The 226,834-nt window shown below is 51.0% G+C and overlaps 11 protein-coding genes, 1 long non-coding RNA gene and 1 other non-coding gene across 34 annotated transcripts in view; 4 read left to right on the top strand and 9 right to left on the bottom strand.

Moving 5' to 3' along the window:
• Positions 1–8,445: 8,445 nt before the first annotated feature.
• Positions 8,446–43,506, bottom strand: CFAP65 (cilia and flagella associated protein 65). The gene is made up of 34 exons (XM_032857231.1): positions 43,481–43,506; positions 41,472–41,524; positions 40,965–41,136; positions 38,875–39,059; positions 35,804–35,906; positions 35,106–35,272; positions 34,730–34,929; positions 34,295–34,440; positions 33,575–33,797; positions 32,947–33,212; positions 32,366–32,566; positions 31,770–32,129; positions 30,144–30,281; positions 28,474–28,719; positions 27,661–27,885; positions 26,505–26,663; positions 26,155–26,305; positions 25,583–25,711; positions 24,546–24,759; positions 24,099–24,227; positions 19,100–19,276; positions 18,725–18,791; positions 18,469–18,579; positions 16,076–16,267; positions 15,817–15,975; positions 14,319–14,462; positions 13,587–13,700; positions 13,284–13,391; positions 11,362–11,406; positions 10,935–11,134; positions 10,516–10,647; positions 9,524–10,000; positions 8,710–8,847; positions 8,446–8,605 (listed from the first exon to the last, which is right to left on the bottom strand). The coding sequence occupies exons 3-34, from the start codon at positions 41,067–41,069 to the stop codon at positions 8,470–8,472; spliced, it is 5,547 nt and encodes a 1,848-aa protein (XP_032713122.1). The 5' UTR covers positions 41,070–41,136; positions 41,472–41,524; positions 43,481–43,506; the 3' UTR covers positions 8,446–8,469.
• Positions 43,507–55,981: 12,475 nt separating this feature from the next.
• On the bottom strand, positions 55,982–62,242 carry IHH (Indian hedgehog signaling molecule). Its single transcript, XM_032857232.1, has 3 exons — positions 61,647–62,242; positions 58,977–59,238; positions 55,982–57,260 (listed from the first exon to the last, which is right to left on the bottom strand). Exons 1-3 carry the CDS (start codon positions 61,956–61,958, stop codon positions 56,602–56,604), a joined length of 1,233 nt encoding a protein of 410 aa, XP_032713123.1. The 5' UTR covers positions 61,959–62,242; the 3' UTR covers positions 55,982–56,601.
• Positions 62,243–65,898: 3,656 nt separating this feature from the next.
• Positions 65,899–67,081, top strand: LOC116867651. Its single transcript, XR_004382641.1, has 2 exons — positions 65,899–66,012; positions 66,659–67,081. It is a non-coding gene; the product is annotated as an uncharacterized LOC116867651 (long non-coding RNA).
• Positions 67,082–76,257: 9,176 nt separating this feature from the next.
• On the bottom strand, positions 76,258–152,633 carry NHEJ1 (non-homologous end joining factor 1). 3 transcript variants are annotated; one of them, XM_032857233.1, is made up of 9 exons: positions 152,266–152,633; positions 150,306–150,482; positions 149,421–149,633; positions 143,551–143,689; positions 142,887–142,945; positions 91,872–91,898; positions 77,422–77,539; positions 76,874–76,992; positions 76,258–76,444 (listed from the first exon to the last, which is right to left on the bottom strand). In XM_032857233.1, the coding sequence occupies exons 2-9, from the start codon at positions 150,480–150,482 to the stop codon at positions 76,370–76,372; spliced, it is 927 nt and encodes a 308-aa protein (XP_032713124.1). In that variant the 5' UTR covers positions 152,266–152,633; the 3' UTR covers positions 76,258–76,369. The 3 variants fall into 3 exon arrangements, with proteins under 3 accessions (XP_032713124.1, XP_032713125.1, XP_032713127.1); XM_032857234.1 differs by lacking the exon at positions 152,266–152,633 and adding an exon at positions 151,920–151,938; XM_032857236.1 differs by lacking the exon at positions 91,872–91,898 and having other exon boundaries at positions 152,266–152,631.
• Positions 152,634–153,887: 1,254 nt separating this feature from the next.
• Positions 153,888–162,278, bottom strand: SLC23A3 (solute carrier family 23 member 3). 3 transcript variants are annotated; one of them, XM_032857237.1, is made up of 13 exons: positions 162,047–162,276; positions 161,242–161,461; positions 160,948–161,105; positions 160,692–160,789; positions 160,408–160,481; positions 159,588–159,769; positions 159,145–159,268; positions 158,875–158,989; positions 157,685–157,938; positions 156,797–156,902; positions 156,323–156,490; positions 154,788–154,883; positions 153,888–154,693 (listed from the first exon to the last, which is right to left on the bottom strand). In XM_032857237.1, the coding sequence occupies exons 1-13, from the start codon at positions 162,145–162,147 to the stop codon at positions 154,404–154,406; spliced, it is 1,986 nt and encodes a 661-aa protein (XP_032713128.1). In that variant the 5' UTR covers positions 162,148–162,276; the 3' UTR covers positions 153,888–154,403. The 3 variants fall into 3 exon arrangements, with proteins under 3 accessions (XP_032713128.1, XP_032713130.1, XP_032713129.1); XM_032857239.1 differs by having other exon boundaries at positions 162,040–162,101; XM_032857238.1 differs by lacking the exon at positions 154,788–154,883 and having other exon boundaries at positions 162,047–162,278.
• Positions 162,279–163,524: 1,246 nt separating this feature from the next.
• On the bottom strand, positions 163,525–168,797 carry CNPPD1 (cyclin Pas1/PHO80 domain containing 1). 3 transcript variants are annotated; one of them, XM_032857240.1, is made up of 9 exons: positions 168,727–168,797; positions 167,770–167,857; positions 167,210–167,318; positions 166,588–166,669; positions 166,305–166,425; positions 166,091–166,219; positions 165,458–165,519; positions 164,972–165,089; positions 163,525–164,759 (listed from the first exon to the last, which is right to left on the bottom strand). In XM_032857240.1, exons 2-9 carry the CDS (start codon positions 167,836–167,838, stop codon positions 164,214–164,216), a joined length of 1,236 nt encoding a protein of 411 aa, XP_032713131.1. In that variant the 5' UTR covers positions 167,839–167,857; positions 168,727–168,797; the 3' UTR covers positions 163,525–164,213. The 3 variants fall into 3 exon arrangements, with proteins under 3 accessions (XP_032713131.1, XP_032713132.1, XP_032713133.1); XM_032857241.1 differs by lacking the exon at positions 168,727–168,797 and adding an exon at positions 168,088–168,128; XM_032857242.1 differs by lacking the exon at positions 168,727–168,797 and adding an exon at positions 168,093–168,111.
• Positions 168,798–169,313: 516 nt separating this feature from the next.
• RETREG2 (reticulophagy regulator family member 2) lies at positions 169,314–174,916 on the top strand. Its single transcript, XM_032857245.1, has 9 exons — positions 169,314–169,691; positions 169,975–170,081; positions 171,113–171,143; positions 171,493–171,628; positions 172,037–172,121; positions 172,440–172,583; positions 172,741–172,835; positions 172,998–173,133; positions 173,398–174,916. The coding sequence occupies exons 1-9, from the start codon at positions 169,411–169,413 to the stop codon at positions 174,024–174,026; spliced, it is 1,644 nt and encodes a 547-aa protein (XP_032713136.1). The 5' UTR covers positions 169,314–169,410; the 3' UTR covers positions 174,027–174,916.
• A 9,036-nt stretch (positions 174,917–183,952) lies between these two features.
• On the bottom strand, positions 183,953–184,054 carry LOC116867993. The gene has a single exon (XR_004382715.1). It is a non-coding gene; the product is annotated as a U6 spliceosomal RNA (small nuclear RNA).
• An 8,180-nt stretch (positions 184,055–192,234) lies between these two features.
• ZFAND2B (zinc finger AN1-type containing 2B) lies at positions 192,235–195,163 on the top strand. 3 transcript variants are annotated; one of them, XM_032857257.1, is made up of 9 exons: positions 192,235–192,477; positions 192,758–192,852; positions 193,093–193,224; positions 193,356–193,507; positions 193,765–193,860; positions 193,940–194,000; positions 194,091–194,158; positions 194,483–194,555; positions 194,871–195,163. In XM_032857257.1, exons 1-9 carry the CDS (start codon positions 192,423–192,425, stop codon positions 194,907–194,909), a joined length of 771 nt encoding a protein of 256 aa, XP_032713148.1. In that variant the 5' UTR covers positions 192,235–192,422; the 3' UTR covers positions 194,910–195,163. The 3 variants fall into 3 exon arrangements, with proteins under 3 accessions (XP_032713148.1, XP_032713150.1, XP_032713147.1); XM_032857256.1 differs by having other exon boundaries at positions 192,237–192,477; positions 194,767–195,163; XM_032857259.1 differs by lacking the exon at positions 194,483–194,555 and having other exon boundaries at positions 192,236–192,477; positions 194,767–195,163.
• Positions 195,164–195,285: 122 nt separating this feature from the next.
• ABCB6 (ATP binding cassette subfamily B member 6 (Langereis blood group)) lies at positions 195,286–202,433 on the bottom strand. Of its 2 annotated transcripts, XM_032857255.1 has the most exons (19): positions 201,698–202,433; positions 201,247–201,384; positions 200,814–201,000; positions 200,515–200,616; positions 200,163–200,346; positions 199,453–199,574; positions 198,852–198,961; positions 198,472–198,537; positions 198,162–198,287; positions 197,950–198,026; positions 197,798–197,861; positions 197,599–197,684; positions 197,346–197,403; positions 197,026–197,130; positions 196,486–196,660; positions 196,227–196,339; positions 195,891–195,985; positions 195,748–195,816; positions 195,286–195,566 (listed from the first exon to the last, which is right to left on the bottom strand). In XM_032857255.1, the coding sequence occupies exons 1-19, from the start codon at positions 202,244–202,246 to the stop codon at positions 195,464–195,466; spliced, it is 2,529 nt and encodes an 842-aa protein (XP_032713146.1). In that variant the 5' UTR covers positions 202,247–202,433; the 3' UTR covers positions 195,286–195,463. The 2 variants fall into 2 exon arrangements, 1 of the variants encoding a protein (XP_032713146.1); XR_004382642.1 differs by lacking the exon at positions 195,286–195,566 and having other exon boundaries at positions 195,795–195,816; positions 196,227–196,388; positions 201,698–202,296.
• Positions 202,434–202,957: 524 nt separating this feature from the next.
• On the bottom strand, positions 202,958–212,310 carry ATG9A (autophagy related 9A). 9 transcript variants are annotated; one of them, XM_032857246.1, is made up of 17 exons: positions 212,159–212,216; positions 211,821–211,881; positions 211,134–211,191; positions 210,603–210,734; positions 210,438–210,481; positions 209,845–209,909; positions 208,676–208,837; positions 208,354–208,495; positions 207,366–208,114; positions 207,112–207,265; positions 206,826–207,005; positions 206,247–206,495; positions 205,855–206,033; positions 205,629–205,746; positions 204,667–204,889; positions 204,327–204,472; positions 202,958–204,033 (listed from the first exon to the last, which is right to left on the bottom strand). In XM_032857246.1, exons 4-17 carry the CDS (start codon positions 210,703–210,705, stop codon positions 204,028–204,030), a joined length of 2,520 nt encoding a protein of 839 aa, XP_032713137.1. In that variant the 5' UTR covers positions 210,706–210,734; positions 211,134–211,191; positions 211,821–211,881; positions 212,159–212,216; the 3' UTR covers positions 202,958–204,027. The 9 variants fall into 9 exon arrangements, with proteins under 9 accessions (XP_032713137.1, XP_032713138.1, XP_032713141.1 ...); XM_032857247.1 differs by having other exon boundaries at positions 211,134–211,188; positions 212,159–212,214; XM_032857250.1 differs by lacking the exons at positions 211,821–211,881; positions 212,159–212,216 and adding an exon at positions 212,243–212,310 and having other exon boundaries at positions 211,134–211,188.
• A 241-nt stretch (positions 212,311–212,551) lies between these two features.
• ANKZF1 (ankyrin repeat and zinc finger peptidyl tRNA hydrolase 1) lies at positions 212,552–218,632 on the top strand. Of its 4 annotated transcripts, XM_032857260.1 has the most exons (13): positions 212,552–213,120; positions 213,867–213,973; positions 214,200–214,302; positions 214,421–214,614; positions 215,005–215,117; positions 215,213–215,360; positions 215,648–215,876; positions 216,042–216,188; positions 216,815–217,298; positions 217,463–217,574; positions 217,710–217,877; positions 218,015–218,100; positions 218,307–218,632. In XM_032857260.1, exons 1-13 carry the CDS (start codon positions 212,973–212,975, stop codon positions 218,428–218,430), a joined length of 2,163 nt encoding a protein of 720 aa, XP_032713151.1. In that variant the 5' UTR covers positions 212,552–212,972; the 3' UTR covers positions 218,431–218,632. The 4 variants fall into 4 exon arrangements, with proteins under 4 accessions (XP_032713151.1, XP_032713154.1, XP_032713152.1 ...); XM_032857261.1 differs by lacking the exons at positions 212,552–213,120; positions 213,867–213,973 and having other exon boundaries at positions 214,203–214,312; XM_032857263.1 differs by lacking the exons at positions 213,867–213,973; positions 214,200–214,302; positions 214,421–214,614 and having other exon boundaries at positions 213,058–213,120.
• The window catches only part of GLB1L (galactosidase beta 1 like), a 10,029-nt gene continuing 1,780 nt past the window's right edge, over positions 218,586–226,834 (bottom strand). For both annotated transcript variants that reach the window (XM_032857264.1, XM_032857265.1), the window contains exons 3-17: positions 226,588–226,754; positions 226,192–226,342; positions 225,965–226,025; positions 222,315–222,409; positions 222,051–222,225; positions 221,909–221,967; positions 221,684–221,805; positions 221,537–221,577; positions 221,220–221,338; positions 220,837–220,911; positions 220,630–220,719; positions 220,373–220,486; positions 219,941–220,072; positions 219,389–219,604; positions 218,586–219,014 (exon numbers count right to left, since the gene is read on the bottom strand). In XM_032857264.1, the coding sequence (XP_032713155.1) occupies positions 218,745–219,014; positions 219,389–219,604; positions 219,941–220,072; positions 220,373–220,486; positions 220,630–220,719; positions 220,837–220,911; positions 221,220–221,338; positions 221,537–221,577; positions 221,684–221,805; positions 221,909–221,967; positions 222,051–222,225; positions 222,315–222,409; positions 225,965–226,025; positions 226,192–226,342; positions 226,588–226,754 (1,887 nt within the window). In that variant the 3' untranslated portion in view covers positions 218,586–218,744. The remainder of the gene's footprint in view (positions 219,015–219,388; positions 219,605–219,940; positions 220,073–220,372; positions 220,487–220,629; positions 220,720–220,836; positions 220,912–221,219; positions 221,339–221,536; positions 221,578–221,683; positions 221,806–221,908; positions 221,968–222,050; positions 222,226–222,314; positions 222,410–225,964; positions 226,026–226,191; positions 226,343–226,587; positions 226,755–226,834) is intronic.

Below are 226,834 nucleotides of genomic sequence, written 5' to 3' on the forward strand. Positions count from 1 at the left end.
GGGGGAGGGGGCAAGGAGGAGGAAAGGCTTGGGGCCTCCAACGGAAGCTGCAGGGAGGACATTTCCTCCCAATTTACAGCCGAATTTCCTAACCGTCATAGCCCATACCCATCAATAAGGCACAAAGACTTCTGGCAAAATCGTGAGTTTCCCTTAATGGAGCGGGTATTTCAGCAGAAGTGGAGGGGAGAGTGAGAAGGGAACTACTATTTTGTTGTTCCCATGAGCCAAGTGCCTTCTTTATAGACTCAACAACAGTCCGGTGAGGTAGGCTTGGACATACAGACGTGGAAACTGAGGCACCAGGGGGCACAGGGCCTCCTCCACATTCCCGCAGCCAGTGTCAGAGGACGATTAGAACCTAAACCCCTTGACTCCAATCCCAATGCTCTTACTGCTCAACATCCTGTGACTAAAAGGACTCATTGGCCAGAAGCAGCCGCCCCAGCTCCTGGCAATCTACAATGCTGGCCAGCCCTCCTTTCTCTCAATGGCCAAGCTCATTCCCACCTCAGAGCCTCCCACTACCTGGAGTGTCTTAGTCACAGATCTTGGCAAGCAGGTTCATTTGTTACCTCCTGGGTGATGCTGTTCCTGGCACTTACTGTTCATCATATCAGCCTCTTTTCCTTGCAGTGTTTATCATTCTGTAAAGTCGATCATCTTTTGTTTATGAGTGTTCGTGGGTGCACTGAGCATCTCCCTTACTAGAGTGTAAGCTCCATTAAAGGAGGCAGGGGTTACATCTATCTTGTTGTTATCCTCAAACCCAGCACAGTCCTGGACACAGAGCAGGTGCTCAATAAAACCTGAGTGAGGGAACAAGGTGGTCAGGCTGGGCCAAATGTTCATGGGGTAAGGAGCATAGAGGAAATTCCCCAGTGAGAGAGCAACGGAAACGGTTTGCCCACTCTACCAGCCCCCCTTCCCGGCCCCAGACTTCTAGGGTGCTGAGAACAAGCGCTGGGAGCCACTGGAGCCCCCGTTGGGTCTCTCTTCAGTGGTGAGAAATTGCTCTTGAGGATCATAAGGTATATGAAGGAGGGAGGGAAGCCAGAGCCCGTTCTGGATTCTTCGTGTCCTGGCCCTTGCCCTTGGGCTCACAAGTCGGGACTACAGACGCGGCGGGAGGGGAGAACCCAATTTCTCTCCTTCCTCCCTTTCCCTCCCTCTTCCGTCTCTATCGGGCAATTCTGGATTCGGCCGCCAGGAGGCGCAGGCGGACCGCGCTGGGTGCGAAGCCGGCAAGGTAGAGTGGGATGGAAGCGGGAGTCGGTGGGAGGCTGAGGTCCGAGGGGCGGCGCGCGCGAGTAGCGAGAGCGTCTGGCTGTGCGTCTGCGCTGGTCCGCGACGCGGGCGTCGGGTGTTAGCCTCGAGGGTGAGCGGGTGTCTGTCAGAGGATGGACGCTGCGTCTGCGGGAGCTGGGGCTGGGGGCCTGGGCGCGGCCCCGGGATTAGGGTTCCACCTGGGTGGGCAGTTTCCAATCCAGCTGTTGGCCAGAGGACTATACGCTACAGCTACAGGAGGCGCGCGCGCGCGCGTGTGTGGCCAGGAAAGTAGTGGGGAGGTAGTAACAGCTGAGATCCCGATTAGAATGAGCTGTCCAGCTGGGACTTGGGATGGAGACCCTTCGTGTGAGACACGGCACCTTTCTAGCCCTAAATCCTGATCTTGGTTCTGCTCTAAGAAGCTGTGAGGCACTAGCCAGCCTCTTCCCTCCTGTGTACCTCAGTTTCCTCATCAGAAAAATGGTGTGTGGGGACCCCCAGCCCATGACCTTTAGTTCTAGCTGTCTGTGACCGGCTCTCTCATAAATGGGCACACCCACCGAGGCCACCAGTAGCCAGTTGCCTAGCCCTCTCTCAGGGTCCCCACATCTCCCAGACCTTCCCCCTGGCTCTGGGTTTCCAAGCTGTGGAAAAAGGGAAGAAGGAGCCACTGAAGAAGAAGGGGCTGTCAGGCGGCCCTGCCTCATGTGCTAGAATGGGACTCTGGGACACTTGTCCCTTTTTTGTGCTATGGACCCCCTCCAAGCCTCCTTTCTCCATGAGGCTGATCCAGCTCCAGCCCCCCAGCTTCCCCCCACCCACTCCCCTCTTAGCCACCCCCCACCCCCAGCAGCTGGTCCTGTTTGTTTTCCTAGATCAGTTGCACTGAGAGCTTCCTGAAGGATGGGTGCACAGGTGGCTTTGTTTGCCAGCTCAGCGCTCACTCCCACCTCCTCCCCATCCACAGCCTCAGCCTTTGGGTGTGGAGGGGGGAGCTAAGAAAAGAAAAAAATAGTGTCCCCAGATCTAAACTTCCAAGAGACCTCAAGATCTTATAGGGATCTCATCACCCTCAAAGAACTCCCCATCCCCCCCCTCCAGTCCTTCATCTCATATGGGGACTTTTGCTCCCATAGAGAAATCTTCACAATTCTACCAAAACACATATCCCACATGGCACCTTAAGATCCCACAGAGAAACCCTCAGACTCAGTCGTGTGTCCTCAGGACCTGAGACCCTCAGATCTCACTCAGAGCCCCATCCCATACGTAGACATACAGATCCAATAAAGAACCCCTCAACCTGATCCTGGGCGCCCACCTAGGTCTCTATCCCATTTAAAGGCTTCCTGAGAACCCCCAGAGACATCTCTCTCACATAAAGCCCCATCCCTGAACAGCCCTACTTCTCTGTACTGCTGGGCAGCTTAGAAGCACCCGGCGGCCAATGTCTTCTCCTCAAGCCTGCCTGCTCCCATCCCTTACTCCTCATTTCCCTGGGAAATCAGCCAGGGCTTTGGTGACTGAAGATGCAAATTCTGTGAAGGGCTCCCTCCTCCTCCCCAGGTCCCCTCACCAGCCTCTCCTCTGCAGCCCTGATCCTCCTCCCTCCCCTCACCCCCACCCAGGTCTGGAGCCCGGAACAGGCAGATGAGCACCTTCCCTGGGGCTGTGAGGTCTGGTCTCCTGGGAGACAGAGATAACTGAGTGGGAGATCCGCTCAGTTCAGGCAGGGTCCGACAGCTGGCCCAAAAGAGGGGGGGTCCTGAGGGGCTGGGAGCCCCACCCACACACCCATTGTCCTTCCCTGCTAGAAACAGAGCCCTTCTTCTCTGTCCCTCAGTGGGGACATGGGGCTGGCTACCATCCAGGGACATGGGAGGCAGCTTCCTCCCTCACCCCCTCCCCAGACACAAAGCCATGGGGGGGGCTGTACGGATGCACTCGCGCAGTTCCAGGCACCCAGACTCTCCCACTAGGAGAGTGTGAGCATTCTCCTAGGATTCAGCAGACCCCCAAAGTCACACTCATGTACAGGCAGACGCTTGTTCACTCACTTGTTCCTCACACATTTAATAAAATGTGCCACATGCCCCTCTGTGCTGGGTGTCGGAGTCACGCAGGAGTATGCCCTTGTCACTTACACTCACACCTATCCCGTTCCATGGTCACCAGTGTCTGAGAGAAGGAGAGAAGGCTGTTCCGTCACCTGCCCAGGATCAGACACACATTGGAGGCTTAAAAGTGCTCGGGAGTCTTGCACTGCTGCCTGGGTTCGAATCCAAGCTCCACTGCTTATCATTGGCACTCTCCTCCTCAGTTTTTCCTTCTGTAAAATGGGAACCGTAGTCTTAAAAGCTGTTGTGAAGACTTAAGAGCACGTAGAAACAGAACGGGCCTGTGCTACTTACCCAATAAATGTTATCTATTATTGCCCTTGTAGTTGTGATTATGACTGGCTTTGCTGCTTGGTTTCCCCCTGCTCCCCACACCCCCAGGCCTAGCAGGGAGGGAGGCTGGAGTCAGGGCAGCAAGCACAGCTCTGGGATCTGCAGGCCCCTTCCCACATTGGCCTTGTGGAAGCACTCAGGATGGGGAGCCTTCCTGCCTCCCAGCATTCAAGTAACTCTTCTCCTGATCTCAGTTTGGGAGGGTTGGGAAGGTCACAGGGGGGTATCTCAATTTCTTTTCCTCTGCCCTTCTAGAGAAAGCACTTGGGAGTGGAACTGGAGACCTGCCTTCTGGTCCTGGGGTTTTTCTGGCTCCGTATGTGCCCTTGAGCCGGTCACTCCATCTCTTGAGGCCCCAATTTTGTACTAACTGCTTATCTTGGTGGGGGGGCTCTTAACCCTGACAGCTCTGATCCTGTGATGCCTCAGGAAGGCTCGCTCCCTCCCCTCACCAACCAGCCTCTGCACACACACCCCCCCCCACCACCTAGCCAGAGTGAAGGGGCGAGTTGCCAAGGTCGCCATGGGGACTAATCTCTAAGAAGGTCAGTGAGGCTCCGGACCTGCCTTGGCCGGATGGGGATTAGCACCTGGTTATGAGCAAACCGTCCCCCCACAATGGTGCCTCCACTCCCAGGTCCCCTGACTCTCACCTAGACCCTGGGCAGAGGTTCCAAGGCTGGACCACAACCAGTAGGTGGGTAGGGGGTTAGGGCAGCTGCAGAAGCTGTCTCTACAGCTGTAGCCAAGAAAGCAAAGGGCAGAGATGGGGTCCGACCCATGCCCCTCACTGCTCAGTGTCCAGCAGGGTCTGATCCTGGCCCCTCTTCATCTTTTGCCCTTTAATGGGGAGCAATGGGTCTCCCAAGGGAGGGGAATATCAGCCCTACCCCCAGCTCTGGCTGTAGAAGCCACCTCTCTCTCTCTCCTCTCTTGGGGGTAATTTCACCCAATGTGGGGATGGAGGCTGCTTTCACTTGGTGAACCGCTACCTCTGCACACATCAAGCCTTCCACCTCCGATTACCCTGACCTTTGACCTGGCATCTTCACATCTGTCAGAATTGTACATCCCTGGTTATGTCCGGTTGCCTCTGTTCTTCTTCTATGGTTTCTCTCTGCCCTCTTCCTACCTCTGGCTTTCAAGGGGCACGGGGAGGGCTGCAGCTGCTCCCAATCCTGAACTCTCTCCTGGGTCTCCCATCCTTCTGGGCTGCATCCTCTGTCTGTCCTGCCGCCCTGCTTGTGTTTTCCACTCTCCTCCCCTCCCCATTTCTCCTCTGCTCTCTCAGTCCCCAGGCTGTCCACGCTCCAACTGCTCAGTCCCTTTTTCCGCTTCCTCCACTACCTGTCCCCTCCCCCGCCTGGGGTGCTGACAGGGATGACAGGAAGCAGGCTCAGGCTGGGAGCAGGAAGGGGGAGGGGTAAGGGGGGTGCTCGAACACCAGCTGCTGAGCAACCCCCCTCCCCAAGCCCCGCACCTGCAGGCCAGCCTGGCGCCTGGAGTCTCCGCCCCTGGCCTAGCTGGGAGGAGGGACTTGGATGGGAGGCCTGGTCGCTGGCCTCGGTCAGGAAATGCGGGTCTTGGGGATAGGGGTTGGAGGTCTGGGGAAATTAAGTCCTGGGGGGAGGGGAAAGGCAGTGGCTCTCAGTCACAAGGGCAGACTCAACCCTTGGTGGCCTCATTCTTCCCAAACCTGTTCCCGCCCCCCAAATGACTGTGTGGAAGAGGATCATTTCATGGGGGAGATCTCTTCATTGTGCACCCCAGGATCTGAAATCCCAGCCAGAGGTGGAGAGCTCCAGCCCCCTTCCACGATTAGGGAGAAGAGAGGAAGCCCTCACAGACACAGGGAAGATGTGCTGGGGGCCAGGCTCGGCCCCTGACAGGCAAATCATTCAGTGCCAGAGGAAAGGAGCAGAGGTCTAGGCCCAGGACAGAAGCCTGGTCAGGGAGGGCAGGAAGGGGGCTGCACACACCCCAGCCTGGGGAACATCGATGCCTCCCTCCCCAGGGCTGCTGAGGTCTGCCCCTTCCCAGACCCGCCTGGAATCTGTCAGAGCCATCTCATCCCCTCCCCCTCCCTTTCTCTGCAGAGAGGACTCAGCAGATCCCTTGCGGCCTGCCTGCGGGTAGTAGGCTGGGGATGATGGGGTAGAAGGTACAGGTAGAAGGGACAAGCCAGTACCTCCAGGAACATCCAAGATGGAGCTGGAAGGGACCAGTGACTCCCAACCCGACCCTCGATCCTCGTTCTCTCTCTCTCTCTGGGGGAGGGGGTTGACCCCTGCCTGGGTGTGTAGTGGTAGAGTCCCTACCCCATGATGCTTCCTCACCTTAAGGGGAAACTGTAGCTTCTCACTGCTGAGGCTTTCCTCCACTTGCCAACTACAACTAGCTCCTCTCTCTGGGGCTAGACCAGCATCACCATCCTTTAGGGGAGGAGGAATGGAGGACACCAGAGTCAAAGGACAGAGACTCAGCTAAGGGGTCAGACTGGCCTCAGGCTGCATGGGGAACCCTCAGTGCTAGACTCTGGAGGCAGGAGGCCAGGGTCTAGGGCAGTCTCCACCCCCTCCCCCACGTCAGATCTTAGCCTTTGGAATCCTTGCACAAGGGGGCCGATCTGTCTCATGTTTGGGTTCTCCTGCCTGAGAAGAGGGCCCTTCATACCCACTCTCACCCCACCTGTAGCTGTGTGAAACAGGCAGCCTTGGGATTATGGAGTTTGGGAGGGGGTGTGCTGCGCTCCCTGGGGACTCCATCTGGCAAGTGCTACCGGACCCTGAGTGTGTCCTTTTCAATCAGTCTGTCTGTCTGTCTCCCATACGGGAAGACTGAGGGGCCAGGGAGATGGCAGGGAGTGAACCCTTGGGATGTCAGCCTCAAACAGATCTGGAGAAGCACACTTGATCTTCACCTGGCCATAGCTCCCCCAACCCAGATTTTCCACAACTCACAGCTACCGCTCCAACCCCTTGAGGGCCTCCAGCTTCCCAGGTCGGGTGGCTCAGAATTATTGCTAGAAGCCAGAAATCAGGATTTGGGGGCTGGCAAGGCCCTCGCAGTGGGCCAGACCAATGGCTCTCGAGCAAAGAGGAAAACCACGGGAGAGGCTGGGAAATGACTTGCCCAAGGCCATAGAAGTCGCTGGGACACAGCGGGACTAGAAGCTGGGTTTCCACCTCCGGAAGGGCTCCTGTTCCTGCCACAGCCCCTTATGCCACCCGGTGGAGCCTGCTCGGCTGGCCCAAATGACCCGAATCAAGCCGGGCAGCCCATGAGTTTCGGGCAGGACAAGGCAGGGCGGGCGGGGCCGGATGGGAGCCGGATCTCCTCTGGGAGCGGCGCACGGCCTCTCCGACCCGTATGGCGGCGGTGGTGGCGGCAGGTGCCTGCGTGGCGGTCGGGCCCGGCCCCCGGGCGGGTGCTGAGAGGCCACCCCTGCCTCACGCGAGCCGAACGAACAAAACGCTCAGGTCCGGTTTGTGCGAGGGGCTCGTCGCGGGGCGGGAGCGGAAGGCCGGGGGCCTGGCTGAGGCCCTGGGCGATCTCCAGGTCCTGGTCTTCTGCGAACGCAGTGCCACACAGCGCGCCGCTGGCCGCCGCCCTCACCTGCGCGCGTCTGCGGCTGACACGTAGCCGGTCGAGGCGGCCACCGCAGGTGCGCACCTGGTCAGCCCCTCCCTTCCTCCCTTCCTGGCCACCCTTCACCTGGCCGGGCCCTGCTTGGTTTGGTCCCCAGCCTACTCCCCGGAGCTTGTGCGGGAGCCAGGGCTCCGCGCGCTCTTATACGGCCTGTTCAGTCCCCGCCCCTACACACACACACACACACACACACACACACACACACGCACGCACACACACGCTCACACCTGTCCGGGCGCCCGTTTGCTTGGAGCAAATATTGACTCAGAGGAGGCGGAGCGCCCCCTCCCCCTCCCCGCCCCCGCCTGGGCTCTGGGGCCGGAGCTCTTCCGAGGCCTTGGCCGCGGGGGTGGAAGGGGGGGTGTCGGGGACCTGGGCGCCTCTGGAACAACACCAGATGTCACTTTTCCACCCACCTGCCTGAAAGAGGGGGGGAGGAGCTGAGGACAGAGGCCGCCGGGGGGAGGTTAGGGGGAGCGTGAGGTGGGTATCCTAGGGAGGGCGGGACATCACCTGGGCTGGGGATTCAGATTCCCGATGGGAGTCGCTTAGTAGGGCCTGTGGGCCACTGTCTAGCTGTGACCTCAACCCGCGTCCCAGAGTGTAGCTCTTAGCCCTCCGCGATGTGCCTCGGTTTCCCTTCCTTCTCAGCCTCTTAGCTCAGTCCCCGGAGCCAGATGCTGAGAAAAGGCCGGCGGTGGAGGGGCCGAGCCCGGGAGCAGAAGCAACGGGGAAAGGGGAGGGGTGGTCACCTCGTCCCGCAGCCACCTGCTGCGCGGATACCGCCTGGCGCTCAGTTTCTGTCGGCCAGGCAATGCCGCAGTAAAGGCTAGTTAGGCCCGCCCGAAGCGCCCTCCACTGGCCAAACCCGGTCCAGCGCCCGGCAGCGAGCGGCTGGAACTCTGGCCCAGCTACGCGGCGGAGTGGAGAGAAGCAACCTCCAACCCCCAAGTCTGCAACGGGTCGCCGCAGTCCGCCTCAGCCGCTCCAACCATCTGTCCCTCCCAGAGCGCGCTCGAGAATTCCTTCTGCGTCGGGGAAATAAAGTGAAGGCAGATACAGAAGGCTAGATGCTTTAGTGGCGGGGCAGTGGAGAGGGGGCCTAGGAGGGCCGCAAGTCGGCGGGGCTGGGGTGTGGCATCCTCAAAGAGTCGGTAGGGGGCGGCACCACCAGGCGGGACACCTCGGCCTGCTGCAGCCCAAGGGGCGCCGCCGAAAGCAAGTCGGGAGTCTCAATCCTGGAAGACAGAAAGCCCCAGAGGGAGGTTGGAGAGCGCCTTCGGGCCGAGCCTACCCGCCCCTGCCACCCCTCGCGCCCCTCCGGCGCAGTCGGCGCTCACACCTGGAAAGGCTGAGCGGGGGCAGGGCGATGACGCGCGGCCGCGAGGTGAGCACCACCTCCCCGCGGCTCGCCTCCACCAGGATGTTCTGGATCATGTTCTCCAGCAGCGCCTCCTGCAGGTTGGCGAACGCTGGGAGCCTGCGGGGCGGGGATGGGGGCAGGACGCGGGTGTCAGCACCGCCACCGACGGCGCTCGTGTTCTCCGCGGGCCTCTTCCGTGCGGTGCCGTGTGTGCCCTGGGCTCAGTCTCCGTGGATTCTCATCCCACTCCCCGCCCGGCCAGCACTATAAGGCATCCTTGTTCCAACTTTACAGACGCTCTAACTGTGGCTTAAAGGGACCAAGTGGCCAAAGATCCTGCCGCTGGAACAAGTTGTGGGCTGGGAACCCAGGCAATTGTCGGTGCCATCTCAGAGCCAGGTCTGGGGAGAGGCATCAAGCTGTGAGAGGGTGCCCAAGGGACTGGGTAGGGCCTAAGGGATCCCAAAGCAGACAGGAAGGGCTACAGAGCAGCCCCAGGCAAAGGCCCTCCAGGAAAAGCTGGCACTTCTCTCCTGGCTCTAGAAAACCATTCAACTATGCCCTGAAGTGGTGTGCTAGAAAATAGTTTAATAGCCAGGTCTGGGAGGGAAAAACTAAAGCCCAGATTGGCATTCTGTAAATACCTTGCTGAAGGCCTTAAGGTACCAGCGGGATGTCACTGAATGCTGAGCTGGGAAGAGCCTTGCACCCAGACAGAGGCTGGCTCCCAGCGCACCTCGGCCTCTTGGGATCCTTCTGCACACACCTGCCTCAGCCAGGTCTGGCTGCTCACCGGCTGATGGTCTCCTTCTCATCCTGCTCTTGTTCCTCCTTCACCATGACCTTCAGCTGCTGCTGCCACCGCCATTTCAGGGACTCCTGGGATGTGGGCTGCAGTGTGGGCTCAGCCTCCGTCCAGGACAACTTCTCTTCCTTCGCCCCCTCCTCCAGCTCTCCTTTGCCTATCTCCTCCTCCTCTATCTCCTCTTCTTCCTCCTCTTCCTCTTCCAGTTCCTCCTCTTCCTCTGCACTCTTCTCCTCCTCTTCTCCCACTTTCTTGTCCCACCTCAGTTTGTCCTCCTCGGACTCCTTGTCTCTGCTGGCCTCCCAGCTGCTGGAGGATGGAGACAGGACAGGTACTAACTGCAGGGTGTTGCTCTGGGCCATGATCTTGGCTGACTGCTCATTCCAGAACTGGCAGAAGTAAGGCATCTTCTCCACCAGGCTTTGGTCCACAGCTTCATGGAATATCTTGTCTTCTAGCAGACCCCTGTGTGGAAGGGAGGAGGAGGAGGTCCTCGCTGAGATGGCTTGCGAGGGGGACTTTACACCCCCTGTGGGGCTCTGGCTTCAGAGCCAAGCCTCAAGGGGCAGCTCCTGACTTCTGTGTCTACAAATGGGTGATTGATGGGGAAGGCCAGCCCCGCCCACCCCTCCTTTGGAGGAAGGCATCTCTGGGCTCCGTGGGTTCTTAGAGGCATAGCCAGGAGGTCAGAGTTATGCAGATAAGGGACAGGAACCCCAGGGAGACAGTGAACTGGCTCAGACCTTATCTACTAGCCCTGGACAGGACAGAACTCAAGATCCATCCCTGAGGATCCTTCTAGCAAGCTCCATTAGAGCTGCCCCATCCTGCAGGGCCTGGGGCCACCAGTAGAAGGATCTTGTGAGGAAGTTCTATTTTTCAGGAAAGGAAGGGCTGGGACTTCAGGGGCCATGGGTAGACACAGAGCTGGCTGGCCGAGCTGGTGAGATGGCGGGGATGGTGAGGGTCTGGGGGGTCACCTGATGATGGTGGTGAGACAGTCAGTCAGGAGCTGCTTCTCCTGCTTGGAGATGGGGGCCCACTTGTCTGGGGCTTCTTCCTCAGAAGACTCCAACTTTTCCTCCTCGTGGTATTTCCTCTTTGGCAACTCCCTGGAGCAGGCCAAGACATTCTGAGTGGCCTGGGAAAGCCACCATGCTGGGGGGGGTTCATGAGCAGTGGCGGTGGTCATGAAGTCAGGAGAACATAGATGAGCTTGGGACAGCCCATCGCCTTGGCCCAAATGTCATGCTACGGCATATGGGGACCAAAGCCCAAATCCCAGGGTCAGCGCGGGACCTGGAGAGGCTCCAAGTGGGAAAGGGAAGGAAGGAGGAAGGGCAGGAAGCCTAGGTGGGTTCCAAGGCAGCAGAAACCCCCTCCCTGCCTGAGAATTCACCGGTGCAGGAAGTGCTGGGGAAAGTCAGAGAAGTTGGCCAGGAAGAAGTCGGTGGCATGAGCACGGGCCGTGAGGCCCAAGCACAGCATGCCTGGCGATGGCGGCTGGGGACGGGGCCAGAATATCTTCTTCTTTGGGATCTTAAGTTTCCAGCTGACAGGCCGGTGGAGAGGCTGCTGATTCTTGATGGGGGGCAGCGTCTTTGGAAAGGGAGAGACGTGGATGACAGGGATTTGGGGATGTCACTCCCTCACCGATGGGTCTGTATCCCCCCACCCAGGCCTTTGGAGCCAAATCAAAGTGTGACCCCACCCACTGGCCCTTCCATCCCTCCCTTCCAGGAGGCTGGGCCAGCAGTTGGGAGTATCTCTGGGAGCAAGAAAGGACTGCTCAATTTATCCCAAGGAGACAGGGCATATGAGCTCACCTTGTACTTCCTCTTAGGGACACAGGCTCTACAATATTCTCCTCCCTATGGAAGCAAAGAGACCCATATTTAGGATATAAGAAGACTGGAGGGACTCCCCTCTTCTTACCCTTTCTGCCAGCCCACGGGGTGGGGGGCGGGGAGGTGCCAGCAGCCAATGCCAGGACCGGCTGCCCTCCTGATCTCCCCCACCTCCCAGCCACACCCCCTTCTAGGATCTTCCTTAGGGAAGTGCTGCCCGCAGACAAGGAACATCAGATCACCCAACTGAAGGGAAAAAAGGAGACGCCAGCAAATATGCGCGGACGGTACCAAGGTGCTCGTCCTCGTGCCTTGGGACTTTGCAGTTCAGTGCGATAAGGAAATTCTCTCCTTTATTAAGATTTAATTCATAAATCCCTTCTCCCACACCCACCAGACAGGGGATTGTGCCCTCATAGTTGGGCCAGACCTTCAGAGGGGAGCAGAGCCTCAGCAGGGCTGAGTGTGGTGAGGACAGAGGTGAGCAAGGTGCAGAATAGCAGCCCAGGGGCGCCTGGGTGGCTCAGTAGGTTAAAGCCTCTGCCTTCGGCTCAGGTCATGATCCCAGGGTCCTGGGATCGAGCCCCGCATCGGGCTCTCTGCTCAGCGGGGAGCCTGCTTCCCCCTCTCTCTCTGCCTGCCTCTCTGCCTATTTATGATCTCTGTCAAATGGATAAATAAAATCTTAAAAAAAAAAAAAAAGAATAGCAGCCCAGGGAGGCTGGGAAGCTGGGGGAGGAACCAAGAGGGATGTGTGGTCTCACATTTACTCTCCGGCTCCCCTACAGATAGGAATAGCCTGCTTAGTGCGTGCTTCCTGGGTGCCAGGCACTGTTGTAGGCACTTCACAGGCTTTAACTCATTCGATCCTCACAACAGTGCTGTGAAGCGGACACTATTTTACTTGCATTCAAAATATTTTTTAAACTTTTATTTTTAACCTTCTTAATATGGAAAATTTCAAATGCATTGGAAAGTAGAGAGAATGTACCAAGAGTCCACCCAGCTTCAACAATCAGCAGGTCACGGCCAGTCTTGTCTCATCTGTGCCCCACTTCTGGATTTTTGTTTAAGATTTGTTTATTTAGGGGCACCTGGGTAGCTCAGTGGGTTAAAGCCTCTGCCTTCGGCTTGGCTCAGGTCATGATCCCAGGGTCTTGGGATCGATCCCCGTGTCGGGCTCTCTGCTCAGTGGGGGGCCTGCCTCCAGCCCACCCCCCGTCTGCCTCTCTGCCTACTTGTGATCTCTGTCAAATAAATAAATTAAAAAAAAGATTTGTTTATTTATTTGAGAGAGCACCTGTGCATACACGAGTGAGTTGGGGGAGGGGCAGAGGCAGAGGGAGAGAATCTCAACCCCACTCCCTGCTGAGGGCAGAGCCTGAGATCATGACCCGAGCTGAAATCAAGAATCGGACGCTTCCCTGACTGCACCATCAGGCACTCCTGGATTATTTTGAACTCAATCCCAGATGTCACATTACCCCTGTTTTATAGTTAAGGGAACTGAGACAATAAGTGACTTGACCAAGATCTCAGAACTAGAAATCTTCAAAGCCAAGAATCGAAACTGGGCAACTTGTCTCCAGAGCCTGCCTCTGAAACCCCTGTCCCACACCGTCTTCCATCAGAAGGTGAGCTGTCTTGCCTCCTTTGGCTCCCCGGTGCCCAGGACTTAGCAGGCACCCATTAAACACTGGCTACATGAGGCTGGGAATGATCAGCCAGTCTTCTGTGTACAGAAGAGAGTCTCTTGGGGAGATGCTATACTTGGTCTAATGGAAGCAAGCTGATCTAGGATAGGCTGGCCAGTTTTGCATGTAGGACCACCTCACACCCCCACCTCTCTCCCCTCTGGTAAGGCCAATCAGAAAGATCTGTGATGTTCAAGGCCCACTCACCTTCCCCTTCCTATCTGTGATGGTGAACTCCACTTCCTGCCGTATTTCCTCGTCCTTCCACTCCTGTAGTTCCTTATGGTATTGATTTAGGAGTTTCTGTCGGTATACCTATAGCCCAGGACAAGGAGGGAGAAGGCCAAGGTCTGGAGGACCTGTGTGCTGTGGACCCCTCACTCTTCCAGGGGCTGGCCCCTGCCTTTCAGTAAAGGTCTGGAGATCTCATAGACCACCACCACCCCCAATGCCACATCCCAGTACTGGGAGCTATGCTCCATCCCGGCTTCTTTCTGATGCTTGTCCTACCTTGCATACCAGGTCCATGCTGTAGAAGCTGGCATGCACTGAGGCCTTCAGGGTCACCACAAAGGAAATAGTCTCTTCAGGAGCCACCTTTCCTGTCATGGGACTCACAGACACCTGTTTGTTTGGGGGAAGGGGTCTCTGGAGCTTCACAGGGATGGGATAGAGTGGGATGAAATGGAATGGGTAGGATGGTGTGGGATGGGATGGGATGGGATGGGGACGGGTGGGGCTAGATGGGGTGAAATAGGACAAGATGGGATAGGATGGGGTGAGATTCAGTGGAATGGGATGGGTTGGGATGGGGTGGTGTAGGGTAGAGTGGTGGGCGATGGGGTGGGGTTGGACAGAGTTGAGATGGGTGGGACAGGAAAAGATGGGGTTGGGATGGGGTGGAGTAGGATGGGGTTAGATGGGGTAAGATAGGACAGGATGGGATGAGATGGGATGAGGTTGGATGGAGTGAGATGGGTGGGATGGGATAAGATGGGATGGGATGGGATGGGATGGGATGGGATGGGATGGAGTGGGGTGGGATGGAATTGGGCAGGGTGGGATAAAGTGGGATAAGATGGGGCGGGATTTAGTGGGATGAGGTGGGATGGAATGGGAGGGATGTGATGGCCTGGGGTGAGATGGAGTAAGAAGAGACAAGATGGGATAGGATGGGGTGGAATAAGGTGGGCCTGGAGTCCTGCTAGAGGTTCTGATTCTCTGGAAATATGGGACTCTCACCTCCCCAAACTCTAGAGGCTTCAGCTGCCACTCAAAGACAATTGTCTCGCTCTTGGAGATGTTGTTGAGGAACAGCAGGCGGCTGCACTTGCTCTGCACAGGTATGTTTCCCAGGGAGATATGGGACTGGGACAGGAAGACGTTCTGTTTGTGGAGACAACACAACAGCCACTTTGGGAGGTGAAGTTACCGAGTGCCTTCGGCAGGCGTCAGGGTAGGCAGTTCACAGGCCTTTGATCCTCACCATGCCCCCGTGATACACGTATTATTGTCGTCCCCACTTTACAGCCAGTTAAGTGCTGCTTTAGCAGCAGCCAGTGCTGCTAAGCTTTAGAGAGCATAAGGAATTTGTCCAAAGGTCTCTTATAGGCACAATGGGGATAAACCCAGACAGTCTCACCCTAAAGCTTATGCTTTTGACCATTAAAATAGGCTTGGGAGGGCTGAAAAATCAGAATTTGCTTAGAGAAGACAGAACTAAAGCCAACATAATTTGAATCCCTGAAGAATGCTTGTAGATTAATGGTGGGGGGGGGGGGGGATCAGCAGTTGGCATTGTCAATGGGAACAGAACAGTAGGGGGTCTGGAAAGACTGAGGTCACATGGGAGGGGCACTTTCTCTCTGTCCAGACCCTGAATGTCTCCAGAGCTGGGACTTTGTCTGGCTCTTCTTTGTGTCCTCAGGGCCTCCAAAGTGCTTGTCATGCAGTTAGAGTCCAGAGAGGGTAGGAGTGGAAGGCTGGACAGGCCATTGTATAGGTGTATAGCAACTGGGTGGCTGTACAGAAGGATGGATGGAGAAGTGGGTGAGCAGATGGTTGGATGGATGAGTAAATGAGCATGTGGGGGGCTCCTGGGTGGCTCAGTGGGTTAAGACTCTGCCTTCGGCTCAGGTCATGATCTCAGGGTCCTGGGATCGAGTCCTGCATTGGGTTCTCTGCTCGGCAGGGAGCCTGCTTCCCTTTCACTCTCTTCCTCTCTGCCTACTTGTGATCTCTCTCTCTCTCTCTGTCAAATAAATAAATAAAATCTTAAAAAAAAAAACATGAGCATGTGGGCCAGTGGGAGGAGATGGACGGATGGGTAGATGAATGAATGGGTCAGATGTCCCAACAGTGGGATGTGTTTGAACTAAAGATGGGGTTATTTACCCTAGATATTTTATGGCAAAATCCATCTAGGTCCAGGGAGGGACTGTTCTGTATGAAGATAATACTTTACAGCCCCAAAATGGAAGAGCTTCCTTCTATCCCTTCCAAAATCCCCATCCCAATGCCCAGAGTGACTTGAGCAGGAACACCTGTGGGCACTAGGGGGCAGGGTAAGCCTCTCATGGAGCCAGTCCTGCCTGCTCGATGAGGGCAGGTTCCAGGCTTTACTTCTGTATCCCCTCCTTACCACCTCTATCGCATTTCCTTCCCAACTTCCCTCTGCCCTGGTCACCTGGGGCTCTCAGGCTCCTCCTAGGCCTCAGGACTTCCACCTCCCTACCCCTACCTGTCCAGGAACCATCAGCCTAGAATGTATGGAGTGGTCGTCCCAAGAGGAGATGTTGTGGAATGGGGCTGTGTCCCCCATGACCTGGGGGTCATAGCCCACTCCCTGGAAGCGGATGATGGCTGAGTTCCATCCCAGGATATGTATGGGTACATCTACCTAGGAAGTTAGGAGGGTGGGGAAGGGACTGGTCAGAGCAAGGCTTGCTGAGGAGGCCAACACCAACCCCCACCCTTACTCAGCCCAGGCTGCGGCTCACCATGTAAGTCTTGGCCTCAATAGGGGAGAAGATCCACAAGACCTGAGCAGTTGTGCCCGGCTGGATCTCCCCTTGGGGGTTGAGGCAGCAGAAGATGGGGTGATCGAAATTTTTTTCCTGAACCTGCGACAGGATGTTGGTCTGGACCTCGTATGTTACAGGCACCGAGCCACCGTTATACAGCTCATAAATCTGCAAGGGTGGCAGGAATAATGAAGTCTCCACACCAGATCAGGGTTTGGAGCATAGAGAGCCTGGAATTCTGTGTCCACGGTGGGAGGACAGGCTGATCTCCATGATGTGACTTTACCGCTCCAGAGCCCCCCCAACCACCTCTGATTTCCATTATGGCCTGATCATCCAAGAAGTATGTAACTGTATTTTCAGTCTGGGACATTTTAGGATAATCTGTAATCCTTATTTGCTATTCATTTACTTTTGTCAAGGTAAAAGAGGACACTAACACTCGTGTCTCTAGCGTGGAGATTTACAGAACTGTCCATGCACGCACCCTTCTAGCCCTTCAGGCTCTCGTTCTAACCCTCCGGGACACTGCCACTTTCCACGTCTGCCCTTAGAGGCAGTCCTGCTTAAAGGCAGATGAGGGAGGGGAAGGAAGCTATGATGTCCCCCAAGACTAACTCCAAAGTGTGGGAATCACAGAATGTCCTGGAAGAAACCCAAGATCTTCTGGTCCAAGCCTTCATTTTAGGATAGGAAAATGGAAGCCAGAGAGAGCAAACAGTTCATCTGGACCTAGGTCTTGTCCCCTCATCTTTCCCAGCACGCACTCCTGAATATGCTGATTTTATTTCTCTAGCCTGGGCCATGTCCGAGCTTCAGACCTGGTATCCGACTTCCACTTCTCAAGCCCTTCCTGCCCCCTCGCCAGCCACGGATTGTCTCACAGACATCTCAAATTTGGTAAAAACCCAACTCTTCACTCGAAAGCCTATTTCTACCTCCCTACTGCCTCAGAGTGCACCTCCTTTCAGTAAATGCTCAAACTAGGAATTCAATACAGCTCAATCCCTCTCTTTCTCCTACATTCTCAAGCTAGCCCCAGCAAGTCCCTATGATTCTTCCTCCACAATGTAAGTTAAATCTGTTCACTTCTACTTCTGCTGTCCTCTCATGGGTCCAGGCCACCGTCTGTCACCCTCTTATGAATGAAAGAGGAAGCTTGGCCAGTTCTGGAGATTGCTTGGAGGCACAGTTGGGTCTCCTGGCTCTAAATCTGGGGGCATTTTCCATGGTCTATGTTCAGGACCACAGGGAAGTGGTCTAGTCTCTCAGGAAAGCTCTCCAGGGGGCACCAATCAGTGCTTTCCTTTTCAAGGACCTGAGCCTCTGCAGCCTTTGCCTGGGGAGGGGCAGGGGGGCTTCCAGGGAGCCAGTAGGGTAAAGGGTGGTCTCCCAGGTCTGGAAAGCCCATTCCTCTGACTCTAGGCTGGACAACCAGAGACTTCTGCTCAGAAATACAAGGACTTCTAAATGGTTAGAAATTTCACAACTGGGGCACCAGGGTGGCTCAGTGGGTTAAAGCCTCTGCCTTCAACTCAGGTCATGATCCCAGGGTCCTGGGATCGAGCCCCTCATCCAGCTCTCTTCTCAGCAGGGAGCCTGCTTCCCTTCCTCTCTCTCTGCCTGCCTCTCTACCTGCTTGTGATCTCTGTCAAATAAATAAATAAAGTCTTTTAAAAAATGTTTAAAAAAAAAGAGAGAAATTTCACAGCCATGACATGTTTGGGAAAATACTACATCCCCCTCTGGGAGATTTCCAGTGTACATGTTCAGAGAAAAGGAACCCAATTCCCTCCACTTGATAAAGAAAATTCTATAGCTTTGCAAGGATTCATAGTCTAGTTTTTCACACTCCAGAAAAACGTCCTTCCTGGAGCAGCAATTTTCATCCTGGGGCTGAGACCTATTAGTGAGCAGGTCATGAAAGCAATTTAGCAGGTGGAACAGAATAAAGTAAAAATGGAAAACATCCAAACACTTTGCATGTAGTAGTGTGCGTACTGATTTGTGATATTTTGTTTTAAGTATATGTTGCTATGGGATTATTATGGGATTATTATCCAAAATATATTAGTGTGATTCCTGGTCAAAGAAGTTCGAAGAATCCTGTATTAGGGGAGAGATCCCCCTGCTTTTGCATGGAAACATGGGAACGAGGCAAAGGGCTTCACACCAGGCACCAGGAAGCAGAAGCCTCTCATCTTGGATCACTCTCAGTTGCCCAAACTCAGTGTTTGACCTGTAGCCCCACCTCTCAGCGTGAGGACTTCTGGAGGGTAAGGTCTTTGTTACCCTGTAGAGGGCTAATGCAGATACACAGAGATCAATGCTTAGGCTTCTTGGTAACTGGGACAATGTAGACCACTCACCTGCCTTGGGGGCAGTGTGTTGCCAATGGGGACAGGGACAAACTCGTGGCTAGTGGAGGTGAAGTGCACGTACTTTTGCTCCAGCTTCACTGTCACACCTATGAAATTTAGCTGGAAATAGAAAGCCCATGAGTAGCATCCTTCCCCAGGAAGAACAGAAGCACCCAGCCCAAAGTTCTGGACCCTAGGTCCCCAGGGGCACAGTTCCCTGCTCCTCTCTCGGGTGTCCAGGACAGAATGAGGTCGAGGGTCTCACCAGGATCTCCCGGCCGTGGGACACCTTGAAGAGCACTGGGAGGCGATCAGTGCCAACGAACACGTGGCTGGAAGGAAGGAGACGAGTCTGGGCTGAAGTTACAGAGCCCCAGTACCCGCAGGAGAGCAAAGTGCCTATAGCTTTGAGGGGGCCAGCCCCTGGGAGATTGTGGAAGGAACCCCCCGAGTTGGGATGGGGCAAGAGGGACATGAAACCTCCCTGCCAAGTGGGTGGACAGGGTCCTCCCCTGGCGGTGGGCACCCTGGTGGTGGAGTCACCAGAGTCTAAGGAGGAGCTACTCTGGGAGCACAGGGAAAGCAGGGGGTGGGGTGGGTCTCCAGGACCGGAAGTGTGGACAGGCAGTGGGAGGAGCACCTGTATTTGAGTTCCACCACCTGCTCCTGCCCGGGACTCAGGCTCCCAGCCTTGGGGCTGATGGAGAATACGCAGTTGTCCTGCACACGCATTTGGTGGAGCTCAGTGGTGTCAAACTCTGCTTGCTGCGCCCACAACTCCAGGTCAATCTGCTGGTCACTTGGAAAGAGGAAGGCCCTGGAAGAGGGTGTGCAAGCCTTTTAGAACAGAGAGGTGGGAGCTCTGCACAGCAGACGGAGTGGATGGAGGCATCCCAGGAGGCCTCCCCTACTCCCTCCCCCCTGATTTGGCAAGCTGCCCCACCTGTGCCTGAGCAAACATGGCTCTCACTTCATAACGACACCAAAGCCAAACCCAGAAATGGCAGCAGGTCCTTGGTGATGGAGTGGAAAGTGGAGACTGGGGCTTCCATTGTCAGGGACGGGAGTCAAGGGGGACAACCCGTGTATATGGGTAACTTTGAGCTAGCTAGCCACTAACCCCAGGGGGATGATTGTGTGACAAAGCCCTTAGGAAGGGCCATTTGAAGCACCTACAAATGCCAGCAGCACACACCAGGCCCCCCTCCCTCCAGGGGGAGGGTGTCTAGGCCAGCGTGAACCTGGGGTGGAGAACAGATGCCCCAGCAGGGCTGGTGTTCTCGAATCTAGAGCAAGTCTGGGCATAGAATTCATGCCCCCCAAATGCCTCATGTTGTGGGAAAGTGCATACTGCCCTCTAGCTGGTTAACACAGCAAGAGGTGAAGGGGTCCCCGAGTTATGATCTGAAAAGGAGGACCCTTCCGATCTCCGAGACACAGCAGAGAACTGGCCTCAAACTGGGCAGATGGCAGGAACAGGGAGCAGCCAAAGGGGAAATGTTCAAAGAATGGAGGAAATCGCAAACCTAGACTCCCTTGAATCAGTCTTTTTTTTTTTTTAATGGAATTTTCTTTTTAAAAAAAATTTACTTATTTATTTATTTGACAGACAGAGATCATAAGTAGGCAGAGAGGCAGGCAGAGAGAGAGGAGGAAGCAGGCTCCCCACTGAGCAGAGAGCCCGATGCGGGGCTCGGTCCCAGGACCTGAGATCATGACCTGAGCCGAAGGCAGAGGCTTAACCCAGGCACCCCTCCCTTGAATCAGTCTTAAAATAGTTTCACATCAGAAATGTGATAAACATGGGGTGCCTGGGTGGTTCAGTCATTAGGCTTCTGCCTTCGGTTCAGGTCATGTTCCCGGGATTCTGGGATCGAGCCCCACACTGGGCTCCCTGCTCAGCAGGAAGCCTGCTTCTCCCTCTCCCACTCCCCCTGCTTGTATTCCCTCTCTCGCTGTGTCTCCCTCTGTCAAACAAATAAAATAAAATAAAATAAAATAAAATAAAATAAAATAAAGGAATGTGATAAACAGTTCCACTCAACACTGGGAAGTTTTGAAAGAACAGACACCTTCAAACAGGAAAGGAGAGAGGGCATGGCTACCACCTTCTGCTGTGGGAATTTTGACAGCATCTACTAGAATAAAAACTGCATGAGCCCTTTGACTCAGGAATTTTCTCCTGGGGAACTAACCTGCAGGAATAAAGGTATGCGTGCACATGCTCACGCTCACACACGTGCGCACAGCAACTCACACACACATGCACATGGATGTTTATTACAACTTTCTTTGTGGTGGGGGAAAGAAAAACCCACTGGGAACAACTAATGTCATCCAATACAGGAGGAATTTAATAACTTCAGGGCCATTCATATTACAGAATATTGTGCCAAATATTACAGAGAAAGAGTAAAGGGGCGCCTGTGGCTGAGTGGGTTAAGCGTCTACCTTGGACTCAGGTCATGATCTCAGGGTCCTGGGATCCAGCCCTGCATCGGGCTCCCTGCTCAGCAGGGAGTCTGCTTCTCCCACTTCCCCTCCCCCTCCCCCTGCTCATGTTCTCTCTTTTGCACACACACTCTCTCTCAAATGAATCAATTAAAAAAATATTAAAAAAAAGAGTTAAAGAATTTTATGCACTGGTCAGTACTGATCTGAAGGGAATGTTACGGGTGTAATGCTGAGTGAAAATGTTAATGATCTAACAGAAAGCGGTATGCACAGCATTGTGCCAATACTGTAAAAAAAAATTCAAGGGAAACAGAATAACCCTGGGCTGTGTTCACATGTGGATGGCACATGGGCTGGGGATGGAAGCCCCCCACAAACCCTCCATCACCCCCAGAGGAGCGGACATGCAGTGGGAGCCGGGGAGTTGCTTGCTTTGTGTCTTTTGACAGGTGAATAAACTGCTTTTTCACTTCATCCAGGGGATACTGATCAGCGGCACAAGTGGAGATCTTGCTACTTTGGGGGGGTTATCTGGGTAGTTTTGACACCTCTGTTTTCCTCGCTGCCCTTGCTCAGTCCCCCTCCAAATAATCCTGACCCCTTTTTCCCTGCCAGTCCCTTACTGTGGGCGCCCTTGCTGGCTCCCCTGCCTCAGGCTGCTAGTCAATTTCTCTCCCTGCACCCCACACCCTAGACCAGAGTGACAGGTCTCAAAGGTACATCATGTCTTTGTCCCCTGTCCCCGTTTACATCGCCACTATGCCCTCAGGAAGAAGTCCAAACTCTTAGGAGAAAGGTCCCGATGCCGTGGCCCTTGTCTGCCTTCCCAGTCACATCAGGGACCCCATCCTCCTTCTCTGTCAACACTCTAGGTGGGCTGAGCCCTTTTCTCTTATTCATGTAGATACCAGGCCCTCTGTCTGGAAGGTCCCCCCACCCTTTTTAAAAAGATTTTATTTATTTGTCAGAGGGAGAGAGAGAAAGCAAGCACAAGCAGGGGGAGCAGCAGGCAGAGGGAGAAGCAGGCTTCCAGCCGAGCAGGGAACCCGACAGGGACTTGATCCCAGGACCCTGGAATCATGACTGGAGCCAGGGACAGATGCTTAACCGACTGAGCCATCCAGGCATCCCTGTCTGGAAGGTTCTTTGCAGCCTCTCTGCGTCTTCTCCCTACGCTGCTGGTCTAGCTCAGTTGTAGCTTTCTTCAGCCCGCATCACCCTGCCTCAGACCCCTGCAGCTCTTGGGGGGCCAGGCTTGGACCTGTCGGCACCTCGATTCTGAGGGCCATGTCGGGAGCCCAGGCCTAGAAGCCCCCAGTAAATGTTTAGCCAAGACTTAATGAGTGCATGAGGGACCAGGAGGTGCTAGCCTGAGTATCTGATGTTGGTAAGGCCTTCCACCTCCCTGGGAAGGAGCAGAGGCATAGGGGGAGAAGACCCGGAGGGAGCGGGGAAGGCCACTCTAGGCTCCTCTTCCCTCCGATGCTCCCCCTCCCTCTTGGGGTTCTCACTCTGTCCTGCCTGCGGCTGCCTCCAGGCCAAGTCCACACTCCCAATTTCTTACTGATCTTGGCAGGAATAAAACCTTCAGTCTGTTCTTTATGAGCTCAGCAAAGACCAGCTAGAAGTTTCAAAAATAGCCTTCTAAGAAATTGAAAGGAAACACAACAACACAAAAAACCTAGGAGAGTCAAGCCTTCCAAGGAAGGTTCGCTGTGCTTGGACTCCTGGAAGAAGCACGGACTGCCTTCCTGAACCTCAGATGATCTCCTGATGGATGGGCTCAGCTCAGTGGGCACCTTGCCTGGGTTTCCTCCCACCTCGGTTTCCAGCCACCTGGACTCTCTCCACAGAGAGTGTGAGCTGGCTTGCTCCTACACAAACACACTTGCATGCATAATCCACCAAAATACCCTGTTCTGAGCCAGGATGGACTAATGCCGCTTTTCCTGTAGTGCCTGGCTCCTGGCCACACCAGTAGCCTCAGGGAATGATGGATCTGGAGCTCTGGTGGGCCCCGGGCCTTCCCCACCTGGCTAGCAGCCCTGTCTGCCAAGCTTCAAGTCATCAGGGCCAGGAGCCCTCAGCTACTCATAGTCTTGGCCCCTCTCAGACAGGAGCCAGCCTCCCTGCTTGCTTCCCCTCCAGCTTTGCCCCCACCCCAAGACTCTGCTCAGGTAGGAAGGTTCCTGAGATCGCAGAAGCACCCCACCCCACCCCACTCCAGCCCCCGACATGCCCCTGGCTATCTCTCTCAAGCCTGACCCCAGTGGGTGCACTTCTTTATCACTTCCGTTTAGGCAAGAAAAGTTAGAAGTCATCAAGAGGAAATTTACTAGGAAGTCGAGACGCGTGGCAGAGGTGAAGAGGAACAACAAGAAAAAGCTCTGGCATGGAAACAGGATGTTTACCGGGCACAAGTTCGGGCCCCGACGGGAGGAAAGTCAAGCACAGGAAGGACCACGCTTGGCAGGCTCAGAGCTCCAGGCCTGGGCAGCTGTGACCAGAGAGGCGCAGCCTGCCCTGCGGCCAGCCTCCAGCTTTCCCGCAGCCCACGTGACTTCTCTCAGCCACGTCTTCCTCCCTGACACCAGCTTGGTGGCAGCCTGTCCCTGTCCTTCCCCACCAGAGATCTTCACTCAGCCCCATACAGGCTTGGCCTCCCTGGACTGGAACTCTACTGGGGGTGCCCCACTGCCTAGCACAGTGCCTGCAACACGGAGGCACTCTGAAGACATCTTGCTGTCTAACCGGTACCACTCTGGCTTTGAACCGGGCTCTGCCTGCTAATGGATGAGCGGCCTTAGTTAGCCTCCATCTGCAAGAGTCAGCAGAGGAGGATTTTTTCCCCTGGGGTTGGTGTGAGGCTTGGAGGAGAAAAGTCTCATAAATTAGTACCTGGCACGCAGCAGGAGCCCATAGGACACCTCTCACTCATTAAGTAATTAGGATGACCATGCCAGTCTCCATCAGTCTCTCCCACTCTTGAGCCTATGGCCATGTCTCGGGCAGTGACAGGTTTGGAGCACTGAAGGATGATCCCCAATCCCACATTGGCCTACCCCCGATGAAGGAGGGGATCCACTGCTCACAGGCACCAGACAGCCAGGTCCACCCGGAGCCAGAGATGGCCTCCAGCACCTGCCTCCCGGGCCCCCCGGCAGCCCCCTCCCAGCCCCCCATACCAGTCCAGGGACACCACTCCGTGGTTCTTCAGGGCAAGGAGCACCACCGAGGGTGGGGCCTCCACTGGCGCCGCCCCGAAGTTGAAGTCGAGCTTCAGATGGGTGAAGACAGTGGGGATCTGGCTTGTGCTGTGTGAAGCAGAGACTCAGACTCAGAGACAGAGGCAGACAGTATGGAACCCCCCACCAGGGGCGGATGGCTGGCCAAGCAATCATCTTCCTGTAGGTGAGAATTGGAGAATCTGGGACTTGGGGGCTGGGGTGGGCTAGCACTTGTGACCTTGAGCCCATCCCTGACTTCTTCAGGCCGCTCCAGGGATGGGCAAGAATTTGGGAGGAGATGGGGAGACACTCCATGGATAGGTCCTGGTGCTGGGGGGATGGTGTGGGCAGAGAGCTCCAAGAACATCCCAGATAGACCCTGCCCCCGCCCTGGGCCCACCTCACCTGTGCCGGGTGGGCACCTTGTAGGTGAGCTCTTGGGGGGTGGGGTCACGCTCCAAGTAACTGTTGAGCGTGTCTAGGGAGAAGAGGCGCCACAGGTGTTTCCGGGTGATGCCCTTGGCGCTGCCCACGGGGCAGACATCCAGGATGGAGAGCAAGGGGTACACAGCCATCAGGAAGATGCAACACAGCTCCTGCCTCTTCCCAGCCTTGTTATCTAGGGGAGAGAGGTGTGGACGTGAGGAGTGGCCTCACCTCTCCTTTGCCCCGGGCCCCAGCATGCAGGCTGAGCATGTAGGACCCCTGGCCACCTTCCCAGGACCCTTGTCAGGAGCAGCAGGTATCTCCCAGGCTCTGGGACCTTTCCAGAACAGCCAAGCCTCGTCTGGTACTTTCTATGTGTCAGGCATTGTCTGAAACGCTCTGTGTGCATCGCGGTGTTCACTGGGTGCCATTGCTTGTTTGCAAACTGACTCTCACTAACGGCTTTATTGAGGTAGAATTTATATACCATGAAATTAACACTTTTAACCCATACAGTCCAGATTTGTCCTATATTCAGAGCTGTGCCACCATCACCACTATCTAATTTAGAACCTTTCTGTCACCCCCAAAAGAAGCCTGGTACCAAAAAGCTGTCACTCCCTGTTCCCCTCCCCCCACACCATCCCCCAGCCACCACTGATCTACTTTCTGTCTCTACAGAGTTGCCTGTTCTGGCTGGACATCTCACATAAACGAAATCATACAATATGTGGGGTTTTGGTGATTGGCTTTTTTCACCTGGTGTAACATTTTCAAGATTCATTCATGGGGTAACACATATCAGCCTTTTTTTTTTTTTTTTGCACATGTGCACACACATACATGGACATCTGTGTGGACGGATGTGGTCACTATGAGGCACACACACCAGTCACCCCAGCACATCCCAGCATGCTAACGCACACCTTGCTGGCACTGTCTGGATCCCTGGCACCCGCCCACCCCAGGTCCTGCTCACACAGTCCGTCCCCTTTCCTCTCAGGTGGCCCACATACCTCTGTGGGAGAGGAGAGCATAGCTGATCTTCCAGCAGTACTGGGAGCGCTGGTGGGGACAAGCGGTCAAGCAGACGGAGTCCTGGGACCGGGGTGGCAGGCTCCCCTCTGTGCGGTCCAGCTGCAGGGCTGCTCAGGGATGACCCGGGTGGAGTCAAGGGCAGAAGAAGCCCTTAGTGCAGGCCAGAGAGTCCCAGCCTCTCCTCCTGCTCCTTTCCACAAACCCTCCCCTGGGCGCAGAGTACTGGCTAGAGAGCAGGCCCAGAGACAGGAAAACAGGGAGCAGAGTCCCTCTTCCCAGAGCAGACAGAGGAAACCACATTTTGTGTCACTGGCATCTGCTAAGCACTTCACTCTGCCTCGCAGCCCTGGGAGGCAGGTGCCGGCAATCGTCCCATTTTACAGATGAGGCAGCTGAGGCTTAGAGAGTCACCCATCCCATGCCACACATCTAAAAGGTGGAAGCACCAAGTTTTAAGCCCTGCTCTGCCTTCCCCCAAAGCATGATCTGGTTAAGCATCGTCCCTCACTGCTTGCCTCCCTGGCCCCAGCCCTCCCCCGGGCCCGAGTACCAAGAGGCCCGTTGTCCATGACCTGAGGGCTGCACTGCTCCAGGAACAGGCGGTAATAAAGGGTGCAGTTGCCATCATTCAGAAGCATCAGCGACCTGGACTGCTTGCTGTTCACCAGCACATTCCCGAATTCCAGCTCCTTTTCCTTCACCTGAGGGCCAGAGTCAGTTGGCCACAGCCCTGGCTTCCCCACCCCTGGCCTCAGAGAATTAACGAGGGAGTACAGGGCCAGAGGGCTAGACGGTTCCCATCCCTTGCCCTCTTGGAGTCGGGCACCCTGGGGCCTTTCCTCCCAACTGTGCCCTGGCCCGCAGCTCCCCAGCCCCACCTGCCAGGGTTCTCCTACTCACGGAGAGGCTGCTGGTGATGCCCAAGCCCACCAGCCTGAGCATGTAGTGGGTGGTGGCGGGGGGCTTGGTGTTTGGGGGCAGACCGGCTTCCCAGATCCACATCCCCACTCGGAACAGGTACTTGGTCTCCTCCAGAGGGCTGAAGGTCCATGTCAGCGTCTGGGGTCACAGAGATCATCCCTGCGTGGGGTCTCCAAAGCCCCTTGCCCAGACTCCTCGCCACAGGAGCTCCCACAGTGGGGGACCAAGCTACGGTACCTCTGAGTGTTAACCCTGTGCTGGGCACTTCCCACACATCGGATTTTATGTTCACTCCTTCAGCCTCTCCATCCTTTACCCCACGAGGTAAGTGGTATTATTTAGTACCTCATTTTCTGATGACACACTGGAGACAGAGAAGTGGGGTAACTTGTCCCAGGTCACACGGCTGACGAGGGGCTTGGTGGGAGCTGGAGTGTGAGTTCCTGAAGCCAACTCCAGAGCCTATGCCGTCTCTCGCCTCCCTGACTACCACTTGGGTTCTTCCAGACACCATGTGTTGGTGGTTCTGGTGTCTGGCCTCCCCAACTCGTCTATATGGCCCTAGACCAGGAAATGAGGCTCTGCTAATTTGGGTCCCAGCCAGTGCCCCACTCCGGACTGCTGCTGAGACCTCGAGGACTCCCTTTCCTCACGCCTTTGTGATACGCACCTACCTGGCCCCAAACCCAGCTGCTCCAAACCACCTCACAGCGATCTTGCAGCTTTGGGGACCACGGATGGAGAGAGGACTTGCCCCTCGAAAGTGGTTCAAGTGCCAGCTCTCCACCTCCTCATTTGTAATATTCATAAATGGCTTTCTCTTCTCTAAGTTTCAATTCTTCTTTGTAAAATGGGAGCTAAGACCATGGTAGCTGTCCCACCTGCTTGTAAGGCAGGGGAGGTGGTTATCGATTAAATGGGAGGGTGCACACTGTAAGTCCGGCCCCCGGAGAGGCGTGAGTAAGAGATGATGGTCAAAGTGAAGGTGACCTTGGATCTCCTTAGAGAGAGCAGCCCCAGCTCAACGTAGACTCTCCCCAGTGTGAGCCTTGGCTGTGGGCAGGGTGCGGGGAGCATGCAGATGGGAGCACAGGGGTGGGGTTGGTGGGGGGCAGCAGCAGGGCAGGGCACTCACAAGGCTCTCACTGGGCTGGATAAGCCCCCGCACAGGCTGGACGGCCAGGATCTTTCCGTATGGCTGGGAAATCCTCCATTCAAACTCCAGGGGCAGACGCGAGGGGTTACGGAAGGTGAAGAGGCTGGTGGAGGAGCAGCCCACCCAGGTGGGCTTGAAGAACACGCTCTTAGAGGTGTCCAGCTTCAGCTGTAGGGGCTCCTCCCGGCTCTGCATGCATACCTCCTAGGGCCGGGGGAGGGAGGGCAGGGCCCCGATGTCACCCCGCTGCCCTGGCTCCCCCAAATGTCCGAGAGGCCACGGGTGGGCAGCTTTTCCCCTGGGAGGGAAGGCAAAAGGCCCTCCTCCAGCCTGGGCACAGACAGCTTCTGTCAAGGCAGAGTAGGTGGAGACCGACCCAAGAGATGTTCTTGAGAAGAACCCAGGGACCGAGACAGGAGGTACCGATCATTTCATGGGCCAGATATGGGCCCACCAGCCTGGCTCCTTTTCCGGCCCAACCCCACACCTCCCTCTGCAACCTGCAATGAGTCTTATTTTGCCCCACTCATTTCTTTGGGACCTCTGCATCCCTTTTCCTGTCCCAGACACCTTGAGGTCGACATGCTGGGCCTGAGGGTGGGAGAGCTGTTCACAAATGGGGTCAAGGGGTCTTTGCTCTCCTGTGGCACTTCCTGGGGGGAGGGAGGAGAAGCAGCCCCTTGGCTACTTTAGGGGAGATTTGAAGGCCGACCCCAGAATCTGGCTTTGAGAAGGAAAGCCCCAGACTATGGCCCACTCCTCAGGACCCGGTCCCCTAGCCCTGCCTTTTACCTTGAGATACTGGGGACAAAAATTAAACTGCAAGTAGAAAAGGTGTTGCTTCCAGCAGTTGCCCTTGGGGTAGGTACAGATGAGGAAGATCTGGTGGGCCCTGGGGGCCACGAGGCCTGAACTGGGCCGCAGGGAGATGTCTGAGCTGCTTTGGGGTGCCAAGTTGAAGGTCAACATCATGGAGCCTTTGTTGATCAAGAGCAGGCTACGGTAGGAGGGTTCGCCGGCGGACACTGCAGGAAAGAGCTGGGGTGCACAACAAGAGGGATCCATGCTCAGATCTATATGCTTCCTCCTCCCCCACCCCACTGATCCGCACTCGAGCACCACATCCCTCGGTAGTCCAGATGCCCGGGGGCTCAGGGAAGTCTGTGTGGGCTTGGCTGGGCCTGTCTTCAAGGAGAGCCAAGATACCTCCACACATCCCAGTCACTCCCCTGCGAGCAGGGAACAGAGGGTCACAGCTTGGCAGCAAAAAATGATTCTGTCCTCCAGAGACCTCCAGACAGGGAGAGGGAGTAGTCGTAGGGAAGTGAGCCCAGGAAACACAGACATCTGAGACTTCCTCCTCAGAGTTAAGGAGGTCTTTCATTTTAGGGTGCCCACAAATCATCCTTGGGAGAATTCACTTTCAGAGATCCTGGTCCAGAAGCTCTGGATCAGCAGTCCCTTCTAGATAACTCTCTTACAGACAGCTGAAAGGAACCCCGTGGCCCCTCTTCGAGAAGGGGAAAGCCCCAGAATTCCCAGCTTCCAAACATTCCTGAAGCGCGTAGGGTATGTTCAGCTGCAGGGTAAGAGCTAGGCCAGCCATATCGTACAAGGCCTGAGATCTCGGACAGGGCACCCACCCAGCTGGGACAGCTGAGCGGGGGGTTGGGCAACACAGGCCCAGAATCAGATGGACAGCGGTAAAGGCCACAAACTGCTGGGACGAACCAGCCACGAGAAAGGGACGGGGATCAGGGAGGGGAACCCCATGCAGTCAGGGAGGGACTTGAGCTGAATCTCGGGTGGGGATTGGAGAGCAGAAGTGCAGCTGGTGGGGAGGGGTGCAGCACAGAGCCCTAGAGGGGTGCCTTTCCAGCAATATGAGGCATGAGGGCAGTGGAGATGGATGGAAAGGATGACAAAGGTCAGGGAGGCTGGAAAGAGTTGTCGAAGGAGAAACCAGGACTGGAACTCAGCCGTCTGGGTCCAGGCTTGATGCTTTTAAGCCTTCTGTCATCTGGCTGCTTGGGTCAGACATGGCCTCCAACGATTCTTCGGAGAGGCCTGGGAATTATGACTCAGGAAACCGAGGGTCCAGCTCTGTGACCCACAGGAGCCTGGGCAGTCTCGAAGGCCAGGGGCTCATGGTGGGGGGTCAGATCCCTGAGCAGGTACTTAGCAAACAAGGCACAGACAAATGAAGGAGCCAGAGAATCTTCAATCTCAGTGCGAGATAGCCGGGGAGTATTCCAGATGGAGCAAGGAGCGGCCAGGGGTCCGAAACCAGACTGGCCCACAAGAGAGCCCTCCATGCCCGGAGCCCTAGGGCCTAGCGGTGGGGAGGGTGGGATGGCCTGGGAGGGTGTTGGGATGTATGCAAGGCCGGCAGAGTGTGGATGGACTGGACCAAGGCCAAACTCCCCCGTCCTACCTCCCACTGCCGCTGGGGCCATGCTCACCTTGGGGGCATGCAGGGAATACTGAGGGACAGGGTGTTCCAAGGCAGCATGATAGCTGTGGCCTCGTGCGCGGACGGTCAGGCACCAGGAGGGACACACGGTGCAGTCCTCCTCGATGTTATTATAGCTCTGCAGAACCTGCATAGGGGGCCAGACCAGTGGATGAGCTGAGAGTCCCATGTCTGACCCTGCGGGGTCCCCCAGCCTGCCCCCTGCGCTACAGGAGTCCCACACCAGGCACAGAGAGAGGACAGGGTCTCCCTGAGGAGACAGCGCAGAGAACAGCCATCTTAGCGGCTCTGACCGTAGGCACAGGCACCGTGTTTGGTGCTCCCGCAAATAGGCTCTGTGATAACCACAGCAGCAGCAGGCTGGGGCCGAGGCTGGGGTGCGAGGACAGCATTTCTCCTGCAGGAATGTGCCTAGAGATGCGCCCGCCAAAAGAAATAGGACGCGAGCCACGAAGGCAAGCCACAAAGGTAGTTTTACGTGTTCTAGCAGCCACAGTAACAAAGTGAAACGACGAGAAGTTAATTTCAGCGATATGACTTATTTATCCCAACAGATCCCAAATCTTACCACTTCAACCTAAAATCAACATATAAGTGATGCGTGAGATACCTTACATTCTTTTGGCGCTAAGTTTTTGAAAGCCGGTGGGTCTCTTATGATATGTCTCATTTGAACTGGCCACCTTGTGGGTGTTTGGTGACCATGTGTGGCTGGTGGCTGCTGTAGCAGACAGGGCCGGGCCAGAGCCAGTAGCCTAACAATCTGGATGGGTCAGCCTTGGCAAAGCCAGGTGTCCACAGCCTTATTCCTATAATCCTCCACATCCCCCCTGCCCCCCACCGCCCGCTGTCAAGATATTAGAACGGAAGCAATTAAAGTCTCAGCTTTGGAGTTCAGATATGGCCCCACACTTTTAGATGAAAAGACTGGGGCATCAGGGACATTAAGGGACTTGCCCAGAGTCACAGAGCTGATAAGGGATGCTAATCTCTCATTCCTGGCACCCTGGCCCCTGGCAGAGAATAGCAGCATAGGTAGAGCTGATAAGGAAGGGAAAAAGCAGGACCAGAGATGAGGGAGTGACCAGCGTCTGCGACCAAGAGGCTGGGCTGAGCCCAGCCTGTGGTCCAAGTTCCCTGGCCAAGGGAGGTAGTGCTAGAAGCCCCCCCCCCCCCGCCGCGGCCCCCGCCTAATTATCCGGCTCCCCTGACTTGGTCTCCCAGGCTCTGGTTCCTGCCCATAGTTCTTCTGGATGGACCACTCCCTACTTCAAGGACTAGAGAGAAGCCAGGAGCTCCAGGGAATGACTCCTTGTATGGTGAATTTTCCCAAAGGGTTGGACCCCAATTGAGTTCTCCCTCGGCTGGGTGTGGGGTACAGGGGTGACACAAACCCTAGAGGCAGTCAGATGGGCCAAGAACCCCTTGGCCAAGGCAGCCTATAAGCCTGGGAGAAGACAAACCAGTAAGGACTGTGGAGTGTGGCCAAAGAGGAGCTTGGCACAGAGAGGATGGATCCTATAGGGTCTCCTGCCACTTCCTCCAACCCCGCCTTGCCATTCAAGCTCCAGGGCAGACAGGCAGCCCTCCCCTGATCTCTTCTGCCCGCACACACCTTATAGATAGCGAAGGCCTCGAGCTCCGCGGCGTACAGGCAGTTGGGGTGAGGTGGATGGAAGTGCAGGCGCATGGCCATGGACTTCAGTGGAGGCACACTGCAGGTATCTGGGGTCACCCAGAAGGGGCAATCAGACCTATGCGTCCAGACCACCGTGATCTTGCCCTTGGTGTGGTTCATCAAGCACAGGGGGACAGGGTTGGGGTTCTCAGGCCCGGGGCAGGCACCAAAGTCCACCTCCATGGGCTCTATGCTGACAGGTGGGGGGAAGATGGCTATGTCATTGGTGCCATCGAAGAAGTACTCAGTCATGGGGGAAATGAGAGGATACTTCGGGGATGACGTGTCCGCCAGGTCCTGTGTGGGGAGAGACATGTGAGCGGGGGCCCAGCTGCCATTCCTCCTGCCACTGCCCCTCATTTGCGTGCCCCTTTCTGGAAAAGACGACAGGGGCTCCACACAGGCCATCCCCAACTACTAATGGCACCCGCAGGGCTCTGGGGGAACACGACTTGCTAAGAATTTCTGGAGAAGGGGGCATGGACCTGGGGAAGGGAGCCTATCTGTGGGAGGCCCCAAGTGGTCCATCAAACCTCAGTGGGAATCCTGAGGGCCCCATTTTTATCCTGCTCCAGCTTCTTCTCCCTCAGCAAGGTGCTCAAGATGTCAGGAGGGTAGAACGTCAGGCCCCGTGCCAGGTGTGTGCGGTACCAAGCCAGATGCTGTGGCCTTAGGATGGCTGGCTTGGTGCTGTCTGAGTGGCAGGTCCCAATCAGGTCCAGGAACAGGGGGTCCTATGACATGCGTCTGTATGAGCCTAGACTCTAGCCCCTGCTTGCCACCTGGGCCAGATGCCAGCTGGTCAAGGTGCAATCTGGATGACCTTGCCCATGGCCCTGAGTTGGGTCCTGACTTTAAGGCTCTCTACTCTGAGTCCAGTCCCCCCTCTCCCCAGCCCATTGGTGGCAGCAGCAGCAGCAGAAGCAGAAAAGCCCTTGACTTGGTCTGGAATGAGCCTTCCTATGCCCTTGGCCTGGCCCTGGCAGAGATAATCCAAGCAGAGTTTCCAGAATACAAAAGAGTGATCGCCAAGCACTGTCTTCGTCACTGGGCCTCAGATTGGCTCCTCCAAGTCCCAGGAGAGCCCCTCCTCGCCTCTGCCCCCACTGCTCACCTGGTGGTGGATGAGACAGGCCACTCGCCGGGAGTAGATGATGGGGTGAGTGGGCCGGAAGGCACAGTGCAGGGTCATGCGGGCCTTGCCCACCAGAGTCCCAAAGGACGGACTGATGCCGAAGACACTCTCTTGGCAGTCAATGGCAAACTGGAAGTAGGCTGTGCAGTCCGACTTGTTCTCAATCCACAGGGGCTGCTCCGAGAACTGTCCAAGGTTGACCCAGCTGAAGTTGACACAGTTGTGTTGCAGGGACACATCAGGACCTGAGTGGAGATGGGACTTCTGTGAGCCCTGCCACCTGGGTGGGGCTGGGCTATCAGCCTCCCTGAGGATGGCTCAGAAGGAGTCCCCCTAATGGAAGGTGGCACTTCCTGGCGACAGAAGGCTGAGCCCCAGCAACCCGAGCTGACCTCCAAGTTCACCGGGGGTGGGGGTGGCGGGGCAGGAATATTATCTCTGGGCATCCAAAACTGATTCCATGCTGAGCCCACCAGGGGGCAGCAGACACCCAGGCTGAAGGGCACGGAGGCACTGGGCCTTTAAGCAGGCCAAGATCCTTTCCCAGTCCTAAATGGGGGCTGCTCCTGTCCCCAGAGGCAGTGCGGTGTCCTAGGGTGGCCAGTACCTCTACAGAAACCAACGACTTTGAGCAGGGTTTGGGAGGCACAGCCAGAGGGCATGATGGACAAGTAGTCAATAGTTCTGACGTCCAAGGTCTCGGGGTGGAAGGACACTGAAACTAACTTCTTCCCGCCTGGAGGCACAATGCCATTGGTAGTGGGGCATGAGAAGGCATGATCTTTGGCCAGCATGTCTGGGGCTACTTCGATCCGGAAGGGGGCGCTCACCTGTGGGGACAGGGAGGGGCAGAAGGGTCAGGTCACAGGGTGAGGCATCTGTCCTTACCAAAGTGCCCGGCTGAGCAGGTGAGGACAGCCGAAGTCCATCCTGTGCCCCACTTGTCAGTTTGAGTACAGAGGCCACCTCCACCAAGAGGAAAGAAGAGGCCAAGCTACGTGCTAGGCACTGGGACTGCCTGGCGGGCACTCTTTTCTTTCCCCGAAGGTATCAGAAAGGCAAGCTGTGGTCCTGGGGGTAGGACCCCCTAGGGCTGCTCTTGGAGTTGCTCTGGGGGTGGTCAAGGGATACCCCAGCCCAGCCCCCAGCTGAGAAGAGAGGACACCTGTTGACACATGTGTGTATCAACAGACGTGGGTTATGTGAGGCTTGGGGCCAAAGGCATGGAGAGAAAGAGGGCACTTTGTAAAGGGGAGGGGTCTTAGAAGCATCCGGTCCTGTGGTCCTGCCTGCCCACCCCCTGACCCCCGCCCAACAGGAGGCATACCACCGAAGGGTTGTAAAGCTTGATCTGCCTCTCCGCAGTGCAGCCCACGGCGACCGTGCCGAAGTGCAGCACTTTCTGGGCGCCTTCAGCATCCCGGTCCTCTGGGCGCTTCTGCTTTATGCTCACCAGCAGTTGTGCACACTTGGCTGGGGCAGAGACGGGGAGTCTTGGGAAGAAACCCACCAGGGTCTCTGTTGCCCCAGCTGAACAGTCCCTTGAAGAAGGCAGGGATCCCCAGGGAAGCACTGGTCTGCCATACCAAGGAAGGCAAAGAAAAGGCAAAGCCTGCAGGGCTGGGGGGTGGGTGGGTGGGGAAGCTGGTGGAGGTCCTGTGGAGGACAGGCCAGCAGGGGAGGTGCAGGGGTGCACCCTGAGGTTCTGAGACCCAGAAGGGGCAGTAGGGGGACTCAGGACAGGTGAGAGGTCGGGCCTCACCCACAGCCTGCAGCTGGATGCTGCTTTTTTGCTTGCTGCCCTCTCCGTACCAGCATGTGGCCTGAACTTCATAGAGGATAGCCAAAAGGGGATGAAAGGTCACCTTGATGTAGGAGGCCTGGCCTGGCTCCAGCAGGCCCGTGGTGGGCAGTATATGGAATGGGCTGGGGAACTCCCAGGTGAAGAAGGTGGGCAGGTCCCTGGTGGGGGCAGGGGGTTGCAGATCAGAGCCACTGGGCTCATTTGGACCCCTGTCCCTACTTTAGAAAGGCAGAGATGCTGGGCCCTTCTCTTCTTCCCCTCCCCCAACAGCATCCTGGGACCCTCCTCACTGAGCTCACTCTCCCCACCTCTGAGCCTCAGCTGCTCCCCTCACCCCACATTTTCCAGGCAGAACCAGGCCTCGGCTGTGTCCCCCACGGCACACATGGGCAACTGTAGGGACGGTGGGCAGATCAGACTGTGGCGAGGCAGGGTGGCCCTCAGGTCCACACAGAACATTCCCTCTTCTTTCTCAAACCAGAGCTGGTCCACATACTCCTTCTGCAACGTGGGAGGTGGGAGGCCGGAGGCAGTCAGATATCCGTGGTAAGTGTATGGTGTTCAGGGACCACAATCCCTCCTCCCCCGCCCCTCCAGCTCTTGGTTCTGCCCCCAACATAGTCGCTGAGGGCAGGGCTGGATCATGGCCCTCCCCCATCAGTGTCCGAGGAGAGCTGGGTACTTAACCTTACACACTGTCTTAGTCTCAGAGATCAGGGGCCTCTTTTGCGAAGAACAGAGTATTTGGGGGAATGTTCTGAGAGTAGGAAGAGGCTAAGGCTTGTGGCCAATACAGTAGCACAGATAGTCTCCAACATCCGACTGGGAACCCCCTGCTGTCCAATGAGTTCAGGCTCGGAGCCTCTCCAGGGTTTCACAAGCTGGAGCTTCTGCTACAGGTGGCAGGATGGGTGTGTGTGTGTGTCTTGGTGGGGGAAGGGGGTTCTTTTTGCTGCTCTGCTCTGCTTCCTATTCCAAGGTCACGGTGCCCATGTCCCTCCCTGACCACCCCCTCTCAGTGGCAGACCTTACCTCCTCCAGAGGCCGGAAGATAATGGGGAGTGTGAAGGTTATGCCCGGGCTCAGCAAGATGGGCAGGGGGATGATAGTGAAGAAGAACTTGGTCTTGGGGGGCCTGCAGGAGAGAGCCGGGGCTTAAGAATTTCACGATCAGGGCTCAGATAACAAGAAAAATCCTGGAGCGTTGAGCTGGAGGAAACCAAGGCTGAGACCATAGGGGCCAGGGTGCCAATCCAAGCCGAGATCTAGGCAAGGCTGTGGAGTCCCAACATGGCTCAAAACCGTAGATAGTGCAGACTTCTGAAATAGTCACAGGAAGATGATACTACCAATAACTCTGTACCAATAAATGTTTAGGGGCACTGGGTGGCTCAGTGGGTTAAGCCTCTGCCTTCGGCTCGGGTCATGATCTCAGGGTCCTGGGATCGAGCCCCGCATTGGGCTCTGCTCAGCAGGGGGCCTGCTTCCCTTCCTCTCTCTCTGCCTGCCTCTCTGCCTGCTGGTGATCTCTGTCTGTCAAATAAATAAATTTAAAAAATGTTCAAGTTTAGATGACATAAACCCATTTCTAGGAAAGAATTACTTACCAAAGTGGACTCAATAATTAGATAATTCACTTTATGGCCATCCTACCTAAAATCATCAAAGCCATTGAATAAGTAGTTAAGAATCTTCCCATAGAGGGGTGCTTGGGTGGCTCACTCTGTTAAGCATCTGCCTTTGGCTCTGGTCATGATTGCAGGGTCTTAGGATGGAGCCCCGCATGGGGTTCCCTGCTCAGTGGGGAGCCTGCTTCTCCCCTCCCTCTGTTGCTCCCCCTGCTTGTGCTATCTCATTCTCCCTCTCTCACAAATAAATCTTCCTACAGAGAAAACACTAAGTTGAATGGCTTCACAGCAAGTCCTACCAGACATTTGATAAAAAATAACCCCAGCCTTACCTTCCCAGTAATAGAAAATGAGGGGAAAAAATCCCCCAAATATTATACGGATCCATTGTAACATTGTTACCAAAATCTAACAGAGGCAGGAGAGGAATGAAAAATTATAGGCTTATCTCTCTCATAAACAAAAGGAGAGAGCCAAAGGAATTTAGCAATGTATAGAAAGAATACTGAATTATGACAAAGTTGAGCTCGCTCCAGGAAATACATGGTTGGTTTAGCAGAGGAAATCAATTAGTGTACTCCACCAGGTTAACAAATTAAGGTGGAAAAAAAATCAAATGATCATCTCAATAAAGAAAAATATTAGGTAACCTTCAACTTGTTTATGAGAAAAACTCTTAGCATAGTAGGAATAGAAGGGAATGTCCTTAACCTGATAAAATCTTTAAAAAACCCAAGTCAAAACCAAAAGCCATAGGAAACATCCAAACCAATGGTGATATGTTGGAATTTTTCACATTAAGATCACAAACAAACAAGGATAAACATCAGTGGAGGAGGAGATCATCAGGAAAAGTATGAACTTTTCAACAAATGGCTTGGGGATATTTGGACATTTGTTTGAAAAAAAGCATCATCAGATCCTTACTTGAAACCATTCAATAAATAAATAAATAAATAAATAAAGGAACATCATTCACAAAAATCAATTCTGCATAGATAAAAGACAAACATGAAAAGCAAAACCATCATCTTTAGAAGATACTATAGGAGGGGCGCCTGGGTGGCTCAGTCGTTAAGCATCTGCCCTCAGCCTGTGTCATGATCCCAGGGTCCTGGGATCGAGGGTCCTGGGATCGACCTCTGCATCGGGCTCCCTGCTCAGCAGGAAGCCTGCTTCTCCTTCTCCCACTCCCCCTGCTTGTGCTCCCTCTCTTGCTGTCTCTCTCTCTCTGTGTCAAGTAAATAAATAAAATCTTTTTTTTGAAGATTTTTTTTAAAGTTTTTAAAAAAATCTTTGTTTTTTAAAAAGATTTTATTTATTTACTTGACAGAGAGAGAGAGATCACAAGTAGGCAGAGAGGCAGGCGGGGAGCAGGCTGCTGAGCACACAGCCCGATTCGGGGCTTGATCCCAGGACCCTGGGATCATGACCTGAGTGGAAGGCAGAGGCTTAACCCACTGAGCCATCCAGGCGCCCCTAAATAAATAAAATCTTAAAAAAAAAAAAAAGAAGATACTATAGGACAGTGTCTTCATGACCTAGGCAGTGGGAGAGAAGGACTTCTTAAAAGCAGCACCAATCATAACCTAAAAAGATTGATACATTTGATTCCTTTGAAACGAAGAACTTCAATTCTTCAAAAGACATGGTAAATAAATGAAAAGACAAGTCACAGGTGGGAGGAGATATTTACAACACATAACTGACAAAAGATTAGTAGCGATAAGAACTTCTATTTGATAAAAAGACAGGGGCACCTGGCATGGGACTCTTGATCTAGGGGTTGTGAGTTTGAGCCTTGCATGAGGGTGAAGTTCATTTAAAAAAAAAAAAAGACAATCTAAGAGAAAAGTGAGTCCAGACTTAAATAGGAATTCCACCAATGAAATGGTCAATAGCACACAAAAGACACTTAGCTCTGTCGGCAAGCAGGGAAATGTAAATCAGAGCCACAAAAAATCACCACTGTTGGAAATATTTTAAATTCTGACAATAGCTTTGGTTGGTAAAATTGCGGAGGTGTGGGAATTCATGCATGGCTGGTGGGAACAGAAATATGAATGAGTACTTTAGAGAAGAGTTTGACTTTACCTATAAAAGGCAAGAATGGACATGCTCTAGGTCACAGCAATTCTCCTCCTATGTATCTACCATAGGAAAAAACCTGCAGGTGAAGATCTATACATGAATGCTGATCACAGTCCCAGACCAGAAATAACCCAAACAACCCTCAGCAGAAGAATGGATAATATATTACAATATAAGCATCTGTTGGGATATTATACTGTGATGACCAAGAATGAACTATTGTCACATGCAGATGAGTCTGCCAAAACCAAGAGTTGACGCTTAACTGACTGAGCCACCCAAAGGCCCCTAATTTTATATGAAAATTTTAAAGTTTGTTTTCTAAAGAGTGACTGGGGGGCTTGAGGGCTCAGGGGCTGGATCTTTGATTCCTGATACTCATACCTGTACACCATCTTCTGGGTCTTCAAGGACACGTTTTTCAGAGCCAGGTTCTTGGTGATCTCCTTCCCTAACGTCCAACCTCTCCACTGCAGTACCTCGGCTACCTCAATGCCCCAGATGACTCTCTTCTTCACTTTGTCTCGCTTCTTTGAGAAGCACACGTGAGTGTCCATCAAGCTGGCTGGCTGTCCAGTTGTCAGGGAAAAGGAGGAGAAGAAAGGACGTGTTAACAGGGTAAGATTCAAATACCCAGAGAACAGGCAAAGATGTCCCTTCTCCAGGAAGTAAGGAATTACCCCATCTCGGGCCCCTGGGGCATGGTCTTGGAGAGAGACAGTGAGGGGCAGGTAAGCCCTGGAGTCAGATATTACCATTTCTGAGGTCATGGCAATGGTTTTCCAGCTAGATTTTCCATGACCCCACTCCTGCAGCCTTCCCTGGACCACTCCATCAGACACTGAGCAGTCTTAGTCTGCTCTGTTCCTCAGTGCACCTAAAGATACCAGTCCCCTCTGGTTTGGCCTTGTCCTTTCCCTCCTTCCCATCCTATGCTTTTGCTGCAGAAGTCTCTCATAGCTGGAGTGGTCTATCCTGCACAATTTTGGAGATGATAAGAATACTCTACCATTCCCTCTCCCATCCCTCAACTGCCTGGTAGAGCAGGGGAAGGAGTCAATTTGCCTGTAAGAAACCTCAACCCCCCACCGTGATGTGGGGCCACTCCAAGGGCTGCTCCTGACGATGTTAGAGGAGCTGTGTCCCAACACTTCCCATCAATAACGGAAAATCCTTCCCGAGCTGATCCCTAGCCCCATCTACCTGAGAAAGGAGGGGGATGGAGGGGCAAAGCCAAGGTGAAGAGAAGATGAGCAAGATACCTCTTCCTACCACAGTCTTTGCGATGAACACTCCACTTACCGCCATGTTACGTTATCTTTGGGCAAGTATTGCTTCCATGTTGTTACTTAACATAAAGATATATTCATCTGCTGGACAAATATTTGGTGACTACATACCACACGCCAGACATTGTGCTAGGCACCAGGACCACAACCGTGAACAAGATAGATGCATCTCTTCTCTCTTGGAGCTTACACTCTTAGTTTAAATATTTACAGAGTGTCAGGTGGCCAATGTGGTATTTTCTTTCCTGGTCAGCCCATGGAGGAAAGGTGACATGGGTGGGAAAGGGTAATTTACGGTAATATCAGTTGGGACATCAGTCAGGTTCAGTTGGGAAAACAGAAGCTACCGTGGGTGTTTAAAATGAGGAATTTAATGCACAACCAAGGCATAGTGAAGTGCCCAGAAGCTAGCAACATCAAGAAAGGGCTGCTGTGCTTGGTTAGGGGAGGTGCTGGGCTTCTCAGAGCCCTGACACCTGTTGGGTGGGGACTGGAGTCATGGGGAGATGCAGCTGCTGATGGGACTACGGTCTCAAAAGCCAGGGGGGGGAATGGGGGAGAGAAATACCCTGGCCCCTCCCTTCCACTCCACTTCCAATCTCCTGCCAGCTCAGGGCAGAGTAGGGAAGGGCGGCAAAGAAACATGGGGCAGACAGGCCCAGAATGGCACAGAGGGAGGGAGTGAGATGACCCCCAGTCCTCAGGGAAGCAAAGGCAAGCACCACTGCATCTAGAGAGACACAAGAACGCACACACAACACAGACACATGTGGCACCCCACACAGTCACACCCCACACACTCCTAGACAACCGCCTTCCACCCCTGCCACTGCGATGTCACAGAGAGACACCCCGAGAGCTGCAAAGTCAGCAACATCCACATCTGGGTCATGCACACGGGGTCAAGCCCAGGAGAACTTTCTGAGGGAAGAGAGAGCCCTTGACTACTCTCTCAGCTCTGACTGGCACCTCTCCAGCGTTCTTCCCATGCACCCCCCCGGTGCCCACGGGCACTCTCGCCATGGCCACCGCACCAGGCGGCGTGGTGCTCCATGTATGCAGGGTATAGGGTTGGGGTTTGGACAGAGGAGTCAGGTCCTTCCAGACTCCTACCCCCCCCCCCCCCCCCCCTTCCCCCCCCCCCCCCCTGCCCCCCTGCCCCCCCCATCCTGGTCATGTGCTCACCCGGGCGCTGGTGTTGCTGCTGCTGCAGAGGCTTAGCGCCACACTGCTGCCCGTGACGGTGGCCATGGCCGCTGTGCTGGCGCTCAGACAGGACCCAGAGTTCATGGTACAGTCCCCGCTGTCCCTAGTCTGCGTCAGGGAGCTTGGGGCTGCCTGGAGGAGCACCAGCCACCTGGAACACAAGTCCAAGAGGAGCACTCTGGCTGAGCCAGAAGTTCCTGCCAATGGGGAGCTAGGAAGAGACCAGAGGGGAGACAGGGACGTCAAAGAGAGAGGCTCGTGGAGTAGACTCACTGAGGCTCTCATTATCAAAGAAGGGCCCACTTTCCAGCTGTGGCAAGGAGGTAGGAGGTGGCGCCACAAGCAGTGAGCATGAATCTAAGATCCAGTGCTTGACCCAGGAGCCTAGAAACTCCCCATTCAGGAGAGGGACCCAGGAATGAGGCCTGCCACAGCCATGCATGGCATTTCTCAGGAAGCCCCCAGGGAGTGAGGCACATGCATTACCTTTAGCTGGCTTTTGCCCTCTACTTGTTTCTTCTGAATGTGTCTGGCCTCCTCTACGAAGAAGGGGCAAAGAAGAGGTGAATGAGATTGGATAGTTCTTGGTCTTTCAGGTTTTTTCTATCAGTATACAACCTGCAGTCCAGGTTTAAAGTAAGCATTCACTGAAATAACCACTCAATCCAGAGATAAGCAAGTCAACTTCTAGAGCAGAGGGATCCAGGGAGAGACTGCAGCTGGAAATTATAGGCAAATATATGCAAATTTAATATGCAAACCACGTGCAAAATGTCATATATATGGAGAAGTGCTTTTTTCCCAGGGAAACTGTCCGCAGCTTTCACCAAATATTCAAAAGGATGTTTGGTCTTGCTCTAGGGAACACACATGGGACCTAAACTCCAAAACCCCTCTTCCTTTAGGGGACTTCCTTTAGCACACACACCAGGTGTGGCTACTATATTGGACAGCATCAATCTAATACCTTTTTGAACATATGTATATTTTTCAGACTACTCAGTGTCTTTTCCCACCTCTTCAAATAGCAATCTCCAAAATAGCAACGACTTCTACTGACATTTAGTGAGAACTTATATACCAAGCAGTGTTGGAAGGCCCTCTCATGTATTTTATTTTATTATTTTTTAAGATTTTATTTTTAAGTAATCTCTACACTCAACGTGGGGCTCAAACTCACAAACCTGGGGTCAAAAGTCACATGTTCCACCAACTGAGACAGCCAGGCGTCCCTTATATATTTTAATCTTTACAACAATTTATGGTGAGATTCAAGCTGTCTTTTATTTGTTCTAAAATTCTCTCTCTTCGAGGCATCTGGGTGGCTCAGTTGGTTAAGTGTCTCTCGACCTCAGCTCAGGGTCTTGATCTCAGGGTTGTGAGTTCAAGTCCTATGTTGGACTCCACTGGGGCATGCAGCCTACTTAAAAAAAAATCACCTCTTTTCAAGTTTGGGGTTCAACTTTTAACTCCTTATTATAACATATTACACTTTAGTCAACAATTTTATGGTTATCCTTTAGAAATTTACACAGTTTCATCAGACACTCTCCCATCCCCTCCGCATCACCATCCAAAGCAAAAGATTCTGTTGATTCAGTTTTTCCTAATTGGCAACACCTCCAAAACCTCTGGAGAATATCTTAGATCCACTCACTGACTCATTCATTCATTCACTCACAAAGCATTTACTGAGTAGCTATTATATATTTGCAGTGCTAAGCAATGAACAAGATAGGGAAGGCCTCTCCCTTCCACTGTAAAAAGGATGTTCAGATGGAATAAAAAAAAATGTCAGCTGGGGAGGCAGGGAGGAGAGTCCCATTACTTTTTGGCTATTGGATGGCTTTGTAGTCCAGCCTGGCTCCGTAAAGTCTGTGACCTCAGGGGATTCTATAGATAGCCACTGCCTCAGAGCTCTGAAAAAAATCTCCAGTCAACAGCCGTAGAAGAAATTAGAGATGATGGGGGTAGAAATCTGGTCTAGATCAGGTCTTAGGGCTTAGGGAAGAGAGTGCTGCTCCTGGAGCAAGGAGGGCTGCATCGGCTCAGGCTGGGTGAGATGGACAAGTTTCTCCACCTTCTTGAGCCCCAGTCACCACACTAAATGAAGGTTATCTTACTTCACAAAGTTGATGTGAAGCTGGAATGAAATAAGGGATTTGAAAAAGCCGTAGATGAACCAGTGTTACTGTAATTAACAATTATAACTTCCATACTCGGTTGAGCTACTCTTCCAAAAGACACCCATCTACAGTGACTGTGAAGATGCTGGGCCAGTTAGGGGTTGTTTTCAAATCCAATTTTCTAATCATGAGGACTTTAGAAAAATATATATCATCAGCTTCATTTGCCTCATTTCCAACGTAAACATTCCTAAGATGACCACTGGAAAAGTCGCGTAGTGTGGAATGGAAAAGAAATTGATAAAATGAAGTGATAAAAATACTTAAGTTAGTTCCTCCCTTCTCTAGGAGATCCCAGGCTGATCTCACCCAAGTCTCAGTCCTACGGGGCTCTCTAAGGGACATGAAGGGGACCCCCGGCCACAACTTCCCAAAGGAGGTGATCTTCCAGGACAGATACCTTCGGTCGCCACTATACTTCGCTCGCGCCGTTCCCCAGGTCCTGGGACCAACTCTCCGAACTCACTCCGCCGCCATATTGTCGTCTCCATAGAGACAGGACGCTCAGGGCACGGCGTCTCTCGGTATCCCAGGACAACGACGGCATCCCGAATGAGTCAAGGCTCAAGGAAGGCGAAAGCGCCGGCCAATTTTAATGCTTACCCTTTTTGTATTTTCTGGTTTTCCCTTCTAGTAGTTACTGAGCTTCTATCAGTCGCGACATGGAATGTATGGTCTCCTACTTGTCGTGACGTCCTCGCAATCCTTATTTTAGTAGACAACCAAATTCACAGGAGGTTACTCCGTGGGCTCGCCCGGGGAGGGGGAGCCGTTCCAGTTCTTTCCGGCCGCGCGAAGGTGACGCAGGGTCAGAATCTCAACCGGAACTTCAGTCCGTGACTGCGATTGTGAACTTAAAAGCACCCAGTAGTTATTTCTCATTTGCATATTGCTTTACGACTGGATTCCTTTTGCAGGTGGGAGAGAAAGTGTCCTATCCGTGTCCTGCCGGCATTTCCTCCTCCCTGGCAGCAAACTAACTCTTTTCTGGGGATCTGGAGGTTAATGGTTGAAGAAGGCGCTGGTACGCTAATGTGGATTCTTGGAAGCCCATTTGTTGATTTGTCCACATTTGCTTTGTGGAAAAGTTCTGTAGAACAACAAAAATTCAAGGGAGTAAACTTCAAGTAATAAATAATTATTACTTATAATCCAGTTGGTTTTTTAAAATGGATTTATGAATTGGGCCGCATCCCATCTACAAGTAGAGGGGAGCTCCAGGGAGTTGTGCAAAATGGAACGTTTATACAGGCAGGAGGGTGCGTCAAGATGCTATTAGCAAAAGGAAAGGAAGGATTTTTTTTCCAGGTGAGGTGGCCTTCCCTTATGGGGAAGGACAGGGCCCCTTATTACAGATTGCCTTATCTTCTTTTGGGGGTTGGAGAGGGTACCTGTGATAGATGACCTCATTGGTGCTGACCAGAAAATTCCTGTCTGATCCTTTAAGACTACATTTCTGGGGGAGGTTGAAACTTGGCCCAAGGGACACCATTTTGGGCCTGTGGTTTTCTTTGTAACAGCTCTAATTTAGTGAAGACTCCTTAGGTGGGTGAAGCCGAAAGCCTCAAAGTTCACTCGTGGGCAGTTAAAGATGTTTCACCACCCAGGACAGTGATGGGGGTGGTGTTACAGGGAGAGATCTTAGTGAGTCTCAGGGTAAACCCAGAAAATAAACTCTCATTTTGGGAAAGTTGGCATTTACTTGTGAAAGTAAACAGTAGATGGACTAAGATGACAAAGTGGCCTGAGTTGGCCTGGAAAATCACATGGCCAGAGGCTGAGTGAACTGGAGGGAAGGGGCAGGCCAGGGGGCTCATGAAGTTATGCCAGCACCATTAAGTCTGGAATTTTCTTGGGATCAAGGAATGTGTAACTCAGTGAGCTTTTCACCAGTTTTAATGTTATTCTCAGAATCTAAAATCTGCACTTTGGACGTGACAACGTCTATGCTGTTTGTTGTTTCTATAATGATTTCCTTTTTGTTTTCCTCTGAACTCTTTTTGAAATGGTCAGTCTGACTCAGCAGGACAGGGAAAGAGACCTGTTTTTCCCTTCTTAGACTGAAAAGAAATAGGAGCAGTGACTCTGCAGAGAGGGCTTGGTGGTGGCCTCCGTAATCCCAGCAGCAAAACCTGAAGAAGGTAGAAAAGATCGTGCAAGGAGCGATGTGCCCTTGTGCCTTTTCACTAAGGGAGTGTCCCTCCACAGCTCTGGTGTGCCCAAACTTTGGTGGATTCCTTGTCCCCCCCCCCCCGTGGGCTCCACTTCTATGGGTCTCTGGCTGCCTGCTGAGAATTCTGCTGGAGAGCTCTGACCTTGACTGATACAGTGGACTCCCAGGGAGAGGTCCAAGCTGGACTTTGCTCCAAGAGGCAAGCAACATGGAAAGGGGTGTGGCAAAAGGTTGAGTCTCAGGAGGAGAGAGGAGGTTGGATTTGCTTTGGAAGTCCCCCTTTCCAGGAGCCCAGAACCCATGGGAAAAAATGGATGCTAGGTCCTGGTGACTGTATCTTCTATGGACCCAAGAAAGACAACAAGGTGGATGCTGTTGGGTTCAAGGCTGTGAACAAGGGTGGGTGATGATTCAGGAAATCGATGAGGACCAGGATGTGGGAGAAAAAGAGGAAGAAGGACTTGAATCCTTTTGCATAGAAACCTTATTGGAGATAATAAAGATAAAGCACACACTCAGTAATTTGGGCTTCAGTACACTCAAATATATCTTATCTAAGTCCTCCCTCCCTTCCCCCACCAAATAGAACAGAGGAGATTCTGGGCTGGGAAATCAGACCTGAGATTAATCCTGACTCTCACTTACTGACTGTGTGACCTTGAACAAGTTACATGACCTCTCAGAGGCTCAGTTTCCTCAACTGTTACCTGGGAATAATTATCAAAAGGTTCATATAGCGGGTGTCTGGGTGGTTCAGTGTCAGTGTCCTGGGATGGAGTCCCAGGTTGGCCTCCCTGCTCATCATGGAGTCTGCTTCTCCCTCTCTGCCTCTCCCCCCTCCCCTACTCATGCTCGCTCTCTCTCTCTCTCAAATAAATTCTTTTGGAAAATGGGATGCCTGGGTGACTCGGTTGATTAAGCATCTGCCTTCCACTCAGGTCATGATCCGAGGGTCCTGGAAGTGAGTCCTGCATTGGGCTCCTTGATCAGCAGGGAGTCCGCTTCTCCCTCTGCCTGTCTCTCCCCCGGCTTGTGCACTCTCTTTCTTTCTCTGACAAATAAATAAATATATAAAATCTTTTAAAAACCTTTTTAAAAAGGCTGGTGTAGCAACAAAGTGATCAGACATGTGAAAAGTATTTGACACATGCTAGACAATAAAGTTAGCCACATGTGCATGCACAGATGATGGTCACTCAACAAGTGGGATGTCCCTATAATCAAGCCATTCAGTTTTCTGTGCACCCTCCCCTCCTACCATCTCCCAGCCTCTGCTCCACACTGGAGAGGCAGGAAGTTTTTCTTCTCTCCACATCCCCCTCTTTTGTTTATATAAGAAGGAGCCTGCCTTGGTGCTCTGGGATGGAGAGAGATGAAAGGAGATACCAGGGTGACTTTCTGTCCAGTTGGCAAGTCAACCCACCTCCAGAACTTGCACAGTCCCCTCCCATCTTCCTTCCCTGCACTCTGACTCCATTTCCAGTGTTGGTTCTGAAATCAGTTCTACATTCAAGATGTACTTAACTTGGGGGCTGGGAGAGATGAGGAGGTGAGTCCTCCCGTGGAAATCTCTGACTTCTGAAATTAAGTAAGTCTTCCAAGTCCAGCCTGAAGGGTGAAGAGTGAGAAAAAGCTGCAGCTAAGAGGGCCACTTAGGTGGTTTGGGGGCTGGATCTAAGAGCAGTCATGGGGCACTCTCTGCATTAGCGTGCCATGGTCCTCTGAAGCTGCTGGGGGTAGGGAGCCTGAATCAAGAGGTTGATGGCTCCTCCAGCCTGAAAGGGCTGCCAATGCACAAAACTGGCAGGGGCTAGGGGCCAGACAGTCATATCACAAGAGAATTCAAATGAAAGAGCTCCATTCTGCTTAGGATGCCCCCTCTCCCCGCCCCACATAGGGTTTTCTACAATTTTATGCCAACCCAAACTCCTTAGATAATTTGCTCCTTCCATTCATTGTCCCCACCAAAGGGTAGATAGACATGCAAGCCAACATTAGTGGGATCAAGGGAAAAAGACATGAGGCTTAATCCCAGGAGACTTGAGTTCAAGTTCAGGTTTTACCATCTGAGAGCTGGGTGATTTCAGGCAAATTATTAAACATTCCAGAGGCTGACTTTCTTCATCTATAAAATGGGGGCAAACAAGGATAGTATTAAAAATTCTTAATAATTGGTAAAGTATGGATGCCAAGCTATGAGTATGGATACCAGCTGCCCTCAGAGCCAGAGCCAGGGTCCTAGTTGCTCCCATTTTGCCAGGCTTTAACCCTTTTGTCATTGGGTCATAGGGAGAGCTGGGAGTATGGTGAGGGAGGGAGAGCAGCCAGAGCAGTAGAGAACTCAGCAAGTGACTGGTACCAAAGTATCTCTAGATTTCTAACAATAGCTATAGTGAATAGTAATAGTTGCAAGAGAAACCTAAGGAAAAGTCCCACCTCACCATCTGCTGTTTACACATTTCTCTATTTTTTTAAAGAGTTTATTTATTTAATTAATATAGAGAGACAGCTAGAGAGGAAACACAAGCAGGGGGAGTGAGAGAGGGAGAAGAATGCCTTCTGCTGAGCAGAGAGCCTGGGGAAGGATGACCTGAGCTGAAGGGAGACGTTTAACAACTGAGCCACCCAGGGGCTCCCAGTTTATTATTTCTAGCCAAAACTTGAAGTATCTCCCCTTTGAATGTCTCCTCGTTGGTGAAGAATCAGTCACCAGGTCTAACTGCTCTCTTTTTCTAGGCTGAGCAGTGCTCCTCCTGTGTGTTAGCTTTCCCAGCTGTCTTCCTTTAGACCATCTCCTCCTCTCACCAGCTGCACACCTCTCTGGCCAGCACCATGGACAGCTCTAGCTGACCAACCGATCTGAACCCATCCCCTTCCCTTGCCTTCTATCCCCACCACTCTGATCCACCCAAGTGTGGAACCCCTGAGGTATGAACTGAATGAGGGTCATCCTTGAAAAGATAGTACAGTGGAGTGATTAAGAACAAACTCTGGAGTAAAAAAGTTTGGATTTGAATCCCAACCCCACCAACTCTTCAGCTCTACGATCCTGTTCTTTTGCTTCTATATGACCCAGTCTGCTCATCTGTAAATAGGGAACACTAACACCTACCTCAAAAGGTTGTGAGGCTTAAGTGTGATTAAAAAAAAATTAAAGAACTTAGCAAAGCCTGCCTTATTGCATGTTTTAAATAGAGGAATAACATCATTAGTCTGTGACTTTCCATCCTATTTAATTCCTCAAACCCTTTTCCAATCCATTTCTGATCAGGGCTCTTTCTCAAGTAAAAATACCATAATATGACCACTGGCACAGTACAGCTGCCCTCCTTTGGGTGTGAAAATTGACTTTGACTTCAAAGATGGTAAGGGAGCCCACCCTTGCTTGGTCCACGAGCTCTTGACTTTTTTTTTTTTTATCTTAAGAACTTTGAGTTAGTTATAGACATATGGAAGCATCACAAAAGTAGTACAGAGAGTTCTCATTGACACTTCATGCAACATCCCCTTAGGTTAGCATCTTATATGACTATAGAACATTTATCAAAACTAAGAAAATTAACTCTGGTACAACACACACTATTAATGAAAGTAAAGAATTTGGGGCACCTGGGTGGCTCAGCGGGTTAAGCCTCTGCCTTCGGCTCGGGTCCTGGGATAGAGCCCTGCAAGTCGGGCTCTCTGCTCAGCTGGGAGCCTTCTTCCCCCTCCCCCACTCTCTCTTTGCCTGCCTCTCTGCCTACTTATGATCTCTGTCTGTCAAATAAATAAATAAAATCCTTAAAAAATGTTTAGAAAGTAGAGAATTATTTAGATTTCACAGCTTGTCCACTAATATCCTTTTCCTATTTCAGTATCCAATTCAGGACCTTCCCTGGGGCATTTCCTGAGTCTTTCCTTGTCTTTTATGACCATGACTCTCTTAAAGAGTACTGTTAGTTATTTTGTAGAATGCTGCTCAATCTTGAGTTTGTTTCATGTGATTAGAGTAAGGTACGTATTAATGGGAAGCATAATACAGAGGTGATAATGCTCTTCTCAGGGCATTATATCAGAGGGCACATGATTGATATCCATATGCAACATTGGTGATGTTAACTTTGGTTACTTGGCCAAAGCAGTGTCAGGATTGTCCACTGTCAACAGGCTACTTTCCTCTCTTTATTAGATTTTGATCATGTCCATCTTTTGCTTCTCTAGGATTAAGAACTCCCCCAGCCCCACAGTGTGTAATGAACCACCTCTCACAACTCTGCGGGTGCAGCAGCTCTTTCTTCTCACAAGACCTGTCTCCAAGCTTTAATAAAACCACCATTTTGCACAAAAAAAAACCAACAAAAAAAAGCGTTCAAAAATGAAGAAATCTGTCCTTGAAGTTAACCTTTCTTACCCCTACACTCCCAACCACTCCCCTGAGACACACCCATTCCCTAGATCCTGCCTGGTCACTTTCCCCTGAGTCTTCTTAAGTCGGCACTTGGAAACATGTGCAGAAGCCAAATGCAAATACACCTGGAGTTTATAAGGACAACAGGGTGTTTCTTGCCCATTTTTAGGGACCTTCTCATTGAGCCCCTGCTAGTTTCTGTGTGCAGGGGCACTCTGAGAAAGTCTGGCCAGCAACTCTCCACAGAAGGGTCCAGCCTCTCTCTCTGGTCTGGCCCCAACCCTTGAGCACTTTTTTCAACATCTAACAATTGGGCTTTTTAAAAGTCTCTAACAGAATTCCTTTCATTTGTCTACGATGACTCCTTACCACCCACTAGCCCAGACTCATGAGCTTCCTTCCTTCTAGAAGGCTCTTCACTCCTCCAGGAGTTTGCTATCATCAGAGATCCTCCCCCTAAAATGGATACATAACACTTCTAATCAGTTGAGTGTGGAGAGATCTGCTTATCCAACCTTCCCCTTTGTCTGCATCTCTATCTGGCCTTAGTTCAGTCCAAATCAGTGTGTCCTCCCATGCTGCTGCTTTAGAAGACTAAGAGTTGGGGCACCTAACTGGCTTAGCTGGAAGGGCATGCAACTCTTGATCTCAGGGCTGTGAGTTCAAGACCGACACTGGGTGTAGAGATTACTTAAATAAACACTTAGAAAAAAAAAGATTAAGAGGCATCACACCTCCTCCAGCCCAATAGTGACTCCATTAAAAAAAAATTTATATATTTACGTTAGAGAGAGGCAGAGAGCGTGTGCATGAGTGGGGGGAGGGGCAAAGGGAGTGGAAGAGAGAGAATCTCAAGGAGACTCTACACTGAGTCCAGAGTCCAACACAAGGCTTGATCTCAGGACCCAAGAGATCATGACCTGAGCCAAATCAAGAGTAGGACATTTAATCAACCGAGCCACCCAGGCACCCCATGACTCCATTTTTTCCCCATGACTCAATTTTTAAAAGCTTTTGTGTAAAAGCATTAAAGACCTTAGAAGATATGTTCATCTGTTCCCATCCCCTCTTTGCCCTTAGTTCTGGTTACCATCACTGTGTAAGAAATCATTCCAAAAATTCGAAGTTCCAAACACACAAACCCTTATTTTATTTTGCTTATGGTTTTGTGTGTCGAGAGTTCAGGAAGGGCTTGGCCAGGCAGTTCTTACTTAGAGCCTTTCAGATGCGGGCCAGGGCTGCCCTCTGTAAGTTCCACTGGGCTGTGACTTTCAAGATGGTGCTGTGGTCTGGAAGCTGGGATAGCCTAGGGACAGGAACACCTATCTGTAGCCTCTCTAGCCTGGCAATCTCATGGTAGAACCAGGCAGAACCAGGCCTTTTCCAAGGGGAGAGAAGTGTCAAGTAATTTGTGGACATACTTTAACCATTGCCACTCCCACCAGCACAGGATCCTCTCACAGCTTCTAGAACATTAGTCCTCTAGGATCACCTTCCCTAATGGGTTCTTGGCCACCCCCGGCCCCACCAGATCTTTTAGGTTGAAGCTGAAATGCATTCCTCCCATTCCTCTGGGATGGTGACTCATCAGTTCCTACCTTCTTCAGTTTGCCGCTGAAGGGCACCTGATCTGGTTCTAATCTGGACTCTGCTACTGTGTGTCCTTGGGCAGGTGACTTCACCTCTCTGGCCCCAGTTTCTTCTCTGCAAAGTAGGAATTAGGAACAACCTCACTTCATAGGCTGTTAGGACTTTAAAAGATGATGTGAATAACAGACAGCACAGTCGATGCTCCTGATGATGAAAGAAACGAGGGGCAAGTCATTTTCCCTCTTGGAGACTTGATTTCTGAAATGGGGATAATTCTCTTAACCCAATTCCCCCGTGCAGATGAGAGGGGTCTTAAACAGACTTCAGGGAGGGCCAGCCTACAAGTTGAGGCTTCCTGACCCTAACCTGGCCAGGAAGCCCCCTGCATCTCTGCACTGCTGGGGCCCCATGCCCTGTGCGTGCGAGGTGGCCAGGGTGTGGCTTGGGGTGGTGCAGCATGCAGGGCGGGCCACTATCTGCCCCACTGGCCTTATCAGATCGGGGCTGGCCACAACTCAGTCCCATGGAACAAAGAGGCTTTGAGAACCAGGCTGGGGTGTGGGACACGGGGCTGAGCCCCATCAGGCGCATTCCACCCAGTGGGCAGAGGGCATGGGGTGAGGGAGCCGTTGCCTCCAACCCCTACCAGAGAAGTTCTTCTGCAGAGGGAACACCCTCCCCTGTGGGGAGCAGGACCTGTGCCTTCCCCAGGACCCACCGTTCTGACTTCTTTGGAGCATTTCCTGCTCTAGCCTTCCTACCAGGCAAGCAGCTAGACCTCTTCCATGGGGCACAGTGTCCCCCAATCCCCAGCCCAGCTCCCATTTCCCCTCCTGGCACCTTTAGCGCCCCCCACCCCGGCCCGCCCACCAAACACACACACCAGTTCCCAGTTCTTGAGTGTGCCCTGCATCTTCTCAGCACATCGGCTCCCAATAATCCCTCCACCTACCCTTGACCCCGTCACTCAACCTGGAAGGCAGCAGCCCAAAACCACTTCCAGGAAGTCCCTGGTCACCGGGGTCATTGAGCTCATCCAGTCCTCACTCCTGTCTAATTGCTCTCTGCCTTCTCCCATGTGACACTTGGGGAACTTCTCTCCAAACTTGAATTGCAGGCGGAGAATCCGCTGAGCCTGGCAGAGACCCCTGCTGGCCTCCTGGGCTAGAGTTAAAGTTGTACAAGTTGTACATTACAAACGGGTTCTAGGCTCGGCAGGACAGCTGGGGCTGAAATCTGGGTGTGCTGATACCCTGGCGTGCCCCCTGCACCAGGCTCTCACCTAAACAGGCTTGCTGGCACCAGGCCAGAGGAGTTGCCTTTTCTAGTTGGATCTCTTTGCAGGGTGGGGAGGGAGGGATATGTTAAACTTTTTCAGGGAGCGGCTCCTATTTCCAGTCCCCACATGGGCTGCTGGCCCCCGCCACAGGCCTGGTTGCCTAAAGGATCGGTGCGTTCTGCTCGGCCCGTCCCAGCACAGCGCTGCAGACTGTCAGAAACCATCCCCAGGGCAGCATCTTCAGGTGAGGGCAGGCCCACGAAGCTTCAGAAAAGCCATCCCCAGGGTCACTGGGTCTTTCCAAACGGGAGAGAGGAGGCTGCAAGGACAGCTTGGGGAGTGGGTACCTGAGGGGGCGCCTCTGCCCAGACAAGTAGGAGAGCCAGGTGTAGAGGCCCCTGTGTTGAGGGCAGTCTGTCCAGGCAGCTCCATAGGCCTCCCAGCCAGATTCCCCACTTTGTCTCCTGTACCCCAACACTCCAGGTCTCCCTAGCTCCATTTCTCCCTGAGGACTTGTGGACTCAGGCAAGGGTGTTGCATTTTGCCTGGACTGGGCTGTGCGGGATGACTCTGAATCTCTTCCCCATGCACTCCCAATGGGGGGTGGGCAGGCAGAGAAAATAGGAGCCCCAGGCTCCCTTGAACCCAGTTAGACTAGCCTTGGGAAACCAGGAGAAGGCCCTGTGTCATTTGACCCTTGCCTACCTCTCTACTTCCGTTTGGCCACGCACACATAGGTTTGTGACGCTGGCCTGGCAGTTCCTTCAAGCCCCCAGGTTCCCTCAAGCCCGCACACTTTTGCATGTTCTTTGTCCTCAGCCTGGATCCCTTCCTTTACAGACCCACAATGCAAAGGCCTCCTTGCCCTACCTGTAGCATCCTCGCCTCCAGGAAGCCTTCCAAGCTCCCCACCTCTCCATGGCACTCCCATAGCCCCTGTGAGATGCTGGCCACAGGACCCAGCACACAGCACGGGCGTGTCTCCCCATGCTGCTTCCCACCACCCAAGGGTTCCCCATGGCGGGGACCACCACTTTCCATCACTCTGGCATGGGACCCAACACAAGAGTATCCAGTGAATGAGGACCAAACACGTGAATGCGGGTCATAATTGTGGACGCAGGAGCTTTGGGGGCTGCACTTGACCTTGAGAAGAGAAGCAGGCATAGGATCAGTAGCTGCCTGGGTGGCATGGTTGACCCTCCTCTGGGCCTTGGCATTATAGATGCTGGGACGAGGTGGGTTTGGTGGGGAGAGATTGGGGCCCCAATCATCCTGTAACGGTGGAAGATGTCTTCCCAGGCTGTCTCCCCATGTCTCCCTGCTCACACATTGTGCCTAGGTCTGGTCCCAGAATTCTTGGAAAAGCCACAGGGTCCCACATCCACCCCAAGGTTGGGTTTTGAGGGTTTGGATTCAGATAAATTTCTTTCTGAATCTTTGCAGCCTTCTTTGTCTGGAGAATGAATGTATTTCCTGAGGAAACCCATCTAGAACAGAAAGGTCTGGGGACACCAAATGGCTCTGTGTCTGCAGGACAGAGTGTACTCAGGCCCAGTAGGAGAAGCAGCTGGACCCCATGGGGGAAAGCCTCTCTTTCTTCCTCCCCCTCCCTCTTCCCTCTCTCCCTCCCTTTCTTTCTCTCTCTCTCTCTGCCTCTCCCCCACCCCCACAAAGAATGTCTGTAAGTGAGAGAATGTACAAACAAACGGACAAGAGTATCTTGACCTTGATCTTCTGTTTTTCACTGTAGATGAGTTCATGGCCATTCGGTCCTGTGAACCTGGCTCATAAGCGTCTGCCCATGAATCCATTGTAGATGTGCTGACAAAGCTGACTTCCAGGCCTGAAATGCTGAGAATGCCTTCCAGAGAGAACCCAGGTTCACTAAGGGAAAAACCTTGTGGTCAAAACTGGGCCCAAAGGCCAAAATGCATGGGTTCAAATCTTGCTTCTGTCCCTTGCTCTGTCACCTCGGGCAAGTTACTTAACCTCCCTGTGCTTCTGTGCTCATCTGAAACATGGTAATATGAAAACATACATCGCAAAGGTTGTTGCCAGAATTAAGTAGCTTCCTATAAAGTACTCAGAACAATGCACGGTGACGGTTAGTCTGCACCAGACAACAGCAGTTGTCATTATTGCCTGGGGGACCCTATTTCCTCCCAGATGACACAGCTTCCAGGGTAATGACGTTTTCTCCGGTGTTTTCCTCCATGGAGATGGGGGAAGGGTGAGGTAAGAGTCTGAGCAGTCATCCCTGATGCGGAGGGGAGAAACTGGACGATGGTGTGTTTTAGCAACTGGCTCTCCATGGTCGGGGGAACTCTACTTCGGAGCGTACACCCGTTTCCATGGTGTGAATTCTCCTGCTGTGGCCTATTTCAACTGGCTTATGAAACGTCTGACAATTTCACAAATATACCACTGGACCTGGGCATCTCGGCTATCTGTAGTGAGATCAGCTCAGAAAAAAACGGCCTTCGGCTCGAGAGACCAAGAGAAAATGAAGAAGGCGGTCATCTTGTCTGGGCAACCAACTGGGCCTTCTCTAGACTAAGCCATGTTTCTCCAAGGGCCATCCATGGGCCATTTGCCATGTTGGGTGTGTTTGTAAAAAGTTCCTGCGCCTCGTCTGGATCTGTTACAGCAGAATTGTTTGAGTGGAGCCAGGAATCATTTTTAAACACGCTGCACAGGGAGTTCTGAGGTTTGAGACCTGCTAGATTAGGGACCCCTGAGTTATCCCAGAAGTCAGAATGGGCCATGAGGCAGATGCGAATTCTACAGAATCTTCTTGTACCATGGTCCATTATTCGCACTGAAGGAAGAGAACCCCAGGCCCCGAGAAAGTCTAGAGCAAGCAGGAAACGGGCCTTGACTAGGCACAGTGAGGTGGTTTGAGAGGAGTAACGGGGTCCTGGGCTAGTTACCTCAGTTTTCTCTCTGGTCCAGTAGTGTTTAAGGCAAAGTTGGAGGTCAGCACATGAAAGGCCTTGCCCGGCGCCAAGCCCAGCTCTCTGGGGGCGGGGGTGGGTGTAGGGGGAGGTTTTGCTGGGCTTCTGGATGAGGAGGGCCTGCAGAGATGGTGGGAGCATGGGAGGTTCTGTCCATGGAGGAAGGTGAGCACACCTGGGACAGACCCACCCATGGGTCCAGGCTGTGTATTGGCCCCACTCAGCGTCCTAGACTCTACAGCTCTAACAACTTAAATAATTTTTATTACAAAAGGAAGAAAAGACCAAAACATCCCCCAAATTCTCCCATGAGCTTCCCCCTCCGTGCCAATAAATAAGGTGGGGGAGACTGACCGGAGGGGGAGTAGGGGTTGTGGTTCAGCAGAAGAAGGAGCTTAGCCCGGGCGGGGGTGGGGGTAAGGACATCCAGCCCCCTCCCCAGGTTCCTGGGCGCTGTGATCACATTGGCTGAAACCTAGAACTCCTCCTGCTGATAGCAACAGTCTCTGGAGGCGTCCCGAGGAGTGTGTCCGGAAAGGAAGGTCCTGCCTCATGATGGCCGGGCTGGCTGCCCTACCCTACGGCCTTCTCGGTTCTGGGCAGCTGACGTCGAGTCCAGCCAGCTCCCTGCTGGCTCCCAGGGAATCTAGCAGCATCAACTGAGGGGCAAGCCCACCTACAAGGGACCTAAGACAGATGGAATGGGCCTTCCCCCGCGGGGGAGGCAGGTATGAAAAGTCGAAGGGATAGCTGGCTGGGTTGGCCCCGCTCTGCCAGCCTCAAGGTCTCTAGGGTAGAAGGCTAGACCAGCCCTTCCCACCCCCACCAACCAGCTGGGCTTTCAACTCTGTCACTGCATCAAGGTGGGATGGGTGGTCGACACTGGCATTGCGCAATGAAGTTGCAATGGTGTGTGTCCGTGAAAGAGGAGATCGTGGGAACCAGTGCCCCCCGACTCAAGTCCCGTCCAGCGCTAGTGCCCTGCTGGCAAGGAGGCCTTTGGACTGAGTAAGGAAGCTGCGGGAGGGCAGCCAAGGGGACTTTTCAGCTCCCTGGCCCGGCCATGCCCAGTGAGTGGAAACTGCCCTCTTCCAGCAGGAGCCGTCCCAGACGGTAGAGCAGCCGAGGGTACCAGTGCACGCCCTCTCCCGGGGTCCAGCTGCCCCACACCGAGCTGTGAAACAGTCGCAGGGGCCAAAAGGCCAACTGAGCCAGACGGTGGTCAGCCACGGCCGCAAAGCAGGAAGCCACCACGTCCTCCACCACCAGCGTCCCGTGTCTGGTTAGTGGGGCGTAGGCCCCCACTGCCACGTGTGTGGAGACAGCCGCCACTCGGGCGGCCTGCAGGCCTGGCACCCCAGCCACCAGCACGTACTGGCCAGGCTGCACTTGGCTGGCAAAGGTGGCCCGGAAGTGGGCCGCTGGTTCCGTGTGATTGTTGGAGGTGAAGAGCAGGTGGGCAGGCGTGAGTGCCAGGCGGCGCGGGGGGTCCAGGGTCTCGATGACCCGGAAGGCCCTCAACCTGTCTGGCTCACGGTCCAGGAAAATGAGCACGTCGCTGAAGGTGGGGTTCCCATCCTCCCCCATGGCCAGCACCCGGTCTCCAGGCCTCACGGCCGACAAGGCCACACGTGCCCCACTCTCCAGGCGCACCTGGGCTCCGGCAGGAAAGCAGCCTCCTGTCTTGGCTGCAGCTGAGTGCTCTGTGGGAAGAAGGGACACAAAGGTATTACTACTATGTCAGAGCACCCCTCCCCAGAGCGCCTCTCACTCCCAGGGTGCCCCCTGCCACCGCTCACCGTACACCAGCTCTGCTCCACACACCCCCCAGTCCCATGCAGCCTTGAATCCACCCCAGCCCACGATGTCATCTTCCTCCCTTCCCCCACCGCCACCCTATCGAATCCTTTACCAGCGAGAGGAGTGGACTCAGTGTGTTGAGACCCACGGGTGAGGAGGAAAGGGCCCTCCTGAAGCCCAGGGAAAACCCCTGCCACCCCCGCCTGCCCTCCATCCTGACAGTGCCATGAAGCTGTCAGAGAGGACCAGGATTGTCTGAGCCGGGCAGCAGTCAGCCATGACCTGACCCTCGGCAAGCAGCAGTCTCCGTAGAGAAGGCACTTAGCTCCTCTGGGGTCTGGATGTCCCATTATTTCTCACTCTTTGCTCGGACACTCCCCCAAAATTGCCCTCTCAGATGGACTCCCCAAGTTCTGGGCCAGAGCTGAACCTCAGAGTCCATAAGGAAGTGAGAGGAGGACCGGCCATGCACAAACACAGATTTCTGGGGAGCCTCGGAGCAGACAGTCAGGCCAGGGCTCGGCTCACTGGCAAGGGTAAAATCACCGTCTTCATTTCATGTGCTGGGTCCTTGTGTGGGGACAGGACATGGTGGCACTGGGGAGTGGGATGGAGGGCAGTGTTGGGCGTCAGGAATGAGGATGGAGGTGGCCACTTGGGGAGTTGGCTCTGGGCCAGTGTTTCACAGGTTCAGGGTGGATGTGACTTGAAGCAGATACCACTGGTGGAGAAGTGCCCGAGGGGAGGGTGGGGGTGGGGGGCCCCCACGGTGTGCCCCAGTGGGTCTGGGAATAGGAAGCAGTGGGCCTGGTCTCAGTGTGCCAGGTCTTCAAGTGTGACTATGGGCTGGTGCACAGCCTGGTGGGGTTAGGCTGGCCGTCATGCAGGAACCTTTTGAAGCATCTGTGACTGGGTTCAGTGTAGGTGACAGGGATGTTGACAAGGTCGAAGGAGGGGCAAGGCCCCCATGCCTGCCCATTTGGATCAACAAGGCGGCCAATCTGGGAAAATCCACTTTATTGAGTCCACTCTGTTTATTCTGGCCCTCGTGGCTGGCTTTGCCCCAAAATGTCCAGCTTCAGGGCTCTGGGGGGAGAGGTTGGGGACACCTGCACCCACCACCCCGGGGGAGCATATGAAGTGCCCTAAAGGGCCTGACCTGCCGCAGGGTTGTAGATTCTGAATCTCTGGGCTCCTGGCTCCTGGTCAGGCAGGCTGGTGTCTGGGCACGCCCTGGCCCCGGCCCCTGGTCCCACCACCCGCTTCCATTCTGAGTCAGCTGAGTGGGGAGGCCATCTCTGTCACAGCCTGGCTTCCATCTGTCCAGCTCGCTCTGGCTTGCACTTCCTGTGGCAGGCTCTGGACTGCGGACTGCAAGGCCGGCCCCCAGCAGCACTGGGACAGGCCCTGTCTCCCTAGGCTCCTGCCATGACACTACCAGGGACGGGACGAGCAGGTGGTCACAAGCAGCAGCGGGGAGCGCCGCAGACGTCTTCTTCCCTGGGGTCCCCTCCTCCATCCCCTGGCCGGCCTCTTCACCTTCCGGGCAGCAGTGAGCCCTGTGCCTGCCCATGCCCTGCGGCCCCGGCCCCGGGCCCAGCCCCCAGGCAGCGGCTCACCGGACTTGACGGAGCAATGCACGTGGGCCTTGGACTCGTAATACACCCAGTCGAAGCCGGCCTCCACGGCCAGGCGAGCCAGCAGTCCGTACTTATTGCGGTCGCGGTCTGAAGTAGTAATGTCCACCGCGCGGCCCTCATAGTGCAGCGACTCCTCCGAGTGGTGACCGTCCTCGTCCCAGCCTTCAGTCACTCGCAGCTTCACGCCAGGCCACTGGTTCATCACCGAGATGGCCAGAGAGTTCAGGCGGTCCTTGCAGCGCTGCACGAGGAAAACACGTGGAGTTAGGGGGAGATGCTGGCCTGCATGCCAGGCCTCTCCCAGATCATCCGCCTGAGTTGGGAAACTGGGGAGGTGCTCTATCCCTGTCTCTTAAGAACAAAGAGCCCTAACTTGTTTCCTTGCATTCTAGCATCTGGCTGCTCCAGGGACCTGGACCGCATGGTGGCGCCACAAATCCGGAGGGCCCGGCAGGAGGTGCACCCTTGGGCCACCTTCTCTGATAAGGGGCCCCTCCCTCCTGCACTCCCTCCCCTCAGATCGGGCCACCCATCCCTCCACAGATGGGACTACTCTTCCAGCACCCAGTCCCCCTGTCCCACCAAGGCCCTGGAGACCAGAAAACCGCACTTTGCTGGCGGGGTGGGGGGTGGGGGGAAGTGGTAGCAAAGCCGACTGCCTCCGGCAGGACTGCTAGGCATGCAAGGCAGGAGGTGCCCAGTAGGTGTCACCGTAGCCTCAGGGCTGAAGCCCCCCAACCCCAGCCCTGAGGCACAGCAGGTGCAGAGCGCCCCAGCAGCGTGGGGTTGTGTTGGAGGGGAATCCCGGGCTGCCTGGATCTCTCCAGCACCACAGAGTTCTTCCTTTAAATTCCTGCTGCTACTGAAGATCCAAAAGCCTCCAGCAATGGATGTGGAAGCAGGGGAACCAGAAGCTGATGGAAATGCTAGCTCACAGCCCGGCCAGATGGAGGGTGACAGGCAGCGTCTCCTGCTGCATGGGAAGCCCGTGGGGTTGATAATCCCAGGATACGTTCTCCCTGAGTCCAGAGCCATGAGCACCTCTGTGTGGCCCCTATCAGAGAAGGGACCCGAGGAAATGAGCCTCTGATCTCAGCAAGCCGGCTCCATGCTCTGTCTCACCTGGGGGCGGGAGTCGAGCTGCGCCCTGGCCTACTGGGAAGGACCAGAGAGCTCATCTGTCTGTGGTGACCCCCACCATGCCTGCAGCCCAAAGGACCCTGAAGTTGACTGGGGGGAGGGGCCTGTGAGAGAGGGGTCCCTTTCACAGTCCTTGACTGGGTGTGGGGCCCTGCCAAGCCTGGGCAGCCAGTGCCCCACCTGAGAGAGCCCAAACCCCACAGACCCTTGGACTCGGGTCTCCCAGGAGCCATCAGCGGCTACAGCCCAAGGTTTGGCCAACCTCTGGGGGGAGCAGCCTACCTGGGGGGGGGGGGCGCTCACTGCCCAGGGAGGGAGCTCTGCGTGCTCCTTGCCTCCAGGCTTCTAGCCGCCCACCTCCGGCGGCCCCGCAGGCCCCTGCTCCCCGCCCTTCTCCCCCTCCCCCCGGTCCAGAGCCCCGCGCGCGCGCTGTCAATGATTGCCCAGCCCGTGGCCCGGATCCTTATCTGCATTCCTCGGCGCCCGGCCCGGCCCGGCCACCAGCCAACCTTCGGCCCCGACACTGGCCGGCCAGCCCCGGCGCCAGGGCGCAAGCTGAGGGTTGTGGTGGAGCTGCTCTTCCCAAAGCACCTAACAAGCAGGCTCCCTGCCTGCGGAGGCAGCCCCGGGACACCACTGAGGAAGGAGAGGAAGGTTTCTGATTCCTTGGGACCCAGGCTGCAGGAAAGAAAGTTTGCCGCCCAAGAGCGTGGGCTGAGCGGGTCCTCTTCCGCGCTTGCAGAGACTAGCTAGCGTTAGCTCTGCTCCCGGCCTCCCCAGGCAGGCATCGTGGCTCTTCGCTTTCAGCCCTCCCCGTCCCGGCCACCAAGCCCAGGGGATCCCCCAAGTTCGTTCCCAGAGCCCGAAGTTCCCGGCACCCCACCCTTAACCGCAACTGGGCCATTCAGCTCTCGGGACAGACACGTGGGCTCGCCGGGCAAGTTCCCTTTCCCACCTCCGCCTCCCAGCCCAACTCTTCCCGCTGTCCCTAAGACCAGATCCTGGGGGACGCTACTCCAGGAGGGGGCAGCGCGGCGAACCATGAGCGCGCGGGAAGGAAAGGCCCTCTGCGCCCACAGCTTCTTCGCCTTTGGGGTGCCCGATGGCTTCAAAAGGAGAGGGGCGCAGCCGTGCGGAAGGTTAGGCCCGGAGGGACTGAGTGGGTCCCGGAGGCGCGGGAGGCGGTGGAGTCCAGGTACCTCCGGGTGCCGCGTCTGACCTCAGCTGCCTGCACTCCGGGCCAGAGAGGCTGCCGCCACCCGGCTGGGCCGTGGCGCTTGGCGGCGGGGAGCTCTTCTCACAGCCTCCAGCGGGTTCGCGGATGTCCGCGCTGCCCTCCGGGGACCCCTGGCCGGCCCATCTTGGGCAGCAGGCGGCCGGGCTTGGCGAGAGGGGCAGGTGCCAGGGGGCGTGCCAGCCAGTCGGGAAAAGGTGCCAGGGGGGGCGGGAAGGGCCGGGCAGGTGGCGGTGCTTCGACGGCGGCGCCCTGCGAGGGCGGGTCGCGCTCACCTGGGTCATGAGGCGGTCGGCGCCCGTGTTCTCCTCATCCTTGAAGATGATGTCGGGATTGTAGTTGGGGGTGAGCTCCTTGAAGCGCTCCGAGCTGCGCGCGATCTTGCCTTCATAGCGCCCGCTGGCGCCCAGGGTCTTCTCGGGCACGTTGGGGCTGAACTGCTTGTAGGCGAGCGGCACAAGCTTGCGCGGCGGTCGCCGCCGGCTGCCCACCACCCGGCCCGGCCCGCAGCCCCGCGCCGCCGGCACCAGCAGCAGCAGCAGGAGCAGGCAGAACTGCAGTCGGGGCCGGAGCCGGGCGGGAGACATGGCCGGGGAGCCCGAGCGAGCGGCGGGCGAGGGCGCCTGGTGGGCTGGCGGGCGGGCGAGTCGACGGGAGCGCGGCGGGGACTCAGGCGTCCGGGTGGCTCCGGGGGGCTCCAGGCGGGGGCGCCATGGGCTGCCGCGGCGCGGCGCAGGGCCGGCAGGACTCAGGTGCGGGGCGGGGGCCCGGGGCCCTGGCTGGTGGCGGCGCGCTGTCCCCCTCGGCGCCTCGACTCTGAGCTGCCCGGCTCGCCGGCCGCCAATAAATAGGCCGGCCCGTTTGTTTTGGCAACGCGGCGGCGGCGGGGGGCGGCGGGCGGCGGGGCTGCGGGCCGCCGGGCTGGGCTGGGCTGGCCGGGCCGGCGGGGCTGGCGGGCCCCGCGGTTAGCACCCCGGCCCGGCGGTCAGGCGGCTCGGGCGGAGCGGGAGCTGCTGCCGTCTGCAGCGCAGCTCGGGGCCGAGTGAGAGGGGAAATGGAAGAGATCCGGGCTCGGGCCCCGCGCAGACCGCACCCTACCCATGTCCCTGCCTCCTGTGCGCTCGACAGCGAACCTGCAGCAAGGGCGGCACAGCCTCCTCCCCCTCGGGCGGGCGGCCCCGGCACCAGCCAGCCCTCGTCCCGCTCGCTCCTCCGCCGCGTCCGCCCGCCCGCTGCCCTCGGCGCCCCCTGCGCTGCCTGAGTTCGCCCTCCCCGCCCGGACGCGCCCCACCCCGCCTGGGCCTCGCCTCTGGGTTCCCCGCGGCTCCGGGGTGCCCCGCCAGACGCAAACCTCCAGGACAGGAGCTGCCACCCCCACAGAGACCGCAACCCACGGCGCGGCCGGACGCGAGGGGCGGGGGGCAGTGGCGGGACCGCACAGCCGCCTACGGTGTCCCCTGCGGGGAAGTAAAGCCAAAAGGCAGGAGGCCGCTCCTAACCTGGGGCCCCGCCCTGGCCCAGGAGACGCGCCTTCTCTGCTCGGTGGACTGAATTCCCTATCAACCCGGCGCACATCCTATGACCCCCAGGTGTGCAGCGGGGGAGTGTGGCATGCAGCCTCACGAAGAGTCCGATAGGGGGTTTTGAGTTGGAAACACTATTGAAGGGAGCAAACTGAAGTTGCAAAGGGAGGGGCCAAGGTGCCGAGAAGAGTAGCTAATGGTGAAACCGCCAGAATCCTGGAGAAACTGACCACCGCGGAGAGGGGCAGCACAGGTCTCGGGAACAGGGACTTGCTAAGGACCATCTCAGCGATTTAGAGCTGCTGGCGCGCTGGACAATTACTGTGTTATTTCTACTTGACAAATTAAAAAGCACAGAGAATACGCAGAGGCAGCCAGAGAAGCATGGATTGTGTACCTATTTTAATATGCCTTTCGGGAAAGCTGAATGAATTCGAATTTATTCTGCTAAAACAAGAGAAGGCAAATATGTTAAAGACAAATGCCACCATCGCAACAAATTATATGATTCGGTTGCAATATATCCTAACATTCGGTAGAGATAGAAATAGAAAGGTTTAAAAATGCTCATTCCAAGAATACTAACACAATAAGTACCGTTTTGCTGATAGGTGCCCAAGGCACAGAAGCTAGTAGATATTATTATACTAAGTATTCTAGTTGCATTATCTAATTTAAACTCACACCCCTCAATGAGGCTATTATTATTCCCGGTTTACAAATGAAGATTTTGTAGTTCAAAGAAGATGAACAACTAGTTTCTGGCTGAGGAGCAGAGAGGAATTCAAATCCTCTACCCTCTACCTGAGTCTGACCCCAGAGCCCCAGCCCTCTCCTGCACTGGTGTGCTGGCCCTCTGTCTTCTGCCACCAGTACAGCCAGGGTTTTGGATGGTGGTGGCTTTTCACAGATGTGCTCATGTGTTCTCTGGATCGATTTTGTGAACAGAAGTTCAGAATTGCTGAGGACTCAAGGTAGTGCTTAATCCAATCACTTCATTTATAGAAAAGGAGACTGAGGCCCACAGAAGGGAAGTTATAATGACGCCACCAGAAGTAGACTTGGATACAGGATGGGCTGTTTCTTTTCCTCCCCTTTGCCCCATGTTCCCTACACTGGGTTTCTTCCTTCCATGGTATTTGGATTCTGTCTCCCAGTCTCAGACCACTCTGACGTTGTTTCTTTTCCTTGAAAGCTCTCAAAGAGATTTAAGGCATATTTTCTGGGTCTCAGAAGATATCCCTGCGATATTCCCCACCCGCCTGCCTCTCTTCTGCTGATTTCCAGTACAGACTACTCAGCCAGGCCAGTGCCTCTCCCCATCCAGACAAACTGGGGTCCTCTTTTTATGGAGCTCTAAAGAAGACCACCCCATAGGCTTCCAGGGTCACCTGTCCCAATGTGTTATGTAATAATCATCTAGAGCAGTTTTGCCTTAAGTTCAGTCTGTCTTTCTTCCTTCCTCTCTAATGCAAATTCAACTCCTTTCCTTTTTTTTTTTCTGGTCTTAGAGATCAAGGCCATTAACCAGCTTCAGTCTCGAAGAGTTTGTTAAATTCACTTTCAACCTTCTTTTCTCCAAGTAAAAGACAATTTAAGATTCTCTTAAATAGCCAACCTTATAACTTATAACTTGGCATCAGGGGTGCGCCTGGCATTGGGGGTGCCCTTACCGCAATGTAACCTCGTTGGTTGAGATCGGGGATCCACCAAATCCAGCCCCTCCTCCGCCTGGCTAACTTAGGAACAGCGCTCAGGGTGTGGACTGGGAGAAGCAGGGGACAGTGCGGGGGTGGGGGCTGATATTTATCAAGTCTATTCTCTATGACACCTTAAGCACTTAGTCAAATCTTCCCAACAACTCCCTGCGCATGGCAGTTATTATTCTCACATTATGGATCTACAACCCTAAGCTCTAAGGATAAAGTTACTTGTCTGGGGTCCCACCGTAGGGATTTGAACCTTGGAGCTTCTTCACTCTGAACTTACACTTTTTTCTCAGGACACAGTGGTGATTCAGGATCTCAATCTCAAATTCAGATCTGCATCCATCCGTGGAATGGATGCATCAGTGGAAGGAGGGTGGGGAAGAGGCCCATAAGTAAAGCATCGTCACTTCCACAGCAGTGATCCTGGAGCGCTTTAGATCCCAACTGGGGCCCAAGATGGCTTGGCTGCCCATGTTCTTAGCTGTTCGGTAGATGTGGGGTAGCTTTGCACTTGCGCTCATCCATCCAGAAGCAAATGCAGCATGCTCCTTTCTCTGGTCACTGGTAGGATCCTGTTGCCAATAAACTGGAGAAACAAGGCGTGCCACTCCCGGGGCCACCAATGGCCTGGAGTTTAAGCAGCAGCAACAGAGCCTGATGAGGGCATCTCACATCTGAGTCCTAGGCCTATTGATAAAATCACTTTCCTTCTCCCACCTCTAGACCCCTTTGCCCCCTCAATCATCTGGATTTTGCAAAGAACAAAGTAAAATCTATTTCTTTGGATACGCTGATTCCTTTTTTGCTTACTAGAGTGCACTTTGGAAAACTAGGTTGGAAAGAAAGAGGAGAGGGAGGAAAAGACACCACAGAACCTGATAATTTAAAAATATCTGTTGGGGGCACCTGGCTGGGTCAGTCAGTAGAGTGTGGGACTCTTGATCTCGGGGCCATGAGTTCCAGCCCCATGTTGGGTGTAGAGATTACTTAAATGAAAATTTAAAAGTTTTACTATCTGTTTATTAGACTACTATGTTAGTATATTTACTCCATCTTGAAATTAACACTGTAGTACAAATACCACGTGCTTGTTGTCATCTATTTGTACAGGCGTGTGTAGGTATGTGCGTGTGTACAGACGTGTGTGTATATCCACAGATACACACACACATACTGCTCTGGTCCGTATTTCTATGATCAACTAGTCCTGCCACTTGCCCAGATCAATCTTGCTCTAAATCCATGGGAGCCAAGCCACAACCAGACAAGTTTCAGGAATGCATTTAGTTGAATACCTGCTGGTGACTCAGGGCACAGCAGCCCCAGCTCATGGAAAGAGCACCAGGCCTGGAATTGGCCGATCTGCACCTGAACGTGGTCTCTGATACCTTCTACCCACGTGGCCTTGGGTAAGTCCCTTGACTTCTCTAAAGTTTAGTTTTCTCATGCATCAAGTGAAAAGCTCATCAGTTACCTCGGAGGACTGTTAAGAGGGTTAAAAGTATAAGCTGTGAACTACAAGTATAAGCTGTAAACTACAAAGCTTTTGTGTCATTATCCTCTGCTGGGTTGGCTAGCAACAGGGGCTGTCTGATTCCTATCATCTGTCCAGGGGGAGTAGCATCCATCCAGCTGCTCATACTCTGCTGCTCATACTCGTGTGTCCTGAGACAGCAGTGGGATTAAGAGGATTCTTTCTCTGAAGGATCATCTACCTTGTGCACAACAGCGTGATGGGCACATAAAGACAGAGAATGCAAACAGAAAGTCAAAGACACAGTTGTTGTCCTCAAGAAATTTACTATTTAACCTCAAAAATAAATTGTGAAAATAAAAGAGAGTTACAAAGCAGTGAATACCACTCCTGAATGAGTACAGAATAATGCATTATAAACTAGAGAAGTTAGTAGATCAGGGCCTAGAAGGGTATGGAACTGGAAAGCTGTTAGCCTGGGATCTTTTCTTCCCATTGACCTCTCCCACTAGTTGTCCCAGTGACTGAACTGTTGAAATGTTTTTCATCATCTTCAGGTGATTTTGACATCTATTTCATAGGTGCTCTAATTCCAACTGATGATGGGGTTAGACCTCTTGAAAGATATCAGTTTTGAAGGAGGGGAAGGAATGCCTGAAAAGAATGAAGAGGAAACTCAGAGATGGGCTGTCGCTCAAACACAGATGATGGCACAGTGATAATGAAAACCCAAGCTGGACGATCTAGGAAAGGGGGAAGCCCCACTGCGATCTGATGTAATCTTCACAAAAGCCTTATGAAATTGACACCATTATCTTCATTTTACGAATGAGGAACTAAGGTTCAGAGCTTGTAAGTGAGGGAGTTGGAGTTGGAATCCAGACCGGTTTGACTCCATAATAATCCCATTTCTTCGTGATTCCTGGGGCAAGCACACTGGGTTGTTGACCTCTGTTCAAGACACTCATTTTCTCTCTAAATCTAGGGGACTCTTTTGTTACCTTTATCTTGGATTTTTAACACCTCATATCTTTGACCATTTCCCCAGCTGGTTGGGATCATTCTGATTTCTGTTGATTTTTTTAAAGATTTTATTTATTTATTTGAGAGAGATCACAAGTAGGCAGAGAGGCAGGCAGAGAGAGAGGAGGAAGCAGGCTCCCCGCTGAGCAGAGACCTCCCCCCAATGCGGGGCTCGATCCCAGGACCCTGAGACCATGACCCGAGCCAAAGGCAGAGGCTTTAACCCACTGAGCCACTCAGGTGCCCCTTCTGTTGATTTTTTAAGTAGGCTCTACACCCAACGTGGGGGTCAAACTCACAGTCCGGAGATCAAGAGTTTCCCCTCTACCAACTGAGCCAGGCAGGCACCCCTGTACTGTTGATTTTTTAAAAAAGATTTTTATTTATTTATTTGAGAGAGAGGATGAGAGAGAGAGCATGAGAAGGGGGAGGGTCAAAGGGAGAAGCAGATTCCCTGCTGAGCAGGGAGCCTGATGTGGGACTCGATCCTGGGACTCCATGACCTGAGCTGAAGGAAGTCGCTTAACCAACTGAGCCACCCAGGTGCCCCGTACTGTTGATCTTTTTAAAGAGGTTAGCAACTCCACCAAATTTGGCCCACATGCAGAAATGGTAGCAGGCCTGTCTTTCAAGCCTCAGATCAGTCCAGAGCACATTTTGGAGATCCAATTAGAGCCATTCAGATGCATTGAAAGCCAGCTGTTGATCAGAAATGGGAAAGTCAAGTTACCTTGCTTTCTGGCAATAAGCTCATTACAAGGCACTTCAGAGAGATTCCAGCATTAAAGACCTTGCTTTGATGATTTCGAAAATGTAGGGAAAAAGTAGCAATATTAGAACAGGTCCCCTGCCCCCTGCAAATCAGAAACTAAGGACTGTGGTAAACTCTTATAGACCGAAAGACATACATGCAAATCTATTTCTGTATATGGATAATAACATGTTTGTTGACTAATAAGCTTTATTTCAACCCCAGGGTCTCTATTTGGGAAGAAATTAGTTGCTTCAAGGGAGTCTTGGAAAATACTAGTTCAGTGAATGTTTGGTGCGGGAGAGGGTACTACTCTTTTAATACTCAAACGATGCTCTTGGAATGCTTTCTGTAACTGGGTTTGGATTGGCCCTCTCCCACTCTCTCACCAGTCTCTCTTGGTACAGATAGCATCCTAAGGATACTGGGGATGTACAGCCAAAGAAAGCAAGAAGGTATCCTGTCACTTGTTTCTTTTAACTTGTATTCTTAGTTTCTGCAAAATGACAGCTTGTGATTCTAGCTCACATGATGGCATTCGGCCCCACTCTTGCCTTCTGACAGGTTGCTCCCAACCAAAAAGATGAAATTCGTTTGTGTCCACAAGTTTCTAAAACTCCTTCAAGATACCGCCGGGGTGGAGGGTGGTGTGTGTGTGTGTGTGATCATCTCTCTTCAAATATTCACACCACGAGTCGTGTTGAGCCCCTATAGAGTGCCAAACATGACCCGAATTGCTTGGGATGTGAGAGAACCAGAGAAACGAGAAGAGAGTCCTGCCATCGTGGAGCTGTATAGTCTATTGGGGGAAACATTAGGGATACTGACAATTAAAAATAACGAAGTTGCATAATGTGTTACTGGGGAAACTGAAGGACCATCAGCACAAACCGTGGAAGGGAGGAGAAGGAGTGGGAGGGCAGCCTGGTTGTGGGGAGGGTGTGAGGTTGGGAGGTAGTTCACTCTGGTAAGTAAGGTGGTCAGTGGAGGTCTCCCTGAGTGTGGCTTGAGCCAAGACCTGAAAGAAGTGAGGTCTTCAACCAAGCAGGTGTGTAGGGAAGCGCGTTCTGGAGCAGAGAGAGCAAAGAAAGGCCTTATGTGCTTGCATATTAAAGAAATAGCAAGGAGACCAGTGCGATCAAGAACGAAGCTGGGGGAAGAAATGGAGTAAGCCTGGTTTTCTGCTTGCTAAGCATGAGTACAATTTTCAAGCTTTGTATAATGCTCGTACTGAAGATAATTTACCCTTAAAGAGATTTACGTTTGATATGTAAATATGGACACAATATAGTCCGGTAAAAATAAAAGCAGATAATAAAAATAAAAATGAAAATGAAAAAAATATATATAAATAAATAATACATAATAAAATAATAGGATTCTTTTAAACATTTTTTAAAAAGAGACACAGGCATGGCTCTCACTTTCTACTTTATACAGTTGAAAACAACTATCCCTTCACTATCGTCTTGGGATGGGAGGCTTCTTGAAAACAGGAGCGACATCTCTGTGGCCAGAAGGCAAGTGGCAGAACATCCCTGGTTGGTGGGGACGCTGCGGGGTCGGCACTCAACATATACAGGGCTTGAATTAATGCATCTTTAATTGTGCCTGTTTCTTGTGGAATATGGGTTTTTTTATTTCATTCCTGATATAGTTTCTACAAACCTTTGCCTTTCTTTGAATTCCTTTGTGATGTTTTGGAACGCCCCGGTGGACTTTCCCATTGACAGTCCCAGTCTATATACAACACAAGGTTTAACCAACCGGCCTGGCTTCCAACGTCCCCCTTCCAGGTCCGAACCACGACCCAGCCTCTGGAGCTTCCACCGGGTAATCTTTCTTCCCACCGACTTCTCTCCACTAGTTGTCCGACTTACTTCGCTGTTGAAGTGTTTTCCATCATCTTTAGATCATCTTGACATCAGTTTTGTACCAGCTTCAATCCCATCTGACGACGGCCCTTAGGGTGGTTTCAAGATTCCTCTCTGGGAGCGTACACACGTCTTAGCGTCTCACTCCCAAGAACTATCTTCCAGGTGTCCTTCTGCCAGTTTTAAACCAGTTCCTGCTTTAAAATGGCTTTGGGAGAGGACCCACAGGAGCCATGCCGGTCCCCAAATTGCCACACAGCACCCTCAGTGAGAAACATCAAATGCTCCTTCCTGGTTTTCCGTCCTCGCCCTATATGACATGATCAAGTACAGTTTTGTTTGGCACAGTTCTGCTACTTTCATTCTTCCAATCCTAAAAATGCACCTACACTTTGACCGTTCAGTAGTCCAAGTTGCTGGCGCTGGGCCTCACTGTACCTCAGCTCACTGGCTGTGACACCTCTAAAGCCAGGGTGACAGCGGGGGACAAACTCAGAGTTGGCCGTTTCTCAAACCAGGTGCCCTAGTGTCCGCAGGAGGAACATCGTCTGCCTTTGGCCAAACATACCGCTGCGTTAATTCTCCCTTTAGCATAATCCAGACCCCGCATCTCCTTTTGATTCCATGTGGCCATTGCCCAGGCCCTCTAGTCCCTCTGTCCTCCTCTTCCAATCGTGTAAATTACCCTGCCACACTGAATTGGTACTTATTAAAGAGAGCAACATAATGGACATTAGCACCAGCAGAAAACCACTCACGGTGGGGTATCTGGGTCACATCCATACATCATCAGAGTATGACTCTTTACATTACTGTCCTATCAGGTTACTAATGAAACAGAAATCCTTTCTGGCAATTCCTCTTCCCCCAGCCAGGGCCTTCCTGTTCCTCCCATATGTGACATGGGACCCATCGGTACTGCTGCATGCCCTGGGCAGCGCCAGGTAGCACTTGTAAATGAAACTGGCAGGCTTTCCTCCTCCCGTGGTAGCAGGTCTTTTTGTCTTGTATAAAGGATCTCTTTACATGCTCCTTCCTCCCAGGACCCCCGGCAGTACTGTGCTTGACCCCTGACCATAGACCCAGACCCTGCAGGGCTTCCCCCACCCCCGGCCCCCAGCGCCGACTCAGCGCACCATCCTGCTTACTCTTCAAGGCCTGGGGTGGGAGGGGGAAGCTGGATGGAAGGCTAGTCAAGAGGGTTACCCTTACCCTACTCCATTCTCCCTTCTCCTGTCGATCCTATCAGGGGTCCATAAAGCGAGGAGGACTCTGGCCCGGGAGAGGGGGGTAGGGGTTAGGCAAACAGGCCAGGGAGGCAGTTGGTTGAAGTTTAACCACAATATTCTTGGTCTCTATTGTTTTGAGTGAGGCCCAATATTTCCACAGCAGGATTATAGAATCTGATTAACCATGTTAGACAACAATGCCGAGCTGGGATGGGCTTCCCCTTCCAGCTGCCAATATGAAAAAGTAAATATAACACCCAGATTTCAGAAGGGACTCCCAGCAGCCCCCAAGCCCTCTTCCCCAGTTCTAGCCCCACTTCTGTTTGGGGCCCCAAAGTGAGGGAGGACAAGCGTGGCATCGCATATGCTCCTTTAACTCCTGGCCCTCGGCCCAGCAGGACAGGTAATCCTGGTACAATCTTCCCAGGTGAGTCAATGGTTATGTGCTCCCCACACCCTGGAGTCCTTCCAGTGCCTCTTCCGGGTTCCCCTGAGCTGGCCCAGACTCTCAGGAACCCATGATAGTTAGGTGCTGAGAGGCTAGCCGCATTCAAAGGGTCCAGGAGTGTAGAGGGCCCAGCAGAATGTGCTGGGCTCCCAGAGAGAGAGAGACCAAGCACGGGTAGGACTTAACAGCTTGGAAGAGCAAAGGAGCCTTTGCTGGAAGGCTTTGGTGCCATATCATGACTTCCTGGAAGCCAGGGTAAAGAAATGAGACCCCAGAGTTGAGGAACCACCATAAGGCAGCACCTCGGGAGATGGAAAAGTATTCCTCCAAGGGTCTGGAACAAAAGACAGAGGACAGCTGGGCTTGCAGCTCAAGGAACGAGGGATCCCTTAAGTCCCTCTGCGTCACCCATGCGCATGCACACAAGCTAATTCAGACTCTCCCTGTCTGGATGTTTCCCCTCAGGATGGGGTCTTCTGATGCCCTGTCTGACGCGGTGGAGGTGCGGGGAGGAATAGAGCAGTAAGGAGCAACAAGATTAACTCGCAGCTTCCAGAAGGTTGTGGCGGTTTGGGAAATCTCTCCCTCCAAAGTGGGACTCCCTTCCCTTCTGTTGTTCCTCTCCGTAACTGAGTGCCCAGCATAATCCAGTGCAAGTCGGTGAGCCCACATATTTACTGATGTCAGGAACAGGGTCTAGGAACCCAGAGCCAAGGCTCTGGCTCTGAGGCGGGGGTCTTCCTGTAGTAGGTCACTACTCCTTTTGAACAGTTTCTTCTTTGGGAAAACTAGAATATAGAAAATACTTCAGGGCAGAGCTTAGGAAAGCACACATCCTGGGGTGCCTGCCTGGCTCAGTGGGTAGAGCGTGTAACTCCTGATCCTGAGGTTGCAAGTTCGAGCCCCATGTTGGGGGTAGAGATTACTTCAAAAAGAAAAGAAAAGCATACATCAGGATCTTATCAAAACCCAGTTAACATGAAGTTGCACCGTTTGCTAGTATAATCCCACCATGGTGATATTTTCTGAGTTAGGGTCAAAAGCGGACTCTGTTCTCAAAGAGTATTTTTACTCCTTGAGAGTATGAAAGGATGAAAACAGAAGGCACACAGGAAATGTGTATAACACAGATGACATTAATAGCTCAAATAGCAAGGGGGTAGGCAGAACAGAGAAAGAGCTTATTACATCGTGAGGATGGGTTATTAAGAGGATTTTAGGGTTCCCCTGTACTCTTGGGAACAGATCTTCCTAGTTTTGTAAATAGGAGAACACAAGGGACAGCATAATGGTGGATAGAAGGAGAACAAGACCAAGCTGTGGCCTTTTCCATCCCCCCTGCCCCACCCCACTGTCGCTATCCAGAGGCGGACCTGCTCATCTCCCAACCGCCCAGTCGAGGAGCGGAGGTAAGAGCTGGGGGAGATGGGAGGTTTCAGCGAACAGGAAGGCAAGATGTGGAAATTCAAATGTACCACCAGATAAAATTAAGAAGCAGTAGGGCTGAGTATTTGGGAGTCTTGATCTTCTCTCCTTCCCCCCAAGTGCCCCGTGGAGGTGAAGTTCATCAGACCCCGGGGAAGGGACAGATTCTTTCCTCGTCTGGAACTTAGGAGCACTGATCTCTTTGCTTTCTTACACTCCAGAAATTCCAGGGTCAGCTCCTCCAGGTTCAGTGGGAAGATGGAGACTAGAAGCTCCTTTTTCCCTTCTCAATAACTTTTCTAGCCTTTGGAAACACTCCTTTATCTAGGAGACGTGACAGAGCAGAGAATGACCCTGGTGGGATTTTTTCCAGGTGGTGGCCAGGGCGCTGCCCTCAAGGCTGCTGGGAAGCCCTCAGTCAGGCCGGGCCGAAGGAGGTGCTGCCCAGCTGGCCGGCTAAGGGATGAAGATTTCTCTTCCAGCAAAGAGCTTGACTGTCCCAGCTGACTGTGGGGGCAGGGACGCCTGTCCGCGAGGCCAAATAGGCCTGGCAGCCTAGGTGGCGCTATTTCCCTATTTTTAGGTCAAGTTGCAAGAACTTCCTCGAGGTCCCTAGTCCTGCTCCTGGTTTGCTGGCTTGCTCCTGTAAACCACCTTATATTATTTTTTTTTCTAAAAATACTCCAAAGCAATTGAAAGAGTCCCTTCTCCCAACAGCCAGCCCTGGCCCCAACCCCGGCCCCGGGGAGCGGGCGGGTAGGCGGGGAGGTGGGCCACTGCTTTATTAAACACAGGGAAAACTAATATTTACGGAATAAAATTTATGGAGCAGCCACGAGAATTCGACCCTTTTATGTACATGTGGGGTGGGGGTTGGGCCAGGCTGGGGGCCTGGGGAGGGGCCCAAGCCAGGGGGCAGGGCTGGAGTACAGCCTGGCTAGGCCAATTTGTAGAGGCTGGGATTTCCCTGGAGTTGCCCCCAGGATTCTCAATCACCACCCCTAGCTCTGAGGGGCAAGGATACCCACCCAGGGCAGAGCCTCTGGGAGCACTGCTTCTTGAAGGATGTGTTTAGGCAAATCCCTACGGAGGCAGCAAACTTTGGGGTGAAGGGGACAGTGCGGTGGCAGGGAGATCGCTTAGGTGTGCTCTTACTTAACCTTTTAAAAAAGTCACACATTCTTTCGAGAATGCGAAAAAGTTATGCTCTTAGCATTTTATTCACAATTTCAGGGGATTCACAACCCCCTGGGCCCTCTCTGATTAAAAATGCATGCTCTTGGGGCACCTGGGTGGCTCAGTGGGTTAAAGCCTCTGCCTTCGGCTCAGGTCATGATCTCAGGGTCCTGGGATCGAGCCCCGCATCAGGCTCTCCGCTCAGCGGGGAGCCTGCTTCCTCCTCTCTCTCTGCCTGCCTCTCTGCCTACTTGTGATCTCTCTCTCTCTCTCTGTCAAATAAATAAAAAATATCTTTAAAAAAAAATGCATGCTCTTGACACCGTGGTCTTAACACAGAGGGATTATCCAAGGTGAAGAACCCTATTTCCCCCCGACTCAGCTTGCTGGGGAAGTCTTCCCACTTTCCTTGCAGTCTCATACCCCATCGATACCGAAATCTGGCTTGTCTAAATTATGCCAGAAAGAAACCAGGGAACAGAGTGTGCTGCCTGAGGGCTTGTTTGTACATGGTCCCCAGTTCACTTCGGTGACAGTCCGGCTGGTGGGGCGCAAGTCTTAGGGTGCTGTGGTCCAGAAGCCGTTATTGGTGGTGCCTGGGAACGAGCCCTGGGGGAGCCCACAACTCTCCTGGTCGGGTGAAAGCATGGGGCCCCTGGAGTACTGAGAGCCCCCCGCTGTGAGGAGCCAGTGGCAACCAGGAGATCCTCCTGAAAGGAGGCAGGGCCTTGGGAGAAGGAGGGTCACAGATGAAGAAAGAAAGAAGGCCTAACACCCTTCCCGGAGAACAGAGAACGTTGGTCAGTGCATATACACGGCTAAGAGCTCAGCAGTCTCCGTTTAAATGCTGGCTGTTACTTATTAGCTGTGCGACCTTTGATAAGTCACTTAATCGCTTCCAGACTCTATTTCCAAGTGGGTGAACAGTATCTTCCCTCTCTGATGCTGTGAGGATTCAACGTGAGGCGCTTATCAGGGAATCTGGTGTGCATTAACTGCTTAGTACCTGTTAGCTGCTTGTATCTGTGCTGTTCTCCTTATAATCATTATTATTTTATTATTGCTTGGGTTGTCCTCGTCCCCATGACCTGACGTAAGGACAGAAACACCCGTCCCAGACAGGGAAGGTGTGGGGATGGGAAGGCATTTGACCGTGATAAGTAAACAAACCAGGCGAGGCGTCCGTGGGTCCTGCCCCGATGCCTCCCTCCACCCGACAGCTCCCCATGAACATCTGAGCTCGACTTTCCTTCCTGTCTCTCTGAAGTCGTGTTTCAGAGGGTCTTACCTAGTAAGGAGAACCTAGCCAGAAAGCCCAAGGGACTTGACCAATCCTGGGATGCTAAATCTTGCCCGATCTGTCCAAAGAGTTGACTTTCTCCCTAGGATGCTGCCTACCTCATAGAAACTTTGCCCTTCTTCCTGCTAAGGCGCTGTTCATTCTCTAGGCCAGTTCCGTTGTCCCAGAGAACTCTGTCCCCATTCCTGCTCCCTGCCGTCCTACCTTTTCAAGTCTTCCTAGTTGCCATGTTATTTGAAGTGGCATGAAGTCTCCCCCACTCCAGTGGGAAACTACCTCAGCCCTTGTGCTCGGAGCTCTTTATAATTTTTATCCCAGACTGTGGTTTAGTCTGTTGTCTATGCCTTGGAAACAGACAAAAAAAACCCAAAAAAACAAAAAACACCCTACATGATGTTGGGCAAAGGAGAGCGGCAGCGATCTGTGCTGTGTTGTGCCCACCACGGAGAGAGTTCTCAAGATCAAAGGTCCCAAATGGAGGCTTAGCACAGGCCACAACGAGAGAAGCATGAGAAGGACCTGAAGGAGCAGATTGAGGGCCTGAACTTCATCTAGAGATGACAGTGGGTGGGGCCCAGTAGAGCGAAAGAAGTTGGTTCTATGTTCCCCAGAATAAGCAATCTTGAAAGCAGGGGAGTGTGAGTGCTTTTTATTCCATGCTTAAGAGAGAAGTGGGTCTCTGAGCAGCACCTGGGGTTGGCTAGGGGCTCTTGAGAGCATTGTGCCTTTTTGCTGACTTGGCCTCTGTGCTTAGAGTCCACGGTAGGATCCTGGGTCTGGAGAACCTCCAACAAAAGAGAGGAAGGTCTGGGACTCTCGGAAGCTGGCTTCCACTTGGCTAGGGAAGGCCAGTGCCCAATGGGTGGAGCCAAGATTCCCGGGGGGTTAAGAGTACCCAGGCCTGTCCGTGTGAACTTCTGTTATCTCAGCCTTGCGGTGGGGAGGGCAGTGGTGGTGCTCTGACTATATAACTCCGTGTCACAGATGTTGCTGCCAAGGGAGCTCCTCTCAAGGTGACACAAGGAAGCTCTTCTAGTCCGTCCCCAGCAGTCGAGACAGTGATGGGCTAACTGAAGAGCCCCCTTAGCTTTTTCCTCTTGACCTTTGACAGCTGAGGTCTCTGCACAGGGCCTGAAGGACCCTAGAAAGAAAAGGAACCTGAGTTAACAGAGGTTTTGAACAGATCCACCTAAGTCAGGAGAGAAACGTCCTTGCTCCCGTGGCTCTGGTGGGGGTGAGGGGCTGACACAGGTGTTCTGAAGGCTGTGTCAGGCAACGAATGTGATCTAAGACCCCGTGCCCTGCGTACATCCCTTCTCCCCCCAGGGAACAACCTCCCAGACCATCACTGGAAGTGGGATAAGGAAGAAAAGGAGTCAAGGTCCTTCACTCCATACAGGAATGGCAGAGAGGAAGTATCAAGGGAAGATGTGAAAGACCATGACTCCCTTCCAGAAATCCGTCATCTGGCAGCCTGGTCACACATATCCTCCAGTATGGTTAAGGCAGCGTCTCAATGAGGTGACAAGTCAAGGACGTCTGGCTCAGGGGCTGCAGGTGCGTGACTCACTGTGGGCTCTTTCTCGGGCACTGGGAGGGATGGCGCCAAGGAGACCGGCTCTTCTGGCTCGTTCAGAAGTTGGTTTTCAGTCCCTTGTGGGGAGGTGCTGCTTGAGAGCTGAGGATCTCCTGAAATCAGAACGATAAGGGAAGACTGTGGTAAATACCTTCTTCTTAGCAGGGAGGCATTAGCATTTAGCAAGCATTCGGATCGAGGTCAGAGTTCAGGATTAATAATATAAACAGACAGAAGTAGCTACAAGTCCAACCTCCAGCTGACTCCTGGGAAGCCCTGCTTCTACGTTTAAAGATTCAGACCAGTGTCAGTGGAGGTTTCTGCAATGATAGAAATGTTCTCCATCTGCCCTGTCCGACCTGGTAGCTGCCGGCCACGTGGGGCTACTGAGCATTTCAAGTGTGGCTACAGCAAAGGAGGAGAGGAATTTTTCATTTCGTTTCATTTGTATTTAACTGAAATATTCACAAGGGGCGAGAGCTACCACATCGGAGGGCGGAACTCTAACCCCAGGGAGACCAAGTACTTCCGGAGCTACTCACCGCTGCCCGGATGTTTCTGTCTCACTTGGATCTCTTGTCTGGTGACCGCCGTATACAGACTCTGTAAGTTCATGACAAAGGGTCTTCCGTCACCTACACTGCATGCCTCTGGTAGTTTCTAGAGGGGAGAGGAGATGCTGTCATTGGTTACACTATATTGACAGAGAAAAGCAGTTTGATATCCCATTGGCAGAAGTGGCATCAACCATAAAAGAATTTATACAGGGAAGTTTGATCCAACATATCCATACCTTGTTGGGAACAGTATAAAGACCAATTGTGAGGTCTTCTTTGAAAGGCAACTCCAAAAGCACATCTTTAATTCCCCCAATACCTATTGTGTTTTCCCATGAATGCCCCTGGGGTATCTGCCCAAGAGTCTCTAGGGTCTTTCTTCCAAAGGGCTGACCTCTGAGAGGACTGTTTTAGGAAATCATCTTACTTAAATTGCCCCTGACAATTTAAACAGATCCCCGTTTTACTCACATTCCATCCTAAAGTTCCACACTAGAGAGAGAATAAGGATGAAATGCAGGAAAGGGGAGAAAGAGCAAAATAAGAAAGGCTGAGAGACAAAACTAAATTATGGAGCTGTGGTGTTTGCTCAGAGGGGATTGGGGCGGGGGGACTAAAGTGTGCAAAGATTTGGAGGCTTCCCGGCCCTTTTACGTAGCTTTATAGCAATCCACAAACCCACAAATGGGGGCAATCATTCTCCCAAGAGGGGAGAAAACTGGCTCTTGAGGGGTGAAAAAAATCTTACTCTTTTAAGGTATGAAATGTCTACATACAGTACACAAACAGAATTTTGCTCTCCCTGTGGTATTAAAATTTCCTGAGGGGTAGAGATTAGGAAAAAGTGCCTTAGGTTCCTGAGCAAGATGAGGAGGGGGAGAAAGTTGAGAAATCCTGCTCTCATCACACCCTATGTACCTGTTTCCTTAGCTGTGAATGAGCTGTGGATTTATATCCACAGGAAAATGCTTTGCCTAGTTCAAGTTTCACGCACTCGGCTTAACAGACTTGAAGTGACGGCTGGAGACGGAAGCAAGGGCAGTAAAAACGAGATGAAGGCGTCCGGTATCCAGGGGTCCCAAACCTGGCTCCGCTTCGCAATCTTGGAAAGGACCCAGAATGCCTTCACCTGTGCAGGCAGACTGTCCTGGTTCCCAGCCAAGCTAGCCGGCCTCGGAGGGAAGCCGTGCCAGTAGCTCACAGTGCGCCCACCTGAGAACCCTGGGTGGACCCACAGCTCGAGTCAAGGGCACGTGCTCTGTGCTATAAAGGCAGTCGTTTCTGAGAAGCCGCTGAGGGAGAAGGATGAAAGAGAGAAAGCAGGAGAAGCAGGCAAGCAGCTGCTGAACCACAGTCAGGATTATCTCTCCCCAAGGATGGTGGGAGCGGAAACCCTTGTCGATCCCCAGGAAACGCAGCATGCACTTGTGCTCCGAGCCTGGTCCGCCAGGACTCCGTCAGGCTTGGACTTTCACTGGAAACCACAAATAAAGTCAGAACTTTGCTTCTGACCAGTGATCACCGCAGGAGTGAAAGGGCCCCGAGGAGCAAACTGGAAGCGGGTGGGGGGGGTGGGGGGGGTGGGGGTGTGGGGAGGTTGGGGGGACAGGTAAACTATCAGGCCATACACCTCCATCTCCCCTCACTCTCCTTAATTTCAGCCTCCCCAAGCCACGTCCTCTGAAAACATGTCCTCTTCTCCGAAGCCAGAGAGCCCCGACCGTGGACAGGCCAACAGCTGTTCTCCTTCCTTATCTCTTCGATCTCCAGGACCTCCTTCAGATGGCTCCAGGAACGTGGCCTCTCTCAGGCTCCTGCATGCAGGGCTCGGGAGGCCGGGTGCTGCCGGTACAAATGGACGAAGCAGAGTCTCCGCTAACCCATTCCCCACCCTCCTGCCCTCCTGCCCCTTCTATGGAACCAGACAGACGCCTACGTTTTTTAGGGCACTCTTCAGCCATATCCCGAACTGAGTCTCCAAACAAAGTGGCAGAAATGAAAGGCCACTGAAGCCGGTGCGCCCCGAGCCGAAGCCCAAATACAGAACTGATATCCTGGACCGTCCTCCATCTTTCCCCATCTCCGAGAGATCTGGTCCTGCAGGTGTTGCTGGAAGTTATCCCACCTGAGTACTCTCAGAAAAGTACTAGAAACAATACTGGGGGACGCCTGGGTGGCTCAGTCTGTCAAGAGTCTGCCTTTGGCTCAAGTCAGGATCTCAGGGTCCTGGGATCAAGTCCCACATCCTGATTCTCTGCTCAGCAGGGAGTCTGCTTCTCCCCCTCTCTCTGCCTGTCCCCCAGCTCATGCTCTCTCTCTCTCTAATAAATAAGTAAAATCTTTTAAAAACAAAAGAGAACAGTGGTACATTTGCTGCATATCTCCTATGTGCTAGATACTGTTCTAAGAATTTAAGTGTATTGACCCATTTTATTTTTTTCCTGCTGTTTCCCTGGCACCTGGACTGGGGTCGGGGCACATGAACATGGTAGGCACTGGTGTAACCCCATCTTACTGACATGGTCCAACTAGTAAACAGCTCTGCAGGATTCGAACCCAAACAGGCTGACCTCAGGGCCGAGGTGTATGACTACCCTATTTCCTTCTCTATACAGCAGAATTTTAGTCACAGGAGCCACACAGCCTTTCTTTCCCAGGGCCACAGCCACCTGTGGCTCCCATCACAGATCACTTGCCTGAATTCCCAGCCAGCTCAGGAACAAGCTCCCTCAGGCGACAAAAGAGAAGCAAGCAGAGAATCCAGACGTTCTACCAGAAAAGCTGACCCCACCCGGAACCCTTGGTGGGGCTGAGGCCATCTCTCAGTCCAGCCATCCCCAGCATCACTGCTTCCGTGATGGCATTATCCTCAGAGTGTACAAGGAAGAGGAGGTGGAGAGGCCCGGCTCGCAAAGGAGAAACATTAGCTCCGCAGGCAGGACAATGGCAGGGGCGAGCTGGGGCAGGCAGCCGAGATCAAAGGGAGAACAGCGGGGTCAGGACTAAGAAAAGCAAACAGCAGTGCCCCCTGCCATAAAAGTACGAAGGAGCCAGGAGCAAGGTGTACCAGCCACAGAGCGGGTCACTGCGCGGAGCGGGGAGGGAGGAAGGGACAGGCTGGTCTACTGCGGACTGCGTTCATCTGATCAACCCAGAACCACTTCGACGCGACAGAAAGGCCCTGAGATCCTACCGTGTGTTAGGTACTGCAGGACTGGGGCGAGGGAAAAGAGATGCACCCTTCCCCCCTCAGAACAGGGCCGAGTTAGTCAAAGATGAAGAAGTCACCGTCCTTGCCTCAAAGGGTTTATATTCAGGTGCAGGAATAGGCAGATTTCAGGGTTTGGTTTTTTTTTTTTCCCAAGCATTATGCTATCGGAGTTAGAAATAAAGGGTAATGAGAACCAGAGAAAAAGAAAAGGAGGAGTTCTGACTGTCCAGCAAAAAGCATGGGGTGGGGTTTGGGGGGGTGGGGGGTGACATACAGCCAGCCTCCTCCCTTAGGCTGCGAATGTGGGGAAGTATCTGAAGCACAAAGGTGTGAAAAGACAGGATATGTTGATGTATCTCATGGGAAATAAGACCAGAAGGCTAGATTGCTTAGGGCTGGCTGGGTGTTCTGACAAAGGATATGCCCTGGAAGTTTCCTTTTGTTTCACAAAGCAGCTTTCTCTGCTATACCCATGCTTGCCAAGGCTTGCTTGGCTCTGAATGAATACTGAATCAAGAGTGAGGGGTCAGACGCATCCTCTGAGTTTGCCTTTGTAGGTTTCTGCTCCATGTCGAAGCCCTTCACTAACTGAACTGCTAGACTGTGACCTTTCATTAGGCAAAACAGAGAAGCATTTCTCTCCTATCTCCAGTTCCCTGGGACTTTGGCCCCTGCCATCTGGCTGTATCAGAAGCTTTAGGAAAACCAAAGCTACAGAAATCCTATAGGGCACTTTATTTCCCCTTCTTTTCCTACTGCAGCCCATTTCTGGTCGCAGCACCCAAATTCCCTTCTTCAGTGGAGATGTGTCTACAACTCCCATGGCCACTGGTGAGATCTCAAACTCACTCCCAGTGATTCCAAGGCTCCCTCCTGCTCTCTGACCCCAGCAGGATCTGCTGGAGAGATCCCCGTTGTGACTTTCCATTAGAAATTAGAGGTCAGGAGGCCCCTGGGTGGCTCAGTCAGTTAAGTGTCTGCCTTTGGCTCAGGCCAGGATCTCAGGGTCCTGGGAATGTGTCCTGCACTGGGCTCTCTGCTCAGCAGGGAAACTACTACTCCCTCTGCCTGCCACTCCCCCTGCTTGTGCTCTCTCTCTTTCTCTCAAGCTCTCTCTCTTTTTCTCTCGGATAAATAAATAAAGAAAAAATCTTCAAAAAAAAAAAAAAAAGAAAGAAAGAAGAAGCCAGATTTCCCACTCTACTCTCTCCCCCACCCCAATTCCATCCCTCCTTTCCCCGAGGCTGTTTCAGAAAAGAAACCTTTAGAATCCGAGTAAGGAAAGGCTGGACCCTGACACAGTGCTCATCCTACTCTATATGGGCCCACAGCCCAGGGGACAGGTGTAGGGGACAAAAAAGCCAGCGGAACCACGCAAACTGGAACGCCCCAGCATCAGCCTTGAGCAGGTCTTCAGGGCTGGCATCAGCCCCAGGAGCCGGTGAAGCCCCCAGTTATCACAGGAGCACACCCAGGGGGCAGTGCCCCAAACACACAGCTTCTCTCTCACAACCTGGTGAACTCTGCAGGTAGCACTCACCAACTCCCCGTCCTGGGGAGTGCACAAGCCTTCCTTTAGGAAAGCATGGACATTTTCATCAGTAGCTCTGCGTAGGGTTAAGGGCACACTGGAAAATTCTTCTAAGGTTTCACATTACCAAAGGGTTACCAAAATAAATAGAGAAGAACAAGAAAAATGGTTTAGGATGAGGATTCTAAAGGGAAAGACTCTAACCGACAGGACTCCTGCCGGGCGCTCCTCTCCACCCTCAGTCCGTTCACGCAACAGATATTTACTGACCCTCTATGGTGTTCAGGATGACTGAGATGCTGGGGACAGGACAGACTGAATAAGAGATTAAAAAAAAATCCCCTGCCCTCTTGAAGTCTACAGTCTAGGGAGCGGAATCAACAACACACACAGAGCTGATTAAAACACTGACTTTAGCAGATGGTGACAGCGTCACGGAGAAGAAACAAATGGGCACAGGCATCATGGGAGAGGGGCGGGGATGTGTTCCTATTCTGAACAGAGGCCGAAGAAGGCCTTGCTAAGAGAGTAACGTTTTTAAAAGACCCAAACAGAAGCAGGAGAATGATCCACGTGGCTCTCTGGGTCAGGAGACCAAGATTCCCAGTTTGCCTGGGTCCAGCCCTGGCTCACGCTTGGTGCTGTTTATTAATAGGCGTCCCTTTCTCTCTTATTAGGACCAAGTTTGCACGATCAATTAGATGGTCGCCTCGTATCAGAGGATGAGCCTGGCAGGTTGGAGCATATGTGTCTGGGTGTTTATTTGAAATCATGAGTTCATGTAGTATATTAGCTTCTGTTCTGTAAGACGGGGAGCCATGAGAGCTCACAGAGGAGGGAAATGATCTGATTTACGTTTAAAAAACATCACTTTGAGTGCTGAAGGGCAGGCAAGAAGAAGTGGGCAGACCTGTTAGAAGGCTGCTAGGGTGATCAGGTGGAAGGCCGTGGGAGGCTGGGGCTGGGGGCAGTGGAATGACCAGATTTGGGGGGGTATCTGAAGGCATGGCCAGCCAGGATTTGCTGATGGAGTAGACGTAGCATTTGAGATACTCAAGGATCACTCCACTCCAGGGCAGAAAGTAGATGTCACAGGGGGATGACCCAGAAACCCAAAATAAATCCCTAGACCAAAGAAAACCTGAAATGACCCCTGCGTCCACAACACAGACCCAGCTTTAGTAGCAAAAGGGTGAGAGGAGAAGGAAAGATGAAGCCGATACCCAGGGGAAGTATCACGGTTTAAAAAGAGAAAGTCAAAAGTGGCTTCGCACTCGAAGAGGAAGCAACAAGATCATCTGCGGATTAGGGGGAAAAGTTCTTAGAAGAAAAAAGAGAAGTAGAAACAAACTTTAAGATCTGGCGTGAGAGCCCAAAGACTTGGATTTGTACCTTAGGTCTATCTGCTGGTGGGAACACTCTGGGCAAGTTATTATACTCAATCAAGGTCTGATTCTTGAGAGAGAGAGATGGAGCGATGGATAGATGGACAGGGAGGGGTGCAGAGACTAACAATCTCTATGTCAGGGTTCCTGAAAGGATAAATGAGAGGGTAGAGTAAGTACCCAAGAAATGTCTGTCCCTTTCCCCTGCAAGGCACACTGGGACTCTTCTCGCCTGGGCCAAGGAGGTTCAAGAGAAGCCTTAATACTATAGGTCTGACCCAGTTATGAACACCTCCCCACTGTACCCCAAAGCATACACTCTTCCAACAACTCAGTGACTAATCAAAGTCCAGAGCAGAGACCCACGGTTGTGGAAACCCTGGCTGGTAACCTGCCGGTCATTCCCTGTCCACCATTGCCACATGAGCCCCCTGCTCAGACTCTGGGAAGGACCACAAGCAGTGTGGCTTCTGCTTTAAGTCCCCGCTGTGCCAGTCAGTGGCTATGTTCCTCATCAGAGAAGTGAGGACGGCTACCGACATGTACTTTCAAGAGATTGTGGGAAGGGTCACACACAGTAACATAAAGGTTGCCCGCTCGAGAAATATGATGTCTCCTTATCTCCCCGCACACTGCTCTGTTGCTTCTGGAAGATCTCGTTTGCTCCCCCAGAGTTCAGGACCTCCCCAAGAGGTCCAGGTCTCACTTCCATCCCCCTCCCCTCTTTCTGTAGGGGTGGTGGAGGAACGCCAACCTCTCCAGAGGCACACAGAGCACAGGCAGCTTGCTCCCCAGAACACTCCAGCAGAAGCATCCCACCTAGCCCCCCCTTTCTGAGGACACTTTGGCTTGGGGGTGGGACCCTTTCTCACTGCCCCTTCCTGATCCCAAATGAACCTCGTGCAAGAGGCTCCGCCCTGCCACTTGCAAACCAACAGACACTCAACAAAGGCTCCTGAACTAGAAGAAAACGAGCTGCAGTGACGTCACCCGCATGGCGGACAGACCAATGTGTCTGGATGGGATTAATCTCTGCATTTCTTCAGAGTCCGGGAGAAAAAAATAAATCGTTACTAGGACACAGAAAAGAGACAGGGTGGTGATGTCTGGGTTTTCCAGAGACAACCAGCTCCCTCTTCCTCCTCCCTCCCCGTGATTATTCCACAGTGGCTGGCTGGCTCATCTAGGAGTTTCGGCCAAGATCCAGGCTCCCTCTGCTCCCTCACAGAATACCCTGTGGGGTCTCTCAGCCCACTGATTGCAAATCTTGCTGATGTGGGAGAGCACACGGCACCCTATGCGCACAAGGCATGCTGCCCTTGAACATGGCACGTGAGGACCAGATAGCTGGGGCTGCTCCTGTGTTTGGTCTGGTTTAGCTTTGTTTGGGTCTGGGCCACGTCAGGCCTCCGCTGACCATTCTGGTTGCCTCCGCTGACCTGGCGCTGCTCTCCCTGTGGCCCCTAGCCTCCCAGCTCCCGAGCCCCACCCCCGCCCGCTCAGTGCCGAGCTCTGCAAAGGAGAAGCCACAGACAGGCCTGAACTTAATCTTGTGTTTAGGAGCCTCGGGATTCACTGCAGTCCTCCTTGCCCCTCCCCAGGCGGGGAGGAGGGAGGTGTTGGCTGCACTGCACGTGTATGCAGGTACCAATCCGGTCAAATGAAATCACTCCCTTTGCAGCCTGCCCTTCTAATGGGATCATTTTGCCGCCTCTCTCTCTCTCTCTCTCTCATGGTGCCGGAAATGCAATGGAGATAAGATACGTGCAGAGTTCAAAACAGTCTGAGATAAAGTCCAGTCCTACTTATATTATTCAGATTTTTCTGGCTCCTCTGGAGGCCCAGCTAGCTCCCTAAGCTATATGGTCAGAAGAGACAGATGGGAAGAGAGCTATGAAAGAGACATCCAAACAGACGGCCTGGGGGCCTCTGGGTGGCTCAGTTGGTTAAGTGTCTGCCTTTGGCTCAGGTTATGATCCCAGGGTCCTGGGATGGAGCCCCACATTGGGCTCTCTGCTCAGTAGGGAGCCTGCTTCTCCCTCTCTCTACGGCTCATGCTCTCTCTCTCTCTCTCTTAAAAAAAAAAAAATCTTCAAACAGATAGCTTGAATAATATCAGTAAAATTAACATTTTGGGATGCTTTCATGTATTAGGTACTAGAGTAATAAGCATTTTAATGCATTATCTCAATCTCCAAAGTAGCCCTAACAGCTAGGCACTAAGATCATTCTCACTGTATATATGAGAAAACAAAGGCTCAGAATGGTTAAGTGACTGGACTAGGGCCACAGCTAGAAATTGGCAGAACGCTAAGTTGAAGACCTAGGAGGCCCAACTCCAGAATGCACCCTTGACCTCCTAGGCCCCATTAAGTCCTAGAGTCACCCAGGGAGATAGGTATCCTTCCCTTCTGCCCCCGCCTCCCACATCCCCAGAAGCAGGCTGCTGTCCCCACTTTGAGGCCTAGTACTAGAAGCCAGCCCTCACCTGCTTCTTAAATCCCCAAACAGCCCAAGAGGCTGCGAGAGGGAAAAGACTGTGAGGCCCTCCAGACTCCAGGCCTGAAGGGACCTCCGATGGTGCTAGAAAATCCGCAAAAGGAGTCTCTGGTACACGGAGGCTCAAGACTCTACGTCTCCTTTTAAAAGGAGTTCAGCCCCTCAAAGTCATAGCAGGAAGGCCCCTCAGCTCTGCCCCAAAAGAAAAATAATGGGAAAGGGAGTGGAAGTGGAGGTGGGGGCAGGGGCCGCTGAGCTCATAAGAGCCTTTTGTGGTGGCTGCCTCTGAAAGGGGGTTTTGCCAGACAAGGTGGAACTTCTCAAGGTGACAAGCGAACAGTACAGCCTGAGCTGTGACCCTCGCTCGCTCCACAGCCACCCCTCCCCTCTGCAGGCCCAAGCCGAAACTGTCCCCGAAGCCCCACCCAGCCCCAGCACAAACCGGGGCTTTCTAGTCTGGGGAGCGCCTAACAAGCAGCACAGGGGCTGGGGGACCAAAGTGGTTTCCTGGGGGGGGAGGAATCCTCGAGCCCCTCAGGAACTGCAGCAGCGGCCCCCGCTCCTGCTCCAAGAACAAGCAGCTCCTGTCCGCGTGGGCTCAGGGAGGGGCTCTGGCCACCGGGCTGGGAGATGGTCAAGCGCCTCTCCCGCGTTCAGCCACCTCACCATCCTCTTCCCAGATGCAGATGCAGCCCTGCGGTGCGGATCAGAGAGAAAAGGCCTAAGGTTTAATAACAACCAAAATCACAACTATGAGGCAGGCACCTGGCTCTAAAAGTTCTGGATCCCTGCCCTGGGCCACCAGCACTGTTCGGGAGTGTAAATTTCTTTCTTTCTTCCTTTTTTTTTTTTTCATCCCCCTGCCCCCCCACCCCGCCCCCGCATTTGAGGGGAGAACAGAGGAGAGTCAGCTGGGTCCCCGGGGCACAGAAGTGATTTAGAGGATCTGCTAGTACTCTCTGTAGGACCCGTACCACTAAAGGGATTCTCTTTCACTCCAGATTACACGCTTGACAGCTGGGAACACAAGCCCGTGGTGGCTGTCATCTCACGGGCTTCCCCCGACGCCCCCACCCTGCCTGCTACCTACTCCCTGTAGGGAGACACCATGTCCCGTCCACCCCAGAAATCTTACTCTGTAGGGGGATACACTGCCTCCCCATATGCACCCATGTACACACACGCATACATACACTCGTGATAAGGGCCGGATCTTCATGACCTTAGGTAGGTAAAGACTGAATGGGACACAAATCACAAGGGAAAAGACTGATACACTGGACCCCACTAGGATTAGGAACCTCTCTGCTCATCAGCAGACACCGCTAGGAGCAAAACAGCAAGCTACAGAACGGGAGGGTTTGCCAGCAATGGACACAACCAACGAAGGACTCGTTTCCAGAATCAACGGCAAATACATGAAAAACTCTTAAAAATCAATATGAAACTAGGGCACGGCCGCATATTTACTAGGATGGCCGAAAGGGAAGGGGCAGATGATACAAGTGTTGCCAAGGATGTGGTACAACCAGAACTCTCAGAGAGTTCTTGTGTGAGTCCAAGTTCACAGTCACTTTGGAAAACTGTTCGGCAGTCTCTACTAAGTCTGAAAACGTGTATAACCGTGAAACAACCCTTCCAAGTCTATGTACACACCCGAATGCAAACACATAAATGAATTGTGGTGTGGTCTGACAATGATCTATTATCCGGAAATGAAAAGGAACACAGCGCTGGTCCCCGCAACGTGGAGAAACTTTGTGAACGTTTCGTTGAGGGAGAGAAGTCACACCCAAAGGAGTATGTACCATAGAATTCCATTCCTATGAAGCTCAAAATGGGCCACAATAATTGATCACATCAGAAGCCAGGACAGTACTTATCCTTCAGAGGTGGTACGTACTGAGTACTGGAAACTTCCTAGTTCCTGGCGGGGTACTGATTATGTGGCCATGTGTGCTTTGTAATAATTCTTCAAGCCCCACGCTGATGATATGGGCACTTTTCTGTATATATCTTATACTTCAAGTTAAGACATTTATTAATAAAAGATAAACTACCCTGAAAAGCAATTTGGCAGTCCCTCAAACAGTTAAGGGTAAAGTTACTATATGACCTAGCAATTACACTGCGAGGTCTCCACCAGAGAGAACTGAAAACATATGTTCATACAAAAACTTGTGCACGCATGTTCACAGCAGCATTATTCAAAATAACCCCAGAGTTGAAACAGCACAAGCGTCCATCAGCTGATGAATGGATAAACAAAAGGCATGAGACCCATATAATGGCATATTATTCTGCCATAAAAAGGAATGAAGGGGCACCTGGGTGGCTCAGTGGGTTAAAGCCTCTGCCTTCGGCTCAGGTCATGATCCCAGGGTCCTGGGTTCGGCCCCGAATTGGGCTCTTTGCTCAGCAGGGAGCCTGTCTCTCCCTCTCTCTCTGCCTACTTGTGATCTCTGTCTGTCAAATAAATAAATAAAATCTTAAAAAGAAAAAAAAAAGGAATGAAGGACGATACTTCATCCTTCAGAGGATGAATCTGGAAAACACAATGCTAAGTGAAAGAAGCCAGACACAAAAGACCACATCTTGTATCATTCCATTTGTGTAAAATATTCAGAATAGGCAAATCTATGTAGAGACCAAGTAGATTAGCGCGTCCAAGAGCTGGGGCTGGGGGGCGTAGGAGGAAATAAGGAATGACTGCAGATTAGTACGGGGATTCTTTTTTTTCAGGGCGATGAAAAGGTTCTGGAATTAAAATAGTAGCTATGGCTCCACAGCCTTGTGAATAGAGCAAAACCAGCGAATTGCACGCTTCTGGTAAATGTTATGGTACAAGAATTATAACTCAATTTTTTAAAAGGATTTTTTTTAAAAAGATAAAGTCTCTGCCCTCCCCCTATCCGCTTCCCATTCTCCACTCTGTTTCCTCTTTGAGGAAGAGACTCTCAGGCTCCCAACAGGCCTGAAAAACATTTATAGGACATTAACACAGTGAGCCTGGCAGATCCGTGCCCAGTGAGCGAGTGACTGGAGTTAGCACAGAACCGGGACAGAGCATAGGCTCTAGAGTCCTGCGGGCCTGGCTCTGAAAATAAGATCACCATTTACATATTCGTTTTATTATCTTAGCTAAGTGACTTAATCTCTCTTTTTTAAAATTAATTTTTTTTTAAAAAAGATTTTATTTAGGGTACCTCGGTGGCTCAGTCAGTTAAGGGTCTACCTTCGGCTCTCGTCATGATCCCAGAATCCCAGGATCAAATCTCACATCGGGCTCCCCACTCTGCGGGAGTCTGCTTCTACCTCTGCCCTTCATCCTGCTTGTGCACTCTCTCTCTCTCTCTCTCTCTCAAATTAACAAATTAATTAAATATTTTAAGAAGATTTTATTTGGGACGCCTGCGTGGCTCAGTTGGTTAAGCAGCTGCCTTCGGCTCAGGTCATGATCCCAGCGTCCTGGGATCAAGTCCCACATCAGGCTCCTTGCTCGTCAGGGAACCTGCTTCTCCCTCTGCCTCTGCCTGCCACTCTGTCTGCCTGTGCTCGCTCTCTCTCCCTCTCTCTCTCTGACAAATAAATAAATAAAATCTTTAAAAAAAAAAAGAAGATTTTATTTATTTATTAGAGAGAGAGTGAGCAGGAGAGAGAATCTGAAGCAGATTCGTGCTGAGTGCTGAGGGTAGAGCTCAAGGTGGGGTGGGGGAGGGCAGCAGGGGGTGGGGGGGTGGGACTTAGTTCCATGACCAAGAGATTGTGACTTGAGCCAAAACCGAGAGTCAGACACGCAACTGACTGAGCCACCCAGGCGCCCCATGACTTAATCTCTCTGAGCCTCAATTTTCTCTCTATAAAACAAGCAAAATAATTCTTATTGATGAGGGTTGTTGGGAGAAGTGTTAAATGAGATCATGTGTTAGTCCCATTCCCTTGAGCATTCCAAGCAATCTCTGCTCCTTGAAGGCAACCAGAAGCATTTTAATTCAGCTGGAGAGTATGGGCTCTGGAGTCGAGTGCTTCCGCCCAAATCCCAAATCCATCACTTTCTCTTGCTAATGAGCCTTTGGTTCTCCAGTGACAGGATGGGAATAACACCACGACTGCATTACTGAGTCATCACGAGGATGAGCTAGTACATGGGAGGGGCCTGTTCCGCTGCTTGACACATAGAAAGCGCTCAACAGCTATCAGCAGTACGATTCACTCGGCCATTCAACCAAATTGTGGACTCCGCCATAGAGCACGCTCTGTCCTGAGGATAAGATGGAGTTCACTGCCTTCAAGAAGCTCACTGTCTAGTGGAGGAGCCAGACGCATAAACAAATAATTGTTCTTCCTGGCCAGCACACACTGGAGCCTTTGATTCCCAGTCAATAACCCTAAGTCTAGAGCATTATAAAACAAAGCTGGATATGTGAGGAACAGGGTGGGAGGGGGGCGTGGTGAACACGCTAACCAGGAACCAACAGTAGACCCTCCTTTTCGTCTATTAATTGCCTCCAAGAATCTAGAAACACAGGCGTGCAGACTTCCTCCTCGGCATGACTTCTAGCTGGCCGGCAGTAGGGGCACCTCCTACATCTCTGTTCACCAACATCTCCTAGATCTCCGTCCCCCGGCATCTCCTGGATCTCTGTTCTCCGCTGGCTTCAAAGCTGGTCCCATCCCATCTTTCAGGTCTCAGTTTAAATGCCACTTCTACAGGCCCCCGATCACATCATCCAGTGTCTGCCCTTAGAGAAGTCTATTCTTTTCCCTCAAAGCAATTACAATAACTTTCAGTGGTTGATTTGTTAATTCATTTTCCATCTCCTCGACCAGGCTGTGCGTTCCTAGAGTTCAGGTTCATTCTGCAGATATTTACCCAGAGTCTATTATGTGCCAGGCTCTGTGGTACGTGCTGGGCACTCAGTCTGGGGGCACAGACATGGCCTCATAGAGCCTATAATCTGTGTTTGCTGCAGAGCTTTGGGATGGAAGTTGACCCCAGTCCTGGCTGAGGACCTTCTTTTGGTGAGCCCAGTTAAAGATCTGGGCCCTGGATTGCCAATCTCTCACTGAATCCAAAAAGCAAGAGGCTGGAACTCTGGGGACTTCTTAGTTCTTCTTCCTTCTACAGCCCTAGATTCCCACGACCCAGCAGGGTTTAAGTTGGGGCACACAGCACAACCTCAAAGCCGTATCTGGCTCCCTTTTTTTTTTTTTTTTTGTTTTAAAGCTCTTCATATCAGCTCATAGGAGCAAAACCTACTGGTATTGAGCAAAGGATGTACTGACTTGGGGAGGGGGTGGGATTGGAGGTCGGGGAGGGAGAAGGGAGTCTCCTTAAGTCCTGCAGAGAAGGAATAAGTAGACTTGGAGATCTGTGTCCTGAGCACCTTTCAAGTTCAATGCCCTGAGATTTTCAGAGGGCAGCTTCCCACAGTCTGAGGTTCTCTATCACTGAGCCTGACTTCATCCCAAAGACCGTTTGCTGTTAAGGCAGCCTGAGGTCTGGGGATGCTGAATCAGACTCCAGTAAGTACATTCTGCTCCAAGCTCTCTGGGAATAGGTAAAGGGAACACTGTTTCCCAGGACTGCAACTGGGAGATAATAAGATTCAAAGGATTATTTAAAAAGCTGCTTTAAATTCTTTATTAAATAAACAAGGGAGTGTACACACACACACACGCACGCACACGCACGCACGCATGCACACGGAATAAATAAATCCTTGCTTCATAGCAGGAGATAATTCCCAAAAGCAGGATCAAGGAAAAAAATCTCAAGCCACAGAAACAAATATATTTATTCACTTACTTGGCACCTTCTCTGAGCCAGATTATTCTAGGACCAAAGAAAGAAATGAATGATTGTGGGTTCAGCGAAATCTGCTCAGTTCTGTGATATAGGTCTATGCCCAGTCTGCCCCGAGAACAGTGGAAAAGCGGGCAGGATTTCTCGTCCTTGTCAGCTATGTCCCAACCCTGCCCCCAAATTCTCTCCTCTTAACCTGTGCTGGAGGCCTGCACAGGCAATGCCATGGGGTGCGTCTGGAAGGTGGGGCCAGAGGAAAGACAGGTCCTTTAATTCGGACCACGGTATTGAGTTGAAAATAGGAGGGAGATCTATAAGAACCGGCCAGCTAACAGCCCCCAGCTGAAATCACTGCTACCAGATCTGTCAGAATTATTGGCGTGAATGCAGGAAAACCAGCAAGGAGAAACAGTGTCAGGCAGGGAATGAGATTGTGCAGCTAAATATGTGTGATATTGTCCCAGGAAAAGGAGATTGTCTGGAAATCTCTGCACTCAAATTCCTAACTCAGCCCCAGGTTAGAAGAATGCGTGTCCTCAGCACTAAACTCCCTTGCCCCTCTTTGAGCAGATAGTGAGTACTGTGTTGTTTTCCTGGCACAAAGATTGCATATCCTGGAAGAATACGCCCAGCCCATCTATGACAGATTGAACATGGAACCTATAATTTGGAGAAAACGCATGTTGGAAAGACTGCCTCTCCCAGGATCCATGATCCTGGTGGGAAGAAGAGGAGAATTTTTTTTTTTTCACTCAGCATTAAAATTTTACTATTATTCCAAATACAAACTGTGTTTCCTTGCCATACTAATACGATACCACTTAAACCATCAGTAGATCTCTTTCTGGATTCACATTGATCTATCCACATTCTACTGGTTTCTTTGACGATCAATAGCACATTTTTTTGAAAGACTTTATTTTTAAGTGATGTCTACACCCAACATGGGGCTTGAACTCACAACCCAGAGATCAAGAGTTGCACGCTCTACCAACTGAGCCAGCCAGGTGCACCCATAGCATGGATTTCCTAGCTAGATGGTACAATATGGCTATGGAAGAAAACTGTTCTCTGTATCAAATTCAAAAGGCTTCAAAGTAAATTAAGGCAGCTAGCTCAGTTAAGCCCCCTTCTTTGGAAATGTGTCCTGTTCACCCACAGTGCCCCATTAAAAAGGGTAAGATGAGGGGGTCAAATCTGTGCTGCATAACCCACATCCCCTGACCTCAGCTAATGAGGTCAAGGGTGAACACATGACCCAAGAGAACCCAATCCCTAGACCAATCAGATTATCTCCATCAGGTCTGTGACCCAAAAGCCACACAGGATGGATTCTTAGCCTTTTTTGGGTGTCACGGACTCCTACACAGTCTAGCGAAGCCTGAGGACTCTTTTCAAATACATACAATAAAACACAGATTATTACAAAGAAAACCAATGAATCGAAGTGTTGTTATTCAAATATTTTTTACGTGAGTGCTGTGATAATATATATGCTTCTTTATGAATACATTAAATGACAAGATCTAGTGGCTTTAATAAGTCCTAATTTCAAACAGTGATGAACATAAGCTATATCCCATGATATCAGCAGCCACTATAAAATGACCGGAAAGTATCTGTGATTTCTGTCAGTGACAAAAATCATAGATGCCGCTAATGCAGTAGTGGGTCTTCCTTGTATTTATAATAGAAGGAAATGCCAAATTTCAGTTACAGTTTACTGAAGATAAGGCTGCAATTCCACCCCCTCACCCCATCCAATTCATGAAATCCTGAATTTTTTTTTTCTTTTTTTAAGGTTTATTTATTTGAGAGAGAGAGAAAGAGAGAAAGCATGAGCGGGGGGAAAGGCAGAGAGATAGGGACAGGCCGACTCCAAGCTGAGGTGGAAGCCCAGTGTGGGACTCAATCCCGGGACCCTAAGACCATGAACTGAGCTAAAGGCAGATGCTTAACTGACTGAGCCACCCAGGTGCCCCGAAACCTTGAATTTCTAAACATGGGTGTTCAAGGGAAGCATGGACCCCCAGGTAAGAAACTGCCATAGAGACTTTCACTGGATAACAGAGGGTACTTAGCTAGAAAGGTCACACAGAGCTAGTCAGAGTGAACCATAAGGCAAGCCAAAGTCACATGCCAGCTAATGGTTTATGGGAGCAGAAGCAAACTGGCCAGCAGGTCGGCGTGAGGGCCATAAAGGAGTGATCTTGAGATCCCAGAGTAAGAGCCATCTTTCCAGCTGCTGTGAGGCATGGTTAAGTGTCCTAAAATCAGGGACCAAGAGATCTCCCCGTGCCTCTTCAGTAAATTTTCCTTTCACTCAAGCTAATGAAGGAAATTTTTTTCCTTCCAATTAATTGCCAGGATAATAGTTATTTACTTATTTATTTTATTTAACTTCATTTAATTAACCTGTAGTGTATTATTAGTTTCAGAGGTAGAGGTCAGTGATTCATCAGTTGCATATGCCGAGATAATAGTTAAATGTATTAACTTACTCTGAGTTTATAATATGTTTTGTATATTTGCGTATATTAATATTCCACTGGATTATAAACTCAACAGTGGAGACTACAAGCAACCATAATTCATGTCCAGTGGCTCCGGGGAAGAGGGAAAGTGGCTTGTCCTCTTCCTCTGTGGCCAACCCTGGCAGGCCGACCTGGGAAGTCTGGTTTATCTCTAGATATTTAGCTGGTAGGAGCCAGACAAAATGGAGCAGGATGGAAAATCAAAGAAGACTCCTGGAACTACCTGAACCATTGTTGATCTTTAGGTTTGGGGAGGGCAAGGGACGAGGGAGACAGAAATGCCCAGAAGAGGAAACCAAAGCTGTCAGAGGTCCTCTGGGGAAATGCATCTTAAATATTTAGACATCCCATTTGATGGGGGCAGGGATGGACTGTGTCCTGAGGGATAAACTGTGTCCTGTACAGCTTTCCTGTTACAAAAGTAACACTCATGGTCAGCGCCTGAACTCCACTAGACGGATGTAGGCCCAGGGCTGCTTCTGTGGAGAAGGGCACAGAATGACCCTCAAGGCTCTCCAGCTGCTCTTCCCACTGTTCTTAATCCACTGAGGGTAAACAGGAAAGGACACGCGAGGGCAAAGGAACTGAATATTACTGTTAATTGCTTAAAAACACAGTGGCTGGTGGGTACACAGTGTTTGTTTTCTTACCCTTTATACCTTAGATACGTCATATATTTTCTTTCATAGGTACCAAATATTTTATAGTGGAAATAGCTTAAAAGACACAGTGAAAACCAGAACAAATCAAACACCCCAGTGAAAACGTGAAAATTATTTAACACAACATCTGCAGTGACTACCCAAGTCCAAAAACATAGGTCCACTGAGGGATGTGCTCTCCAGACTTGAACCAGTTTCTGGCCCTCTGAATTCTGAGTCTAAGGAAGGGCGGGGATTCTAAGGAACCTGAGGTTCTAGAAAAAAAAAAAAAATCTGGATACAAAGTCACTTTCCAGAAAGACAAGAAACCTGGCAGGTTGCGGGTTAGAAAGCTGAGGGGCTAGAAGCTCGACTGCTAGGCCCCAGTCACCAGCCACCAGTTTAACTCAAAATATGCATTCCCAACGGGGCACCTGCTAAAGTCATGGCTGGGGGGGCCCTGGAGGGACGTGAGTGACCTCCAAGTGTCCTCCCCCAGTGAGGACTCTAAAATCCAGTGGCTGTCTAGGAAAAACTGAGTGGGGCCTAAGGAGATACCAGGGGAGGAGGAGTGCAGGGAGACAAAAGTGGAGGTTGAAAGATAAGCTTCAAGTCAGAGCTCGACTCAGAAGAGGAGTGTGGCCACACTATGGGGGAGCGGAGGGTGGGTGGCGGGAGGCATGGTCTGGAGGAGGAGAGAAGCAGGAATCAGGTCTTGACAGGTCTGATGGGGAGGAAATCATCCTAAATGGATGAGATCAAGCCTGAGGCTCAAACCTGCTTCCTGAGACTTCAGTCCTTCGGCCCAGGACTTCTCTCCACTCCTTGTCCTCTCTCCTGGCTACCGTCCATGTCCCCTAAGGTCACTTCTAGGGAATGACATCTCACACTCTCTCGGGTCTAGGTTTCACTGAGGAGGACAGGATGCCCTGGTTACCTAATTTAGCGCTTCCTACTGATACACTCCCCACTTCCTTGCAGGAAGCCATAACCTTGTGGGTTTAAAATTCCCCCTGAGTTTGCTAAACCGCCATCCTCAGGCTCAGTTAGGGAGGACAGGCAGCCCTGACACCAGGCTGACCCTAGGGAACAGAAGAGCTACTCCAGGGTTCATCTCCAGGTGAGGGCACGAAGGAAGGCCCGAACTTGGGCTCTGGTTACGGGGCATCTTGAACACCTGCTGATAATAAAACACTAACTGTCAAGCTTTTGGCCCTCCAACCCACCAAAACAGAGGAAGAAGGTGGGAGAGAAATTGTATTCCCTCTGATTCCCACCCCAGGGAGCAACAGCCCCCAGCCCAATCCCACTCTGAAGGCCACTAGCCAGAGCAGAAGGGCACCTGAGGGAGACTCTCCAGGAAGGACTGACCAAGGGACGAGGGACTGTATCGGCCCCTTCCTCAAAAGGGAAGGCGGGTCGTGGACACGGGAGAAAGGCTGAGGAGACACCTGGCCCAGTCTGCTATCCTCCACTTCCACTTCCATTGGGTCTAACTACTGAGGTGGCTTCTGTAAGATCTGTGGGAGAATAAAGCAGAGAAGGGCAAGGAAATAAAAGCCAACCGTGATAAAAAGAGACCGGGCAGCACATAGATGGCTAGCCCAGGAGGCCAGGTCCCCACGTTTTGAGGGGCATATCTTCCACCGAGAACCCTGAGTGCTAAAGTGACTCACTGCAGCTCTTGGCATGTGGTCACAATGCTTTACTCCTAACGGTCACTTCATAGCTGGCCCCCACCCAGCTCATTCCCCACACAATCGGAACCTTAGTTTATGCAGACCCCTTAGCCCCTGCCTGCTTCCTGTGCCTAGGCCTGATCTGGTTCAGGAAGAGTCTCCCCACCACAATAAGAGCCAACAGTGAATAGGGGTAGCCCCATCGAAAGCAGGAGTCAGCTTCTCAAATCAAATTCCTAATAACCTGGGATCTAGTTCAGAGAGGAGGGGTGTGGGCACCATCATAAATGCAGTCAGAGGGGTGCCTGGGTGGCACGCGGTCTGTTAAGCAACTGACTCTTGGTTTCCACTCAGGTTGTGATCTCAGGGCCGTGAGATCGAGCCCCATGTAAGGCTCCATGCGTAGAGCAGAGTCTGCTTGAGAAACTCTCTCCCTCTCCTTCTGCCCCTCTGCCTCCCTCTAAAATTAATAAGTAAATCTTTTTTAAAAAAGTAAATTTAAAATGCCATCAGAAAAGTGTGAAGGGATGCCTGGGTGGCTCAGACAGTTAAGCAGCTGCCTTCCCAGTGTCCTGGGATTGAGTCCTGCATTGGGCTCCTGGTTCTCCCTCTGCCTCGGCCTGCCACTCTGCCTGCCTGTGCTCTCTCTCTCACTCTAAGAAATAAATAAATAAAAATCTTTATTTAAAAAAAAAAAGAAAAGTGTGAAAGGAGCTAAGGGGCAGGTTTCAAGGAAGTAAGACAGGAAGTGAGAAATACATTCACAGAAGTCATAAGGAGTCCTGAAGGCAGAAAAGCAAAGAAATCCTGGGAAAAGCTATGAATGTACCAGTTCAACTCCACCTGGGTTGGGCCTAAGAAGAGAAGCTTTGAGAAGCTGCCATAAGGTAAGAGGCTCAGTAAATCAAAATTTAGATTAGGGGAGAGAAGTGGAGACTTACTTACTCAGGTGTTCCTGGAGGCAAAGCATTCTGCTTCATCCAGAAACACTTCCAAAAACAGGATCACAAAGCCCAGAAATCAAGGAATCAAATTGAGAAAGGGTCATTTGGGAAAGGAAACACAGAGCTCTAAGATTTCTTTCTTTCTAAATCATTCAGGGTGGGAGAAAAGTGAGAGGACCAACGTCTTGCTATTTTGGTCACTCTCTCCTGTATAAAGTTGGTAGAATTTTGCAAGACTAGTCCCCCAGGCAGAGGGGCTGGGGCCCCCTGACGAGGTAGAAGAGTTGGTAATGAGCCAAGAAAGGTTCTATAAATACAAGGTGCTAGAGAGATGAAATTACCAGTCATGGGACTCAACCTGTCAGTCATCGTGCTCTGTGACCACGCCTAAAACTAGATGGACGTCAATTCAACAGATAGGCACTGGAGCCTGCCGTATTCCAGGTACCGTTCCTGGCTACAAAAATGAACACAACGTAAAACAATTCTTGCCCTGTGGCACCTATATTTTAGTGCTGAAAGATCACTAATAAAAAATAGTATGTTAAAGAATGTTGGGTGCCAAGGGGAGGAGCGGGGGCAGGAAGAAGAGTAGGATAAGGAATTGGGAGTGTAGGGATGGAGGGGTGGATTGCCATTTTAAATAGGGCAGGCGGGGAAGGGGGGCTTTGACAAGATGACATCTGAGCAAACATTGGAAGGACCCGAGAGATTTAGTTCATGGGTATCTTAGAGACAAGTGCTGGAAACAGAGGGAACAGCTAGTGCAAAGGCTTAAGGTGGGAGTGTACACAAGGTACTGAAAGAACAGTAAGATGGTCAATGGGTCTAGAGGGAAGTCAGGGAATAAGAGATTGTAGGAGAGGTCGGAGAAGCTATGGGGGTCAGATATCCAGGAACTCCTCAGCCATGGTGAGGACTGCTTTTACTTGAAGTGACATGGGAACCCTTTGCAGGGTTGGGAGCCAAGAAGTGGCTAACTTAGAACGTCAAAGAATCAGTCCAGCTTCCAAGTTGAGAAGAGACTGTAGGAGAGCCAGAGTGGATGCACAGAGACAAGTTAGGAGTCTACGACAGTCATCTGAGCAAAAATTGAAGATGGCTCCGATCAAGGTGGAAGAAGCAGAAGAAGAGCCTGTATCTATCTTGAAAGAAGAGCCAACAGAATTTCTTGATGGACTGGATGAGAAATAAGAGTTAATTAACATGACCCCAAGATTGCTTTTTAACTCAAATAAGTGGAAGGACAGAGTTGCCATCAACTGAGAAGGGAAGGTTAAAGGAGGAACATGCTTGGCGTAGGTGTGCTGGGGAGAGCGGGGGAAATCAGGAGCTCCGTTTGAATGTGATGAGTTTGAATTGTCTATTGGACTTTCCACTGGCAATGTTGAACAAGCAGCTGGAGACACAAGTCTAGGGTTTGGGAAGATCTGGGCTGGAGATACAGGCATAAAAATGGCTTAAAGCCATGAGATTAAATGTAATCACCAACAGAGGGAAGGCAGGTAGAGAACAGAAGAGGACCAAGGACAGAGCCTTGGAAAACAAAGAACCTTGGTACAGAAAAAAGGAAAACATCAAAGGAGATTGCAAAGAAGAAACAGAGAATAGAAATAGAAAAATAAGGTCAGTAAAGTACACATCTCTGGAAGCAAATGAAGAAAGTGTGTCAAGAAGGACTGGCTGGCCGACTGTATGAAAGGCTGATTGTAGACCAAATAAGAGGAGAACCAAGAACTAACTATTGGATTTTGCAATGAGAAAGTCAGTCTTGACCTTTTTGAGAACAACTTCAGGACAGTGATAAGGAGTCAAAACCCCACTGAAATGGTTTCAAGAGAGACCAGGAAGTGAGGGACTGCACACAATGAAAATAGACAACTCTTGTAAAGAGTTCCATAGGAAAGCAGGCAAAGAAGCGGGCTGGTAACTGAGGAGGTTTTTTGAGGTGGGAAAAATGATAGCACATTTGTGTGCTAATATGATGAGCCTATAGAAAGCAAAAAGTTAGAGAGGGAGAATTACTGGAGCAATTTCCTTGATAGGTGACCTAGAATCCAATGCACAAATGAGGAACTGCCTTTAGATGGGCAGATGGTGAATTTTTCTATGCAAACAGGTAGAAAGGCAGTGTATGAGGGTACAGATGTTAGCAGGGAGTAGAAGCAGTGCTGAAAATCTGTTAAAGTTCACTTCTGATGACTCTTATTTTTTTTCCCCAGCAAAACAGGAAGCAGGGTCAAGGTGGCTTGAGGAAAGAGAAGAAGGTGTGAAATGATGGGAGAGGGACTGGGTCAGGGAACTACAACAAGAACGTCTGGCAGTATTAAGAGTACATTTGAGGTTCATGGTCAAGAATTTATTTATTTATTCTTCTGTTGAGAGTCAGAAATAGAGAAAGGGGCGGGGGGGTGGTTGTGGGAGAGGGAGAGAAAGAACCTTAAGAAGGCTCCACGCCCAGCTTGGAGCCTGATGCAGGGCTCAATCTCATGACCCTGAGATCATGACCTGAGCCAAAATCAGGAGTAGGACATCAATAATTTAAATGGAAACAGTCAGCATGGCTGTTATGGTTATTTTGTTGTTGTTGTTGTTGTTTCCTGAACTAACCATGTTTGGCTATATATGCAGCTATGGAAGAGGCCAAAAAGTTAGGTTTACCTATAAACAAAAGATGGGCAATCGGGTCAAGAACACAGGCAAGGAAGTGATTCTAATGACTGACCACGGAAGCTGAGTAAAGAAGGGAAGCAGGACATCAAAGGAGCCAGGACAATAAAAACAAGGGTAAGATCAATGGACTGGAGGTCCCTGTGGGATTCAAGGAAGGTTGAGTTGAGGTAGAGAAAGAGAGTTGGAAGAGTAAGAGGAAGAAGTGGTTGGAAAGTAAGACCTATAAAATTGAGATGATGGAGTGGTTGCCATTATTAGCCATGGCAAGGTCTAGAGCGGACTCAAGGGCAGAGTTTCTAAATAGCAGCCACTCTGGCCTAGACAACGCTTGGCCATGGCAGGCAGGGGTTGGAAGGCATTCTGCCTACTATAGGGTGTTGAGCGGTGTCCCTGGACACTACCCACGACTACTAGATGCCAGCAGTGTCTCTCAAGTTATGACAACCAAACATGTCTCCAGACATTGCCAAATGTTCCCTGTGGGCAAAACCTCCCTGTGTTGAGAAGCATTGCTCTAGAGTATGACCACAGAAATCAGTGAATGAGACAGAGCAGAAGTCAAGATAATTAGGGAAGACTGGAGAAAGTGGCCTTGAGTCAGGAGCTAAAGTCCTCAAGAAACAAATGGCAATGACTCAGAGTCACTACACCACAACAAATGTGTACTGGCGGGTATACTCTGACCAGAGAGCCCAAACCGGGCTTTTTAGGGAAGAGGAGGGAGAACGGTCAGAAAGCAGCAATGAGAAGCAGAAAGACACATATCCCACCACCATATTCAGGGGCAAGAGGACAATGTGAGTGGGCAGCAGATAAAGAAGTATCCTCTGTGAAAGCCAGGTTTGTGAGCAAGAAGGGGAAAGGAGTGCTCAGAGAAGAGACTAAACATAAAGGCAATTTTGCTGATGATACACTATTAGTTCCAGAAGGCACAGTGGAAGGGTTCAGGAACTGGGGAAGGCTGGGAAAAGAAGACAGAGGGAAGTGCAAGGCGTGTCCCTCAAACTGGAAGGTGGAATCCGGTAGCAGGTCCACTAAGGAGAGTGGTGGCTTAGTGGACACACATCTTCAAAACAAGAGAAGGGAGCTTCCTGTTATTTTAGCAAGAAGGTGGACAGAAGGTACAAATCTTCTGGGAATAGGGTGCACGCCACTAGCAGTCACGCTGTAATTACCAACCCTAGGCTAGACGTGGTCTAGAACAAGAAAATCATCTTCACTTCCCCAAAGAACAGCACCAGCTTTAATATGAGGAAGCCAACCAAACAGACACACATCTATCAAGAGACGAGAACAGGGTTTTCAAAAACCTGGGAGCTAAGGAAATCTTCCAGAAGAAGGAAGCTTGAGTAAGGTTCATGCAGATAGGCCTAAAGCCCTAAGTGGGATTTCTGTGGTCAATCAGGCAAGTGCCTTCCTTCTTGGGGGATTCAAAATTAGGGTGATCTAAGAGGGGCGGAAGACCTCTAAAGAAGCAATGGATTATGGCCAAGAATCCAGAAGACCTGATCTCGTGCTTACGCTCTGAAAGAGGATCAGAATGTGGTGAATTCCCAGATGGACTGAGAATCACCCCAAGCCAGTCAGGGTTAAGAAAAGGAACCTGGATGAGGAAGCCGGGGAAGCTGAATCAATCAAATTAAGAAACAGCAAAGAACTCTATCAGGATAAGGAATTGGAGCTGGGTAAATTTATCCACTACCTTTTCTTCCTTTTCAAAAAATTACAAAATGACATTCTGACTTTTAACACTTAGATACATACTTAACATTTCAGTTTCAACACTATGGACCTGTAGACATAAAAGTAAAAGATGCTGTTCACTTTGTCTCCAAACCCATTCTTCAGAGGTAACCACTGTGAACAATCTGGTGTGTATCTCCCCAGACTTTTTTCTATTCTTATATAAATGTACATGTACAGAGGTGTTTTCTCCCTCCAAATGGGACCACACTGCAGATATTCTTATGCATTTTGCTTTTGTCACTCACTAGTATATGACGGCTGTCTTTTCAAGGATGACCTACATATAGGTCAACCTCATTTTTTTTAAAGGCTTCATTGTACTACACTGTATGGATAAACTACAATTTTTTCATATTTACACAACAAAGGGAGTTTAAACTGTTTCCAATTTTCCCCATTAGAAACAACACTGCTGGGGCGCCTGGGTGGCTCAGTGGGTTAAAGCCGCTGCCTTCGGCTCAGGTCATGATCTCAGGGTCCTGGGATCGAGCCCCGCATCAGGCTCTCTGCTCAGCGGGGAGCCTGCTTCCTCCTCTCTCTCTGCCTGCCTCTCTGCCTACTTGTGGTCTCTGTCTGTCAAATAAATAAATAAAATCTTTAAAAAAAAAAAAAAGAAAAGAAAGAAACAACACTGCTGGGCGCCTGGGTGGCTCAGTGGCTTGAGGCCTCTGCCTTCAGCTCGGGTCATGGTCCCGGGGTCCTGGGGTCGAGGCCCATGTCGGGCTCTCTGCTCAGCGGGGAGCCTGCTTCCCTTCCTCTCTCTCTGCCTGCCTGCCTCTCTGGCTACTTGTGATCTATGTTTGTCAAATAAATAAAATCTTCAAAAAAAAAAAAAAAAAGAAACAACACGGCTTTCAACATACTCGTGCACAAGTGTTCACACATTACTAATTCTACAGATCACATTCCTACCTGCTGGATTAAAGGATAGAGCTGATACCGCCAAAAAACCCTGCCCTCCAAAAATAACGTATCAATCTGTATTCCCACTACAATCGGATGAAGAATGCCCAATTCCCCATAATCTTGCCAAAGATACAATAATTGATTTCAGTTTTTGCTGACTGACAGAAGAAGATCTCATCCTTGCTTTAATATGAATGCTATTTTGTTCTGTTTGCTCTCTTTGGTGGGGGATGATATGTCAGTCTGAGAACAATGAGAACTGTTTTCAGATTCCTTTATATGCAGACACATGGAACCAAAAAGATAGCATCTTCGTTAAATATACTGACTGCAGAATGGAAAGAAATCTGAGGATGATAATCATTAGACACATAACCAATACTCTGGAATGTTTACTGTGCGCCACACCATGAAAAGTACTCAAGTAGGCTATCTTCCTGAGCTCTTAAAATTCTGTGGAGGGCACGGATAGATCCTTTTTCCACAAAAAGAAACTGAGGCCAGATAACCGAAGTAGCTTTCTTGAAGTCGCACATCTAGTAACTAAATGTTTTGAACCCAGACTACCTGACTCTGAAGCCCCCATGTAGACAACAGTGTGACTTGCTCAACCAATGTCCCATAGGCAATGGCTGGTGCGGTCAGGATTCAAAGCCAAGTCTGCCCAGCGGCAGAGCACCCATATGTAAGGTGTTTGTTCAACAGAACTTGCATCACCTATATGAATAATGTAATGACAGTGTGAGAAAGAATTTGTTCCTACCTAAACGTTTTTTTTGGGGGGGAGGTGTCTGATTTTGGTATTTTTGGTTCTCTTTTGCCTAAAGTTAAAAAAAAAAAAAATCCTGACATTGCCTTGGTTGAACTAAAGGCAGGGCCACTGTGTCGCATGGCTCAGGGGCATCATACTTTATGTGAATGGAGTTCCCTGGAGTTGCTCAGTCCACAACCTGCAGGGCTGAATGTGGTAGTGCTGGACCAGATACAGACTGTCTAAAGGAAATGGCAGATTTCTTCCCGCAGTTGGGCCCGCAGAGCACAGGGAAACAGAGTGCCCCCTAGTGGTTGAGAACCGTGTTGACGACCACAGAAGTAAAGCTCAAAATCTCCAGGACAGACAGAACGAGGGTGGCCGCTGAGATGAAATGGGAAGACATGAAGACAAACCGCTGCTCTCTCTAGAGGATGCCCGTACAAAAGAACGCAAGATTATCCCAAAACTACTCTTCGGAGAATCAAGGGTGGCCCCCAGGAAACAAAGGGGAACAGAGGATAAGTATTGCCCAGAATTCAGGTCTCAAGGATAAGATGCCTACACGGTAAATGAAGACAGGAAAGGAAAATGACTTTACTAAACTAGAGGAGGGGGCAGAGAAGGTGGGAACAGGCAGAAATAGACTCAAGACTAGATAATCAGTCCTTGGAAACTTCTGAGTAATCTTCCAAGAGGCACTCCCCCCACCAAAAAAAAAAAAAAAAAACTAGAAAATTAGGAGAACCTTGAAAATGTTCTCAAGGGGAAAAATGATGCTAAAAGAAACCCAGATGTGGTGAATGTAAAATGAATGGAATTTTGGATTCATTCCTACTGTCAGCCTCTCTTAGAATTGAGGCAAAGGCAATTGCAGACTTGGGAAGAAAGGCTTAACTTGACCAAATTAAAATGGCTTAAAGCCATGAGGAGACCATGAGTAAAACAGAAACACACATCAGCTGGGCAGAAGATGGGCCCTGAGAATCAGCACAGTAACTGAAAGCAACGGGACAGATGCAGCCATGGTAAACATGATCATGAATGCCAATCACTTGCTTGCTAGAGAAGGAGATATTCTGGGTAATTGCATTTTCTAGTTTAACGTTTACCATTTGTTACTTACACAGATTATCAGTTTTCAAAGAATTCACCAGTATATTGTAAAATAAAAATAACACAAAAATAGAAGATGCCTCAGAATCTTCCAGTGACATTGGGTGCTTATCAAAAGTATCAGTGGTTACGACTGCCCAAGGTTTGTACGGAATCTGGTCTCAGTTACTGACCTGGCTCAGAAGAAGCAATCTAGAAAGATGTAGATGGCACTGAATAAGAAGAAGACAATACCCAGAGTTAAGAGCCATCATATTTTTTAGTTCAAAGGACTCAATACAGTTAGAAGTATGGCAAATGATAATAGGGACAGAGGAAAACAATGCCACATTCAGCTTGACAACTCAGGAGATTGTGAGTTCCATGAGAGCAATGACTTTGTTTAGGTCACTGTTCCATCCCCGCTTCTAGCACAGTGACTGATCCATAGTAGGCACTCAAAAATACTCAGAGGAGGAAATAAATGCTGTTCTGTTTACTGCCCTTTTCCCATTCTCCCTGCCCCCCCCCACCAAAACAAAACAAAACAAAACAAAAAAAACACATTTCTAGAAAGAAAGAAGGAATGCTGTTCACTTGGTCTAATAGCCTTCTTCACATTCTCTACTCAGGGAAATTCTCATCCTTCAAGGTCCTGCACAAATGTCTTCTCTTTCTTAGTCTTCCCTGAGATCCCTTCCTACTCCCCACAACCCCACCTCCTTCAAAATGCCAGAATTAAACCTTTTTCATTCTTGGCTTCCAAAGCCCATCACTCAGATCTGTATCTGCTCTCATTTCATTCTGCATTATGTTGTAATTCAGTTTGTTTTTGTTTTTGTTTGTATTCTGTGTTGCTGTGTCTGACCCTTCCACTGGGTTATAAGCTCCTTGAGGGCCAGGTTCTTGAGGGATTTGGTGATTCTGGAAACCCCATCTTTTAACATAATGCCCTATAAACAGTCTTTACTTAAATGTCTGCTAAGTTTAATAAAACAGAATGACATTCTTGGTATCTAATAAAAAGCCAGCATCTAATAGATGCTCGATAAATATTTATTATATGAATGAACCAAAAGAAAGATACCAACAAAACAAAGTTCTTTGCCTCAAATCCTGGGGCTGGAGGGTGTGCCTTGAAGAGAGAGCAATGGCCCGAGAGACTTGCCTGGTTCACGCACTCAGCCTCGGGCCCTCGGGCACCAGAGCTGCCGAGATAAGTCTGAGGGAGTGCCAGGAAGAGGAAAAAAACTGGCATGGGGAGGGGGAGGGCGGGGTGAAAACGGAGCCAGCGATGAGGGGCACACAGGGCAGATGGCCTAAGTGACGTCTGGGACCACATACGGTAATCTTCTGCTAAAGCTGGGATAGAGTAAACACCCAAGAGGGGAGGAATTGTTTAGCCTGCGCTGAAGGGCTGAAAGTAGGAGAAAGGACGAAACGCGGCATGGAAGGTCAAAGCCTTGTGACCAGAAAGCCAACCAGGGGACACGCTGCTCTCCTTAGACTCAAACAACAACGTCACCATCACATATGTTTTTACAGATATCAACAAGTGTGATTACTTTCACTGTCAGGCCAAAGGAGGTCTACAAACAGATGGATTCTTGCAGTGAGAAGACCTGAACCCTAAAACAAAAAGCCCACACCTGCAACACAAAGCCCTTTTACCGCATTGCAGAATGTAGCCCCGAGCTCCGTGTTACTAAGCAGTATCAAAAAAAAAAAAACCCAAAAAAACAAACAAACAAACAACAACAACAAAAAACCCCAACTATGGATTTGGACTTCACCTATAAGGGAAAAGCATCTTCAAGAGAAGAGAAAAGGGGGAGGAGGGAATCAGTACAGCGGTGGGCCCAGACCCCTTCCCCGCCATTCTGTAAAACCCATGATATCTCCCTTCTGGGTCCTCATTCGCTGCTTTCCGTTTTACTCTAACAAAGCCACCTCTAAAAGTGGTGTTTGCTGAAAACATATGCATTTCTTCCCATTCCCCTGCACGTCTGCCTGCGCGCACTTAGGAAGTCTCAGTGGATGCCAATAGTGCCTATGACATTCACAGTAAGTACTGAGCAGGCGGGATAGAGAAGATACGGCTTCCCGCTTCAAAGAACTTGTAATCTACTTGAAGAGACAAAACAGAAATACGTGCACATTGCACAAAAATCACTGCAAAACAACACGTGACATATGCAGCAAAAAAAAAAAAAAAAGGCTGCATTATCTATCTGCAAATGGTCTGCATAGTAAGAGCTTGAAGATAAGATGGCACTGATAATTCTGGGAAGGCTTCCTGGCAGAGGTGCCTTTTCTTCCTGAAGAAGAAACGCTGAAATGGCCGGACTGAAATCAATGGAAGGGGGTCATAAAATCTAGAAGGAACCATGAGGTATATCCCATCGAAACTGCTCTTTGACTGATGAAGTAAACAGAACCCCGGGGAGCTTAAATAATATGTCTAGGGACACAGAGATAAGTGGAAGAACTCAACCTCAAATCAGAGTGTTCTGTCTTCACATCCAGGGCAGACAATAGAATGACCCCAGAGAAGCGAGAATTGGCAAATGACTGTGAGGAAGGAGGCGAGTGGCTGGGCTTGGCTGTGACAAGGGGACTGTTCGTAGGGTCCTGAGATGTAAGTCCCAGGCTATTCTCAAATCCGGTGCTCCATGTGACACTGTGCTCTGTCCCTGCCCAGGAACACCCAGCATCCCTTCGTGCATTTCCCGCCCCACACACCCTGCTCTGAGAGTTAGCTCCCAGCACCTGCTGTTCCTATATTCCCAAGGCCCTTCCAGTCCTAAGGACCCAAGAAGATCCAAGACACACATATGGCAAAACTAGCCAAGAAGCAACTCCATATATGAACCTTTGGTTCTGCTCACTACCCCACCCTCCTTCGCCCCCACCAACACTGAGGAAACCAGATGTACAAATGGTTAACAGAGGAAAAAAAAAAAAATCCCACCCAGACCACTTGAAACGCGGCTAGTCTGGCTGGGCTTCGAATCCGCTCAGCGACTGCTCCATGTCTTCTATTTATAGCCTCTGGGTGCCCAGCCCAGCTTCCAGGTCACTAATTGTGGCCCAGCCCCGAGCCAATCCCCCCCATCTCCTCCTCCGCCCTTGCAACACAGGGAAAAAGCAGCAAATCCGGCTTTGTCCGGCCCAGGAAGAACAGCCAGGAGTGGGATCTGAATCCAAGACCCTATATTATAGGTCCTGAAGAAGGTACCAGAACCATCCAGAAGGTCTGCTCTCAGACTGTGTATCTTGGAGAGCTGTGCTATCCCCTCCTTCTACAGCAGGCATCCTTTCCTGAATTCTTCAGGTTCATCAAAGTTGGATCCTAGTTTCAGGCTTACCCATTCAAATACTAGAGAGGGGAGATATGGGTTTGGCCACCAAGGACACTGCAAACAGTCCAGCAAGGAGCGTATCTCTTTTAGTAGATGTGTAAGTATCTGGAGATTGGGATGCCTGCCCTGTCTGGGGGTCTCTTTGCTGGAGGACCTACCCGTTTGTTTTACTACTCTGCAACAAAAGAAGGTACCCACGGAGGGGGTGTGCTCAGCATTAAGCCTCCAAAATTTCTTTTCTAACACCCACCAAATACATTTGAAATTTCAGAGTTTCAGAGAGAGCCCTGAACAGGATGGGTTTCTTAGGATGCTCTAAATAATTCTTTCTGATTCCAAGATGCTATTATCTGTGTATCATTTTATATAACATTATTTCCCCCTAAGAATGGAGATGACTCTAAGATGAGCAGTGATTATTTTCTGACATATGGGGCTTTGTGAAGTTATCCTGAGTGGAGAAAAGCTTTTTTTTTTTTTTTTTTTAAATTAAAGGCACGAGAGACATACACACAAAAAACCAAAAACTTGGCAAAAAGACTCAGCAAGGTTTTCTCTGTCAGTTCCGTGTCTGCGGTACACTGGGGCAACCCCCAGCAGGCCTCATCCTTGACTCTTAATTCTGTATCTGAAGCCTCGTGTCCATCCCAGTGAAACTTGTCCACTCTTCACCTTGTGAGCAAAGGACTGGGGCCAGAAGTGAGGAGAGAGTTACAGGTTAGAGTAAGAGTGTGAACTGTCCTTCCTTTCCCAGGGCCCCAGTGCCCAAGCTAGGCTTACCTCTCATCCCAGACAGCCCAACAGACTCCTGTATAACCTTGACCATGACTGCCCAAGATGACACATCTCGGTGTCAGTCCTCCCCTTCTTGACTTGGGGTTCCTTTGGGCCGGTGGGTAACATGCCAAGGATTCTGGTTATCGGAGCCAGAACCAGAACGCTGCTGAGCTATCTCATCATCACCCACAAATACCAATTCCCAGCCCCAAATGGCCCCAAATCTTTCCTCCCAAGACCACAAGGGGAAAAAAAAGTTTCCAAATTAAAAAACTAAAACTGGCAACAAAGGTGCCCCATGGCAGTAACCTTTAAAACTGGCCATTAAAGTTTATAAGTCAGACGGGCACCAACGTGAACCATCAAGAAGAGGAAAACAGCCCCTCCCTTGGGGACCTGGAGCCACAGCCTTCCCCCTAAAGCCACAGGGTTGATGTCACAAGAAGCGCTTGATGCCATCAAGGGCTCTCTGTGTCCCGACGACAGCCTACAGCGGGTGGGTGTCTGGCCCAGAAGAAAGGAAAGGGGAGGGGCAGGGAGGGTAGAGGCTGGGGGTATAGAGGAGGTAGGGGAAGGTGGGGAGGGGGACAGAAACAACCAATCTCCTCCTAGCCGGGAGAGTTGTCTGCGAGTCACAGGCCCGGAGGGACAGGCCTGTGGGGCTGGTGGAGGACAGTGGTTCTCCACTTTCTTCTACCCAACACACATGAGGCATACCACATATTTTCATCAGTAACTACGGGTCGTTATGCCCTGGTTCTTAGCCATCCCGGGGAGAGAGGGAGCACATATCAGAAATTTTTTGGTAAGGGTATGAATCGTCTGAAAAGGCCTCCAAAGCATCCTGGCCACCTCCCCTAGGGGTTACAGACCCCCTATGAAGAATCATCAGTTTAGGGAGCCTACTTCTCCTTCCCTCCCTTCCTTCCTTCCATGTATTCAACAAATAACGTTTCGAGAGCTTACATGTGCCAGACATTGTTCTAGGGGCACAGGGGAGACAGCGGTGAACACACAGACAAAATTCTCTGCCCTCATCGAGAATCTATGCCTTCACAGGGAAGAAAAACAACCTAATAAAAAAGTAAAATCTGTGGCATGTTGGGTTGCGATAAACGCTAAGGAGAAAAACAGAGTGGGGCGGGGTGGGGGGGGTGCTGGTGGGGGTGGGGCTAGAGGTGGGGATGAAATTTTAGATAGGGTGGCCCGGAAGTTCTCAGCTTCCTGAAGGAAGAGAAGGAACCGGCCATGAGGATATCTGGGGAAAGAACATTCTCTGCCGGGGGACCAGCAAGCATGAAGGTCTTCGCGCCCAGTGTGTTCCAGGAAGAGCCAGGCGGTGGTCACCGTGGTGCTCAGAGGCCCTCCTTCTCCGATTCAGAGGAGTTGGGCTGATCGCCTGCCAGACTCAACTGTCCTAGCCATGGACATGCTCACAAGCAGAAAAAACCGATACAGCTTGATGAAAGGAGACACGGGTGGGTAAGATGAGCTGAGTAGTCAAGTATTTCTCTTTCTTTAAACAGCTCAGATTTCTTTTAAATAAAAATCTCATCTATTCACACAAAATCCTTGTAAGGAGCAAAGGCCCTGTCCCCTTAACTAAGGGCCAGAGGGGAAAAATGACTAGCTCAAGAACCAGTTTTGTTTTGTTTTGAAGATTTTATGTATTTATTTGTCAGAGAGAGAGAGAAAGCACACAAGCAGGTGGGGGGGGAGCAGAAGGCAGAGGGAGAAGCAGGTTCCCTGCTGAGCAGGGGGCCCACCTGCGACTACGGGGCTCAATCCCAAGACCCTGGGATCGTGACCTGAGCCAAAGGCAGACGCTTTATGGACTGAGCCACCCAGGCGCCCCAAGAACCAGTTTTTAAATGATTCTGAAGCTAGAAACTGGAATCGAATTTACTCTCACTATGCAATCCAATGCGTTATGATTCTTGATAAAATCACAGGATAGTAGAAGTGGGAAGAGGCATCACGAGATTATCTTACCTATTCCCTTCATCCAACTCAAGAAGCAGCTGCCGACATGAGCGCCCAGGATATGGGTCTAACACTCCTCAGAAAGCAAAGCAGGGGACAGTGTAGATTTTACAAGAAGGGACCATTTCTCTCAAATCCTACATTCTAGAATCTCTCCTGCAAAGGAAGCTATGGTGATACATTAGGATTCCTGAAGACTGAACAGTGTTCTTTGTCCCCAGACCCCTGAAAATGTCCATCTCCCCATGCTCGGCCCACTGCCCTTTATCTAGCCACGGCCCCCCACCCCCTGCTTCAGCCCAAATGCCCTCCATGAGCCGGAGCCTGGCCAGGCCCGGGGGCTGCAGGTTCTGAAGACCAGCCCAGAGCCTCCAGTGGGAACCCAGACACACACACAGAGAGGCGCACAGTCAGTGGGAAGGAGGGGAAGGAGAGCACACACAACACAACACACCAGGGCAGCTGCAGAAAACAACTGCTTGTTAAGTTAAAATTAAACTCTGCACAAATATTGACCTTTGGAGGGGACAGAAACCGGTCCCATATTTACCAGTTTTATAAATGGGACTGACCACAGCTGCCCCACGCGCTTGGCCGGCACGATGGCAGGATGGGGTGAGGCCATGCTTTGGGGGTGGGGGATGAATAAGAGGGGCAGGAGATGTTTTAAACACTCTCTGAAAGGCAGTGACTACAGGTAGGTCAAAGTTCCCAAAAGCCTGCAAGAGGAATTTCTAAGAAAGCAAATAAGGCAGCCTCTGAAGGGGAGTGAGAGGGGTGGCGGGGGGGGTATCAGAAAAGTAGGGAGAGAGAGGAAAAAGGAAGTGTCAGGAAGAAAAAGAATTGCTAAAAATAGGGAGAAATATGACAGAGATTGAAACAGAATGGAGGGAACACTGGGGAGCTTACCCTTTTGAACCCTGGCCCTTGGTCAAACCAAGAGTCATAAGCTAGAAGACCAGGTGACCAACTTAACCTAATGGAACCGTCTAAACTGACCCGGTGTGAGTCTTGGCTCTGCTGCTTACTCGCTATGTGACCTTGGCAAACTCCAGACCCCGGGTTTCTCATTGATAAAATAGGGGCAACAATACAGAAACCTTGCTCTGATTTACAAAGACAGAACCCAAAGAAGACAATGTCAGTGAAAGCACTTGGCTGACCATAAACTTGACCCAGATATAAGTCATTATTTTTATTAATTTGATCCAGCTAACCGTGCACCTTTCCACTCCAAACTACCCAATGAACTGCAGTCTCTCGAAGAAAAAGCCAGGGGTCAGAAGGGGAACTTGAGCTTCTGCCCCTGAACTTGCTAAAAGCCTCCTACAGGCATAGGACTAAATCCTTCCCTGGCTGACAGATAACAGAGAGGCCAGCTTGCTGAAACTGGCCCCAGAAGCTACACCGCCAGCTTCAAAGGTCCAGATACAAAGGGGGAGAAAGGACTCATCAGTGCTATTTCCCTGAAAGCTGATCTCTGGCAACCCACTTTTTTTTTTTTTTTTTTTTTTTAAGGAACAAACATCACAGATGCTGGGTAACTTTGTTCTATTCCAAACCTCTGATGTCTTCACCCTCCTTTATATTTTCCTTATACTCATGGCTTCCACAATTAATAATAATAATCACAAAAAGTCTGGACCCAATCTCTATATAGTAGGGCACGAAAACAACCCTGCCCCAAATCCTTGCATCTGTGCCACCAGGAATCACAATATCTAAGTATTTCAGATAAAAATACTAGGAAAAACATTTGAAAAGATTTTGCCAAAATCTTCTTTGTCGCCGGGGGTCCCGGAGAGCTCCTGCAGCCTTCCGTGGTGCGCTGTTTACACGTTACACCTTAAAAGCAGAGACAAGTGTCTGTCCCTCACGGCACAAGCAGCAGGCAGGGATGACGTGAGAGCCCTTTGCCTCCTCGCTGCTAACCAAACACAGGTCGCTTGTATCTTCTGACTCTGTTTCACTTGTTCAATGTTTTACCTTAATATATTACAGTTTATATTGTTAAACGTGTGCCATAAAATAGAAGCAATGTACAGCACGACCATGTCAGCAACTCAGGAAGAATTTCCAACGCTGCAGTCTCTGTGGTCACAAGGCAGGGAGATGTTTTGCATTCGGTGCCCGAATATGTGCTGAGGAGCAGACTCCAAACAAATTGGGGAGGGGGAGACAGACAGGAAAGAAAACGGAAAGAAAATGGGGAAATGAGACTCCGTGTGGGGAACCAGCTCCCTTGAATTCCGATCCAAGAATTTTTAAAAAAATGTAATCACTGAATTTCCATAACTCTCTTCCTATGGTTTTGTTCTTCCTGCAGGAAGGACTCTGGGTCCTGCCACTTTGGGCTTCGAAAGCTCTTGTTTTTCGAACGTGAATAAAAATCCTCTCCTCACTCCACCCCCCATCTTTCCCAGGAGCGAGTGACTCCCCTCCATAGGTCTTACCTCCATCTTCTGTAAACCACAGAGAAACTGAGCTCGCGGACCTTCCCAGGAGGAGCCTAAGACTCCCTGCCAGACCCACTAAGCTATAGCCAGAACGGACAGTAACTTCAACTATCCCACACTTCTGGAAAAAGGGAAATGAGAGGTGCCATTTCAAGACTGTCACTCATTTATTACCCCAAGAAAGTCCATCCTCTCCCTGCGAGAGCCAGAGCTGACCAGAGGAGCCCTGAACAGAGCCGGTGGGTCTATGACTCCCTCAAGATCCTCCTCCCACCGAGTTCTCAACCAAAGAAAATCAGTGCCTCAGACAGGGAGGTTTCTAGGCTAGGAAAATAGTCCAGGAGCTGAGCACAAGCACCTTCAAAAGCAAAATATTCTTGAGGTGCCCAGCTGGCTCAGTCGGTGGAGCACATGACTCTTGATCTCCAGGGTTGTGAGTTCGGGCCCCCTGTTGGGTATAGAGATTACTTAAAAACAAATTTTTTTTTAGGGGCGCCTGGATGGCTCAATGGGTTAAGCCTCTGCCTTCGGCTCAGGTCATGATCTCAGGGTCCCGGGATCGAGCCCCACATAGGGCTCTCTGCTCAGTGGGGAGCCTGCTTTCCTTCCTCTCTCTGCCTGCCTCTCTGCCTACTTGTGAGCTCTGTCTCTGTCAAATAAATGAATAAAATCTTAAAAAAAAACATTAAAAAAAAGGCAAAATATTCTTAAGGAGAAACACACAGCACTCAGTAGATCTCTGAAAAAAAACAAAACAAAACAAAAAAAACAATAAAGCCTGAAACGGGACAAGTGATTATCATCCAGCAATTATAACACATGTGTCCAAGGACACTTTACCTGCGAGGGTTCTCTTGACCTCCTACCCACAGCTCCGCCTGTGAGACCCTGCTGATCCCCTCCCAGACTAAATTCAAGCAGCCTAAATTCAACAAAATGCAGCCCCATACAGGAGTCTAGTCAAATACTGTTTCAGTCAGCTCCTGCTCTCTCCTCGCCAACTGGTGGCCTGGTCTCTCAGAGAAGTCCCTAAGCAGACCACGTGCCCGCGCTGATTTCTGTTTGGAATGCCTTGGCCCAACCCAAGCAGGCGACATGTTCTTCCTCGGGGCCTCGAGACAGAAGGTCGCCTTAATATTAAGACGACAGCAGCATAAGCGCTCCAAAGCCCTACACAAGCCATAATGCTTATAAGGCCTGGGAAACATAGAATGGAACCCAGGGTCCCCAGAAATGCTCTGATGTAACCCAACAAGGACAGCAAGGACAAGAAGGGGACTCTGACACGGGGACTGGATAAGGCAGGGAGCAGAGTGCAAGCAGAGACCTGAGGAACCTCTCCACACACAAGGACACACCCATTTTAGGCCTAAAGCCCAGACACCGTACAAGTTTTTGATGGGGTAGGAACTCGGCCCATAATCCCGAAACAACGACATTTCAAGCACACTAGGAAGCATCCCTCCGCTGTGATCTTTGAAGCCCCGAGAGAAGCCAATAAGGAAACATTGCTACCAGGTCCCAGGGAGGGCTGCCGACTCACCAGCTAGGAAATGTCTGAACAGAGTCTTATTCAAGCCAAGGGAAAATGCTGTTAAAACACACAAAACTCCTTTGACTAATGTGAGAGGGGGAAAGAGCCTCTATAATTAACAGAAACTGTCACAGGCATTGGGGGCCTCCAACGTGTACAACACAAACCACTTGAAAAGACCCGGTCTTCTAGGAGAAGGCTGGGGTTTGTGAGTGGGGCTCCAACAGGCCGGGGACAGCTTTTCTGAAAGAATCCTACCATATTTTAAAAAAAAAGGAGGAGGAGGAGAAGAAGAAAAAAAAAATGGGGGGGTGGGCGCAAAGGAAAAACCCAAACCTCAGTTGAATGTTTTTCCACCACTGGAACTAAACAGCAGAACAGAAGAAGAAAAGTCCAGATGCAACTAGTTTTCAATTAGGGCCTAATTAGAAAGGAAAGTGGCAGTGCTGTTATTACAGATCTGGGGAGGAAGAAATGCAGTCAATGACTTTAGTTTGGGCTAAGCCATCCACTTGAAAGCTGTGATGATTAGGGGAACAGTTTTTGGTGAGAGAGGTTGGAGGGGAAGCAGGGAACGGGAGAAGAGGGCCCAGGGCTGGAGGCATCGTGCCAGTCACGAGCCAAAGCAGAGTGTCCTAAACACCCATCGATCACCCACCGTCTGCAAAGCATTGCACAAAGGGCTGTAAGGAGAAACAGAGACCCTCCTAGCAGACACAACTCTGACCTGAAGAGGCGTTTAAATACTGTCCCTGCGCTAAGTACGCGCCTAGAAACACTCAGTCACTAGATACGCACGGACGCGTCGTCAGAGAATATCCGACCTCGGCTCCTTTCTGGACACCAAGTCCAGTCTGACCACTCATGCAGCATCTCTCCCAGCTCCCCTCGCATGTCCAGACATGACATAGACAGAAAAAGGAGCCATCGTGAAGTATAATTCCCAAGTGAAGCCTCAGCCGTCAAAGAAGCCAGCCTAGGGTCTGCACCCTGGCTCGGGTGGACCAAGACCCTAGGTCAAGATGGGGATGCTCAGAACAGTTGGCAGGGCCTTTAATGCTTTGTCATCATCCCAGAGGATTCCAGTCCATTTTCTAGGTCAAGGCCGTACTCCCTGAGAACAAGCAGAAAGGCACCAGGGATGGGCCTGCTCATCCATGGCTGTAGGAAGGAAGGGGACAGCTAGAGCCATGCCCTGTTTGCAATGAAACAAAGCAGTCTGATTGGTAGAAGCACGAAGGGCTTTCTTCCCTTGGTCTGGGGTACCTTCTCCCTTGTTGATTTAGTTCAGGCAACTTGGAGGAGGGACAGGAAGGGCTAGGGCAAACATGTCACAGCCTGCAGTGAATAGGGCCAACAGAAAGGAGAGGCAAAGAAGAGAGCTGAGAGGAGAGGAAAAGAAGGGAGGCCTCCCTTCCCACCCCACAACCTGGGCTCCATCCAACACAAAGTTAATTCCTAACCTCGGCTCACCACCCTGCCCACTGCTCGCATGATTTATCCCCCTATCTGCCTGCATCGCCTTTACAAGCCTCCTCGCCCTGCACACCATTATAAAAGCTGTCTGTGCTGCTGGCTCGACCTGGCCTGGCCCGGGCTCCCGCCACAGCCACCCTTCCCCACCCCTGCAATTTACAAGCCTTCCGCCATCATGGAAATCTGAAATCCCACGAAAGAACAGTAAACATCGCAGGGAAAAGAAAATACCTAGCCAGGCCGTGCTGGACAGCAGAGTCACAAATGGACAGAGGTCTCTGAGCCAGGGATGAAGGCGTCTAGGCAACAACAGGGAACTGGCCTTCACGCCCGAGCTCAGCGGGGTAAGAACAAAGAGATGTACACACAGATGTGCCAATCCTTCATGGGGTACAGCCAAGCATCCTGGTGCCCTGGGAATTCCCAGGCTCGAAGACGCAGCCAGAATGTCAGAGAAACTCACAAGTAAACACAGGTGTCAGGTTTAGAGACCATGTGGAAACGTGAATGTTTTAAATAACAGAAAGAGACTAAATATCATTTAGACCACAAATGAAGTCAGAATCAGCTTTGTCACCTTCTTGTGGGCTCCCCCGGGAGGGAGTACGGTGTAGGGGAAAGAGCAGGGGCTGGGGTTCGGCTGAACGGCTTCGAAAGCTGGCTGCATCACGTATGGGCCAGCTGCGTGACTCAGGCCAAGTCATTCTCTGAAGCTTGGTTTTGCTCTCTGTCCCATGGGAAAATAGCAACTCTTCAGAAGGCTGTGAAGAGTAACAAGATTTACAGCCAGAGGGCCTGGGCCTGGCATTCAGCAGGTATGAAAACATTGCCCTTATGATGATTTGAGGTATTAGACATCCTAAAATGGGGGACGGGGTCTATTGCTTCCCTATGCAAATTTTAGTCCATGTAACAGGTTTCTCCTTTATTCCACGCAAACTTTCCCTTTCTAGACTGGCTTCCACCTTTTCATCTCCTGGCCAAAGGAGTCCCCTGGGGGTGTATTCTTTCCTACCCATTGTCTTAAGGACCCTTTTCCCTTTGTCTCCTTGAACTCCTATGACCCAGCTCTGCTCCTGACCCTCCTCATCAGCCCATTGGCTCCTCAAGCCTCAGTCTATAAAGGTTCTTTTTTCTCTTCGTTTGCCTCGAGAGAACCTGCCAGCACCCACTAGGTTCCACTCTTTTAGAGAAACGCCGGAACGCCCTATCGTGGTAATCTCAGCCAGAAGGCAGGGTTCATACCTTTCCTGACTAACACAGGGAAGAAACGGACACTAAAGAATTCTCCACGAGTCTCTGAAGCTCCAAAATGCCCTGCCCACGAGGTGGAGGGCTCCCCAGAGCTCTGTTATTCACTAGGGGGTAGGTAGTGGGAGATGGAGGGGGGAGGGGTGGGGGGAGGGCAGGAAGAGAAGAGAGCCTTGATTCAGGGGCCAGACTGAGTCTGCCACAGGCCAGGCTCCACTGAGGTTTCTCGGGTGAAACACGCCTCTGTGACGGCTGTGCCTGTGAAGCGGATGGAAATGCCCATAAAGCCGTATCAAACCCTTGCAGAGAAGGACAGGGATATATATAGAACCAGGAACCAAAGGGGCCACAGGGGATTCGGGCGGACAGCTCCGCCCAGCCCTTAAACCCGCCCCAGGGAAGGGGGGAGGCCCAGGGAACAAGCTCAAGGAATGAAGGTTGGAGACAGCCCGGCGGGTTTAGGAAGGGAGTGGGGAAATTGGGGGCGTCAGGGACAATGCTGGGAGAGAGCTAATGGCTCAGCGGGGGGAATCAGTCAGGGTGGAGGGGGAGTCACGGCCACAGAGCCTCTGAGTTCCAGTCTTAACCCTGCTTCCTGCCCTCAGGACAGTGCCCTGCTCCCTCTCAGAACTGGGGAGCCTTGACGGGACTGCCTCGCTCATCCTCCGCTCTCCCCGCCAGCACGCCCCAGTTTAAATTCGTCCAGGGGCCAGTGTTCTCCATTCCCTACCACCCTCTCCCCACTTCCAGTGCCCGCCCCACACAAGAGAAACTGGGGAGGGAGACAGGCAAGCAAACGAAATCTATCCATAAGGAGAGTGTCCTGAGATAAGAAAAGTGTCCTCAGATGGGCCTCTGTCATCACTTAGGAACACACTGACGGAAAGGAAAAAGAGGCTGACAGAATGAGGCGAGAGCCTCGGAAACCATGCTGCCTGGTAGAATCAGGCCCCAAAGGAGACACAGGGATGCCAGGGACAGAAGGCGAATGGGCTCTTCTTCCACTCTGATTGGCTGGGATCCCTCTCTGCCCACCAATCCTCTTGCCAAAGTAGGACGGTTGGAGGGACAGATCCTGGGTGGTGGGGAACTGGCAGACTTTAGCCCTTAGAGATTCCTTCCCTGAGCAATGACGAAGGTAGCCAGTCTCTCTCTCCCTGTCCCCGGGTCAAAAGACAATCCTTCTGTCTATCCATCAGGAATCTTTCCCTGAGCCCGCGCAAGCATGACAATGTTTTGGCGCCACCTGCTGTCCGTTCCTGATGGATGCATAGTCTAGATCTTAAAACTGGATGAACCTCAAATTTACCTTGAATTCCTCCTAAGCCCTAAAGGAATAGAACCCAAGAGAAGCGCAACCATAACTTCCACCAAAGGGACCATTCTGATGTAGCCCAATGGACTGGTGCCCCGCCCCTCTACTGCTTCCTGGGACTGATGTCTTAGGAATCCAATAGCCACACCCCCATTGCTGGGTTTCAGATCGTCTTAACAGCCATTAGTCTGCGAAGTTCCTTCTCCCAGCATCTTGCTGACTTGAGAACAGTGAATACTCAACAAGCCTTATCTCTACTTAATAAATTCCCTACATTTTAAATGACATTTTAAAATTATTTCTATGTTACGCCGTTTGGGTTTTCTGGGGTTTAGGTAGACATTCTAATTTTGCACCAAGATGGTATGATCCTTTGTCATCAAACAGCAGAATGAAAACGCTGTCACCCAACAGCAACATCTTCGGTATTCTGCACAGTTCTCTCATTCCTGGGGCCCTCACTATGGTCTGGGCAAACATGCTCATAAAGCAATAAGCTCATGGAGAAGTCGGTTCATCTCAAAAATCTAAACATTTGTTCATCCACTTAACAAATATTTCTGCAGTGCCTACTATGGACCAGGCGCACACTGGAGGTGGGGGGAGTAAGACAAGGTTTCTGTTCTCACGGAGCTTCAGCACCTTCTGCCTGATTCAGGAAGGTCGTCTGGCGATCTCTTGCTCCTCTCACAGAACACCTGTGTGAGCAGCGAAGATCAAAACCAAAAGTATGGGCAGACTTCGTAAAGAAACAGAATGAAGAAATGTGGAGAGGGCAGAAAAGACCGGATGTACAGAGGGGGTGAGGACTGTGTGCAGAAGAGTGGTTAATATGCTACACCTGTTGGGAGGGAAAGACGCCTGAAGAATTCTAGGAAGGGAGTTTCCAAGCTTCCCTGGTCACATTCCAGGCAGGTTAAAAAAAAAAAAAAGTCTTCTCTCTACTTCAACTATATCCTTATTGCTATAACCCAAGTTCATTCTTTCTCATAGACTCTTGAAGGAAAAGCGGAAAAGTTCTTTACCATTCTACATGTACCAGTTTTTCATATTTAAAAGAATGAGCTACCAATTGACTCTCTGAATTAAATAATCCCATTTTCCTTGGATACTTTTTTTTTTTAAGTTGTTTCCATCCCTTTTACTATTGTCCTGCTGTTCCTAGGGGCACAAAAATCCCATGCAACTTTCAAGCACGACACCAGAATCCTAAGAGGCCAACTAGTGCTAACCTATGATGGGAGGGCGATCTCATGCTCTCATGTCTTCTTTCAATCACAGAACCCAGGATTATGGTCATCATTTTGAATACCCAAACTTGCTAAAGACTGTATCACAGTTGAGAGCTCTTACTAGTTAAGTTTTTCAGGAAAAAAAAGAAAGAAAGAAAGAAAGAAAGAAAGAAAGAAAGAAAGAAAGAAAGAAAGAAAGAAAAGAGTCCATCTAGGAAGAAGAAGGATACTTCACAGGGTTGATATTGGACTAGCTAAGACATCTGACAAAAGGGAAAGGAGGCATGGTGGGTAAGCAGGGAGCCCAGGATGGACATGGGGAGCGGCTCTATGCCTCGTTGAGGGTTATCGAGGGAGTCACAGAAAATTCTCCTTCACTTTCCTAGGTTCACGCTCCTCTCAAGAGCTCCCCACAGAGAAGGACTTCCTCCTGCATCCCCACCTCTGCGCTGGGCACCCAGCTTTATTTAGCATGGGGCCCTCACCTTGAGCTACAGGTACATCCACACCTGTGTCCCCTGCTCTTCCAGGCTGCGTGGGGCCAGAATCATGTCCATTATCACTGAGGACCTCACAGTGCTAGTCTCCTACGCCCCGCAGGGCCCTGTACGAGAACCTAAGCCCAGTGGCATTCAATAAACACTGGATAAGGATGATAACATGAACAGCCATCCAGCCCAGTGCCACTGAGTTGTCAGACCAGTTTAGGATATTGGCATGAAAACTCCTTTTTCCCTTGGCCCAGACATTTACTCTTAAGGTTTGCCTCCTCCTCAAGAGACTCCAGGAAACAGGGTTAGTTTTAAGTTCTAGAAACTCTAATCATTCCTGTTTTCTCCGAGCGAAGGGCCTAAAGAAAGACTGCAGATACCTCATGAATATTAATGAGCCTCTGCGGTCACATGAATATTAACAACACCCTGTGGCTTTCGGGAACAGCAGCCCAGCTAGAAGGCCTAATATTAACCTTGGCTAGGCCCAAAACGTGGGAAGAGCATATGCCCATAGGTCTCCGTGGGGAGTAAAGAGTGCATGGCAGAGCCTAGTTTGGGGGTTGGCCCCTATGCAAACACTGGGCACAGAGGCAGTTAAAAAAGGACCAAACATTGTGCCCGCGTCCCTGGCACCGAGGGCTCTGTTAGCTGCTACCCGGGCAGAAACCCCAGTCCTCAGGCTTCGCAGAAGTAAGGATGCAGAGACGTCCTGTGCAATGCAGGGAGGAACTGGGCAGGGGTGGGGAGGGCATTGGTACAATAGCTACAATGCGGGATAAGAAAGTTCAAAGTCAGTTCTCATTGGCCAAAAATCAGAATCAAACAATAAGGCTCAATTAGGTGACAAAATGCACCATTAGCAGATCACATGATAACAGTAAGGAAAGAAGCATGGACTGTGGTGTTTCCAGCCCCACACCTCCCACGAGACTAATGGACACAGAGGCCAACGACTTGGGTTTAAGAAGAAAGATGTTCTAGGCCTGAAGAAGCAGGACATGGGAGGGATCGGGTTCTTTTAGCACCTCCAGATTCTGAACCCAGGGATTCAGGATCTCATCAGAGAATGATGACTGCTCTTAAAAGTAAATAAATAAAAAGTACCATGAACCAGAGTCAACCAAAGAAACCCATGGAGCCCTGGTCTGGTCTCAATTCAAAACCTTCTATGGCCCATGACAAACGTCATTAAAAGGAAAGGCAGGTCGAGTGGCCTCCTTCACTGGTTGGAATTAATGCTAATAGTAAGATCTTTGCTGTACTCACACAGCAGGACAGACGGCTTAAAACTTGAAAAGCACCCCTTTACTCCTCTAGCCTGGTCCTACTCAAAGGCCTTGACCCCTTAGCTCTGTCTGAAAAGTGGTCCCAGCCCCCTTCGCACACCCTCCAGAGGACAGAGAGGCCTGTGGGCCCAGCCCAAGCCAAGGCGGTGAGAGGACACACCTAGGAAGCGGGTGGGGACCGCGCACGGGAGCTGTGTTCTGTCACACAATTACCATATTATGTAGCTCTAATAAAAAGAAATACTTGAAGTTTTACTAGTGCCATATAATAAAGTATTTATAGAATCCGGGGGGTGGGGGTGGGCGGAGGTAGAGACTGGGAGGGAAAAAGGAGGAATCAGAATTGTTAGCAGGAGCCCTGGTAAGGACAGCTCCCAGGACTCCTCGCACAGGTCAACTTCGAAGTCCGCAGCCTGGGACATCCGGCCCGCTCTCGCCAACCTAGACCAAGGTGGCCTACAGTTCACCCCCTCTCTGTAACAGTCTGTCTCTGCCTTCTTCCCAGTTAACAGAGAAAGAGACAAGGAACTGGGAGGAGGAGAAGGAAGGACAGTATGGTAGAAGCATGTAGCTGGGGACCAGAGGAAAGGGGAGACAGCTAAAAGAATGAATGGAATGTTCCATCCTGAGGTCCCACTCCTAGGTCTCCATACCTGACAGTTTTGAAACTTGACAAAACAAGGGTTTCCATCCCTGCATGGGCCCCTCCTGCACACTGCCCACCCCTCTCCCAACCACGCTCTCCACTCGCCACCGGCATGAGGACAGTGCGCTCCACACCTTCCGTGACCACAGAGCACGCACCCACGGCTGCTCCCACACACCCCCCTCCACATGCATGGGACCTAAGGCCACAGTGCCTCACACACACACACACACACACACAACCCATGCTCACCACAACACGCTCCTCCCCACGAGAGCTCACTGGTCACCCGGTCTTCCCGGGCATCTTCCCAACTTGAGACACATCCTAGATAAAAACATTTTCGGAGTCTACGACCCTCTTTAACATTTCAAAATTTTCTATTACCCAGAAAATCTCCCCAAAGAAAGAGAGCAGTGAGGGCTGTGGCATTATTACAGAGGAGACTATAAACAGAACAAATATAGAGTGCTTTATTACAAGGCAGTGTGGGGCTGGTGGCTGACTGATTACAGGGACACTCCCCAGAGCACTGTGCAGTCCCAGACCTCAATAAAGGCCAGACGAGAGCTGCTTTCAACTGCGAGGCAATTGGATCCAGGGGCCCCCCTCGAATCCCTTCAGATCCCAGTCCAGGATATGATACCTGCCTTGGTTGAAGATAAGAGGGAGAGCAAACACAATCTAGGAACAACCGCGCTTGGCAAAGAACCGCCCGGCTATCTTCTCAAAGGCAAATACAAGGAGTAGTATGGTTGGGGTTTCTTGAAATCAGCAGAGATCAAACTTCAGAGTTTTAAAAAAAGAAAGGAAAAACCCAACTACAGAAATCAAGAACAAATTGATAGATTAAAACCCAGGCATGTCAGGGACAGTGCAGAGCGAGGAGAAGGACTGGGTTAGAAGGCAGGACGGGAAGCAGCACGGCCTGAATGGCTAAAGCAACCGTATGATGCCTAAAATCATAGAAGGAAAGAGTGGGAAATCCACAAGTCCTCTCTTCTGGGCTCTGGGCACACAGCGTCCCTTCCTGGGTGACTCACTGTGGGACCACCTTCTCCCCGGCTTCATGTGGTGAGGGCCTCTTTATAAGGAGACACACTGCGAGCCTTCTCCTCCTCCATCCCTGCAAGCCAGGAGAGTTGCGTCACTGACCTCCACACACACTCCCTCCCTCCTCTTTCCAGCCGGCCACCACACAAGGGATCTTGTCTTGTGGTCCCTGCGATCCTTTCATCTGGGCTCCAAACCCACTGTCACCTTGGCCCTGAATCACTCCCCAGGAGACACTGGGAAAACATTGCTGGACAAAGAGCGTCTGGGTCCCCCTTATGGCTAGAATTTACTGGTCCCTGTTGATGAGAGAACCCAGGCCATACTCTTCCCTGCCCCAAGGCCAGGGCACAGGAGTAATTTTGAACCTGGCCTTGTGGCCAGCTCTGCCTACAGACTAGGTTTCCGCTGCTCTGGGCGATACCCATTCCTTCCAGCTCCCAGGAGCTGAAGAATTAGAAAGGGCTGAGAGGCAGCCTGAAACATTCTAGCTCATCCACCTCACTGGCTCAGTGGCTGAGAAATGGCCAGAGTTGGAAAAGGGCCAGCAAGGGTCTCCCCAGGCCCCCCCAGCTCTGTCCTCACCCCACTAGGCTGTCCTGTTCTCAGGGCAGCCCCAAGGAAAACATTTTGGCAGCTGAAAAATATCAGTGTTTCTCAGATCCTTCTCCAAGACTGAGGATTCCCCTCCAACTATGTCTCAGAGACATTTCCGTGTCTCACGGTCCTGACGCTTTTCCTTGCCCTGCGACGTGATGGTAATTCAGTTTGATGCTTGGCCGTTTTTCTACAGTTTCAGACCTGTATTTTGGTGGGGGGCGGGGTGCAGATTAAAGAAGAGTTACGGGAGTGCTTTTTTCCTCTCTGAGTAGCCTCTCTTCTCAAATATATTTCATTAGAAATAATAGCAGGAAGAAAAGCTCTGTACTAGAAAGTGGAAGGATGAGGCTCTGGTTTCAATAGCAATTACTTGTGGGACACTGCACCTCTTAATTTCTCTGAACTAAGCCATTATACCTCTTCACCCGGAAGCAGCCCTAGTGGAGTCAAAAGAAAAAATTATGTCGATTTGTGTCTTCTTTTTATCTGAGTAGGTGATCGACATATTTGTGTTGAATTTTACTCAATGAAGTCTGCTCATTTCACTTGCTAGTTAAAAGAGAATGAAATTAAACAACAAAAGCAAAATGTCTCTGCAGAATATATAACACACCACAAAATGTACTGAGTACCCACAACAAATCGGATAAGTTAAATAACACTGATAATATCCCTGCCCTTGGGGAACTTACCCCTGGGGGGGGCAGGGAGCCAGATAAATAATTATAATGCAGTGTGACAGGGCCTATGAGAGCAAATAAAGGGACACACAAGAAAGGCAACTAAATTGAACTCAGCGTGCCAGGGAAAATTCCCCAGAGGAAGTGACATCTCTGCTGAAATCCAGACAAGGAACAGGAGTTATCCAGGTGAAAAGGTCTGCTGGTGGCGGCAGGGACTTCCCAGAGGGAACACCATGTGCCAAGGACTAGAGATAAGACAGAGAATAAAGGGCTCTGGGAACTGACAGCAGGGCTCTGTGCTCTCGAATGTAGACTGCCTCGAGTGTAGATTCATGAAGGAGGGTAGAAGTGTGGATGAGGAGGGAGTGTGGCCTAGCAAAAGAGTGGGAGATGAAGCTGGGGGAGGTAAATAGAGACCAGATCATAAAGGGCCTTAATGGTTTTATTAAGGAGGTTGGACTTTATCCTAAGGTCAAGAGGGAGCCACCGAGGAGTTTTAAGCAGGGACACGTGATGAGATTTAATCAGCAGCTTCCACCTGGTTTCTTTTCCTGATTGCAGATCCCTGGGGTGAGTGGGGTGTTAAAAAGAGAAGAGGCACAGAGGGGAGTCTGGGCTTACTTCTCTTCCTTCTGTCCTTCAGCAAGGGTGGATCCTAGCAGGTTCCCACTGCCCCCCTCCCGGAAATTCTCCAGTCCTTTAAATTCCTGGCTTACTTTCCAAATAGTCCTCTCTCTCAGTGCCCTATTGCTCCTTCTGGCAAAGACAAACCTTTCACTGCGTGGCCAGTAACCTCTACCCTGCTGTCCTCCAGCCCTGGGCTGCGAGCCCCCATTCTCCAACTAGGCCTGTCAAGTGACCCTGCCAATATCCCACGGTTCTAATCCAAGGCCCAGCCCTTATCTCTTACTTGAATTCCACCAACTCTGCCAATATTTACTTTTCTCCTCAATCCTAGATCTCTCAACCTCTGGAAACAATTTGGTGGCCTCCTAACAGAAGACTAAGATAATGCTGACCAAACACATGATCGATCTGTATAAGAAAGACTTCATATCTAGACCAAAATGACAGACTAGTAATTGAACCCTACGGAAAACATCCCCTCCTTTTCTTTCTTTACCTCAGTAAGTCATCTAGAGCTGCCACTGAAGACTTAGAATCACCACCCTGCAGGAAAATCATTGAAACTGTTAATTTTGCCTCTTGGCTTTACCATTTAGCATGAAAATCACCGAACCTTGGCACCAGGAAAGAAACCTCTAATCAGCCCGTTCGAACTTCCACCCAAGCACCGGAGCTCCCTGGCATGACCTGGCAACTGAGACCAAATTGTTCCTTACTGCCTGAAATTTCCTTGAGAATTCCTTTTTCTAGGTTCACCTGGGTGGCTCCGACAGTCTGGCGTTTGACTCTCAGCTTTGGCTCAGGTTGGGATCACACAGTTGTGGGACGCAGCCCTGCACTGGGCTCTGCGCTCAGCGTGAAGTCTGCTTGAGCTTCTCTCTCCCTCTGCCTCTGTCCCTCTTCCTGCTCATGCTCTCTCCCTCTCTCTCACTCAAAATAAATAAATAAAATCTTTTTAAAAAAATTCTATTCCTCCCCACGAACAGGTTCAGGGTAGGACCTCTATGTCCCTTAAGAAATAGCTCCGACTCACTGGGCCTTACGGTTCTAGAACATTGCTATTCAAAGTGTGGTCGGCAAACTGGGGCTGCTCCATGAACTCTCTGCAGCTAGCCCATGATGAGGGAAGTGTGGAAATTAAATAAAATAAGCATTTACAAACTCTCATTGCAATGTGACATCGCCGTGACATCTGGACACTTGGTCAAAAGGACTGCTCTCAACGAACAGGGCAAAGAATGGTCCATGTACTGTTGAACTTGTCACATCAGTCACACACAGTAAGACCATGTGCCAGATTACTCTGAGAAGCACTGTTCTAGAAGGTTCCATGAGAAGAGCAGAGGGTGGGTTTGGGGACAGGAGGGCTACCTCTTCCTTCTTTCCCCCTTTCTGGGTACAATAGGGCATGAATCCGCTGCCTCGGAGGAGGAACAGGAAGCTTCCCCCGCTAAGCCGCTGGCTGCATGGGGTGAAGAGGAGGGCAGGAGTTGGCGGCCAGGTTATCAGGCAGTAACAAACTCAGCATCCAAGCACGCGACTTCCAGCAATGCAAGGAGTTTCCTTTGTTTTGGGAAAACAAGAACTGCAAGAAGCCTCTCCTTGACACGTTCTTGCCTGGCTTCGGGAGGAGCCCAACCGGCCCTCACACACAAACAAGACAGTTCTGGCCAGCGACAGACAAGCCGGTACCCTGACCACAACCCCTGTTTGCTTTTCCTTTTCCACCACTTCCTCAGCTGGAGGGCCACTGTGGGGCCATAGGTAGCTGCCAGCCTAGGTCACCATTCAAGAACGTCACCCCCAATGACCCAATACCTACTCCACACGACACTCTGACACTCTCTCCACAGCTTACTCTCTCTCCCCTGTATGGTACCTCGGGTCTGAGACCATGGGCTCCTGGCCCTTCCCTAGAGTTACAGATAAATCTAGAAGCCTCAGAGCACCATTCTGACAGAGGCCATGGGGTGCTCTAGCAAACTATGCTGTTTTAACTCTAAAACCAAGAAGATCGGCGTCAAGTGCTCCCAAAGAACGACACTTGAGGTTTCCACAGAATATTCTAAACAAGTATTTTTGTATTACTTGAACAGAGTTGATTATATTAGATCCTCAGCTTCAAGAACCCTGTTATCACCAAGACCAAGATCTACATAAAACAATGTATCTCTTTACGCAAGATGTTGTCAAAACTGAATTTCTAAGTAGCTAGCAAGGGAGCCTTGGACCAAAGAGGGAAAAAAATCCAACAATACTTGGGAGCCTCGCTCCTGGGGTTTTCTAAATGGAGTCAGGTTGTCAACCTCCCAGATTCATGTGAACGTGACTTTTAACACCAGCGACTTCAGGACAGTTTCTCTGAAAGCAGGGAGAAACCGGGCTAAGCAGGTTCCACTCAGACATTAAATCACAATCTAAAATCAAGAGCCTTGGGGTCCAGAAACCCTTCTCCCTTTCTGGTTAATCAAGGGCGCCTACTCTTTACCCTGATGGCCCAGGTACCCAAGTATCTATGAAGACTCATTTGTCCAGGAAGGGGAGGGAGTGCGGGCGGGACTCCCCCCCACTCCAGGCCCCCTTCACACCAAAGAAGGAGGAAACAGAATAAGCAAAATAAAATTCATAAAGCGAAGCAGTAATTATGGTGTGGTCAACAAGAGGCTGTCCTCAGGCCCATCATTATGTGGCTAAATTTAACGCCCCGCGCGGCCAGGGGAGCCGTGCGCCCCGGGCACCGTGTGTCCACACAGACGCCAGCTCTGCCACCTTCGCCCGCTCGACAGCCGCCAGGGCTGCCAGAAAGCAGGTCACAGTTTTTTTTATAGTCTGTTTACCAAGATGCTGTTTTTACTGCCGAGGTTTCTCTCATTTTATCTTTTTTCCCTTTTCCCCAAACAGACTGGCCTGTATTTTCTGTCCTGGTTCTTTTTTTTCTTTTTTTTCTTTTTCTTCTTTTTTTTCTTTCTCCCTCTCTCAGTACTATTTTCAGAACTCTTTTTTTATATGTTGTTTTTTTTTTTTTTTTTTTTTTTTTTTTTGGTAAATATTTGCCATGACTAAGCCAGGCACATCCAGTTTAAAAGGCTCCATCCCACAAAACATTGGGTCTTTAATGATATGCATCTCATTAGTTTGCCCCGTGAAAGGGGGTATAGAAAAAAAAAAAAAAGGCAACTTACAGACTCTCTCACTTTTTACATCTAGAGAGACCTATATTTATACACGAGGACACACACTGAAAACAGACATTCTGAGCCCTGATACGGGGCTGGTACAAGGGTCGCTTGATTCGGGCTTTGAGGCTGAAAGAGGAACGGTTGCAGGAGAGACAGGTTACTGGTCTGAATCCCACTGCTGGCTGATCCAAGTGGGTCTGACTGGGTCGGTGCAGCTAGAACCAATCCTTGGGACTGTGAGCAATGAGGGCTCTCTAGACCCGGGAAGCAGAACTCCGGGAAGTCCTCTGACACTCAATTTCCTAAAATGGGTGTGAGGAAACGAAGAGCGCAAAAGGGGCTGACCTGTCTCTTGTCCACTGGTGGATGGAGTCAAGGAAACTATAAATTATGAGAGTGCGGACAGAGACCCCCTCCGAGGCAGAACTTCCACACCTCCACTCACCACCCCAAGAGCTTCTCCAGCTGGGCAAAGCCCCAAAATTAATGGCAGGTTTTCTTAGTATTCATGTTAGGTTCAATGAAAGGGGTTGTAGGGTTGAGCCACAGAGGGCACTGAACAAAAGTCAGGACCTCCAGTAAGCCCTACCTGAGTACTTACTTGACTGCTTCTAACCCAGCTTGATCCTCTAAGATGGTTAGAGAAGGCCCCGCTATCCGATGTCAGCGATGTTACACAGACAGGTATATGGACTGGAGAGCCCCCGAGTAGCGGTTCAAGCAGCATCTCAGAGGAAGTCTGTACTTTGTACGGGTTACCAAAGGTCTGGAGTCCCCAGTGCAGTTTCCATTAGTCCAGTTAGGGATAAATGACAAATGCTAACTAAAATCACAGGACACCAGGGTGCCTGGGTGGCTCAGTGGGTTAAGCCTCTGTCTTCAGCTCAGGTCATGATCTCAGGGTCCTGGGATCGAGCCCCACATAGGGCTCTCTGCTCAGTCGGGAGCCTGCTTCCCCCTCCCTCTCTCTGCCTGCCTCTCTGCCTACCTGTGATCTCTGTCTGTCAAATAAATAAATAAAATCTTAAAAAAAATTAAATTAAATCACAGGACACTACTTTAGAAATTAAAATGCTAGTGTTTTGGGTTATAAGGTTGGGGCTGTATCATACCAGTGATGAAGAATAAAAGGCAGAGAAAATAGCAAATGACTTTATGGGTGAGTTCCTATATACTGTGGAGAAAACTAGACATTCATCCCTGTCCTACTACATCACTGCTTTGGCACTGTGCTAGATACATCGATAAATGGACACTCTTTCATTCTCGTTTTTTAATTCTATACCACTCTTCTCCTCTGCTAGTACATCTCCTCCTCAGACCTCATGAATTAATTACACAACAGTTTTTCTCGAATGGCCTACAAGAGCCTAGAGGTGTGCAAGACCAAAGGTTGGAAGAAAGCGATGTGGAGGAAGAGAGGAGGCCGTCCTTGGGGCAGAGCTCTCTAGCCATGGACCTGGTTTTCCATCTCTTGCGTAAGTGAGATCTCTGGAACGCTCACAAATGAGTCTCAGTCTTGCCTACTGCCCACCTAAATTCCAAGTGCAGCTGTGTAGCATGTGGCAAGGCTATGGGATATGATGGAGTGACACTGGACCAGAAGTTCAGAGCCCTGGGTCCTGGTGTCAAGATCTACCACTGTTGGTCTACTCAGGAGTTCTTTTGTGGGGCCTAATTTCCTCAAAAGCCAAACAAAAAGGTTTGATACATTCTTAGATTGATAAAGTCCCTTCCAGCTCCTCAAATCCCATGGCTCTAATCTTCTCTACATATATCTGAGACGCCACAATTGCCCTCATTGAGGGACTCACCTCGGCCCTTGTCAAGACTTGTAACTGAGTCTCATAAGCCCTATATTTACAAACAGGAGGACAGGGCGCTTCTGTAGATAGCTAATCTCATCTGTTTCCTATTGATTCTCATTTACCTCAATATCAAAGCTTACCCCAAACTGGGGGAGACGTGGGAGAGTACTCTGCTGAGAGTATTGAGGTGTCCCTCCTTTGGTATCCACTAAATTCCACAACTTCCCTCTGTTCTTCCCCCCTGCTGCTGAGGCTGCGGCAAACTGAATGCTAAGACCATTCTTGGCTATTCCTTCTTTAGACCAAGGGGTATTGCCATCCTGTCTCAAAGCTCTGCCCCATTCCTAGCTTCACTCATACCAAACCGGAAGGGGTTCTGTGGGGTCAAAGATTCTCCATTGTATGGCCTCAGAGCTGCTCAGGCTTCCAGGTTAGGAGTAACAGCAGGCAAGGAGCTTTTCAAGGATTCCCTCAAACCACCACACATAGGAAGAGCCTCTTAGATTGTGTAACTGAATAAAACACCTAGCTCGGCAGCCACACAAAATCCTTTCACACTCGAGCTCAAGATTCGCCTCTTCCAGAAGTACCTCTTCCAAACTAGCCTGCTACGGAGCCCAGAGCCCATCCAAATCAATCTATTTCTTCTCCCTCTGTGCTAACACAGAGTTTGTGTATTTGGAATATCCTTTGCATATATGTAAGTTTCAGTGGTCTGATCTCCCTCAAAAGTCCATCTTTCCAGGGCAGAAACCATGTTTTCACTTTCCAGCATGATTCCACAACGTTTAATATTCTCAATGGTGCTTAAAACGTCCCATCCACATAGAGTTTAAACTTCTAAGTACAAAATCAAATAGAGTGAAGATCTCCCATACAGAATGGGGGAAAAAATGCTTCCTGAGACTTTCTGGCAATTTCTCCCTTGACGATCCCCTTATGGCAGATAATAAGGATGCCTGTGAATCCTGACGTCTTGTTCTGCACACATCAGACAGCTAAGGTGCTCATCTGTGGGACTCAGTCTCTCACTTTTCAATGTGACTCACTATCCAAAAGAAAGAAAAGGCCATAATGAGAGAACAGAGATAAGGCTAAAGTTAGGAAGCCGACACATCAGGAAAACTTAAAGGTAAATCATTTGATACCTTTGTCTTCCCTCTTTGTTTCTATAACCAGAGACAACATTTACCAATGTGAGAGCATCTTCCGAAGCCAAGACCTTTAAGCTACAACCACTGGTTACTGTGTGCTTCCTGCCTACAAGGCACTGCTATAAGTGAGGGAGTAAAGACACAAAGTAACAGGGGAGCTCAGAAGAGGGAAAGAACATGGCTGATACTTTTACTTGTCAGTTTCCGCTGATACTCCTACTTGTTAGTTTCCCTACTTCCAACCTTAACAGAAAAGTCACAAAAGTCATGGGACCATCTGATTCTCTGTTTAAGTCAGTAGAACTAAATGCCCTTGGGAAGGACTTTAAAATTCTTAACTGAAAAGGCTACGTCTCCTGGGGAAAGAGGATAGAAATAGGCAGAAATCAAGTCATCTGTTTCTAAACATCACCCATGCCTTCCTACCATCTACAACTCTCAGAGGAAGGATTAATTCTCCCCCTCCCCACCCCCGCACTCAGCTCCGCAGCTCCCTGTTTTCACCAGCTTAAGTCTGTCCCTTTCCAGTGGCTTCTCCTTTGCTTTCAGACACACATGCATCTTTCCATCTTCAGAAGGGGCTTTGCTCAAGCCACCAGTAGCTCAGCAGCTGGCTCTCACTGCCTTTTCATTGTGCAACTTCTCTGGGCGAGAGTTCTAGACTCATTGTCTTCATTGCCTTATCAACTGATCTTCTGGCTGCCTGCGAATTTGCAGATGCTGTCCAAGATCACAGATGGCCTACGGTCTTTCTTTGGGCGGGCAGGCACCCATCCTCTTTCCCACATGTGGCACTGTGGGTCACCCTCCGGGCGACGGGAAGAACATGGGACTTGAGTAAACAACTAGGAGCAAATCAGGTGAGTTGACCTGAAACAAACTACTTAGCCTTTGAGCCCCTGCTTCTTTATCTTTAAAATGAGAATAAGACCACCAACCTCATAGGTTTGCTGTAAGGATTAAAAGTTATAAGATAGATGAAGAACCCGGCCGCTGTGTCTGGCACATGCACAGATATACTCGATTAACCATCCATTCCTGTTTCTTGGTTAATTTCTACTCTGCTCAGATTCTCCTCCTATCTGCTCGCATTTCCTTCACTGGCTCCTACGACTCCTTCCAATGAGGATTGTTCCCCAAATCTCAACCACTGGACTTTTGTTCTTTTCTCTATGCTCTTCCCAGCAAAAAAAAAAAAAAAAAAAAAAAGGTCCATTCTTGTAATTTCAAATATTTCTCCTCTGCAGCAGAGTTCCAGATCTCTCTATTTCTATAGGTTTTCTCAACCAAAGCTTCAACACTACTGTGTCATCACTTCCCAGAGCATTCCCACTTGTAGGTCCTATAATCAATTTAAATCCAAAATGTATGGGGAAAAGACTTTCATCTTATATTTTTAAACAAACTCAGATTATATGAAGCCATCTTTATACATAGAGAGAGAGACTAAAGCACTGTTTAATCATCATAATGAAATGAATGGACTTTTATGAAACCCTTCCTCTACCAGGGGAAGAGGAGAGAGACTCAACTATGTGAATCTTGCAAAAATGTTCCAAAAGTAGGAGAAGCTTACAGTTCAGGCCGAAGGAGGCTAGATGTTTGCCAGAAATAAGATCTCAGTCATCACTGCCTCACAGCTCAATTCTGAACTAAGCGGATTTCTCAGACTGGAAATGAGAATGAAATCAAATGAGAGACTAATAGTGGATTCAGTGGAGTTAAGCAAACAAATAAAAACCAGTTTTCATTTCAGGAGTTGGAAACTTCCTTTCAATGAAGTAAACTATACAAGCACCCAGAACAGTGTCTGGTAAGCTGTGCTAGCCTGTCGGGGTCTAGATACAGGGGGCATACGCAATCCAGTTTTCCACAGACCCATACAGATCTCTGTTGTCATATACCCAGCCTGTTTTCCAAAGACCCCCTACAAATCTCTGTTGTCTTACACCCAGACCACATATCTACATTGTATGCCTGTCCCCTATAGGCATCTGTGTGAGTAACACTTGATTTTGAGGCTTTTAGGATATGAGAATTGGGAAGCTGATCAAGTCCTTCACTATCAGGACTCCCAGAATCAGAAATCCATCTCTTGGCTATGAGTAATTTTATCCCATTTGTATTTTTTTTAAATATTTTATTTATTTATTTGACAGAGAGAGAAATCACAAGTAGACAGAGAGGCAGGCAGAGAGAGAGAGGGAAGCAGGCTCCCCGCTGAGCAGAAAGCCTGGTGAGGGGCTCAATTCGAGGACCCTGGGATCATGACCTGAGCCGAAGGCAGAGGCTTAACCCACTGAGCCACCCAGGCACCCCTCCCATTTGTATTTTTATATTGATTTCCTTTTTGTTTGCCTCAGGTTTTTGATAAGTTTTCTTTTGAAAGTATAAGCCCCTATAATACCCTATAAAAGGAAAATCAAGAAAGAGGCCTTTTAATATATTCTGGGGCCAAAAAGAAAAGAGGTGGTAGCCACTGGGAGTGGGGTTCAAAGGTGCCTACAGGAACCACACTGAAAAAACCCCAAAGAGGAGGCAAAATTCCCAAGAAATGTAGCTGAGAAATATATGCAGCCATCCCTTCCTCCCTGGAGATCTTCATTCCAGAGCTCAAATACTGGTGGATTCGTGCTTTAAATAAGGAAAACCATTCCTTTGTATGCCCAAGATTAGATTTAATTGAGCCCCACCCATGGTTTTCCTAGTCTGTCAATAGTACCACTATTCTTCTGCTCACATAGGCATACCACCGACAGCCTAATCTTCCCAAAGATCGCTTTCATATGTCAATTCTCCAGCCAAAACTTTCCACGGCTTCCCACTATCTACAACAGTAATTAATAACTGCGAGAAGGAAGAGCCCAGCTCCTTCTTGGGAGATGAGCCTGTTTGAGAGTCACAGCATGTAATGATAGATATTCATAACTGCACTGAAAATAGCAAATAAACGGATTTTCAGCAGGGAAAAAAAGCTGAAATACATTTACCTTCAGAATACACTACCAAACTTCCAGCCCAGCATTTAAAGCCCCCCTAATAACCTAGCCTCGAGTTCTTACCTTGCTAACCTTATTTTCTGCTAATCCTCACCCATTCATTATGACTTACATCCTTCGCCCATGTGTTTCCCAGCTAAAATGCCTTCCACCTATTTCTCTAGCAACCCCAAACCAACATGAAAGTCCAGATCAAGTCCTGCCTTTTGCAGGGAGTTTTTCCCATCACTCTGCGACTATGGCCCTTACTACCATTCATCAAGCACAGCGATGAATTGTATTATCATCCCCTGTACGCCCACAGAACCAGGCCCCGGACACTCGTCCAACGCTGAATCCTGGAAGAATGAATTCACTGCAATTTTCTCTAGACAGGAGAACGGATGTACATGATGGAAGAGAGGACAGTCTCACGCCCCTAAACTTATCCTGCTTTACAATGCCCATGAAGGATACTGAAGAAACATACACCAAGTCCTGTGTCTTCTTCTACATACTGAATACCAGGCGTACAGTTGCTGGGCAGCCCTGCTAACTGTGGAGGAAGAGCCCAGGGAGAGGAAAGAGTGAGGAAAGAGGAAACTTACTAACTTGCTTTTGGCTGTATGACTAATGTTCTTTCCAGGATTTTGGTAGGCTTTCTTTCTTTTGGTTTTTGAGATATCTAATTTCTTTACTGGGTCTAAAAGAGAGGCTTTGGGGGCTCTCAGGAATAAAAGATTCAAGGTTTGGGGCACCTGGGTGGCTCAGTGGGTTAAGCCTCTACCTTCGGCTCAGGTCATGATCTCAGAGTCTGGGATCGAGCCCCACATGGGGCTCTTTGCTCAGCAGGGAGCCTGCTTCCCCCCCCGCCCCGCCACTGCCTGCCTCTCTGGCTTCTTGTGATTTCTCTCTTTGTGTCAAATAAATAAATAATATCTTTTAAAAAATAAAGACTCAAGGCTTATAGTTCATCCCCAAGTTGGGACTATCTCCCAGTAAACAGGTGGGTAGGAGAATGGCAATCTGACATTCTCTCCTTAGGCTACTCATCTAGTTGCACCAGGGCTATCTGGGTCTTAGGCCACCAATAGGCGATACATTCACAGCCTATTTATAAGATACGGAAAATATAGAGAAGAAGGAAGTTAAGATGGCCTCATCCACTCAACAAGTATTTACTGAGTGCCTACTGTGTGCAGAGGCACTGTTCTATGCACTTTGGATAAACCAGGGCACAAAATATCCATCCTTGTCCTTGCTTACCTCCATGTTCTAACAGTGGGGGAAGATACCATGAACGATGAATGTAAGGAAATAAGGAAATTTTACTATATGTTGGAAGATGAGTGTTACGGAAAAAATTACACGTAGATCCACGTGCAGAGGGGCAAGGATGTGGCTTACAGTTTTAAACAGGAGAGTCACTGTAAACTCCATTGTGAAGGTGACATTGGAACAAAACTACATATTGTATTTTTGACACATCTCTCCTTAAGAGGTAGAGCTTAGTTACCCTCCCCTTTGAGTGTGGCCGGAACTTGGTGCTTCACTTCCAACGGAAGATTACAGCAAGAGGGTGAGGTGCTGTGACTCCTGGGATTAGGTTATAAAAAGGCTGTCATTTCCATTTTGGTCTTGGGCTGTCTCTGGGATCTCCTGCTCCAGAGGAGGCCAGGACCATGTCATGGGAGCAGCCCTATGACAGGGCAATGGCACCTCCAGCCAACAGCCATATGAGAGAGCCTGGAAGTCATTTCTCTGCCCCTCCCAGCCAGCATCTTGATTACAATTTCACGAGAGACCCTGAACCCGAATCACCTCGCAAAGCTGCTTGCAAATTCCTGGCCCTCCACAAGCGTTTGTTGTTTTAAACCATGCCATTTGGGGGTAATTGGTTACAAAGCAATAGAGAACTAATCCAGAAATAAAGGAAGTGAGGGAGTTGGCCACACAGGTGTCTGAAGAAAGAACATTCCAGGCAGAGGAAACAGGCAGCAGAAAGAACTAAAGGCAGGTGGTGTTAGAGAGCTAGAAAACCAGCAAGCAGCCACTGAGGGCACAGGGAGGAAAAGGAAGAAGAAAGTAGTAGATGAGGGCAGGAAGGTAATGAGGTCCAGATCATGTAGGGCTTTGTAGGCCACCATAAGGCCTTTGGGTTTTACTCTAGAAGTGTAATGTGAAGCCAATGAAGGAGGTTGAGCAGGGGAGTATCATGATGCGATCTGTGTTTTATTAAGATTGCTCTGTGGGTAATGGGCCAGAAAGGGGCGTAGGGAGGAGCAGGGATACCAGTAAAGACACTATTGCAATGAAGCAAGAAAGAGACAGCTGTGGCTCAGACCAGAATGGCAGCAGCGGAGTTGAAATTATGGGTGTACTCTGAAGGCAGAGCCAACAGGATTTCCTGATGGGCCAGATGTGGAGTGTGAGAGAAAGACAGAAGTCAAGGATGACTCCAAGGTTTGAGGCCCTGGCAAGTGAAAGGGTGACGTTTCCATCAGCTGAAAGGGGAGGAGGTTGTTGGAACAGCAAATTTGGGGGGTAAGATTAGAAGTTCAGGTTTGGACATGCTGAGTTTGAGATTCTATTGGGCTTCCATGTGGAAATGTTGAGCAGGCAGTCCAGAGTTTGGGGGCGAGGTCTAAGAATAGAGATTAAATCCGGGATCCGCCGACAAGGCAGAAGTGAAAGCCAGGGGACTCCCTGAGATCACTCAAGTGTAAAAAGATAAAGAGCACCAAGGACGGAATCCTGGGGCACTCCCACATTAAGAGGTAAGGGAGGGGTGCCCGGCTGCCTCAGTCAAAGGAGCACGCGACTCTTGATCCTGGGGTGTCAGGGTTGTGAGTTCAGCCCTGTGTTGGGTGTAGAGATTACTTAAAAAAAAAAAAAAATAGAGGTAAGGGAGAAGAAGAACCAGCAAGAGATTCAGAGAAGAAGCAAACCAATGAAGTAGGAAGAAAAGCAGGAGAGTTTCATAGTATGGAAGCCACATTAAGAAAACATTGAGGAGAAGGAATTCATACGCTTTACGAAGGAAAAACCTAAATGAGGGTAGATGGGCCAACTCAGTTTTCCTCGCCTCCCTATCCATCCTTTTCATTTCCATATCCTCGCTTATGCCAAACGCTATGGCAGAGGTCTGTACTGGAGGCTTTGGGAACAGCAGGAGAGCATGCCAGCGCCTAAAAGAAGAGGGCTGAGGAAAGGAAAAACACTCACGGAAAACTCACGAGAGGGATGAAGTCTGTGTCTGTGCAGTCAGGAAAGTTGAGTAGGAGTCTGTCTCGAGCACAAGAGGGAAGAGAAAGCCAGGCAAACTGGTCAAGGGATGTATGGGCATCAAGACTTCCGTGTGCCAGAGTGGCCAAGAATCCGGCTGCATAGGTCAAGGGGGCCGAAGCATGAATGACCTGTGTGCCACGCCAGGAGGTGGAACCACTGAAAGACCGAGCAATTGGGTTGTAGTTTCTGTTTCAAAGACACCACTCTGCTGTAATACAGACTCAACTGGAAGAGGAATAAGGACTGCCCGTGTGACAAGTCAGGAGGCTGCTGGAAGGGCAGACCAGAACCAGAAAACGTTGTGGAGGGGTGGGTAGCTGCTACTCTTAGCAATGGATGCCAGAAGAGAGGAGAGCAGATTCAAGAGACTGTTGACGAGTTAGGCTTTGGAAATCAGGACAAAGAGAAAAGCAAGTAACTCCCAAGTTCCCAGCTTCGAAAGCTGAACGGATACGGGTATGATTCCCCAAGATAAGGAATGCCAGAAGAGAATTCGATTTGGGAGGTGTAGGGGGTCTATTTTGGACATGGGTAGAGTGCTGCAATGTGGGACATACTCCCCTGCTCAAAGTCAAATAAAAGTGCAGAAAGAAATGTGGGCTGCCTAATGAAGATATAAAATTGGCCCTCGGTGGCATACTAGTGACAGTTCCAAGAGAGATCTGGATGAGATGACCCAGAGAGAGAATAGCAAGGGGATAAGGACACAGTCTTGAGTGACACTAACATTTAAGTGGCAGGTGAAGCGTGGGACGCCAGCTGAGGAAACCAAGCAGAAGCTGTCCTCCAAGAATGAAATCAACCAGAAGGCAATTTCCAGGTTAAAGGACTCCTCCTCTTTCCCCAGGCAGCTGTGATAAAACCCCTAGCTTTCTAAGAGCAGAAGGGAATATCTTCCCAACTAGAAGTATCTGCCTGAGCACCATTTAGGGTGCTCAGCAAATCAGTGTCCACCATAGTTATATAACTGTGAGTACATGCTAAAAATTCGTGAAGGTATTACACTGAACGGATTAAATGGCACGCCGCAATGGGAGTGTCCAGCGGACCCAATACTTTCCTCTGAAGACAGGGACGGAGAGGATCTCACTGTGAAGCGCCCCCCCCAACCCCCGCCCCTTAAAGAAGCCAACTTCATGCAACTGCTCAGGTTTTGGTGTCAAGGGCTGATTCCTGGCCAGGGGTTGCCAGCTGCAGAGGGCGGGGCTCTATTTTGGGCTGCCTGCTATCCCTGAGCCTGGCCGCGTCTGGTTTGAGCAGCACGCAGCCCCAGTGACTCACACACCCAGGCCAACCGCCTGTGGCTCAGTGGCATGGCCTCGGAATGCCAGCCTCAGGCCAGCTCCCTCCTCACCCCATTACACTGGGATAAATAAATAAAGAGCCCGCCAGCAGCCGCACAGCCTGATGGCAACCAGATGGAGAGGGGGAGGCGGGGACAGGGCTGGGGGAAGGAACTCCCTCCAGTGGACCAGAGTGAGAGAAGGCCACACCAGCCTCATCCTCCTAAACTTTGCTCACGCAGTTCTTGGGCCATGCAGGAATTGTTCCCGAATCCTTGACTCATCTCCCACTCTGAACAGTGCCTCCCAACCCCCAGTCCTAGGAGATGCTCTCTATGGGGATCTTCCCTCTATGAAGAGCACGCCAGCAGCCACTCCTCCCAGCTGACCCAAAGAACACTGCCAGGACATCCCCTCCGGTCAGGCCACCATCTATGGGCCCCCTTGGGCTCCCTGGAAATGCGAAATCCAAGGCTGGGGGCGCGGAGGAGGAAAAACAAAAGAACCAAATATGAAGACATAACCCCTGGTCAACCCTTAAATATTTTTGCTGGCCTTAGTATCCTAGAAACCTCCCTGTCCTACTGCCCTCTGTGCCCTATCTCTGTGGCCTCTCCCCTAGAACCAGGAAAAACAGACCCCAGCACTGACCGTGAGGCCCCTCTGACATCAGCCCTGCACCACCCCCCCATCCCCCGCACCTTCGTCCCAGGCTTTCTGTCCCTGGTTTGTTTATCTTCCTATGTTGCTTATTTTGATGGCACATCCTTTCAGCTGTCTTGGGTGACCCCATGACCCTTCTGTGTCCTGTTTGTAGGACCCCAGACAAGCAGAGTCATTGAAAAGGTGCAGTGGCCATAAGAAATTCTGCAGTCCCATGAGGAAGCTGGTTCTAGCAGGTACGCGGGACACTCCGTGATCCCGGAGGACAGTGCAGTGATCCTGTCCTTGCGAGACTGGGAGTACGCCACACTCTCCGAGCCCTTAACCCTCCTCTAACTGGTGTGCACGACCCATTAGAGCGACAGAACAGCGATGATCCCTCCTCCCAAACGTCCAGCTACAGCAACATGACCTTAGGCAAGTCACCCACCCTGTCTGAAGCCCACCTTCTTCACCCAGGAAATGGAAAACTACAGCTACCTGTTTCTCAGATCCTTTGCAGATATATAAAATTCTGTAAGTCTCTGTGGTTTGGGTGTGGTCCACCCAGGGCTTAGAAGACCAGTATTCATGATGTAATTGATTCCAAAACACCAATAGGCCTCCTGGACTGTCCCGAGCTTCTGCATGCTTTCTCATTCCACAACTGCAGGGTTGTGCCCTGCCCCCACTTCTGCCCCAAAAGCATGGAAGAGATGAGCTTCCAACTGGACAAATGAGAAAACAGAGGCTCTGGAAGCACTGATTCAACCAAAGCTACAAAATAAACCAGGAGAAGAACCCAAGACCCCAGATACAGAGGTCACAAGCAGCACTGTATCCACAGGCCACATTTCCCCAACTTTCATGAGATCCCCTCACCCGCTGTTCCCAGCACACCTTTATCAACATCTTCTTCGACAGACTTATGGAGAACCTGCTACTCCTACGCCCTGTGTTCGGCACCGGGGACACAGAAATGCATTAGACGCAGTCCTTGTCCCCAGATCGTTCAGAGATCAATGGAGGAGAAAGGCACAGTCTCACAGACATATAAACGGCAGAATCTATCACACAGTTATAAGTGGTAAAACAGAGGCAGGAACCAAGGTACGACAGCAGCAGGGAAGAAGGATTATCTTTACAGGGAGAGTCTGGAAAAGTCTCCCAAAGAAGTCAAAGCCCACACTTAAAAGACTAATAGAAATTTACAAGGTAGGGGCGCCTGGGTGGCTCAGTGGGTTAAAGCCTCTGCCTTCGGCTCGGGTCATGATCCTAGGATCCTGGAATCAAGCCCCTCATCGGGCTCTCTGCTCAGCAGAAAGCCTGCTTCCTCCTCTCTCTGCCTGCCTCTGCCTACTTGTGATCTCTGTCTGTCAAATAAATAAATAAAACCTTAAAAAAAAAAAAAGAAATTTACAAGGTAGATAAGGCCAGGGCACTGGGCATTATAGACAAAGGGAACAATGCATGCCAAGACGTTAAGGCTAGAGGAAGGCATTTTGGCAATCCAAAGTCATTCTCTGTGACTTAAAGCATAAAGTTCATAATGAAAAATATCAAGAAACCAAGCTAGAGGGGTATGTGGGCACCAGATCAGGAAGGGACCTTCTGCTGGGCTAAGAATAAGCCTTGCATTGTTTAGCTAAGGGGCTGGGGCAGGGAATCAGCATGTCATCCCCAGCCTGTGTTAGCCTCCTTAATACGAACACTTGTAGACAGAGGAAGCTATCTGACAGAAAAATGGCCGAGGAAATCTCTCTGTGGCAAGTCTAGGTTTAATGGTCTCTCTTTCCCCATAAAGACTTGAAATCCATTCTACTTCAAGATGTAACAGTGTGAGCTTCTTTTCTTCTCCAGAGTTAGACTGCTTCAGTAGATGGACTGAGCACTCAACTTGCCTTTTTGTTCTTCGTGTTAAGCCCCGAAGCATGATGGCGTCTTTGCTCAGCCAATGTACAGAGGCAGAACAGAAGGTTCCAAGTCAAGAACACCTGCTTTCTTCCTGCCTAGCCCTGGGAAAAATATGAGTTTCATGTTCAAAAGAAATATGAGTCACAATCCTTGTCCACAAGGGGTTTACAAAGTAGCCTAGATGGCAAGACAGAAATACGAATGATCTATACAGAACACGATATTATAATAGCATTATTGGCTTACATAGTTAAGCACCAACTTGGGTCACATGTATAATTAGAAAAAAGGGCAATAATGCTAAAGTACCAACTGTACAAGCAACAAGTCCTAAAAGAGTTAGAGAAGGAGAAGATCAATATTGACTGGTATTATCAAAGGTCACTATTATTAATACTCCCCCTGTTTGGCATTTAATAGATGTTTCTTTTGGCCAAGCTTAATCCTTAGAAGGGAAACCTAGGCAGGAGCTTCTGACAGGCCACAATTATCTACTCCCCATTCATTCCTTTGCCAGTCCCCTTGTATAAACACTGTGATTTTCCACAGCCTACTGTGCCCACAAGACAGTTCCCAAATGGCAACCCTGTGCTTTTCACCTTCCTCTGCTGCGGGATGTTGGAGGGGCCCAGACCAGTAATAATGATTAGCCCCCCCCACCCCACTCCATAATCCAGACCTGCGATCAGATCTTAACAAGCAAAAATGGATCAACTGGTCAACCAAACTTTCCAAGGTTAGGGAATTCTAAATGAAATTCCTAGGGTTGTGAACAGAGAGATGTTTTTACAAATGTTGACCTGCCCACTTCTGCCTTTTATATTCTTGCCCCTTATTTCACCCCATCTTCCCCACGGGCATCTCAAGTTTTATCAGATTTTCTATGGGCAACTTATCCAGAGAAAGGTTTTCCAACCATGCAAGCCACCTAACACCCAAAATGCAAGTCAGTACTCAGGCACCTAGAAAGAGAAAATAAAGCAAAACTGTGCAAGGGGAAAGGAAATCCTTATCGTGATATACTCTACCTCTACCATAAATTGTTCCAAGAAGGAATTTTCTTCAAATGGTTCTGTCTTCAACCGATCTGTAATAAGAAGGGATACAGAAAAGAAATATTAGTCTTAGGATGAGTTTCCTGCCTGTGAGAAGGAAAAGAAACAGAGCCCAAGATTTCTGGGGAGGGAGCACACACACGTGCAACACCCAGAGTCCACTGGAAGAAGGGATGAAAGTATGTGAGCGAACAGGAGGCAGAGGAGAGGGCGATCAACAACACAGGACGTGTCCAGTGGCGTGTACACTCTAGGCATTCTTTCTGCCACAAAGACGAAGGTCGAACTGAATTTTTATTCTGAAGCTGGAACTATGCTTCGGAAGTTCCCAAGTGTGTGTTGTCTGCCCCCCAACCCCAGTTTTATACAGCTGTTGGCCCTTTTCCAAGGTCTGTCCTTGCCATTGCCCAGGGCAGGGCTGGATGGGTTACAGCATCTATGGGTCACTTGGGTGCCAGTCAGGTCCTTGAGGCAGAGAGAAGTGTCACAGGCATCAAGTCTCCAGTTACAGTCAGGACCCAGCATCCCACCTCCTCAGGGAAGCACCCCTCTAATGCAGATGACTCTCCCCTTTCCTGAGTCCCTTTGACCATCTGTTCCACTCCCCACCCAACACCCCCAAAGAATACCCTCTCACCTCGGCTCAGCACAGCTCCACTCTCCTGGTAGTCCTGGATCTCTAGATCTTTCATACGAAGCATGGTTGCTAGCTCCCTCACTTGGCACTGCAAGGCCAGACTCATGCCCATGAGAGGACGAATCAGATGCTGGGAGACCTTTCATGCAAGAGATATCAATCAGCCAACAGGCATGGAGTACTCCCCACTGTCTTAGGAACTAGAAAAACACTGCAAAATAAATGTTTTCACAGGAACTTAACATTTCATAAGCAAGCAACCCATTGGCATGACTGTAATAATACAATGACAAAATAGGTAGGTAAAAAGAAGTTCAAGGGTTTTCTTTGTAGCCTAGATAAAAGGGTGGGAAGAATAGAGGAGAACATGTGGAGAGGCAGCCTGGGGTAGTGATTTTAAAAGGTTGGTAAGAGAAAGGTGTTGCTTCAACTCTCCACAGAGACTAAGAGACAAAAGCAGAAGATCCGAGCAGAACTTTAGGAAAGTAGGCGTGGCTAAAACAGAGTGTGCTAGCTGGAGCATAACAGAAGACAAAAAGCAACAGACAGAGCCTTGGAATCTGTCTCGGATTAGACCCAGATATTGATTACGAGCCATTTCAGGGCTGACGATAGCCCAGAATGAGCCCAGAGTTTCACTCTGCTCCCAGGAAGGCCACAAAGTCTGAGATCATCATGACAGAAACCAGCCAGTCCCCGAGAGGCCAGCCTAGAAAGAAAGAAACTCGCCAGCACACCTTGCTCCTAGGTGTCTTTCAAGGTAAGAAGGACACAAGCATGAGCACAACGTTGTGCCACTGGGACTGTCCTCACGTAACAACGTATAACTATAGAGAATAATCACTTAATCCACCTGTACAAGGTGTCCACTAGCCTAAGAAAGAAAAAAGCCTTAGCCAAAGAAAGTAACTAGAATCATTAATCTCTTTATGACTAGTAGAGGCTCTGGGGGTCCCTTTCCCTTCCCCCAAAGAGATGAGCCCAAGGAGGCACCAAGAAGAAATGCCCTAGATCAGAGGTCAGCAACTCATTCCGTGTGGGCCAGGGAGTCAATATTTTCAGCTCCAGGGCCCATACAGGCCACCACAGTGCTCAGCTCCACTGCTGCAGCAGGAAAGCAACCACAGACAACATGAAATACATGAGGGTGGTGGGTTTCCAATGGAACTTTAGAAAAACAGGCAGCAAGCCAGAGTTGGACCACTGGCCATCGTCAGCCCACCCCCCCAGCTTCTCTAAGGACAGAGCACAAGAGAAGAGATTGGGGGAGGTGGGGGTGGTAAGGGTTAGAGCCCGCAGCTTCTGCACCACCACCAGGACCCGACCAATGCAGGGGTACTGATGCAGAGTAGAAGACCGGAAGTCAAATGCAGCTGTAAATATCCGTCACTTCTTGCCATCATGCTGCACACCCCAAGCTGGCCCTGGTCCTCAGTTCAGATCCTGAAGATAAGTAGGAAGTACTGCTCAAAATGAGACCAAAGATCTGCTTTGGGAACATTCACCTGCTCCAGACCCAACCCTCTTTCCTAAGAATTGTTTGATTAGGTTTGGTCCCATTGGGGGAGATCAGGAGGAGAAACAGGGGACTCCTCGGATGAAAGAAAGTCAGTGTTTGGAGTGGGGAGCTGAAAGTAATCACAGTTGGTAACCAAGCAGCATCACCTTCCCTCTGGTGACAGCCCTCAAATAACAAAAACTCCTTAAGGGGACAACCAGCCTCTCTCTGGGAGCCCACCTTAACAGCCATCTCTTTGAGTGGTGGTAAATCTGACCACATGAAACAGAATGACAAACAGTTATTAATCAATGTCATGTCTAATTAAATACGGTAAGGCCAGAAGTTATTTATCAGACTCCGATGTCTATATAGCCAAATAAATAAATAAATAACAGTTAAATATTTCAACTTCTCAAATAATTTCATAGAATTGGTTACGTCACTCTGAATCACTGGGGTATAACTCATTTCAAAGTTAGATGCCCACTAACACACTAACTTAAATCAGAGATCAGTTAGTTCGGAAAAGGCCTGTGGTTGAAATAATGGGTTTCAAAGCAAATCCACAGAAACTACAAGGAAAAATCTTGAAGCGCTTGGGGAGGTGAGGAAGATCCTCACCTCTTCATTTAAAGACAATGATCTATGAAGGGTTGTGGTTTCACAAGTCAATTCAACAAATACCTACTGTCTGCCTAACACATACTGTGAGCCCATGAGGCTTCTGCCCCCGAAGAGTTCACAACAGTTAAGGAGGTCAGGAAGTGTGATGGATAAGGAGGCAGGAGTTTCCAATCTTTTCCAGAGGAAATCTATTTATAACATCCCCCCACGTCTGCAGATTTCCCATTGAAACGTAGACAAGCCAGAGGCGGGAGACCCAAATGGCCTTAGCAATCCCAAGATTAATTCTATCAGGTTTGGATACAGCGACAAGGGCAACAGACTGGGAATTAGATCTAGATTCTAGCCCCGGCTCTGGGAGCACCCAGATGTGAAAATAGCTTAATCCCAAGCACTCTCATGGTCCTTAGGTTTTTCAAGGAAAAATTAGGGAGTCAGAGTATTTGCTCTGAAAGGGCCACAATAATGCTAAAGTTAAGTAATACTATGTATGGTCTTATCTTTAATCTAAAAACTCAATTAAAATCAGCAGTAAGGTGAGGACTGGCGTCTCCACTTTACAGATGATGACGCCAAACCTCATAAAAATGCAATGACTTATCCAAGGTAACACAAATAGTCAAAGGGCTGGAGCTGAATGACAAATTCAGTCCCGCCGGCTGCAAAGCCTGTGGGCTCTTCCTGCCACAAAACAAACAAACCAACAAACAAAACAAATAATAAAAACCAAACCAAAACAAAAAAACCTGAGGCTGTGACTCCTAGAAATTATAAAATGGCCAAATTTGAAAGTCAAAATTTGGAATATCAAGAATTACATTAGGAAGGAAAGATAACAGCAACACCACCAAAGAAATGACACCTGCTACAAGGAAGAACAGTGAGGAGGAAGAAGGGACGAAGGAAGCTGGCTGGAAGTGGAAAAGGGCTAGAAAGCAGAGACCTGAGGCTTTAGCCATCCCATCCTGTCCCGCACAGCCTGAGAACTTAACGTGAATCCACCGCCCACTGTACTCTCCTACTCTCCTGCGTGACCGGTAGGAATTTACATGTGCAATCTCTCTGGAAGACAATCTGGCATTAGAGGACCAAGATTAAAGGTACAAATATTCCCTTTTATTTAAGTTTATTTATTTATATATTTATTTATTTATTTTAAGATTTTATTTATTTATTTGACAGAGAGATCACAAGTAGGCAGAGAGGCAGGCAGAGAGAGAGAGGAGGAAGCAGGCTCCCCGCTGAGCAGAGAGCCCGATGTGGGGCTCAATCCCAGGACCCTGGGATCATGACCTGAGCCGAACGCAGAGGCTTAACCCACTGAGCCTCCCAGGCACCGCTAAGTTTATTTATTTATTTAAGCTATCTCTATACCCGATGTGAGGGTCAAACCCATGACCCCAAGATCAAGAGTCACAGGTTCTTCCGACCCAGCCAGCCAGGTGCCCCCAAACATTCCTTGTTTCAGCTATTCCACTGCTGGGAATTGACTCGTACATCTACACTTAGGAAAAGTAAATTACAAGGATAGTCACCATGTATAATAACAAAAGAATGGAAACAACGTAGGTGTCTACCGGTAGCCTGTCAATTAAATACATGTTGATATATTCATCAAATAAAGCTCTCTGTTACCAGTGAAGAATATTAAGGCAGCTTCTCTAAATACGTTACAGTTTCTAAGTTCTATAATTAAGCGAAAAGAGCAAGCTACTCAGCAGTGTGGATAGCATGTTGCCATTTATGAAAAAGCACATGTCCACCCAGATAGGTATTCGATGGTATAAGTATATATACATACTTGTGTACATATGAACCTACTTACGGCTTTCTTTAAGAATGCACAAGAAGATGGTATCAGTAGTTGCTTTAAACAAGGAAAATGAGGGACTAGAGAGAAGAATAGAAGGGCCTATTTTTTCACTCTAGACCCGTCTTCAATTCTATTTGAAATGTTTGCCTTTTGCATGAATTGCTCATTGAAAAAAAAATGAAATAAAAACTATCACAAGAATGAGTAACAAACAAAAATTAGGACTGTGTGACCTCACGGACACACACACAAGCCCGAAATAGTGTCCACCTACATCCTTGACGGTGTCCGCTGGCTCTAACATTTTCCCTGTAAAGCTTCCTCAGCCTCAGGGGTTTCCCTGGGCTGGCATTCTTCTTTTTTTAAATAGTAAGTATTTTATTTTACCTTAAATCTAATTGTTCACCAACTACCCAATGGTCACTTCTCCCCTTGGCCAACCAGGACTCATTCCACTCCAAACACTGGTGCTTCTTTTCTTATGGCGGGTTCCCAACTAGAGGAACTTGCCTAGAAGGGCTAGTTTTCCTTTTATATATCATTCTCAGTGACAACATCATCAAACAAGTGTTCTTTATTATTTTGGGGGCAAATAAAAAACTACTACAGCCCATCCACCTCCTGGCGGAACTACGGCCTCCGTCTCACTATTCTGAATTTCTAGGGCTGCGTGATGTAGAGTGAGACTAGCTGTGGCTAGGACGTCTAGGGCAGCGCAGAGGTGTCCCAGAACAAGCATTATTGAGGGAACAGCGCCCCCTGGTGTTACTTAGAAAAAGTGACAGAGCAGAAGATGTAGACTAGCACAAGGATGGAAAATTTCACAAAAAAATCAATTAAAATCAACAGTTGGATGACTTTGGAGAGACCTCAGCCTCAGTTTCCTACTCTGGAAATGGAACAATACTACTTATTTTGCAGGACAGTCTTGAGGATTCAGTGACAAGAAATGTTCAGAAAGGTATCTAATGCTGGTGCATTATCTATCCTGTTGCTGTTAATAAACTATGTTAATAAACTATTAATGAACTATGAATTGTTAATAAACTATGAATTGAATCATGCTAAACCCCTGCTTAAAATTTTTCAGTGAATCTCTGTTGCCTTTAGGATAAAATCCAAACTCATTAGAATCCCTCAAAATCTGGCCACTGCCTACCTCATTTCTCACAACTCCCTGCAGTCAGGAAATCCCCCCACTTGTCCCACACTTACACATCTCCCCACCTCTCAAAATGCACTCTAGCCTAGAATGACCTCTTGATCTTCTCCCAGTTAGTTCCTACTCATTTTCAAAACTCAGCTCAGAAACTATCTCTTCAATGGGGCTCCTGGGTGGCTCCGCTGGCTAAGGGTCTGACTCTTGATTTCAGCTCAGGTCGTCATCTCAGTGTTGTGAGACTCGAGCCCCATGTCGGGCTCCCTGTAGGGCATGGAGCCTGCTTAAGATTCGTTCTCTCCCTCTCCCCCTCCCACCTCCTCTCTCCCCATCACTAAAAAAAACAAAACAAAAAACCTCTCTTTTCAAGAAGGTTTTTCAGACCTTTAATCATCCTGAGTTTACCTCAATCAAAGAATTTACCATATTTTGATCTATTCCCTGCCTGTCTTCTCACTAGATGATGAACTCTAGGTATAGGCTATCTTGTTTTAGATCTGGACACCCAACAATTAGCCCATAGTAGATGCTTCATAAATATTAAATAAAGTAATGAATAAAGACACCCAATAAAGCAGGTAAACCAAACCTTTGCCTGGTCCCTTTGCAAAGACAGGATGTACCAGTCAAGAATCCGTTTTGCCTTCTGTCTGGTCAAGGAAAGTTTTCCGGTTAAAGAAGAATGTCAAACTCAAAAAAATAAGAGCACCCAAAGAGTCACCTCAAAGCAGCTGGCATTCCCCTCCCCAACTCCACATTTGAATTACACTCACCAGGGAAGGGCTAGCTAGGATGCAGTGGAAATTCCAATAAAAGGGGAGACCTGAGAGCTCACTGCGCACCCGCAGTATCAGTGCCTTGCCCACGTGGTCACAGACAAAGCTAACTTTGCCAGGGCAAGCAGTGTCCTTCAACAATGGGCAGAGCAGCTCATCCAGATGACAGAGTAAAGCCGCAGGGGGGGCAGTCAGCCGCTTGTTCAGCTCCTAAAAAGACAACACGAGTTGGACAGAGTAAGGGTACAAAAAGGAAACCGACTTTCCCCTAAGTCCCAGCAAAGGAAAATCTGGCTGAAGTGAAGACAGTGGGCTTGAGAGGAAGGGAAGACAAAAACAGGGGAACAGGAAAGAAGAAAACAAAAACAGAGAGCAACTGGCCTACTTCACCATCCTACCCTGTACTGTATCCAGTGCAAAAATGAACACACAGACAATATGGAAAGATCCTGGGGGGCGGGCACCTGAGTGGCTCAGATGGTTAAGCATCTGCCTTGGGTTCGGCTCATGATCCCAGGAACCTGGGACAGATTCTCTTATCGGGCTCGGACCTTGGATGGAATCCCTCATTGGGCTCCCTGCTCAGTGGGGAGTCTGCTTCTCCCTCTCCCCCTCCCCTCACTAGTTTTCTCTCTCTCTCCCTAATAAATAAAATCTTGAAAGAAAGAGAGAGAGAAAGAAAAAGAAAGAGAGAGAGAGAGAAAGATCGATCTCAGGGCTTTAGGTAGAAGGGCAGGACATTGGAATTGTCTCAATATGCTTCCTCATCCCTTGGCAACCTATAGGTCAGCAAGCTGGCTGATGTGAACATACCCTTGACCTTCACTAAGATAGAAATGATATCCACTACCTTCCCGCAGCAGAACTTCTCTTCGTGCTTACCTTCGCTCGTTGGCTGACCACACAAGCGTCCACCTGTTCATGCCACACCTGCTGGAGATCTGAAACCAGCAAGGCATACCCCTGTCTGGTGATATATGCCTTGGCCAGGAGGGAGTTCTCAGCAAGTTGTAGCCGGGCCCACGGCTGCATCAGCAGGCCTTCCTCCAGCTCCTCCATCTGCAGAAGAGTCTGGATTTAGGGAAGTACCCCAGGACACTATAGGCCTGCGGACAGTGGCCCCACACAAACAGTGCTACAGCAAATCAGCCTTGTGAAGGACTCCTCCCTAATAAGACAGAAGGTATACATTTACATCTTACCCCCCGACATACACACAACCTCCACCCTATATCCTTCCCCACATATAACCAGCCCACATATAACCTTACTATCTCCTGGCCACTAAAATCTAATTAGAATTTTATTTTATATTTCAAATTAAGTTCCTAAAGGGCATGAAAATACCTTTCTTCTGTAGTGTTTAAGCGTTGGCATGTTGGTCTCGGTATTTCTGCTTTCTAACAGGTGGGAACCTAAGTCATTCTTGTCTCTTTATCACATTCCTAATAAATACACCATGCTACCCTTTCCCAGAACTTCTAGAAGAGAAGGAATAGTTCTTGTCTTACAAAACATCGTAAGTCATAAGTGTCATGAGCAGGAAATTCAAATTATTTTATCATTATCTAGAAATGAAACTCTAGGTCTCAGATTTTCAAATACATATATATAATAGACATATATTATGTAATAATATATAACAATATATAACTATGTATAATAATATATAATGTTATATGTAGTTATTATGTAATAACTATATAATAATAATATATGATATAGATATCTAAATATTTATATATACACAGATACGTACATTCCCAATGACAGGGATTCTTAATCTAGAGTCTATGCATGTGAACACTCTGGAATTATAGGCAAAATCTATGCATACATGAAGATAACCATTTGGGAGGAAGAGGTCCCCAAATTTGTCAAATTCTCAAAGGGATCAATGACACACAAATAAAGAGCTAACAAACTCTATGTCCAGAAGCAAACCAAAAAACCCCAAATCCCATTTCAAGAACCTGGATGACTAAAAACATAAAAACAAGGCACACCATTTCCCAGAGATGGAAACAATTAACTTCTGCTTCACTCGTCCCCCATACACCCCTAACCCAAGGTACTGCCCTCAATGACATCACACCCTAGAACTTCTGGAAACCAACTCTTCTGGTTCAACAACTAAAGCTGTAGTCTTAATCTAGTAGATGTTCAGTAACTATGGCTACTGTACAGGAAATTCAATCATTTTTCCTGTTGGCGGGGAGTGATACAACTTCTTCACTACTTCAGTCTATAAATACAAAGTGAAGTGAGGGGAGTGCCTTAGAATATAAAGAAAATAGTGAAATTTCTAGGATTTCATTTGCATGATTAACACGGTTCTGTTCCTCCAGTCATTTCCATCACAGTCTAAGCCCTGGTTCCTCCAACCATAACTTAGCTTTTGATGCATGGTCTTGTAACAACACTTAATTTGTGCAGTCAATAGTTGGATGAAAAGTAAATATATATTGTGATTTTTATTCGCAGCAGCCTCACAACCTTGCGTTTGGAGGATGGGACATCAGTCCCTTGCCACGTGCTGGTCCCACAGGGAGGGAATCTTGGAATGATTAAGCTCCCCCTCACTAGGGTTCCACGTTGCAAAAGGTCACAAATGCAAGTAAACAAGTGAAGCCGCCAAGCCCTTCTGTCCTCTGTAGGCACTCTGCAGTACGTCTTGTAAGAGTGCCCCAAATTGGGTTGATTATCCTGGCCCAACGCTTCAGAAGCCTGGGAGCTCAAAACCCTCAAACTGCATGATTGTTTTTTGTCCTGTTTGGGACAGAAATTCAAAATGTGCTCAGGATCAAGCCCATAGGAAGGTCTAAAACATTCAGCACCAGACCTGGTGTCGGCTGCTCCCACAAAGCGCGTCCTGTTGAGTCCAAGACCTCTGTATCTCATTTTTTCCCCCCTTCAAGGCCGCCTTTAACTGTCACGTTAACTAGATTCGCCCGTTCGTTGTTCTTGAATGAAGCGGGAGAGCGTCGAGGGCCAGCAGGAGGTCGCCAGAGAACCCGGGTCCGCACGGAGTCCCGCCCCTCAGCAGAGCTCCTCTCTCGGCGCAGTTCCCTGTCATCCTGCAGAGGGCAGCAAGGCCCCAGCGACCGTCTAGACTGGGCCACGCCCCGGCCCTCTGGTGGGGACCAACCCTCGCTCGCTTTACCGCAGCCCCACCCCAGAAGCCCCGCCTGGCGGCGTAGTTTCCATCTGGCCTCGCTGCGAGGGCCATCGCCGTCGGCCTCCGACAGCACCGGCCGCACTGAGACGCGGCTCCGGGCCCCTCGAGGGTAACAAAGCGGACCACCAGTCCCTTTGCAGAAGGGAGGAGCCCACCACCAAGCAGCTTCACAAACCCTGCCTCGCCGCCGGAAGGCGGGCTGCGCACGCGCGGCGCACGCGCCCCGCCCACCCCCGGAGGTCTGCCGCGGCTCTCAGGCCGAGTGCGGGTCCCCGCCTGCTCTCCCGCGCGCAGGCCCCCGGGGTCTCTCAACCGCCCGGCACCGGGCCGAGTCCCGGCCCCGGTTCGAAACCCGCTCCACCTACCGTGAGGGGCCGCGAGAGTTCCAGCCCTCCCCGCGGCGGGCTAGCCCACGCAAACCGAAAGGCCTAGGGTAGAGGCCTTTCGGGACAGAAGGGCGGGGCCCGGGCCCGACGTGGGCGGGGCATCTGGGACCTCGGAGCGGTCGGACCGACCTCTTAGAGCTGGGGGTCCGCCGCGCCCTAGGGGAGCCGGAACAGGGCTGGGCGACCCGCTGCTATAGGACATGAGGTGGTGGTGGGCGCCCCTCGAAGTCACGCTGGCGGAGTAAAAAGAATGCCAGAGAAGGTGCGGGAGAGGGGTGTCTGGATTTGGACTTGGCAGTAAACTAAGATCACTTCCCTCCCCTACCTGTCGAACCGCTTGTTTTGTTTTAAATCTAATGAGGGGCGCCTGCCTAGTTCCGTCGGTTAGGCGGCCGCCTTCAGCTCAGGTCACGATCTGAGGTTCCTGGGATCCAGCCCCGCGGATCCTTGCTCAGCAGGGAGTCTGCTTCTCCCTCTCCCTCTGCCCCTCCCCCCACCATAAATAGATCGATCGACAGATAGATATTTTAAAAATAAATAAAATAAGGAGGTTGAACTTCACTAGATAATCTCTCTGGTCCTCACCAGCGCTCGAACCGTTTCAGAGAGGATCCTTCTTAAATGCATAAATCCCATCGTCTGACCTCATCCTTTCTCCTGTCTTCATTTCTCCTTCCTTTTAGACCCATATTTATGCTCCATCACCACGGAAAAACTTGAAATCCCTCAACTCATTTTCTGCTTTCTACAATTTATGGTTTTGCTCCAGCTGGATACCTGAGCTTGAAATACTCTCACCGCCCACTTTACACGAGCAAAAATCCTCCTCCCGTCAAGGCCTCCCTTGGTGCTGCTTTTTTCAGAAAGCCTGTGTTTGCCTCTATCCACAATCAGAATTAATTTTTTCTTCCTTTTGGCTTCCATAATATTGTTTTAATCTTTATTACAGGCCGCCTTTACCTTAGATTTTAGTTAGTAATTACATAGGTCTTTATAATGATAGGTTCCTTAAGAGGGCAGGGACCCTATGTTATACGCATCTGTAGTTCCAGAACCTTGCACATGGAAGGCCTTCAATAAATATTTGTTAAGTGAATGCTGGGGTTTGACCATAGATAGTTCAGATGCAGAATCTCATTCATTCGATCACAGCCCACTAAACTGTGGCCCTTGCCTGGAACGTGGAACAGTTAGGCCTAATTAATTTTTGTTGTTGTTGTTACGCCTAATTAAGAAAAGGAAAGGCAACACACCTATTGGGAAATGAGACCTTAAGGTGGGCCCATTTCTCATACACACACACACATGCGCAAACACACACCTTCTTCTTAGGAGAAATTAGAACTTGGGAGCTGACTCTCCAGCAAGCTGGGAGATACGGTAAACTAACCAGGGAAGGAATAGGACTCCCGGTAATCACTGGGAACCAAGTTCTCTGCTAGACTCAGGACAATGTTCTGCAAAGCCAGGCAACAAATCAGCTGTCTCTCCTGGCTCAGAGGGCCCTCCTTCCTCATTCCCATGGTCTTCAGGCAGCGGGCAGAGGCAATGGAGGGGCTGGGGAATACAGATACGCAAGTTTTGGGTGGGGAAAGGAAGCTCATACTCTTTGGCAGCCTTCTCTCTGGACTTCTGAGGCAGCTGAGCCTCTTGGGCAGTGAAAGAAGGTTGCAGCCCTTGACCTAGGCCTCGCTCAAGCCTTGTGCCTGCAAAAGAAAGGTTTGTCAGGCTATTGCCCTACCCAGGAAGTGAGAACATCCTGGCTCCTCCCCGCTGTGCTGGGGCCTGGCCTCAACTTACCAGGAATGGTGTTCTCTAAAAGGAAGCCCAAGAATCCTGCCAGGAAGATGGGCTCTGTGAGCACCGAGCGCAGTAACACATCCAAGGGGCTCCAGCCTATAGAGGGTTGGGGCCAGGCAGGAAGGGAACTCTGATGCTGTGCAGGGTCAATGAGTCTTATATTCCTAGACCTAAGTCTAAGTCTTGGGCTAAGGACAGGTCTTTCTGAACCGTTATCCCATCTTCCTTCACCTTTGTCCCCCTATTCTCTATTTCCCCCACCTAGGCCCTTCCCACAAGTTCCCAGTCCATCATCCTGTATTCTGAGTATCCACGTGCCCTCCAGATAGATCCAGGCTCTCAAAAGTTTGGTATTAGAAGCCCCAGCCATTGGGGTGCTGGGGTGGTTCAGTTGTTTAAGTGGCCGACTCTTAGTTTCAGCTCAAGTCATGATCTCAGGGTCCTGGGATCAAGCCCTCCTCAGGCTCCCTGCTCAGTGGGGAGTCTGCTTGAGGAATCTCTCTCTTTCTCTCTCTCCCCCTCTGCCCCTCCCCCCACTAGCACCCTCTCTCTCTAAAAGAAAAATAGATCTTTAAAATAAATAAATAGATAAATAAAAGCCCCAACCTTACTTTCCGCTTTTTATTTTTTTAAAGATTTTATTTATTTGAGAGAGAGATGGCACACAAGCAGGCAGAGGGGCAGAGGGAGAGGAAGAAACAGATTTGCTGCTGAGCAGGGAGCCCAATGTGGGGCTCGATCCCAGGGTACTGGGACTGTGACTTGAGCCAAAGGCAGACACTTAACCAACTGAGCCACCCAGGAGCCCCTTACTTCCCACTTCTTACCTTCTATGCTCTAGCCTGGTTTTCTGAACCTCAGTACTACTGACATTTTGGACCAGATAATTCTTTGTTTGAGGGGGCCTGTCCTGTGCCTTGTGGGATATTTAGCAGAACCCCTCTAGCCACTAAATACCAATAACAATCCCCTCTTCTGTTTGTAAGAACCAAAAATGTCTCTGGATTTTGCTGAATATTCCCTGTGGGGCAAAATCCTCCTCAGTTGAGTGCCACTGCTATTGGCTAGGCTGCACTAACAAACTGAGGTATTTGCTGCTCCCTGGAAATACCCTAGGACTTCCTACTTCTAAGTCGTTGTTTATGATGGTTCCCCCACCTGAAATGAGCTTCCTCTCACTGAATATGTTCAAGTCAAACTAGCTCAATGTTACTTTCTCCATAAAATTTAAGTTGGATCATCTCAAACAGAAACTCTCTCTCTTGCTGCCGAGCAACCCAGCTCCTTATCTGAACCTTTCCTGTTACGTCTGTACATGTCTTCTTTCTTTCACTGGACTGGAACATCTGGAGGTACCTTGTATCCTAAGGGGGTAGTCTGGTGCTCAATAAATATTTGTTAAACGAATGGATGAACTATTTATGCCAAAGCCCAGAAAAGGGTGTGGGACCTGGAGTCTGGAGAGTTCCAAGCCTCCAGTTCTTGCTTTCCCAATCCCGTCCAACTCCCCTTCCCATCCGTCTGCTTTCTCCCACCTGTGCTCAGTAGGACCGGGGCCTCTCGAAGCCATCTTGGCAGCAGCAGGGCCATGAAGATGGAAAAGCCAACAATGAAGACATTCCGCCCAGAGTCAATGTCAGCCAGGTGGAAGCTGGAGAATCCAGCAGACAGAACCACGGCCTGGGTCACCCCAAGGACCCCACCTGTCTCGTAGGGAAGTAGTTAAGGGGGTTGGGAAGGGCTGGAATAGCAGAGAGGATTGCAGGGTGGGGCAGGTGGTGATGGAGATGGACGACCAAAAGGCTCATTTTCCAATGATGCCAGAAGCCCGGTCAAGAGGTCAAGATGTTGGGCGGGGGGAAATGAGGGCAGCTGACACACACAGCTATCAATATGTCAGGGGATGCTGTTCGGAAAGAGAGGTGGCCAGCCACACCCAGCCAGTTGGGCTGTCCTGGGGGCGGGGTGAGTGCTGGTTCAATACCAGGCCTGCTGATACATCCACTCACCAAGCACAGGCAGTGGGATGGCGGTGAGGAGCTGGGCCAGTCTCGGGGAGAGCCCAAGCCCCATGCAGAACAGCCCCACCAAGTACACCACTCTCCGAGAGCCAGCCTAGGTGAAGAAGAGATGCCAGAAAACACCACCTCTTCCTCGACTCTCCAAGGGTTTTGCCCAGCTGGCGCATTCTCATCATTTGGATCCCAACTCAAACATGACCCTCCCAAGAAGCACTCTACCTGAAGGCTTCTCCTTTTCTCAACCACTATCCCACTACTACCCTGCTTTGCTTTCTTTTTCTTTTTAAAATATTTTATTTTTAACTTTCATCTGCTTTGTTTTCTTGATAGGACTTATCACTCTGGAATCATCTTACTTTTTTCCTTTTTTTTTTAAGATTTTATGTATGTATTTGTCAGAAAGAGAGAGAGAGAGAGCACAAGCAGGGGGAGCAGCAGGCAGAGAGAGAAGCAGACTCTTCGCTGAACAGGGAGCCTGATGCTGGACTCAGTCCCAGGACCCTGGGACCAAGACCTGAGCTGAAGACAGACGCTTAACCAAGATAGGGAGCCACCCAGGCATCCCTATATTACTTTGTTCCTTAAATTGTCTGCCTCTCCCCCTCTGAAGTGCCCAAGAGATCAGGGACTTTATATGACTTGATCTCGCCAGACTCCCAGCCTGGGTACAGTGCCTGAGGCATAGAAGGAATTTGGTGGTGACTTAGTGTCTTCCTCCCACTCCTAGCCCCTTACCACTTCTAGGCACCTCCCTAAATGAGATCATTGATATGGAGTTCCTGACAGAACGCTGGACAGAGATGGCAACCAGTCAGTGTGAGTTTCCTCCCCTCACCCACACCTCCAGCTCCCCCACCCCCACCCCCACCCACATACCTGGATAAGACTCACTGTGCCCACGTTGGGGAAGCTGGAGGCAGTGCCCATAGGGCTCCCCAACAGCCCAGCCAGCACGCTGCCCAGACCCTCCAGGCTCAGCCCACGACTGCAGGCATGTGGAGGTGGGGAGGGCAACTGCAGCAGTCGGCCACACAGGGCATAGCAGCCCAGGGAGCTGGCAGAGGCTGCCAAAGCCATGGAGATGCCCGCAGCCAGAGCCCTGGGTGTCAGCAAGGGCCAGTCCCACTCAGCTGGGGAGGGAGAGAGAGCCACCTTGGGGCCAGACTGAAGTCTGGAGCATCCCCCTGCCTCCAAAGCTCTGTGCCGCAAGAATCCTCGAGAGCCCATTGTTTTTTAAGATAATGTCTTGGGACAAAACCAACAAACTCAGGATAAAGACTCATCCCTTTGCCACGGTCTACAAAGCTTCATTGCTCATGGCAATCTGCTTTACTTCCTTCACTCCAGATACGCTGGCCTTGTTTCAGGCCCTTGAACTTGCTGTGTGGCTGGCTACCACAGGGCCTTTGCATTCTCCCTACCTAGAATGCCTTCACCCTGTTGGCTGCTACTCATCTCTCACATCTCAGCTCAAAGATCACTTCCTCAAGAATATTTTTCCTGATCTGTCTGATAAAGTCAGATTCTCCATTATAAGCTGTCATTACACAACATACCTCCCCACTGTGACACATACCACATGCAATTTCACACTTGCTTTGATGACTAATTAGTATCTGCATTCCCCAGCAGAAAGAGCTTCATAAGTATAGGTACTGTGTCTGTTATATTCATCACTATGTTCCCTATCATATGTCCAGCACAAAATCAGCAATCAACAGACATGTATTAAGTTGACAAATGAATGACATTTGTGCACAATGCCTCAAAAGCAATATTTATACATAGGTCACTGACCCAAATGCCTGTGGAGGGTGGTGGTAACAAATGAATAAATTGGGCAATTGGGTATCAATAGGGAGTGGTGGGCTTATAGATGTCTCTTAACACGCAACAAAACACCTGTGACGAGGGGCCAGCCCTGACCCTCGGATTGGCAACTCCTCTCCCCTGCGTGTTTTTGAGAAAACACAGGATTTAACTCAAATGAAATTCACTCAATCGTGAGTCTGAAGAAATAGACCCTTTATTCGAGTCAGAGAGTGAAGGACGAAGAGGAAACCTACCTGGGTGAGGCAGCCAGACCCATGGCACCTCAGGGGAGGCAGACAGCTCCGGGGGGATGACGTGCAGACCCAGAAGGGCGGAGATGATCCACACACAGGCCGCTGGCATCAGCACCTGAGCGGCAAGACTGAGACAGGAAAGAGCCCCTCCACCCAGAACCTTCCAAGCCAGCCTTGGAGGGGCAGGCAGAAGCCAAAGGTAGCAGGCTTAGTAAGCGTTCTATGCCAGTCCTTCTCTCATCGACTGCCCCTCCCCAGACCACCACATACCGAGAGGAGCCGGAAGACGGGAATGGGAGCTTGAGGGGAAGAGTTTGAAGCTGGCCTCCAGGGGCAGGGGGGTAACTGGCAGGAGGCCAGGTGCTGAGAACAGACCACTACAAGCAGGATAAGCCTAGGAGAGAGAAGGAGCTTCAGGAGCAAGAGGAAGCAGGCATCCTGTTTGGGGGGAGGGGGGTTGGTAATGGAGGTAGGAGTGGTAGAACTCCCTTAAAGGGGTCCCAGAGAAGAGAGGAAGGAGGATACCTTGGTAGGGGGAGGAGGGGTCAGTGGGAGACCAAATGAATCCAGAAAAAGCTCAGGATTCTAAATCCATGAAGGATCGACCCTGCTCAGACAGCTGCTGAGTTGGGGAGGAGGGCCAGCTGTTCTTCCCACCCCCAGGCCCACACAACCCACTGGTCACCACCCCAGGCCTCTCAGGAATTACGTACAGCAAGGCCAGGCCCCAGTGAGTAGAGCAGAAGAGGGCCACCTCCCTGTGGGCAGAGAAGCCTGCCACCATCAGGCTGGGGGCCAGCACCAGAGGTCCACAGTGGGGGAACAAGTGGCCAGGACCCCCCAACAGCCCCAGGGTGCCTTGGAGCAGCCCGGATACCACCACAGCCCCAGACACCTGGAGGAGCCAAGAAAAGCACAAAGAGGAAGCATTCTGCTCAGTGGAGTTGACCTCAGCCTGGACTACTACTACTTTTTTTTTTTTTAATTTAAATGCAATTAGCCAACATATAGTATATCATTAGTTTTCAATGTCCTGTTCATTGATTCATTAATTGCATATAACACCCATGGCCCATCACATCATGGTCCCTCCTCCTTAATGCCCATCCCCTAGTTACCCCATCCCCCCAATCCCCCACCCATCACCCCTCCTGAAACCCTCAGTTTGTTTCCCAGAGTCAAGAGTCTCTCATGGTTTGTTTCTTCCCATTCAGTTTTCCCTCTATCCCTCCGCTATGGTCCTCCGTGCTATTTCTTGTATTCCACATATGAATGAAACCATATTATCTTTCTCGGCTTGACTTATTTCACTTAGCAGAATCCCCTCGAGTTCCATCCACATCGATGTAAATGGTAGGTATTGGTCCTTTCTGATGTCAACCTGGACTTCTTATTGAATTCCAAATTCCAGATGTGGATCTCTGCCTCAGCTCCTTCCCCCCAGACCATCTCAGGCCCCACCAACTAGAAACTAGAACCTCCTCCATCCTGGCAACATGGCAGCCCTCCTCTTCCCCACCCCCAGGCACTCACCTCTCTGAGAGAAGTGTTCCAGAGCCCCAGGCCATGGCAGCCAGACCCCCCACACAGGCGCAGCAGAAGGGAGGCTGGGAAAAGTGGGGGGCATGGAGAGGAGAGTGTAAGTGGGACAGAACCCCAGTATTCCACCATCCTACCTGGGGCTCGGCACAGCTCCAAGACTCCAGAGCCTAGCCGTTCCCATCACTGCCCACTCTCCATCCTGCACCCACCTATACCTGGAGGCTCCGACTGGCAGCCCACCCCACCCTCACCCCTTGCCCTTGCTCTGTGCTCACAGTTTCCAGGTGTCTGGATGGCCAGAGGTAGCTTCTGGCTGGTCAGCACCAGAGCAGGGACAAGGAACTCTAAGGATGGAGCCTGGACAAGAGGGAGCCTGTAGGAACAGCAGCCCTGGCAGGTCTAGAAAAGCATGGCAGCCCAAAGAACTTCTCAGGCCTCTCCTACACTCACACAAGTACACACACACCTACACACACACACACCTACACACACACACACACCGCCCCCTTCTCTCCAGGGAGTTCCCCTCACCTGCTGCCTATCCAGACTTGCAGGGTGGTGGACACACCACAGGAAAAGAGGCTGGAGGCCAAGAGCTGGGCAGGGGAATACGAGAGCTCTCCCGGGGGGAGACTTGGAAGCAGGAGCAGGTGGGAGGCCCAGAGCAGAGAAGCCAGGACCAAGATATGCTGCAGGGGGAGGAATGGGAAGGGTGGTTTTTAGAAAAGGGTTAGAAATACCTATTTCCGGAGGGTTTCTCATGCCACTCCTACTCCCCCCAAATGCCTCTTCAGTCAGAACCAGCTCTTGCACTTCTGCGCCTACCTGCAGAGCCAGAAGACAGCTGAGGCCCCAGGGAGGAGGCCCACACTGAGAGGCCCAAGGGTGAGAGGAGGGATTTTGTACATCAGGTGGTGGTGGTGGCGGCGGCGGCGGCAGCAGCAGCAGGGGAACCGGGGCATTCTGGGGGCCCATGGACTGGAGTTGGATGGGATGGGGGGATGATCGGCTCATGTTGCCCTGCTTGCTTCTTGTCTTGGCTGCCCTGGGCCAGAGTTAAGTAGAGAGTGTAAGAGGTCAGAGTTTGGATGAAGTTAGCTGCCTGGAGTGGGGAGGGGGTGAAAGGGTCAGTGAAGCGGAGCAAAGGGATGAGGGATTTGGGGCAGGACAGGTCCTTTCACCTTTGCCCAGCTCTTGTACAAATTCCATCACCCATTAACTGGGGAGCCACATTCTGGACCCCTCCCCCCAAGAATCTCCATCTCAATCCAAGCTCTGCAAAGCAGGATAAGGTGGGGGGTGGGGGAGAAGAAGACTTATAAAATATTCTGGGGAGGTTTTTCACTGGAGGTTTTTTTCACTGGAAACCCTGAAATTTCTAGTGATTTGGAAAGATCACTGCTACCCCAGTTTTCAACCTTTTCGGGGCCCAGCCCCCAGGGCTGCCTGGGAAGGAAACGCATGGGTAATATCTGTCCACAGTGCATGGCGACAGTGACCACAACTCCAGACCATTTCCACCCCCAACAGGAAGGAGAAATGAAGGTGATTGATGGTAAGTATTTCCTATGTGAAAGCGCGGGGCCCAGATGAACAAGAATCCACTGCCCTCCCACTATGTACCATCAACCTGGATGCAGCAGCTATGACGCCAACGGATATCGCTGCTTTCCTGGCCACTGGTGTACCACAAGCTGCGCCACGGCGGGTGACCTGATGTTCCAAAATCATGATCCGGCTCTTGGCAAAGTGCTGCACAAAGCAAAGTCCGGTTTTAATTTACATGTAGGTACATTCCTGGCAAATGGAATCTTTCTCAAAATGTGCAAAAACAATTTGGTGTTTATGTGTTAAAAAGGTCTAGGTTCTTGGGGCGCCTGGGTGGCTCAGTGGGTTAAGCCTCTGCCTTCGGCTCAGGTCATGATCTCAGGGTCCTGGGATCAAGCCCCGCATTGGGCTCTCTGCTCAACAGGGAGCCTGCTTCCCTCTCTCTCTCTGACTACCTCTCTGCCTACTTGTGATCTTAAAAAAAAAAAAAAAAAAGGTCTAGGTTCAGATAAACAGGCTTTTCATATACGTGAGGTCCTGGGGCAGGGGGTCGTTCAAAAGTTGTCTTGGGAATTCTTCGTAAGGGAGGGGCCTGAAGCTTTCCAGGCTGCTCAGCTGAATGCAGGTTGCATCCCTTCAGATGTTTATCTCCATCAAAAAAATGCCCCATGTTTCGAGGTAGTTCCCCTAATGGGCAGTACTACCTGTCCCAGACACCCTGTCCAAGGGCCAGAAAGGTTTTCCTTCTTCCAATGATAACCCAGCATTGGACTTGTCTTAAGAACACCAACTACCACCATGCGTCCGACCAGACCGGAAGTCAGGATAGAGAGAGGTGTCCTTGGAGCTTCCCAAGGACGCTTCCCTTGACCTCTCAGGATCCACCAGGATAGGGAACCCCCAGAACTTGTGACAGACAGGGCCCACCTCAGGCATGGTAGAGTCTGTGCCCCACAGCAACCAAGCCAAGCAGCACTAGGGGCCCCAGGGTGCTGGGAGCTGGGTTGAGGGTTAAGTTTGAAATGGGAGTCTAATCATCGAACAACGAGGAAGTTCTTTTTTTTTTTTTTAAGATTTTAATTTATTTATTTGACAGACAGAGATCACAAGTAGGCAGAGAGGCAGGCAGAGAGAGAGAGAAGGAAGCAGGCTCCCCGCGGAGCAGAGAGCTCGATGTGGGGCTCGATCCCAGGACCCTGGGATCATGACCTGAGTCGAAGGCAGAGGCTTTAACCCACTGAGCCACCCAGGCACGCCCCCCCCTTTTTTTTTTAAGATTTATTTGGGAGAGAGAATCTCAAGCAGATTCCCCACTGAGCATGGAGCCCAACGTGGGGCTCAATCTCATAAGCCTGAGGTCATGACCTGAGCCAGACCAAGAGTAGACTGCCAACCCACTGAGCCACCCAGGCGTCTCTCAAACAGGTAAGTTCTAAAATGGGTTTCCGGGAGAATGAATTGCAAGATGACGGGCTCAGGAAGTAGAAAGGCTTAGAATCCAGGTATGGGGTGGGGGGAGGAGGAATTCTTCCAGGGCTGCGGCAGAATTAAGAATCCAGGCCATGCAACTGACACTGTTTATTGAAATCTCAGTTCTACAAAAGCGTGAAAAACCCAGATACAAAGCAGTGGCCAGAGTGGCCTGTGAAAAGAACACCCAGGAGAAGAACGGGAGGAGAGTGAAGGCCAGGTGCAAGGTAGTAAGAAGAGGCTGGAAGACAAAAGGGTGAGGCTGAAGATGTCCGTAGTCCCTGGTTCCTTTAGGCCACATCCAGGGGATGGGTGTGGAGACGGTTTCCCACCTCCCCCTGCCTTCCCTTGGCAGATCCCACCTTGGCCCTATCCGTCCCTGGCTCTCCTCCTTCAGGGACATCACACAGGCTGCCAGTCAACATCCCCTCCCTCCCTCCCCCCACTTTCCCCTTCCTTCCTAGGGAACTCAACAGCAAGTCTAGAACCCGGGGAGGTAGAGAGATGGGGGCTTCTCTGACTGGTTGTGACATGGCCCTGGTCCCCAAGCCAAAGCTTCCCCTGGTACCCTCACCACCCTGGGCAAACAGCCAGCCACTGAGGTCTAGGAGAGTGAGTGACCTTCAGTCTTTCTGCCCCACAACCCCTTAAGCTCCATCCCCTAGAAGGACAGGGACCAGCCGAGGACCCAGAGAGGCAGAGAGGATCTAAATCAAGCTTTGCCCCTCCAGGTTCTCAAGGACTCCCAGATCCTCTTAATGTATTCCTTGGAGGCCTACCTAGCCTGGGAAAATGAAAGACTTGAGACGGGCTAGCTCCATGACACTGAAGAGGGAACACTGCTGGGGCTGGGGGAGCAGCGGGGGCACTGGGCTCCAGGGCCAGGGTGGAGCCAGGCCATGGGAGTGGTACCCGGCTTTGGGGGGCCCAGTGGGAACTGTATGGTTCACATGGTGGCAGGCATGGCAGCTTGGGGAGTCTCTCTGCAGCTTCCGGCAAAGGGGACAATTCTGGAGAAGAGCGGAAGGGGAAGGCGGGTCTGGGGGAGGCACTGATGGAGGAGTCAGTGAGGTCAGGAGACTGGCCCACAGTGAATGCAGCCCTGCGTCACCTTCTTGGCCACTGGAGATGTTAATAGGACATGGCAGGCACTGCGGCACGGAAGAAGGTGTGCAGGGTTCCAAGAGGCTCCTGGAGGCCAGTCCAAGGTCTGGAGGGCCTGGTGAGGGGCTGCAGGACAGGCCCAAGGACTGGTGAATTACGGCCACTGAGGCCACTGCCAAGGCCACACTGCTCACATATGCCATGGCCAACAGGCAGGACAGCTGCGGGAAAGTAAGAAAAGTCAGTGCCCAAACACCCTTCCCCCAAAACCTGCTCTGTCTTTAAAGCGCCCACCCCTTACCTTGTCTGCTCAAGTCAGAGCTCTCTTTCACCATCTACTCTCAAACCCCATCTCCTGAGGCCTCCGGCATTTGCTCATCCCGCCCTACACACCAGCCCACACCCGGCCCCCGTCTTTCCCAACCCTCCTCACCTTTGCCAGGCTCTGGCAGAGGGAGCCCAGGGCCAACTGCCAGGCCGGCTGCTCCAGCAGCACACACAGGTCTGTGTAGGTATACCAGCCCCGCCGCCGCCCCTGCTGCGCAGCCACACTGTGGGCAGGGAAGGAAGACAGAGGGCATCTACACCCCTTCCGCAGCTGGCCAGGTGGTGGCCTCATTCCCCTAGGCAGCCACCAGGACACGCAGGGTAACCTGTTACACGTGCACATTCCTAGCCTACCTGTCGATCTAGGAGCTGAGCATGACACTAAGATCTGTATTTAAATAAGCGCCTCCCACCATTCCCAAGGTGATTACAAAGAGGGCAGACAGGTTTAGGAACCACTACCTTGGGCACTTCTCTTTCCTGTCTCATCCCTCCCCACTCCAGTTACACAGACCCCCCCCCACCGTCGACTTATGATTGAGGTCTAACCCCTCAAATCCCTTGAGCCCCTCTGCCCAACTCTAGAACCTACCAGCTCTCCAGCCAGCTCAGCACCTCAAAGATCTCCCGAGGGTCAGTGTAGAGACGCCAATCCTACGGGTAGGAAGACAAGGGCACTGAGCAAGCTCAGCGATGAGCCACTGTCACTTAACAACCAGGACTACGGCACCAGCTACAAGCACTGCTCCCGCGGACACTGACTTGGCACTTCCCATGCGCTACACACTGTTCTGAGAGCTTTTATATATTAACTCATTTAACACCACATTATCTGGTTTCACAAGACATCCTCCGTTAAGGGAAAAGAGAGAAAATAATCCTAAGACCGGGCTGTAGGGAACTCAGAGTCAGGAGGCAGAAGAAGTCTGGCTACAAATAATCAGAACCCCATGAGATAAGCTCTGACTCAGAGTGTAACATGTAGGGCCTGAGGAACTGGGGGGCGGCGGCTGCTCCATTTCTGGCCTCACCATGCCAGGAACCTCCAAAGGCTGTGGCTGGTCCAGAAGTGTGGGAAGGGAAGCCACTAATAAGGAAAGACACAAGGAGAAGAGGCAAAAAGAGAAACAAAGAAACTACAGAACGCTGACAGAGAAAAGCAGAGGATGAAAGGAACATAAGAAGAGCTCAGAGGAACTGAGTGAGAGACAGAATGGCCACTCACCATGGCACTCAGAAAGCCCCGCTCCAGGGCGTTGAGAGTGGGCACCGCCACACCCCCTGCAGCTCCCCATTCATCGTTGAATACCTCCTCCTCCTCCCCTTCGTCATAGAGGTACTTACTGGCCACCATCTGCAAAGGAACCAGAAGTGGAGTGGAAAGAGCTGGCTCCCAGCTCCCAGCTCACCAGGGAGATGAAGGGGATGGGGCGTCCTACCATGGAGATCAGGAACAAGTCAGAAGATGACACATGCTGTAGGTAGTCGGGGTTTCGATGCCGGAGCCGCTCGATGTACACCAGGGCAAGCATCATAGCACATGGGGAGATGCACGCCTCCCTGCGTGATGGAAAGGATCCCTAATTAATCCCAAGGGTCTTTCCACTCTCACCACTCAGGATGCGCATCCCTGGGTCTTTACATCTTCTCTTTAGGCATAACCATTTCCCTCTCTTTAAGGCCCAAACACTCTTATCCGGTCCCCCTCAATTCCAGGCTCACCGGGACACATGAGCTACGTATTTCTTCTGGAGTCGGCGAATCGGGCTGGGGGCCGCCTTCTGGAGCAGTTCCACAGCAATGTCTGCAGGAGGCAGAAGGAAGCCAGAGTAGGCAAACAACTCCTCCCTTACCGCCCTGCCCCCCCAACACACCCAGTTTCCACTGCTATCAGCAGAAAACTCTGATCTGTATGATCTGAGCCTCAGAGACAGGACCACAGTAACAATGTAGATCAAATTCTCCCATGCTGAGACAAAAGGCCCATTCTACATTTGAATTTCAGCTCCTTCCAGCAGGGAGGCTTATTTCTGGATCACCTGAAAAAATTACCTAGATTTGTCTTTTGCCCCACTCATCTGAGAAATAAACACACCCTGTGAATTTGGGATACATTTATGTGTCTCATATACAAATCAGGAATAATATAAATTTGTAAGACCGCACTGTTTTCTACTCATCTAGACTGGAAAAATGTGAAATGGAAAGCCAGTCCTTATACCAGGTACCAATAAGTTAGTACTGGCCACACAGTGTAGCTCATGGGGTACACACCTGCCCATTTTGGTGACTGCTGACAACCCCATCTTCAGGCTTCTCACTTGTCCAATCACGCAACACTAACCTGCCACAGGGCTGGAGAGTTCCTCCAAGCTGCAGTCAGCTTCCCAGTCCCAGCCATAGTACAGTCTCCTTCGGATTCGAGCACTCAGTTTCTGGTGCCCGGGGAGGAACTGAAACGGCAGGTGTTGTAGGGTGAAAGGCAGGCAAGGCAACGATAGAGATCCTGGCTCAGCGTGAAGTGGGGTGCGGGGCAGCAGGCTCACCTCACTGCTAATGCGGCCCACGCCCTAACCTGCCCCGTTGTTCGGGTTATATGCCAAGGGCAGCCTATCACAAATGGCAGGGGGGAGGGCAGGAATCCTCCTCCACTGACTGCTACGCAGGAGAGTTCCTCCGTGCAGGTCCCCGCTGGCTAACCCTATCTCCATTCCTCTACTCCGCGGCTCTCCCTCGGGGCCCAAGGAGCCGGCGCCTCGAGTAGGCAAGGCTCGAGCGGCTGCCGCCTGGCTTCCGTACCCAGCGGCCAGGCGAGGTGGCAGCCCCACTCGGGTACCCAGGGGAGCGCCCGGGGTCCGAGCTCAAGCACCGACAGGCCGCGGAGGGGGCGGGCCGCCCTCTCACCGTGAAGTCCTGGAAGCCGGTGAGGGAAAAGGTGCCTTCTTCGTCCAGCAGTAGCCCGGCCAGGTCCATCGTGCCGCCACTCGCCGCCCTGCGAACGTGGAAGGGGACGCGTGGTGAGGAAGCCGCCGAGCCCTCGCCTGCGCGCCGTGCTCCCCAGCGCAGACCGCCGCCCTTGGCCAGCGCAGCCCCCGGTCCTCGCGCCGGCGGCGGCAGGCGGGGCCGGGCTGGCGGGCGCCTCTTCCTGTTCCGCCCCGGGAGGGGCTCCGGACTCCGAGATCCGGGCTCCGGGAGCGGGCCTCGGGGGCTCGGGGCGCTCACCTCACCCAGTGCGGAGTAGACCCGGCTGCGAGGCGCGTGCAGCGAGTCTAACCCACCGCGCGTCGGCCTCGCGTTTACTAGCCGCGGGGGTGTTGCGGGAGACTCAGCGCCCGGCACTTCCTGCCCCCCTGCTGGGCCCAGCCGCCAGCACCGACCCCCACGGACGAGCTGGGCTCGCCTTCCTCCTGATCGCCCCGAGCCCGGGCGAGTCCCAGAGCTAAGCCCCAGCGTGTCCTCGTCTGGGTAACAGGAACAATTCCCGGAGAACCATGCGAGGATGAACGAACCCGGCTGACCCTTTCGTAGCAAAGCAGATAATAATAAAACCAAAATGCAGTATGAGTCGCTGCTGAATGTTTTGAAAAAGGTACACACACAGAACAATGTACATACAAAACATCGGAAAGAATACAGAAAAAAACAGTGGGTGCACTGTGGTCAAGGTGGCAGAGAAACTTTGCTGTATACCTTCCTTTCACTAGTTTGAATTCTACACCCAATTACGTATTTTGTGGGGTTACTGCAGAAATTAAAATGATCACAAGGGATCATAAAGCACCTGGTACGTTGTAAGCCTCAATAAATGGTATTATGCTCCCTCAAATAAACATCTAAACAGGATTCTATTTTTAAACTCACCCCGCACCCCCGATCTCCTGTTTGAGCAAGGGATTGGAAAGCGTTCCAATACGCGCTGGCAGTAAAGTCTACAGAAGTGGAGGAAGAGGAAACAACTTTTTTAAGTAGGTGAAGCTGTTTTGAGTCGGTCGAGTCACGCGCTGGTGTTTGTTTATCCGCTGAGGGGAGGGAACTGGGAGGACCAGTAAATCAAGGGCTGAGTAATGGGACGGCCACCGCCCTTCCCGAGCAGAAGCAGATCCTACCCGCGACACTAGGCATTTGGAACCCCACTTCCTGCCCCTTCGGTCGGCATCACATCGGGAGTATCGACTCCCTAGGCGCCCTGCCTATACAGGGAGAAGAAAACGGGCCACAGTGCGGAAACGCGGAGATACAGTCCTCCGGGCCCCACCGACGAGAGTACCCTAACAACCAGACGGAGACTCCCGACTCCAGCAGCCACAACACGCACCTGCGCAGAAGCAGGCGCCCGGGTAGCCTCCAGCGCACAGGCGCGGACGCCCTATCCTGGCGGTTAGGGTGCGTCACGTGACGGGCTCCTCGGTCTGCCGTCACGTGACGGGCCTCGGCGGCCTCCACTGCGCTCTCCGCGGCGTGCGCCCCCTTCCGCCTGACGCGCCCCCGGCGGCGGCCGCGCAGCCCTGGCTCCTCGCGGGCTCGGGCGGCGGCTGCGACGGGGCCATGGCGAGCGGCGGTGGCGGTGGTAACACCGGCGCGGGTGGAGGCCCGGGGTTGGGCCTGAGCCTCGGCCTGGGCCTGGGTCTGAGCCTAGGCATGGGAGAGGCCACCGGCGAGGCGGAGGAGGAGGCGGCCACGGCCGAGGCGGTGGGCCGCCTGGCCACGACGCTGTGGCTGCGGCTCCGCGGCTGGGAGGCGGTGCTGGCGGCAGCGCAGCGGCTGCTGGTGTGGGAGAAACCGCTGCACAGCCTGGTCACGGCGGCCGCTCTCAACGGCCTCTTCTGGTAACGGCCGCGGAGGAGGAGGGGGCGGGGCCGGGCAGCGCGGGCGAGCGGGGGCGGGAGGGGCCCGGAGCACCATTCGGGGTCCCAGGGTTGACACCTGCCCCGGTGGAATGACCCCCTTCCCCCGGCTTTTGTCCGTCGGGGTTGCCCCATTCCTCTATCTCGGGTCTCGAGTTAGGCCTGGAGGTTCCCGTTCCCCCATCAGTGGGCGCTTTTCCGCCTTTGGCGATGGATGCGGGAGCCTCTTACCCACTCACCGCCGAGGTGCCTGTTTCTTCCTAAGGTTGCTGTCTTCGTCGTCCCTCCGGCCCTTCTTCCTACTCAGCGTCTCACTTTTGGCCTATTTTCTGCTGGATCTCTGGCAGCCTCGCTTCTTCCCTGACATCTCAGGTGAGTGTTGACTTCATTCAGCAAGCCCCGTCGTGCACTTGCTTTGTGCCTGACCCCGCTGGGTGGGCTGAAAGGGGAGGGAAAATGGACAGCAGGCAGTCAGCTCCCAGGCACCACCACTTCCCCAGTCCCGAAATGGAGAATTTCCCTCTTAAAATCAGTGTTAAGTGAGTATAGTAGTTAAAGAGTGTGGACTGTAGAGCTACATTACCTGGGTTCTGTTGCTTGTTCTGCCATTTGTCATGCATGTGACCTTGTAAGAACCACTCAGTTTCTGTTAACCTCAGTTTTCTCTGTTATGAAACAAGGAGGATAAAATTTACTAAGCAAGGAGACGAAGACTGAATGAGTTAATACTGTTATGTTTGTGGTAGAGTTATGCGTGTTACAGGGATCACAGAAGTATTAGGTTCTGTTTTGTTGTTATCCGTGGGTCTACTAAATAGGTGTTCTAGGAGCAAGTAGATGTCGGGCTGTGTGAGCTGCTTGGGATGTAAACATGAATAAAACGTTTGAAAAGAGTGAAGTTCGGAGTGCTTGACTGGCTCAGTTGGTAGAGCGTGGGACTCTTGATCTTGGGGTTGTAAGTTTGGGCCCCATGTTGAGTATATAAAGGTTACTTAAAAATAATAAAATATTTGAAGAGAAGAGAGGAGTTTAAAGAAGGAAATAGGGGCGCCTGGGTGGCTCAGTGGGTTAAGCCTCTGCCTTCGGCTCAGGTCATGATCTCAGGGTCCTGGGATGGAGCCCCGCATCGGGCTCTCTGCTCAGCAGGGAGCCTGCTTCCTCCTCTCTCTTTGCCTGCCTCTCTGCTTACTTGTGATCTGTGTCTGTCAAATAAATAAATAAAATCTTTAAAAAAAAAAAGGAAACAGACATACAAGTACAAACAACCATAACGATGTAATTTTTTCTGCAACTGCCATCTGAAGAAAGTGCTCTGGGAATGCAGAGGAGGGGCAGCTATTCCTGCCCCGGGGAGTGTCTCCCAGAGCCCTACCACTCAACTAGTTCCCCTCCTCTTTTTATAGCATCATCTCCAGAGGAGCCACACTCTGACAGGTGAGTGCAGGCCACCTCTTGAAAACAAATACCCAAATCTTGTCTTGCTTTGGTGCCAGTGTCACCACGGTGCACAGCAGCTTCTGCAGGCACAGACCCCAGCGTAGCAAATGGACCGGCGACAAGTTTGGTCCTGGGTTCCTGTTTATGTGTTTGGGTGCCTACTCCTTTCCGGGGCAGAGGGTTGGAAACTCTTGGTTTTGCTTCCCCAAGATCAGGACAGCCTCCCTTTGGGAGGTGGGGTTGTCCACTCGTTCAGAGTGAAGATCTCATTGGCATTCTCAGAGGGATTTGAGTGCCTAGGAAGCTGGTGTCTGAGGCCTCCAGGGGTCATGTCATGTCTCCCCAGTGAGGGTGCGGGGTCAGGCGCCCGGCCGCACCTGCTGAGTGTGCCCGAGTTGTGCAGATACCTGGCTGAGAGCTGGCTCACCTTCCAGATTCACCTGCAGGAGCTGCTGCAGTACAAGAGGCAGAATCCAGCTCAGGTAATCTCCACGCCCTAGAACAGTTTCCTGCAGTGTGGGGAAGTGGAGGCGGGTGGGAGGCGGGGAGGGGTAATGTGAAACTCCTGGCTGGACACTGAAGGAAGAGGGCTGGAGCCTTTCTGAGGCAGCATTCACCGGTGGTAGCTTGGTGCAGAAGTAGTCTCATTTCAGGGAAGTCGTGTTTGATGTGCTTACACTGTTTCTTGTCAGGGCAGAACAGTTTGCATTATAGGTTTTGGTGATGTCTAGTGTAAACTTCTTGAACTGGTGGTCTCGGGCATCCTCTTGACTAGACTGGATGCCCGCATCCTGAGAAGGCATACACTCCTCCTTCTATCAGCTGAGCAGCAGTTTCTTGCCCGGATGAGTGGGGCATATTCCTTTTAGATCCTCTGCTCTTCTCTGCAGTTCTGTGCTCGAGTTTGTTCTGGCTGTGCTGTGCTGGCTGTGCTGGGACACTATGTTCCGGGGATTATGATTTCCTACATTATCTGTGAGTAGGGTTTAACCCCTGCCTTTCTTGAAGCCCTTTTCTTCTCTCTTACTGGACTGAATCAAAGAGACTGACTGACTCTAAGGGAGGGTGGTGCTCTCTCTCTCTGTTTGGTTATCCATTTACGGAGATCTCCAGGGGATGCTGGTGTGTTAGTAATAGCGCAAGAGTCATCTGGGGAGGAGAGTAGTAGATGTGGAGGGAGGAGGTTGGTACAGCCTCCAGAAAGCCTTCAGCCTTTTCTTTTTGGGAACCGATTAAATGGGGGCCCTTATGAAATGGACTTCAGGAGCTGTGAGTGAACCCTCTGCTCCCTAGTGCTGAGCATCCTGTTGTGGCCCCTGGTGGTTTACCATGAGCTGATCCAGAGGATGTACACCCGCCTGGAGCCCCTGCTCATGCAGTTGGACTACAGCATGAAGGCAGAAGCTGACGCCCTGCATCACAAACATGACAAGAAGAGTAAGGGGCTCCCATACCCGGGAGGGGTCCTGCGAGGGGGGGCGTTGGGGGCATGGCTCATGAAGTGTCCTGGAACTTACTTTCCAGTTTCTGGGCTGTGTTCATCCCCCACCACTGTCTCTGCTTGGTCGCTGACCTGCTGTTCTCGTTTCTCTAGAGCGGCAGGGGAAGAACGCACCCCCCGGAGGTGATGAGCCGCTGGCGGAGACAGAGAGCGAAAGTGAAGCAGAACTGGCCGGCTTCTCCCCGGTGGTGAGGTCCAAGGGAGATGGGGTGTCAAATAGAAGATTGGAGGAGAATCTGCATTGGAGCAGCTTCTCCTCAAGGGGGTGGGAGTCGGTGGCGGTGGGGGTGCTTTTGAAAAATTCTGTCTTTTATCTTTTCACCTGTTGTGTCATTCGGGTCCTCCTGCAGGTGGATGTGAAGAAAACAGCATTGGCTTTGGCCATTACAGACTCAGAGCTGTCAGACGAGGAGGCTTCTATCTTGGAGAGTGGTGGCTTCTCTGTATCCCGGGCCACAACTCCACAGCTAACTGATGTCTCCGAGGGTATGAGAAGCCCTTTGCCCTTCAAATCTTCCTGTTCTTTGTTGTGGTTATTGGCTGTGCTCTCTGGTTGTCACTCCCATAAATGTTTTTTTTTTTTTGGGAACTGATCCTCTAATGTGACTTCAAGCTTCTAAAAGACTTTAAGATCCAAGGCCTGGTCCAGTATTCCATGTTCTGAGTCTCCTCCTTGGACTAATTGCCTGTTGGGATGGTTCAGAACAGCAGGCCCATCCACCCATTCCTGACCCTTTGTTTCCTGCACAGATTTGGACCAGCAGAGCCTGCCGAGTGAGCCAGAGGAGGCCCTGAGCCGGGAGCTGGGGGAAGGAGAGGAGACAGAGCCAGCCCCTCCTGCTGAAGACCTGCTGGGGCTCCCTCAGGCCCTCTCAAGGCAAGATCTGGACTCGGAGGAGGAGGAGGAAGATGTAGTAGCCGAGGAAACCTTGCTTCGGCTCTCGTCTCCCCTTCACTTTGTGAACACGCACTTCAATGGGGCGGGCTCTCCCACAGATGGGGCGAAGCTCTCCCCTGGAGGACCGGTGGAGACACTGAGCCCGGAGGCAGTGAGTGGTAACCTTACCACTGCACCGAGCACCCTGTCACCCTTACTTTGCCTTGCTGAAAGTGATCCGGTCCCCTCCCCCTCAGTGCTCCCACCTCTTCCCCAGGACTTGCCCCAGCCCCTTCCTGCCCCTGAGGAAGAGGAGGCGCTCACCACTGAGGACTTCGAATTGCTGGATCAGGGGGAGCTGGAACAGCTGAATGCTGAGCTGGGCTTGGGGCCAGAGACACCCTCAGAGCCCCCTGATGCTCCGCCCCCTGCATCCCTAGGGCCCGACACCCTGTCTCTGGTACAGTCAGACCAAGAGGCTCAGGCCGTGGCAGAGCCATGAGCCATGGGGGAAGGCGTTGCAGGCACAGTAGGGTTTCCTGGCTAGGGGCTTCACTGTTTCCTCTTCCCTGCTCTAGGGAGAGGTCATGCGTGGGGAAGCTGGCTGTCAGATGGTAGCCAGTCCACCCTCTGCCTGCCTGCCTGCCTGCTGTCCCAGGCCTGGTATGGTGCCCGTGCCTGGGACTGGTTTTAAGTTTGTAAATAATTTTACACTTGGGTTAGTGGATGTGAACAGGGCTAGGGAAGTCCTTCCCACAGCCTGCACTTGCCTCCCTGCCTCATCTCTCTTCTCATTCCACTATGCCTCAAGCCCTGGTGGTCTGTCCCTTTCTTTTTTCCTCCTATCCTCAGGGACCTGTGCTGCTCTGTCCTCGTGTCCCACTGGTGGTTTAGTTTGGGCACTTTATCATTCTCTCCTGTCCCTCGTTTCCCTCTGCTTTATTTCCTGGCTGTGTCCTGTCCTCAGCAGCTCAATCCCCACTCTTGGCCAGCTCCTCCTTCCCAGCAGGCCGTGGCTAAGCTTTTGGGAGGCCCCTGTCTGGGTGGTACAGACTAATGCCGGAGTGGTGGGTCAGGCCAGTGGTGATGCGCTCAGGCCACTGTCACCCATGTCAGCTCCACTGCGCCGGTGTTGTAGTTCAACATGGCCTTCCCTGATGAGGGGGGAGAGCAGGAGTCCCACAGCATGTGCGCCAGCGCTGCATTAGTGAGCAGGAGCTCTGTCCTGTTGGAACAAAGGGCTTTCCTACTATCCGAGGAAGGAATAAAGAGACTGCTCTCTGGGGGCCACAGATGGTCCCAGTGTGATGCGACCCCCTGTTAGGGTCAGGAGGTGGACGGTAACATCTGTGCGGGTGTTGACTGGAAAAATAAAGTGTTGATTGGCTAGAACTGCTGCCTCCCTCCCTCCCTTCCTCACTGGGAGCTACCTCCCACACTGCTCTGTTCCCTCCTCACTGCTCCCAGTGTCCCCAGCTCCCTCGCTCCTGGTGACAGACTTACCTTGGTGCAAAAAAAGGCCAGAAGCAAGCATTACCCCAACAGCCCCAACTTGCCCCTAGTCCTCTTCCCTGACAGTGTGATACGTTTAGTGAGATTTAGCATGTGTGAATAAAGTATATGCAGGAGGAAACTGCCTCGTCTTCCCAGTCGATAGAAATTGAGGGCCGTAACAATTGTTTACAAGCCTGCCTACAACGTCCTCAGAAGTCCTTACCTATCCACGTGTTACCGATTTGCTCCCTCGGCATGATTTGTCTATCCTGGGGACCCAAACACGTAGGACCTAATGCCCATATCAAAGCTGATTTGAGGCTGAGGTACACTGAAGGAATAGTATCTCACACTAACTGAAGGCGTAATATGTGCTCAGTACTCTTCTGATGTTTTGTGGGGTTTTTTTTGTTTTTTTTTTTTTAAGAGTGCGCTGGGATGGCAGAGCTGCAGGGGGAGGGGGGGGGGGACTGCAGGGACAGGGGGCGGAGGAAAGAATCTCAGGCCCATTGTTCTGAGCGCGGAGTCTGACTGGGCTGTATCTCAGGACCCTCCGACCATGACCCGAGCTGAAACCAAGAATTGGACACTTAACCGACTGAGCCACCCAGGCAGCCCAGTGACTTATATTTTAGTAAGTCACGTTTTTCCTCATAATCTTGAGATACGTACTATTTGTAACTCCATTTTACAGATGAGTTCACTTCCCTGAAGGCCACAGTCCTAGTAAGTAATGGAGTCAGGATCTAGACGTCAAGCAGTTTGGCTCCAGCAGTCGCGCTGGAATGGGAAGCCCCTGTCCATTGAAAGGGCACAAATGGGAAGATGTCCAAGGACTTGGGAGTCATAGAGAGCCAATCTACTATCTCAGCTTCACAAATTAGCAGTCCTTGCTCTTTGTGGGGAAGAACAATATTAGAGAAAACCCTGACCTGAGCGGAGGGCCTTTTCTGCCTTCAGCTGGAGGGACTGTCTTGCTGCCTGACTTTGGGGGTTGACTCATATACTGTGTCTCTCCAAAGTGTGTGGGGACATTTTCCTTCTCTTTTATTTCACCTTTGCCTGGGAGATCATCTGTTAGAGTTGACTGAGGCCCTGTCCTCTGCTTCTAAGGAACATGAACTTTTAATCATCTGGAGGTTTCAGAAGGGAATAGGAACACAGTTCTAATCCACAAATAGGAAATTGAAGAAAAATAGAACCAACTGGCTGCTATACGTCTCACCTTTAACCCATCTCCTTCTTAAGCTTACAGTCTGAAGATGAAGCCAGAAGTCTCAGTTGGATCAAAACATTCATCGTAGATTAAGAGTTCCATGAGGGTCAAATCTGGACATTGACCTTGGTCTGATGGATCTTATGTGTTTATCTACAGTGTTTTTTTCTTCATTAACAGGTGTCCTGGATATTTTCTGCCCCTTGATGAAAGGGACAAGAAAACTTTTCCTATGAGTGAAAGAAAAATGAGCAGAAATGTGAAACCTACAATTTAGGCTAAACAAAAATCACCTGCAGAGTACAGCCTGGGGCAAGAAGAGTGGGTTATATTTACACTGGAGGGAAGGGCCCTGTGCTCTAGTTACCTAGACATTCCAATAGCTAATAGTGTAAGGTGGCTGGCCATAAACTAAATTTTAGGCTGCGTTACTGGAAATACCGTTTCCGAAGCAAGAGAGGTAATACTTGTATGTAGCGTGCCGTGCACAGGTTAGAATATTGCCAGGGATGGCTTGCTTGGCTCATGGACAAGCTGACAAATTATAGTGCGCTCAGAAAAGGATCACCAGAGATGAAGGTTCAACATGGTCCAATGGGGGAACTGTGGAGGGAACGGAGAAGGTTCCAAGAAGGGGGAGCTGAGCTGAGTCACGGTAGCCGCCTTCCTACTCTGAAGGGTGATCTGTAGGACTTGAGAGGGCAGAAATGAAGTCTTCAAGAAGAATTTGATTAGTAGTAGTGCTGGGCAGATTTTGTTTTTCTGGTCAAGGGTTATTGCAGATCAGAGTACATGTACATGCGATCCTGTACTGTTAATTTCATCACGGAAGGAAACTCTTATCACCATATGGCTTTGCTTTCAATGGCTGACTTACGTTTCCTTGGACCTCCTCCGCCTGCTCGCTTAAATGTTGGTGGTCACTGAGTGTGTCACTGGTTCATTTTGCTTCTCACTGCCTGGGCAATTTCTCATGTCCACCCATTCAGTTTCCACTCCCGTGCTGATGACCTCTACATCTTAGCTCAACTCCATGCCTGGAACTCCCAACGAGACACCTCACTTGAACATCCCATGGGTGCTTTCTTCCCCGCATACAGAAAACTCTTTCCACGCTGCCACCCACTCCCCGAAACAGATAGGCTTCTTTATTTTCCATCTTGCTTGCTGGCACCACCAACCACAAAGGACTACTTCTCTCCCTGATTCCACATGCAATCACCAGTTGCAGCTAATTGGATGTCCTAATTCTTGATTCTGTCACTTGTAACACAGCCCTGAGTCACACCCTCCTCATTGCTTACCTGACACACTAGGACAGTTTCCCCTTCCATACTCTTTTTTTTTTTTTAAAGATTGTATTTATTTATTTGGCACAGAGAAAGAGACAGTGAGAGAGGGAATACAAGCAGGGGGAGTGGGAGAGGGAGAAGCAGGCTTCCCGCTGAGCAGGGAGCCACATGTGGGGCTCCATCCCAGGACCCTGGGATCATGACCTGAGCCGAAGGCAGATGCTTAATGACTGAGCCACCCAGGCACCCCCCTGTTCACACTCCTGTCCCCCGCGGAAATTCATATCCCTAAATGTGACTAGATGATTTTAAAATACAAATTTGATGACCTTTCTGCTATTTAATACTGATCAAAGGCTCTCATTCTACAAACTTCCATTCAATCTTCCTGATACGGTTAAAAAACCTCTGAGATATGCCCCTTCCCCTTCTTGGCTTTTTTTGTTTTTTGTTTTGTCTTGTTTTGTTTTATTTTGGTGGCGGCAGTGGTGGTGGTAAAACAAGAAGGGAATTTATTTTGGGGCGCCCGGATGGTTCAGTCAGTTAAGCATCCGGCACCCTCCTCAGCAGGAAACGTGTTCTCCCTCCGCCTGCTGCTTCTCCTGCTTGTGTTCTCTTTCTGGCAAACAAATAAATAAATAAAATCTCTAAAAAAAAAAAAAAAAAGGAGGGGGGGGGAGGGGGAGGAGGAGGGGGGGAGGAAGAGGAGGAGGGGGAGGAGGAGGAGGAGGAGAAGAAGAAGAAGAAGGAAAAGAAGGAGAAGAAGAAGAAGGAGAAGAAGAAGAAGGGAATTTATTTCAGTGAGGCCAACACTGGGTATGCCCTGTCTTGCTTTTTACACTACAGTATCAAACTCCAAACGGCTCGTCCTTCTCTCTGCTGGGTTGTGCTGCCCTCCTCCACCCCTGCTTTGCACACAAACACACACCTTATCCCTCTGGCAAACACTTCACTTGTCTTTTTTTAGGCCATACTCCATCTACGAAGACTCCCCTCTTGTCTCAGGTCACCTGCCCCCCCATATCAGACTGGCTTTCCTAGTGTTCCCTCAGTGTACTTCTGTTTTTCCATGCATCACACACAATCTTCATTTTCTCTATCCAAGTGTGGTATAGGGGATATATAGGTATATGTGTTTATGTATAACTTCCACTGTAATGCTTATTCTCATTTTTTAAAAAGATTTTATTTATTTATTTGACAGACAGAGATCACAAGCAGGCAGAGAGGCAGGCAGAGAGAGGGAAAAGCAGGCTTCCTGCTGAGCAGAGAGCCTGATGTGGGGCTCGATCTCAGGACCCTGAGATCATGACCCGACCTGAAGGCAGAGGCTTAATCCACTGAGCCACCCAGGCACCCCTATAATGCTTATTCTTGAAGGCAGGGACTATGTTTTAGTCATCTGAATATTCCCAGAGCCTAGCACAGTGCCTGGCGCATAGTAGGTGCTCAATAAATGTATGTTGACCTAAACAAAAGTGTTTGAACTTTGGAAGCAGCCAATGTAAATTGATTGTGGTGATTGGTACAGACCCATTGCCAGTAGATACCTTGGCTTTGTCTGTTATTTCTCTAGCGTAGATGGTAGCTAAGTTAAACTAACCTTCACATAGACTTGCGAGCTCTTTGTTCCTGGACTAGGCCAAAGGCAATGAAAATGACCTAGATTTAGAGGTTCATATTTGTTGTTTTGGAGCTAAAGGCTTTTCTGAGTTTAAAGTAAGATTGCCCAACTGGATTGATCTTCTGTGATTTTATCAAGGTATCATATTATTTCAAAAACAATTTTGACCAAACTATTGAGACTCAACTAAATATTTTGAACAAAAATCCAATTATATGTATTAGTGCTTGCTTGAAAAAAAAAAAAGTGGCTCCGCAGAAATGGGATAAAGTTAAAAAGAAATCTCAGAGTATTTTTTTAAGTGTGAAAAATAGTTGATCCCCTTCAAAATTGTCCATTTCATACAATATAATGAAAAACTGAGAAACTGTTCAAGATTAAAAAGGAGACAAAAGAGAAATGACAATAAATGCAAGAGATGATCTTCGTTGGAATCCTAGGTGGGAGAAAAAAGGTACTATAAAGTTACACCTAGGCTAGGTGGGAGAAAAAAAAGTTACTATAAAGTTACTATAAAAATGTTACTATAAAGGACACTCTTGGGGCAACTGGTAGAATTTGAAGATGGATTGTATATTACATAAAATATTGCATCAAGATCAAACTTCTTGACATTCACTTTGTTTATATAAGAGAATATCCTTATATTTAGGTTAGACAGTCTAAAGATTTTAGAGGAAAAGTGTTATGTTCTCTGCAAATCATATCAAATGATTTAGGAATGTGAATAAATGAGTATGTGAACGTATGATGTGTGTGTGTGTGTGTGTGTGTCTGTGTAGAGCGAGAGAGAATGATAAAGCAAACGGCACAATGTCAGGAAGGAATACATATAACTATAACACACAGAAGTTTGCTACTCAGTGGATAAATGCTGTATATTCAGACAAACAGAATGAACGAACTATAATTAAGCATGAAAATATGTGTCGATCTCATAAAATATTGAGTAAAAGAAACTAGACACGAAAAGTATATGATATATGGGGCACCTGAGTGGCACAGTTGGTTGAGTGTCTGACCCTTGGTTTTGACTCAGGTCCTGATCTCAGGGTTGTGGAATTGAGCCCTGTGTTGGGGTCAGACTTATCGAAGAGTCTGCTTGAGATTCTCTCCCCTCTCCCTGTGCTCCTCCCACTCGTGCACTCTCTCTCTCTTTCAAATAAAGTCATACATATATGATCCCATTTTTATAAAGTACATTTATATTGTTAGAAATCAAGATAGTGGCTACCCTTGGGGGTGGGGGAGCAGCAACTGGAGGGGTCTTCTTTTTTTTTAAGATTTTATTTATTTATTTGTCAGAGAGAGAGAGCATAAGCAGGCAGAGTGACAGGCAGAGGGAGAGAGAGAAGCAGGCTCCCTGCTGAGCGAGGAGCTTGATGCGGGGCTCAATCCTAGGACCCTGGGATAATGACCTGAGCTGAAGGCGGAGACTTAACTGACTGAGCCACCCAGGCGTCCCTGGAAGGGTCTTCTTGAAAGTGATAATATCTTATTTCCTGTTCAGGGTGCTGGTTATACGGGAGTGTTGAATTTGTGAAAATTCAGTCACCTGTATACATTTCCGTTTGTATGTCATAGATCAATAAAAAGTGTCAACACCAAGTGTATTGATCGTCTATTTCCACATAACAAAGTGCTCCAAAACTTAGTGGCGTAAAACATTATCTCACACTATTTCTGAGGATCAGGATCTGGGAGTATCTGGATGGTTCTGGTTCAAAGTCTCCCACAAGGGTGCCCTGAAAATGTGCACTGGCTGCAGTCATCTGAAAGCTTGACTGGGGCTAGGGTATCTGCTGCCCTTAGGCAGCTGTTGCCTAGAAACCACAATTACTCACTTCTTGTTGGCAAGAGGCCTCAGTTCCTTATCACACTAACCTCTTCTGTTGAGTATGGTCATGAGACACCTACCTTCCCTAGAGCAAGTGATCCAAGAGAGAGCAAGAAGGAAGCCACCATGCTTTTTTGTATAACCTAGTGTCAAAAGTCACACGCTATCACCTCTGCTGTCTTGAATTTGTTAGAAGCAAGTCCCTGAGTCCAGCTCCCACTTGTGAATGGAGAAGGAATGAAGAATTTGTGAATGTATTTTAAAAACGCCACACCAAGCTTACCTACACATTACCTACACATTAAAAATAATAATAATAAAGACCTTGGGGGCACCTGGGTGGCTCAGTCCTTGGGTGTCTGCCTTCGGCTCAGGTCCTGCTCAGCGGGAAGCCTGCTTCTCCCCCTCCCTCTGCCTGCCGCTCTGCCTACTTGGGCTCTCTCTCTCCCTCTCTGTCAAATAAAAACAAAACAAAACGAGTAGAATTAGGAACAAGACAATAAAAAAATTAATATTGAGTCTCTGCATCAGAATTTCATTCTGTATTCAATGAAATTAAAGAAGATGGCTATAAATCAAAAACTTCGCTTTTGAAACAAAAACTAGAGCTTGCCAGAAATCAAAAGAAAAACATCACATCTATCTCAAGAAACAAAAATATTGGCTCAAAAATATCTCCTCCTTACAGTTGTGGTGAGCACAGTCAAATGTATACACTTGTGAAATCGCTACGTTGTACACCTGCAACTAATGTAACACTGTGTGTCAACTGTACTTTTAAAAAGTTATCAAACAAGAGATGAAATTATTTGAATAAGGAAGAGTCAGAGAACTGTATTTGAAGTTAGATTTGTAACTTCATCTCCTCACATTCTCTTGAGTGGTGTCATACCAGAAAGTGCTTTTTCAGCAGCTCCAAAGATTTGCACACAAAATACATTTAAAATTTACCAGTGACACCTTGATATATTTTCTTTAAGGGATCACTATTTTTAAAAGGAGCGAATAATTTTATTACTACATTTCAATTTGGACTGCTGTTTAGTGTTTACTCTGAAATGTATTAATTTTATATTCTAGTAAATTATATTAACATAATGTATATTTAATATCCATGCTTTTTAAACTTACTTTTTTACATTTAGTTATGTGTATATGTGTCTTTCTTTGTAAAAATTATTTTATTTATTTATTTAATTATTTGAGAGAGAGCGCAAGTGGAGGGAGGAGAAGAACAGAGGGAGAAGCAGACTCCCCACTGAGCAGGGAGTCCAACATGGGGCCTGACATGGGCCTCAATCCCAGGACCATGGGATCAGGACTCAAGCCAAAGGCAGACGCTTAACCAACTGAGCCACCCAAGCACCCTGTGTGTATATCTTTCAAAGGTGTTCAGAAACTACTTTTTAAAATGTTGAGCATTTTTCTGTAAAAATAAATGATTGTTTTACGTAAAATAAATACTGAAGGGGCTGGGATTTGAACTCACTCAGAATAGTTCCAATTTTACATTTCATCTAAATCAGGGTTTCTCAACTATTGACTGTGCTATTGACCTTACCAGCCTGATAATTCTTGGTCAGTGGTGATAGGGACTGTCCTGTTTATCCAGAATGGATAAAAGCGTCCTTAACCTCTCCTTTAAATGCCAGTAGTCCCCTCCCCCCGATTCCCCTCCACCTTCACAGATGGTCCCTGGTGGCAAAACTGCGCTCCGCAACCCCCCCCGCCACGCCCACTTGAGAACTATTGGTCTAAATCATACTGCCCCTGGCTGTGTGGAAAAAATACTAAGGTGTGAGTCTGAAGGCTACTTTTACCGAGGTCTATAAATGTTTATAAGCACACGTTTCAAAATAACACAAAAGCTACCCGGCTATTCAGCCTCATGTCTCCGCCCATTTCCCCCTCTAATTTGATATTTCAACCACAGCACAAGGATATGTAACCCCTCATTCTCATTAGTCACTCCTTTGCATTTGTGTGTCTCAGTCAGGAATATGGCTCCCTACTTCCCCCCTGATCAACTCTGGCTCCTTCAAGACTGAGATTTTATCAACTTTCTTTCCTATTTGTCCATTTATTTTTCTTTTTTGTTCTACTTTCTAAAATGTCTTCTCAACTTTCCATTGCAACCATCCTTCTGAATTTTTTATTCTGTGATTATATTTTTATTTTTATTTTTTATTTACTTATGGGGTGGGGGAGAAGCAGACTCCCGGCAGACCGGTATCCCAGAGTTCCCCTGGTCTATTCTCAGGCGAGTGTACCTCCTGCCTTCTGTTGGGGTCAGAGCACTGATGATGCCTCTGCTCCGGTTGCCCAGGTCAGAGGAGGGGATCAGGGAATCCCACTGCTGCTTATGTAGCTCTTCAACTCCTCCTTCTGTTTTCAGCCCCAGCCTTCTATCCTCCCTTCAGAGTTACCTGGCACTTCCCATCCCAAGCATTTCCAAGGCCCTGCAGCCCAAACTGGCTTGTTTCCCTGTCATCCCTCTTTTGTAACCTTTCCATTTTCCAAGATGTTAGCTTTTCCTTTTTTTTTTTTTTTTTTTTTTATTTTAAAGTAGACTCCGCTCCCAACATGTAGCTTGAATCCATCACCCTGAGAGCAAGAATCGCTGACTGAGCCAGCCAGGAGCGCCCTCCCTGAGATTTTTTTCTTTTTAAAGATTTATCTGTTTATTTTTAGAGAGAGAAAGGTGTGGAGAGGAGCAGAAGGAGACAGTCTTTTTTCTTTCTTTCTTTAACATGAAACAGTTTGGGGTGGCTGGGTGGCTCAATCGTTAGGCATCTGCCTTGGGCTAGGGTCATGGTCCTGGAGTTCTGGGATTGAGCCCCACATCAGGCTCCCTGCTCAGCAGGGAGCCTGCTTCTTCCTCTCCCACTCCCTCTGCTTGTGTTCCTGCTCACTCTCTCTCTCTCTCTCTGTCAAATAAATAAATAAAATATTTGAAAATAAATAAGTAAATATTAAATGCTTCACGAATTTGTGTGCCATCCTTGCTCAGGAGCCATGCTAATCTCTGTATCATTCCAATTTTAGTATATGTGCTGCTAAAGGGAGCCTGGGGAGGGAAAGTCTTCAACAGACTCTGTGCTGAGCACAGAGCCCGATGTGGGGCTCGATCTAACGACCCTGAGATCACAACCTGAGCCGAAACCAAGAGTTGGATGGTCAAGATGTTTTTTTAAAATCATATCTCCATGTATTCTTTCTTCTGCTCTCTTCAGTCCTTTATTATTATTTTAGTGGAGTTTGAGAAGGGAACAAACATAAAACGTGTGTGTTCCATCTACTGAATTTAACAGAAAGTCTCTTTTCCACCTTCTTAGCCTCAGTCTTCTCCATGCCTTACTTGTGAGGGTAGTCTGTAACATTTGCGATGCCCTTCCTGTGACCTTCCTGTGGCTGGAACACCTTTAGATTCTTGTCCACCTGGAGAATTCTCACTGTCCCTCCCTGGCCCTGCTCCTGAGCGTTACTGGCTCCCTTCTCTGTGTTCTGTAGGCTCTGCACACCCATGAGAGTCTGGTTTTCAAACTTTCATGAATTAGTGGGTCATAAAATCAATTTAGGGAACCTTAAATAGCATTTATTTTATACTTTTGTATACTGGGATGAGGTGTAAAATATATTTCCTGGTGTGAGTTAAGACTGAATAAGTTTGAAAGCCACTGTATTGGGGTACTTTTCCCTTTGAATTCGTTGTTTGTGTGTCTTTACTACTAGACATTGAACAGCTGGGGGTAGAGACCATGGGTTAGTTATTCACCTTCTGCACACCCATGGCATTATTTAGTGGAGTGAACCAAATATATATGAGATCACTGTGCAACCCATCAAGTCCTATGATTTGAACTAGGAGGCTAATTAGCTCACAGGAGAGCTAGGGCACTTGAGGACATCAACCGACAGTACCGGAGACAGGGAGGCTGACCTCAGAAAAGGCAGAGCCGTCGGGATGCTCTACAGATCTCCTGGGATCTGAAGCCCGTTCCAAAGAGCTTCCCCATCCTGGTTCTCACTTAGATATTTAAATACCTTGCTATGACAGGGTGTTTGATTATTGATAACCCATGGAGAGATTTGGGATTTCCCACAAACACTCTGAGAAAACACCACTTAAGACTCCTATTTTCAGTTGTTAAGAAGGCCACAAGAGTAGATTTCAGGGGGGCAGTAGTATCAGGAGATAACATGGGACTCAAGGCATCACAAAAATCTGGCTCCAGATCCCATTTCCGTAAGCAGCTAACTTCTCAAACTCAGTTGGCTTCTCTGCAAAATGGGAACACATTAAGCTCTCCTTCAAAAGGTTTTCATGCGGGATTAAAGAAACTAACAGGTGCGCAAGAGCAGGACAGGACAGGTAAGTTTTCCTTTCCCTTTCTTCATGCCCTCGTTCTCTGAGCGCTGACTGAGGAGGAGGAAGACCACAGAGCAGATACCATTAGCTAGTATTTGAGTTGAATTACGCTGGAGACAACCTCGCTTTAACCTTGTCTGCTTTAAACCTGCTGACCCTGAAACAAGAGGTGTTGTGTGTGGCCCCGCCCCCACCATCTCAGTTACTGAGGAGCTGATTCCTGCTGTTCCAGGAAAGGGGCTCCTGCTCGGTTACTGGTTACTCCCGCAGTTGAAGCACAAAGCTGCTTATCGGGTCTGTGAGGCTTTGTTGGGCTACAGTGAAAGAGACTTACGTGGGGCTTGACTGTTAACTGATCCCTTCTGACACAGCTCCGTCAAGGTAGAAATGTTGTTGAATTTCTTCTTTATTCCTTTATTCAGAATTTCTTCTTTATTCCTTTATTCAGGAAGCAAGGACCCTACATTCAAACTCCACGTTAGGGAGTGGTGACTTGGATCTGTTCGACACCCTCTGTAAGTCTTCCAAAGCTCCTCAGCTGCTGATCCACGCGGAAAGCTTAATCTAGACTAACCCATCAGTTAGGAGATGTCTTGTCTGAGAAAAGCGAAGACCCAAAGCTTCCCTCCCTTTTGTGGTCTCTGTGGTGTCCTAAGTAAGTCTTGGGACGGTTAAAACATTTTGGCAAAGTCCCAAGAAAGAGCTCCAAAGATTTTATTTTTAGGGTTCTCTAAGCCTTTGGTTATCTGAGCATCCGTGGAGCGGGAGCGGGGAGAGAGACAGTGTTTATCTTTGTTTAGTCTGCTCCAGACAAGGTTCCAAAAACTGAAAGCCTACAATTCTAAAGCCACGGATGAATGTAGAGAGAAAAAAAAAAAATCTTAAAACCAAGTGATTATAATTTAACATGAAGAGGACGATTTAAAATCGGATGATTGTATCTTAAAATAAAAGCACGTATAAAGCCCTAGAACTTATTTAAAATTAAAAACAAGTAAACAGACTATTAATGCACAGATTATAATGTCAGTATATCGAGTCCTGCCAGAGCTGTGAGTGGAGGGTCTATAAGGTTGGTTAGGGAGCTCAGAAATCCCTCTACTGCTACCACCACAGCCAACACCTTATGTAGACAATGCACCAGCAGAAAGTTCCAAGAGAAGGAATCCAATGTTCATTTTTATTAATATGAGCTTCCATAATAGGTACATCACAAAGGAAGCTTTGGGTTGTAGAAGTCTGAAGGCTTTGCTAACAAGGACACTTACTCTCCTATACCGAAATGCCAGATGCGGTGCTCAGGGTAGTGAATTTATCAATGATCCTAAATCTTTTCCATCTCTCTTCTCTGCCGTCTTCAACACGTTGGCTTGTCCTCTCTGCTTGGCTCCACTCATGGTCAGAAAATGACTTCCTAAGTGCTGCATGTCACAGGTAATGCTTAGAGCAGAAATAAATTCTCATCTGAATAGATAGGAAAGGGAGGCCTGGGTGGTTCAGTTGGTTAAGCGTCTGCCTTTGGCTCAGGTCACAATCCCACGGTCCTGGGATCAAGTCCTACATCAGGATCCTTGCTTAGCGGGGAGCCTGCTTCTCCCTCTGCCTGCTGTTCCCCCTGCTTGTGCTCTCTGTCTGACCAAAAAAAAAAAAAAAAAAAAAAAGGATAGATAGTGTGTGTGGGGTATGTGGGTAGTTCAGTACGTTAAGCGTCTGGCTTTAGCTCAAGTCATGATTCTGGGTCCTGAAATCAAGCCCAGTGTCTGACTCCCCCCTTCAGAAGTCTCCCTCTGCCGCTCCCCCTGCTTGTGTTCTCTCTCTGTCAAATAAATAAAATTTTTTTAAAAAGTATGTGCATATAAAGGTTTTATTTAAATCATGAATGAGGGTCCTGGTAAGGAATACAAAAAAGTTGGAGTTTTCAAGAAAGAAATGTATATCAATAAATGAACAAAATTACTAGGTTGGTCACAAACTGATTAACATTCCACAAGGCAAAAAAAAAAATGCCTTTGGGGATATGTATGTTTCTTTGAAGTTATGTATGAACAACACCTTATCAATTTCCACAGCCCAATGCTATAAACTGTAAAGTGTGCTTTTATTAGTAGTGGATTGTTAGCCAAATATAACAACAGTTATATTTCCAAGAGCACTAGATGAAGGTTAAGGAGGCTTATTAGAAAACCTCCAGCATTGTATTTTTAGCATTATATTTTTTAAAGAGAATGATCATCATTTTGGTTTTTTTAGAGATAAGGATAAATTTTTCTTTCAGATTACAAATTGTGTAATATGCTTTAACCAAGGGGAATGAAGGCAGCTTAATTGGCTTAGAGCAGCTTGGCTTCCCCCTCCCCCCAGAGCCAAAGATTACAAACTATTAATGGGGGGTGGGTGGGATGGAAATCAACATAGTGAATGGGCAACCAGATTTTTTAAAAAATGAAACAATAGAATATTGGAGTATATCAAACATTAATAAGGTCAAGTATCAGTTTTGGCCTCTGGGAGTGTGTTGGCTTATAAAATGTAGTTATAAAATGGATATTCAATGTTGGTAGTGGTTAACAAGTTTGAGAAACACTGACTTAGGGCATTTAAGATTAGGGGCTGCAAAAGGATCCACGTAGAACACAAGGGTGATTAAAATCATGGTTTTGTCCTCAACAAGGGAGCTGGGAAAGGCTATTAGGTAGACAACCAGCAGAGAGCGCTGCAACAGGGGACAGGCCAAGCAGAGCTCGTTCTCATCCTCAAACCACATGAGGTAAGAGGCCTACAATCTTGGCTGCTATGTGATGTTAAGTGACCCACACCCTGCTTTAGTACTTCAAGCTCAAGATGGTCCACGTAACATAAAATGTGTCCTTTATTTCCCCCTTGTGACACTAGTCTCCTCCCTAATATCTGTTTTCCTTCACTGACATAATAATTGAAATTTGATCTGGGCACATGACCATCCAGCTGAGGACTACATTTCCTAGAGAGGGAATGAGCACGATGGAGCTAGGTATGATCATTGTGACTAAGTGCTACTCCATCCAAAGCGCCCAGAAGTGATGTATGCAAATAAAATTAAATCACTGGCACGCCTTCCTTTTCCGCTCCTTCATTCTGCTGCCTGGAGCAAGGACTCTTTTGGGACCACATGGACAAAGGCAACAGGTTAGGATGAAGGGGGCACAAAACGGAGGTGTCCGGGCCTTTGAGAGGTGTTTTCATACTAGCCTTGGATTATTACACAAACAAGAAATTAAACTTCTTTCTTATTTATGCCACTGGTTTTGAGTCCCCGTTATGGCAGCATAACTTATTTCCTATCTATATCCTCTTCCTATATACGATTAGTAGAAAATAAAAGTTTGAATGGCAGAGGTACATAGACATTTGGCACCTCTGTTTTTAAGGTATGTGGACTTAGACCATACTCTCAGATAGTAACTGTTTGCCTTCATGTCTTGGTGCAAAAACCCAGCAGGCTCACAATTAGATAGAAGGTCAGAGAAAAACAATTCTTGTCCATGATGTATGCTGCTTAGATTAGAATAAATCATACACAAATTTTTTAAAAGATTTTTTTTTTTAAGTAATCTCTATACCCAACGTAGGGCTCAAACTCACAACCCCAAAATCAAGAATTGCACACTCTACCAACTGAGCCAGCCAGGTGCCCCATATGAAAAATTTTTAAGTGTAAAAAAAGTAGTCAAATATTAGCTATTTCATAAGTTTAAATCTAACCAAACTGAGGCTGGATTTCACAGATATGGAGTTTTGGAATTCACAAATGGCAAGCTCTTCAACATGTTCTTTCTACAGGGCCAAGGTCAAAAGCTAAACCCCATGGCAGAGGGCCTGATGTGTAGACCTGTCTCAGAAGCCTCCACAATGTCATCAGCCTGACTTCACATTGTGATCAGAGATTCTGACGAAGCCTTAAGAAATACCCTGACTCTAACGGGATGACTTACAACTGTCTTAAAACAGACAAAGTGAAATGAGGGGTGATGGCAGTTAGCCACAGTTTTGTCGGAGTGTAGACTTTGGGAGGAGGCAAAAGAATCAGCGGTATGACTTAAGCCCATATAGGTGAGCTACAAGATCAACCTCTTTTTAGGAGGCTCACTGTGTCCCACTATGAAAACAGAATATTGCAGATAACAATCTGTTTTCCTGTTACCCAGTCAGTATGACAGTATGGGAGTATGGCAGAGGGCCAAACTATAAGTTATGTTACAGGCCCCATGGTTTTCTGAACATTGATTCTCTTGACCTCAATTCCAAATTTTTGGGAAAGAAACCGATTGGCCCAATATTGCCAAATATAGCAGATGTTCCTAGTGCCCTGTGCCACATTTGCTCGGTCCATCTATGACCTCAGCTGCGCTGTTCATAGAAGCCCTAATGGCTTCCTACCTCAAAGCCCAGCCTTGCCATCTCTGCCTCAAGGTAAAGCCTCCGTAGCTCAGCTTGCACACATGAGCACAGGCTCTGCAAAGTGGGCGTGGAGAGTTACCACCACTGGCAGCAACCCCCAGCTCGTGGCAAACTGGAGTGCGCCCCACCGTCTGCCCTTTAGAAAGACAATTCTGAGGTGCAGTCTGCGTGGTTTCTCCTATGGTTGCCAGTGGAACTGAGCTCCTATTACCATGGTGGTAACCAGCTCAATAACATTCTTCATTGGTTTTCCTTCCTTCCTTGTCTCTCTCTCTCTTTTTGGCTACGTTACTCCCACGTGAACCACCTGCGCCCAAATCCTTGTCTCAGGCTATGCTTTTAGGGGAACACAAACTTAGATACCCAGTACATGTCAGGTGATTACTCCCAGACCAATCATCTTTGGGAGGGCAGAAACATGGCTGTCCTGAGCCACCCCAGGGTATGAGGGTGGGTTGAGGGAAGCAGCTGTCAGGATTTCCCTGAAAGAATGGCCAAAGGTGCTCCATACACTAAACTAATGTTTGGCTGAACTTTTGCATAGAGGTAAGTCAAAGTGTTTCCTGCAGATAAGGTTGGAATTTTTCTTTAAAAAATTTTTAAGTACTTTATAATTGCTCTGGGAATAGAATTCCCCTCACCCCCATTTTATCCCTTTAGTGATACACTGGAAAGTTACTTATTTTAAAATATCTATCTCATATCTAAACTCTCTACTGAGCTCTCATTAATTCTAAGCATTGCCCCTACTCGGGTTCAGGCCATCATCATCTCTTGCCTGGATTACACTACCTCCCCCCATCTTCCTTTTTCCAATCTCATACTCCCCCTGATCTGTTCTCCACGCTGAAGCCAGAGTGATTTCCCCAAAATACAACCCTGATCATGTCACTTCCCTGCTTAAAGCTATCTCTAGTCTCTTGTCATATTTATATTGAAATTCTCAATACCGCTGTGGCCTCCACTATCTGAGCTAATTTGTCTCCTGCTAGCTCGCCAGCTTCACTTCCTGCCAGACTGCTTTCTGTACCTAAGATCCAGATGCCCCAAGTTTTCTTTTTGTTTTTATTTAAATTAATTTGTTTCTATTTAAATTTTAAAATTTCAATTTTAGTTATATTAGCCAACATATAGTACCTCACTAGTTTTAGATGTAGTGTTCAGTAATTTATCAGTTGTGTATAGCCCCAAGCTTTCTTTTCTTTTCTTTTTTTTTTTTTTTAAGATTTTATTTATTTATTTGACAGAGAGAGATCACAAGTAGGCAGAGAGTCAGGCAGAGAGAGGGAAGCAGCCTCCCGGCTAAGCAGAGAGCTGGATGTGGGGCTCGATCCCAGGACCCCAAGATCATGACCAGAGCTGAAGGCAGCAGCTTAATCCACTGAGCCACCCAGGCGTCCCCTGGCCCCAAGCTTTCTTAAAGCTCATCTGAAGGACCTCATTCCCACTCTTATTTCGAGCTCTTTGCCCCTGCTGATTCCTCTGCCTGGGATACCATCTCCTTCCACTCTCTTCCTTTCTCCTTCAGCCTTCACCTAGCCAACCAACATCCACTCACCCTTCAGGTTTTGACTGAAAGAATACGCGCCCACCCTGGACTGGGGTATCTGAAATGGATATATATTGCCCTGTGAGTCATGTCTTTGTATATATCATCCAGTTGCTTCTTCATATGTTTTTATTAATAAGCCCCCAGGGGCCCCTCAGCCGCTGAGCTACTGAGTTCTCACCTGAGAGAACAGATGAGATGATGACATCCCGACCCAACTTACTTCATTCCCGTGTCAAAACAACTTTACTTCTAAAAACAACTTTCGAAATGGTATCAAACCCACCTAACAAAACCACAGAATCCTAGGCACTGCGCTGGGCGTCAGGGACCTAGAACAAGATAGAGGTGGTCCCTCACTGCCCCGTACATTCACGAGCGCGTGTGTGAACCGCTTATTACAAGGCGATAATGGGCGCTGGTACACCATCGGGGAGATCACACAGCAGGTGCTCCTAACTCAGACTGGGGAGGGTCAGCGAAGTCTTACAGAAGGGCATCAGAGGTAAACCCGGAGGAAGGATCCGCAGGTCTGGGGAGAAATCTCATTTCGAGGCAATATGGGAGTCGTCAGCTCGTGCGCAGTAAGAGCAGCCGTCGCAGTGGACGAAAGGGCGAGAGTGGTAGAGTGAGGTGCGGGCGCGGGATCCGATTGTGAAAAGCCCCCAGCCCTCCCTCCCCAAGATACTAACTACCCAAGCCCTCGCCGTTGCTTTCGCCCTTCCGGGATCTTAGCCAGCGCCCGCCAGCCCCGAACCGCGCGCGACCACAGCCACGCCTCACCCGGCCGGGGAGGGCGGGAGTCGGCTCTGCAGAGGCGGCTCCTCCCGCCACCCAGAGACTGCGCGGGACGTGCCCGCCCTGCGCGATGACGTCAGCACGCCCGCGCGCGCCGGGGGAGGAGTGGGAGTCGCTGGCCGGGAAGGGCTGAGGCTCCAGTAACCCCGGCAGGGAGGGGGAGAGGGAGGGGCGGGGCAGGAGCCCCCTGGAGTGCGGGATCGTGGTCGGGACCCGGAGCGAGAGACCCCTCCACACGCTCAGCGCCGCTTCTTCAGCCAGCAGGCCCCGGCCGGCCCGGCGATGGAGTTTCCGGACCTCGGGGCTCACTGTTCCGAGCCGAGCTGTCAGCGCTTGGGTGAGGGGCGGAGCGCGCGAGGGGCGGGGCCGGGCCTAGAGGGGCTTGGAGTTGCAGGTGGGGCAAAGGGTGGGCTCCGGGGCTGGCAGTGCCGGAGGAGGGCGGGGACCGAAGTTGGGGGCGGTGGCCAAGGGGGCGTGGCTTAGGAGAGTGTGGCCTAGGACCGTGTGCAGTTGGTTGCAGACTGGGAGGCGTTTTTCTTTCCCCTGAGTGGAAGGCTGAGTGAGTGGGAACGACGTTGAGGTCCCGGTGGACCTGCAATCCGACCTGCTCCCTGCAGATTTCCTGCCGCTCAAGTGCGACGCCTGCTCCGGCATCTTCTGCGCAGACCATGTGGCCTACGCCCAGCATCACTGTGGATCTGCTTACCAAAAGGTGAGGGGGAGGTCTGAGGGTGGGAGGGGGCTGGTGGAGGATGCTTGCATTATCTCCGGAGTCCCTCTGTCTCCCATTTCCTCTCCTTTACTGTTTTTCTGAGGCTCAGTGCTGGAAACATTGTTTCCTTGTGTGATTATAGGGGGTATATTCAGGTTCTCTCGGGCAGGCTGTTTCAGGACCAGAGATTTGGTTTGACTGGGAGCGGGCCACAGACTGACCCCTGCTCCTTAACTCTAGGATATCCAGGTACCTGTATGCCCACTCTGTAATGCGCCTGTGCCTGTGGCCAGAGGGGAGCCCCCTGACCGCGCTGTGGGGGAGCACATCGACCGAGACTGTCGCTCAGATCCAGCACAGCAAAAACGTAAGGTAAGCGTTGGAGGGGTTAGCCATGACTCAGCTGGGACCATGGATGCTTGCAAACCGCAACAGCTCTTGTAATGGCATTGGAGAGCTTGGTCAGAGTCTCCGCAGAGACAAACCTTCCCTCTCCGCCTCAGATCTTCACCAATAAGTGCGAACGCTCTGGCTGCCGGCAGCGAGAAATGATGAAACTGACCTGCGAGCGGTGTGGCCGAAATTTCTGCATCAAGCACCGTCACCCACTGGACCATGATTGCTCCGGGGACAGTCACCCCACCAGCCGGGCAGGGTAATTGCAACCAGGTCCGATACTTGCCTTTAGGAAGCACCCCAACCTTTTGGAACTGACTCAGCCTCTACTGTTACAAGTTGGGAAGCTTCAAACCTATTGCCTTTGGCTAGAGGAGTCTTTTAGCTTCCTATTCAAATGCGTATTTTTCCAGGCTGTTTGGGGGAATTTCCCTCCTGACCTCCTGGGTAAGGCCTGGGAGGAGCATGCAAGCTGACTGTTCTTGGAGGCATACCAAGAGTGTCTCTTCCCTACAGACTTGCTGCCATCTCCAGAGCACAAGGTCTGGCTTCTTCTACAAGCAGCGTCCCCAGCCCAAGTCGGACATTGCCTTCATCTACCTCTCCCAGCAGGTAGGCACGCCTGCCTGGTTCTTCTCTCCCTTTTTTCCCTTCGCATCTCTGACCTCAGCCTCTTGAATGTCTGCCGTAGAGCGACAACCCAGTCTCCGTCCCAGACAGCCCCTCCAGTGATTGCCCTGCAGAATGGCTTGGTGAGTTGGGCGGAGCTTGAGCGGACCAAAGTAACCCCCCCACGGAGAATAAAGTCCAGGGCAACTGGTCGTCTTTCTCCTTTTTTACAGAGTGAGGATGAGGCTCTGCAAAGAGCTCTGGAATTGTCCTTGGCAGAGACCAAACCCCAGGCCCCAAGGTGCCTCCTCTGGTGAAAGAGGGTGGGATGTGGGCAAAGGCTCAGTTTGGAGGGACGGTGGTGGGACCACTCCAACCCCACATAGAGTAATAATTAAGAAGTTGGGCTCAAAATTTTGCTTTTTAACTCTACAACCTTTGACAAGTTCTTGAACCCATAAAGGTTCTTGATTTTCTCTAAAATGGGACAGAACTGCTACCTACCTTGTAGGGTCGCGTGAAGACTGAGAATACTGGGAAGCGCTCCGCACAGGGATGCTAGCAGATCAGATGCTCGCGTTTTAGATTTTACTGTCATCCAACTTGCGCTGTTGCTCCCTCCCAGTTCTCAGGAGGAAGAAGACTTAGCTTTAGCACAGGCCCTGTCGGCCAGCGAGGCAGAATACCGACGGCAGCAGGTATGAGGACTGGGGAGAGCTCAGGGCTTGGCCGGGAGGGGAGTGGCGGGGGGGGGGGTGCTTTCTTCAAGTGGTAGAGAGTTTGGGAATGGGGGTTATCCTTTCGTTTTTGGTGTGACTCCAGCCCACACTAGGCTCTGAAGTGAGGACCAGCCCTCCTTTCCTTGACACCATGCCCTTTCTTCCCTTCCTTCCCCTTTCCTTGCTCCAGGCCCAGAGCCGCAGCTTGAAGCCGTCCAACTGCAGCCTGTGCTAGGGCCCTGGGCTTGGGGAGGGAGGCTCAGCTGAGGAGGACTCTGGCCCCCACACCTCTAGGGTACACAGGGAGAGGAGGCTGGGAGCAGCCAGGAGTGAAGATGAGGAGGCCACCTCCGGGGAGCGTCCGGAGGAGCAGCGTGTGGAGCCAAGCTTGCAGAAGGCCCGCTGGCCTCTCCAGCTGCCCAGGAGAGAGCAGCTAGAAGTGTCCGGTGGGTGGGCCCTTGGCGAATGCTGGCCAGGCCCCGTACAGCCCCCTGCATTTTTTCATCCCCTTTACACTGAGGCTGCCCCCATGTGTAGGGCGCAAGGAGGGGCCTGAAAGGAATAAAGGATCTTGGCAGTCACTAAGACCTCCAGGTGGCGTGTTTCTTTCTCTTGTCCAACGGAAACCAGAGGAGTCCCATCAAGAATGCTCCCCTGACTTAAGGGTAGAGGCTCCCCAGCGTACCCCACACCAGAGTCACAAGGATCCTAGCATGGTCCACACTTTTATTTCCCCAAAAAGTGCTTTTCTGAAAGGTTCTTTTCTTCTGCTATGGCTAGCACCATACCCCTTCACTGGGATGAAATGTGCCGGGAGAAGGGATACATCTTCTTCCCCTCTGAGTTCTTCTTTGGGAGGGACGTGGCCGCAGCTTTAGTCACTGGCCTCACTCTGGGGGTCTGGTGTCCTCAGAGACTTCTTCTTGTCCCCGCTGCTGCAGCTGCCACATGTCTGCGTACATGCCGCCTCGAGACAACAGAGCCTCATGCCTGGGGTGAGGAGGAAAGTGCAAGTCCCTATTACCTGCTTAACTCTAAGAGTCCTCACCTCCAGCCCACAGAGAGGAGAGGGATCGGCCCGAGAGATCCCTCTGAAACACTCCTGGGATTTCATCTTTTCCTCGGCCCCCGTTCAGAGGCCCTGCCCTGTTCATCGTGCGGGCTTCCTTACCGTCCTCGCTCCACAATGCAGCCATCCTTAAAGACAAGGATCTGGTCAGCGTCCACCACAGTTGAGAGCCTGAGGAATTAGAGTTGAGTTAGGCAGTGCACAACACAGGTGGCCACCCGCCACCCACCACCCAGGTCCCGTACCTGTGCGCCACTACGATGGTGGTGCGATTGGCGCAGACTTTGGCCAGAGAAGCCTGGATGGCTCTCTCATTAGATGTATCCAGTGCGGATGTTGCCTACAGAGAAGATCTGGGTAAACCTGGCCCTGCCTCCCAAAATCCCCATAGAAGGAGGATACGAGCTGTTACCTGAGGTCTTGGGAATCAATAAGGACCTTCTCTGCATTTGAGAACTGTTAAGATGTCTTTATGAAGCAGGGATTCACGCTATCTATCCGCGATGGGACACTGCCCCATAGCAGCAGCCTAGGCCCAGGCAAGGGAGGAAAAAGGGGAGCAGGCAGCCTCAGGCCCTCACCTCATCCAGCAGAATGATGTCTGGAGCCTTGAGGATGGTGCGAGCAATGGCAATGCGCTGCTTCTCTCCCCCACTCAGCTTGAGTCCCCGCTCGCCCACCTGCGTCTCGTATCCTGTGAACATCGCCCACCTCCCTCAAGTCACACAGGCTACATTTGGTTTCTGTGACCAGATGAGCAGGAAGGGATGGAGCAGAGGTCAGAAGGAGGAGTAGGGCTGAATCAGGCAGGGGAGGGGCTCTCTCTGCAGGGGAGCTCACCTTCAGGGAAATTCAGGATGGCCTCATGGATGCCAGCAGCCTGAGCAGCCGCCATCACCTCCTCATCCCCAGCAGTGATGCAGCCATAGCGGATGTTGTTGGCGACGGTGTCGTTGAAGAGGACGGTGTCCTGGGGCACGACTCCAATGTGCGACCGGAGGGAGATCTGGGTCACCTGGAGCCAAGAGACCAAATGCCCCAGGCTGTGAGACTGCCCCACACCCGCCCTCTGGCCTGGAGGGGCGGCACATGGGAGGGGGTACAGAAACCCTGTCACTATCACCCCAGATCCTAGCTGTGTGGCCCAATCCTTCAACCTCCCTGAGTCTTGTTTCTCTGTCTATGAAGAAACAAGATGCTCTGTGTGCCCGGACTCCCTTACTTGGGGAGGTCACACGGCACAAGGAAGGCCGAGGGCTCTAGCTGCAGCTTTTTGCAGGGGTGACATCCTCTCTCCCTGGACAGTGGCCAGCACTCCCCAGAGTATCCTTCTTTAACACACAGGCCCCTAAATCACAGTCTCCTCCCTGGGAGCCCTACCTGGGAGATGTCCTGCCCATCGATTCGGATGCAGCCGGAGCTGATGTCGTAGAAGCGAAACAGCAGGCGCAACACTGTGCTCTTCCCAGCTCCCGAAGGGCCCACCTGGCGCAGTGGAAACAGAGGGAAGACATATTCAGGCCCACTGGCTCTTAAGGCTTACTGTCCAAGAAGCTGCCAGTGTCCACAGAGGCTGCTACGTTCGATCCTATGGCCTGCGTGACAGGATTTGGACTCCACTGCCTGGATCACAAACTTCCAGAAGCACCGGGAGTAGGGAAACTCAAGGAGTCTGGGCCAATACCCGGGTCTTCTCTCACCAGGGCCAGTGTCTGTCCAGGCATGACGGTGAAGGACACGTCCTGCAGGGTCTCTCGCCTGCAAGGAAGGGTGGGCATGGTCAGCAGGCCTGCGGCACTGCCAGTGACCCCTTCTACCAGCAGAGCTACTCCTGGGCCCTGCCGCTCCCCAGCTCAGGCTCTCTTTCTAGGCAATGGTGGGTGAGAAGCTGGGTTGGCCACATGCAAACGGACGACGGGACAGGGGCTGGGAGGTGGCAGAAGGCAGGCTCACCCACTGGAGTAGCTGAAGTGAACGTTCTCAAACTCAATCTGGCCCCTCTGGAAGCGCAGGGGCCCTGCTCCAGGCAGGTCCTTCACCTAGGAGAGTGCCGCCCGTGTGTGCTGCCACCACAGGTCTGGTATGCCCGAGACACCGGGCCACCACGCAGACCCCCATGTCCTGCACACCCCACTCCCCCCGTTTCACTCACTTCTGCCTTCTCTTTCAGCAGGTCGAACATGTTCTCCATGTCGATGAAGTTCGTCTGGATCATCCTGCAAGAACAGCACCGGCTGGGGCCCCTCCGAGGCGCAGGGGATATCAGTGTGCGCCCCAGATGGGGCAGGGTCGGAGGCCAGTTACCTGTAGTAGGTGCCAAACCAGTTGAGCGGCACGTACAGCTGGATGATGTAAGTGCCGAACAGCACAAAGTCCCCGACCTGCGGAGATCCGAGGGGAGGACGAGGCCATGGGATGCCTACGGGCTGTCACCCTGCCTGCTTCCCACCCGGGTACCGGGGGCCCAGACACAGGCCCCGGGCCTCTCTTCCCTGGCCCCAGCACAGCGCCCTCACCTGTAGCTTCTGCTCGCTGACAAAGTACGCACAAAGCAGGGAGCCAGCGAGGAGCCCGAGCCCTATCACCAGGTTCTGGGTCTGATTCAGCAGAACCAGTGAAGCTGTTGACTTCCACTCCAGATCCTGGGGCGATGACATGGGGGTTCGGGGGGAGGTGGAACGTCACATATGCACTCTCACCAAATCCAAACTGAGCCCAGGCAACTTCGACCTCACTTTCTCAGCCCAAAGCTGTCCTCCTCTTGGCCCTGGCCATTCCGCGTGGCTGGGCTGCTGCTCTCAGCAGGTGTCCAGTGGGCATCCTCACCTGGTACTTGAGGATGGCCTCTCGATAGCGGTCCACTTCGTAACCCTCCGCGTTGTAATACTTCACCTGAGGAAGTCAAGCCGCCCTTGTGAGACACGGCTGCTGCCTCAACACATTCCCACTGCCTCCTTCCTCGTTTTATATTTTATTTTTTTAAACTTTTACTCGTATTTAAGTACTCTCTAAACCCAACATGGGGGTCAAACTCACAGCCCCGAGACTGAGTCGCATGCTCTTCCTACTGAGCCAGCCGGGTGTCTGTCTGTCCTCATTTGAAACATCACTTCCTCCCCACTGCACTCCCCCACCCCAGGTCCCCCGGCAGTCCCGCTGGCCCGTACCTCCATGCCTCACACTAATACCACCAAGGCCTTCATTACCGTTTCAAAGTTTAGCAAAGAATCCACAGCTCGGGCCCGGGTAGCATTCTCCTGTGTGTTCATGGCACGTCGAAACTTCGTTCTCCACTCGGTGACCACAATGGTCACAACTGCAGAGTGACAAGAGGGGGAGGAAGGGGAAGAAGAGAACGAGGCGTCACTCTCGACAACAGAGACCACAGGGGGATGTCTGCCACCTGCCACATACACGCGAACGGTGACCAGGGACCCAGGTACCAAAGGGAGCCCTAGCTCCCCGAGGGAAGGGGCTGTGCCCAAGACACCCATGCAACCTGTACAAGACCTGTGTGTGAAAATGCTGTTGGGGGCTGGCTGCATCTGGTTACACGGATGAGGTTTCTCTGTGACGTGAACTCACAAGGTGACCAGGATGCCCTTCCCCGGCCCTCTGTCCAGGCCGAGCTATGGCTCCCCTGGCCGAGGAGGCCAGTCCGTTGTGCTAGGGAGCAGCAGCCGGAATGGATTCGAGTCCCCTCATCTATAGCCTCCCCTCGCTGGGCCAGCTGAGTAGGGGCAGGGCTCACACCCAAGGAAGTCCCTGGAGCATTTCAGGGAGACATTTCCCCCAGGCAGCACTCACTGAGGTAAAGACTCATGCAGAGGAACACAATGAGGCCAAACCAGGCGTTGAAGAACATGCTGAAGTAGATGATGCCAATGGTGATGTCAGCCAGTGTGGGGAGGATGTTGAACACCAGGTAGCTAAGGAGGCAAGTCATGCGACAAAGGAAGGTTTAGGGGCTGGGAGCCAGCAGCTCTGCCCCCGGGAGTTTCCTTGTGGTTTTGATTCTCAGTGACAGAGTAGAAGCAAGCTGAATTGCCCCTCAGCGGGTGGACGGCTAAATAAACAGGTAGCAGGCCCCAAGGACAGGATGCGCCGGGTCAGTTATGAACGAGGAGGCTCTTCATGCAGGGCAGGAATAGATATCCTGCCGTTTTGTTGATAGGGCAATTCTGAGAACGACACCTATGTCGTGATCCCATGCATTTTGGGAAAACCCTCCCTGGCACCCTGTTAGGGCCGTGAGGCTATGCACATACATATGTCAACGTATCAAAAACAGAACCCAACATCCTAGATGGGGTGGGAACCTCTGGAAGAGCGAGCAGAATTTATAAGATACTAGCTCCATTTAGCATACCTATGTTTGTCTTAAAGTTAAAAAAAAAAAAAAAAGGATAAAACAGGACGGAGAGGCAGCTGAAGCTGGGTGCTTTCTACAGCCAGCCCCCTTCATGCCTGCTCCTCCAGCCCCGCTGCCCCTCACTCCGTTTCCGCCGGCCTGGCACCTGAGCAGCCCCGTGACGCTGGACGTGCCCCGGTCCACAATCCGCAGCACCTCCCCAGTGCGGCGCCCCAGGTGCCAGCGCAGGGACAGCTCGTGCAGGTGGGAGAAGAGGCGCAGCTCCACCTGCCGTGACGTGAACTGCTGCACCCGAATCCACAGGAACGTGCGCAGGTTGCTCACAAAGCCTAGGGGGAGCCGGGGGAGGCCTCGGTAGAGCTGGGGGGCCAAACACCATCAGCCCGGTACCCCAGATGAAAGGTCCGAGACCACCAAAGGGCCAGGGGAGGGGTGCTTAGGGGAGGAAGAGGGGGAGAGGCCAATGCCAACCAGGATGACAGCAGGGTCCCTTGTACCTGTACTGCCTGTGCCACCCCCCTGGAGGAACTTGAGGATGACATAGACGGTAACAGTCCAGGCCAGGGAGCTCCAAGGGGCCTTCTCAGTCAGCAAGTTCACTACGGAGACAGAAAGTCAGAGCCCAATTCCGGCCCTGAGGACTCTGTTCAGGAGAAACTGCTCCAGGCACCAGCCACAGCCCCTTTCTCATCCTCCCACTCCTAACACTGCCCCACCTCCGTAGGTTAGGGCCTGGACCCCGCACGTGGCCCATGAAGGACCAGAGAACTGAGCTGGCACTTCTTCGTCCCCTCACCTATGTCCCTATAGAAGATGGGGACCAACACGTTCAGTCCCCGTTCCAAGCCCATGAGCCCCAGGCAGATGAGCACAATGAACTGCAGAACTGGGCTCCCTTGAGGCCACAGGTAGCCACTCAGTAGGCGGAGCTTCCTGCCCAGGTCTCGCCATGTAGATCGTGGTGGTGCCTCTGCTGACTGAACCTAAGATGTTGAAACACACAGGGACGGGGAGCTCAGAAGTCAAAAAGAAGTGCCCTAGGCGAACCCCTCTGGGGAAAAAGTATGGGATTACAGCTCCCAGCTATCTCAGACCCACAAGTGATCCCCAATGAGGTCAGAAAGGCTCATAGGGCACAAACTGAGATTTGGGAAAGAAATATCGTGGTGGGAAAAAATGACAGGCAATGAAAGTAAGACAGACCCTAAGATTCAGAAATTCATGTATACCTCGCTCCTCTCTACATCTTGATCGTCTTCATTAATTTTCAAGGCATAGGACTGGGGACGAAGTCCAGGGGCCCAGAGTCCCAGGATAAAAAGCCCTCCAGAGACCACATACCGCAGCACCCACAGGCTAAACTGAACCTAGAATAAAACGTATCCAGAGAGCGTCAAAGAAGGCCAAAAATGCCATTGTTAACACTTATAACAGGGCTGGGTAGTGAGACAAAGCATATACCCAAGTCAGGGGCCCAGCATCAGGGAAGCTTTAAAAACATCTAGAGTGACTCAGCACAGACACACCCCACCAGCTGGCTATCAGCAGCCAGGCCAGGAGGCCTCCCCTTCTTCCCTTTCTTAGGTACATCCCAAAGTGTGGAACACTGTGCCCAGGCATACCATCCTTCTTCCCGGCCCTTGCCACTCATGATTCTCCTCTCCCCAAGAGGTCCCTTACCTGCTGGCCCAAGTCTGCCCGTGCCCACCACCACAGTGGGCTGTTCCAAGACACAAGGGCCAAGTTCTCAGCTGTAAATGCCACAGTCCAGAGGAGCAGGAGACCCGAGCTGTGCCTGAACTCGATCCAGATGCCCATAGCTAGCTTCTGCCAGGCCTGGTTACGTTCCACCACGAGCAGCCCCAGGCCACAGGCGCTGGCCAAAGTCCCCAGTATGGAAGCCAGCAGTAGGTAGCCTGGCAGCGGGGCGCCCCCAGTAGTGCCCACCCGGCCAACCAGGCTGGCTAGGGGCAGGGCCACCTGAAGTGTGGCCAGAAGCAGCTGCAGTAGGTAGGGAGCGACAGGAGGCCCGGAGCTCCAAGACACTTCGCGGGCGCCAGCAGGCTGTTCTCGGCGCTTGCAAGGCAGGGCTAGCACCAAGGCCAGAGCCCCCAGGGCCATCAGTGTCGAGGGCATAAGAGTGAAGAAGAAGCAGGGACTCAGGCCACCCTGCACCCAGGCCGGCCCCAAAGGCCCCTCGGCCTCGCAGTAGTTGCCCACGATCACCATGGCGATACGTGGCCGCTGGCCGAGGCTGTGGGGACTGCGGGGACTGCGGGGACTGCGGGGACTGCAGGAAGGGCAAACGGGACCAGCTGCCTGGGGCGGGGCGCGGACGCTGGGGTGTTTCGGGTCATGGAGCCGAGGGGCGCCAAGCCGCGGGGGTCTTGGGCAGGGACACACGTGGGCCCCGCCACACTACCCACTCTTCGCGCACGCGCCGCCGCCACGCACTCACGCAGGGCACGCACGCCGTCTTCACCCGTCAGTCCGCCCCTCGCTCGCAGCCCGTGAACCTCTTGCGGAGTCCGGGCGGGGTTGGAATGCTGGGCGTCTGCCGCGAGCAGCTCCCTCGCGCAGCCGCCCGGCCCACCAGGGCGGCTCCAGGCCCCACGTAGGGCCCCCATTGGTCAAACTCCCTGAAGGGGTGGGAGAGGGTGCACGCGGGAGAGGCAAGATACAGGGGCGGAGTCGGTTTAGTCACGTGCTCAGGGCGCGAAATCTGACCGCACTTCCAGCCAGAGACTTTGACCTCCACGGAAGCACGGCTTGGGAATGACCCTTCTGCTACTTAGCTCGCTATATCCGAGTGACGGCACAGCCCCACTTTCCTACACGGCCCGACAGGGTCCCCAGCCATCAGGAAAAATCACACACATCCCACTTGTTCCCAGAATCCTAGCAGGAAGAGACAGCTAGAGGCGCAATACACCAAGCCGCGACCTGGTCAAAGTCCCTTTTTTATTAAGGGTTATCAAGCTGTACACAGTTCCTACGCCTTCCGCTGTGAGCTCGGGCGGCACAGTTCACCACACCCGCAGCGGACTACACCTGGGTGAGGGGTAGAGAGGAAAGTAGGAGCTGGATCCCAGCATGCAATGCGGCAGCTCGAAGCCTAGGGCGAAAGCCTCCTGTCGCGCCTGTCCCTGCTCTGGGGACAGGGGGAGGCAGGCCAGAGCTCTCCTGCTGGGAGGTAGACAGCCGAGGGTACAACCAGCCCAGTCCATCCTATGTGCAGGCGGTAAGGGGTACGGTAAGCAGCAATGAGAGCCAGGATGGCCTGTCTCCCAGGGGCCCATCCTAAAAGTTGGGAGAGGGCAGCAAAGAATTTCCATCCTGCTCCTGCCAGTTTAGAAACCTTCCTTCTTAGTGTCAAAAGATAGCATGAGAGGAGCTGGGAGCCAGGGCCTCCGCACCAATGCAAAGCAAAAGCTGAACAGAATGGGAGCAAAGCAAACAGAACGGGAGCGAGAGGCACACATGCCAGTCCTGTGCAGGAGGCGGGAGAGAGGCGAGCAGGCTGCAGCACTGGGAGAGAACTGGGGGTGAGGTAAGCGCCACAGCCTGGGCTGCTCTTCTGTTTGGGGTCGGGGAGGGAGGCTGCAGAGGTTGAGGGCTGGGGCCCAACCTCCCCACTCCACAGTTGGCACAGGTTCTCCCTGCTTGGCAGCTTCTGTGGTGGGCAGTCCTCTGGAGACTTGCAGGGGTGGGTGCAAAGGTGGCAGTACTGGGGCTGGGCTGGGGACCAGTTTCTAGCACCACACTCTGAGCCAAGGGGGGTCCTGGGGATGAGGCTAGAGTCCTGTGCGCCTTGGTTCCTAGGCCCCCCATTTCTCTCCTGGGGCTGTGGAAAGCCCAGCATTGGCATTTCCCTTGGCCAGGCACAGACACACAAACACCACACACGTGGAGCCAGGCAACACTCAGAGGAGCCCTCCGTGGCGGGCGGATGGGATGGCGGGGCATCAGCAGCCGCCATCCTGGGACATAGGGACCCTCCTCAGCCTCGTCTATACCTGTGGAGAGAAAAGCATTAGCAGTGGAGATAATCTTCAGCTATCGGCTTACCAAAAAAACAGTCTTTATCAGAGATAAAGGAAAATGAAAGCTTGATTCCTGGGGAGGAAAGCGTAGGGAAAACCAAGCCTCAGATTTCAGAGAAAGTGAGGCAAGAAAGGGGAGTGTATTTTGGAGGGGGACCAACAGTATCTCTGTAGGAGAGGTCTGCCTTCCTTCACGGGAAGCTTTGATCTTGGCCTGGAAGTTACTAGTTCCAGTAGTAGTCATTGTCCGGTCCTGGAGCCCTTACCTTATGCACCTGAGGGGGAAGCTCATCCTCTGAGCCCTCCTCAGGCACCGGCTCTGGGTGCCTGGAGGCTGCCTGCCCATCTTCGGCCCACCCTCCGAGAGGCAACCGTGAGAAGTGAGAGGGAGCCCGGGGTACTGTGCCAGGATCTAGAGACACAAGTAAACATACTCTTAGAATGAGCACAGGCAAAAATGTGGAGAAAGGTTCTGGGGCCGTTTGGGATGGGGTGAGGCTCAGTCTCTTTGGGCCTGATCGCTCTGACCTCCTTCCTCCCCAAGAGGTCCCCCAAAAAGCCACCTTTCCCTGAAGGCTCTCTACCCTCCCGGACTTGCACTGATACCTGTGATACCCCCGTAGCGCCTCTGGAAGCCCCCCTGCAGGGCGGTGGTCTCAGGTGCTCCGGGCCGGGCTGCAGCACAGGGATAGCTGGCCGAACGGGGGATAGGTTGGGAGGCCCGGGAACCCTCTCCCCCCTCTTCAGGGGCGCTCTCCCCACTCTCATCGCTCTCCCGGCGGTGCCACACGTGCCGCTCAGGTTCGGCTTGGGCCTGCTGCTTGTGGAGCTGAGAAGTGGGGGTGGGGGGTTGGGGGGCTCATTAGTTGGGAATAGGATATCTGAAACAGCTGCCCCCCACCTTGCTATCCCCCAGTTCCCATTTTCACCACATCACCGAGAATCAATGACCCAGAGTAACTATGTTAACGGTGTGTACCACGCATATGACGTCTTACAGATTAAATTCTCTGCAGATCCCTGGAACCTAGTCATTTGAGTCCATTACGAATTGGCTGCACATGTAAGAAAGTGCCAGGTGCCCTTTCAAGATGCTGGGAAGACAGCAGTGAACAAAACAGACAAAAGTCCCAGCCTCTGTATGGCTTTATATGCTGGGGGGTGGAGACAGGGAGTTAGAGACAATAAGATAAAAAAAGGAAAAAAATGCAAATATGTCAGATAAATGCTACGGAGAAAAATAAGGCAGGAAGATTCAGGAGGGTGGCCAAGGGAGGCTCTTTTGGTCAGAATGGCCACAGATAGTCTCACAGAAGAGGTAAGAACAGACACGTGAATAAAGGAGGGAGCCATCCGCCTAGCTCAGGGAAGTGGACTCTTGGCAAGGGAAACAACAAATGTATAAAGGCCCCGGATGACAATAAGCTCGTCTATGTGGGAATGCAGATCAGAGAAGGGGAATGGCAGAGAAGGGCTCCGAACCCACGTCTTGCTTTTCCACACCTAAACCCCTCTGCCTGTCAGCGACCCCCTTGATTCCAGGGCTCTGCCCCTTCCCGCCGGCTCACCTGGTGCATGTAGAGGGCGTGCAGGCTCATCTCGGTGGATGCGTACTCCGACAGCACCAGGCTCTGCAGCTGTCCTTCCCACACACTGCTCCCAGAGCTGGCTGTCCTGGCATCCAGCCTGTCCCATCCGGCACACACAAACAGTGGCCGTCAACATTTCTGAGCCCCACAGAGGCTCCTGGGGGACTACTGCCATGCCCTCCCACTGCAGCCCACCTCTACTCACCCAGAGCCTGTCATGGTGCTGGGAGCTCGGCCTGTGGGCACCTGACCGGGGTGCAGAGGGGAAAAGGAGCGCAGGGCAGAGGCGACTTCGGCCCTGTGCCTGGAGCCCTGCAGGTCTCTGGGCAGTGGGGGGCCCCTGCAGGATGAGCCGGCTACCACATTTGCAATAAGGCTCAGTGGCTGTGAAAGAAAGCGGTGGGTAGGGTTCCCAGGGCAGGAGGGAGGCCGCAGGGTCCCTCAGTATTCTGGACGTCAGAACCCCACGGCACAGACTAAACAGACAGAAGGAAACCAACCGAAAGGGTAGGTCCTTCCATCCCAGGCCTGGTCCTCAACTCCCAGCACCGGGAGTCCACTCTGCCTACCGTCACCTCCCAGTACCCAGGGACACACCTCAGACTCAGATTGTAAGGACTGGATGGACGTAAAGAGAGCATTTTCAGGAAGCAGACCCCCTTGGGCGAGGCTGGCAGCTGCTCCGTCCCGCTGAACCTGCTCCTTGAGGAAGCCGAGGAAGGCGGTACTCTCACGTGGCGGCTGCCAGCCGGGGTTGGTGATAGCGAAGTGCATGAGTGACAGCTCTGTCTTCCCGTCCTCAGCTTGCTGGTACACCGAGGCCTCTGTCTGCCCACCCGACAGCCACTGTATAGGGGAGGCTACCGTGAGCAGGACTGCTGCATCTCGTCCAGGACCCTGGGGCGGACCCCCGCCCTGGAGCAGCCGTATGCTGGCCGAGTTGCTTGGTTTGTGACTTTCTCAAGCAAACTTGGCCAGAGGTGCCAGCTGAAGGCTAAAATCCAGCCCAAGCTCCTAGTTCCCCAAACAGTGTGTACCCTGGTTCCTGGCTGCCAGAGACGGGGCCACCTTTTCAAGATGCGCTGGCTCAGAGCGGTGTCATTTTTGCAGTCTGCCCAAGGACACGGTGTGCCCCATCATTGCCTCTGGCCACCCGCGCCCATCCTTTCCCAGTACCTGGGGATGCCCGTGCTGGCGAACATCCATCTGAGCAAAGGAGCAGGTATCCCCAACACCGACGACCTCCACGGTGAAATTGCGGAAGAAGTCTATGATCTCCAGGGCCCGTGGGCGCAGGCAGAAGATAAGGATGAGGGGCGTGACGATGGGGCTCAGCAGTTCCTCCAAGATGAACACCTGAAAGGGAGGGGACTGCGGTCACAAGAAAGCTGGCGGGATCCCAGCCCTCACCAGCGAGCTATCAGCCGGTCTCTAACAGGCCCTAACTCCCAACTCCACTCACTGCCTTGTACTGGAAGAGCTGGGCAAACTCGTCCCGGGTCTGCGAGCGGTGGGCATTACCCTGCCAGTGGTCAGGCATGTAGTGAATGTGCGCGAGGATCACGCGGAGCAGCTGCTCAGGGCAGAACACCATGTGCTGGTCCGGGATAAAGGACCTGCGGGAGGTGGGGCCACGGTGAGAGGGCCGCCTCTCCCAGGGGCCACTAGTCGGCTTGCTCCCACCCACCACGCCCCACCGGCCACCCTGGGCCGCACCTGCACACGGTCACGGTGACCCCCAGGAGCGTGACGGTGGTGAGGACGTGCTCCACGGCCAACACGTCTTCGTCGTAGATGGTGAGGGCAATGAGCACGGCCAGGATGGAGCCGGCGAAGAAGGCGCCGTTCTTGGCCAACAGCGTCAGCAGTGGGGACAGGAAGCAGTTCATGTACTTGGAGGCGGGCTTGTAGCCTCGGCTGAGGCGGGACTGCAGCTCGTGCTCCAGCTCGTTGAAGTGGCGGAGGTAGCAGCGGCCATAGAGGGACCAGCAGCGCGCCCCGAGGGCCCCGGGCTCCCGCTTCAGCACCTCAGCGTAGCTGAAGAAGGCGTAGAGGATCTGCCAGATGAGGATGAGGGGGCACAGCAGGAAGTTGGCGATGCCGATCCACAGGATGCGGTTGCTGAGGCGCTGGGCCAACTCCAGCCGCTGCCCCCCACGCTTGTACTCAGCCTTGAGGCTCCATTCATTGAGAAACAGAGAGCCAGGGCCCCAGAAGAGGATCAGCTCGAAGTTGTACTTGAGGCCGCGGGTGAAGAAGACAGCCTCCCCCAGGCCTGGGAGGCGGAAGCGCAGAGGCAGGAGGGACTTGTTCACCAGGGCGACCATGTAGTTCTGGAAACGGAGGATGCGGTGGTAGATGTCCAGCTCAGTCAGCTCACGCTTGTGGATGCAGATCTGGTGCTCCTTCTGGGTCTGCACGATGCGCGCCTGTACTTCCTGCCACGTGCAGTAGGGGAGGGCGGACTGCGGGGCGGGAGAGAGGGCCGTCAGGGAAGGTGGGCTTGTGGCCCAGGACTCCTCCTCTTCTCCCCGCAGTAGCTGTGAGACCCCTCATGGAGCTGGGGGGAGCCTTTAAGCGGAGGCTCCTGGACCCACCAGGCCACAAGGGGGATGCCCGAGGCCCAGCGATCTACCCCCACCTGGTCCCAGCTGCTGATGGCACCTTGGGCTGTGGCGAGAACAGCCCCACTTCCCAGTCTCACCATGGGGATACGCAGAGCGTGTAGGTAGAAGGAGTGGATCTCCCAGTAGCAGCAAATGTTGTAGATGAACTTGATAAGCCGATGGATCCAGAACACACCCGCAATGACCAGGATGGTGATGAGGGAGCCATTTTCCTGAATCCTGTTGGGGAGAAGAAAGGGGACGAGGAGTGGCCCCTGAGGAGTCTTGGCAGACAGGATGCTATCCCGAAGGCTGGCGAGACTGAGGCCGAATCTGTGTTTGAGAGAATGTGCCTCCCACTCCACTCCATTCCCCACCTGTTGGTGGAACTCTGGCTCTGGGGTCCTCTGAGGCCCTCACCTGGCACTACAGACCTGGGCGGGCAGAAAGGCGTCTGGCAGAGTGACCTTGACGGGCTCGGTCGGGTGAAGACTATGGTTCACCATCTTGTTGGCAAAGAGGATGTCGTAGTCCACGCAGCTGACCAGGAAGGTGGTGAAGGCAACCACAAAGAGGAACTGCCTGGGGGATTGGGACGAGGGCCCAAGAGTCAGAGAGGCACCAGTGAAATAGTGTGGGAAAGGGTAAGAGTCTGCAAGCAGCAGAACAAGATTAGAGAGCAGCCTTTGGGGACCAGCAGGGGCTGGAGAACTCCCAGTGGGCGCTCTCTGCTGCTCAGCCCCCAGAACCATCTTAGGTCCAAACCAGCTCCTCTTAGCCTTGGGCGTCACACAATTAACCTGCTTTCCTCCCCGCTTAGTAATCTCTGCCACCACTTACTAGACTCACGCAAAGATCTTGTGATTGTGGTCTCTGCTACCCAATCCTTGATTTCCTTTTGAGATAGTATTTAGAAGCCCTAAGGGGATTTACAGTCTTTTCTGATTGAAGAAGGGTTTCCCAATCGCATCCTCTTTGGCAAGGCCATATGGCTTTTTCATTTTAGAAAGCGTTCTGCTCTGCCTTCCTAGGTGTAACTAAGGCAGAACACACACTTTTCTTTCCCTTTTTTTTTTTTTTAAAGATTTTATTTATTTATTTGACAGAGAGAGAGATCACAAGTAGGCAGAGAGGCAGGCAGAGAGAGAGGGGGAAGCAGGCTCCCCGCTGAGCAGAGAGCCCGATGTGGGGCTCAATCCCAGGACCCTGAGATCATGACCTGAGCCCAAGGCAGAGGCTTAACCCACTGAGCCACCCAGGTGCCCCAAACACACACTTTTCTTAAGTAGTTGACATCTCTGAGACCTCCTGACCGAACCACGCCCATTCCATCCAGGCTCTGATAATCAAGTCTTGAGTTCTCCTCATGGAGGAGAGAGGATTTGGAAGATTTAAAAAAAAAAAAAAAGAAGAAGAAAAAATGAGACTATAAATGTTGGTGCCACACCTAGTCCCTGAAACTCTAAAATTAGTCTGTACGGTTTCAAGCCAGGAACTGAGCTGCACCTGCAGGTGCCAGGGCTGAGCTAAAGAAAAGGATAGACTGAGATGCAGTCCTTTCCCACATCACCATCCCTTCTTAGACTTACATGAGCTCAAAGATCTCCCCGATGAGCATGCAAGTGAAGCCATTCTTCTGGTGTAGATTATAAACGTATAATTGTCAAGAAAAATGTGGTTGATAGAGACAGCAATTAGGAGCACAGACTTTGGGGCTCATGTGCCCGAACTTAACTCCCGGCTCTGTGACTTTCGAGCTTTTGGCCAAAGTTATTTAATCTCTCTCAACTTTTGTCTGCAATGGTACTTTGGGAAAACAACACCCGTCTCATAGGATTATTAGGTATCAGATAATGGGTGTAAAGTATTTAACACAGAGCTGACATAGAGTAAGTCAAAAGATATTAACTATTATAGTTATTAGTGTTCCATCAAAAATAAAGATCTCCTTTAGAGAAGGTCCTTATGAACTGACACCACCAAGTGAAAGGCACGTAGCTCTTTGGAAACGCAGGGTTATCATTATCCATAATGATCATTATTTCCCCAGCCTCTTTCAACCTTAAAAGTTCCATCTCCCTTCCAGGGATAAGAATCAAACCCACCCCAACTTCCCATCCAGGCCCTGGCTTAGAGTGGGGCTAAGGGTCCCAGAGCTCCAACGTAGAGACACAAAGGATATTCGAGAAAAGAAGAGGTCAAGGTTTTCGATGTGGTGCCAGGGTGCTGTGGGTACAGGAGCAGAGATGTCAGAGCCCTGAAGGAGCCGGAGCCCCTTGCTCCCTCAGCGCTCCTCCACCGGCTCTCTCCCCAGGCCCCGGCTGCGCTGTCGGGTCAGAGAACTCACATTTACTCCCCTCAGGGACGTGCACCAGTAGGTCCTCCTCCCCAGGGGGTGAATCACTGTAGGAGGCCTCAAGGCGCTGGTATTCAGTGTCGAACTGCGCCATCACCACCGCCCCCTGTCCACTCTGTCCACCTGCCAGTAATGATGAAGAGATCTGGTTCAGACCCCGGGGCTGCTTGTCTGCTGCCCTGCCTAGTAGACCACAAAGAGTGAGAAAGAATCCCTGGGCTTGGTCTCTACTCCCAGTCTTCTTAGCTCAAAGGCAGAGGAGTAGTTACCAAAGGAGAGCAGTAAGCTCAGGGTCCGGGAGCTCAGTCCTTCCCAGAGCCTTTCCTGAGTGTCTACTGAGGTCTGGCTGGACTAAAGCAAGACTCTGTTGCTTTTGGGGGATCGGGGAGGGCTGTTTCATCTTCTATGCAGTGGAGTTAAGGGGACTTCTCTCTACCTCCTAGAGAAACCCAGGTCTCCCAAGAGACTAGCAGTCCGGAAGCACTTTGTAAACAAAGGTTTGAGATAAGCACATGGCCCTACCAGCTCCATGGACAGCGTCTGCTCCACTCCAGCCCTTGATGCCCGGGCTCCGCAGCTGCTGGAGGAGAAGGTGTCAGGCCCCAGAGAGAGGGGAGTGGGGAGAGAAAGAAACCCAGCCCTCCTACCAACCCAGCCTCCACTGAGAGGAGGCCAAGCATGGGGCAGGGAGCTGCGTTGGGGAAGAGGCACTGGGCGAGGTGTCCTTCCTCTGGTTTACTACACGCATCCAAACCTAGGATCCCAAGAAGTGGCTTGTTGAGCCTGTCAAGACTGAGTCAGTACAGGCCCGAGGTCAGGCAGCTCCTCTGGACTGTTCTTCCATCGCCCCACCTCAGCCTCTGAAATTGGGCCTCTCGGGGTCCTCAAAGCCTCAAATCCAAAACCCAAGAAAAGAGTCTTTCCTGAAAAGGACCTTTCTGGTCAACGTCTTCCCCTGCTTTCCTAGCACCAAAGGCAGGCATAGCTGGATGGGAAATCCTGACTGGGTCAGTGGAGACCCAGATCCTGGGTGAACTGTGGGGTCCCTAGGTCCCCGCAGCCGGGCATGTCTAGACGGCACTCACCCAGTCGGTGCAGACCCTCGGGATGTGGAACACGACCCAGCCGGACCCCAGTGGGACTCACTGGGTTAGTGAGAGCCCTGGGTCCAAAGGAGCTGACCAAGCCCTCGGGGAACTCACCACTCACCGGGTCAGTGTGGACCCAGGCTCATGGAGCCCTGGCTGGCCGGGCCTGGGCTCAGGGGTTCCTGCGGATGGTGGAAGAATCGAACCAGTCCGACAGCGGATCGCCCAGGTGGGCTGGGTTGCCTCCCCACACCCAGCCGCCAGGACCCGAGCCCCGAGCGCCCCAGGGTCGCCCGGCGCCAGGCCAAGGGCTCGGCTCCCAACAGCGGACAACCTCGCGCGCGGCCCCGCCGCCCGCGCGCGCCCCCGCCCGCGCGCCCCCGCCATCAAAACATTCCGGCTGCGCGCCTTCGCCCCTCCCGCGGCGCCCCTTCCCCCCGTTACTCGCCGTGAGCTCACTTAGGGCTCCGCGGGCAACACCCCCCGTCAGGTCCGGCCCGGGCCTTGGGAGTTCAGTAACCGATCTCGCGTTTCACGTTTCACCTCAGGAACCGTGACCCTAGCGACTCCAGGGGCTCGGTCGGCTCCGCTGGGTTCGTCCGGACCCGGAGCCCTAGGCCTGGCGCCTGCCACTCACTGTCACCCGCAGTCAGTCTGGCCAATGAGCATGGGGGGTGGAGACACGACGGCCAATTCTCGGCTTCGGGGGCGGGACTAAAGGTTCAAGGTGGGTTTTGGACCGTCAGAGGACCAATAGTGAGCGCCATGTGGGGCGGGGCTGAGGCGCGGGCGACGCCGTTTGTCCCCTTCGCTGCTCCGTAGTGACGAGATTGTTGTGGTGTTGCAGAAATCCGGGCTTGGAATTGTAGACGAGCGTGGCGCTCGGCTCCCTGCGGCCTTTGGTGCCGCTTCTGAGGGCGCGGACGAGTCCACGCGGTTTAGTCATTGCTGGAGCTCATCGCACGGGTATCGAGGAGCGGTCGCTTAGGGAACCTGAATGATTTTGGCTCTACTGGACTCGATTTGGGAGTTGGATGTTTCCCCCTTTCACTCTATGTGGTTCGAGACTGTGGGTTTGAGAAAGCGGCCTGGGGTCACGTATTAATCCCCAGAGCGGATTCCTGGTACCAGACTGAGGCCCGAGGTGCCTTCCGGCGTGGGGAGACCAAGTCAGGCAGGCAGGAGACCGGGCGGTAGGATCGCACTCTGGGGAGCTCTGTTTCTGTCCCCCTTTCTGCTCCAGGCGGTCCTCCTAAAGAATTTCTGCTCAGCCATGTCGCCGGTTTCAGCCGCAACCCAGGTTCCTGCGTTGGTCTCCCTCTTTGACCTCAGCGCCGATGCTCCGGTCCTTCAGGGCCTGAGCCTGGTCAGCCGCCCTTCTGGGGAGGCTCTGGCCCAGGCCCTGCGGGCTTCCTGTCCAGGTATCTGGGAAGGTTTGGGGAGGATCCACGAGGACCGTGACGGGCTAGAGCTTATTGCTCGTCCAGGGAACACATTCTTACTGATATTCCCCGGTTTAAGAGCCCTTGCTGATATCTCTTTCTACAGGATAAAATTTATCTTCAATTCCCACAATCTCCGGGTTGTTTCCCACACAGGCCCACCGAATTGTTTGCAAACAAGCCTCTTGTCATTTCTTATGTCTGGTCATGTTTACAGCACTGCCTGCAAAAAACTTCAAAATTCCTAGATACAGTCCAAATTTAACTGGTTTCCAATCAAATCAGTCGTTCTTAATGAATGTAAAACAATTTTTTATTTCGTTTTTTACAACCTTAATTTGTTTCTGGCTGTTTTTCTTGAAGTTTGAAAGAAACCACACTGTAATTGGAAATGTAAGCTTAAAAAATGGGCGTTTGGGAAGTGGTTTTTGCAGTTAAAAATAATTTTAACGTTACCAAAAATTATTTTCTACAGGATTCCTCTAAACAATCCCTTTAGTTAACGCGTTTGATATATGTCTGGTTCACATAATATCTTTACTGAGAAAAGTGACTACTGTGCCATTTATCTCATGATTCCCAGATTATAATTCTTTGAAGGAAAGGATGTGCCATCTTTTTCTTTTGTATTCTCCTTCGTATACCAGACCCTGAATGTAATTCCAGGTACTGCAGATTTGGACTCCCTTTCCCCCTCTGATTACCCTCCCCTTATTTATGTTCAGGGGAGAGAGCAAGCCCAGAAAGAAAGCCACTCCAGGGTCTCCCGGATATTTCAGAGAAGTTATTTTGTTCTACTTGTGACCAGACCTTCCACGACCACCAGGAACAGGTAGAAAGCCAGGTGCAGAGCTAAGGGGTGGAAGCAAAAGTATCATGGGGCATGAGGAGAGGGAGACATGTGACAGGTCTTTAATTAATAAAGGTCCATGTTTTGACTGAAGCAGTTGGTATTACCTGGTCATATTTCCTGGAATTCTATCACTGGTCTTGGGTACCACAAAGGGCCAGGCTAGGGCATATTTCCACATTCAGCCTCTTTCTTTGCGTCCTACCAGAGGGAACATTATAAGCTTGACTGGCATCGGTTTAACCTAAAGCAACGTCTCAAGGACAAGCCTCTCCTGTCTGCCTTGGATTTTGAAAAGCAGAGCTCCACAGGTGATGGCCGGTAGGACATGTTGAGTAGGACATGGGGGTGGAAGGCAGCTCTAGTTTAGGAGCTTGAGGAAAGGCCAAAGATGGAACACCAAACTTGTAAACCTCATATTGTTTTCAGGAGATCTTTCCAGCATCTCAGGATCAGAGGACTCAGACTCAGCCAGTGAGGATGGCTTGCAGATACCGGATGAGGAGAGGGCTGGGTTTGAGAAGCCCAGCAGACCCCAAGCCTTCCACCCTCATCGGGTTCTTTTCCAGAACGCTCAGGGCCAGTTTCTTTATGCCTATCGCTGTGTGCTAGGCCCTCGCCAGGCAAGTGGCAGCCCGGGTTGTGTAGCCAACTACAGCCTTTGTACACTCAGCCTAGGTCTCCCCTAAGCCCAGGCCATCTCTTACTTTTCTTCCTTTTGGATGTGGGTCTCACCATTGACAGCACAGTCTTGGATTGATATGGCCTGAATCTGGGGTCAGGCGTAACGGAATTAAGTTTGGAAACAGACCCATCTAGGTTTGAATTGTTCTACCACTTGATCTTGACTACCTGTACTCTGTAAGCTCAGATTTCCTTGTCTGAAAACTGGGAGACAAGCCTCAGGATGGTTGTAGGGAATGAGATCATGCATATTAAGACACTCAGCACTGGCACTGGGTTTCTTCCTGTCAGCGAGTGCCATGGGCATGTTTGTGTTCTCCATCTTCCAGGTGCCCCAAGAAGAACCCGAACTACTCCTACACAACCTGCAAAACGGAGGTCCCAGACACTGCGTGGTGCTCATGGCTGCAGCTGGGCACTTTGCTGGAGCCATTTTCCAAGGGTGAGAGGGTGCTACCTGGGGTATAAGGATGCAGTGGGTCCTGTTAGCCTGGGCGTACGGGCCAGTTGCCAGCACTGGGTCTGTGTTGTCTACAGAAGAGACGTGGTGACCCACAAAACCTTTCACCGCTACACAGTGCGGGCCAAGCGGGGCACAGCCCAGGGAATTCGGGACGCCCGGGGTGGGGCTTCTCGCTCTGCCGGAGCCAACCTGAGGCGCTATAATGAAGCCACATTATACAAGGTGAGTTAGGCGTCTCAGATCTGGTGGTCTGCTCCTCTCCTTTTGTCCCCTTTCATCAAATGTTACAGTGGGGAGCTTGATGCCTGCATCCTCCGGTCTTCATTATTTCTGGGGCGGTGAAGGTAGACTGGGGATGGCTCCCTGGGAGTCTTCATCCTCTCATTCTTCTTCCCCTCTATTGTCTTGTGCGTCCCATTCCTTACATGTCATCTGTGGGCTGGTGTTTTGGTTGGAGATTTAGAAATAGCAAGTGAAGCTGCACGGGGCTGAGTTACTCTCTTCTCTAGGATGTTCGTGACCTGCTGGCAGGGCCAGTCTGGGCCAAAGCACTGGGGGAGGCTGGGACAATACTGCTGCGTGCTCCCCGCTCTGGCCGGTCCCTGTTCTTCGGAGGCCATGGGGCACCCCTGCAACGGGGGGATCCCCGACTTTGGGATATCCCCCTTGCTACCCGCAGACCCACCTTCCGAGAGCTACAGCATGTGCTCCATAAGCTGACCACCTTGCACGTCCACGGTGAGCTGCTGATCCAGGTCCTCAGACTCCCTAGACCTTTCTGTACCTTCCAGCCCAGGCCTTGGGTTCTCTTGTATACTCCAAGTATACAAGATACTCCAAGCAAGATACCTGGGCTGGCTTCTGCTCAGCTCAACTTGAGAAACATCTTTTGTTTTATGACAGGAGAGGACCCCCGGGAGGCAGACAGGTTGGACTCACCTCAGACACACTGGAAGAAGAGAGAGGGGAAGAAGGCTACCGAGGCAGAAAGAAAGGTCTCCAGTGATGAAAATGAGGCACTTGGGCAGAATGAGGAATCTTCCAAACCAGGTTTGAGTCCCATCTGGCAGCTGTCAACTCTCTCTCTGGGTGACTGTCCCGGAAATGCAGTGTCAAATCTACTGTCGCTTCCCTCTTTATAACGAGCCCTACACAATACATAGGTCGTTATGATAAGGGGCAGCTGGTAGCAATTACTGGGACTGGGTCAGGGACCTTTCCAGACTTCCTGTTCGCTTTTGTTCACTGATGTATCCCAGTACTTAACATGAAATAGTACATGAAACAGATGCTTGTGTAGCACAAATCTCACGTATTTGCTTTCTTACCAGATGCTGTGGTTTGGAGCTAAGGCCTGCTTTCCCGGCCTCATACTCTTAGCCTTAGTGGCTGTCGCTGCCTCCATGCTCTCCCCCGTTGTGTACCATCCTAACGCGGCTCAAGGGGAGAGTCTAAGGATGCTTGACCCTCCATAGCTCCTTCTGGGTCTTTCCCCTCTGAGCTGAGCCTCATTTCTGCACTCAGTACTAATGGGTACAGATCTCGGGTGACAAAATACAAATATTTCTTTTCATTTCAAGACAATCTGGATTCTCTTTTTATGTACATTGTTATACATCTGGGGCAGCCCACCCTGTGTATTTCTTCAGGTGGACCAAACATGTATTTTTCCCTAGGTTCAGGGTCGGAGGGAGAGGACAGCTCCCAGGTAGAGTTGGAGCTAGTAGAGTTGACAGTGGGGACCCTGGATCTTCGTGAGTTTGAGGTACTGCCAAAGCGGAGGAGGAGGAAGAGGAATAAGGAGAGGAGCCGAGACCTGAAAGCTGGGACACACGTGACTCTTCCCCAGCAACCTCAAGGAGATGAAGCCTTCTCACAGTCTGCCCAGGCACACACGGCCCCTTTGGGGCCTTCCCTGGATGAGGCCAAGACCCCTGATCAGTCAGAGCTCTGGGACATGCTTCTAGCTGCTTGCCGAGCTGGAGACGTTGGGATGTTGAAACTCCAGCTAGCTGCGGGCCCCAGAGACCCTGGAGTTCTGTCTCTGCTCAGTGCCCCCTGGGGCTCTAGTGGCTTCACCCTCCTGCATGCAGCAGCTGCAGCTGGGAGAGGCTCAGTGGTTCGCCTGCTGCTGGAGGCAGGTGCCGACCCTACCATGCAGTAAGTAGGGGTCTCCAAGCTGAGCCCTTTTGGGGTATAGAGAGGATCATCTGGAGGCTAACGTTGGTACTGGCTACTTGACAGAATTCCCCTTGATCTGTTTGGGTGAGGTTGGGAGATGCGGGAGGCAAGCTGAACCCATATTTGGGGCTCTTCGCACCTAGGGACTCCCGGGCCCGGCCACCATATACGGTTGCAGCTGACAGGTCAACGCGAAATGAGTTCCGAAGGTTCATGGAGAAGAATCCAGATGCTTACGATTACAGCAAGGCTCAGGTCAGCTGGAAAAGGAAGCAGCAGCACAGTAGGAAGGCAGCCTAGATCCAGGCTAAAATCTTTTCTACTTTGTTTGAGTTTTCCCAAGGACAGTTTGTATGGGTCTTACCTTACACCTCCCTGGAAATCCTCCAGGTGCCAGGGCCGCTGACGCCCGAAATGGAGGCACGGCAGGCTATGCGGAAAAGGGAGCAGAAGGCTGCCCGGCGGCAACGGGGGGAACAGCAGCGGAAGCAGCGGGAGCAGGAGGAGAGGGAGCGGGAAGAGCAGCAGCGCTTTGCCGCCCTCAGTGATCGTGAGAAGGTGAGGCCTTCGCTGCTCTCTTCCACAGCCCTGATTTCCTTAGAGGTCTGACCCGTTCCCAGCGTGCATCTGTCCCTTCTTGGGTACTCTGCCCACCACTGGTGCCTTGTCCTTAACAAGACTTCTCTTTCCCTCAGAGGGCTCTGGCCGCAGAGCAGCGGCTAGCTGCCCAGCTGGGTGTCCCCACCCTGCGGACCCCCGGCTCTGTGGACCGCAGTGCTCCGTAAGTGCAGGGGCGGGCGTGATGGCTCGGCTGGGAGTGGGCAAGCAGACTGAATGCTGCAGCGTACTCAGAAAGGCCACTGGGGGGACTGGAGATGTTCTGGGAACCCTCTAGAGCCAAACCAGAAATGGCCAGAGGGGTGGGGAGAGCCTGGATTGGAGAGTTTCTGGGGTACCTGTTCAACCATCTGTCTTCCTCTTGTCCAGACGCTGCTGGAGTTGTGGGACATCCCTCCAGGGCCTCACTCCCTTTCACTATCTCGACTTCTCTTTCTGCTCCACACGTTGCCTTCGGGACCACCGCTGCCAGGCCGCCAAGCCCTCTTCCTGATCTCTCACGGCTGCACCTGGAGACAGCTCGGCCCTGAGAGGCTTCATTCACACTAGCCCTAGGTTTCTTCTTTCCCATGAAAGCGGAGTATTCAGAAGATTAGGAAGGACACTCAGGAACCCGGGCAAAGACAGGGCCACAGAGGAGTGTGGAGCTGGGACTGTCTCTGGAATTTTAATCACAATAAAGTTTGGCAAGGAAACTGCACTTGGACTAGCATTTGGGCCTGTGGCCTTTGGTTCCTTGAGGTCATCGTGGCCAGCACCAAGGAATCCTGCCCACTCCGTGTCCCAGGTCCGAGGGTTACCTTTCTCTCAGTGCCCGCTTAACTCCATTGGTTCAGAGGCACCTTGTGTATCAGCTGAGAGGGAATAGATGTATGTCTTATGCAGGGTGCTGTTTAGGATAGGCCTATCCAGAAACTGGACTTGGGGCTGAGGTGGCACGTTTTCTAGCTCTAGCAGTGTGATTTTGTTGAGGGCTCCCCTAGAAAACAGCAGGGGTCTTGGCACGTAGAGGGTCTCTTGGGGCCCCCGCTTTGTCCAGTACCGGCCCAGGTTAAACCCATTGATCCAGACTTGGCCCTGGGAAAGAGAAGAGAGAGCGGAAAATAAAAGGGTCAGCTCTCAAGGGGGTAGAATCATCCCCCTTTGGGGTTTTCTTTTTCTTTCTTTCTTTTTTCTTTCTTTCAAGATTTATTTATTTGAGAGTGAGAATGAAAGAATGCAGCAGGGAGAGGCAGAGGGAGAAAGAGAGAATCCCAAGCATGGAACCCAACACAGGGGTTTGATCCCATGACCCTGAGATCACACCCTTAGCTGAAATCAAGAGTTGGATGCTCAACTAACTGAGCCACCCAGGCACCCCTCCCTTTTGGGTTTCTAATAGGGAATAATATCTGCTCCCCCCTCCTTCCATGATAATCCTCTCACCACTCTGACCCCACTGTCAGCAGTACCTTGGTCCATCCAGGTAGAGAGAGAAAAGTGTCCCCGCCTTCTCCTAAAATTGGAAACTTTGTGGAGTAGAAAGTGGGGCCAGAGGGAACTTGAGGATGTGACCTTTTCTTCAGCTGGAGGGGAAACCACCGCTTTACAAGCTTATCAATTTTCAGAGGGAACATCAGCCACTGGCTGAGGACTGTTTGCCCCAGAACTGGTGGCTCTAATAGGCCCTGCAAAGAAGGCAAATGAAAACTCATCATTCATTAAGCTCTTATTTGTGCTCTATTAGGCCCCTATTTTTTTTTTTAAAGATTTTATTTATTTATTTGACAGAGAGATCACAAGTAGACAGAGAGGCAGGCAGAGAGAGAGAGAGGAGGAAGCAAGCTCCCTGCCGAGCAGAGAGCCCGATGCGGGACTCGATCCCAGGACTCTGAGATCATGACCTGAGCCGAAGGCAGCGGCTTAACCCACTGAGCCACCCAGGCGCCCCTAGGCCCCTATTTTTCCAAGGGAGTCTGGTCAGTAAGAGTCCGGAGGAGAAGGGGTGGGGAAAACTAACTTACCTTGAAGTCACTGCTGTTAGACCCAAAACTGAGCCTCCCCATGTTCTCCAGTAAGATGTCTAGTTTGGCCCCTACTTTCCCCATCAAAAATAGTTGGTGTTTCATGTTTCGTTCCAGAACACCCTGAAACACCTGTAGATAAGAGGAGCTGTGAGAGGAAGGCCTCAGCATCTAACTCATGGCCGTGACAGAGGAAGCTATGTTAGCCCACGTATTTGGAGAGCAAAGAGAACGTAGCCCATCTGTCGGTTACCCGTGCATTCTGGAACCTTAGCCTCAGTTAAATTCTTCCTCATCCCAGCTTATCCGAGGGCCCCCAACAAATGTGGGCAGACAGCGGGAAAAGGCAGATACAGGGAACTTAAGGCTAAAGTATGCTGGAGGGGGGAGAAGAGAAAGGCTCACAAGGGTAGCCTAGAATTAGGTCCTTACCCCATCTACCATCACATAGGCGCGGTCATGGACTCCATTGTTAGGCACCCAGAACTGTGTTGGCTCAGACACAGTATAGGTCAGATAGGTCCGGTATAGCACAAAGCCACGGTCCTGGGTATGGAAGAGGAAGTACTTAAGATGAACTGAGAGATAAGAGAGGATGCTCTGGGGAAGGTGTGTGGGGCAGAAGGAAACTTTGGCCATGGCTGTTGAGGAAAGCTGTCATGCCTGCTGGATGTGGGATTCTGCCTTACCTGTTTGACAGCCTCAAAGGACATTGGCAAGATTGAACTGATGGGCCCTTGGGGACACAGGAAGTCTAGGAAAGCCAGCAAATCCCCATCCTATTGGAAGAAGGGGAAAGTATTAGAATAAAAGGGAAGTTCCAGAATAGAGGGCAGGATAGGCTGGGCCATTTAGAGAACAAAGGGTAGGATCAGAAAAGATGAAGAAGAGCTTACCAGTTGCAGGGTCAAAGGTCCAAGCGTCATCTTGGGGCTGGGGGGAGGTAAAGGTCCCAGGGGAATTTCCTGGAACTGAGCCCAAATTCTCTCAGGAGCCATAGGAAAGCCACACAAACAACCCTTATTCCAAGACCCTAGCATAGGGTTCTCAACCTGGGGTCCAGGGAATGGTTTCAAGGGGTCATGAAGATCCTGTACTTTTGCACATGCTTGTGTCTAGCTTCCCAGGTAGTCCCATCTGCGTAGCTGGGAAACGGTTCTTTGGGCTCCGTGGCCCAGACAACCACCAGTGACTTATGGGATCCCATTACGAACAATTTAGGTACTCCCTTTCCCCAAATTAATAAGAGCTTTGGGCGCTTAATGAAGTGGTAGGGCACCTCACTGATGACGTTTCGAAGAGCAAAAAGCTTAGGTGTGGGGTCCCCTGCTTCAGATATTGGTGCATCGTAGTCATAGCTGGTAGTAATTGGAAGAAAGCGTCCCTTCTCATCAGCACCTGGGGTCAAACCAATTTCCTTAATTCAGTGTCTTTCAAATGATAGGCACTAAGCAAAGACATTCATGCAAAGAATTTTGCCGCCAGTGGGGGCAGTGGTGGCCACATTCAATTTCTAGACCTCCTAATCTACCCAGCCCTTGGATTCAAATTCCTTGATGCCTCCCTGATTCCACCCCAGGGACCCTGCGGACTCACCATTCCAGTATCCAAAGTTGGTGCCTCCGTGGAACATGTACCTGAAGTGGGGGAAGGTGGAGAAAGGCAAAAGCTGACCTACTGAATTGCTCTGATCCCCCAATACCCCGTTAATGGCTTCATGTTGGCCCCCGTGTCTCCAGTTACATGTTCACACTGGCTCCCAGCTTCAGCATGCTTTCTAGGCCTTTGGTCACAGCCAAAATGGACCGTGTGGAGTGGTTCTGGCCCCAGTAATCCAGCCAGCCTGTGTAATACTCGGAGTTCACCTAAAACGTGGAGTGAGAGCAGCTGTAAACGGGATGGGAACTGAGCTCGACCCATTCCTAACCCTGACTCCAGCTCTGACTGCCCTCCCCTCCAGCTCCTCACCAGTGGCCCATGGGGTTCATACTCCCGCAGTAGGCCAAAGATTTTGGTCATGTTGTCAGCTGCAGAAAGGAGGCAAAGATGAGAGATGAGCATAGAGGAGATGCCCAGTCCCCAGACTCCACTCCACCCCGGCTCAGGAGACCTGGGCCAAAATCCACAGTGGTGTAGAGTCCCTGGAGGGAGCCACATTTGAGTCCTTCAGGCCCATCTGTGGTGAAGAGGAGGATCCTGTCTCCCAGCAGCGCACGGAAGAGCCCAGCCAGGTGCCGCATGTAGCTGAAGTCACAGGCCCTATAGCTACCGTATTCATTCTCCACCTGCCAGGGAAAAGGAGGAGTGGAGCTCAGCTATCCAGTGGAGGTTAGGACCCCTGGCACCACCTTCCTCTTGCCCGGTCCACTTGTACCTGAATGCTAATGATGTTGCCCCCATTATGGTAGAGCCATGGATATAACTTGGGCAGCAAGACCTTGAACCAGGAGTCCACTGCGGCAAGAAAGGCTAAAGGAAAAAGCGGTGGTCTGCTCATTAGGACACAATCACTTTTGCAGCCCCCACCCACAGCACCAAGGTCAGCAAGCTCAGTGCTGCCTGAACCCTGGGCTACAGTTTGCATTCCACTTGTCCACAAATGACTCTGAACCCTGAGCACCTGTGAATTTGCATGGCAAGGACATCTGAGCTCAGGAAACCTTAAAAGCAGTGTTTATAAATTTAATTTTTAAATTAAATTTTTAAACGTAAGAAAAATGTTAGAGACACCTGGCTGGCTCAGTCGGTTAAGCTTCTGCCTTTGGCTCAGGTCATGATCCCAGGGTCCTGGGATAGAGTCCTGCATCATACCGCATCAGGCTCCTTGGTCAGTGGGGAGCCCACTTTTCCCGCTGCCTGCCGCTCCCCCTGCTTGTGAATGAGCCCTCTCTCTCTCTGACAAATCCATAAAATCTTTAAAAAACAAACAAAAACATTGAATTCCTTTACATTTTGTGTTCTGTATAAGGGGTGTCCAGACTTAACTGCCTCCTTTAATCCAAGCATATGTTAAATCTCATTCAACAAATATTTATTCACGCTTCCTGTGTGCCAGTGTTCTAGGTGTTAGGGACACAGAGTAGAACAAAATAGATAAAAATCTCTGCCCTTGTGAAATTTCCTTCCCAGTGAGGAGGGCAGACAATAAATAAATAGCTAAAATAGATAGTATGTTAGTGCCAAGGAGAAAAAATAAAGCAGGGAAGAAGGATATAAAATCGTGGGGGGTCTTAAATTTTAGAGAGTAGCCTAGGGCAGGCCTCATTTGCGGGAAGACAGTGGGAGCACTGAGTGCAAACACCTCAAAGGAGGAATGTGCCTGGTGGGTTTGAAAAACAGCAACGGAGGCCAGCATGAACAATGAGGAAAAGAGCAGTGTCAGGGAGATGACAGGGCCAACTAGGTAGGATCTAATAGGCCATTTTAAGGAATCCATGGTTCCTATTCTGAATGAGGTGAGAACCTATTGGAGACATTTAAGCAGTGAAATGGCATGATCTGAGATATGTATTTAAACTTCTATTTTAACAGGATCACCGTGTGTGTCGAGAACAGAGGCTAGGGGCAAAGAAGGGAAACCAGTAAGTAAGCTATTAAAGAAGCCAGGTGGGGGAGGTGGTTCGGATTAATGAGGGTGGTGAAAGGGGGCTGAATTCAATGTATTTTAAGAGTAAAGCTGCAGGGTTTTCTGATAGGTTGAATGTGAGGTGGGAGGGAGAGGCCCGATGAATTACCCCACAGTGCTTACTTAGCCTGATCAGTTGCAAAATGGAGTCACCATTAACTGAGAGGAGATCGTAGGAATGGCCGGGGAAGCAGCAGGCAGAGGGAGAAGCAGGGTCTCTGCAGGGAGCGTGACGCACAACTCAATCCGAGGACGCTGGGATCATGACCTGAGCCGACTGAGCCACCTAGGTGAACCTGACTGAAGATTCCTATTTCAGAGTCATTAGCTATTAGATGGATCGAAAGCCATGAGAATGGATGAGATTGTCTAAGGAATGAACACATAGAACAGAGAAGCGTCCAAGGACTGAGCCCTGCAATACCCAGCATTTAGTGGAAAGAGAACGGGAGAAGAGCCAGCATGAGACTAGGAAGGAAGGCGCCTGGGTGGTTCAGTGGGTTAAACGTCGTCCTTTGGCTAAGGTCACGGTCCCAGGGTCCTGGGATGGAGTCCTGCATTGGGCTCCCTGCTCAGCAGTAAGCCTGCTTCTCCCTCTGTACATGCCCCTACCCCCTGCCCCCCGGGATCTCTCTCTCTCTCTCTCTCTCTGCTCAGGCTCTCCCTCTCTCTCTCAAATTAATAAATAAAATCTTTAAAATAAACAAACAAAAGAGACTAATAAGGAGTGGTCAGCAAGGCTGGGGCGCGGGGAAGGAGCAGGAATCAGAAAAAGGTGGTATCCTGGAAGCCAAGAGAAGAGTGTATGTGAAAGGATCGTGGGAAAAGCTGGGCTGGGAGCTCCTGACTGGCCAAGGAGGAGAGAGGCCTGGAAAGGGAGTGTGGACTCAGCAGTGAAGAGGTCACTGGCTTTCTTGAGAAAAGCGGACACCGCCTGCTGGTGTTCCAGCACAAATTACCATTTCAAATGTATTTCATAGCCAGCTGAGTTGGGGAATTGCTGTGAGGGGCAGAAAGCCCTTCAGCACCCTCAGAAGTGGGACAGTCCCTGCAGGGTCCCCAGCAGATGAAAAGTGTTCTTACCAGATTACCAGAGTGATCTTTTTGAAAGACAGAAATCAGATAAAATCGCTCCCTTGCCCTGATGACTTCCTATTTACACACCTGAGGTAAAATTCAAACTCCTTGAAATACTGGGCATTTCCGAGCTTAATCTTGAATTCTCATCTTTTCTCTCCCTATGCTCCTTCCTCAGGCAATGTCTCAATAGCCATGGATCTAAACGCCATCTTTAGACTGAGGAATCCTGAATTTATCTCTAGCTCAGACCTCCCCATGAGTGCCACGCTCACACAGTCTGTGGCTTACTTAACATCCTCGCTTGAGTGAGATGGGACAGAAATTTAACATGACCAGAAGAACTGTTCCCCCCCCTAAAAAAGGTGGTCCTTTGCCACCCCTAGTCTTCTCCATCTTCCCCATGTCAGTAAATGGCACCACCATCTAGACTGGCAAGAAAGGGGACCCCTTTCTTTCCAGACCCTACCCATGCTGCCCCCACCCTTCTCCTTCCTGTCAAAATCTATCAACAAGTCCTGGTGATTTTGATCTCCAACCTGCATTTCAATTCTCCCCTCTTCTTCCCATCACCTCCCTTCTCAACTACAGTCAGAGTCTCCCAGTTAGTTTCTCCACCTTTACCCTTGCCCTGTTCTCTCCATTCTCTACATCCAGGCAAAAGTAATCTGAAAGCAAATCAAACCTGTCTGGTTAGGCTCTTTCAATGGCTTTCTGCTGTGCTTGGAATAAAATGCGAACCCTACAGCAGCCTACCAGGTCCTGCCTGAACAGTCCTGATCTATCTCCAGTTTCACGACACATTCCTCCCTCCCTTAGCCGCTATGCTCCAGCCAAGCTGGCCTCAATCAGGCCATGTTCTTTCCCAACTCTGGGCTTTAGAATAGACTGTTCCCTCTACCTGGTTGTTGTCACTTCACTCTTCATATGACCAGTGCTTTCCCTTCCCTAGAGCCAAGTGAAATGTCATCATCTCAGAAGAGCCTTTTCTGATGTCCCTACCCCCAACGGGCCTTCCCTGTTACTCATGATCTCAACTCCTTGTCTATTTCCATGGCTGGTATTTTTACAGGTTGTGCTAATCTTGCAGGTTTTGGTTTTATAAAAAGCTGTTTCTTTCACCATAAGCTCCACTGCACAGGAGCTGGGTCTGTCTGGTCCCCCAGTATGTGGCGCCTCGCTAGGCATGAAGGAGACACTCAAATGTCTGCATGAATGAGCTCCAGTTTGGGGATGGTCTCTCCGGTTTGGGGCACCCAAACGACCCATTTTGTGGCTGTTGGTTGCTTTTTTTCTGTGTTAAAAATGTTGTTTCAACTCACCTGGATCTGAGGTTCTCAGTTGTATGTCAGGTTTTTGAAGCAGCCAGGCTGGGAGGCCCCCCTGAGACAAACATAATGACAGGAGGTTTTGTTGTTTGGAGTGGGGGGCGTGTAAGAAGGGAGTATGTTGAATGCAGCACTGGAAGTGGCCCTACAGTGCGGGCAGATGGGAGGTGTGGAGGAACTGCCTGTGAGTGGCTCTGGTTCTGTCCCTTCTCCTAACTCACCATGTCCCACTCCGCACAGATGTAAGGTCCTGGTCTCAGTATGACCAACAGGTTCGCTAAAGATGCCTCATTCAGGAATGCAAAGAGGTCCCGGCTGCCATTAAAGTTATAGACCCCAGGCTGGGGCTCATGGTAGTTCCAGGGCACATAACTGAGAAAGAAAGAGGTTAACAGGGCCCAAGGTGGGGAGGTGCTGGGAAGCCTAAGGGCTCAATCCTTGCAGGGAATATCCAGGAAGCTGCCGGAAAGGTGGTCCTGGCTCACCCTTTCCCACCCTTGGCCTGAAAGTCCTGGAGCTCTCATACCCAGCTGGTCTTCCTGTCCCCAAACCCCTTCTTACAGGGGTGGTAGGAAGGGTAAATCCCACCCTCCACGGCTCTCCTGAGCACTTCTTACAACTGTACAGTGTTGAGGCCACTCATTCGCATCTTGAAAAGCCGGTCTGCCCAAAGCACCCGTGGTACCCGAAAGTAGTGCAGGCTGCCAGACACGTAGCGGAACGGGGCCCCATCTAGGAGGAATCTGTCATTTTCCCGATCCACTACGAACGACCGAGTGCCTGCCTGCAAAGAGAGAGACCATGCTCAGCAGAGGTCTGGAGTCCGGGATGGTGGCGGAGGGGGAGGGGGAGGGGGGGAGGGGG

Source organism: Lontra canadensis, unplaced genomic scaffold, assembly GCF_010015895.1.
Source record: "Lontra canadensis isolate GAN:19392208 unplaced genomic scaffold, GSC_riverotter_1.0 scaffold13, whole genome shotgun sequence".
Lineage (NCBI taxonomy): Eukaryota > Metazoa > Chordata > Mammalia > Carnivora > Mustelidae > Lontra > Lontra canadensis.

Coding starts and splice junctions, on each gene's coding strand:
- NHEJ1 (XM_032857233.1), bottom strand. CDS start 150,482: ATGGAGGAGCTGGAGGAAGGCCTGCTGATGCAGCCGTGGGCCCGGCTA. Junction 149,634..150,305: donor TGGTCAGCCAACGAGCGAAG/GTAAGCACGAAG, acceptor TTGTCTTTTTAG/GAGCTGAACAAGCGGCTGAC. Junction 76,445..76,873: donor TGCCCGAGAAAGAGCCCACA/GTGAGTCACGCA, acceptor TTTTCTTTCTAG/GGTCCTTCAGGCCCTGTGCA.
- CFAP65 (XM_032857231.1), bottom strand. CDS start 41,069: ATGAACTCTGGGTCCTGTCTGAGCGCCAGCACAGCGGCCATGGCCACC. Junction 16,268..18,468: donor ACACACTGCCCCCAAGGCAG/GTGAGTGGTCTA, acceptor CCACCCTTGCAG/ATTTATGAGCTGTATAACGG. Junction 11,135..11,361: donor TCCCTAAGAGGAAGTACAAG/GTGAGCTCATAT, acceptor CCCTTTCCAAAG/ACGCTGCCCCCCATCAAGAA.
- RETREG2 (XM_032857245.1), top strand. CDS start 169,411: ATGGCGAGCGGCGGTGGCGGTGGTAACACCGGCGCGGGTGGAGGCCCG. Junction 172,584..172,740: donor TCACAAACATGACAAGAAGA/GTAAGGGGCTCC, acceptor TCGTTTCTCTAG/AGCGGCAGGGGAAGAACGCA. Junction 173,134..173,397: donor GCTAACTGATGTCTCCGAGG/GTATGAGAAGCC, acceptor TTTCCTGCACAG/ATTTGGACCAGCAGAGCCTG.
- ABCB6 (XM_032857255.1), bottom strand. CDS start 202,246: ATGGTGATCGTGGGCAACTACTGCGAGGCCGAGGGGCCTTTGGGGCCG. Junction 197,404..197,598: donor CACTTCAGCTACTCCAGTGG/GTGAGCCTGCCT, acceptor CCTTCCTTGCAG/GCGAGAGACCCTGCAGGACG. Junction 195,567..195,747: donor TGCATTGTGGAGCGAGGACG/GTAAGGAAGCCC, acceptor TCCTCACCCCAG/GCATGAGGCTCTGTTGTCTC.
- ANKZF1 (XM_032857260.1), top strand. CDS start 212,973: ATGTCGCCGGTTTCAGCCGCAACCCAGGTTCCTGCGTTGGTCTCCCTC. Junction 214,615..215,004: donor GTGTGCTAGGCCCTCGCCAG/GCAAGTGGCAGC, acceptor TCCATCTTCCAG/GTGCCCCAAGAAGAACCCGA. Junction 217,299..217,462: donor GGTGCCGACCCTACCATGCA/GTAAGTAGGGGT, acceptor CTTCGCACCTAG/GGACTCCCGGGCCCGGCCAC.
- ATG9A (XM_032857250.1), bottom strand. CDS start 210,705: ATGGCGCAGTTCGACACTGAATACCAGCGCCTTGAGGCCTCCTACAGT. Junction 207,266..207,365: donor GTCACCGTGACCGTGTGCAG/GTGCGGCCCAGG, acceptor CACCTCCCGCAG/GTCCTTTATCCCGGACCAGC. Junction 207,006..207,111: donor AGCTCTTCCAGTACAAGGCA/GTGAGTGGAGTT, acceptor CCTCCCTTTCAG/GTGTTCATCTTGGAGGAACT.
- SLC23A3 (XM_032857237.1), bottom strand. CDS start 162,147: ATGATTTTGGAACATCAGGTCACCCGCCGTGGCGCAGCTTGTGGTACA. Junction 160,482..160,691: donor CATCCAGACACCTGGAAACT/GTGAGCACAGAG, acceptor CACTTTTCCCAG/CCTCCCTTCTGCTGCGCCTG. Junction 159,770..160,407: donor GGAACACTTCTCTCAGAGAG/GTGAGTGCCTGG, acceptor TGGCTCCTCCAG/GTGTCTGGGGCTGTGGTGGT.
- ZFAND2B (XM_032857256.1), top strand. CDS start 192,423: ATGGAGTTTCCGGACCTCGGGGCTCACTGTTCCGAGCCGAGCTGTCAG. Junction 193,225..193,355: donor CAGCACAGCAAAAACGTAAG/GTAAGCGTTGGA, acceptor TCTCCGCCTCAG/ATCTTCACCAATAAGTGCGA. Junction 193,508..193,764: donor CACCCCACCAGCCGGGCAGG/GTAATTGCAACC, acceptor TCTTCCCTACAG/ACTTGCTGCCATCTCCAGAG.
- CNPPD1 (XM_032857240.1), bottom strand. CDS start 167,838: ATGGACCTGGCCGGGCTACTGCTGGACGAAGAAGGCACCTTTTCCCTC. Junction 166,220..166,304: donor ACTTGTTCCTGATCTCCATG/GTAGGACGCCCC, acceptor GTTCCTTTGCAG/ATGGTGGCCAGTAAGTACCT. Junction 165,090..165,457: donor CTGAGCTGGCTGGAGAGCTG/GTAGGTTCTAGA, acceptor CCCTGCCCACAG/TGTGGCTGCGCAGCAGGGGC.
- IHH (XM_032857232.1), bottom strand. CDS start 61,958: ATGTCTCCCGCCCGGCTCCGGCCCCGACTGCAGTTCTGCCTGCTCCTG. Junction 59,239..61,646: donor CCGACCGCCTCATGACCCAG/GTGAGCGCGACC, acceptor TTCCTCGTGCAG/CGCTGCAAGGACCGCCTGAA. Junction 57,261..58,976: donor GCATTGCTCCGTCAAGTCCG/GTGAGCCGCTGC, acceptor TTCTTCCCACAG/AGCACTCAGCTGCAGCCAAG.